At 42.7% G+C, this 288,358-nt stretch overlaps 1 long non-coding RNA gene across 1 annotated transcript; it reads left to right on the forward strand.

The window, feature by feature from the left end:
• Positions 1-18,566: 18,566 nt before the first annotated feature.
• LOC149864766 (uncharacterized) lies at positions 18,567-138,959 on the forward strand. Its single transcript, XR_016442627.1, has 3 exons — positions 18,567-18,838; positions 51,633-51,752; positions 136,286-138,959. It is a non-coding gene; the product is annotated as an uncharacterized LOC149864766 (long non-coding RNA).
• Positions 138,960-288,358: the final 149,399 nt, after the last annotated feature.

A 288,358-nucleotide genomic window follows, 5' to 3' on the forward strand; every position in this document is an offset into this window, starting at 1 on the left:
TATTCATTTGGATAAGTAGTCAAAGCCCAGAGCGCTCTTTTTTTATCTCAGAGGCTTTCGACACATACTTCATTGAGAGAATTGTTTATGTTTCTACAGAACAAGGTGCTAGCTGTTAAGTTCGTGATCAGTAATTTGTTTCTATCAGGATGTTAACAGGAAAAACCACTCATTTATGCATGCTATATGTGGAGGCTAGACAATTTTACTGTCTACCAAAGTTTCCAAATCCTCAGACTGATAAACCCGAATAGATTTCAGATCTTAGATTTACAGGATATTCTGCTGCTTAATACAACTTTGTAACATAGATTAATACAGAGGACCATAGAAAATCAATATGGTTGTAAATATATGAAAAACGTTCTAAAATTTTCACTGGAGATAACAGGGTCAGAACTCCCCTCTTCAAGAAACCCATGAAGCTCCAATATTCAGGTACTGTAGCCATGTTATACCAGGCTGTGTCTGTTCCACTCTACTCCTTTCCTGAATAAGAAGAAATTGCTTTCAAAGATCAACTCATATCACATTCTCTTCAATTCTCTCTACCATTTTAAATTTTAAAGATGTGCAAATGTAAAGAAAGTGATAGTTGTCCAACTTAAGCACACATTTTATTTTATTTTTGCTATTTTGGGATTTTTTTCTAAGTTCTCAGTTTCAATCCAGTCTAATTTCTCTACATTGACACTTTGTTCTTATAATTTATGGGGGGTTTAGTACAATCTCTTTTCTGCTATCACAATGAATGTTTATGAGGTTTTGTAATATGAGTTCTGTATTTTAATAGGTTAAAAAGCATTTTGGCTGTGAGAAATTATGTTACCCCAGTTGAAGCAGATCACTGTTTGGGGTAGTCAGTCACAGCTTTAAAGCTCAAAATGCTGTTTTTTATTCTTTGAACAGTAACGGTGTGTCTAGACGAATGGGCATATGCCTGTTGTGGCATCTCAAAGCAGTTTGAGATGCTGCAAGAGGCATGCTGGGAATGAAAAAATGTTCCCTGCGCTGCCTATTTGGAAATCCCAGTATAAAAACAAACCGCGCTGAAAAAAACAGTGCAGGCCCTGAAGTAACTGGGGGCTGGGTCCTCCAGAGAGATGCTCTGGCATCCAGCCAGAGCATCTCTCTGCCTGCCTCCTTCCCCTGCTGGTCCAGCACGCTATCTCAGCATGCTGAGGCAAATTGGAGCAGGGCAAGGCTGCAGGAGTGGATTGGACCCATGCGCTGTCCCTGGTAAGTAGGGATGCTGGGGTGGTGGGAACTGTGGGTGGGTGGGGAGAACTGCTTGGGAGGGGTGGGTCCCCTGGCTGCCCCCTGCACGGCGCACAGCCCCTCCCCCCACAGCAGCAGCAGTGGCTGTCGGAGCACTCAGAGCCGTAACTGTGCCATGGCTTGGCCCCAACTGCCTGGGACTCAGCGCTGCCTGTGCCACATGGCACTGGCCGGGCTTGGCCCAGAGGCATGTGTTTTTGGGCAGGACTGGACCACTCTTACTGTCACCCAGGGTTCTGGCACCGCACACAGGGATTGTGCATCAGGCTGGGCCAGGTCCTGCCTCCAAGTGCCCCACATGCCGTTGGGCTGGGCCCACTCCATGGAGACAGGACCTGGACAGGCCTGATATGCAGCCGCTGTATGTGGTGCCAGGTGCCCTGGGTGACAGCAAGAGTGGCCCAGTCCTGCCCAAAGGCACATGCCCCCTGGCCAGGCCCGCACCATGTGGCACAGGTGGTGCTGGGTCCCAGGCGGCCAGGGCCACACCATGCTGCAGGGGATCTCTGCCAGTAGCAGGCCGAGTGACCTGACAGCTGCTGCTGCTCTGTGTGTGTGTGTGTGTATGTGTGTGTGGGGGTATGCACCATGCTGCGGGGGGACAGGCAGGGGACCCACCCCACCCAAGAAGTCCCCCCACCCACCCACAGTTCCCCCACATTCCTAGCCACTAACCCCACACCCCCCAAGTCCCATATGCCCCATAAACCCTACACTGACCCCTACACCTCCACAAACCACCACATCCCCCCACAAATCTCATACCCTGTGTGCCCAGCCAGCCAAACAGGATGGGATGGGACCTGCTGACAGGAGCCACAGTTGTAGGGGCAACTGCAACACTGCAGTCCTGCCCCATGCCCACACTGGATTTACCCGCTGAGCCTGAGGGTGCTCCTGGTCCCAGGAACCATTTGGGGGGTGTGATGGGCTGGGAGGAGGGGTGGAGATGGCAGCAGGGGTGTGTGTGAGGGAGGGAGAGAGATGGGGGGAGGAATGGGATAGCTTCCCGGGTAGGAGAGGCTGCTGGAGCCAGGCTTAGAGCCTCCCTGCCCCCCTAGAGCACCCTGTGCAGTGGGAGGCCGGCTTGGAAGGAAAAGGGCTTGCCAGGCCCAGTCCCCGAGCCCTGGTCAAGGGTTTCCCAGGAACAGCATGGGGATCACTGCGGCCTGGGCACAGGTGCAGGGAGCAGAACAACAAGGGCTGGCACTGCTCAAATACAAAGCAGCAGGTGGTACAACTGGCCTCCACCTGCACAGGCTGCTCTAGGGGGCAGGGGGGCTGTAGGTCTGGCTCCAGTGGCCTCTCTTCCCTCCATCCATGACCCCCATCTCTCTCTCTCTCTCATATGCACTCCTGCTGCCACCTCCACCTCTCCCCCTAGCCCATCATACCCCACAAGTGGTTCCTGGGGCCAGGAGCCCCCACAGGCCAGGGCTGCATGTCCCAGCACTGGCATGGGCGTGGGGCAGAACTGCAGTGTGGCAGTTGCCCCTGCAGCTGTGACTCCCACCAGCAGGTCCTGTTTTGTTCAGTCTGGTGGCTAGGCACACTGGATGTGAGATTTGTGGGGCTTGGGGAGGGGAAGGGGTAGGTGTGGAGTTTGTGGAGGGGTTGTGGAGAGTTCTGGGGGTGATGTGTGTGGGGCTTGTGCAGGGGTTTATGGTGGTGTGGGGTTTGCAGGTGGAGGCTTTGTGGGTGTGATGTGGGGTTTGTGGGTGGATTGTGGGGGAGTTTATGGCTGGGGGGAGACTTTAGGTGGGTGGGGGTGACTGCTTGAGATGGATGGGTCCCCTGCCCACCCCCTGAATGGCACACAGCTGCCCCTTCTCCCCCCAGCAGCAGCAGCAATGGCCATTGGGGCTCTCATGTCTGCTCCAGGCAGAGACCCCCTAGCGGCACAGTGTGGCCCCAGACCTGGCAGCTGCACATGCTGCAGGGCGCAGGCCTGGCCTGCTGGTGTGCACCCTCAGGCAGAACTGGGTCAGCTCTTGCTATTACCTGGGGTCCCAGCACAGCATGCAGGGGCTGCATGTCCTTGGGCTGGGCCGGGTGTGTGCAACAACTGGGTCTGAGGCTGTGTTGAATCACCAGGGGTCTCTGCCAGGAGTGGGCATGAGCAACCCAATGGCTACTGCTGCTGCCAGGGGGCAGGTGGTGTGCAGGGGGGCTGAGCGCCATGCAGGGGGGCTGGCAGGGGACCCACCCCTCCTGATCAATCTCCCCCACCCCCAAACAGTCCCTCCACCCACAGTCCCCACCCTGCAACATCGCTGCTTACCTGGGATAGAGCCTGCATCAATTTACCACTGCAGCCTTGCCCCATTCCTATTTCCTCCCACATGCTGAGGCAGTATGCTGGGGCAGAGGGCCATGGGGCAGCCATAGAGATGCTCAGCCATAGAGATGCCAGAGCATCTCCTTAGAGAGCAAAGTCTCTGGCTACCTCTGGGTACACTTTAGGAGTGTGCTGCGCACCACTTTTCCCCTGTGTGTTTTGTTTTTTTGATACTAGTATCAAATTTAGAGCCCATACTGCAAATATGCAGTGTGGGGAACATTTTCTCGTTTTTAGCGTGCCTCTTGCAGCATCTCTAACTGCTTTGAGGCACTGCAACAGGCATGTGCTCACTTGTCTGGATGTGGCCTGAGTGAAATCCTGACCCCCATTTGAAGTTATTAGCAGTTAGGGCAGGATTTACCCGCTGAGTAAAAACAAGATATTTTGGAGCAGTCTCAGAAATACATTTTAGATTTGTTGATTCCTGTTCCATCCCATTTAAGGACTTGATCCAACTCCCAGTAAAGTCAATGGAAAGACTCTCATTGCTTTTGATTGAAATTGAAACAAATCCTAACAGCTCAAATAAGTTTTTGAGTTATCCTCTTCTACAATATGTGTAAAAGAGGATAGGCCAGCCAGTGAGAAAAAGGAATAAGCAAAATACACCACTGTGCGAGGAAAATACTACATTATTTCCTAGCCTTTATACACTTCACCCTTTCCTTTGTAATGCTGTTGACAAATAGTGCAAAACTTTGCCTATTTATATTGGATTTTAGTCTGAACAAACAGTATGGCAAGCTTAGAGATGATGTATTTTTGCTTATGAACTACAGCACATTTTGTAAGTAATTATGGATTTTTTGAAGTTTGATATTTTTTCATATTAATGTGAATTTGCTGTCACATCCATGTTTTCAATCTGGTCATATTTTGGATTTTTTTAGACCACATGCAGACATACTTCATACTTTTGGCAAGAAACAGACAACCGAGCTCATAAATTATATTAATAAATATTTAGTGTACTCATATGTGTGGGTTTCTAAATAAAGAGAAGGAAAACCAAGGCCTGAGAAAATTCTGTAGGGGGGTGGGAAAATCATTTATTTTGTCAGGAAGAAAAAACTCTCTATACAGTCTGTAAAAATATAATTTGCTTCTGACATTTAAAATGAAACATATTCTGTATGAGTATAGTATGAATGAGCATCTTTCTGAAATTTATTATATGCTTTGGAATAGATGACCAAGAGAGGTAGTTGACATATTGCTATTGGAAGTATTCAGTAATAATGGACAGACTTAGACTCTAGGACTATTAGAGTGACTATGCCAGAGTAGACTATGTGTCCCTCTGGTCTTAGATCCTGTCTCCAGCAGTGGCCAATGCCTACTGTCCCAGTGGAAGGGTGATTCATAGACTAACCTCTTTCCATGACCCCTCTGCTTTTACTAGAGCATATAAATTGTATGAGTGGCAGAAGTGTCATGAGGCCAATGTACATGATATGGGGCATCTCTACAGCTAGTACGCCAGCAGAGGAAGAAAACTTTCCTAAGCTCCTTCTAAGGTATTTCCCAAGCTCTGCTTATAAGCCATTCATGGTAGACTGTGCAAAGGCTGGAAATGTAGCTATTCGTACTCTGCTGGACTGTTTGGCTCAGCTCCTTATAGAAAAACTATTCCTTTTTGCTCTTATTATGCTCTTTTTACTGTACAGGCAGTCCTCTGACTTAAGACATTATCGGTTCCTGAAAACCACGTCTTAAGTTGAAATGTAACTCGGAACCAATTTTCTCATAAGAAACAATGTTATAAATGGGGAATTGGTTCCTAAACTGAGGCCTTAAAACCTATTTTCACCAAAAATACCCAAGAATTTTGTACTCGATCAATTATAGTAATACAGGTACATTAATGTATTTATATTGTAAATAGCAATCATATTGATTTGAAAGGACTTCTTTGAGGTGACTTTGCTAGACTTTTTGAAGGGCTCTTGGTTGGACTTTTTGAAGGGTTCTCGGCAGGAGTCTTGGCTGCAGGTTTTTCTGCAGTCTTGTCTGCTTTCTTAAAGAAAGTGTCCAAGGAAGTTTGGACAGATGTTCTCCAGGAAGATGAGCGATGCAGAAAACTTGTTCGCTGGCATGGCATCCCATCGGATCAAGCAGTGTAAAGTTGAAAGTGACGTCATAAAGTTGAAACAGAGTGTCAATTTATAAACATTGTAAGTGTGAAATGTTGTAACTTGAAACGTTGTAAGTTGAGGACTGTGTGTACTAAATATTCCTCAGTGTTGTGAGCTGATTGTCACACTGCAACATGTGCAGAACCTTACACATACTGGCCTCAGTTTTCCTCACCCCACTCCATAACCAAAAGGAAACCTTTAAGAGACTTCTGCCTTGTGCCAGGGAGAGACACACCTGTGATTTGGAGGGTGGAGTCTACAGAATTATAGAACCGGTTATTAATTGAACTGAATTTACAGCAGACAGCGCATCATTTACTATTCATAGGTCACCAAATCCTGAAAACCACTGATTGTGAGATGCAGAAAGTCCCGAGCTCCAGTTGGCCACAGATCTCTCTTCAGGAAACTGTCATTTTTTCAGAAAGTGCTAAGCACTGGGAGCACTGGGCCCAGTATCTACAGCTCATAACTTGCTTTTGGGTTATTCTGCACACATTTCAAATTGTGATGTACACAGACATGAGTTTTGGACTCAGAAACTAGAGATGGAATGGTCTGTTGGGTTCAAGGCAGAATTTTCCTCCTGTGTTGGATACATTTAGGCTTTTTGTATTGTGTAGTTTTCATAGTGTTTGTGATGAAACAAGTCCTCTTGGGTTCCTGTTAAACTTTTCTTTTTGTTAATTCTGTCCCATTCCTTCTACTTATGTCCCATGTACTAAACTGTTCTAAATTGTTCAATGGTCCTTTGTTATCCAAGCTGAAAATGTTTGTGATGTGAACTGAAATGGTTTGAGGAGGGAGATGTTTGTGTGGGGGACCCTGTCAAATTACAGAAGTGGAAGAGTTCAGACGACATATGTGACCAATTTTCATGGTTAGCTGATAGGAGCACAGTTGCCTGGGGTAAAAGCTGAAACTCATGCATCAACGAAAATTATCACCCCGCCATCTCTGGCCAGATGTGCACCCTGCTTATAATCCTGTATTATTTTCAGGTGTCCATGTCTTTGCTCAGGTACTGGGAATGGAGGTTTTGATGCGTGCCTATAATATAGATTTCAAACTCAGACATTTGATAGGGCTACGGGAAACCTCTTTTCATTCATTCTGCCACAGCCCTGTTCATCAGTCAAACACATTCAGAACATGCAAAAAGCTTGTCATTTAATTTATAGCACAGTAAACAAGAATAAGGCAGGCTTTTCTGCAACTACAAAGCCCTGGGTTAACCTAAAAGAACCATGCATAATACAATTAACATTAAGTTCACCCCAGTCCACATAAATCACTGTGGCTGCTTGTTTTATAGATGTAGCTATAATATGTTTATCTTGTAGGAGAATTACAAAATTCTTTGGCATGGCTGGCCAATCCACCCCAGACCATTCAGACTATGTTGGAGCTGGGAAAATACTGTTAGTACTCTTGTGCTTGTGGTAGGTAGTGGAGTTACATTGCAGATACTCCCCAGGTCCAAACCTAGCTACTGCTTATCCTCCCTTCTCATTTACTGTAATAACAGTCATTGTAGATCCTAGATACTGACTCCTGTCACAGGGGTTAATAATTAATCCTTTTCAGGTGGTGGGGCAAGAAAAAACCCCACTCTCTTTCCAGTACTTTTGTATAATACATCTTCACTATAGAGTGTAGGGAGAAAACTAACATGTTGGCAAAGTGGGGCAAATTAAGCTATTAGTGTAGATCCCTGGGACTTGAAAAGGGGTTCCAATGTTTATTAAATCCATGGAAGCATGTGGCACTGAGGAGAGATTAGCAGGGTAAATGCTCGTCCACATGCAATATGCAGCAGGTCCACAGATGTTAATGGCCTACATCTCATTCCAGTGAGAACATGAAAGGGATTGAGTTCATGAGAAATTTATAGATAGTGTGGTCCATGCAAAACATATCACTGGAGAAAGCACTCGGTGACTGAATTTATATGTAACAAAGGAAGCCTGATTTGAATGGTTACGTACTCTGTTGCCTGGTGTAAGTGATGCTTTTACCTAGTGATTAACCCACTTCACTATAATAATTTGTCAGACTTGTGATATCCAAACATGCATTCCTTTCTCAAGCAAAAGTCAACTAAATGATTAGTAGTAAGAATTATTTTTACTACCAATGGACATAGACTCTATAATTATACAGCATGTAAATAAGAGCAGAATTTGGCCCCTGCTATGTGTTTCTATAATTTATTTTTCTGCTGCTTATTATTTGTGAATATCTATATATAATGCATCTCATCATTAATGTTAGTCAGGTTTGCTTAATCTGCAAGGTTAGCTGTTTTTTTTTAAATTTTCTTTTTTCTAAGAAGATCAAAAGGTTGCAGGCTGGGGAGATTCTTTGACAGCATTTGACAGTGGCTGTTGGTGCTAACATAAAATCCAGAGACCAAGAATATGATATCCTCAGATCGTGTTCTGTGCTGTGCTTGCTACGTTTATTTTAGAGAATGACTGCACTTGAAAACACTGGAATGGAAAGATGAAGAGCATGTCTTAGGGTTTCAAATGATATGAGGGCTTGGTTAGGAGTGACCTGTGGGGTCAGTTTAATTTTATGGATAGAGTTTCTAATAACAGAAGATGAATATTACTGAAAAGTAAAAATCTTAACTTTCTCCCTTTGGGCACAATAATAGCCACTGTCAAGTTTCAGAAATATAACACCGCGGAGCTGTCTGTTAGGGGAAGTTGCTAAAAGTCCCATTAGTTAATTCATAGTGAACAGGGCTGAACAAGCCATACATATAAAGGGAGAACAATTGGGAAGCTTACTAAGATCATCCCATTACTTCTGTGTATGCCCATGGACTGTCCTAAATGGTTCAATAGGCCTTTATTATTCACACTGAAAATTTCATGAACTGAAAAGTTGTGGGACCTATTTTTGAGGGAGATCTAAAGACATTCTCTACATTTGTTGCTGATTCCAAGCTTTCATGCTAATGTATTTCTACAAGAAAATGGGGGGGATGGGAGGGGAGGAAAAAGCAGAATGCTACTGTGGACTGTGGATGTAACATGGAGGACAAGGAAATGCTTGCATCTGTTTATATGAGAAATAAAACCAGTGGTCAGTGGATTGCTAGCCTTAATAAAACAGGTAATTCATACTGGGCACATCTACACATGCGCTTTAATGCACAGAAGGCTATTTTACTGTACATTAAAGCATCATGTAAAAAACTGTGCCATAACACTAATGCACAGTAAAATAGGCTACTGTGCATTACACATCACTTAAAAACTGTGTGCATTTGTTACTGCACATTAAGGCAGTCTAATGCACATTTCTTTAGTACCCCATATTGAAAGTACTAAATATAATGCACATTAGAAAAAAGTACCTTAATGTACATGTAGACACACCCACTTACACTGTGAAATACACAGATGAAAGGGATTTGGGGAATGGGGGGAAGAGGGCATGTGTTTTAAAGAGCTTTTGTTCTCTGCATACTAAGGCTGTACATGCCATTTGATAATTAGCTCAGATTTGTCTGTTTCTTGTAAATATTCGTATGTGAATACTTGCATATATTGATACGTATTGGATCAGGAAATGGATTCCAAGGAATAATTATCATGGGACTAGTAAGTACTTCAGATATAAACACCATCAAAATATTAAAAGAAAGGCAACCTGAGGTATACTGTTTTTTTAAACGCTTTGACCCTTCTAACCTTTATGTGTCAAGAGCAACAAGAAGGAGGGGATGGGCAGGGGAGAGGGAGAAAAGAGAACCAAGATGAAAAAAAATGTGTGTAGTGCAGAGAGCAATACAAAAAGAGGAGACAGAGAGAGAGAGAGATGAAGAGATGATGAAAGATATCTATCTACCTATCTATCTATCTAAGAGACAGTTAGCCAGGTTCTCATTTATACTAATATTAATCATGAATAACTCCATTGGATTAAGAGAAGTTATCCTGGGTTTATGCCAGTGTAACTGAAATTACAAGGCAAAGTCATCAGTGAAGCTCCATAGTTTAATGTCTGGCTTGATATTCATATTTAGCACACTTGGCTATGAATATTAAAACAAAAAGACAGATTAACAAAACAAATAGCCTCTGTATTTGGCTCTGCCATTAAGTCTGTTTATTATCTGTTTCTTATTTGATAGATAACCCAGGATGCTTAGGAGAACATTCAAATGAAGACAGTTCATCTTTTGGCCATTGTCATTTTAATGAGGAGTAAGCAATTTGTTTTTTTCTCCCTGCTGCAATATGCTAGAGAACTTGTTATTAGGATGTTACCTCATGCGGCATGGCCATGATATGACATGGTAGAAAACTCTCTCAGAAGGGGTCCAATCCAGCTGGAGCTTGGTAAACGATCACTTCCATAACGAGCAATTCTGCTCTTCCCAGGCCTTGCAGATGTTATGCAGCGTACAGGCTGCAGCAGGGACCGGGGGGAGGCTCTCAGCGACCTTGAGATGGGTGAGCACCAGTAGCCCTTGAGGTGGCCGAATGTCCATTCAACCAGGGCATGGATCTGGACTAGACAATGGTTAAAGTGGGTCTGGTGGAGGTCCATGTGGCTGATGTAGGGCCTCATCAGCCAGGTCAGGAGGAGGTAGGTAGGGTCCCCAATGAGCAGGGGTGGGATGGCCATTTCACCCAGCGTCTGGCACCCCCAGTGTGATGTGCCCGCTCTTCACCAGTCCTGCCAGGCCAGAGTTGTGAAAGACGTGGGCATCATGTGCTCTGCCCACCCAGCTGGTACTCACGTGCCCCGGTGTCCACCATGGCTTGCAAGACCATGGAGTGGAATCCCCCGCAGCTGTAATAGGGGCTGTCTCCATGAGGCAGGCAGGTGACTAGTATGTGGGTTCTGTCCCAGGCCCTGATACCCTGGGGGAACCCCCGTGCATGGAACCCTGCTACCAGCACCTCGGGGTCATGGGCAGAGGGGACGGTGTCTGTCAGCACATCCCGGAGGGTGCCACGCACTTCCAGGACAGCCTTCCCAGTGGTGGCCTTGCCCATGCCAAACAGATGTCCCACATACTGGAGGCTGGCAGGTGTGGCCAGCTTCAGCAGCGCCAGGGCCAGGCAGGTGTTGGCATGGAAGCCTGGAGCTCCTCCTGGTGGCAGCAGGGATGCATTGCAGGGCTGCAGGGACCTGGGAGCACATTTTCTACCTAATCTCTGCATGTGCAGACAGGTACCCAAAAACCCTTATTGCGCAGTAAATCTAGGCTGGAGTAAATGCATGTGTAGACGTTTCTGCTCAATACCAGGCAAGAAATACTTGAAACCTTGTTGGTTGGGTCACACTAAATGGGAGGCAGTAGCATTGGCAGGTAGACGAGTTCTTAGATATCAGCTCAAAAGCAGATGATTCAGCTTGTCTTTCTTCTGGCATAATGTCCATTTTGGACAAACCAAACGAATTATGTTTATTACTGCTGCAGACTGGTTTCAGATATTGCCTGTTGGAACAGTCTTTTAATGTATATGTTCACAGGTAGGACTTCAAATGATAAGACACTGGATGTATTTTTGAGACCCAAAACCAGGGTGGCTTGGGGTAATTACAGGTAGTTATCAAATTTATTAATTGAATACATTAGATACCTCCAGGATAATAATCACAATGATGATAATTCCATTTTAAAAGACAAAGTCTGTAGAATGTGTTGATATCCACATTTTACCTATCATCATCTCCAGTTCCTGAGATCACATTATTTCATTTTGCCATGCTGGGTTGGTGCATCTGTATAGTTGTTGGTTGATGGGTTTGGTAGTTTTGCCCTGATTCCTAATCACAACAGTAAATATTGAAAGCAGTTGTGCTTGTCAAATGCCTTAAATATTGAAATATTCCAAAATGCTTTGCTTTATGTAAAGATGCTTGTCAAATCACAGCAGTAGGAAACATATGTGATTAATTTTATAAGGCTGAAATCTAAGGATTTACCTAAGGACAGAGGAATTTTGTGAGGTAATATTTATAAATGCTGCAGGTGTTGTGGTAATTGTAAATTGGCAGCCTTACATCATCCTGCTCTAATTGGCTTTGGGTTCTGGCCTCCATGTAGTCACCTAAATGTTAATAGTTTTATATCATGCTTCAAGGTAGACAGAAACTAACCTTTTAATCAAGACTAAACAACTGGAGTTACTGTCATTGCATGGATTCCACTCTGATTTACAGATACATACTCTGTGTGCAGTATTTGTATACAGAAGACATTCATTTAGAGAACGTACAGAAGTGGACAGTAGTACATTACAGTTTATTTCCACTGGCAATGAAATGGCCTGAACTCTCACAGGAAGTGAAACCCTCAGGGAACGTGTGAAATATAGTTCACTTCAGTGAGTAAATAAACTGTGGCATGCAAGATCAGTTGTCTTATACACAGTGGAAAAAACAGCCCTTCTATTGATTAAAGGTTGGGGTTTAAAACTTCACAGAGGTCATTAAATGCATGAAAGTCTAATCATACCTCTGTCCCTTATGTATATGTCTTATGGAAGGAAATAATACAAAAAGGAGGTGGAAACATACAGGTAACTACGGGATGGATAGAAATACCAAATAAAATCCCAATCCAGAAATCACCCACGCCTAACTTGAAGCTGAATAGCTCTAAATAGTCCTGTTAAAGTCAAATGAAGTTGAACTGAAGTATTCCTATGCTTACAGTTCAAGAAGTGCTTCGGGGATGAATTAGGGCCTAAAAAATCATCCTTTATCTGATTGTTGTGGGAAAATGTATGTTCTTATAAACATAAAAAGTTCATTTTGTTATAACCCGGGTTCCATTTTAATTTTAAGGAGCATTTGGAAAATCTTTCCCTCTTTTTAAAACCCTGTTTGAGGGTTAAATAAACCTCTTCAACATTTATCAACATATAGCAAGGGACTTACTAACAAATGTTAACCTCCAATGGCGTTGCAGCTGGTCCTACCTTCTTTACACAGCTCAAAATCCCATTGATTTCAAAAGGTATTTTGAGTTTCTAAGGCAGGCAGGATTGGGCTGTTTATTGTCAACCAATGGCTAAAAATACTACCTTCATTTAGAAACAGCACTTCACTCAAGCCTGAAATTAACTATCTTTACTACATTAATATTTTCACTTGTAATTGTCAAGCAATTGTTTTCAAAGTGCTTGTTGCCTTTGTAAAAAGAAAAAAGGCTTGTTGCCTTTGTGACATATATTTGACAGTGCATGAGAACTAACTTTCTTGGCAATATCTGTAAACAGCAGGCAAAGTACATTTTTTACACCTTAATTAAATATATTCAACTGAAATTAAAGGAAAAAAAAATCTAAAATCACTTGACATTTACAAATATGTGAAGAAGAGTCAACTTACTTATACATGAAATTAATGGATATTCTAAGAGAAACTCTAGATGTTGAGGGAATTTCTTCATTTAAGATCTACTTAAATGCTTCTGCAAAATTGCTTTTCTAGCAAACAACAATAGCTATCACATATGGGAAAAAATGGGAAGAGAGATGGAAAGTAGAATCAAGGGGAAGCTTAGCAGAGAAATCAATCTGCGAGTTCAGGAACTGAAGTACATAGCAGTGATATACTGTGAGTCTCCGGCACCTGGGGGCCAATGCTTGCATTTGCACCTCCGTCCCCACATCCTTCTCATAGCAATACTTAAAGTCATGTCGCAATAAGGACTCTGAAAGGCCCAGCCGGTGCCCTCTCCCCAGGCCAGCACCCTGCGGCCATGCCTCTTCCCCAACCACCCAGTCTGCTACTGGTACATAGTTAGGGGAAATGAGGACTTTCAGAATAGTACTAGAGGAGTAGGTAGGTATGGGGACTCTTCCTGTCACAGCACTATATGTGCTTGGTTTTTCTGTTGAGGAGGATTTTTCCTTTATTTATTAACAAATGGAATATGGAATGGGATATTGAACAAAGAAGGGATGTTGATGGAAACTGTACATCACAGAGGTACCAGTACACCAATATTTTGTAAATATGCTAATCAAAAAATGTAAATCACGTTGTCCTGTTTTTAAACATTTGAAGTGTATTTGGATGCCTTACTTGGGACATTTTACAGAGGCCTAATTTTTAAAAGGTGGTAAGTTCACCCTACAGAAAGATCCCATTACTGCGTTTCAGGTTAGGTACCCAAAAATCCAGGCACTCGGTGTCCAGAGTCATTCATGAAATTAGTAGATTAGTATGCCTTTACTCAATACATGCATTTATTGGCATGTTTGGTGCATGGGGAGAACGGCCATGACCAAAGCCCCCCGTGACCAAATGTTGTCAAAGCCCCTGCTCTGCGGGCTGGATTGAATGGCTCCGCAGGCCAGATCCAGCCCACAGACTGTAGGTTGCCAACCCCTGCTGTAGTGTCAAGCACTGACTGCTCACATCCTAGTTTTACGCTGACAACTGGCAGGTGTGCTGATACCACTGAATATCATGCTGATCAATATTGTTTCAAGGGCAGTATTCCTTGTGTTCCCTTATTTGTCCATTTGACTCAATCTGTTGTGTCTTGTCTTACACTTGAAATGACTAATCATATATTTGGGCTAAGGGCCATATTTTAGTTTTGCTTTTGTACAAAATTTTAGTCCTAAATTGGGGTCTGAGATGATATGCTAATATAAATAATAGTTCATCCAAATATTAACACTACTTTCAGAGCTCCAGACATTTTGCCAAGTATTGTTTGAATCATTTCAATTTAAAAACAAGCTGATTTCATTCTGAGCAAAATTTCAAGCATGTTTTTCTAATTACATAGATTTGTTTGCTGCATGTGAAAATAAATTAAGGCTTCCAGACTATGTGGCTGCCTCAGTCTCCCAGGGCTCGGTGTATGTCATTGAGAGTTTAATGTTTCTGGTAAAGAATAAACAACATTCTGATAGATTAATTACATAAGGTCTTCTTGTAAATGTTAAATAAAGTGGTGAAGGTTCAAAGCTGAAGTAAATAAAATCTGACATTATTTACTTGAAGATTTTTTTTTTTCAAACAATCTATTCCTCAACTGCGTTCCAGAGAAGAATGTGAATTCTTCTTCTGGCATATCCCTGGCTCGGTGCTGACACTCTGAAAGAAGAAGCCATTCATTGTGCACTTTCTTTTGTGCTCAGCTGTAACTTCAGTCCTCCTTAAATTTCTTACCACAGCTGGTGACTGTCCATCTCAATGAGTGAATCAAAACTAACATGGATGACAAGCCACAACAGTACACTCCCTCCCATCTCCTGCCTACCCCCCTTCCCCTGGGCTTGTTCTTCATTTAAAACCACTATGATATTTTAGACCCAAGTGAATAAGCCTCACCCCTGTCAGTTGTCATACTGACTTCAGTGGAATTATTTGATTAATATGTGAAGAAGTGTTGAACAACTGGACCCTAAAATCAGCATATGTAGATTAGAAGTGGCTAATGTCAGGCAGACATAAGTCACTCTGGATGTTCACTGATTCCCACAGCATACTCTTCTTTCTTGTTCGGTGCTTCCTGCTCTTCCTGTGAAAGCCCTTTCTGTACACACCCAAAGCTTCTGTAGCAGGACTGTTTTCTGACAGGCAAAAAAGGCAGAATGGATTTATAACAAACACATTCTTTTCTTGTGAATTAAAAGTTACCAATTACTGTCCATGCACAATAGGAAACCTGTTTAGCCATCATGACATTCTCCCTTGTAAGTCCACCTTATGTTCAGTATGCATGTTCATTGTGTCACTATAGGGGGGACCCCCCCCAACAAACCGAAAACAGCATTGCTGAAGCAACACTAAAGATCAATGGTTTTCTTTTTTTTAAGGTTGGTGATCCACTCTCTCCCCCTGAGCCCTAAGCACTGTTAAAGTACTTACGCAGTTTACAAGACTTGCTTACATGTACATTATGCTCTCTGTCTTCAAAGTCCTGCATAAATATTTCCTAATATTTACAGAGGGTACAGAGAGGTAAATGCCAACATTTCCAAACCGGAGTACTTAAAGACAGCCTGTTTCCAGGGAACTAAGCATCTGCAGCTTCTGGTTATTTAAAAAGTCACCAAAACTCACGCTACTTCTGCTTAACTACCGAACTAAACATGGATTTAGATCCCTAACTGTAGATGTCTGATGAGTTTGAACAGTTTGACCTCCTGCACTGAGATGCTGAGCACCAGTGGTTCCCCTTGATTTTAGCTGGAGCTGCAGATCTCTAGTCCTCCTAAAAATCTAGTGTTCACTTGGTTTGTTGCAAGTCTAGAAGACACCCTCTGATTCTGCTGGGAATTGTATTTAATCCTTCACTCTGGAGGGAAAACCATTTATGCCCAGCCTTGAAATGAGAGGGAAGCAAATGGAGAAAAATGGGTGGAAACTAATGTTGAAATGATGCTGTCTCAGATGAGATGCTGTGCAGTTTAGTGGATTAAGCAGGCAACTCCCTGTGTCTCCTGGAAAATAAATGCCAGCAAACCCAGAATGAGAGGGACAAGAATACCCCTTGGCTGACATGCTTCAATATCAACGTCTGGAAAAGACCCTTGTAAGAGGCAAAAAGAATAGATTTTTATTGACTAGATATTTATTGCTCAAGAGGACTTGGGTCAGGTCCATTTTGAGGCTACACATTCTCTAGCTTTGCCTGACAGGGCTTAGTACTTACCTCTATATGGTGCTAAATTAAATGATACTATTCTTTGGTTCTTTAAAAAGAACACTGGACAGACTTAATTTGGGGCACCCTACCTTAGGGCTCACAACTTATATAACGCCAATAAAACTAAAAGAATGCTATAAAAAATTAAGTGCCTATTATCTCAAGAAGTGAGAGGATTGAATAGTTTGGCAAAAGAACGAACACTATTGAGTCTGGGTAGTTAAAAGTATTCCAGGATTGTTTGAAAATTAAATACACAGTACAAAGCCATTTTTAAAATTTGAAATAAGAAGTGTTTGGAACATGCAGAAGGCAAGAAAAGATTTGAAACAGCAACTTGGTTGTTTATCACAGAGATGTCGATGAGGGAGTAACAGCAACCATGTTAAATCAGCATAAAAAGATGTAGAACATTTAAGAGTCTTTTAAATAGGTTGTTACACAAAAATGGCAGAAGGCTTAACCCAGCGACTCTACTGGCAGGATGCAGCTATTGGCTTTTAATAAACCATGAATCCAACTCTGCTGTCCCTTCCACTAACTTTACACTAGTATTATCTCCAACTTCAGAGGAGTTAGTCCATTTACACCAGTAGGGCAGCAGAGTCAGGCATCATCTGGTTTTATGAAATGAAAGGCTTTTTTATGATCTCCTGTTTTATTTCTTGGGGTTCAATTCTTGACTGTGTCAGGGATGAGGAGATCAGTAGAGTAACAAGGGCTGTGTGTAGATGAAACGAGAAGCGGGTGTGCATGACACTTTAAAGCCGGCTACATGCTTTTGCACTGCTTTAAAGGTGTTGGTGTTTGCACACCTCAGTGGCATATTGTGCATTAATTCCTGCTGCTGTCGGAAATTTGGCGGCATAATGCGCCTTAAATGACTTGGGGTGCAGCAACTAAAACTCCTTTGAGGAGTTTTTGTTTGCTGCCCCTACAGCCACAGAGTGAAGCACCGGGCTCGGAGCAGGCTCTGGAGGAAGCCTTGTAGACAGCTTGACAGCAGCCTGGGAAAGCAACTCCACCCCAGAAAAGTGGTGAGCCTGATCTTCCCCCACAAAAGCCTGCTTGCTTGTGCTGCACAGGGGCCTGGTGCTTCCCTCCACAGCTGCAGTGCCCCCGGGATTGCATGAGCCGGGTGCCTGCAGGCAGGTGCTGCCTCCCGCAGTCCAAAGACCACTCCAGCCCCTCCACCCCCGCACTCCAGGGACCACTCTGCCTGCTGGCAGCTTGCCCTCTCCTCCCCACCGGAGAGGCAGGTAAGTCAGTGGTGTGTGTGCATGACATGGGGGTTTAATCACCCCTAAATTGAAGCAGTGTTTTTTAAAACCCACAGCTTCAATTTAGGGCCCCCGTTTAGTCCACACACACCCAAACAGTAGGCGACTGGGGCACCTGCCCCCAGGCAGCCCCTACAGGGGACACAAGTACAGCAGCCACCACCACTGTCACTGTCACAGCCACAGTGGCTGCTACCACTGTCTTTGCTGCCGCCTCTCTAGTAGTTACCTAGAATAGCTGCCACTGTTCTTCCCTTGCCTGGTAATTCTGTGTATTTATGGTAGCATTAGCCAAGTGCCCATACCTCTCTGGCTCACCTTAAAAACCTTTTCTGTGCAAAGGTAGAGGGTCCCGAAAGTGAAGTGTTTTATGGTGTCTCCAGACCCAGGTATTTGAGGCCTATGGCTTACCTCTTAGTCTCAAAGCAGTAGAACTTTGGTAATTGTCCTGTTTTTCAGGCTGAGTAAGGTCTCTGCTGTTTGTCAGGATTTTGTCTTTCATAACCCTTTAATAAAAAATGCATTATCCTGGAGCATACTGGCTGCAGATATACTAGAAGAATTCAGAGCTTTCTCACTGAGAGCTTATTAATGCTTCCCATTGCTTCAGCAGTCTGTCTGGTACAAAAGGCAGAGGACTGCACTACATCACTTCTCTTCCTTGTTGGGGGCAGAGAAGGGAAGCCTGGGCAATCATCACTCCTTTCACCCCTGTGTGCTTCTGATGTTGAAATCTGGCAAGTCTGACTTGTGTGCTTTTCTTTCTTTCTTTCTTTCTTTTTTTTTTTGCTTGGAGACGGTTTTAATTTATATGGTTCACTGCCAGGTTAGAAAGAATAGTGCCTGAGTGCACGAAGCAAACATAGCTAAAGTATCAGACTACAACTTGCCTGAGGGGACTGAAATGGTAGCAGCTCAAAACTTGTAGAGCTTTGGCAGGGCTGTGGGGGGAAAAAAAAAAAAAAAGAAAGACACCGCGACTCTGGCAGCAGCGGGACAGCTTTGCGTGCATGTCCATGAAGAGTTTGGCTAAACATCTTGTAAGGTCCATGTGGAATGTGTGAAGATTTGTAATAATTCCTTACTGAAACAAGACAGGAGTCTTAACGGCTGAAAATCGTTCATGCAACAAGACTTGGCAGCAATGCAGGTCAGCACACAGCTCCATACAGTGTTGAGTTATTATCGTTTTGTATAGTCTGTCCTTAATATGTTAAGGCTTTTTATAATCCTTAACTAAAAACACAAACAATCACAGAAATTCATCAGCCAAGAGAATTATGAAAGGATAAGAGCAGTGGGCAACCTCCAGGTCATTTTTCTGGGATAGCCTGTAGGTTTACAGGTTTATAGGAGGTGGTATGGAGGACTGTAGGACACGTGCCCCTGGCAGCGGGGGGGACATGGTGGTGCTGGCAGCGGTGGGAGCATGGCAGTGGTAAGCGGGGAGCTCCTGCAGACACCGCCAGTGCTATCAGCGGTGGGGGGAAGGGGTGGTGAGCACCGACCAGGGGTCAGCGACCACCTGGAGATGCCTCTGCTTGGCAGCAGCCAGCGGTGATTGCTGACCGCCTGCAGACGCCACCGGCGGTGTTGGCAGCGGGGGGGCAAGGGGGTGTTGAACGGCAACTGTCCACAGGCGCTGCTGACAGTGTCGCCAGTGCCTTTTTGTAGGGGGTGCACTACCACACTAAGGGGGAGCGCGTGAACCCCCTACACGTCGCCTATGCTATAGGTTCACAGCTGTCCATAGGAAGTGGTATAAACCCACACTGTACCAGGAGGAGAGTCATAGATAGTGTCCTGGTTTAGGCTATCATTAACTACACTCCAGTGTGTATAGGTTTTCAGGACAGCAGCAGTTCAGCATAACACCTCCTACTCTCCGCTACTTCCCTTCTCTCTTTTCATGGCTTGTTGGCCTGTGGGTGAGCAGGAATGAGCTTGGGAGTGCAAGGACTGCAAATTGTGTGTGTTGCAAACAGGAGCTCTCTTAGTTTTTTGCTCATTCCTATGTCTCCTCCACCCAGGACCTGGGTTTCAGTTTTTTTGCAGTCTTTACTTTGAATTCAGTGAGAGTTTGTCTTGTGCAACTGTCAAGGCTTCCGCTCAGGGAATCTCCAAGTGCTGTGCAAACATTAATGAATTTAGCCTGGTTCCTGTCTCTCAGCAGGGTAATGCTGGTATTTTCCACATAGGGACTGTGATTCCCAAAGAGGCTGAGACCTCCAAAACCCAGAGCACTTGTCACTAGAATCATCTCGCATTGACTTCATGATACAGGGGCCCTTGCATGATTTGTGCAGAAGTCAGCAACAGAACCAGGAGTGGAGCCCAGTGTATCTTCACTGTCAACCCCTAGCTTTAACCACGAGATGTTAGCTTGCACTTATTGGCCAGTAACCTGGGTGTGCTTAGTGACATATGGTTCAGCCCTCCCTGACCAAAGATTATGTCTTAATTATGATTTAGTTAGTTTGTGCAGGACTTGGTTTGTGAGGATCTCAGTTACAGCACTGAAAATCCACAGTTACTGCAGATTTACCCCAAGGTAACTAAGATCAAAGACTGGCTTGTAAAGAATTAAGTAAATAACATGACTGTGGTATGATAGCATGACAGTCAGATATCATGACAAGGGTAGTGAAATTTCACCGTGGTGGTGGTATTAGGTATAGACAGATACATTTACTGTTGTTATCTAGAGTATTTTTAAACTCAATATCAAATAGCATTATTTTTTGTAAAAGATGGCTGTACATTTCTTGTACGATATCGTTTCTATTAGAAAATGAAACTCTTTGAAACCAGGCAGTCCACATTCTTTGGTATGGAATTAGTTATCCTCTTAATATAGCAGCTAAGACTGTGTTTCCTTTTATAAAGAAATTTAGGTTGGGGGTAAAAGGAAAATATGAATACTGATCTGGAGTTGAGTTCTTGGACTCACTTGGGCTTCCCCCCCCATAATAGTCCTAGAAAAATACAGAAGATGATGTCATAGCAGCTGCTGATTGCCTGACAGACAGTTTCCGCAGCGCAACATGAGGCCCTTTGGTGTTCATGTCAGGGAGATTGGCAGTTGAATGACACCAATGAGAGCTGGACTGTATTCCCTCTGGGAATGCTGCCCTAATTGATAGACAGAATGCAAAGAGAAAGATTGTCTTTGAACCTGAAAAGAATCCCCTTTTTCTCCCTAAAGCTCATGCCCCCCACTCTCCACAGCTCTTTTTTCATTCCATTTTTTAAAGGTGTTTTGTTCTACAGCAGTTACTGAGCTTAATGGAACTGAATGACTCTTTCCCTTCACAATCTGTCAGTCAAAAGCTCAACTCCAGGGCTGTTAAATGAAGTCCTTTCAGAGTCAGACAGGGGAGGAATGTGTCAGTCATCCAACAGACCCTGTTGTGTTTTAATCTGTCAGAGGGGTGATAGGGGAGAGCAGCCGGGCCTGGCTAGGGCACATTCCCAGCAGCAGCTAAGAGGCCCTGACAAATCCAGGTGGTGGAGCCAAAAAGTCAACCAATCAAAAACATTCTTGAGGTGCGGAGCTCGGAGCCCCCAGACACTCTGGTTTGCAATCAACTGTGAGACGTTTGGGCAAACTTTCAGCAAAGGTTTCATGCTAAGCATTTTTAACATAAAGCCAACCTTTAAGCATGGGATAGAGCTGTATAAGGCATGGCTTTCAGATTAATATACCTCTTAACTAAAAACACTGGAGACAGTAATCCTCCGGATGAAATGCATTTAGGCGGGCTATGATTCCAAGTCATTTCTGCAGAATTACCTTAATTTTTTGACTTTCTCCACATTATATGACATTCCATTAATCTTACCTATTAGGTTAAGACTGCTGTGCAATTTGTTCTGGGGCCTGAACAGTTGGTTCTATTCACTGCAGGACCGGTGTTTTACTGCACATTATGAAAAGTGCCTACTGCTGCGCTAATGAGAATAATGATCCTCTCCTTGTGTTTCAGGGGCTGGCTATTTCAAATTACTTTTTGGTAGAAGAAGTGGGCTTAAACAGCCGATCCCTGTTTTTATCAAATGGCCAAGGGAAAGGCTCTTGTCATTTTTACATAGATGGCAAATTGTGGTTTTGTATACTGAATTGATTTTATAGCATGATGGCTGTTTTGTTTCTTGATGTCCTCAAAAATATGTGGGTTTTCATTTTTAAATTTAATCAATGTATTTCTGTGTAGATCTGCTAAGGTTTTCTGTGATTTTAAGTTTCTCCAGTATGATCCCACACCCTCTAAAGCCGATGGAAAAGGTCCCTTTGGCTGTAATGGAAGCCAGTTTGGAAAGTGTTTGTTGTATGCATATGTTAAGCTGTGTAAAATCAGTGGACTCCACAGGTTGTCACTTATTATAAGACCTATCCCTATAGCTACCCCGTGTTTCTGGTGAGGGCAGGGCTGGTTCTCTAGGCACCTCAGACAAGCCACACCTACCATCCCAGTCTCTGACACACATGCTTACAAATAATTTTTGCTGCCTTAGGCAGTCCCAACTAAGCCAGTCATGGCAGTTCCAACCAGAAACCTAAGACAGTACATGTGAGCAAGACATTGCCTGGAGAGAGCTACAGTTTCAGCAGCTATAGAATGAATTTTAAAGGAAATGGCTAGGTCCTTAGATAAGCAGAGTGGTTTCCTTTAATAGAACTGTTACTACAAACAACCACCACCAATAGCTTGTGGTATTTGCTAGCTGGGTACAAAATGAATCTGAAGGTGCCTAGGGAATCAATTCACAATTGGCCTGGATTCATTTCCTTTCAAACAGTCTGGAAAATGTCCTGTACAAGTTAATTGAAAATACTAACATTTTATGGGATTTCTTGGATGGCCCAATAGAATTTAGTAGGAAATTACTGTATGTCCCTGCTATAGAATTGCATTAGATGGTTTTTTTTTTTAAAAAAAAAAAAAGCTCTGAAGAGATTACCATATTCCATAAAAGTCTATAGAACCCTACAAAGTCTCTGTGTGTGTATGTATGTGTATATACATGTATTTTATATATTAAAAGATATTATCCCTTAACCCCTATTAAAATCTGTAGAATTTTTTCCATAACAGATACTCAGTTAAAGTCCCTATCTTGGCCACAAGGAATAACTTTATTATTTATATTAGTGATGCTCAAGCTTTTGGCTCCAGGGGCCATGTAAATGGCGTGGAACTGGTCTGCAGGCTGGATTGGTCCCTGAGGACCAGGATTAGGCCCTGCATGCCCTTGGCTGGCTCCTATATGCTGGGATTGGGCTCCATGTCAGCCGTGCTTGCCAGTATCAAGCAGTATCAGCTCTATATTTTGGGAGCAGGCCCTGCATGATGGGATTGGGCTCTGGTCCCCTGCGTTACCCCTGTCCAGCCCTGTGTGTTGGGACTGAGCCCTATGCCACTTTTCATGCCCAATATAGTGTACAGAGCCACAGTATCTGGCCCACAGATCTCCCCATGCATCTCCAGAAATTTGACAGCAGGGGACTGTCAACTGCTATCCCGCCACCAATTTTTTACAGCTATGGGGAGCCCCTTGGATCAGATGACACAACTGGGGCCTGGATCTGGCCTGTGGGCCCGGGGTTAAAACCCTTGATCTACATGAACTAGATTTAAGTTCTGTAGGAATCAAGATACCTTGCAGCATACATGAAGTTCATAGGCCTTTTGTCCAGTGCTGCTAAACCAATGAAAATAGTATGGCTTAGAAGTCCAAGCAGGGGCTATATAGGGAATGCACAACCCATGGGCAACATTTAGCCTAGCTGCGTAAGAGCCACCTGCATATCATCGTACAGGAGAACACAGAAATGGAGAATATGTTGGAGGAGGAAATGGATCATCTCTGGAGAATCTGTTGTTTTAAGGTTCCCTCCTGTCTTCCTGTTGGTGTTGTCTGATGAAATGGCAGAGATCACTGTCCATACGTTAAGGTGGGGTTCTGCAGGGGGAACTGTAGAGAACTCCAGCTAACAAGATCGTGTTTTCTATTTGTTGTAATTGCTGCATATAAACTGCTGTGACTTTACTGAGCAAAATAGCATAGCCGTTTTGGATAAGAACTAGGGGAAGGGCCTGGCCCTGAATGCATATAGAAAAAGACTCTGTGAAAAAGTCCTCTCATAAATGTTAATAACACCTTCCATTGTAGTGTAAAAAACAGCCAAGCGTCCTGGGTTAGTCTACACAGTAGATTGCAAAATATGGGAAATGGCATTTCTGAATGGTCTCTAAGCTAGTTACTTTTTTTTTTAACAGAACTATACCTTAAAATGGGCTGAACTGCCGATCCTTCTTTGAACATAGGTAGTATATATGCGTGCATGTGTGCAAGATTTTATGTCATATATAAGGAGAATTTTACTGTTGACATAAAAGCATCTACAAATTGGAATATATATGATAGTGGAAATGAAAATAAACCCTTACAAACCCTGTACCCTGCTCATTTGGCTTGTGCCTAGAAGTTCCCATGCTGAGAAGCACTTTTTTGCCATTTATAAACTGTGACTTTAACTAGAAAGTGAAGCAGTTTATTCAAGTAAAATAGCAGTCCAGGGATTAGGGCTGGACTAGCTGCTATTTTGCTGAAGAGTAATATCACCATAACAAATGAACCAGCAGTAACTGGCTTGTTACTGCCAGAAGGCCTGATCTTGTGTTCCTTGGACATTTAATACTCTGCTTTTTTGCAGAGTATTTATGCAGAAATGAGACCAGAAATGCAGAAATGAAACCACAAAGTACAAGTGTCCCTCATGTTCTAGTATGGGTTTTAACATATTTTAACAAAGTCTTCAGACTTACGTCATAAATATTTCTGATGTAGGTTTCTCCTTCCAAAAATACATATATATATATATATATATATATATATATATATATATATATATATGTATCACCAAGTAATCAAATATGGGTTTGACTGTTAGGTACACAAATCTGTGCTTCATATATATAATCAGTTTGCTCGTAGTGTGTATAATTCTTATAGCATAATTTGAAGATAAATCATTGAAAATTTGACCATTGGGACCTGATTTTCACAGATCATTTTTACTTCTGGGGCCACAATTTTGTGTCTGAAAGTAACTGCACATACATTTTTGTGCTCTCTAATCACAGCATGGAAAAATGCAGATGCTGTTATTTGCAGGCTCAGTATTGTGTCTGCAAAATCAGAAACCATGTTGAGACCCACTTAAAATCAGATCTTTAATGTTAGAGTTAAGCCCTAAAGCCCTACAAAATTTTTCTGGTTATTGTTAAACAAAAGTGGAAAATGTAAAAAAATCTCTCTCATTAGGATGCCTATATTACCCTTGCAAAAAAAAGTCCCTTTTCTGAGGTATGGAGACCTCAAACAGTGAGCTCTTAAAATGCTGCTTTCAATCAAATCTTTAATTTAATACAGGTGTAGCTGTCTGTGCTGTTTAAGGGGTGTGCATCACCACTGGCAACTTCAGGATCCCACTTGAGCAGAAGGGAGACAGTGTTTCTTTTCCTTGCAGAAAGCAGTTATGTGTCTTAAATTATTGAATGATCTAATTTGAAATACTACATGAAGAACGAAGCTGTGTGGGACTAGAGATTTAAACTTTAACCTAGAAGACCTTCCATTCTCTTTTAGAGACAGTGAGCAGCCTATAGTAAGTGTCTTTGTTTTTCCGGATTCCACACAAAAGATTTTTCAGACCACCAGGTGGCATCTTATTCTCTAGACAGATTTACATTTGCAGATACAGCCTCTTTCAGTGTATAGAGCCTGTGTTTGGTCCTGCTGTGCCATATACTTTAAAGAAGTTTGAGCCTTTTTTTCATTAAGTTTGTTTTGGTTCCTTCCATGTTGCTCTCGACCCTCACTGTTAAGTATTATGGCAGGATATTAAACTGTTACCCTCTGTTACATGTTAAGAAAATAGCCACCAAACTGGAGAGAACACCTTGTAGCAGTGTGCATATATAAACACCCATAGCCTCTCAATGATGGTATTCTTGGAAAGCAAGATCTCCCCCGCAACCCATTTGCTCACAGAGAGTTATAGCTGAACTATACTACCAACACTTCTGCCAACAGTGAACAGTGTCTGCTTTCTAATCAGATATTCACTTTCCTTCTAGAATCAGTGACAGTCCTATCACTTCAGGGAGGGGTGCTCCAACTTTTGGCCCCACTGACTGGATGAGTGCCATGGGGCTGGTCTTCAGGCCAGATCCCTCATGGGGTCAGCACATAGGGTTGAGCTTTATATACCTGTATCAGGCCCAGAGTGCCCAGATTGGCCCCCATACCATCTTGGCCTGGCTCTATGAGTCTTGCTTGGGCCGCATGCTGCTTTGGCCCAGCCCTGTGTGTTTGCATTGGGCCCTGTACTGCCTCAGCTCAGCCCTGCATGTCAAGAACTGATGCCTTGCCACCCCAGCATGCCTGATATAACATGCAGGGCCATGCTATGCAGCCCACTACGCTTCTCACGGGTCTGGAAAGCAGGGGAGTGGCAATTCATGCCAACACCACTCCACTGTTCAGTGGCCTGGATGAAACAGCTCTGTGGGCCACAGTCCGGGGGTCAAGCACCCCTGATTCAGAACATCACTCCCTTAATTATGGAATGCAACAGTTCCTTTCCTTTCCATGTTCCTCTACTACCTCTGGATGAGCTTGATAGCCAGCTTGGTCTTATCCAGGGCTCTTTTTCTGCTTCCACTATTTTGTGAGCACAAATAATTGTAGGTGCAATTTAGGTTACTTAAATATTTAATTGCCTGATTTGAGGGTGTAATTTGGTTCTTAGACATATAAATAGTCTAAATTGCATCTAATTGTTGGAACAATAAGGGAGCCCAGGTTACAAAAATCTGGCCTCATATATATAAATTAGGTATACAGTGCACTTAAGCTCTCTAACTGGGTGAAACGTTAAACTATCTGGCTTCCATTCAAACATCACAATGTCACATTTGCAGAGTAGGTGTATGAGCCCCCAGGGAATCTGCCTATTGTGCAGCACAATATACTGCTCTCATATCCCCTTCTAGGGCATTAATATCACCACATTTTTTTACCTATTCAGCCAAACACAGCCATATAGGGAATACTTAAATTATTCCACATTAGCCAACCTAAAGTAGAAGGGAAAATAAGTGTGTATGATGTACCTACCTTAAGTTTTCAGGTCCATCATTACTGTGTATTATCATGCCTAGCATTAAAAATGGGGCAAGCTGTGAACCCCTTACAATGATTCACAGTAGTCATTCCATTGAAGTTAGTGAGAAGAAAGGACTAATAACCTAGTTCAAACTGTATGTTACAGTACGTCACAAAAAATACACTGGAAAACTGTATCCTTTCCAATGGAAAACTACATCTTTTCCACACCCATAAGGGAAAAAAACAACTCTCTAGGCTTTGCAGAATGCCATGAAGATCAACAAATTTGGGTTTTTGGACCAAGAAGAGTAAATTCAGGTGGTCTCAAATGTTGATATGAAATTTCCAGGTCAGCTTCTCAGACTGAAGAAACTGATAAAGCAAAGTGACCCCCTGAACCTTTGGAAGTTTACCTATTTCCCCTAATCAATAGCTGTGTTTGCTCTGAACTATTATTGTGAAATTATGCAGCCATGGGGGGATGTATATAGTCCTTGTAAGTCAAAGGAAAAGAATTAGTATTTAGTATTTCTACAGTGCAACTGATGTGCAGATAAAGGAATTCAGTTCTCGGCCTCTCTGTTCCCTGCACTGTGGAGCTGCTATTACCCCTTTTGTGAAGCTCCCCATTGCATGCTGCCCCTTGTCTGTGTGCTGGTGCCATACATGGGTAGCACCAATGTATTGCCTTCCTTTTACCCCATTTGGAGAGCAATCAGACCAGCAGATTTGTTCAAGGATTTCAGCCCTGGTTGGCCTTTGGTAAAGCCTGATTCCAGGGCTTTACAAAAGCCTTCCAAAGAGGAGAAAACTCCTTGTACCGCTCTCCCTTACATACTACACATGCATAATGATGAGACAGAATTTGGCTTTACATAACACAGTGATGGCTGGTGATACACAAAAGGGGTAAGCAGAGGTACGAAATGAAAAAGGTTAAAAAGAATATTAGATCTAACTATGTCTCTAGCTTCTTCCTTCAGACCTGATCAGGTATAGGTGATTGCTATTTCCTTCCACTGACTCCAGTGGAAAATAGAGCACTGCATCAGTTGATGGAATCAGGCCCACCACATTCATTTGCTACTTTGGTTAATAAATAGAAAAGGGTGCGCACACTCTTACACAAGCAAAGCAAACTGGGTCAGCAAGATGTAACCCCAGAACAGATGGTTTCCAGTGAAGTTTTTCAAAGGTCTAACTTCACCTGTCACTCATCTTTTATAAAGAAGAAGAGTTTGGCAGTGATTGTGTATGAGATGGTATTCTCAGGAACCCAGCAGTTATACCATCGTTTTGATTTGGCTTCCAGCATTGAATCAGTGAGGACTGTTCTCCTTTTCCTCTGCAAAGAAACACTTCATGGACTCCAAATAAACAGCATTCACCACTGCCATTGTTTATTTTACTTAGAGGCCTCTTCTTGCACTGCCACCTGTCCACTTTTTAATTCCAGCCTCTTATGGGACAACATGCTGGTTTTGTAAAATCTGCCAATCTCAATGAGTAGCCTTGGGAATAGAAGTGCCTGTATGATAAGTACTTTAATTTATGACTTATGGGCTAGAATAGTAAAACCTGATGTGTAAAAAAAGCCATGGGCACTAGCACACAACTCTAATGTTTTAAATTTATCTTCTGCAAATGAGAAAGATGTTTTTCTTTAAGACGTACAAAAATATACTAGTTCAGTGCAATCTAAACTGTGGTATGCAGGAACACTGCATTTCACTGTATTGCCAATCTCTTGTGTTTATGTATACATTTCCATGGGGCATTCCTGTCTGTAAAACTACTCAGAATATTTTCCTGTGGACTTCTTTTGATTGGCAGGAATACTAGCGACGATAAGTGTGATGTCGTTCATTTGCATTTAGTATTTTTATTGCTATTCAACAGTATCTGCGAATCATTCTCCACAGAGTTTTAATCTTTAGTCTTTACTCAAGCAAAGCTCCCGTTGCTGTATTTGGGAGCCATGAATGAAAAACAATTTTAGGTTTAGGACCAGAATCACTCTGACAAGTGTGATCAATAACTGATTCAGAGGGGAAAAAATATTAAGGACTGGATGGTCACTTCCCTTTCTTGACCATAGGGGAGGTAAAAATGAATAAAAACCTCGTATAGAAGCATAAAATAATAGAAAAAGTAGGGCTGGGCGGGACCTCAGGAGGTCATCTAGTCTACCCTGCTATCCAAACCATCCAAGTGCTTGTCTAACCTATTCCTAAAATTATACAGTTAACCCTTTCCCACAACTACAAGGCATATTGCCCCAAAACACCAAGAACACCCTAGCCTGCTACAGATAAAGCAGGGGGGATCAGTGCACTATCAATATCCTACCACTGCGAGTGTTGTTAAATACACTTGAGAGATCCAAGAGAGGACCATACATACCCCTGGCAATACCCCCACCCCTTCTCCTCCCCAGTCCTGGCCAATCTGAGCATGGGCTAAAATTTCCTGATCCCAAATGCTCTTCCTTACCTCTTGGGTTGTGATTTTGGTTTAGGAATGGGGAGCAGGGATTAATTGCCTGATATGCTCTTCTGTGGGCAAATAGCTGATCAGGCATGCAGAGAAGAATAAAATCCTCCACAAAGGGCACATCTATGTATTCATTAATGTTCCTTTTATAATGCACATTAAATTTAGTACCTCCAATGTGAGGTACTAACTTAATGTATATTAGGCTGCGTTAATGTGCAGTAGCGCATTTACACGTCTTTTTAGTGATGCTCAGTGAGCAGTAGATTATTTTACTGTGCATTAGCATAATATCATAGTTTTTTACATCATGCTTTAATATGCAGTAAAATAGTCTACTGCGCATTAAAGCACACATATAGATGCACCCCAAAAGGGGTGAAATAATACCGTGCTCTCTCTGTGGCTGCCTGAGGAGCTGGACATAGAACCTATTGTACACCATTGTACTTTACCTAATTTTTGTATACCAATATAAGTTACACTGGGTGTGTCTATACATGCATTTTAATGCACAGTAGCATATTTTACTGTTCATTAGAGCATCACAGCAAAAACTGTGCTGATATGCTAATACACAGTAAAATTAGGTTACTGCACATTGTCACTAAAAAAGCTTGCACTTTTGCTACTGTGCCTCAGGGCAGCCTAATGTGCATTTAGTTAGTACCTCACATTAGAGGTACTAAATTTAATGCATAGTAGAAAAAGCGCATTAATGAACATGTAGATGTGCCCACTGAGAACAAGAAAGGAGAGGTGCCCAATTTTCCCAGAGAACTGCTTACAGTACAAGCTACCCCTTACACTGTCTTGTTCAGAGACACAGCAGGGCAGCTCTGTGCCTGGGCCAGTTGAAATGCAGGGAGCAATACTGGGCTACCACAGTGTGGGTCATGATGGCATATTTAGCCACCATAGTGATAGTGGCTATTATTGTCCCTCCCCACCCCCCTACAAAGGTGAGGTGGCTACCCTGTAACCATGGTCACCGTGGTTGCACCCCCTCAATTACATTACTGGTCTTGTTGCTCAATGTTGAAGGAGCAAGTGGTAACAGGAGCTGCTACAGGATACCTTATTATAGCTATTGTGATTCAGCATTTACAGTGGTGTAGTTTTACCCCTGATTTTTTCCAGGATAATTCTACACCAGATGCAGAGAGTTTACACTGTTATAAGGGTTTATGCCATCTGTCTGCTCTTTATTTACATTAGTGGGAAGGCAGATTACACCAGAATAAATGTGTTGTATGTCCATGAGTTTTCGGGCTTGCTTCTGAGGTCATGCAGCTATGCACTGCCTCTTCCTTACACAAATTATAAAGTTATAGTCTAATCTCAAATTACCAAACTCATTGGAACCAATATTAACAACAGGGCTGCCCCACTGGCATTAGCAAGAATAAAGTGTGCACATCTCCCTACACTGTTATGTTGAGTTACATAGCCTATAATGATGAGAGTGGCTTGAAAACCATGCTGCTAGCATTTGTCCCTTACTGCAGACAGAGTACGTTTTTCTAACGTTTGAGGCACAAGTGCCATTGAAATGAATGCCTTGCTTTTATTGAAAAAAATAAGAGACTCCTCTTCTCTCATTGTAATTTCCAGCTGAATGTTTTTTAAACCATGAGATGTAATGGCTGAAGGAGCATATAGAGCAGGGGTGGGCAAAATATGGCCCACAGACCAGATCCAGCCTGCTAAGCCATTCTGCCTGGCTTGTGGGGCCCCTAAAAATGTAGAAAATTAATATTTATTTCCCCCTGGCTGCCTGCCAAAGATGACAGGGGCCAGTGGCAGTAGGATCCAGGGTGAGCTGGCGGCAGGATTAAGCAGCCACAGCAGCAAGGCTAGCTCAGCCCAGCCCTGACCCCACCTCCCAACCTCAGCAGAAGCCTCTGCTTAGCAGAGGTTTCTGGCCTGGGACCCTGGGGCTGTTCCAACCTCCCTGCACTGGAGGTAAATTCAGATAACGGGGGGTGGTAGAGTGGCAGGGAAGGACCACAGGTGATTGCTCCAGTCCTCAGGGCCAGGCGGGGCCAGCTCCTGTGGTTCCAGCAATGCAGCTGGGAACTACATGGTGCCGGAGCCACCAGCAGGTGAGGGAGTGGGGGGGAGTGGGGAAATGGTTGTGAAAGGTTGGGGGAAGAGGCAGCGAATGGGTGCACAAGAGCACAGCAACAGCTGGGTGGGAGGATGGGGCCCATGCCAGTGTCCTGGGACCAGTGCCAGCGGGGTCCAGAGCAGGGTGGCAGGAACATGGAGCCAGGCTGGCTGGGGCTCTATGGAGCCAGACTGGCTTCCCTCTCTCCCTGCTGGTGCAGCCCAACCTAGCTCCATAGAACCCCAGCCAGCCCACGCCCCACCCTGGGCCCCCACCAGTGCAGACCCCATGCTCCTGCCCAGCTGTCACTGAGGTCTATGTGCCTGGCTGCTGCTACTCCCCTGCCACCTGCCACAACCATTTCCCTGGTTTCCTATGTGCAGCTGCCACCACTCTGGCACCATGTGGTTCCTGGCTGCAGCGCCAGGGTGCAGGACTCAGCAGGAACCGGCTCGGCCCCTGCAATTCTCTGCTGCCTGGGCTGGTTCAGTTCCTGCTGCGTCCTGTGGCCTTGGCCATGCAGTTGGGACATGGTACTGGAGCAGTGAGCTGCAGGGATGGGGAAGCAGCATGAGAAGAGCAGCAGTGGCAGGCGGGAGGGGAAGTGGTGGTGATGGGGAGCACAGGGCCTATGCCAGTACCCTGGGGCCAGGAGCAGCAGGAGCGCAGAGCCTGGGCTGAGAGGAGCACTGGTAAGGGCTCTGTCTTCTGCAGGGTGGAGGTGGTGGAGGCAGGCTGTAGGAAAATGCTCCCCTTCCATACATGCCACAACCATCCCCAGCCACCCCACTCAGACTCAGCCCCTCACAAGTCCCATACCCACCCACACATCCACACACCCACATGTTCCACCGAACACGTACCACACCTATCCACCCCCCTCAAACCCCATACCCACGCCCTCCCCCACAATATACAATACACAATAAGCTGTTATATTATCACTTCTATGTATACTACACAAACACATGTAAGTCAGGACAAAAATATTTTTTGAAATGAAATTAATGAATGTTGTAGTACATTTGATTTTTTAGAATATAATTTGGTATGTATCTGGTTCTGAGATGGCATTCCCCCCCCCCCTTGCTGAAAGGAGTTCTTTCAGGGGCAAGGGGAGGAACTTCTGGTGGCAAAGGTCAGTGGTTAGGGGGCCATACTTTTGGTCCCAAGATGGTGAGCAGGGAGTGGGGCACCTGTCAAGGGTCAGGGCTACCCTTGCGGCCCTCAATGGCTTGCCAAAAATTGGGAAGCAGCTCTCCACTTGAAACGATTGCCTGTCCCTGATATAGAGGCATTGCAGTTACAGGCTGGGGGGCTGGGGATAGAGTTATCAGGATGGTCAGAATATAGGCAGTTGGGTATAGGAAGGATCTACCATCTTGCTTGGAAGAGTAGAAGCCTGAAGACTGTAATGGTTTCTGTGTTTCTTTCAATGCCAGGCCTCTGGGAAGGAGAGGTGAAGTTCAGTCTCTGGGATCAGAACTACAGTTTTAACACTTTCATAACTACTAACAAACTAGCAGTAGCTTTAGGCTGAACAGCTGTAAGGAGGTTAAACCTTAGTTCAAACTGATGACAAAGGAGTTGACTTCACTCTTGAAATCAGGATTCAGCCATGACTCTGGAAAAGGCTTTTTTATTTCATTTTGTCTTCTCAAAATAAGGCATGTGTCTTATTTGGGGTGATGTGGTATGCAAAAAAATATGGTATTTATTAATGGAAAATAGAACAGGGAAAATATATGAATGAAAGTCACAAACATTTCTGGTGGTTCTGAGAGCATTATAAAGGGCTTCAATACCTGTTTTGCAGGTCTCTCCAAGCTACTTTCTTGTTGCATAAAGAACACATATGGGAACTACAAAGCTGATAATATAAACCCTTATGAACTTCATGGAGTTCAGAATTCATAGCCTCAGAATTAATAGTTTCTTCAATATTATGCCCAGAAGCAAATTGTGGCTTTTAAAAATATGCGTTAGCTGCTTTATAAAGGCTGCAGGCCAGCACCGCAGAAGTGGTGGTTCCCAGAGATGGTCTACCTGTGGAGAAGAGTAATAAGAGAGATCTTCTCCATGAGCATGAACAAGACTATAGTATGTATTTCTTTCTGCACAGTGGTGCAGGAAGAAATGCACACTATAGTGTAGTGCAAAGTCACTACAGTGGTGCAAAGTCAGATGAGCTATACTCGTGATGAGATTGGCTTAAAAATCATCAGATTAAAAAAAATAAACAAGCTGCCTTCAGTTATTTAAACTGCCTTCAGTTATTTAAACGTAGGGGAGGCACAGGGTGGGGGTGGCGGGGCACACGCCCCCCTGGGATTGGTTGAAGCTGCCACTGGCTTCTGTGGGTGGTCACTGCTCGCCACCCACCCCTTCCCCCCACCACTGCCACTGCCACTGGCATTTGCGGACAGTCCCTGCTAGCCACTTGCCACCCCTTTCATTGCTGCCAACACCGCTGCTGGTGTTTGCGGGCAGTCCCTGCTCACCACCGCCACCGCCACCACTGCTGGTGTCTGTGGGTGATCCCTCCTTGCCACCAGGGTGCCCTCCCAGTCTTGGGAGACACTAGTCGTTCATGTCTAGATGCCTCAAAATATCCTAAATATTTTTCCCAGTCATGAGAAGTGTTCCCAGGAGATTTCAAACATAACCAACCCAGGAATAAGAAATATCCCTTTTCAGATTTTGGAACCAGTCTAGTACCCACACTCATGGCAAGTTTAGATCTGGCAATTTGAACTCAAACCATCCCCATCATGTTGAAATTCCAAGTGTTTCAGATTTGAGGTCCCAGTTTTAGTTCCTCTCTATTGTAACACTTACTGAAGCATGTTGTAAAGCTCTATAGAAAAATGCAGGTTCCTTTCAGTCTTTTAAACCACACAGAATATGAATCCAGAGGGTAATTGAGTGGATGGTGTTTTTCCCTTCATTTCTTATGAAACTATTGGGAAAAGCTTAAAAAAAGCAAAGAAAAATGTTGAAACGTTTTCATCTTCTAGATTATTTATTCGCTTTTTTCCCTTTCATTTTCACTCCCAGGATAATAATGAGTTTTAGGAATGTAAGGTGTCAGCTATGGGCTTTTGTGTTGAAACCTCTAAATTTATTATTCCTCTGGACATTATAGGCACAGATAATACATAATTTACAAACAGACTTGGAGCTTTCATCTTTTCTTTCCCACTCCTTCTCAGAGCTTTTTGTTCATGCTGTGATTTGTTTTGCTATAGTGGAAACCATATGCACTTCCAAATGTCAGTGGAGTTTAGAATTCTGCACTATTGCCAGACTTTGACAATGAAATGTCACCTGACAAAATAACACAAACACCTCCTCTTCAGTCAAAAGAATTCAGTTTGCAGGGTTGTTCCCAGTCTGCATTTTTTCCGCTGAAAGTAGTGGGTATAAAGTGATCAAATAATAGCCAGCACGTCCAAAAACAGAGGTTCCTAAAGTCTGTGACATATTTTTGCCATGGGAGTAGTTGGAAACACTAAGAATACAAATCATGGAAGGAAAATCAGATGTTCCTAAATTTGGTTTCTGAATCTGAAACTGATTGTGGCTTTGGACAAGTCACTTGGGAATATAAGAATTGCTGTTCTGATTTGAACTCTTAGTCTCATGTCCTGTGTATGATAGTGCCTAATACCAGATTGTGGTGAAGGAGCCTACTTGTGGCCAGTCACCATATTGGCCACTCCTCCATCTAGGGCAGTTTGCCCTGTCTTGTCTGCCACAACTTGTTGGGATATACTAGATGTAATAAGTGGGGGGCTGCCCATTTAACATCCAATGCCAAGGGGTTTACACACGGCTCAGACCTTCCCTTTACTGTATCCATGCCTCGCAGATGGCATCCAAAATTGTTAGTTGTCCTGGGCAGAAGCCAGGCCAAATTCTGCCCCTTGCTGAACCTCTCACATGCTCAACATACACTCCACCCCCCCTCACAGGGCTTCATTTACTCTGCCTCCACTGAGCCACTACCAACCTGCCCTGCTTCTCTTGAGCAGCCCCTTTGGGCCATCAGGCTTGCCTACTTCTACTCCAGGCAATGCCCCCACAGTTCTTCAGGTGCCTCCTGAAGCCTACACTATGGGTGACAGTCCTTGCACCTAACACTAGGTCAACTCTAGCCACTAGCCCCTCACCAGGCACTAGGCTCTTCCTGCCCCCTTTCCTGGGGCTACTCTCTACCCCCTCACTGGGGTTAACTCTATGCCTGCTTCCTGGTGCTTGGGGTCTCACCCTCCAGGGACTCAGGTGCCTTTCCCTCAGCGTGCCTGGCCCCTCTCTCTGTTCTATCACCACTGATTAGTGTGGGCTAGGGTTATAAGGTGCCTCTACCCACCTTTCACTGGTGGAGGCAACTGGCCTGGAATTTCTGGGGAGCTGCCCTGCTAGAGGCAGTCCCACCAGGTCATTCTTCCCCAGCAGGGTTCAGTTTCAAGTCATACCCAGGACCAGGAGCCTCCTGCCATCCCCATAGTTCCTACCTCCAAGGTGTTCCTGAGCATCTGCTCAGCCAAATATTATTTTGCCAGCTGCCAGCAACAGACTGCTGGCTCAGTCCTGAGAACCTGATCTAAAATGGAGTCTGCTCTGCCCCCTCCTCCAATCACATGGCACTCACAGGGTCATGTGACTACCTCACCAGGGCTGGCCTGCACTTGCTGGCTGCCCTGCTGCCACTCAAAGCCCTTAAAGTGACAAGCACCAAAGATGCTCTGTCACACACATGCTTAAGAGGAGAAACGAAGGAAACCCACAGTGGGATGGATAATAGGTAAGTTTCATCTTCACCATTAGCAATTAGCATATAACTTGAAGTATGATGTTTTATTGTTCTTCTAAAAGAATGCTTTTACAAGTTGTCTAACAGAACTTTGAAAGTTCTTGTTCTTATAAATACTTAATTATTTAATGAAGCCCTCTTGACTTCATTATCTGGTGGCAGTGAGTCCCACAGATTAATTATGCATTGTGTAGGATAGGGAGATGTAAGAAAAGAATTGAAAGGTTATGGCTATGGCATCCAAACCCTGGTGACTTTAGGGAATCTACAGGTGACAACAATATCTGTGTGAAAAATCCTGCAAAACAGGCCTTACCATCATTTGATTGTGTTGCTTTTAAAGCCTATCTACATTTAAATAGAGATTAATAGATCACTTGCCTGCAGCCTTGTATTAGTGATTTCCGCTTATGCTACAGCTAAGCTAAGAGTCCAGCAACCCAAAAACTTGTTAACAACATGGTTTATGCTTGACTCCCCAAATACTTAAAGCTTTGTTTCACCATGGCATGCACACAAGAACTGTGCCTACGTAGCTGTGCCACACACTGGGCATGCTTAATTCTTGTAAAAGAGAACAACTTCTCAATATCAAGGACCATTGTGTTGTAACTAGGGGTATTTATAGATGTGGTACAGGAGGTGGAAGGGGAGGGGAGGATGGGGGTGGTGGCACTTTAATTAAAGTGGCTCTCAGAGATAATTAAAGCACCCAGAGTGCCACATGAATCAGCATTCCCACACTGTAAAACGGCAGTGGGAGCACTTTTACTAAAGTTTGTTGAACGAGCTTTAGTTAAAGTGCCTCTGTTCCCATTTTTCAGTGTGGGGCACCGATACACATGATGCTGGAGTCTGCTGGAGTATGGTAATTACCACGCTCCAGTAGACTCGATTAATCGAGTCTGCTTTAATGCACTGTAATGACAGCGTGTTAGAGCAGCCTCCCTGCACATGTATAGGAGCCCTTTGTGTCCCGATATGATTTTCATCACAGAGTCCCCTTTGCTGGGAGCTCACTATATTGTTGAGGGAATCCAGCTCCTAATCCTCTGAAGCCTGACCAGGTGTGTCCCTGCTTGGGCTCTCAAGGTGCAGCTCCTTTCTCTAATACTCAGTCTTGAGAGCTTGAACCAGTGGTCCAGCTGTCTGGTGTTGGAGCAAGGACCAACCCCTCAAACTCTTCTTGGGGCTTAAAGATGCCCCTGCTAAAACTCAAGCCATGTAGGCATTTTGGTTATGGTTTAATCCAGGATGGGCAAAATACGGCCTGCGGCAGTACCAGCCAGGCCATTCAGGGGCAGTAGGGCCTTGGGAAGCCAGCAGCAGGACCCAGGAGCAAGGCTGGCTCAGTCCCGCCCGGCCCTCTCCACCCCTGCCTCCCAAACTGGAAGCCTCTGCTGCTGCTTTCACTTCTTCCCTGCCCACCTGCCGGCCTCCGGCAGCACATGGCCCCCTGCTGCATCACTGGACCATGAGAGCATGAGGCCTGCACTGATACCCCAGGGCCAGGAGCAGGATGGTGTGTGTGTGCAGTGAAGGGGGGACAGGGTGTGTGTGTTCATAGGGCAAGTGCCCCCCACACACCCCACCATACACATGCACCCCCCCTCACTGCCATACATGCAGACCCCCACACTTCCTCACACACCCCAGCTACCCTCCCTCACACACACATCCCCCCACAAATCCTATATCCACTCACACCCCACATACACACACACACACATGCACATGATCCCTTGTCCCACATCCACACCCTGATACCTATCCATCCCCACACAAAACCCCCACAACCTCCCCCACACTCCACATACCCACACACCCGCAAAAGTAAGACTTTATTTTAAGCTATTGTGCAATCACCTCTATGATACTACACAAACACTGTAAATCAGGACAAATTAAAAAAAATCAAATTAATGAATGTTGTAGATGTTCAATTTTTAGAAAATAATTTGGTATTTTTCTGGTTCTGAGATGGCTAAAACCCTTGTTGAAAGTGTTTCTAGGGGCAAGTGGACTTCTGGTGGTAAAGGTTGGGGATTAGGGAGTAGGACTTCTGGTCACAAGTTGGTGGCTGGGGCACCTTCCAATGGGCAGGGCTACCCATGCAGCCCTCGACAGCTTGCCAAAACTCAGTAAGTGACCCTCTGCCCGACATAATTGCCCGCCCTTGATTTAACCACTTGATGAGGTGCAAGCCCATAACACACATACATATTTTGCACAAGATACCCTTGTACTCTTAAATAATATTCAGAAAACCACAACCATTCTAAATTCAGTGCCCCTCACTCTACCTTGCACTCCCAGCTTTTTCCCTCAGAATGATAAGACTTCCTCTTTCTCATCCCACCCTTTCTATGTCTCTGCACCCTACCGCTTTTTCTAATACCTGGGTGCCTTTGGTAAATTTCCACCACTGAACCCATCTCCTTGCAGATGAACCTAGTTAAATGGTGTTTCCTAGAATTCATCTAGCCCATTGTCCCAAGCTCTTGCTACCTAAGTAGTTGTCTATTAATATTTAATGTTTGACTGCAGTTCCTCCTTTGGAAGAGATATGACAGGTCTTATCCCTCCTAAGACAGATAACCTTGGACAAAGAGATATTACTGATACCACCATTTTCAGTGGAACTATCCTTTGGATATTGGTAATATCTAAATCTAATATCTATTTATTAGTCTAACATAGATTCCCCAAATCAAAAGTATGCTAAGTCTAAACTGTATGGTTTAGCTAAATACTATTGCATGTTTCACTTCATAGAAAATACACTGTGTATGAGAACTGTCTGTCTTATTAAAATATGTAATTTATATGCAGGGCTGTCCCAACATATAGTTTCATTTTTTTTCTTAATTTAAAAATAGGATAAAGTTCTATAACTTTAATAAGCTTAATAACAGCAGTGCACTCAAAATACACAATGGAAATACAACACATCAGCACAAATATTCGGCCTGTCATAGTCATTTTTATATAAAATATGACCCACAGGTTTTAAACATATGGTTACATGAGTTTTAATTTAAGTGGCATCTTCTTTAGTCAGCAAAATAAGGTCTGGCTTGCCTGTGGGAAGTGGAGTCAGCACCTTCACCTGCTGAAGTGAAAAGCAGCCCCAGTGGATCAGTGTAGGTTTCCACTGCTGGTGCCTGGTCAGAAAAAAATTAAACCCACATACTTGATATATGCAGGGAAAATCTGTAAGCCTTTCCTTTCAGTACATGAAAACTGCTGGAGATGCAACTACTCTCATACCTCACTGTCACACACCCTGTGGTCCTGCCACATGATGGTCCCCATGTGAATAACCATATGCACCTTTTATAGAAGCACTAAACTTCTCCATTAACCCTTGTGTTAAACTCTGTCTCTGTGCTGAGGATGATCTCAGACTCCTCTGTCTTAAAATATCTCCTCACAGCTCTTAACCTGGTTCAAAATAGTTTTACTGAGACATTGAAAAGATTAAGATCCTACTTAGTTCTCCTTTGGTCTCAGAATGAAAACCCTATCTAATGCCCACACTTACAAATGACAACTCTCATCTCTTCTAAGGGGGAGGAAACATAGCATGTTCTCTCAGTCCTGAAAACTACTGCTTGGAGACATTTTCTGCCATAGAAGTGTCTTTGCAATCAGATTCTCTTTCAGAATTTCATTGCTCAGTCAGGAGGTCTACATAGGGCAGGCGTGTCTCCTTTCTTGCTTCCTTTATTTTGTGTCTTGCTGTCTTCCTCATTTCTCTCTTCTCCATTTTTATTTCTATTAGACCATTATGGTGTTCATAATGGCAAATACCTTGAACCACATGAAACATTAACCTATTGTAGGCTTTGCTGCAGGTTCTGGTAGGGTTGGAATTCACCGTTGGGCCATTGAGTACTAGTGGATCCATTTCATGGGGCACACCCCTTGAACTTTTCATGAAACATCTGCCTTTACTCCCCAAATTGCTATTCACATCATGGGGAAGTGAGTTTTCATAATCCTCTTTTGCAGTGTACAGGGGAACAGTTTTCTAACACAGGTTGTCCATGCCTGGCCAGTTAATTGAAAGCTCTGGGATTTGACTGTGTTTAGAGCTTTTGGAGTCTATGCTAAGGAGAACAGGGAGAGATTTATGTCCTTCAGAGTGTCCAGAATTAAACCCTGATATGGGACAGTAAACCACTTAGTACTGGTCTATTCTGAACTCAAAGTTGCTCTTAATAACAAAAGGACATATGTTGTACAAAAGACTAAAACTGTATTTTCTGCATTTTGTCATTTTTCCATTTGCATTGCTACAATTAATACACACTTGGACTAATTTTAAAACTTTGTTTTTAAATTGCTGTCAGAGGGAATTTTATCAAATTTCAGAATCAGGCAGAGGCAGAGACAGAAAGAAGTAGCTTCTCTTTGCTGCCTTTGTCCCTTTACTGATCTGTGCCCTGTCAGTGAATTGCATAGTATCTTAAAATGACCTTTCCATTCAGTCTTTATTGAGATACCTTTAGTCAACTGGTTGGAGCAAGTGACCCCTGACCCCTCGATATTCACTGAGTGCATAGTGGTATTTTCTGCTGCTGATGGGTGGTCCCAGTAGACAGTGGCCACAGATGTCTGCTCCTGATAAGTCCAAAGTTCAACAAATGGGAGGGGACCTGTCATTGGCTTCAATGGAGAATGAAATATGTAAGCTAAAGGCAAGTGTTTCCATGGGCTTTTAAGCTCCATCATCAGCTACTAAGAACGATAACATTTATAGTAGCCTACACTGGTAGGGGATGAATTTCACCCAGTCTTTAAAGTTTCCTTACAGCTGTTCTATTAGTGTGCTGGGAACCTCAGCACAGTGAACACTACTTAAGATTATAAGGTGCTACCCTTCCTTACATAGGAATGGCCTACAAGTGCCCAGACCCTGCACAGTTCCAATAAAGTGGCTTCCATTTGATGTGAGGGAAAAGGGGAGCACGCTGGAGTGGAAGCACTCTGTGTGCTTCCATCCAACAGTATTTGAGAAATGAGGGCTCCTCTCTCTTCATAGAAGTGGATACAGACTTAACCAGAGCAAAGCATCTTTGCATTTATGCAGATTATACTTTTGCAGATCATTCACTTCAAAAGACAGTTAAGGGCCTTGATCCTGCATAAACCTGCACAAAATACCATTCACTTCAGTGAGACTAGTCATGTGGGTAAAATTGAGCCCATGCATAGTTTTTTGCAGGATTTGGGGCCAAAGACACGAGCACCTCTCCTACTTTCACTGCATTTTCCAAACTCTTCATAATCTGATTTCATAATTCTCTGAGTCTTGGCAACTTGGAGCTGCCTGTATCAGTGTACAAGTGAGTCTGCTACTGATTTTACTAGATGGTTTGTTAAACTGGCCAAAAGCAAACTTGGCAGTGACTGCACAGTTACTAATTAACCTGATTTATTTGAAATACAGGTTTTCTTACAGTTGAAACAGTCAGCTGAGAGCCCACTCACAGAGGGAGTTCTGCTTCTTTGATCATAGCACCTTTTCAGAGTAGTTGGCCAAACCTAATAGCACTGCTAGCCAGCCCAGCTTACTCAACTCTCCCTGTTCCTCTTGCTGATCCTATTCTCTTTCTTTTTCTTGGTGCTCATCTCCTTTCTTTTGGTGCCAAATATATTTCTAGAGTATATTTTATGTTGCCCAAAGGCAATAAATATTAAAAAAAAAATATGGATATCACTTTGCTGACTGGAAGAGTAAGAGAAAAGGTGAGCAACAATCATTTACTACTTGAGATGCTTGGTTCTCTTTGCCTTTCCTCTTCCTCCCTGATGAATTGCCAAATTATACTCTAGTTTCCCTTCCTAGATTAACTATATCCTCACATCTGTCTGGCTTTTCTCCAAGAAGTGCTAGTCAGTAGGAGTTGGGAGAAAGTTTAACATGCACATTTAATATGTCACCTTTTGGCTGTATTTATTTCTTGATGGTTTTGTAGAAAGAAGAAAGTTGGAAAGACTTTCTGATAGAAGACCCTAGTTTACTGCTTTTCTTTGAGAAAATGAAGCTTCTGACACACAGCAAGTGTGGTAAGAAGCTAAAGAAAAAGAGATGTAGAGGTCAGAGCTATGTTGGGGTTCAGTTTACAAATCAGTGACATAGATAATTGCACCTTTAAATTGTTTAACTTCCCAGACTTAGGAAGACTAGGGTAGGGGGATGTTAGAAGCAAAAGTTATATTAAGCAAAGGGAACTGGAACTGCTTCACTGAGTAAAAAATGATCTTTTCCAAGTATCTGGGGCCCATAGTGATTCCTGAATACTCTATAGAACCAAGGCTGAAAAGAAATCAAATGAAATTTCTGGAACAGTGCTTCCAGAAATAACCAGTGCATAAAATGAAGTATCTATAAGTTCCACCAATGCTGAAACTAAAAGATGCCTGGAAGAGGTTCAAACAATGCTTCTTTCTGTCTCTTCAAGCAATGAGTGCTAGTCAGCCTTATTTCTGTCTTTAGCAAGGTTTGACACATTTGATGTGTTTAATGATTTTTAATAAACTCAGCCAGCAGAAGTTAAGTACAGAACTTTCTTACAAAAATGAGAGGAGCTCTGCATTAGCCTTCAGAATGAAAGATATCAAAGGTATGTTTTTCAGCTTGGAGTCTTGAGGAAATTAAACTATTGAAGGAATTGTAATTTTTCTAAGGTTAAGGACCCAATCCTGCAATTTTGAGGGTGGTAACTGACTCCATATTAAGAGACAAGATTGTGACTGGAGAAAGGAAAAAAACCCCCTCAGTTGAGTCTACAGAGTTTTTTTGAATTGCAAAGCAACAGAAGTCTTCCTGTCTAAGAAGTAGCTTATTGAGGGTAAACAATGCTCTGATACTGGGAAATGAGAAATGATCAGGAATCCAAAAGCCACAGGAAAAGTTACCTGAGACAGAAAGGCAGACAGAGGTCAAAGTCAAACAGCAGATGGAGCCAGATGAGCTGTGGCAAACACAACTAACCAAGAAACTTCACGTATGTGAAAAGAGGCATGAAATGCAATGGATTGCAGCAGTTCACTGAAATTCACACAGCATGGACAGAGGGGGTGATGACAACACCACTGACTCATCTGATATATGCATAAAAGCAGTGGACTGGATATCATCAGAAGAGGACTGGATTGTTAAGCAGAAGGCAAATGCTTCATTTATTAATTTTAAACTAAACACAGGTATATAGGCCAATGTGTTGCCAGAAACAGCACTATTAGCATTAAAAGAAAATCTAGACTGTAGAAGATGAATGGGCAAAATTCAGGGATTCAAGTTGATTCTCACTAACAAAATATTCTAAATAAATGGAAAGATACATAACAAGCTAGGAAGATAAAAGTTAGAATAGTAGCCAAAGAAAAGAAACCATCACAGTGCTAAAAGTGTAACCACTCCTTGATCTCGTGAAGAGGTGCACTTATTGGATAGGAGGCCAAAACTATTGAGGAAAAGAGTATAGAATAAGAGTTGAAAGGGCACTTATACAGGGGCTTCATACCTATTTTTGACAGGGGTACCACTATCGGACCCTCTTCAGGTGTGGCTCCACCCTCCTGTAATGGGCCAACTGCCTGCTTACTCGCCTGCCACGCCTTGATCTTATTCGATTAATAGATTGTTATAATCAGCAGGAGGCTGCCCATTTCTACGCACCCCGATGACAGGGGGTGCTGCTTGCGGCTCCTTTTCCTCCCTTACACTGCAGCCCAAGCCTTGCAGATGGTGCTGATGTAATCTGACCTGGGCCCTGTTATGTCTTGGCCCTCCTTTCCACTCCTGGGGCTCCTCGCTGCCCCCTCTCTCTCTCTCTCTCTCTCTCAGGGCTCCTCGCCGCCCCCTCTCTCTCTCAGGCTGGGGTCAATGCACCCCAAAGATGCTGTGCCCTCTCAGGCGCCAGGACCCCCACGCTACCGTGGAGTCCCTATGAGTCCTCCTCCACCCCTAATAGCCTCACCTTGTTCTCCGGTTAACAGTAAACTCAAAGCACAAAGCCCCTGGGATATAACATAAAACTAAACCATCCCTACTGGGAAAATACTCCAGCCCATAGCAGCAACCAGTGGATACTCATGCAGTCACTCCTTGCCCTTCTCCCCGTGCTGGCTGAGCTCCCCACTCCTCAGCTGCCAGAGGGGAACTGCCACCCTGGCCTCCTGCCAGGGCTTAAGAAGAGCTAAGTCCTGCCTCTTCCTGTCAGCAGGTTTCGCTGGTTGCCCCAGCAACCAGCATCTGTGCTGCCCTGGTGACAGGCAGCTGCGCCTCCCCCTTCTCACTGCTAGGGGCCTCTCTTGAGCCGTCCCTGTTCTCAGGCGCAGGGCACCTAAGTGGTCTGCGACACTGCTCCAACGTGTATAATTAAAAAGTGGCAGATCAGACTTGATTAAACAAGTCTGCTGGAGCGTGCTAATTAGTATGCTCCAGCAGCTTTGGTGTCATGTGTATTCAGCATGCCTGCATTTCAAAATTTCAGCAGGGGTGCTTTAAAGCTCATCAAATAAGCTTTAGTTAGTGCGTCCTCACTGCCATTTTGAAGTGTGGGACACTTAATACACGGGATGCTGCTGGTGTTTTAGAGTGGCTCCTGGGAACCACTTTAATTAAAGCACCCCCACCCACCACCCTAGAGCACGTGTAAAGGTGCCCAAGGAGCCCAACAGCCTTGCAGTTCATGAACATAGGAAGCTCACTTCACCCTAAGGCAAAGGTTAGACAGAGCTACACTGGTTGATTGCTGTCGCAGTTTTAGGGTAAGCATCAAAAGAGTGAACTTGCTGGTTGGCCATTGTTGAAAAACAAACCGTGAGCCTTTTGTTTATATATTGACTCCCCAAATTAAGCAAATACATAAAAAGAATGAATTTCCTACTATCTACAATAGAAAAGGATGGGTAAAAAGAATGCTTGGAATGAAGACCTATATAGAGAAATTTGTTACTAATCTTACTGCTCAAACAAGTGACATGAGACTACTGAATAAAGATATCCAAAGGACATGGGATGCACATTTTTCTCAAAGAAAACCAAAAAACCCTATGAAACTCCATTATTTTTTAATTTTTCTTTTTAATTCTTCTCCATACTTTGCTTTTCATGCCTATAAATAAATCCAACATATTATTTTAGGGACAGCTTTTGAAGAACCAATTTAAAATATGGCTAGCAATATCACCAATATAAACAAGCTCAGAAACACACCAGGTGCCATAAAGCAAACTGGAGAAACTATTCTTCTTTTAAGTGACTTTGTTTTTTCAGGTAAAGATGTGTTTCCTGAAAGGTTCTTTAGGGCAGTGGGTGATGGCTAATCATCTGGCTTAAATACATTTGAAATAAATAAGGAAGAACAAAATGACATGTATTTTGAGGTCTGATACAGCAGACTTTACTCACAGAAGTAGTGTGATTAAAGTCAATTGGATTATTCACATGAGTAAACATTAATCATAGTAGTAATGAGGAAGGGTTGAAGGTTCAGCCCTGAAGTTGCTATGGAATGCAACTGATTCATACATGCCCAGGTATCATTATATTTTCCTTAGTTATTCCCTTCAGTGCTGCAGTAATTAATGATGTCTGAGTGAAATTCATCCCTTTGGCCATTTAAACCCTACTCAAGCAGTGTCTCTGCATGGGTTGAATTCCTTTCTTAAGTAAATTCTCTGGAGTTCTAGAGTTCACAATCTGTTTTAATCCATATCTGATAATATCAGTTTATCTAGAGCTGTAGCCCATGTAGTACTGAAGCAGGATGAATATTTATAGCCATCTATGTGAATATGAAAGTATTCGCTATGTGACCTTTGATTGCTTCACTTGCCTCTGTAGTAAGTATTTCTTTCCTCAGTCCAAACAAAAGTGAACCCACCCCTTCTTAAATAGCTTCAATCTCTGAGCCAGGTATTCTCCCATGTCTTCTCCACCCTCTGCTTCCACAACCAACAGGATGTCCTCTTTGCTGCCTCTGACAGGCCAGTGATCATCCCTCCTTATCCATAATACCATTACCAGAAGTCCTCATTAGTCTTGATGCTGACTGGTCTGGCAATCCACTGCTTCATTTCTGACTCTGCATTCTCCAGGGACAGTCATGGTCAAATCAAAACCATCTGCTTGCCTTCTAACTGATGAACATAGCACACAGTATGGTTTATATTAATGGGGAATTTTTCAGCCGTGTGGAAAAATATTTGCACATCTCATTTTTCGATGTACTGTTATCTTTGTCTTTCCTGCAGCTGTTGGAGCTCCAGGTAAGAAGACCCTTATTCTCTGCTATTTTACTCCATAATTTGGAAAACAATTGTGGGTCCATCCTTTGTTCCAGTGTTTTTTGCTCCAAAGAATTTTTCAGCATTTTGGACGTGTCATTGTGTCCAGTGATACTAAGACTGATAACAGTGACACACTATGATTTGGAGAGCTCACATTTGCCTCTGAAGTACCTGGTCACTGTGGGAGAAATGGTATGGGACTAACTGCTGTTGGTCTGGTCGAGTGTTGCAATTCCTATATATTGTCACTCATTAGCCTAACAAAATGAGGCAAAAGGACTCTGTATCTTGTTGCATGTGAAAATGCAGATTTTTGCTCTACAAATAGCATGCCTTGTTAATAGCATTTTATAACTATGTAAGTAATATAATCCACCTGGAGAAGTAAATTAAATGTCAAAAGAAATTAGGTCTTAAAGAAAATGCTGGATGTTTTGGTTGTGGAAGAGGTGGTGGGTGTGTGTACTGATATGGAAAGCATTGCTCAGCTTGTGGTATGCAAGCCAGCATGAAAGAATGACAATTGAAGTGATACCACCTGAAGCAACTAGATTCATAGCACCTTCTATGGAAAGTGAAGTACAATTGCTATCAGACAGCATGATGGAGAGGGTGGGGAGAAAGAAGTGGTTTGCTGGCACTACCTAGTAGAGAGGTCAAAAAAAGAACTGTCAGATTCAGAACATGAAAAGTGGTTTCCTTGTCCAGAAGGACGTAACATAACACTTCTGTGCAGTGCCATCACTGTTTCAAGCAGAAAACAAAGTTATATGGAATGGATCCTTGGGCCCCTCCTCTCCATGTTTAACTCCTGCTGCATTGGCAGCTATCAACCTGTAATGCAGCTAAGTGCCAATTCTGGGTTCCCCACATGAAAAATATTTTCTGACATGTTTTGGTTTGGTTCTCCCAACCACATGAACCATCAAAAGTGCGCTAGTTAATTGACCTGTACTAAGCACATGTTAACAGGAATAGGACACCTTGGGCTGTTGTAATTTATGTGATCACTTCAAAAATAGAAAACTGTTCCTGGTGCCAGTCTGGACTTTGGCTTCTTTTGAGATTGTCAACAAGGGTGCTAACTAATACCATTTGTGATGGAAAAACTTGGCCTTATTATGCCTCTTTCTTCTGGGCTGCAGGACCCTAATTCAGGAAGGCACTTAACTAAATGCCCAACCTTGAACAAGGGTGTAGGTTGTAGCTGTGTTACCTCCCACTGATTTAAGCACATGCTCAAATGTATTCTGATTAGGGATGCTTTCTGAATCAGTGCCCATTCACATCTTGGTCCATTTTCTCTGAGTAGAGCACACAGACATAAAACTGGCTATTTGATAGAGCTGTTTGTTTACATTTTGCAAAATATATACAAAATGGGACATTTTCGTGACATCTAAGTTTTTTCTTTTACTAACTCTGTTGTTTAATTTCTCATCAACAGGGTAAAATGGTAATGCAGAGGTCCTCAAATGTTTTCTTATTGTGTATCCCATTCCAGATTTACCAGCTATCGGACATAATCCTGCCAGCACGCTTCTATAATTTAACTCCTTAAATGCCAATTATTATTATAATGAAAATTCAATCTACCATTACACAATTTCTTCTACATACTCCCAGACATGTTTTATGTACCCCACAAGGGCACATGTATCACAGTCCAGGAACTCCTGGTCTAGTGGATAAGGCCACTATATATTGGACTTGGTAAGCCTCAGTTCAAGTCTTCACATCAAAGACTGGAAAGTGGTCAAATGTTATAGGAATAGGAGCCAGGTACATTTTTTTTAGACAAAAGAGTATGAATGTTGCTCCTCTTCTCTACCCTTGGATTAATTTTACTGTTTTTTCTTAGACTATCACATGACAGAGTAGGTAACAAATGACGCTTCCTTCTCCCTCCTTGAATGAATGGTGTTTACTTGAAGGGAGTTGTCTGCTTCTCCTTCTGCAAAAAAACGGTTTTGTGGTTTGGATGAAAGAATGAGTTTTCACTTTGCTTCTGACTTTTCATTGATCTTTCAGTTTATTTTGCCTTTTCTTTTTTGTGCATCTTTTATGCCATTTTTAACATTCCTCCTCATGCATGCTAGCAATACAAAGTGACTTGGCAGAAAACTGTGGCTCATGATGCATTATTAAATGAAAATTGCTGCTTACTGCACATAGTTAAAGCAGTTTAGTTGGTTAGGCTAGGAACAGACATTACACATAAAGTGGCTTAAGTGATCAGAAACTGGTTTAAACCTGTAACAGAACTGACATTCAGTGCACATAAACCAGTTTTAAAATGGCTGAAACTGATTTGAGATAAACCTGGTTGAATGTAGTATCAGACTTAACTGATTTGGCTCAAACCAGTTTATACAATGTCTGTCCCAGACCCCTTCCTGCTTTAAGTTAAACCAGCGTCCCCCAGTATCCTGGCATGCTCTCTGGGCTGGGATCTCTGCTTTAGTCCAGCCAGATGGGGTAGAGGTCTGACCAGACAGGGGTTTAATTCCCCCCTCTCTATCTCACCAGCAGGGCCCTGAGCCAGGTCTGCTGGGTGCTCCCCACTCACTGCTGCAGCAGCAGGGCAACATGGCCTCTGAGGCAGAGAGGGGAAAGGAGGATGCTTAGTTTCCCCGCTATTCCCATTGGCAGCTGGGTCTGCCTCCCATCACCACTGGGCTTGCTCCCTGTGGCAGTTTAAGGCCCCTGCTGGCCCCTCCATTGGACATTGGAGGGAAGGGGAATAACCCTCTGTCCTGTCCCCCCCCACACCAGATGGTGCAGCAGGAGGTAGGGTCCTTGTTGAGGGAAGCAGCCCCTGTCATAATGTTGGGGGATGCAAGCCCCTTCCCTGTCCTGCATTGTGGGGCGGGCAGAGCTGCAGCAGGCTATGTGTGGCAGCACCAGGGTCTGGAATGGGCCAGAGCCCTCCAAGCTCCACACAGCTCCACTGTGCTCTGCAGCAGCTCTGCCAGCCCTGCAGTGCAGCCCCTGCCGGGAAAGGGCTCACACTTGGGGAAACAGGGATGGGGGCTGCTGCCTCTGTTATGGTCTGCTCCCCACTCACCATTCCAGTGGCTGGGCGGGAGCAGGGCTAGATGCTGCCACAGGGCCTCTGGGAGGAGGCAGGGAGTGCGATTATTCCCTGTTCTGCCCTGCCCAGCCACAGCTGCTGCTCGGTCTGCACTCGGGGCAGTGTCTGGTGGAATAAGTGCCTTTCTGCCGAGAGGGGGCTGCCCCTGAGCACAGAGTGAGCAGTGACTGCACGTTGAGCGGCAGCCAGACTTGGTCTCTGCTTGGGGCCAGCCCCCTTCTGGCAGGAGGGGGCTTATTCTGCTAGAAACTGCCCCAAGTGCAGACCGGGTGGTGGCTGCAGCTGGGCCAGGCAGGCCCAGCTGCAGTGCCCTAGGGAGAGCGAGGAATAACCCTGTTCCCTGCACTCCAGGACTCCCGCTGGTGGTGTCTGGTCCTGCCCCCGTCCCCACCCAGCTGCTGGAGCAGTGAGCAGGGAGCCAACCATGATGGGGGCAGCAGCCCCCGTCCCTGTTTCCCCAAGCACAAGCTCCTTCCTGGTGGGAACTGTGCTGCAGGGCAGGCAGAGCTGCTGCGGAGAGCAGCAGTGCTGCAGGGGGCTTGGAGGGCTCTGGCCCACTCCAGACCCTGGTGCTACTGCGCACAGCCTTCTGCAGCGCTGCCCACATCGCAGTGCCCCCACCAGGAAGGGGCTTGTGTTCCCCAGCATTATGACAGGGGCTGCAATCCCCAACATGGACCCTGCCCCCTCCCACTGCAGCAGCGGTGTGGGGGCACGGCTCTGGGGGGAAAGCAGGGAGGGGGGTTAGTCCCCCTCCCTCTGGTGTCCAGCGGAGGCGACAGCAGGGGGCCTATTCCACCCCAGGGAGTGAGTGCAGTGGTGATGGCGAGCGGACCCGGCTGCTAATGAGGGTAGAAGGGAGACTGATTCTCCTTCCTGCCCCCTCTGCCTCAGGGGCCATAGTGCCCCACTGCTGCAGCAGCGAGTGTGGAGCACCTAGCAGACCCCACTCAGGTCCCTCCTGGTGGGATAGAGAGAGGGAATTAAACCCCCCCTCCCCACAGCCAGTTCAGCCCAGACTGGCCATGCCCTGAAGCTGAGGGCGTGCTCTAGCACCCCCTGGTGCCTGGCTTGAGCAAGTGCAGGCATGTGGCTGCATTTCATCAGTCCAGAGAGATGTTTGTCCTGTTACAAACTGGTTTAACCTAGGGAGGTTAGACTAACCTAAAAAGGTTGACTCCATTCAGGCTCCAGCTTTTTGAATGTCTGTCCCTAGCCCTGAAGTCAGTGGGAGTGGGCATTGGATTGTGTTCTGAGAGAAAAGGTCAGTAGTACCAAGCTCTCTTACCTACTGCTATTGAAACACACTGTACCCTGTAACTTGCTGTCCCTGTAACAATTAAAAGTGTAGTGGAATATTTTTCTAAAATTTCTAATTAATGGAAAAAAATCCAAAAAAATTGGAAATTTGGAAGGATTAATATATACCAAAGCTATCCCCATGCAGTTGCAAGAAAGGGTATCGAATATACCACAGAAGATTACTATTCACTACCTCAGAAGATGATGAAATCCTCTCATAGGTCAGAACATCCTGATGATGAATCCAGACTAGCAACTAATTCAAGGATGTGATTAGCCTTCTCTCCTGGCCTGCTCTTATGCTTGTATTTTTCACGAACAAATGTCTTTCAAGTCCATAGCTTCTTGTTTGGATCTGGACTTCACTAGTCACTAGCTTCAAACAAAGATGGGAAACAGTAACAGACCTCATCATGGAAAAGCTCTTCCCTTTGATTACTGAAAGAAAGGCCCCTCACATGAGCATGAATCAGCATAGGGCAAATTTATTCATTTAGCTAGACAGAAAATCCTAATATGTCACCATGTCATGTATAGCAGTTTATTCCTTTAATAGTGTTATTCTTTTCTCTTTTTAGAAAGGAATTCATTACAATGAGCTTGGAAAGTACAGTCTACTGTATTATACATTTCATTATTCACAGGGACAAACAAAGAAGGATCTTTCCACACAAGATTAATACTTCAGCTGAATACCAGAAGAGTTGACCATGTGCTGGATGGGGGCCATCCATCAGCAGTTTAACATCTGTGATCTAGCTACGGTGAGTCATTGTTAACATCATGAACAAATCATGGATGCTCTATGGTCTTAACATGGTTTATAGGCCTTGTATGAATAGAATGTGTGTTCTGTCTGGGGATTTCAAAATGAGGATGGTCTAAATTAGATGTAAAGAACGGCTAGGGAAGAAAGAGGCCCAACAGTTCTTAAAAAGTAGACCCATTTGAGAACTGTTTGCAAATGTTTTGGCCTTCAGCCCTTCTGTACATAGGAGAGCGGTGAGTAACCAGAGGAAGTTAAAAAAAAAAAATAGCAGTTAAGAAAAGAAGGAAGGTGCTCAACTCCAGTACAGAGCTGTAGGCTTTAATCTATAAAGTCATTTATAGCTTTTATGCTCGGCACAGCTACATGTGCATTCATATACTTTAGTTAATGTGCATTAAATCTAGTACCTCCATTGTGAGGTACTAGGAAAATGCTCATCAGCCTGCCTTAATGTGAATGAGCTAAAGAGCATGTTTTTTAGTGATGCTTTAATGCACAATAAAATAGGCTAATGTGCATTAAAGTGCATGTGTAGATGTGCCCCTGTCAACACAGGGGAATCTCTTACATGTACAGTTCTGTATCTACTGCCTCTCCCCCAGTACAGGGGGCTGGTGTGGCACAGTGTAGTTCATGCTGATGGAGAACAGAGGATGTTTTGCATAGCTGCTTACTCACTGCTGGGGTTCTGCCAAGTAAAGACAGTTTTAATGTGGTAACGACTTAATAGGAGACCTGTTGGCAGATGCTGCACAAGGCAGTGACTGGGTAATGCCCATCTCCTCACCAAGGCCCTGATCCCTGATGAATCCTGGGAGACACCGTATGTCTCTAGCTTGCCTTCTAGAGAGACTGTCTGATATTAAAGGCATCTATCCTAGCATATGCTAATGAAAGTATCATATCTCAGCATTGATTCCTTTACCCCAGCACTTTGTATCTATCAAAACACTCAAGCTAGCAGTACCCTGATTTGTGCATCTGAGTATTGAAAGAACATCTTTAGGGGAGAGACTTTATCTCTGGAATTTGCTTCCTTCTTTGGTCTGACAGGCAGAATTTGTTGACCTTCAAGCCGTTACAAAGTCAATCTATTCGCTCAGGGGGAAAACTTTTGTTTGGGAGCGTCTCCTTTTCTGTGGCTCAGGGAGTGTTATTGTGGATATTGTGTCAGTTTAGATTTATTTTATAATATGTGCTTTAAAATATTGATTGCTTCTGCATCTAAGATTTTATTGTAGGCTTTCTGTATCGAGCAAATAAATAAATAAGTCAGGAGGTACAAGGTGCTGTTTGGGGACACTGAGCTATAGTAATTCATAATTTGCAGCTTGTTCTGTCCCTGATGAATGAGCACCAAGTTAATCCAAGCTCTGGGTGCAGTTTTATCTGTGCCTTCGTTGAAAAGAAACAAGATATTGGTGTCAGTATACACTGGTCAGGATCACTTTCTACAAGTTTAGTTGAAGGGCAGATTCTGGCGGGGAACATGAATAGCTTTATAAATTGCCTTCAAAAGTAGCACAGAATCTTTCAGTCAGTTTTAAAAGAACTGTTTACCGTTGCATATGGCAGTCATTATTTGGAATAATAAACCCTCTGAGAATCTGAACATTCATGGGCCAACAGATGGGTCAACTGGCTTAGCAATTTAACAAAGTAATTTATTTCAATCACTAGGACAGAGCACATGAAGATTACTAATTCACTTCCAAGGCTCAAGCAACAAAACACCACCATCTCTCGCTGAATCTTGCAGCCATTATGGAAATGCACACCTGTTCAATTGAGTTTGGGACAGTTCTCACTTGGCTTAGATCTCTTTGCTCTCTAAGATATGCAGCAAATTGCTTTTGATACTTTCACAAAAGCTTGTTTGCTGATTCCTGTTGAGATGAGGTAAGAAACCCAATGACAGTCTAAGATACATAGCAGAGTAAGGTCATATGGGTTATATGTATTGTACAAAATGTGAATGGTAAGCAACAATAATAGAGAAATACTTATGTTGTTTTGAATTCTTACTATGCAGTCCATCTTTTTCCCAAACCATTATGGTTTTGTCAGCTAGAAATTTTTGCAATTATTTCTGATGGCAGCAAAATAAAACCTGCTACCTTTGTTTTACCAGCAATATTACCCATACAATACTCCACCTCTTCTCTTTCCAAAAGATGTCTTGTTCATGAAAGCTGTTGAATTGACAGCTCGGGGTGGGGAGTGGGGGAGGTTGAGGGAGGGCATGGGGAAGGTCCCTGTTAATCCATAGATGAGGTCCATGATAGGCATAAACGGTAAGTGTTCCTTTACTGTAGCACTGATGTGCCTCTACCTTTGAGCTGTCATCTCCAATTGCAAAAGAACAACTTGGTTCCCCTAGCTCTTTCATCACTTGAAGTTTCATCTCTGGCTGACAAAGGGGCCAGTTATTTTCAGTTGTGATAATGGGTTTTTTTTGTAGTATGTCTTTACTATTGACTAAGAACTGGCCTGACCAAGATTACTAACTCCTTGTTAGATGTGTGGCCTGGTAATTATAAGGAAATGCCAAACTACTTTAAAATGGGTCTGCTTAATTGACATAGGATAATTTCAATGACATTTTAATAAAGTACATGAATTTTGTAAGAGAAAAGGGGTCTGTTTGAGATTGATATTGGTCTTGCACATGAGCCAATTCATGCTTTTAGCAGCCTGTAGAGCCAGCCTGGTCCATTGAATAAGAACTGGACTGGAATGAGGCAAGAAGTCTATGCTGTACTCTTAGGTCTGCTACTGACAGTTTCTTCATCTGTAAAATGGCAATGATACCTACTTTCTGCTGTAAAGGGCTCTGAGATCTGTCAGTGCTATGTACCATGTAAGAATTAACCATTATTATTAAAATATCACAAGTTTAATAAAGTGAAAAGTAGAGGATGTAAAATCCTGCTAAAATGCAAACAGTATTGCACAAAATTCCATGAAAATGTAACCCAGGTTCACCCAAGTAATGTGCTCCCTTCTCCAGGTAGAAAGAATGGTTGGCAGGCAGGAATGCTGTGAGAGGGATCTGCAGTATGCAGGGCAGGTCCCTTTGCTCCCTATAGAGTTAGGCCAGGACAAGAGATGCTTAACTATATACAGATTTATTAATATTTAAAAAATCAAGGGAATTGATATTAATAAACATATATATACAAATATACATTTATCATATAATATCATATACCCTATACATAAAAGCTGAAAGATTACACTCCTTCAGGTAGCTCCAAGCATTGTGTTGATAATCAGTTGATTTAAATAGACAAACAACAGGTAGGTACAGGTGAGCACAGTCAAAACACAAATATACATAGGTAAGTATAGGTAAGTATATATAACCATCAGGGGAGGGGTTCCCGCAAGGTCCTTTTGCAAGTTTATACTTAACACTCTATTGAACTATCAAATACATAGATAAAAATGTTCACAACATACAAGACAATCTCTCTCAAAATGTAAAGCATTTCAATAACAGGTCAACCTCAATTCTATAATTACCTCCATGGCCCAGACCGGCTGTGGGGGGCATGGGCTGTGCTCCAGCCTGAAGGGGGAGGAGAAACCATCTGTGCTGCCCAGGCCTGTGGCGGGCCCTAGGGATGCCTCCCTAAGGTAATACCAGATCCTGGGAACTCCCTTCAGCTCAAGCTTCCCTAAGGATAATGGCATTCCAGCCGGGGTAACTCCCCTCTCCTGTGGGAATCCCTTCCCCAACAACTTATGACTCTGTGGGTATGAATGGGTGGTCCTCGTTCCATTGACCAAGGCACTCCTCACATGCGGGGGCTCCCAGGCCATGGGCTGTCCTTGGGCCTATGCCTTCAGGTGGCCCCACGCACCATTGTGTGCACTGAGGGCTCAGTCTTCTGCTCATGATTGAGGGCTCAAGCCAACTTCTGCAGCTCCGAGGCCTGAGTCCTCACCTGGGACCAGCCATGGACCGAGTGCGCACAGGAGTCTTGGCCGCGTGTCAGGAAAGGGTGGACCTGAGCTGCCTCGAGCAACTCTCAGGGTTGGGGTCCCACTGGACCTTTCTGTGCCATGCTGATGGCTCTGGGTTTCTGTCCTCACGCTGGGGGCTGCAGACCCAAGCTGCCTCATGCAGCTGCCAGGGTCTGGGGCTCCATGCACCACTGCATGCACCAGGGTCCTGGCCACACACTGTGGGTTACAGACCTGAGCTGCCTTCTGCAGCTCCCAGGTTCTGGGCTCTGTGCACCGGCCCATGAACTGGGTCCCTGGCCTCATGCCAGAGGTTGCAGACCTGAGCTGCCTTGAATGGCTCCCAGGGTCTGGGCTCTGTCTACCCAACCATTCTCTCTCTGCAATCTCTCAGTTCTAATCCTCAAAGAGAATTTACAAACCACCTTTCACAGACAAACTTCATTTCATCAACCTACTGGATACAGAAAGTCATGGACTAAATATAGACATTGGATTTATGACACATTATAACCTGCCTAACATTTGATTCCCCAGGTACCTTTCCACTCTTTACCAGCTACATTCATTACCCTCCCCGACAACCTCTCTCTCACCTGCTCCTCAATTTACTTTTTTACTGACTGCTTTTCTTGCATGCATAGCATCCTCTATCTTCTTTACTCTTCATTCCATCCAGGAAGAGCACAGACTAAAATTGAACTGCAGCTGCTTCCTCAGCCTGACCAAGGGTATTTATACCTGAAAACTTGCAAAGAAGAATTTTTCCAATTATTTGAGTTGGTCTAATAAAAGTTATCAGATTTATCCAAAGAACCTTGTCTGCCTATGAAAATTTCACACATTTCTACCCTATTTCATGTATTTTACAGCAAGAAAAAGCCATCAGTTGGTAACAATGTTTGATTGCTACCAACTCAGGCTGCAGATTCAGACTGGTGACTGATCAAGTAACCATTTAAAAGAAAGTTAATTGTTTTGTAAAAAAAATATGATACTGTTAAGCACACTAAAAATAGTGCTCTAGTAAGCAATCCATTTTCAGAAAGAAGTAGGAAGCATATTTAAATCCATAACCTGGTATGATAAGGATCAACTTAGTGATATAAAATTAAGAAATTGATATTTGATTTTGACCAGCAGATTTTGAATGATTTACTAAGATGAACCCTAACATTGCAGTAATTTACTTATCAGTTTTTTTGCTATCTAAAACACAGGGGCATAAATCTAGTCCATAGGACACAGCCTCTGTAACTTAAGAAGGTCATCAGGGACTTTGATATAAAAGAATCCTTCCTCACCCTATGAAATCTGTGGTCCTTATTGTGGCCAAAGTATGGTATCCTCTGTGGTATCTTCACCCACTTGTGATGAGGAGAATAGCTATTGGAAGCAAGGAAACAATAGGGCCACCAAATTTGGGTGAAATTTATTAGGAAAATCTTTTGTTGAAAAACACAGTATTGGGTTGACCTAAATGTTTTGCAAATTCATGTCAATTTTAGCAAATTGTTTTGGTCATGGAAAAAGAATCTGAAAGTCTAACATGTTGTGTTTTGACATTTTCAAAAGGAAATATTTTAATTTTTCTTTTCAAAATGTTTTGTCACAAAAATTACATAAGCTTAACTAAGTAAAACTAAAGCAAAAAACCAAAAGGTTTGATAGTATAATGTTTTGTATGATCTGAAATGTTACTCACTTTTTGGTTTACTGGAATATTTCAAAACATTTTTGTTTGGATTGACCGGAAAGATTTTTTCTTCATTTTTTTTTTCTTTTTAGTCTGGCTACCATATGCAATAATCATTTATGTACTCATTTTTGATCTGCTAGCTCTGGTAGTCTCTCATTCTTTTGTATGCAGCTTCCAGATCTCTGCTGCATACTGGTTTGTAGGGAGCGCCATTGGCTCTGCATTCTGTAGTTCATCAAAAGTCCTACTGCGAAAAGTCCTGCTGGAGCAAGACTGGATTATGCCCACAACAGTGCCTTAACTGAATCCCATTGCAATGAAATCAGTTCCCAATGACATCAATGGATTTTTGGATCAAACCCTTAAGATATTTTAGTAGGCTAGCCTTCTTTCTATTTCACTTTTGTTATTCCTACTATCCTCACTGGGCTTTCTGAAGTCATTCAGCTACTACACTAATTTACTCATTGATTGGCTCCTTATATTCAGCACTGGAGTTTTCTAACCCTTCCATTCTGAGTATAACTTCTTAATGAATTTAGAAGAGAAAAAGTTCCAGATGTTTAGCAAAATATCAAAATACATTGGTTTTTATAGGAAATCCTTCACAAACCAATAAAAACCTATTTTCTTAGCAAACAGATTATGTTTCAGTTTGAGGTGTGAAACCTTAATAGAATGATACAACGTGCCATTTTGAAAAAAAAGGTTTCCAAATGTCACTACATGCTATCTAAACCTCTCTCACATACATTCAACATCTAAAAATAAAATCAACCCAAACTGTGTCAAAAGACTGGTAGCAAGTATATTGACACACTTTTTTCATCACTTTTTTTCGGTACAAGAGAGGAAACTTACCATTCACAAGGGGCAGACTTTTTTTCCTCCAAATTTACACCAACAGAAATCTTTATAACCAATGGATAAACTGTGCTTTACTTACTGAAAGCCTAACGCAGGAGTTACAGCAAGGCAGAGGACAGGAGTTATAGTAATACAGTTTCCTGCATTGCTGTTATTAAATGTTAAATGACTGGTATGTTGACTTGGCAAAAATTACTTCTAGATGAATGTCTTATATAAGATTAATGAAAGAAAAGAACCACTTCATGGGAGTACTAATAATGCCTAGCTGTTATATAGCACATTTCATCAGCAGCACTCAAAGTATTTTAACAAGAAAGGAAGTATCATTTACTCCATTTTACACATGGGAAACAGAGGTGTAGACATTTATACAAGGTCACCCAACAGGTCAGTAGTCAAGCTGGGAATAAAATTTAGGTCTCCTGCATCTCAATCCATTGCTCTATTCATTATATGTTATTATCTAAAAGAAAATACAGATGCACTGTGAAAGATGCAAGAGTGCTCTATGGAGGTGGCTCAGCAATATAGGACTTAGGTTATTTTTGCATAGCATATATGTGTTGTTGCTTTCTTATAGTTTGCAATTCTTCTGCTCCACTTTGGGATAGTGCATAGGTGTGGTGATGAATGCTGACTCAGAAGCTAACACTTGAACATAGGTCAGGCTCATTAGGATTTAGCATTGTCACCTCTGCACAATATAACAAAAAGGATCCTAAAAAAACCTCATGAAAGGGAGTTACCAACAATAGGTACACTGACTCAGGCGAGATCCTAGCATAAATTCAACCGTCTTAGGGCTTTCCCACAACAGAACCGTGTGGTACTGCACCTTTAAGATGCTCTGATACGACTCATTCTGAACCTCTGGTCATTTGTTGAGAAGTTAATGTTACGTTACACCATGGTGATCAGGAAGAACTCAGACACAGGGAAGCAGATCTGTGTCACATGCCTTAACTGTGAGAGGTTGCTGAACCCTACATGGATCCTTTCATTGACAAAACCTCCTGAGTGGAGTAATGCCCTGAGTGGTAGCTGGAAGCCTCACCAGAACTCAAGTTCTTGGAAATGTAAAGGATAACAGGAGAAGGTTTAGTAGTTCTTTAATCTTCATCTGCAAGCAAAAGGAATCAGCAAAATGGAAAAGGGTCAGGGCATATGTGGTTCTCGAGCTTTTTGGACTCAAGGGTTCCCTTGTTAGACTTGAGGCACCCCTAAGAAACTTCCAGCTCTTAGTTTTTATATTTTTTTTGACTGGAAAAATAATTGAATTTTTCTTTTGTTGCAAGAGAACGCAAAAAGAGCACAACAGGAATGTTTTTAACACCACGGCTTCCTATTTGAAATCTCTGGGTTTATTTTGTGCATCATGTTTGCACACCTAGGGGTTGTTGTTACATGTTGCAACTAGCACATGCTAACTCTAAGGAATGTTAGATATGCTATAGTTAGCAGATGCTGTGAGTGGTCACAGTGTTAAGGTTAATACTAGGCCTGTGTGAAGCAGCAAGTATTCAATCTGGCTTTGGATTCAGCCATTTCGGAGGGACAGTGATTCGATTCGTTGATTCAAATCACTGTCCTAATTCAATTAGGCTGATTCGGATTCAGAGATTTGGCCACTGAATAAGGCTGAATCTCCTGTGAATCGAACAGGTGGTGGTGGTAGTGTTGGCAGCGGGAGCGTAGCAGCAGTGAGTTGGGCCCCACCCTCCACCTGCTCCCCCAGATACCCCCACATGGTTGCCCCACCCGGCCCCAGTGTCCCGGCACTTAAAAAAAAAAAAAAAAAAAAAAAGCCTGGCACTCACCGACTGCAGCAGTGGTGATCAGGGCCTCTGGGGGCTCGGGGCAGAGCCCCCCATGCAGTGTGGAGCAGCAGGAGGCAGTGGGGATCACCCCCCGACCTGGCACCGGCACGGCAGCTGTCACATCGTGTAGGTGCAGCACAGCTCAGCAGGGTGCTGCATGCTGTCCTGAAGCTGGGGCAGCTCCACAAGTCACCTGGAGCCTGGCAGTGCTCAGCCTGAGCAGCCCCAGCTTCTGGACAGTGTGCGGAGCGCCACGGTGACCTGCCGAGGTGCACTGCTCCCATGTGATGTGGCAGCTGCTGCACGGGTGCCAGCCGGAGGGGAGGGGCTGATCCCCAGTGCTCCCCACTGCACGGGGGTGCTCTGCCACAAGCCCCCAGAGGCCCAGATCGCTGCTGCTGCAGCCAGTGGGGGCAGGGCGTTTTTTTTAAGTGCCAGGATGCTGGGGCTGGGTGGGGCAGCCACCCATGGTCTTCTCCCCCCTCCTCCATTTTCCCCGCTCCCTACTTATGGGCATAGAGCCCAGGTCCAGCTCCCTGCAGTGGCGAGAAGGGGCTGCCCAAATCTCTGAATTGATTCAGAGGCTCTCTGCCTCACTGCCCCCTCCGTCCCTTTTACCCTTGCTCCTCTTTCTTCCTGTCCCCCTCCCCCCTACTCCATCCCGCCTCCCCACCAACCTATGACTGCCCAGCTGTCCCTGGCTATCAGTTTGAGGCTGTAGTGTTCTGAATGATAGCTAGTCCATGTCAGGGGTGGGAGTGCACTGGAAGTGGTGCCTCCTGGGATACCTGTCTCTGGGGGACAGGCAATTGAGGTGACCACCCCAGGCCCCGTGCTTTGGGGGGCCCCACAGAGCCGGGTGGAGCGGCCGCGGCTGGTCACTCCAAATCACTGCTGCCGCCAGCTTTGCATCCAGCTTCTTGCCACCCCCCTCTCTCCCCCTCCCCCCTGCCGCCGCTGGCTTCTTCACATCCGGACTCCGCACAAGCTGATTTGCCCCGGGCCCCAGGCCCTGCACCCTGCTAGGATTGTCTCTGCATGAGGACTGCAAATTGGTGGAATTAGCCTTATGGAACAGACTGACATTGCTGAAGCACAAAATCCCTAACAGCAGCTGAAGATAATCCTTGCCTGAAAAGGGCGGTCTCTGAGATGCTGAGGGAGTATTTAGCTCATCTCTTCCTGCCTTAGTGTTCAGACACTTCTGTCTTAAGAGCATTTTACCACATTTGTAAAGATAACATGTATACATTGTAACAGTGTTAGCATTGCATGGCACCTCACAGTACCCATGGAAGTGTTGCACAAAGGCGGTTCGTTTCCCTGGAGGCGACGCAGAGATCACAGACACACAGACATCAGTCGGCACAAAAGGATGTATTTGTTTGCAAACAAAGGTCAGAGAGTGGAGCTTTGAAGCTCAGATCACCTCTCTGGCCAACTAAATGCATTTGCAAGAGGAATTTATCTTCTCTCTCCTGGGCATGTGTGCAGACACAGGAATTCTTGCAGCTTACTTCCATTTCATACAAACATACATGTAACTACATCATTACATACATCGCATGTATAGTATAATTAGCTATTTGAGTATGCAGGGCGGAGCGGTAAATATGCAACAGCTCATTAAGCATGCTCAATGCTACAAGAGTTCAAAAGTTTATACCCCAAGGCCATGCAACTAAATTCTAGTCTCTGTAATCAGTAGGAGAAAGTTTAAGGAGGATGGGGGAGAGGAGCCTTGGACAGTATTTCTTTCTTATCAGGAGCAAGATGCTAGCTGTGCATTTCTAACAGAAGGATCTCAGGGCACCCTAGGGTGCAGTATCACCCTCATTCAGAATCACTTGTCTCCAGGTGCAAAGTATCCAGATGCTCTGTGGCTCATCCTAAAAGCTCACGTCATGTAACCCACACTGATGTGCCAAGCCTTACTTATCAGGATTAACACTGTGTTTCCTTGATTTGATGAACAGGGCTATGATTCAGCACATTCCAATTCCTGAGTACTATCCAGAAAAGAAACCTTCTAGGAAATAGTGTGTAGTTCAGTGTGGAACAATTCTGTCTTTTCGTAATGGTTCTAACAGTGGAAGTTGTGTCAGCTCTCTATCACACGCAACTTTGTTGTTCAGCTAACAGTTTGACTTTTTACATTTGTCATGGTATGACCATCCAAGGATCCTTTGAAATAGGTCCTCGTGACTATGATTTGGGACAGCTGGTCATTTGGGATTTACAGAAATGTGAAAGAGCAATGTGTGTGGAGAACATGAGAGCATGCAGGAAGCATACAGGACAATTTCGGGTGACCTTATGCAGGGTATGTTTGTCAACTTAACCCCAAGTAAACAACAGTGTTTCAGGAGCAGGAGAACCAGCACAGCTTGTTGGGACTATGAGAAAGCCAACTCCAGCTCCATATCTTCAGGATGAGGAAGCAGATATTCATGGATCTATGCAAGCAGCTGGCCTCAGTCCTCCAGCATACAGCATATGCTACAGTCTACAGAGCAGCAGTTCCCAAACTATGGGTCGTAACCCCAAATGGAGTCGCAACATCAGCAGATGGAGTTGTGGGGTGGGGGCCTGTGGGTTGGAAGTCAAGAACCATGCTGAGGAAATGGGGCCATAAATGGGGTCATGCTGAGGAAAAGTTTGGAAAGCACTGGTATAGAGCCTATATCAGAGCAGAAGCACATTGCTGTCACAATCTGGAAACTGGCTAACTGCTATGAGTCCACAGCTAAGCAATTTGGTGTTAACTATCAACTGGTGGTCTGGTGGTGGTGGTAGTTTGCAAGATTGTCATGAAAGTTGCTTACCTGTGGGTAGTCAGAATGAGGCATCTGCCTGAAATAATAACTGGATTTCAATATGGGGTTTCCCAGATGTGCCAGGTACATACATTCCCATAGTTGTCCTCTGATGAAACCAGAGACTATATGGACCACAAGAGCTATGACTGCTTGGTTTTGCAGGGCTTGGAGGTTGGCAGGTGCAGGTTTATGAATGTCAGTGTGAAAGGCAATGACAGGGTGCATGATGACATATTTCCACATTTAGAACCATATGACCTCCTATGACATGGCTGTCAGTGGCATGTAGGTGTCAAATACTATCTTTTATGCCTTGCTTATGAAGCTATAACCAGACAACATGGGGGGCCACACAGAACATCTAGCTACACTCTTAGCAGTTCCAAGATGGAAATGTAGTACCCATTGGGAAGACTGAGGGCAAGAGAGCACAGTGCCCAAAATTGGATCCCAGTGTTAGAAATTTGATATGTCTAACAGTCTGTTCCATGAGGCCACATGATAGTTCCAGAGCTACATGTGTTTGTTTCCACAAGGAGTGGAAGCTGGACACTGATGGTCTCCTTAGTTAATTTGCAAAACTAGAAAGCATCCCCAGTATACAGTAAGTACCCACAGTCAGGGGAGATAAAGAAAATTAGTAATGCCAACTGTGCTTGCAGCCATGCCATACATGGGAATGTTTAATACCTAAGTTTCTGCTCACATGTGCTGTTTTACAGATCGTAAGACACCTTGGAACACATTGTTCTGACTTGTTACAGGGTTTAGAATTGCAAAACCTTGAACTCGTATTTCTACATTTTTTACAGTGAAGTGGCTGCTAACCTGCAAGGGGTATTTTGTGCCTGATAGTTTTATGGCCAGTTGTAAGAAAAGGGCTGATTTTTTTTCTTAGTCAGTATCTATTTAAATGTAACTTTCTCTGCATGCTATTTTGCAGTCACAGAGTGCCATCACTGGTGTATCTAGATTGCTGCCTGTTTCTTTATTTTTCAGCAAAAATTTTTGGCATACCTGCAGCTTTCCATTTCATCATGACTGGGTGGACAGCAATAAGTGGTTAAAAAAACACAGAATCTTATTAAACTTCCAAATATATTTAGTGAAAAACTTCAGAGTGCAATCAGCCTGGTGATGACTTACCAAAAGTTAGTGTGCTTTAACTTCAAAACAATGCATAAACAAGGCCAAAGAAGGCCCACGTGCAACAGAGAACTAAAACTAAGTGCATGGTTTGAAAAGCTTAAAAGGAGCATCAGATGGCTTCACTAATAGTGATGCCTGATGCTTGCACTGTACCTCTTGTCTGGGTTTTCTTGTATCTGTGGTGTGGGAGTGGAATGAAAAGGGAGCAGTTGGCTCCTAGAGTTGCTAGAAGTGTTCAAGTCACAAGGGACTGTCTGCACTGTCTGCATGTCATGGCAGCACACAGGAGAGGCTGAGGAGCAAGTACTTGAAGAGATCCTAGTGCCTGATTCAGAACTTTGAGAAGTACCTATCTGTGTAGCTGGTACTGCTTAGAGATAGCCCATATGGAGGCGTATATTTCAAGCATCAGAATTAAAATCTGGATTTGTTTCATCAAATTTCTATCATGTTTCATCAGCTCTTGTCCCTGTGAGGCCCTCAGTCCTTGTGAGTGCTTGGATCTCTTTATCTGCAGTGTGAACAGGATCTTCAAGTGTTCCTGGTCCCGCTCCCTCTGTATATTTTCCCCTTCAAGAGAAAAGCCTCTTACTCCTCCAGTGTCAGCAGTCACTCTCAGCATTCTGTGCCATTTATTTGTGATGCCATTGACATTGCTCTTTCTTTTGGCCCTCTGCATCTCAGGCCAATTGATGGGACATTTGGCTCAAATCTCAAACTGCTTGTGATGGAGTCTCTTCTTCAAGCACGCAAGCACCTCTTTGATACAGCAGGGTTGCCCGATTGCATGGGTGGGGCATTACCAGGTCTCTGATTTATATTCTTTGCTTTCTGGTAGAGTTGTTTCATATGTATGATGTGCTTTTGGTACCACAACCTGATCCAGTGCATACTCAGTTGAGTATGCTGCTTTAAAATTATATTGTGGTGCTAGACATTCCTTGTTCTTTGTCTTAAATCTGAATTTTGCTTGCTAAATTTTACTCCAGAGACTGACCAAGATTCAATTGTGCTCCTTTGCCTGCTAGTTCCCTGCTGGAAGCACATATTTGACTGGGCAGAGCTGTGCCAGAGTCTGGGGGAGGCCACAAAAAATGAGGAGTTAAATTCTGTCTTGGGAGTGATAAAGTGCCAACCAAATTCAGGCAGTAGATGGAGAAAAGGGCATGTAGGAGGGTCATAAGACACAGCAACAGGGAGGAACGCAGGAGTAGTGGAAGATTATGTGCTTCCAGCAGGCAACTAGCAAGCAGAAGAGCACAATTTAAAAGCTTGTAAGTCCTGTGGCTTACAACTACATGGCAACCACACTACAAATTGGCCGTGTACAGCAGCAAGTCACAGATAACATGGGCAGGCTGGAGTCCAAGCAGAGCCTTTGGGCTGAGAAAAGTGTAAAGGGATGTCTTGTATGGGTAATTCAATGGCCTGGGCACAAACATGAGCACAAGCCCACAGCTAACAATCAGCATAGATGTACCCAGCAGGCTGTTTTATTCCAGACCATAGTTATGTGCCGGGCTGGCTGGCAGTGACCTAGCCCAGGGGTTTTGAAAGGACAAAAGATGATTGGAGGACTTGGGATTCCCTTTCCGCACCAATCAGGCCCCAGAGGCTCACCCCTCCCCCCCCCCATGTCCCGATTGGCCCCTTGGGTCACCTGGAGGGGGATAAAGGGAGCAGCGTGGGCTGACTCAGGGGAGAGACTAGGGAGGGTCAACAAGGAAGGGGTTTCACAGAGCTGAGCCAATGGGGCAGGAGCAGTGCCCCTGAAGGCAGCAGTGGGACCCTCAGCAGTGTGGCGCATGGCCTGCAGGAGAGGCTCCCCACTGGGCTCCAGGATCTCCAAGGAGAGGCTGCAGCCAGCAGGAGAGGCTCTCCAGCTCCAGCACGGATCTGAGCAGAAACCTGAGAGATTCCCACTCTGCTTCCAGCTCTTCCAATCAGAGGCCAGGCAGCTTGATGTGGGGGTGGGGCTCCAGGAAGGTCAAGGCCCATAGCAGGCTGGAGTAGTGCTGACTGTATAGCTGTATTCTTGCCTATCATGTGGGAGGTCTGGGTTCAAATCCCAGCTGAGGTGACTTGGGGGGAGTAAAGCAAATCTTTTTGCAGTGGAAAGGGACCATTGTGTTTCCTCCCTCTCTCCCCCTCCAGGTACCACGGCCTTATGTTTCCTTGTCTTGTGACATTTTGCATTTTGTGCCTTTTTATATTTCACCAACCCATATTGTTTGATCTGCTGTTTGTGTTTGTTTTATATTTTGTTAACCCTGTTTTTGTCAATGATTGTAAGTGTCTAACCTTTGTTGAATCCTGCCCCCTTGGGGCATTGTCGTGTCCACTATACTCTCTGATTTATGCCTGTTATGTTCCCAGTATTAAAAGGTATGTGGTGAAGTCCCCATTGGTGGTCTGGCTCTGCTCTGTAGGGGGAGGAGAGTCCCTACACCTCCCACGGCGCTTGTGCACCTACTTTGATCCCTTCAATTGGAGAGGGGGTACCTCTTGGAGTACCGCCCAGGTTAGTTAGTTCTGAAGCACTCAGTGATTTTAATTGTCTTCAGTTAACTCAGGCAAAGGAAGCTAACTTTGACTGTATTTCAGAAATGTGAGGAGCAATGCACTCCAGATAACGATGAAACCTATGAGTGATCTTTTTTTTTTTTTTAAATCAGAGAGTATAAAAAGAAGGTCAAAACAGGGAGAAGGTGAAACAACCAATCACACAATTCTGGGGCTTAACTGAGCCCTTCATAAGACCTGCTTATAACTAGAATGTGGGACAAAATAGTAAGAGAGAAACTCCCAAAAGACACAGACTTAACATTGACAAAGCACACAGAATTTGCTAAGTAAAGGAAGTCACTCATTCCAAAATGAAGCTTATGTAGGGTGAATAGTGTTCTTGCATTGTAGAGGATCAAAAAGTCTACAAGAGGCAGAAAAGCTTACAGATCTCAAAGTGCAAGTGCAGCTGCAAATGTAGTGGCAAACAACACAAGCCAAGACAATACCAATCATTTGGAGAAGGATGCAGGAACAGTGGAGGATGTTTTCCAGGGAATGAAGAAACACTAGAAAAGAAGCTGAAATGGTCCAACTGTCCCATGATTCACAGCCCTGGGAAAGTTTCTCTTGTTCTAAGAGAGTAGCTAAATGAGGAACGGGAGTGTTACTTTGCTCTGGAAATCAAGAGAATGAACTGACAGTGTGATCCTTAGTTGATCAAAGTAGAGAAAAGGACGAAACCATTCACTCATGTAAAAGACGAGCAGAATAGGAAAAATACATTACAAGGGGGCATACTCCACTGCCTGTAAGGATAGATTATTAGCTATGTCAGTCTGAAGCCAGGCAGAAGGCCAGGCAGGGTGGCACTTTAAAGACTAACCTGTACAAAAAGCCATAAGTAGACTGTAGCTTATAAAAGCTTAGGCCTTTCTGAATTAATTAATTTTTAAGGTGTAACCATGCCTTGCCTTCTACCTATATAGGGAGAAATTTGTGCAGAGATGCTTGTGGCCAGAGGCATAACTAGCATCTGAGAGACGGGTGGAGGCAGGATGCCAAGAAAACCCTGCACCCTGCCTGCTGCTGACATAGTGCGGATGCCCCCTTTACATCTGCATGTGGGGCTAGTGCCCTGATTGTCCCTCCTTGTTATGCTACTAGCTGTGGCCAAATATTTTTCCATGCTTGATACATCAGCAGGGCTCTGCCATGTGCTCTTGGAGAAGCAGAGCACATACCTGTGCAAATTTAACACCGTTTCTGGAAGTGTCTGTTTCCTCAGATTGCCATTTGGATTGTGTTTCTTGTGTCACTGGAAAACGCCACAAACCTGTGATGGTTTAGAGAGTGTTAAGGTCCTCATAGAGGATGTTTCAACCTGGGGTGAAGCCATAGAAGAACATGACCAGATGAGAGCCTGGAAAGAGTCAGAGCCACTGGAATAAAGCTAAACAAACAGAAATGTAAGGTCTGCCTCTCAGAAATCACACAGCTGGGAGACAAGTGATGCCAGCACTGCAGATGGGGCAAGCACAGTAAGTGTGAGACCACCGCCAGCAATCCTCCCTCAACAGGCAAAGAAGGGTACAACAATTCCCTGGAAAGGGGAACAGTGTAGGGAAATTTGTGCCTTATCTAGCTGCCCAAACAAGCAACTTGGAAGTTCTTGAAAGCAGGTCTTTCTCATGGATGTGGGATATAAATCTCAAAGAATGTGAGGAACTGAAGATTTAATTAATGAAGCATCAGTCCTGAGGGAAGAGACACTCTGCATTATCCAGGGATGGTCCCAAGGATGGTAATGCCAAGAGAATGAAAAGGTTTACTGTCACCTGACAACAGTTGTGCTGAGAAGTGTCTCACTGTGTTAATGCTGTTTTCATGTTTGCTAATCATTACAGTTACACTAGCCTGTCAAAGGAAGGTGTGAGGAACTGTCCCTTAAAGTGGTTCTGGCCTGAGCCGGTTTCAGAGGCGGACTATGTTATGCTGAGGCCATTTTTCCAAAGCCGTTCAGGAAGAATTTAGACACACTGAAGCAGACCTCAGTATGACTCCTTGGCTCTGAGTGATGCCTGAAAAACACAGGAATATAAAATTGTTTTAAGGCCCATATTAACTGACATTGTATTACAAACCAGGCAACGCTCACTGTAGAATAGGATTGTTATGTTTAACATGATGTCAGATAGCCAGAGTTAGTTCTATACAGCAGGGAGGGAGGAGGGTGTAGCATACTCCATATGTGCATTTAGCCATCTCTACACTGGCTGTTTACATAAATTCTAATAATCTGGAAGAATTCCCCTGGTTTGTTCTCTTGGTAGAAAAACTTACCCAGACCCTCATATACAGACATTCAATTGCTGAAGCCACGAAGAGTGGAGAGTTTGCAGTGGTGACACTGTGCAGCCGGGGTGGGGGGAAAGCACTGTGCATGTATCTCAGCCTGCTCCCAGCCTCCCTTAGCTGACCCAGACTGCCCATGCCCTAATTCACTGACTCAGATTGCCTGTGGTCAGCCTGTTTCCCTGCAGCACAATTTAGGGATTTTAAGAGGGCATGCTCTGCTTCCTGATGGATCAAGAGTCCAATGAATGATGCATTTTCTTCCCGGGAGAAGGGAGGGCATGATGCTAGAGGATTACGTTCTCTTCTGTGAGAAGCCGCAGCATGTACAGACATTCACTCTCCTGGGAGTGATTTAGACCTGGTTATTACCAGGTCATTTTTCTCCTGGAGCACCTAAGAGAGCACTGACTCTCCCAGGAGAAACTGAATGTCTTTACAAGATCATGGTCTTTAACCTTCCCCTTTCTTGAATCGAACTGGTCTTTTGAATGTTATTCACTGTAAAACCTACCCCTACAAACACTTATTATAGAGCCTATTGTTTTCTACTGTAACTGGCCTCATTGAATTCAAAGGCTCTGCTCCTGATATCAGGTATAGAGTTTGCTTGTTCAGTGGCCATAGGACTAACTCTCTGTTAAAGAGTGTACTTCTCTGGAGCATGTGAAGTCATTGGGCCTCAGATCCACTAAGGTGGCCTATGTCCAAGTCTCTTTCCCTATTTTATAGAGGCAAGAACCATAGAGGAAAGAGTTAAAGGAGAGGGAGCACTTCAGCTGAATGCAGCATCCTATCAGGCACAGCTGCTGACTATAAAAGGAGGAGAAAGGAAGCAGCAGTTGTTGGATGGGGGAAGAGATGTTGATGAAGCTTGTTGCATGCTTCAGAGGGGAGTTTTTCTTGAGCTATAAACACTCATAATGCTGTGAGCAGGCAGGCATATATACATACTGGGTGGATTTGTCTTTGTTAGGTCTTAAGCAGGAAAAGAGATGCTTTGTTTTGCTTGTTTATTTTATTTGCTTGTTTGGGTGCTTACATTGTTGGGGTGCAGTACAATGACAGGCTCTATTACATGGAATCACTTGACTTCAGGAGCTGGGGCTTTTAGGAGAGATCCAAACCCCATGAGCTACATGACAGAATCTCGAGGGTCAGTGATATTGTGAAATATAGCAACTACTTAGGAGTGCAACATAACTCTTCATGGTACCTTTAGTGCAGGAAGTAAGATATATTTTTCTATCTGCTACTTTGGATTCTTCTAGCACTGTGCTATTTGAGACTTTCAAAGTCCTTAATATTTCATTCCTTACAATGCCCTTCTGAGGCAGGGGAGAAATTATCCCCACTTTACAGATGAGGAGCCTTGGCACAGAGTGGGGCTAAGTAAATCACCCAGGGTCATGTAGGTAATCTGTGGCAGAGAAGGGAACTGAGTCCAGGTCTTCTGAATCCCAAGCTAGTATCTATCCTTGGAGCCATGTTAAACTACAGGGGGAATTTTGAATGAAACTACAGAGTTGGTCTAAAGCCAAGCCACTAGGGCTAACACCTCTATAAAATAAGCAGATGTCTCCTACCCACTTCCCCCACGAAAAATGAAAAAATGTTCCCTGTTGTCTTCTGCAGCTGTTCTGTGACTTGGCCTAGGGCCTAGGGATGAAGCCAGTTTTAGCTGATTGATTTTTGTTGTTGTAGCAGAAAGGATAAGTGTTAAAGGGGAATATAAGACTAAGAAGTTGACAGTGTTACATCTTTTGAGATGTACGCAATAAATGTAAGCTGACGAGACTATACTGATAATGGGTACTCTAACCCACCCACTGTTGGCAAAGCCTAGGTACTAATACAGCTGCTGTTCTGGCATATGTCTCCACAAAAAGCACTAGGGGCTCACATACTGCTGGAAGGAATACAGCCCTATTCTTGTACATTACATACTACTGGGAGAGAAGGAAACACTCAAGAAAACTGGGGGAGGATTAATAAATGAGATAAGAATTTGGCCAGGGAAATCTAGGCATGGGAATCCTTTCCTTAAAGGAGTTAGAAAAATATTCTTAGCATGCCTGGTTTTAATAACAAAAATACTTGTTTCTAGGCTTTAAAAAAAACCAAACTTTCGCTTTTTCCAAGACACAGTTGCACTGACTTTTCCCCCCTCTATTTTAGAGACCCATTGTTAGCCAAGAAAAACTGATCAGCACCTTTCTTATCTGATGTTCCCACCAAATTATTCATATGATATACTATAAATATTTAAACTGCTGTCAGCCCTAGATGCCCTAGTCAGGTTCAAGGCTCCATCACCTTACAGGCTGAATAAGCATACAAAAAAAGCTCTGCAGGGCCAGAGCTCTTACACTCTGTGGCCTCGATCCTGCAACTTGTGCCTAGTGCAGGGTTCCACTTATCCAGTTAATTTTATATGGATACAAAAATTTATGTATCAACAGTGTGAAAAAGAGCCAACTAGTTTTATCTGCCCTTCAACCTAGCCGTCTTTAATTTTTTATGTGGCTTATGAGAGAGAGAAACGAGGAAGAGGGAGATGGAGGAGAAGCAGTGAATGATTTTACAGATCAGCTGAGGGAGGGCTTGGGAAGATAATAGGGAAAGTAGAAGAAGGTATGATGAAAGCAATGAAGCTGGTACCACTGATGCAGGGAAAAAGATATTTAGGCAGCAAGAGGCAAAAGTAGACAATAGAAAGAGAAAAGTATACAGATGTAAGGATGAAAACATTGTTTTCCAAAACTGTATGTCAAGTTCAATTCAATTTGAGAAAAGACATATCTTCATATGATTATTGATGGATACCAAGTAAATAACTATTTCTTGGATTAATGCCAAGATAAATCACTTCTGCAATACTTACATGCCTAACGTTTACTCATGGAAATCATTCCATTAAATGTCATTGGCTTCAATGGACATATTTTTAAATGGTTAATATATTCTATTATTTTCAAGATGATGATGATTTTCCCATATGAAGTCCTTGTGCCAGAGGGACTTCCTTTGCAATACTTGAATTTTCCTGGTTTTTCATTTTTATCAATAAAAGCATTTTTTTGTTTGTATGAGAGACATAACTATGAAGAGTAGAATTCACGTTGTGTTCATGAGTAACAAGCAGTCCAATGGAATAAGTGTTAAGAGTGATAAATAGTTTGCAGCGAAGAAAAAATTGTAGGGGAGTGCTGACAGAATGAAGGCAACCGTTTGCAGTGTTTGGTCACTGTTTCATGATAAACTCATTCATAACATGAATGACTGGAAAGAGGTCTGTGAATATACAGAAGACACTGCTAAGTTAGGATCTGGCAGAAGCATCTAATTTAAAACCAGTCTTTTATACAACCTATTTTGTAACCCTAAAAAACGTCATCACAAAAGACTACTGATGTTTTACTTAGAAAAATGTTCAATCCTTTGGAAAGGAACAAAGCTCAAAACCTGATTCACATTTGCTTATCTTTTGAATTTTCAAACGGGCAAAGCAGAAGCTAACAATATTATATGTGGTAAACCTTTCACGCAGAAGTAAGATAGCTGGTCCTGAACTAATTTCTCATATACTAAGGATCTATAGTTTAAACTGAAGCACGAATAGTAATCTAATTTACATTTTTTCCTGAACCCAGGGAATCCACATCATTCTTTTTTATGCCAGTGAACTGAAACCTTTAGATATTACTGTTGTTTTCAGTAATCCAGATGTTAGACATGCTTTGCTGCAACATGATTATGCGTGAATCTACTTAAGAATAAATTAGACTTTGCTTCTTAGACTTGTGGGTTATTCTTCAGGTTTCACCAGGGAGCCTGCTTGGTAGCATGGAAATTAATTATGGAAATTTAAGGTCTCTGTTGGCCCTTAAGGAATTCTCAGCTGTGTTCCCTTTTTCCTTTTGTGTTAGAGGTCTATTTGTAACATGGTAGAAACATTTTAATCTTAGACTGAAAATCCCACAGCAGCGATTGGCTACTAGCTAGGGAAAGTCCATGTTGTTCTTTGTAGAAGATAGCAGTGAAGTGCTCATGTTCAATCCTAGAGACTGAAGTTGAAAATTCAGTGCATGCACTCTTCATAGTGTCTGTTGCTGACCCTTCTAATTCTTCCATTTTGGTTAGAAACACACATTCAAAATCCCTGAGCCTGAATTGATTCAATCCTTGCAGGTTAATCTAACCTGGTTAGGTTAAATCAGTTTGTAACCCAGAAAGACATCCCAGAAATGCAGAGACATGCCTGCAGTGGTTCAGGCTAGAAGCTGGGGGATGCTAGAGCTGCTTGTTGCTTCCATGGGGCAGAGCTGAGGGGGAAGGTGGCTAGGCCCAGGCAGGATGCTCTGATTATTCCCCCTCCCTTCTGAGCTGCCAAGCTGGGAATGTTTATCACCCCTAACTCAGTGTTTATCAACTCATTAAGAAAACAAATCTTCTCTGGCTTCATTTGGAGCTCTTCTTAAACAGCTCTTCCAAGGAAGGACATTAAGCTACCTGTTGATTAGCTCCAAAAGCCTGGCTGCCTCTGCCATAGCACAGACCATAGCTAGCATGTGGTCTGCTTACTAATGCTGAGGTGTCTGCATAAGGCAGAGGAGAGGCGGGGAATAATCCCTGCTTAGCAGGAAGAAACCAGGCAGACGCTCTGTGCCTGGAAGTCTTTGCTGAGCTCCAGCCAGGCAGCAGAGAGTCTTGCTCAGCCCAGAGAGCATACCGGGATACTGTGGGTGTGTAATTTATCTTCCACCAGCAAAAAGTCTGGGACAGACATTGCATAAACCGGTTTGAGCCAAATCAGTTAAGTCTGATACTACATTCAACCAGGTTTATCTCAAACTGGTTTCAGCCATTTTCAAACTGGTTTATGTGCGCTGAACATCTGTTCTGTTACAGGTTTAAACCAGTTTCTCATCACTTAAACTGGTTTATGTGGAATGTCTGTCCCTAGCCTTTGTGGCGAAATGCCGGGCTAGCGGCTCCGGCACCGCTTAGGGGAGCTGCGGGCTTTGCGGAGTTGTGCGAGCGTGCGGCTTGTGGGGTGGAATTGAGGTAGTTTTCTAGCTGCCCTCGAGGTTCGCCGAATTGGCACAAGTAGACGACTTAGAGTAAGTAGTTAGTGTCTCTTAATCTATAGGGTGTCCGTTGGTTCACGAGGTTCCAGAGCCAGCCCTTGCGTTTCAACAGTGGAACTAGTCCAAAGCTAGGTGCGGCTGCTGACTCCTTAAGTTTCAGAACTGGTCAACGGCTCATTGATATGGAATGTTAGTAATAAAAGTTATTACAGAGTAGATATAGAGTAAAATAAAAAGATTTTATTCACTCACCTGGCCTCACCCTCTTACGAGTAAGAGGGGAGGCCGGTTGGAACGAAGTTGCAGTAAATACAAGTATAGCGAGCGTAGGTATGCTGTCTAAGCTACGATGAGAGGCAGTCGAGAAGTGGAGTCTCTGATGTCTCTTCGGTTACAGTATGCTGGATACTAAAGGGGTCTGTTGGTTCACGGGGTTCCAGAGCCAGCAGCTGCCGACTCCGTAGTCCCAGAACTGATCAACAGCTCATGAATGGGATATTCTATAGGGTGTCCGTTGGTTCACGAGGTTCCAGAGCCAGCCCTTGCGTTCCAACAGTGGAGCTAGTCCAAAGCTAGGTGCAGCTGCCGGCTCCTTAAGTCCCAGAACTGGTCAACGGCTCATGAATGGGAAATACAAAGCAATACTGTAACACGGTGAATCGTTGTCAGTTGTCAGATTTCTGAGGCCTTTGTTTTTGCTGGGATACGCCCAGGCGGGGAGGCTGAGAACCCGTCTGCGGGGTGATCAGGCCCACAGAGTTTTCCAGTTGTCGTCTCTGCTGCTTCCTGCTTTTTTGCCTCTTTTATAGATGTTTGTTGGACTGCCTCTATGACACTAACTATCATATATAGAGATAGGATAGTTTTCTTTTACATAATTATTGCTAGACAGACTTTCTACATAAGTTTCATTTTTGCAGATATGACACTTCTAGATAAGAAATGAAATTTACAGAATGCACATGTGTAGCTTAATGCCAGTGGAAAAAAGTACAAAGCGTTCACTTTGATTAACAGTCGACTTCAAGGTTACATAAATGTGAGAGTGCCGCACAGCAGTTATACAGAAGAGGAAAAATAATATAAAGTCTTTGCTAAAAACTATAAGATAGTTACAGCCTTAAAGGTTATGGGAGCTGTGCAGTTGATTCAGATGAGGGTGGAGCATACTCCTGGTCTGTATTTTATATACTCTGCAATAAAGAATGGCACTGATTTTTTTAAAAAAAAATCACCATCCTTATTTGAAGGACACTACACGCTAGTCAAAATAACAGTTGGGCTTTTGTGGCCGTTACATGCAGGAGCCTTTCATGAGCTCCCACTGGCTGTTGTGGATACTAAATAGTGAATAATGAATCCTAAATGGCTAAGTCAAAGTGTTTTCATGCTTTGTGTACTCTATACAAACCAGAAGCAAACTCCTAGAACTATATGACTTAAAAACCTAAGCAACATAGAATTTTAATACAAAAAAAGTCTTGACATGCCACCTAGTACTACTCTACCTCACACTGCATCTATAACCAAAGATGCATAAACAGTATACTTTCTAAATGATAGCGCTGTAAATAATTTATTCCCCTCTCTTCTGCTGTTAAAGAGTCACCAAAGAGGCCTGAGCACTTATTTTTCTCTCATCTAAAATAATGTAGTATTTTACAAAGCAGCAGTTGGCTCTTATTAAAGACATACTTGCCATTCTGTAAAGATCCTATCCTGCACCTAGGATTATGTTTAGAAGGTGCCAAAGGTGAGTCAGAATTGTTTGGACCTATTTTTTTAATATTTTAATTTTCCTTTGCACCCTGTTGAGCATTTGAACTGCTACTTCCATGCATATATGTAGATCATCTGTGGACTCTGACCTTTTTAGAAACTAATGAGGTATTCTTGGGATCCTGTTTCCCATTCCAAATATTTTTAAATGAAGATTCAGGCAGAGATTTAATCAAGTAAGATGCTCAGAGTTTTTGTTATTTCTAGCTTTTGATCAAGGGTTATTGTTAAGTTAACATATTTACAACCTGCCCCCCTCTCCCGCCAAAAAAATCCCAAGCAAAACACCTCCCCCACCCAAGGTTTCTCATCTGGATTATTAATTATATCTTGAACATTTCCCAGGAACATGCTCTCACACATTTTAAACAGAATTTGCTTTGGCTGTATTTATGCTCCTTTCAGTGTTTTGTTTTCTGTGAACATTCAAATACCCCAAGTTTTATTCCCAGTATAACTGATGGCAAGTGAATTAAATTCACATGCTTAGGTATTTGTATCAGAAATGATATATTTTATATGGGAGGAGACATCAATGACACAGCAATGGATCAGGCTTCCCAAGCCACTTACAAGATCTCAGGCACAGAGGCAATTAAATAACACATACAGAAATCTGAGTACATGCTTCTCAGTTAGGAAACCAAACACATGCACGATTATTTCATGTCAATTGCTGAGGTGCTGACAAAAATTACAATCAGTAATGTAATAATGCATCAAGCACGTTGTATATGAGATGGGACACTGCTTATTAACAAGCCAAGGGTAGAGGGGTCACACACAGTAAGAGAAAAATACATTTAAACTCTGTTCCCAGCTAATAAATTTTACAGTAGCTTAATATTTGTAGGAATGTTGCTTCAGGCAAGGTTTATGTGGCTGCAAAAGGAAAAGGTTTTAAATGTTCTAAAATTCCCTAATCCTGTTTATTTGCAATCCCTTCCATAAGGTTGTTCTTCCTCAGTCAGAACCCTAATGGCTTCTTATTGTAGAAGTAACTCATCTAGTCAGAAAATAGAAACAGACTGAAAATGATTAATCAGTACAACTTTCAGATACCATTTATTAAATTCTTGGGCTATTTATAGCAAATTGCAGTTAATTCAGAGATGAAATGAGTTGGAGCATTTACTGTGTAACTTTGAACAGCAAATGCATTCAAGGAAATCTCTGAGCAGAAGTAGAGGCTAAATTTATTTAAAGAAAATAATTCATTACCAGTCATTATTTTTCCTTTTAGCTCAAGAGCTTAGATAGTATTATGGGACTTGCAGGGTTGGTAAGAAAGATAACTTGATTATATGAATCAGGTACATTCATTGGTGCAATTTTTATTTTTCTCCAAAAAACATATATACAAAATCCTGTTTCTCTAACCACAGTTAAAACAAACAATAGCAAGCAGTTTCCTTGCTCAGAAATACCTAACCCTGCCTCTAGCAAATTCTGTACCAAGAAGTTCTGTCTCTTAGCATCTATTCAGGATTGCGCTTGTATTCCTGCTTAGGCTGTCTTCTGGTGCCTTGCTTCTAATACATGGGGACACAAAGCCAAACACATAGCTTTGCTTGGGTGACCTCTTGGGGAAGGGGGGAAGAGAGGGGCACAAATCTTAGACCAGGTTCCACCATTTTTAAACTAGTCTTTCTGTGCCGAACTTCTGTTCTGTTACGGGTATAGACTGGTTTTCTGTGCTGAACTTTTGTTCGATTAGACTGGTGTAAGTGATCAGACTGGTTTCTGATCACTTACACCAGTAAAAGTGTAATGTTTATACCTGGCCCAAATGTCATTTTACTTTGAGCCATTGAGAACTTCCAACACAACATTATTCATCCATCTCCTAGAAATGACTGGCCTCTAGATAGGGCCCAATCTTGCTAAAATGTAAGAATGTACGTTTGTTCATGTGAGTAACAACTGCTACCATTAATGCTAACGATTTAGTTTTCTGTATTATTTCTAGTTCACGTTTGTCTCCGTGTTATTTATATACAGTTCATAGTCAGTCACTTTCTCTCTGCCATATACAAACAATTCTGTAGTGTCTGGGTGAGACTGTCAGGAAATGTTTCAAATCAAACAACTCTTCTCAACTGAATTTCAAAAAAGAACTTTCGACATCATGCCTGTGAATTCTGGGTTTTTGTGACGTTTTACTCTTACCAAACCTAACTGAAGCTCTAAAAGATCCTTTAAAGCTAAACTTTTCACTATTAATATCTTGAAGTGCAGAGGGCACCCAACATTTTCTTTGAACCTTGACAACAAGATTCAACCAGACTTGATTTGAAAGTTCTGGTCATTTGGAAACTATCAGAAGACCAGTACTGTTTTTTGATTTTAGAGGCATTGTGTTAACTATTTCTTTGAACACGTGGATTTGGGAATCTCTTACCTTTTTATCTGTATGACTCAAGTAGTGATAGAAGATATAAATTAGAGTTGCTTTCTTAATTAGAAGGCTATGGATGTTGGAAAGCAGGGTATGGCTCCTCAGTAGTTAGGCCCCTGGTTCATGTTACATTTAAGGCCTGGTAAATGACGCCATAAAGAACAAAAGTGGTATACATGCAACCCATATTTGGTGCCATAAAGTGGCCTCATCTGTATGGTATCATAAACTGAATGCGTAGCATGTCCATTGGCATTGAAATATGGAGGTCTGTACTGGGACCTGGGACTCAAGCCCTGGCTTCCCTGCTGGCAGTGGTGTGATTGGGATCTTGCCTCCTGCCATGCACATATGAAATAAAATTGTCTGCTGAGTGTCAGAGCAAATTTTTGAGTATGTGCTGCCAGTACAGAAGAGGTTAAACTGACATGCGCGGTTTGAAGCTGTGAGTGGAAATTTCCAAGGCTCACCCAGTCCTTGCCCCCTGGGTGACCTGCGGAGCTGTCAATCATTGTTGACCTACTTTCCCCACAGATGCATGCTCGGACTGTGTCAGCTCCTGACTGAGAGCTTGCTCAGTCAGAACCTGACGTGAGGTAATCGGACTAGAAATTTCTCTGCGGAGAGCACGTTGATTGGCTACCAAATTGATATAAAAGTTCTGTGAGCCCCTCCCTCGGGGGGAGATCGCGTGGACTAGAGACAGAGGCTGCTGCTGCAGGGACTGTTCTCTGAGTCAGGCTTCAGGGCCTATTGATCTCCTCCTTCGGCTCCGTTGATACTTGCTTTTGTACTCTTCTGGCTTCTGACTTACCCTTGAACGAAGTAACGGCTTACGATTTTGGATCACCCTGTGGACTTTGTTTAACCCGGTTCTGGATCATCGACCTCGGCTTTCTTCACCAACTACGACTCTGCTCATCCCTCCAACTGACGGCTCCGCTGCTTCATCTTCTGGCTGCCGATCTCGGCTTTTCGTATTCGACTACCCGATTTGTCCATTGCTGTGGACTGGCGTCACGCGGTTCATCATCACCGTGTTACAGTTCGTTTTGTTGTTTGTAATCCCCATTTATGAGCTGTTGACCAGCCCTGGGACTAAGTCTTCGGACTGAAACTCGTGGGCCAACAGACCCCTTTGTTGTTAATTGTTTGTGCTCCAAACTGTAACTGAAGACCTTTCTGCCTACGCCTGAAGCGTAAGTCAAATAAATTCACCTGTTCTTTCTCAATCCGCTCCGAATCCCTATCTCCAGACTCTACGCCGCTAATCCCACCTGTCCGTATCTAATTGCCACCCCGGCCCACCGTGACCTTGGGGCCCGATCCTTCGGTTTTCCCTGACACTGAGCTTGAGGATATTTCCATTCAGCAGTTAGCCCTGGTAGTTCTGGAAGCAGATGGGCTATTAATGGCCTGATTCTGAGATTTATAGCACTGGAGTATGGATATATGACACAGCAAAGCATTTTGCAGAAATACCTGAGAGAGCAGCTATCTTTCTAGTGGGACTGATTAACCTACATGGAGCATCATGCTAATGTGGCTGTACTCTTTCTTGTACGTGAGTTAACTTGTAACCCTGGACACTCCTATATGGCTTGGTACTGCACCATGGAGAGATTGCACCATGCCCTGTGAAGGGGTTAGGATGCTTAGTGATGTGTTTTACTAGTTTTAGCTGCTACAGTCAGTCTGCTGTTTGTATTTATTAATTTAATCAAATTTGAACAGGTTTTTACAAATGCAGTGAAAGGCTCTTCCTTCTACCATGGCCACCCATGTTATATTTCAAGTCCCTGTTCCAAATCATGGGAATGATTGGGGAAAAACACAAAACAAAAAGAACACAACATAAATTATTTTGTAATACAACATATTTTATCCTAGTTTCAGTCACAGAAATGTCTAAAACACTGTGGCTGAAAGACAATATATACCAGTCTGGTTGAAACATCCAGCATGGAATGTTTTATCCCTAATGGTTATAAGTATGCAACTTATAAACAACTGAAAACAGGAGCTTATAATGTGATGTGTCAGCTCCCATAATAATGGGCAGAGAGGTACTTTGCCCTGTTAGTCTCTAACGCAGGCTTGTCCAACATATGGCCCGCGGGCTGCCATCCGGCCCGCCAAGGCATTTTCTGTGGCCCATGGTACTGAGAAGGGCCCTTGTCCCTCCCCCAGCCGCTCAGCAGCTTCCTAATGGCTACTGAAGGGCTGGGGAAGGGACAAGTTTCCTACACGCACCGCGTCAGTGCGGCTTGGCCCAGCTGTGCCCCTCGCAGGGCCAGGCCCTTCCCTGGCCGGGGGCGACGCTGGCTGTGGCTGCTGAGCAACCCCACCCGCCCAAGCAACCACAGCCGGTGCCGCAGGCTCGGGGCAGGCGCAGGACGGAGCCTTCATGTGAGAACTTTGCTGCCGGGTGGCGGAGAAGCGGCTCCGCTCGTGGGCCTGGGATATGCCAGTTGCTGGCAGGGAGGATGCGCATCTGGGAGTGCCCATGCTCCTGCCCCCATCTCCCTGCCCCAACACAAGCCCTACTTTCCAACTAGGAAACTTGTCCCTTCCCCAGCCCTTCAGTAGCCATTAGGCCTGTGCCCATGCCCGTGCCGTGCGCTGCTGGAGTGGCCCCGTGCGGGAATCCAAGCAGTGGCTGCTGGCACTGCTGGCCCGCACCTGCCTCTTCACCCACCCACTTGAAGCCAGCCCTGCTGCCCTGCCCCACAGCAAGGCGGTGCCTGCTCCCCCGGCCAGTCTCCCCCTGGGCACTGCGGCTCTCTGGGCCTGGCCACCTGTGCGCAAGGCCCCAAGTCCCGAGGGGGCCGCTTCTCATGTGCTGCTGGGGACGGGAGGTGGTGCAGGCACATGCGGCCACTGGGGCAGCGAGCTGGGCAGCGGCGGAGCGGAGGGCGCCTATCCCGCACATCCCAGGGAGGCTGTGGCTAGGGGGACAAGGAGGAGCATGTGGCAACACCTCTTGCTGCCCCACTGCAGCCGTGCCCAGCTGAGCTGCAAGTCTCTCTCTCAGCCTCTCAGATGCACTGAGGAGACCCTGCGCCCTCCTCCCTCCTGCCCCTTGCAAGGCAGTGAGCAGTGGAGGCTACAAAGTGCCACGCAGGTGTCTCCCGCTGAGACACATCCCTCTACCTTTGATTAGTTTCCACTCTGACTGATAACTTTCCACATTTGATCTGTTGACTTGCATTGTGCTTCTTTCATTATGCGACAGTGTTTATTTTAGTCAAGTGTTTTGGTATTATTTCATTGTTGCTTTTATATTGTTTTTATTTTGGATTTTAAACCACATTTCCAGGCCCATTTCATAGTCACTCCCTGCAACTTCATTGGTGTCAAAGGTCATATGACATCACTTCCTGATGTGATACTGCTTCCTGTGAGGTTTTTGAATATGGCTTGCGGGCCCACTGGGTGATAAAAAGTTCATGATCTGGCCCCACATTCAAAAAGGTTGGACACCCCTGCTCTAACGTATCACCCTACTCTGCCTTCTTTCAGACTAACTGGTTCAGAGAGGTTTGAGACTTTGTAGGCGATTTAGCCTCTAAACCAGAGAGTGTCACCTTGCCCTGAGTGTAATCTGTATGAAAGGAGATTTGCCTAAACATCAAGAAATCTGTCAGATGCCACTTGCTCACGAGAGGTATTTGTAGATGACACATTAAAGCGGGTTAAATGCCCTTTTGCACTGCTTTATTGGTGTTGCTGTTTGCACAAGTTTACAAATTTGGCGGCGTATTGCATGTTAATTCCAGCTGCTGTAGCAAATCCAGCAGTGTAATGCAGCTTAAATGACTTTGAGGAGCAGCAAGCTAAAACACCTCCAAGGAGTTTTAGTTTGCTACCTTACAGTCACGGAGGGAATCACTGGGCTCTGTGTGGCTCAGGAGCTGTGCAGGCAGCCCCAGCCAGCAGCCCAGCAGCAGTCCAGGAAGGCAAGCTGCATTGAAGGGGAAAAAAAAAAAGCTGCGAGCCTGATCTTCTTATTTTTTTTCCTTTTCCTGGAGCCTGCCCGCCTGATCTGTGCAGAGGCCTGGTGCGTCCCTCCACAGCTGCGGTGCCCCCTGGAACTGGGTGCCTGCAGGCAGGTGCTGCCTGGGGAGGGGGGCCCCGCTGCTGCTGTGAAAGGAAGCACCAGTGTCACTCCCTCCCCCGCAGCTTGGGGACTGCTCGGCCCTCCAGCAGTTCACTCTCCCCTCCCTGCCGCCGGAGAGGCAGGTAAGGACACGGGTGTACACGATACGGGGGTTTACTTTGCCTTAAATTGAAGCAGTGGTTTTTAAAAAACCACCGCTTCAGTTTGAACCTCCGTGTCGTCTACAAATGGCCACGGGGGAGTAGCTGCAGTCTTAAAATTACAGCTGAAAACCCCTTAGATGCCAAAATAGATATACTTTCTTTTTCCTTGCAAGAATAATTTGCTTATCTTGTTTGAAAGCATTTTACAATTTATTCTTGTGCCTGATACAACATTAGTAAAAAAAAATTAAGTTTGAAATGTGGCTTTGCAGGATGATGTTTCAGGATTTGGAGACTATAGTGCAATGGCAAGCAGGTGTCATTCTAAAAAATAACCCTGAAAGATGCAGCACAATATAAGGTTACAACGTCAAGCAATATGTAAAAGGCTGTTCCATTGGGAATAAAAGGGATTAATATATGTTGGTGCAGCACTGACAAAGGAGGAATAGCAAGGTAAAGATTGCCTTTTTGACATACTGTGCATTTTGTATTTATTGATCTCTTGCTCTCTTCAGGCCTGACTTTCCTGATGTGTCCATTTGTAATACCACAAAACCTATCACTTCAGCATGAGCTTTGGTGGCAGTATTTTTCTTAGTTTTATTTGTTTAGGTCTGTGAGTAGATTATCATGTGGATTTGTCAAGATTTATGGCTGCAACATTTTGTGTTTTCTTTGACACAGCCAATAGCAGGGACCTGCACCAGAAGTAAACCAGTTTTCACATCTTAGTAGGCATGCATTAAAAAGTTTGGTCCCATCAGCCCACTCATTGTTCACTTCATATCTTTCTTTTCACTGACTTTGACAGTTTATATAGTTACTAGGTGGTCTGTAATGCTGCAGTTCCCACAAGTATAGACAAGGAGTTCTGCAAGTTTTATTTCGTTGTATGCTGCTTTCATTTTATTGCTGCCCAAGTTCAGACCACAGACCTGAGAAGGATGCTAAGGGTTCAGCTATTCTGCCTTACTTCTCGCTCCCCACAAATGCAGAGTTCACACAGTGCACAAGGTGCTATAGCCTCTGTAGCAGAGGGAAAGAGTGCAGTACATAAACTTCCTGGCTCAGCTCCCCTGCTATTGCTGAGAGGTTTTTTTGAGCTCTCCTACCACACAACGCCTTTCTAGAGATAGGCCAAATCTAGATTTGGAGACAGAATTTAGTTCAGAGAAGAGCTAGCTGCAACATTCAGATCTGGATCTAAGCTTTCCAAAAAGGTATGGCAGGAAGAGGGGAGGCCCATTTCTATTTACTTGACATTTACCATATGTTTTATAATCAAGAGGGAAACAACAGCTTTCTCCCTTTTATAATGAACACACAAATTCAAGTGTGTAAACTAAATCCTAATTCTGTTCCCTGGCTATCCCTGGCAATGCTGGATGAAAGTGAAACCCAGTCCAGAGACCATGAGAGAAGAGAGTTTCTTCAGAGTCTGTCTCCAAACTCCTTGCATCACTCACTTGTCTAGTACAGCTGTGTGAAGCTTCGGTCCATGATTTGAATTGGTGGAGATTCGGCCCAATTCGGTGGCCGAATCTCCAAATCCAAATCGAATCAGAGGACCCTTTAATCTCTCCGAATCGATTCACAGAGATTTGGATAGATTTGATGATTCGGACATAGACACAGCTTTAAATATTTTTTCTACATACCTCTAGGCAGCAGGGGCTCATGATCCCTACACTGCTGAGGCAGAAGCACGGGGGACTCTTCACTGTGCTTGGCAGCAGACCCTGAAGTGGACCCAAAGTACTTCCGGCCCACTTCCTGATCCATCAGGGAGTGAGCTGGGGGACCCCTCTGTGCCCTCCCTAGCTTGGTGACTGGTGCCTCCCGGGTCTGGGGGAGCACCCAGGGTCCCTCTGTGGCTGATCTCCAAGCCAGGGGGCATGGGGAGGCCCCCCAGTGCACTTCCTGGCAGACCCAGAAGTGGACAGGAAGTACTTCCGGTCTACTTCCAGGTTTGCTGCCGAGCACACTGGAGAGCCCACCTCGCTGCTGTGGGATGCTGCATCTGCCCCAGCACAACAGTGATTAGAAGCTGCGCTGCTACATCAAGGTATGTAGAAAAAAGTTTTAAAGCTGTGCCTGTGTCCAAATCGCTGATTCGCCAAATCAGCACTGAATCATCAGATTCGAATTCGGCCAAATCGAATCAGGGACAGTGATCCGAATCAACGGATCGAATCACTGTCCCTGATTTGGGTGGAATCTGAATCCAAATTGAATAGGGCCCGTTTTGCCCGGCCCTATTGTCTAGTTATCTTTCTATGATTTCTGATTCTGAAATTGCCACGTATCAGTAAAGAGTCCAGTTTTGCAAAACTGCCATTGACTTAAATGAAGCTTGGGAAACAGTTGTTACTGTATACACTTCTGTGGGCAAAATGAAGAATTACCTCTGCCAAACAAAACATAATTTGTCATAAAGGTGTGGTCTGGGTTGGGTTTTCTGGGATGCTGAGTTCCCAGAATTCTCGTTGACTTCAATAGGAGCCATGGGGTGTTGCATATAAAATAGGATACTTAGTGCTTTGAGAGGATGGACAGGACATTTCCACTGATATTTAGCAGAAAGGCTTTATTAATTAGATAACGAGTTTGTAGGAAAATGACAGGTAGGCTATTGCAGTAAATGAATGAAGCAAGCTACAACAAGTCCAGCATATCTCTAGCTGTAATAGTGTTTTTCTCACCAACACAGGCAAGGAAGCCGCTCTGATCGTTGCAGCTTTCACTAGGCATGGATCTATGGCTGAGGGTGGTCAGCTGGGCATAGGTTATGATGGGTCAACATGGTTCTATACTCCTGGGATGAGTGCTCATTGCTGGCAGCTTCACTCTTATACCTTTTCTTCAAAACGTATTTTCTTGATGGACTGACAATCAGAGCCCAGACAAAGCTGACAGTGTGGAGGATCATGGTCCTGTGGTTGTGCTGTGATAGTTAATGGTTCAGATTCAGCTTGGGGTGTTGTTGGTAAAACTGACATGCAAAAAATCCTTGATTTGCTCCGGAGGTTTACCATTTGCTTAACTATAATAGAGCTTGAGTACTTGAGTCCAACACCCTAAACCAGAGGTTTACCATCTACTTAATTGCAATAGGGCTTGATTAATTGAATCAAGCACCTTAGACTGTGAATTGTGAGGCACTGTAGAGGTCATTGTTACAGTAGGGTAGATCCCAAAATATTTGCCAGCTGGCATAGGCACCTAGATTGGTGAGAAATGTAGTAACAAGCGAGAGGGAATCACTTTGAAAAGGTAACCTATTCATAATTGATCTGGGGTAGTTAGACATGGGGTGTACTTTATACTAAAAGCCAGAGATGGGATTAACTATATGGTATTTTTGGGTGGTCCCAATCATAAGCTTGCATTCTTGTGAAAAAGGCAATGTTATTATGATTTAATCATTTACATGTTGACATAGGCTCAGACAAACTCTGTGTCCAGCAGTCCCTGCCTTATTGTTTATAAAGTATTTATGTAGCATCACCGAGACATTCCAACATTACCATCAAGGCAGGTAGGTGCTACTGCCTCCGAGGTTGCATCATCTTCTCCCCAGACACGCCTGTGTGCTATAATTTACATTAATTATATTTGAGTCAGGAAGGTTTGTAGCTCCTTTTCACAGTGCGAGACTCCATTCTTATGAGCAGCTGCCAGGTCCTACATGCGATGATGCATTGTATCATCATCAACAGCACGCCAGTGCTTAGAACCACCACGGTTGGGTGCAGGGCTACATTCAAAATGTTAGTCACAGTAGGGGACCACTGGAAGAGTTTTTCCCACCAGTATCCAATAATGGATTATAGATTTACTAGCAGGTTGTATAGTGACAACAGTGTGGTTGGCTGAAGCATGGACTTCTTGGACCTTTTTATGCCTACAAAGGATGGAAGACGGGATTCACCTCCAAGGAGGATTACTCCGCGCTGGTCCGGTCCTGCAGGGACCAAACCAGGAAAGCCAAGGCTGCAACTGAACTCCAACTAGCTTCAGGCATCAAGGACAACAAAAAGTTCTTTTTCAGGTATGTGGGGAGCCAGAGGAAAAGCAAGGGCAATGTTGGACCCCTGCTAAACCAGATGGGGCAACTGACAACTGACGCCCAGGAAAAAGCCAACCTATTAAATAGGTACTTTGCGTCAGTCTTTCATCAGTCACACGGGATGCCCATGCCTGCTATGGGACAGGGAAATCTGGCTGAGGGGGATCCCCTACCCTCCATAAATGCTGACCTCGTGAAGGAACACCTTGAGAAGCTGGATACCTTCAAGTCAGCTGGCCCTGACAACCTGCACCCCAGGGTACTCAAGGAGCTGGCGAGTGTCATAGCCCAGCCCCTGGCACGGATCTTTGAAAACTCCTGGCGCTCTGGTGTAGTACCCGAAGACTGGAAGAAGGCCAATGTGGTGCCGATCTTCAAGAAAGGGAGGAGAGTGGATCTGGCTAACTACAGGCCCATTAGCCTGACTTCTATCCTGGGGAAGATCTTAGAAAAGTTTATTAAGGAGGCCATCCTTGAGGGACTGGCCCAGGCTAACATTCTAAGGGACAGCCAGCATGAGTTTGTTGCGGGTAGGTCTTGTTTGACCAATCTCATTTCCTTCTATGACCAGGTGACCTATCACCTGGACAAGGGAGAAGAGATTGATGTCATATATCTTGACTTCAGTAAAGCTTTTGATCTGGTATCCCATGATCACCTCTTGGCCAAACTGCCCAGTTGTGGCCTTGGCTCCACCACGATCCGCTGGCTGGGAAATTGTCTCCGTGGTCGGACCCAGAGGGTTGTGATTGATGGCAGCCACTCATCATGGTGCCCTGTAACTAGTGGGGTCCCTCAAAGCTCTGTCCTGGGACCCATACTGTTCAACATCTTCATTAATGATGTGGACATTGGAGTCAGGAGTGGACTGGCCAAGTTCGCCGATGACACCAAACTTTGGGGCAAAGCATCCACGCCAGAAGATAGGCGGTAGTTCACCTGCTGACATACCTAACTGAACATCATTTAAATCAGTCTTACTGCAAATGTGAAAGCCCCAAGTAAAAGACTGGTGCTCTAATGTTTGTCTCCTAAATTTAAAATCACACCCTAAAATTTCTACTATATTACAAAAACAATTAGACCTTTCATATAAAGATACATTTTGTGAATTGATTATTAACATATCACACAGTTCTAAGACTCGCACACTCCTCCCCAATATCAACGATAACATTTGGATCTGAATATTCTTGGTACATAGAATATTGGCGTTCTGCCTGTTCACTACTTAGACATACATCTTTATAATACAGAACATAGCTAGGATACACAAGTATGTTGATGAATTATTTTGCATGAGTGAAAATGATTTTTTTTCCAGTGGCTTTGGACTTTGACTGCCCATTGTGACGATAATATGGGCATAAGGGTGGTTTTGTTGATAGTGCCCAGGGGCACGAATGGGCTGGCTTTGAGAATTTGTTGTGGTTGATACTTAATGGCCGGGTTTAGCATATTGGTAGTGATGCTGAGAGTTGACATAACTAATTTTGCCCGGGGGCCAGTTATGTGCTTCCTTATGATTTCAGGTATATCTCCTCTTATGGCTTGGTTAATTACATTGTTAGCAATAATGTATTGCTACACCTGTGCCTGTATGCATGTGAGGGCAGTTGAAGTGTTCACTTCCAGCCATAAAATTGCTTTTGCTAGGATGGCGCTATCTGCAGTTAGGGTATCACTTAAGCTCTGACCAAGATCTGCTAATTGCAGCCATGAATGACTAACTGCACACAGTCCTTCATGCAAAGGGGTACCCATCTTTTGCATAATTGATCCCAAATGACTTAGTTTGTTGGCTATTGTTTTGGAATGAATGGAGTTAGGTATCCCTAAACTGGTTCTTGCAGTCACAAGGACTGTGTCTTAGGATCTTTTCTTTCTTTGCTCCACATTAATGAGGACTTTCCCTTCTAACCACTTCTCTCAGCCCTTTTGTAAGGGACATGTGAGATTTAAGCAAATGAGGCTTTTCTTACTGAATGACGGTTGAAGGTAAGTTGATTGAAATGTTAAGTATGTGAACTGTGGGTTGGATCCCCACATCAAGCTGCACATTAGTTTTTACCACTACCAGACCTACTGTTTTTTTGTGTGTTGCTCCTTGGATTTTAACTAGTTATGATTTTGTTGTCCCATTGGGACCTCAACATTTCCAAATGCCACTGTTAGGGCTATTTACTGTGAAGGTTTGGGTAAAGGCGGCATTGCTCATGCTGTGGGTGCAGCATGCCTAGCCTGTGGGGTATCCATTCCCCACACAAAGTTGAACTGAGAGGAGTTTATATTGAGTATTAGAGATACATTAACCTGATCAGCAGGGATCCAGCCAGGGATCAGGGACCAAATTAACTGCCAATAGTTGCATACTTTGGCACCAGGAACAGGGAGGGGTCAAATTTGAACCTTAAGGCTACTGTGGCATCAAGCGTGTTGTTTGGGTAAGATTCATCCTTTTCAAGATCTGCAGCCAGGACAGTGTTTTTACTGTGTCCATGGCAGGAACCAGTATGGTGGCCATATAAGAAACTTCCCCTTTTTATACTCTGTTCTACATTGACAAGTCAATGCCTGGGAAGTAATCCATTAGCATTAACTTGGAATGATGGCATTCTTTATTGCACTGCACCATCATTCCTAGACAACTTGTGTTATTATACTTAATTAAGTAATGAGTGCCCTGTATATCATTTCCCTGGATCTTCTGGCACCTGAGGGGAGCTATCCCCTCCTTCCAGCAGGGGAAGGAATATATCCAACTTGCCATTGTGAGGTAGGTTGCCTTGGAATTGACCATGTAACAGGGAACACCTTTTGGTATCTCTGGCAATAGTGGAGCATAACACAGCACTGACGTTCTTGGTAATTAAAGGGAAGACTTTGAATAAAACCATTATCTCTGCACTGTCCCTTCTGAATCTCTCCTTGTGTGGTAGGTATGTATATTAACAGAAGCACAAGGTTTGCAGGACACAGATACCACATTTTGACAGCACCTGGAAAATAGACAGAAGACATGGATCTATGGACCTGATTAGTAGACCAGTGTAATTGCAATTTTAATTTCCCTTCCAGTCCTTTAACTGTGAGGAATAAAATTACTTTAGAATTTTTCTTTTTTGCAACTCGGATCTCCACTCGATACACAGTAGAGCTGGCTTTGTTAATGATATCGACTGGGCCTTTCCATATAGGAGTGAAAGCAGTTGTGTCTGAGGATCAATACATGACGCGATCTCCAGCTTCCCACTAATTCAGTCTCAGCAATGGACTCAATTGCCTGTCCATCAATTGTTGATTGAGTTTAAGGGTAACTGCAATTTGCCTGTGAACTGTGAAAACTGCTTGTAACAGGTTCTCAATCCACTTGTCATTTAGGATCTGGGGTTGCAATGAGTCAGGAATTGTATCTCCTAACCACCACTGCTTAGGCAGTCTCATCCTTTGTCCTGTAAAGTCTTCATGAAGGAAGAAGCCATGTGCAGCCATGGAGCCTAATACAGCCATTAACACAAGTGGCACTTTCTCATCCCAGCCCTTTCCTCATTGCACAGACACCTTTTTTAATGCCGATTTTAGTGTCAGATTGGTTTTCTCTACTTATGCAATGAAGTGAGGAATGGTCAGTCAATTTCATTTGGCAAGCCAAATCTGGAGAATATTTTATTTATTAGGACCCTAACAGTAGTCATGGCATCATTTTTTTGCGTGGGGATTGCTTTGACCCACTTAGTGAATGCATCCACAATCAGGAGGCTGGTGCCCCAATGGTCCTTTTTATAACCTGCACATCTGGGTTGTTTGCCACTCAGGGTAAGCAATTATAAAGTGTTCTATATCTTTTTTCATACTGGGCCACTATCCTGCTGCTGCTAGTTGTCCCAGGGTCTTTTCAACCCGCAAATGCCCATCCCTATGAGCTCGTTCAGTCATCTCTGTCTGCACTCCCTGTGGAACTACCCATACAGCATTGTTACTGCTCTCTCTTTTTGCTAATACCACACCAGTGGTATCTTTCCAAATGTCCCAATTTTGATGTTTGCCTTGCTTTGCCAATTTTTGGGTTTGAGTATCAGCATTTTGCAATATTTTTAAGTCAGGAGCTCTTATAATTGCATTGAGGATGGCAGCCATGGGTAGGCAATCATCTGGGACTGTCCAACATGGGCCAGTCTTAGCTTCTGCCTTTGCCAATTTATCTGTCTGTTTGTTATATGGTTTTTCTGGTGGGCTTTTATTTTACCAAGTTCTGTAAGCCATGTTCTTTTCTCTGCTAGTTTTCAAATATAGTGTAACTTTCTTCCATAGACCACTGGCTTGCCATGCAATGTTTTCCAACCTCATTTTTCTCAAGAAGTGCCCTTATAACCCACTCTAAATATGAAAATATAGCAACTTTTTGTGATTGGTTTGTGTGGCTATAGTTATTGCGCTAGAGAATAATCTCTGTAGTTGAGCTGAGTGTGGGTCACATTGGCCTTGTATCTTTTGACCAGTATTAGGATTTATGATTCTAAATCCTGTATGAGGCTTGCTTTTATCATAAAAACAGCATCCATCCACAAACCACACTACAGTATCTTTTGGTACCTGTTCTGTCAGATAGTGGCAATTGCTAATGGTACTCAATTTTTATGGGGTTACTAATGTTCTGGGAGTAGTTGTGATCATGACCCTCACTGTCCCCTTCAACTGGCTGTGCTGTTAGGGCATACGGGATAAGACACAGGTGGGAAACCTTCTTTGTGATAATGTTGGTATTTACTAATGCCAACATTCAATGGGCTAGATGTGGTTAGACACATGACCCTCATTTACTTTTCCAGATAAAACAAATTTTATAGGAATATGGCTGGTACACAGTACTATTGGGCTACATCTGACAAAATACTCCCAGTGCTGCAATGCCCACACCAAGGAAGCACTTCCTTTTTCACAGGGGGTGTAAGCCTTCTCCGGGGCTTGGAGGACTTGGGAGGCATTAGCCACAGATTGGAGCATTGTGCTATGGTCTTGCAGAAGAATTGCACCCAGGCTGTGGTCAGTCACAGCAAGACGCAGTTCAAAAGGCAGCTCTGGTCAGGGATTTGCCAGCTTTGGAGCCTGAATTAAGGCTTGCCGCAGCACATAAAAGGCTGATTGCTGTTCAGGACCCCATTCCCATTTCCTGCCTCCTTTTAGCAACTGATACAAGGAGAAAGCCAGCTCTGCATGATCTTCAATGAAATTATGGGTGAAGCCAGCCAGTCCCATGGAGGAACAGAGGGCTGAAATGTCAGTTGGAGCCGGGAGCTTGTTAATGAGCTTGACTCACAGATGGTTTGGACTCCTACTGTCCTGATCTAAAGAAGCCCTGAGATATTGAATTTGTTGCGGGACCTACGGAGCCTTTTGAGTGTTAACTCAGAACCCAGTGTCCTGAATAATTTGGAGCACCCATTGGGTTCTTTCTTTTAATCACGTGTGTGCAGTGATTGAAATGTCATCTACATAGGAGATGACATTGGGCTGGTTTTCAGAGGGAAGACTGTCCCACATACAAGTTACGTGGGCATGATAGATAGCTGGGGCATTGTGGAAGCCCTGGGGGACATGGATGAAAATGCATTATTACCATCCCTTAAAAGTAAAGGCAAACTTGTGCCATGAACTGGGGTGTAAAGGGCTTGTGAAAAATGCATTGAATAGATCTAACACTGAGAACCATCTTGTCCCTGCTGTGATTGAAGCCATTACTTCAGGTAATTTGCCCACAGCTGGAGCACAAGTATGTGTGACTTTATTTAGGGCACAGTAATCAACAGGTAGATGCCAGGTTTTCCCATCTGCTTTTTGCACTAGCCAGATAAGACTATTATTAGGACTGGCTTATTCCACCAAAACTCCCTGCTTAAGCAGGCTGTTAATGGTCCCCTCAGTACTAACCTTTGCAGCTGCTGGGAAGCTATACTGCCACTGAGGAGGTAAATCAAGTCCAGTTACTTTCTCTTGGGCATTAATCCACCCACAGTCCAGTTTTGATTTTGCCCAGACCCCTGGGACACTGTTTGACATGTTATTAACATCGGCAAGCCATTCCAGTCATTTTTAAGGGTTCTGGTACTTTAAGAGCCAAGCAGCGATGCATGGTGTGAATCAACACTGTTTCTGGCTTTTGTTTCAGTGCATCATCCCCGAGCTGAACATAGATCACTGAATTAGGCAGGTCTATTGCAGCCTGGAGGGTGCTTAAGGTGTTCTTTTCCAGGATTCCAACTCCTCCTAACAGGGTGAGGGCAAATTCGACATTGCCTGCTGACAAGGCAGCCAATTTGCTGATCTATAATAGCAAGTGAAGGAAACGGGGGCGGTCACTGAATAACCATTAAATCCTTTGAGGTTTACAACATGTGGTCCTTTAAACTGAGAGATTTGGAACCCCCCATAGCTAAAAATGGACAGTGATGCACCTGAATCAAAAAGCATTTGCTGCCTTGGTTTCCTCCGGGTGGTTGATCTTGTAAAAATGCTATAACCTCTGGCCGTCCCCATTGATCATAAGTTATAGGTGCTTTAATGGTTATAGGATGGACAGAGGAGACCGGGCTGACTTAGCATTCAGTGCAAGGGGACATATTTGGTGGAGCATTATTGGTGTTGCTTTGGACGGCTTTGCTTTTCATGTTTGGCCAGGCATCAAAGGAGCTTGCATGTGGGCAATCTATCAATAGCTTGTCTAGGCTTATATTGAAGTAATTGATGTCATGCCCATGCTCCTTTAGGGTCAGAATCATTCATTCTTGGCCCATCCTGGTCGGTTGGGTGGTAGTACCTGCGTCCACAACCACTACCATGGTAAGCACTAAGCAGCAACCTTTCCTCTGAGCTTTTGATTGCTCATTAAGGCAGAGGATGCACTATGAGTCGAGCAATCATTTTCTTTAGAGAAATGCCTTCTGTAAAATTAATAGTCACCAATTTCATTTAATTATTTTAAGGAATGTCTTACAGCTGTTTTGAACTTGGGGACATCAAAATTATACTGTCTGTGAGCTGAAACAGAGACAACTCCAGATAGTTTGCTAATAATTTATTTTTTTCAATAAAGGGTCTTGGGTGTTCACCTGGCTTCTGCTTTTCAGCATAAAATAACCCTAGCATAATATCCTCCTGGACAGAAATATTGAATTAATTGCTGTAAGATTTCTGTGTATTCATCTTTGGTGGCAAACTTAATTTCATTAGGGTGTCCAGCATAATCCATAGGGTACATGGCTTCCCTGAGCAAGCCGGGCAAGTCAAGCTGATAATGGAATGTGGGCATGCTATGAATGGTGGTAATCCAGTTCATAACTGTAGAGCTACTTAGGGGTCCTATAGTTTTAGTAAGAGCAACTGCTTGGGCAGGAGAAAGAGGGGAGTTTTCCTTTCGAGTGGTGCCTATAGTGGCATTGCTTGCATCGAAAATTTGGGTGCTATGGGTAATAATAGGGGCTATAGGCATGCTTCCGTCCAATGCAGGAGCAGAGGGAAGCACATCTGACACCAGCGGGGTAAGTAGTGGTGGGGTTTTATGATGTATAGTTACAGGACACATAGGATCTGAGGGATCTAGGCTACATGAAGGCAGGCTTGATTCTAACATACCATCATTTGTATTACTTCAGGGTGGACTGCTGCAGTGATTCCCCGAGAGGCTTTTAGCTCCTGCTTGAGGGTGACAATCTGTTGATTGCATTTAGTGTGGTCTGCCCCCTGCTACCATATCTGACAAGTATGCTCCAATACTTGTCTAATCCCACCGGCTTCTTCTGCCTTTGATCTCCAATGACCTATCTGATTTTCCAGCCCTTTAACTTTTTCCTCTGCTAACTTTGTTTTTCCCCTTCCTTTTTGGCAGTGCCAATGAGGCTGAGGTTTTGGGCTGTGAGTATTTGTGCACTAAATTTCCAGTGCTTTGCCTCCTTTTTAACAGTTACAACTTCTTCTGCTTCTTGATCTGCCATTTTGGATTGTAGCATCTCTGCCTCTTTTCTGGCAGCCACAACCTCTGTCTCCTGATTGGTAATTTTGGATTGTAATATCTCTGCCTTTTTCCCGGTAGTTACAATCTCAGCTTCCTGATTAGTGATTTTGGACTGTAATTGAATGACTTCCTGATGCAGGGCACCACAGACTAAAAACATGCCCTGTATCAATGTTTTTTTCTTGTTTTTGTTTCCAAGCTTGGGCTTAACTGTCATGGCTAGGGCTTCCCATTGACAGCACAGATTTTCCCAAGCCATGGGGCTAGCAAATCTTCTGGTCTCTCAAGGATCTTCTCTGAATTTTTCCTTTCGTATGAATTATTTAAGTGCAGCCCCCATGATCAAGTCAATTGGTGCTGCCATAATACAGTAAACTTAATCAGCTTCCTCAGTAACTTTTCCAAGTTACACCAACCCTCCACCCAAAGTGGGAAGATCTTCTGAGTGTAGGTTGCTACCTTTTTGCTTCAGAACTAAAATACTTGGACTGTATCTGAGGGCAGGGAGCAGCCCCACACTCCAGATAACAGCTCTCACAAACACTGTCCTCCTTTCTCTAGACCAGTGGTCTCCAAACTTTTTTGATCATGCACCCCATCAGTAAAATTTTTTTGAGCATGCACCCCCTAATATATGTATATTTATTTATTTATAAATTATATACATGTACTACTCACGTACTGTACGTGACACGTGACTGTCTGACATATAGACCAAGTAAGGGCACCAGTGTCAATCCGTATATTAAATATTAGTAAAGCTTAATTTCTTTCTTATTTTTTTAGATAAAAAAATATAAATAGAAGTTCTAATATTTTCATCCCGCACCCCAATGGATTGTCTTGTGCACCCCCTGGGGTGCGCGTACCCCACTTTGGAGACCACTGCCCTAGACACTCACTCACTATAAGTACAAGCAAAAAGATACAACGTTGCAAGCGTTTTGTAGGTCTCTCCCTGACCAGCCCCCAATTTGTTGCATATAAAAAGGGATACTTGGTGCTTTAAGAGGACTGACTCAACACTTCCACTGATACTTAGCCGGAGGAACACTACTTGATTTAATTTCAGTAGGACTTGGTTACTTGAATTGAGTACCTTAGACCCTAAATTGTAAGATGCTGTACAGATTATTGTGATAGCAGGGCGGAACCCCAAATATTTTCCAACTGACAGAGACACCTAGATTGGCAAAGAATATGATAGCAAGGGACAGGTAATCACTCTGAAAGGGGAGCTTGTTCATAACCAAATTAGAGTAGTCGGTCATGGGTTGTACTCAATGCTAGAGCCAGAGATGAGATTAACTGTATTTTTATGCTTCAGGTGGTCCCAGTCATGAGTTTATATTCTTGTGCAAAAAGGCACTGATACTATGATTTAGTTATTTAAATTTCACACGTGGGTCTGGACAAGCTCTGTGTCCAGCAGAAGTGGTTCTGATCATTGCAGCTTTCACTGGGTGTGGATCCATTGCCAAGGGTGGTCAGCTGGGTACAGATTACTATGGGTCAACATGGTTTTTCTCTCCTAGGATGAGTGCGCACTACTTGCAGCTTCACTCTTCTCTTATACCCATTCTTCAAAGCATATTTTCCTGGTGGACCAATGATCAGAGCCCGGACAAAGATGACAGGTGGAAGGTCATGGTTATGCTATGATTGTTAATGGTTCTGATCCAGCTCAGGTTGTTGTTGGTAAAACTGACATGCAGAAAACCCTTGAATGCTCCAGAGGTTTACCTTTGCTTAACTATAACAGAGCTTGATTATTTGAGTCCAATACCCTAAACTGGAGGTTTACCATCTACTTAATTGCAATAGGGCTTGATAATTGAATCAGTCACCTTAGACCATGAATTGTGAGGCACTGTATAAATCATTGTTACAGCAGGGCAGATCCCAAAATATTTGCCAACTGGCTTAGGCAACTAGATTGGTGAGGAATGTAGTAACAAGGGAGAGGCAATTGTTTTGAAAAGGGAACCTATTCATAATTGATCTAGGGTACTTAGACATGGGGTGTACTTGATGCCAAAAGCTGGAGATGGGATTAACTATATTGTATTTTGGGTGGTCCCAATCACAGTTTGCATTCTTGTGCAAAAGTCATTGTTGTTATGATTTAGTCATTTACATTTTGCACATAGGCTTGGACAATCTCTGTCTCCAGCATGGAGAATAAAAGCCTTTGGAACAGACTTCAGAACAAGAAAGCAGATGAGGACATAGTCCACAGGCATTATAAATGCACAGGATTCTTCATTACTGATCGCTGTATCCTTGTATTGCAATAAAGCTTCAAAATCCCACTCAGAATGAGGTCTCTATTTTGTGTGTTTCAAGATGTACGCAGGAATTCTGGGCTCCTGGAAACAAATTCAAATGGCAGCTCAAATCTTAGGGGCACCTGATCTGCAGAGGTAAAAAAAGCAGTTTGCTGGGAATGCAGGGGTTCCCAAAATGAACTGCAGTCCGCTGGTGGGTTGTGACATTACAAAGCACCAAAATATCTACTTCTGCATTTACCTCCACATCCTTGATCCAGAGTGTGTCCTGTCCTGCTCAAGCATTCAAAGAGTGAAACTGTTAAATTGTAAACAGCATGAGAAATGCTGTTCCAAAGAGACAGCTGAGGGAATCAGTCCTTCATACTTTATTTTTCCTCGGGAGACTAATTCAATACACTGCAAATGGAAGAGTGAGGAGAGAAAGGAAAGACATTAAGAGAGGACAGTAGAAGTTTTGCTTTCCTCATTTTCTCTGCTTGTAACTGTTTGATACCAGAGCCCTTGGTGGCAATTCACAGACTTTTTGTTCAAACTCCCCTAAGCAAAGATAAAAGATTACAGTCAAAGGGGAGGGTTTGTTTTATCTGATTTACCTTCTTCCTTTGAGCTTATTAAGGGAGTGCAATGACTAGCGAAGTGTCTCAGACATAGATGTCCTCCATCCTCAAAACATATACAATCCTCAGATTGGTAGTTCTAGCCACAACACTTTGACAGCTCTTTTAAGGTAATTAAAAGACATTATTTCGCATGTTATATCATATTCATGTATAAAGGTGACTATTAGAGAATTTGAGTGACTAATTCTGTTGTAAGTTTGTGCCTTTAAGTTATAGTGATAATTGATATCTGTATTCCTTTCCTTTCCTCCAGATGTGTGCTATTAAATTAACTACCCTTCCATCTGGAACAGCAGATATTAGCCATTGCTATGGCTATTACCTTCACTCCAGCTCATTGTGAAAATTGCCCTTGTTAGGTTTCCTGTGCTATCGAAGCAGTTACTGGGGAGAAGGTAATATAAAATGAGTTACGGTGACATGAACAGGGCAATAAGGGTTATTTTCCTGTTTTGCTAGCTTGGACAAACAGTAGTTAACAGATGAAAAGGGGTGATGGCAATAGAGTCGGAGTGGTGTGCAGAGGATATACACAATGACCAAATTCCTCTAAGGCAACTCTTAATTCTTGGCGCACACACTTACCCACAGATTTGCTGAGGGAGCTCCACAACACCCCAAAACTTGAGTTTAAGCTACTGATCTTTCTACTCTCACCACAAGAGAGACAACTTTTTCACAGCCTCTTTACTCCTCTACCCCCAACCCCCTAGAAAGCACTCCTCTGTTGCTTTACCTTTATCATACATATTCCCTGAATTTATTTGGTGGTTGGCCTCTACTCCAGTTCCTTGTTGGGTCCTTCCTTGGTCAAGCTGCTTCCCAATCAACCTGTCAGATTAGGAAGTGGTAGTAGGTACTTGCATCACCTGTATTGTGCACTTTAGAGAGAAGGGTTGATTTAGTTAGACACATCAGGGCTCATGCTAAGATATACTGCTTCCTCAGTCCTAAGTGCCGGACCTCCTTCTTTGCCTATTACTTGCAAAGCTTCTGGGTTTACAAGACTGTCATGGGTGTAAACTGGAAACCTGAATGACTTTTCTTCTGCAAAAGCCTTGTAACCCTTTGGAGGTGGTTGCTGTTTGCCATAAGAACTAAGGAAAAGAGCTCCCAGACCAGTCTATGATAAGAAAACATTGGATTTATGAGAATAGGTTAAAAATTAAGGAGAAAATTAACCAAAGCCAAAATTGTTTCCCTCAAAGGGCACATCTTCAGTCAGTTTTCTTACAGTGAAAATGTTGCATTAATGCTTAGTGAAATGTTGCATTAGTGAGATGGAAGACAAACAGTATTGTCCAGGAAATAAAATGGATTGCAGCTCATTTTGATAATTCCTGTGTTCAACCTACATAGGAATGTTGGCAGAGGCTTTCTTTACTCACCTATTCTACCTTTGTGGGGTTTTTTTATTTGGTTTTCAGCTTGAAAAAGGAACAAAACTGATGATTTAGGCAAATGTCACTTCCATGATGTGAATGATGTGAGGAGGGAGGAGTGGATTACAGATCTGAAGCAACAAAGCATTGATGTCTCATACAAAAAATTTCAATTTCTTCAGGAGAATAAGTGTGATGAGTTATAGCTTTGCTTGCTTTTATTGTCTATTGCTTTGGGGGACAAGGAGGTTATTGTTTGTTTTTAAGCATATATCACTTTTCTGTTCAATAACACACAGATCCCAAGCTAGATTTGTATGTGTAGGTGCATCCTGTGAGTCACTGCCCATCCTCTAGGCTTAAAAGAGCAATCTCTCTGCAGTGTGCATTTACCACAGGTTTATCATATTATATCAGCTGGTATTACACACTGGTGAGTTACAGCTCTTTGGTGCATTAACCTTAACTCTAGGACATTTACCAAAGGAGTTCTGATCATCAGATCCCATGGGAGGCATTAGTATTATAATCTATATTGCAACCAGTATTGAAAATGTTACTGGAATGCCGAGTGATATATCTAGATCACTCAAAAATGAATCATTTTTGCAATTTGACTTTTAAACCATTAGAACATTGTTACCATAAACATAGATCTATGCATCCAATAAAGAACATCAAACATGTAGCTCTTTGAACACTCAAATATTTCAGTTTTCAGCATAAAAGGTTTAACAGCAATAAATTTGAATTCTATGCCCCTTGTCCTTCCCTCCTGGGATTTTTAAAATGTTTTTTATTACACAGCATCCAGTGAAATGGTTGAGGATGAAAACAAAGTTGGCATTTGGTCCCTCCTGTGGAGAGAGAGCAGCAGGTTAATGTTTTACATATTTGAAAAGTGTCTGTCCGTCTGTCTAGACTAGGGTTCCAGAAGAGCTAAGTTCCCTTTTAGGTTCCAAAGTAAGTGGACACATTTTTCAGAAAAACTCAGTACACTAGATACTGAATTGTTTTAAAGATATGCCCAGAGTTGTTACAATGGGAGCTCAGAGTGGTGAATAATGGGGCTTAAAATTCTGCCCCATTCATGATTGATAGCAGTCTTATAACTACACCCATATATGGATTTATATTAATAGACAGACATGCATATTTCAACTATAGCTCATGAACAAATTACCCTTGTAACTCGCATAACGTTTGACTAATATTTCTCAGTTACTTGGGCGTTTAAATTCAGTCTTTTTTTTTCTGCACAGGTGAACTTTTCTGAAAGTTGTCAGTAGCTGAAATGCAAATTAAACGGAAAATGTCTTGGAACATTAAGTATCGATATTTTGTTAATATAATCTAAATCTATTCCTACAGTGGCAAGACCAGTTTTGTGGGTTTTTTGCTCTAATCTTGTTTCTTCATCTGTCTGCATGGTCATAATCAGCCATAGTCATCTTGAGTAAAATCTCCTCTTTAGATGCTTAGAGGTTTCTCTGCAATCAGGGCTTTATTACAAACTTTAACTTCTGCCCCTTACATTTCTGCATAGGAAAAGCATTTTGTATATTACTTTCAAAGTTGAATAGATCATTCTTGAGAATCTGGAAGCAATTGGTCCAATCAATATTAGGGATACTGAGTCATTTTGAAAATTTACTCTAAGTGCCTGCCTTTTTGAGGTCCCTCCCTTCTCTCCCCCAAACACAAAATCTTGATAGTAAATATCAGGTTTTACCTAGAGTTTCATATTATTATAATATAGGCAATAGACTAATAATAAACTTGTTTAGCTTTTTAAGATTAGTCAGTGCTGAAGCTCTCTTGGTTTTGTGGATGTTAGAGAGCCCAGGTTGTATTTTGGAATATGAAAGCTGTCATGTAGTGTTTTGTATGTTGCTGGGCTGCTTTTCATTTCAGAGGCTACTACCCTTCCACAGCATTCTTTGTGTGCTCAATGGCTCTCACTGCATGTGGTAGAGAACAAAGACAGAACTGGGCAATTCTGAGCCTTGGGTACTGGGTTGCCACCCTCCAAGATTGCCCTGGAGTCTCCAGAAATTAGATATAAATCTCCAGGAGACTGCTGAGAGTCACCCAGGAATAGGGCATTCATTAAAATAAATATTAATTGTTGAATCTGAGTTATACAGTAGTCCCATGGGTTTTTAAAGTGTAATAGTAAAGTGCTTTTGCCTTCCTAATGTAAAGTCTAGGTACCGTAATCTGTAACTGATACAACATGACCGTGTAAATGTCACGGTCATGTTGGCGTTCCAGAAACCTCCTGGAAGAGATTCAGAGTTGGCAATCCTGCCTGTATGGTGACAGTGCAGGGGGCAGCAGCTGAGATACTAACAGTGCCTGGAGGTGGTGGCTGATATTTTTGCACCTCCCTTAAGTTGGCACCTGGGGCTGGTACCTTTTAGTCACCACTCTTTCCCTCTTACCCTTAGTTATACTACTGGTAGAGAACATTTGAGAGAACTGTATTCTTAGAACATCTCAGGAACTTGATCTAACCTAATGTGAATAAATAGTACTGTCTCCTGCTTAAATGGAACAGTGTTCATATACATTTAGTATAAAGAAATTTTTAATAATGAGTAACCACCTGTTGCACAGGTATGATGATATCCTTAGCTTTGGCTGCTGGGCTGATGCATTCTGTTGGACCTAGGACCTTGTTACCACCAGACAAATACTACCAGACTATGCAATTTTGGCACATAATTTCCAATTTTCAGCAAACCAGCCTAGATTCTAGTCTTTGGAGATAGTTACTGCATCTATCAATTTGCAATTAACTGAGGGGGTTTTTTTAGGTGTTTTTTTCATTTAAAAAAGAGCTGGAAAATAAATATAGAATCTCTTGTTTAAACTCTGCTGGGCTGCAGTGAACTTTACGCTAGGCCTGTAGTGCACTGGAATTCAGAAAAAGATTAAAATGCTAGTGTTTGACTGCTGAGGATTCATACAAAAATTCTATGAATCAAACCATAGGACGTAATGAAACAGCTCATCCACAGCCACACTCATGACCTGATCCTAGGTAAAATAACAAGGAATGCACATTGAGCTTAGCAATTAGAGTAGCATAACTACCATATACAATACTTTAAAAAAGCTATACAATGATGTATACATGGGCCTAGAAGTACGGAAAAACTGTGTTGATATCATTGACTGTCCAAGTTCTGTTGCCCTTGCCTGTGCTGAGAAGTGACTAGCTCCACAAAGACTCCCACTGAAATCAATGGAATAAGATTCCACTAAACCAGAGTGATGGTATCAAAATCTGGCCCTATAACAAACATTGATCTTAAAGTGAAGAGAAATGCATCTTTTCAGAGCTGTGAGCTGCACAGTGTATCTGGCCAGTGTTTATTCTCTATGGAGCTAATGTTTCTCCTGAACATCACTCAGAGCCCCAATTTCTGGATATTTCATGGAATAATAGAAAATTAGGGTTGGAAGGCACCTCAGGAGATGATCTAGTCCACCCCCCTGCTCAGAGCAAGACCATCCCCAGCTAGATTATCCCAGCTAAGGCTTTGTCTGGCTGGGTCTTAAACATCAGGGAGAAGAATGAATAATTAAACTCTGTTTGTAATAAGGCAAAGGTTCTGCCCTGTGATAAGGAATGGTGTCCAAAATGTACAAAGTGAGACTCTCTCCCTCCCCCACCCCCAAGTCAAAAGAGATGAAAAGTCAACCTATGACCTTTGAAAATGTAAATAGAAGGATTTGACATTGGGAGCACTCTTCTGAAGTGGTTGTCCATATCCATATTTAGGCATCTAAATGAATCACTTGAGTTTTTAAGGTGCCAAGCAGCCAGAAGCCCCAATATGACCAATATTTAAATTGACCACATCCCAGTTTCTAAAAGATTTATTGTGTATAAAAACACCATTGAAACATAGGCAGTGTCGCTAGGCACATTGACTCAAATGCGGATAAGTGAAGTTAGGCAGCTAAATAGGTGACTTGATTTTCATCTCCGGCTGCTTCCAGTACTGCAAATGAAGGGAGTGTGGGGAGGGAGGGGGGTAACCAGGGAACAACCCTGTGTGGGGCAGTGAGGGGAGCAAAAATAATTGCCAACACAGCAGCAGCTTATTGCATTGCTGTGGTTGGCACAGTGGCATGTAGCTGAACTGCCCCAGGTATGGAGCTGCTCAGCTATGCATCTGGTCGCTTCCACCATGGTAGGTAACTTAATCACAGATGGCACGTTAAGAAATTACAAAAATACTTGAAATTGTCATGAAATAAAGATGGTTTTAATATTGTTTGTATAGCTATATGAAACATCTCACCTCTGTTGCTCTAGGTTCCAGCATATATGATACTCATCTTCACATTTTGTGGATCAATAAAGAGTTTGTACTGGTTTAATTAAAGAGAGAAATATTCTCCTGACATGTCTGTCAGCAGCTGATGTTAAAAAATGTACACATAAGCACCTGAAAGATTTGATTAGTTATTACATAGTACCACATTCAGAGAAAATTGCTGGGTGCTGAGGACTCTTGAAAATACAGCCATATATTTATGACTAAATTAAAGATTTTGTGTGCTGAGGTCTCTTGAAAATCTGTCCCCTACCCTATCTAGTATATTCTTTTGTTGGCAGAAGTTAAAGGTGGAGACATCCTATTGTATTAGACCATCCACTCTGCCTCTTGCTAGTGAAATCATTCCCTACCGTATGTTGTCCATTCCTATTACTAGAGTTCCAAATGATGGGACTTCTTCCACAGCTCCCCTTAGGAAACTATTTAAAAGTTTAACGGATTTCACCGTTTCATGAAATTTTTGCACTGAAGTGATTGGAAATTATCAGAGGGAAAAAGCAAATCCACAACCATATGATTGAAGTCAAGGATGACAGTTATTTAGATTTACAGTGTCTGAAAACTGATAAAGAGAACAAGAAAATAAACAGATTGCCAGTGGTATTAACTATACATGCCAAAGGTTATGGGCATGCATTATGTGACATTGAGGAGCAGAAGAATAAAATTGCCTCCACCTGGAGGATGAAACTTTAATAACTCATAGTCAATAATATCCATTGAGACCATACAAGACCAAATAACTTATGAATCTCACCCTCAGTAGCAGTGATAAATTCATTATTTCATCCCCAAAGCTGTATATTCCATATGTGGCTAAACACTTCAACACTTGAGACCACATCCTCATGATTTTCCCAACAGAGAGAGTATTAAAACCTGAAGGCTTGGATAAAAGAGAACCCCTGACCATTCAGAGCTAAAAAAGTCTAGCTGCCTGTGGTTCAAAACTTGGAAGACAATATATCCATTTACATTTTGCAGTTTCTGGAATCCTCATTCAGTGGATTAGAGACAGTGTTCCACAGTATAGAAATACTCTTTGCTTACCTACCCTGTGCCTCTTCCTCTTTCTAGCTTCCCATGTAGAAAAGCAAAAGCTCTTTTATTTTCCCTGAAAGCAAAGCTCACCCTTTTTATTTAGCAGTCCATTTTTTCCATTATACCATCTGGTAAAACCATATGTTCCATGCGGGTTTTTAATTTCTGTTTTTTATTTTCTATCAGAATTTTCAGTCTTAGGGGGCACATCTACACGAGATGCTACATTGCCATAGCAATGAACTATGGCAATGTAGTATTGGCAGCCACTAACCATGACACCACAGCTACTGCACAGTAGCAATGAGCTGTCTATAGTAGTAGTGTGCAGTAGTACTGTGCAGTAGCTCATTGCTACTGTGCCATAGGGTCAGACCTGGGCACTGGTGGGTACTGTACAATCATTTAGTACCTGCTTCAGTACCAACTGCACAGTGGGGCACATGTGTAGATGTGCCTTATGTGTATCAAAATTAAGGAGTTGTAAGTGCAAAAGTATCTTTGGAAAAAACGGTTAGATTCATGGTAGTTTTAAATAGGTCTAATTCCATTGAGCATCAGTGCTACTACAAGTATCATATAACATAATAGGTGAAATGGTGGTCCAGTTGAAGTTAGCGGCAAATTCCTATTCATTTCAGTGTTTTGATGTGGTGGTGTGTGCCTGCTTAAAGACTAGATGTAGGAATGTAGCCTCCTACAGATTTCCTGTGTAACCTTGGGCAAATCACTTAGTTTTCCCTTCTGCAAAGTGAAGATAATAAAAACTCTCACAGGGGCTATCTCAAAGACTCCCTCAGAGGGATGTTGAGGGATAACTACAGTACTTTAAAGACAGAGCTCAGCTAGTATGGTGATGGGAGACATAAATATTTCGGATGATGGACACTATATGTAAAAAAGATATAAAAATGTATAATTGATTATATACCTGATATAAATTGCATGTATTCCAGACACATTGAGTACTATCATATATAGACACTTACCTATGTATCGTATATAGACACCTACATGTACATCCTAGCACACTGTATCAAATCCTGCAGTCCACATTTTGGCCAAATTTTTATTGTTTTCAAATCAACATTTTGCCTGCTAAACTGGATCAAAGAGAAGTTTGTTGCAAACATAAGCAGAAACAAAATGGTATATCCAAACAGCTTTGGGGTGGATCTGAATGTAAAACTGTAAATAAATCTAAATGTTGCCTCTTATTAAATGGTAAAATTTCATTCCCAGATCTTTTCCTCCTATATGCACATACAATGCAGTCATTGTGCACCTAACTACCAGGGAAGAGATTTGCAAATAATTTTTGTTTATGAAGAAATGCTTTCTATTTTTCCATTTTTTGCTTTTTGGTTTTGGAACGCTCAACTGTTTACATTTTCATCTTGAGTATGATATTCCAGAAGAATGATATCATTATTTATACTTTGCCCTCAGAAACCTGTTTAATATAATTGTAAGTTTTTTGGTTTAAAGTAAACATTACCATCTGATGAAAGCTCAGTCCTTTTCCCTCCTCCCTTGGTAGCTGTTTGTTAAGGTCTGCAATGGAGCAGCAGTCAAATTAAGAAAGTGGTGTTATTTCAACAAAGCCAGAGACCTTCTTTTGCTTGTAAATATTAGTATATCCTGCAAGCACTGCTGAGTGCTGCCAGCCATCCTGTCATTTAAACAGAGCCAGGACTGATTGACGCCAAATTTCTGTCAAGATCTGAAACTCAACGCATTAGCTCAGGAGCTTGGTGTAGACGTGCATACATTTTTATTTTCACATCTACTCTTTTTATGTCAACAAACTTTATGGGTGCTGGTTTCTATCACACTCCAAAATAATTAACACTGAAAGAAACATTTTATTTAATGTTTTAAGAAGTCAGGATTTGGTAACAGAATAAAAAAAAACAGATCATCAGTTGACATCATGTAAAACACTAAAGTGACAGAACATTAATAGATGGGTGGCCTAGAGCGCCACAGAAAATATATATAGGTAAAACATTAAAATTAGGCCTATCATGAAGACTCAAACGTGTTGCAGACAGGATCTCCCTTGGTCTTTCATGCAAAACCGGTAATGATGAAATCACGTAGAACATACAGCACTGTGAGCAAGCAGTGACTTACAAGTGGGTTATAGACAAAGCTGATGCTAATCCAAGTGCAGGTTCATAAATATGCTAGTAAGAACTAGGAGAGTTAATTAACTTTTTGTAATAAAAAAAAAAGTTGAGGTTACAAAAATGTAAAATACTCAGCCACATTCCCTGTTGGCATACTTCTATCGACTTCTGCCACATTACACTGACAAAGTTCTTCTCTGCTCTCAGTTCTCTTGTCTGACTACTCCCTTTCCTGCCTTTCCATATTCTCAGCTTTGTGCCTTCTGCTGTGGTGGAAATCTCCCTCACCAAACAGCTTCTGTACCAAGCCCCTCCTTTTACAGGCTTGCTTTTGACCCATACCCTAGGCCTTTTCCGGGGGTTTTGGGTAGGTTATGTTTATCTTGTCATGGTGAATGTGAATGTCTTGCTGCTGAAAGCATTCCTTATTTATGTTTGTGCCATAGAAATGATGCAGAAGTGTTAAAACAATGTATGGCCAAAGCCTAATCTCAGGAGTAATATCACAGGAGTGAGGGGATTTACATGGGTATAAGTCAAACCAGGCTGAAAACTTGTCTGCTTTAAATGACAACATATGTTATAGGAAAACCCTATGCTAATATGGAACGGTGGCTTATCTGAAGAAAAAGCATTTATCCTCACCAGTTTTAAGTGAATTCCATAGGTCTTGAGGGCTAAAATGAAACCATTTTGATTATTAGGCAACCCAACATAATACCATTCTGTACCCCATAAACCAGAGCTGTACTTTATCACCAGTGTTGTCTATAATTGCAGAATATTGCATAATGGGTGGATTCTTACCTTGGAGTCAGATATGTTTGGAAATTCTGTAGCAACAATGGCAAGGGGGGAATAGGCATTTATAATCTTGCGTCCGAGTCCTACCACGATATATGAACATATGCACCAAATTTATAGTTTTGACGACAGGAGTATTTCATGAATGTCAGTGGAAGCACTCACCCATGTTTCAAACATTTGCAAGAATAGGATCTTGATGGCAAAGTATAGTAAAAAAAATAATGCTTACCTATATATATTAGAGAAGTGCATTAGGAAATGTGATTCTCAGCTATCCAGTTTAAATTGCATCATTAACAGTGCTTCTAATTACCCACTAATCAAATCAAGCTCTACCACATGCAAGCAGAATTCAAGAGCCTCTTAATAAAGTCTCACTACATGATTACTCTGAGAATAACAATTAGATAGATTTCTGTTCCTATTAATAAAAATGACATTGGCCGAGAGGGAAGCAGTTTGCTTGCTGACAAAATCATAAATGAACTTTAAGTTATTGTGCTGTGACCCATAATAAGGTAGTAGGGGAATACACTTCTTCACTAAGCAGAATAATTTACTTTTATATGAAAATATTAATCTTTGGTTTGTCTGCTTAAAAATGTCAAGCATAACTGTTTTAGCCTCAGCTCTTAGTAGGCTGAAGCATGCCTTATCTGCATTACTTTTGTCAATGAGGCAGGTAATCTACTAATGGCAGCACCATTTGGAGTGGTAAGACTGGGAATGTAGAGTATATAAAAAAAAAAAAGTGTTCACCTGTTTGTGTTTAATATGCTAGTTGCAAAGAAGTTGTGATCCAGCAGATAAAGTTTATTTGATGAGCTTACTTTTTTGTTCATATTTCATGAGTCAACTGGTTTTATTTATTGGTAGGTAAAACCATTTAAAATGGAATTTGGATGTCTGTGGCCTGTAACATTCCCCATAGTGTGAACAAAACCCTGCTATCTTCTTCCTCTAGTAAAAAGTCCAAGCAATTTTTTTTGCAGCTAATCATTCTTACAAAATAAAAAAAACCCCAACCAGCCAACAAATCTTACATCATATTGTGCACTTTATAAAAGTTTCCTTCAATTCTTTGCATTCCAGCTGTGATGCAATTAGCAGTCGCATCTCCTCTTCCCATGGCAAATATTTCACAGTAGCCAAGTTACTGAGTTTTAAGGTAAAAAAATTGCCAAAGGAAATGCTGTTGTCACATGCCAGTACTAAATCTAATAACCTAGCCCACCTATTGTTGACACTTGCATTTTTAGTGCATATTTTAGCCTTGCTTGACCATCAGCCATATGGCAGGTCTGTTATGTGGACAAGCTTATTATTAAAAGCTCACAGCTGGATCTACAATAACACATAACAATGACATTACACTAATCAACTAAGACACCTCCAAAAGAAGATGCCTAAATTGTCCATTATAAACAGCAGTTTCAAGTTATAGTTTGGGCATATTAAACATGAATGTATAACACTCTCACGCAGAAGATACCATTGGTAACCCTGGCATTCTTTATTAGGACTTTATTAAAATAATTTATTTTAAACAGACTCTTTTTGATGAGGAACCACATCATTTAAACGGGAAGCAAACCCCAGAAGCTCAGACAATTAAATCACTGGATCCACTGGGTGCCTTCAGTCCACAGTTTCCCTTCAAATCTTGTTGTTATAGAAGAAGCTGGGTAAGGTTTATGAACAGTATGTGCTGTGTTAACCCATCACTAAGCATTAAAATCAAAGCACTTGATTTTTGGTGAGGAATGAAAAAAACAATATTAGGGATTAGGCAAAATTTTACTGGCTACTGTTCAGGGGTTTTAATCAGCAAATAAGCCACAAAATGTGAATTGCCTGCTTGTATGTCTTTACTGGTAAATTTATTTCTCAGATGTTTCTGTGCACTCTGAAGGAGAAATGATCCTGAAATGAACAGGATAAACCCAATGAGCTCAGTGGTTTCATGTTGTGTCTTATAAATCTCAGATACAGTCTGAGTTGGAGCTGTCAAGCTATGGAATGACTTGCCAGGCATGCAAACCTGAAAGCACTATTTACTTTAATAAAAAGCTCTCCAAACTCTTAAGCTAATGAAGAGGTTAATTAAAGCTTATGGAGAAATGAAAAGTGTATGTGGGGGAAGTTAGTGTAGACAAGAAAATAAAACTATTGCACGTAAAATGTCAGATATCCCGAACTGGGCTTGTACCAAAACCAAAATTAAAAGTGCTTTGTTGGCTGAATAAACACTGCAACGTGCATTTTTTAGATTCTTTGACTTAGTATGTTGGATAGAGGGAGAGCAGACTGGTCCCCTTCGCTTCCTTGCCATATTCTTTGCAACGATATGATGTGGGAAAGGGGCTAGAAACACAGCTGGGTGAACACTTCACAATGAATGGTTTAACTGAATGGTTTACCCTTTCTTCATGATTTTTCTGAGAGCAGACTTTGGTTTAGAATTTGATTATTTTTCCTTTTCCACTCCTTGGCAAATGCTTTGTAAAAGCAAATCAAAGCTTATGACTTGCTCATAAACTGATTCTTATCATTTGGGTATTTGAAATTTGCAATTGAATAATTGCATCTCACTCACATGAGATTGTCTCATTCTTTAACGGAATGACCTAACTTTTATAAAGTTTTACAGGGCCTAATTAACCTATGGAGCTGTGAATGTCCTTTGGGGGAAGGGAATATGGAACAGGCTTTAGGGAGTTTTAGAACAGTCCAAACCTTTCTCTAAATTAAAGTGTGGATCTTGATTTATAGAAGATCATCATTGATGTAATAGTTAGCTATGATGGGGGAAAATGTCTATGTATGCAAGAACTTTTTAATACAATTGATGCATCCCTGGAAAAAAATTCATACAGGTTCACTGCTTTTCATCTTTCTGAAAAATATAAATACAAAGAGCTCAGGATGGCATTAACAAGTCCATGGTGTCATATAATAGGTAGTATATTTTGGGAAAAAGACATATTGGCACATCTTAATGTGCTATTAATTCAAAGTAAGTTTACTGCGCAGTAAAAATGAGTAAGCCTACATGTAGATGTGCTCCCCTTTTGGAGCAGACTTTCTCTTTATGGGGTGCTCCAGGCTCCCCCTGCCCCATGCTAGTCTGGGTGTTGACAAAGGGCACAAGGTGGTTCCAGTGGGCACCGGGCTAGGAAAGAGTTCTGCCTGCTGCAGCGGCAGCTGTCTCCTGGCCCCATGCACATTGGGTGGGGACCTGATGTGCGCAGGAGCTCTGCAATGAGCAGAGCTCTTCTGGTCCTGTGTACATCTGGATCATTGTTGTCGGTAGTCTCTCAGAGTCAAGGATGATGTCCATCACGCTTGATGGGTCCTCAGGTGGCTGAGGAGACCAGTTCTGGATACATACATTCTTTGGCCATGGGAGCATGTTGTTGCATGGGGGAGTGGGATTCGCAGACCTGGGTTGTCTCCTTCTCTTTCCTCCTCCACCACTGTTCCGCCTCAGTATCAAGTCGTTGGGCCTTGAAGTGGTGCACGCCTTGGTGGACTAGGTGGTGCCACACTGAACCATCCACACCGCCATACCACACATCTGAACACACAGCTGCCAGCAAGTCCCCTACCAGGAAGGGGGTTTGGTGGGAGCTGTCCAGTGTGGGGGGCAGCTACAGGTGAGTCTCCTGCGAGGCAGGGGGTGGAGGGGCATGGGGTTTGCCAGCAGCTGCTTTGCTTGACACAGAGCTGGCTGCTCCAGGGAGGGAGGTGGGGGGCTGGAAATCCAGCCCTCCCTGTCCTTTGGAGCAGACAGCTCCATGCCATGTAGAGCTGGCTGCTCTGGGGAGTGAGCAGGGGCTAGGAATCCTGCTCTTGCTTGTCCCCTAGAGCAGCCAGCTCTGCCAGGCATGCAGCTGGCTGCTCTAGGGAACGAGTGAGGGCTGGATTTCCCTCGCTCACTCCACAGAGCAGCCAGCTCCATATGGAGAGCAGAGATGGGGGCAGAGAGCTCCCCAGTCCTGACCCTGACCAGCTCCTGGAGGGAGCCAGGGAGTTGATCAGTGCCAAGACCAGGGACAGAGAACTCCCTCTCCTGTGTGGCCCACTACTGGCTAGGCTGACCAGGAGCAAATTTGCTCCTGGCCAGCATCTACACCTGTTTACTACCTGTGTTTATAGGTAGTAGCTAACTGCACAGTAGACTGATTTACTGCACAGTAAATGTAAGCACATATAGACAGTGATGCTTTACTGCACAGTAGACTAATCTGCTGCACAGTAAAGCATCTCATGCAGACATACCGACTAACTGTTGTTTATTAGTCTTAATTATTTAATATTTTCCTAACAAAATATATTCTAGGGGCTTTTGATTCTTGCTGGTTGTAAGACACTAATATTATACCATTTCTGCATGCTGTACTAGGATTCTTGCACTCTTCTCTTGATGTCCATATTAACAAATAGGAAGGGGAAAGAGAGGTAAAACCATGATCCAACTGAACCACTGATTCCAGCCAAAAGTATTAACAGAAGAAAGTATCTAACCTACTGCGGTCCAAGGAAGAGTTTGTTCCTTAGCAGAGCTCTGTTTTGGAATAAGATATTATAGGAACCTGTTTATAGTTCATTCAATCATATTGCACTGCATTCATATTGGAATATAATTTGTAAAAATTTTCATTTTGTTTAGATGTTTGGGGTTTTTTTTAATTCAGTGCATTATGGAAATAGATACCAGCATAAAAATTGAACCTACTTAAATGTATACAGGGGCCATTGAAATACTTTTGATTCATCAGTAGAATCAGACTAACGTGAACACAAGTTACTGGAATGAATTATGTCAGGAGGATGGATGGTTAGACCAAGAACTGTCTGGCAGTGTTAAGTGCCACTGAAATAGCAGGCTGAAAGGGAAAAAAATTAACCCCAAAACAAAAACATAGGCATATAGATAGAGAGAGTTTTTTAACTGTATGGACTCACTTTTCACAGAAGTGTCTTAGTTCACTCAGGGGCCCAGTCTGGTAGGCAAGTGTCAGGTGTGTGCAGAGCATGTCATCAGGACTGGGTCCTTCAGCAAATTCAGTCCTAGTTGCTTTCTTGCTGAATGAAGAAGTAGTTGGGGTTGTGTCGTACCCACAATTTATATAATTGTTAAAGCACTCCCCTAGGAAATGAGAGACAGATCTTAGGCCCTCCTCACTTTGGATTCAAATACGTATCTTCCTCAAAGGTATACTTGAGCAGTTTTGCACTGTGGGTACAGGTAATGTCTGTGGTATGCTTAAGTCAGCACCTTGGGTGCATGCCACATGCACACTCTCCCCAGCCCCTTAGTTACTCTGTTAATCTTTTCCTTTGCAGAAGAATGCCCTAGCCATTTGGGATATAAGCCATTCTGGTCAGAAGAGGGGGAGCCTCTCTATACCCCTCTTGTTGAAGTGGAGTGAATGCATCCAGGTCATCTGTTATCCTAAGAGTGACAGAAAGAAGTGTAGTTAGGGCTGCCACTGTACCAGCCATTACTGCTTCCCACTCAGTGAATTTTCACTGCCCCCTTTTCAGGGTCAGGCCTAGTAAATGCAATCCACAAGTAATTAGCTTGTAACTACTAAGAAGTCAGACCTAATGGCATGTGGGGTCATGTGTAGATACATGTTTGTATACAATAATATACATGTGTATATAGAGAGACTGTATTAACCCCAGCTTACGGAAGTTGACGAGGAAGCCATAACCTTTGTAAAACTCAGTCCCGTAAAGGTGAAGTTTGGTCCTGATTACAAATTTTAAACACTACCCTGTCAAGTTTCTCATACCGTCTGTGTGCGTGGCCTGGTGGCTCCCCTCCAAACCGCTTTCACTCAAGAAATTGTCAGGTGACATATTTTCCAGAAGAGTCAGCAAAAGCTCATGTTTAGCAGGGCATATCTGACCCACAGGTGGTTTAGTTTATATCTGATAGTCATTCCTGCCCCCAACCCAAATCTGCTACTTGGCTAGCTAGCTATCACCCACAGACATCTTTGGAGAAGGTGATTCACCCACTCTTAATATATGTAGTCATCCTCCCCTGCCTGCAGATGGATTAACTGGGACATTCTCCAAATACCTTTAAAATATCTTTCTAGGCCTTAAATATTTAGGGAAAATCCAGGGCCCATCTCTCAGACCAAGTAGTCTGAGCAGATGGGGAGGAGGCAGAAGCCACTCCCATGAACAAGCTGATGCTCCAAAATTCCTGAACCCCATCAGACATACTGCCCCCACTATGCCAGGGAGTGATGAGGAAGAACTTGCACTGTGAGACCATCCCATAGCTACTGAGGCAGGCCTTTGTGGTTAAATGATGTGAACACTGCTTTCCTCACTGACCATGCTCTATAGCCAGCTCTCTCATGCCTTAATAATACCTGCTTGGTGAAGAGTGGGTGAGTTTGGTTGACAAATATATTTCTCCAAAGTTCATGCTCAATACACTAAATAACTTTCTTTGGTATATTTTTAGTCCTTTCATCACAGAAACTTTTTTTCACTGATACAAAAGAATTATGGTTTTATCTAGGGACTTTTCCCCATGATTCTGGGATAATAATAATAAAGGGTCTAAAATGATCAGTCAACTACCACAGCACTCAGATACAAATAAAGTCATGTTTCTGTTGGTGATATTGCCAACAATCAAGTTTGTCCCAATTTCACTTAAAATCTTTTTTGGTCAGATGTTTGCAGGAAAGATATGAGGTATCTGCTGGTTTGTGTATGGAAATTAGTAGAAGGATAAAGAGGTACTATGTTATGACATTGACCAAAGATTTTGTTTATCAGGTGATCCTTTCTAATATGCTGTGTCAGTCTTGGATGGAAGTAAAGGTCAAATTATACTCAAGATAAATAATACTGCCAGTATATATTTTGCCTTTTCAACCATTTCTCTAGTCTGAGAACATGCTAGCTACTACAGTTAGTATTTGTCAGCTTGACTGCAGTAGCATCTCTTCAAGTTTGACTTTCTTTTGTATGTATATAGCTGTGGGATTTCTCTTTACAGGGTCTAGAGTTGACAGCATCTATTCCTTAATAGAAAAGTTCTCTAGAATTTAGCCACAAATGAACAGACTTTGTAAAATAAACAATGGAATTCTATGATGGAGGTGAGTCTGTTACATACTGTAAGATGGCTTTAAAATTCTATATAGAAAATATATTATTTAGCACTTAATTCTGAAAGATCTTAAACACTGTCACATTATTGAGTTCTGTATAGAGCTGGTTACAGACTTCTGATGATTCTGATTACATCTAGTGAATCCACATTTAAAAAACTATCTTTCATTACACAAGACCAAGTACATTTACTGTCAGTTACTCAGGTGTATTGGTAAAACAATGGATCCATATTCCTGCAACATAGGTTAGTAATAGTCAGCTTATAATTGAACCTTTGGTAATCTCTTCTTTATAATTTCCTATTTTCTGGATCTCTGAGATGATAGAAAACCAACAGTTCCTCTTACATTGCATGTTTAAAGTTCATTGTGTATCAGCACAGCTGTGGCATGCTATCTAGAGAAGATAAGATTTTAGTTCCCAATTCTCCTTTTCCTGGTATCTAAAGGCTGCTAGTTTATAAGGAACAAAAACTCCACAAAACACTCATTACAAAAAGAAAATCTGGTCTTGACATTTAGTTCTAAAAATCTGTATCATGCTTATCTTCTCCTTTCACTCAGGTAAAACTCCCACTAAAGTTCATGGGAATTTTGCCTAAGTAAGGACAGTGAAAAAACAGTAAACTCCTTAGGATTTGCACTAATACTCTTTATTAATTTTTTCCTCGACCTCTTGAAGCTGAAAACAGCTTTTTCTTTGGCCAGTAAGCTCCAGGACTGAGTTTAGAGGCTTAGGAAGTTGTACATAACTGGTTTGGCACATTACTATTTAAGAAGAAGAAAGAATGGCTTTAGTTTATAGCATAAATTCAGGATTAATAATCCAGTTCCCCATCACTTAAGTATTACAATCCCATAAAAAAGTGTACAGATGTTTAGAAAATCAGCTTCTCATACAAAACACCCAATGTAGACAATGGACAGTTAATACTCTCATCCCTCCTAGGTGAGCAATTTGTATTTGGCTACATTAGGAATCGCAGTTAAAGTGCTGGACTGATGCCAAAAGTTATGTATAAGAGCTTTCAAACCCTTTTGCAGAGCAGAAAATAGCAACCAAAATAACATAGTCTCATTCTAGAAAAGGGGCAATGAGGCAACGTCCTGTCTGCTTGTGGTTAAATACACCACTGTCATTATTACTATTATTTTTTTAGAAAGGCTAAACATGACTAGAAACTGGGTGTCACACAATCAAACCCAGAAGACCCAACTAGGTAATGATGCCTTGAGCCAGAAAAAACAAGAAAACTGTCTTGTGAGAAGTATGGGGGTTTGGATTTTTTAAAAAAATTAAAGCAACGGAAATATCCTTCTAATTATTTGATTTACATCGAAACCTTGAACTTTCCATTATGTGATGGGGCCTCCAACTGCTGCCAAAAAAATTAGAAGTTTGGAAAAAACAAAATGGCTTTGTATATATTCCACTAATTTCTGCACACATTGAACACACACTAGTTTCCTCTACACAAACAGAAAAACATTTATGCTGTACCGAAGAGGACCAGTTGAGAACTTCCAAGAACAGTGAGTCTTTCAACCACTTGTGTGACTTAATGTAAAATTTCCTTTAAAAACAAATCCACCTTTTTTTCCTTTTTCCTTCTTAGGATTTGAATCTTGATGGTTTCCACCCGTTCCTTCCCACCCCTGCTACATTTCACCACCATTTTATTAAGAATCCACCTTCCAACACGAATACCACTCTTTCCATGTGGGTGATTAATGAAAACCCCAGACCCATTCCTTAGAGGTTATCAGATTCATATTTCTTTGGATTTCACTATTATTCTAAAATTAAAATTCAGTGTCAAACTTTGTTTCTGTATTATTTGCTGGCAGTTTTATAGCTGACCAAAATTCACATTGGACAATGCTCTGGCTGGCTCCATATGTATCCTGGCTGTTAATCAGATTTTTTTTCCTTTTTGGTTTTGGGTCAGGAAGAAGGTGAAGGGAATGGTTATGAGTTTGTTCTGTTAACTACAATGCCCTGCTTACTGTCATGGGCCTGTACTTTGTAACTATGCATTATATACTGACACATTGTATTTCAAAGGTGTAGCTCAAATTTGGAGGCAAATTAAACTAATAAACAGTATCAAAACAAAACCTACACTTTAAGAATAAGTTTTGAAGTTTTTAACAATACTTTTCCCTCTAAACAAAATCTTTTTTTTTTTTCTTTCCAAAGCTCACAGAAATTAATTTATTTTCAGGGGTCACTGTATGCATTTCTAAGCTTTGTTAAACCACATTATCCCAATGGAGTAAGTTATCAGATAGATTTGGTCAAACTTTGGAAAAGCGTGCACTTTTAAACGAAATAAATGAATATGCACTTATTTTTTTAAGGGGAGAAATAAAAACATTCCTGAATCCCTTATTTGATGCTTGGCCTGTTTTTATATGGCTGCCCTGAAGTAATCCCTCATGCTTATTTTTCTCCAGTATTAACTGAAACAAGACAGGTTTGCTTTAATCATCAAGTTACTTGTGTCTTTATCCTTTGGTATGAATAACTGAGTTGCAACGGGTCTGTATATGAGCATGCACATAAAATTCATAGCTCTTATGCAAGTAATATGCTGCTTTGGGGAAAAAAAGTCCAACCGTGCTTTCTTCAATATCTCCTGTAGTGTAGAAAATCTACTTAAATAGGGAAGTATTAGTTGGAGGGTGGGGGTTGAGTCTAAGTAGAAATTTTTACACCTCAAATAGTTCCTTTCAAGAGTCTTATGGCTGCTCAGGTCTGAGGAAACAAGGCTGGGTAGTGAGTGGGTACAGGCAAATGGGTTGACTTAGGTTGTTAGCTCGAATAAGGACTGTCCTGTACTTATATGTTTGTATAGTACCTACCACATTTGTCTCAATTTCACAGAGGACTTCTGACATAAGTGCAGTGATGACGATGATGATGGAAATACGATTATTTTGCCTTGCTTCACTTGCAAGGATTTTCCTGAAAAAGATCATTCCAGTTCTGCTAGCGTTTTCAAATGCTAAAACCCCTTGTTGCACTCTCTGAATCATATTTAGAGGCTTCCTTAGAGTGAGTAGGAGGCAGGCCCTGCCAGCACAACTGGCAGATGCAAGGCACTGGGAAGCCATTTTAGTCACCAAGCTCTCAAGTCAATGGAATCCTTTGGAAATCCCAGGGCGTGGGTCAAGTCCTGTCTCTGCATACACCACAGAAAGGTAAATCACTATACTGGAAAATTAAACAAGGATAGAAAGAAAAAATGGTTTAAGAGAAGAGAGCTGTAACTCCAGATGAAATCCTGGCACCACTGAAGTCGACGGTAGTTTTGCTGTGTGTTTAGTGGAGCCAAAATTCCACTAGAATTTTATTCTGGATCCTAGACACATTCTGCTTGTTATAAAATATTAGCTGACAACACTCGTCTGTGGGTCAGATGGTGAAAGGCTCCCTCCCTCCCACTCCCCAGCTCTGTTCACTTCTAATAACCTAATAACTGACACACTCTGATGAAGCTTGTGCTTCTCTTGTCCAAAAACTGAAGTCTAATAATATTATTGTTTTATAGATTAATTTAGTACCTGTGAATCAACCCCAAGCCTGACTTGAACTGACCACCCACTCTGAAGGTGTTTATATTTTCAACTCCAGGCATCTTACTAATAGCTCTTTGGCAGGCTAAGGCTTTTAAATGAGAATTGTACTTCACTTAAGATTGAGCAAAAGACAAGTAGACTGTTTCATTGATACCCTTCTTCACTTAATTGACTTAATCACAAGTGGGTGAACTTCCATCTTTCCTGGCTAGATAAGAATAAAAGTTTGAGAAGTGAACAATACAGGAATTATTCCAATAAGTTGTCTCGATACTTTGGAAAGTGAAGTACCTTTCTATGTTGTTAATGTAAGGTCCTGCTCTTAGGAAGAAATTTCATTCTTTTACCTAGAATGAAATTTAAGTGAATAAAACAAATTTAGCATTACTGTTAGATGTAATGCGCATCGGGGAAAGTTCAACTAAAGCAGAAATCCAAATATCTAATTTCAGAGCCAGATAGAGAAAAATATTTACTCCAAGACTGGAAAAGGATCAGAAATGTTTTGTTTCATAGCAAAAATGGGAAACTGTCTGTGTTGTAGTGTTTTGTTCTGATTCTTTGGTAGCACTGTTGCATAACCATTGCAATGACTTCCCTTACAGAGTTTTTGTACTTAACACAAATCTGGTTATGAAAGTGTAGCAAAATAAATTCCCTGGGCCTGATTCCTCTATTACTTTGACTTTAGTGTCCCTGGAAAATCAACTTTGCCAACAATATAAGGTTTTGCTACCAATTTCTCTTGAATATATTGGTGATTCAGCTAAGAAATAATGTTATTTGGTAACTATCGCATTCAGATTTTCATTGTAGACTATTGTTTTACCAGGAAGTGAACCCCCAAATAGGAGTGTTTTATCTATTAAAAGCTAAGTGTCCAGACATACAGCATTATGGGTCTCCGTCTCCACCCATTGATTTCATAGGGGGATTTTGTCTTTGTCTCAGTCAGGCTAGGATCAAGGTTTAAAGATATATCAGACAAATGGATATTGAGTAAGGCTCTGCTGCTATCTGCAGCATTTTAAACACAGGGTAATTCAGTTGACTTCCACATAGGTGCTTAGGGAGCAGATTTTACCCCACTGTTGATAGTGCATGCATTCAAACTCCTGGTAAAACCCTGACTTGGTGCTTTATTTTAATTATTCTTGATCCCTTAAATGTAAAATCCTTTTTCCAAATGTTCACTTAAGTGGCTACTATTAAGTCTTTATCAGTTCTGAGCATTTCAGCCTCTTGCATGCAGAAATTTCTCAATCTGACAGAATAAGAAATGCATTTACATGGCCTAAGCTCTTAAATTGTCCCTTTCAATTAATGCCCCATCATGGAGCAATCTGGAAACTATTACTCAGTAACTCTTCATTATAATTGCTTGCAGCTGAGTATCCAGGCCTTGGTAATATAAGAATAAAAGAAAACTCAGTTAGTAACAAGTGCAATTGATTCCATTCAGAATTCCCCTGGTGCCTTGCCATGTTTGGCCTGCATGAGAGGAAACAAGAGGGTTTTTTTTTTTTCCAGGGCCAGGAAATGAATTGGCAGACATAAGATGGTCTGTGTGCTGCTTGCCTTCGTTTTTCAGCTGGTCCTTGTTAAAAATGAGACGGTGGGGCTCCTGCTTTTTTTTTTTTTTTTTTTAAAATAGAGGGCTTTTCTGGTAACAGATAAAACTACAATACCTCAATTTGCTGCATACTAACAACAACCAGAAACTGTCACCTCCTGTGCTAGTAATCAGTGCTGATAGTTACTTCACCTAACTTAGGAATTCATTCCTAAGATTTTGTTTTTTCCTTTAGCCCTGCTTTCCAAATATTGGAACAGTTCTGAAGGCGTGGAGGGGGAGAGACACTTCCTCCTCCCCCAATAAAAGAAAACAATAAAACCCGACAGGAATATCCATGCCCAGAATATCCATATGCCTTTGTACCTCTTGCACAGGTGGGCGGCATGGCTAGGAGCTGTAAATCACGAGTTACGGAAATTCCATTGTATGCAGCTATAACTTATGAAAGATTTCAAGTGGTTTCATTTTATATCATGCAGAGTCTTGGCTTTCAAAAATTAGATATGGGAATTTTACCACCCACCCACCCTTGAGGTTTGTTGCTTCTGATCAGTTTATCACTATATTGACAGTTAGTGCATATGTGAATGTCCAGCACTGATATTGAACAAGTGTAACAGCGCTCATGATTACTATGTGTGTATGTATGGATATACAGGTTTCCCTCGCTTTAAGTAGGTTCTGTGTGTGTGAATTCGCTTTTATTCAATGAGCCTTTTCATACCAAAAATTTGTTATATGCGAGGTAAATTCACTCTTATGTGATCGGTGTGGTGGAAGCCTGTAGTCAGCTGCTTTGTGCAGTGCATTGTGGGAGTGAGGCACACCAAAATAGTCTCCTGTGTGGATCTGTGCTCCTCACTCATTTTCTACAACAAGTGTTTCTGTAGTTGCCATCCCCATTATGGCTTCTAAGAGTCCCACTAGCTTATCTTCTACCCCTTTTCCTGGTCCATCAATGAAGCCTTCACTACACGCTCTTTACACCAACAAATCATTCACCATCACCCTGTGCTTGTGCACTGTCTGCAGTTGGTGAGTAGCAAAATTGTCTTGTAAAAGTGGTAGAAATGGGTCCAGGGGTCAGTACAGTCAAGATCTTGGAACGTGTCCCTATTTGTTACGTTGTAAAGTAGGTTCCAGTTATGTGAATTTGAGTTATGTGCTGTTTTCCAGGAACACATGTACAGCATAAAGTGAGGAAAACCCGTATGTGTACACACACACACACACACACACACACACACACACACACACAGAGTAATTGTGTGTGTATAACTCACTGTCTGTCTGTCTGTCTGTCTGTCTGTCCTAGTGCTAACAATGAATATCAGATACCATGGGGATATGGTAGTTTTATAAGTGGAAGTAATAAGAAGCAGCATTAATAAGGTGTAATAAATGTCTTCTCTATTATTAGGCACTAATGAAAAGATCCAGCTGTCATGTATCATAACATATTTTAAAATTTTTAGCTATATTTTGTTTTGTTATACATTTTCATTTTCACACACAATTAAACTTCCAGGCCCATCTGGGAATAGAAATGTCAAAAAAAATAAAAACCCAACTGTTATTTATTCTTCAGGACCAGGTAGTATCTAGAAATGTGAACAGGCTGCCTGTTCATATTTCAAAAATACGAAACTGCCTGTATTTTAAAGATTTCTCAGTGATAAAAGCTGCTCCTTGGGTAGGGAGCTTCATTTCCCCATGTATGTGAATAGTGCTTCCTTGGTGGTATCTGTGCGCTACTATGCTACTAGGATAAGTATCTAAAGTTTGTGGATGCTTCTCCAAGTCAAATCCTTTTTTGAGGAATTCTCTTCAAAAATAATGCAACAATGCATTATTGTACAGCCCAATGCTGAAGAGCAAAAACCATGCTTTCTAATGATGCATAGTGACATCTCATAATTACATATTTCTGGGGACTGACCAGGGTGTTTGATACTGGTGGCATGTTAGCTGCAGAGTCACTTTTGGGAAGGCCCCATCAGAAACAAAATAAAGAGACTGAGGGAAAATATCATTTTGCAGGTTTTCATGAAAAATAGTATTTTCTACTTTTTTCATTAAAATTCTTCTAAAACACTAAAGGAATTTTTGCTGCAGAGAAACTGCCACTTCTTTCTAAAATCTGCTTTTGTTATGCTGAAATCTTGCTTTGAACAAATGTGTCAATATTTAAGTGTTTTTCTTAAAAAGGTAAACTTTACCATTTTTTCCCTCATGGGGTCAGGACTCAGTATTATTGTTTCACATGGATTTTTTTGTAGACTCCCTTGAATGTGATGAAATAGAGATAATGCACTTATTTAAAAATGGGTTATTCACCAGAAGTCCTTTTGGCCACCTGCAGGATGTAAAGTTTTAAAATTCACTTCTAAAATTTCCTCTAAACTCAGGCATAATGCTTCCATGCCGTTACTGCTTTCTTTACTAAACAAGTAATACCTCACTGGAAATATGCTGTAATTTCTTAGGGCTTCAATGGAGTGGAGTCGCTTGGGCATAACTGGGAAAACTTTGGCTTTTAGTTAATTTGATAATATTATTATAGTGTGCAAAAATATATTCTAGTTATGGCTTTACTATTAACTTGTGACTGTGAATTGCCTATCTAATTTATTGTGCTTCTAAGGCTTCATTAATATGGTGTGTGAATAACCTGGGATGGGAGAAGTACCACTAGCCCCATTTTTGAGAAAAAAGAATTTAGGCATTAAAAAAAAGGGTAGAATTTTCTAAATAATTTTATATGATTCAGGAATGTAAGATTCATTGTCTTTTAAAAAGATTCAGGCTTCAAAGTCTCTGAGGCCAGATCAGTGCTAAGCCCTGGAGCCACCACAAAGAAATGTGTTTTCCTTACTCACTCCTACTCTGCATACATCTAAGCCTAGCAATTAGGCTGTGCAGACAGGTTAGAGAAGCCCTGACCATACGCCTCATCATTAGTCATGGCCTAAATAATTGTTAAAAAGGGGACATAAGTGTTTCCCAGTGGTGCCCAGTTTTAAATGGAAAATCTGGTGGAGCAGGGAATTGAGCTTGGGTCTTTAGAGTCACAATATTATTCCCCATTTGATGTGCTGATACATTCTAAACTCAATCACCCTGTTAAGTCTTGGCACATTGTATGGGTAGATCCTGCATTCCTGACTTAGACCAATAGTCCTTTATTTGGTTCTGTAGTCCCAATGATTTCAGTAGGACTATACACCTGAAAAGATTTGCTGAATTGGTGCATAATGAAGTCAAAATCAAACTTTCTTCCTATAAAAGCTTTTTCTGGGTAGTTTTATTTCTGTAAAATCACATAAGATAAGATTATTCTAGAACTAGCATCAATAAACAAAAGCCGGGCTAGGATTAACTATAAAAATCAAATCATTCCCAGGACATCAATGACTATAATCACACCTATGCATTTCTTCAGGAGAGCCATATTGCAGTGGCATTGGTCTCCATAGGGGCTATTTTGCTCCATTTATTTCCCTAAGTTATAAGCTTACTAGTATTCAGTTTTGAAGTTTATTTATTTCTGTTGGGAACATATAATGTTGTCAAAGTAGCAAACTGCCAAAAACTTTTCCTTTTGCATTCTCATAAAAAGCTTAGGGGTAAAAGGCCTGTGTGTGTGTGTGTGGGGGGGGGGTGCACATGCGACAGAGAAAGACGATATCTTTATTTCTTTTTGTAAGAAAATTTCAAAATTAAAAAAATATTTTTTTTCTTTAATTTGGTCAGAAATTGTTGACTTCATACTATGATCCCCTATTTTTTTATTTAAAAAAAAATGTGTAATTGGGGGATGTGTGCGTGGGGGGGGGGAGGAGGGGGGAGCAAGTTGACAAGTCCTATTCAGGGGACACTGAGTTCTTTATCTCGGTGATCTTGACAACAATGGCAGACAACAGGGGAGTGCCTTTAGCTCAGTATTTGGAAATTGTGCTGTTGATGCTGAAAATACCACATTCAATACTCTTGACTATGGTATCCATAAGTATCTGGTACCAGGGCACCAATAAAGATTTTCTTGGCTGATACTGATAGCCAATGATTAACCAACCATATTGACTGATGCTGATCCAATAACTGATGCTTTGTAATAGTGCAAGGCATTTTAAACTACTGACATAAACTTGTTTCATTTTGCATTTATAATATACACCACTCCTGCCTGCTCAGGCCGTCAGTGAGGAAGGTGGTGACTGCCTTATTCCCACACATATCACTCCCTCAGCCATGGCTCCTCTTTGCTTCCTGCACAGTCTGTGCTGCTGTCCTGGGTGGAGCCCCAGAACATGCCACTGCCTCAGCACTGGTTGGCCCTATGCAGCCAAGCTCCTGCAGCCACTGGGAAGAATCCACTTTTGCAAAGGCGCCCAGTGCCCAGCAAAACTGAATGTCCTTGCATAGCACTTTACCCCACCTGCATGCAGCCCAATGTCTGCGGTAGCCCCCGCACTTGGGCCTCTGCTGCATGCATGGCATTGCCATGGTAGTGGCAGCAAGAGCTGGTAACGGCCCCATTGTTGCTGAGCACGGCACCCTGTGACGGCTCCCTGGCACCCCCTTCCCCTCCTGCTGCTCACCAGAACCTGTAGTCTGCCACAGGCTCAGGCCAGCAGTGAGTTGCGGAGACTCAGCTACACTTGCCAGGGTGCTTCGGGCATGCAACCATAATTATCAGCAACAATCCCAAAAAAAGCCGATAGCCACTAACATAATTTATCTTTTTATCAGTGCTGATCAAATAGCCAACTAATATATTGGTGCACCCCTACTATCTGGACACTGTTATTACACAAGCATGGAAATTAATTGCTTTAAGTTATCCAACAAGTTCCAGTTCATGATTTTAATTTGATTTTTTTTTTTTTTTTGGCGAGGAATGGATGTCATCTCTCATTCTTCTGTTGTATAAAAATGGAGGTCAAACTAGACAGGCTGAAGATGGCTCAGCCAATCAGTGCTTTTTTCCCCTGAGGACTTCATGTTGTGCCCTGCTCTCTAGACTTCCCATAATAAGCATCTCTGGTCCTTAAGGTTATAAAGAGAATCTGCAGAATGTGAATTGAGTGTAAACCACTGCAGAGCTGACATCTTTAGTCTGCAGGCAGCTTGAAACAAACAAATGAGAGGTGTAAACGGTCTCAGTCCATTCCAAAAGAGTTTTTATTCTCTATCCTCATCATTGTAAATACACTATTAATATGGCTAACTATTTTACTGTTCATTTAATTTTGGAAGGAAAGAGTGCTGATCATATTTTGAAGAGCTGTGCAATCTGCTAGGAGCAGTATCTCTGTTTTTTTTCTCTACAAGTTGAGTGGAAGTTGGGTTGTTGGTGAAACTAAGGAAATACCACTACTAAATTTTTTTTCCAGTCTGATCTCTGTATGGAAGCTTCTGGGGCAGTATAGCAATGTGTTACAATAAAGGAATGGGAGGACCTTAGCATCCCAAAAATGTAACGCTTAAAGAAATCATTGGGGTTTCTTCCTGAAATTTAGCCAGGTAAGTCCCATTTCATTGTGAGTAAAGCTTGATTTGGAAATGGGCTGGTCTCTAGCCCAAACCTTAGGGTATGATTTTAACTTAACACATGTGTGCACCTCTCAGCATGCTGGATCAAATAGTATTTTCAGTAATTGAATATGGAATTTTGGCCCATTGTAAGTAGATTGAAAAATAGGGCAAGGAGCCTGAGGAGAAATCCATCTAAATTACATCGTTTTGTGTAAGTTGCATAGGTTTAAGCTGGTAGTGAACAGAACACACTTTTGCCTTTTGGTGGTAGGGGTGCAAATCTTAGACCAGGTTCCACCATTTCTAAACCAGTCTCTGTGCCAAATTTCTGTTCTGTGATGAGTATAGACCAATTTCTGATCACTTATACTGGTAAAAGCATAATGTTTGTACCTGGCCTAGGTGAGTAAATGTTAACATAGTTTAGAAAACCTTGACACGCAGTTTTGGCCAGGAAAAAAAAGAAAATCAAAAACATCAAAATGATTCATTTTTGGCACAGTTGAGCTATTCTGTTCCAATTTTCATGTTGTTGTCTTCTCTCCCTTTCTTGCCACTGTCCCCTGTACCCTAGGCACTGATTCAGAATATGGGAGACAAAGGTTCAAATGGCTTCTCGGCTTTATTTATTCAAAGCTATACTAGGAGAGTCTGAGGAGTCTCTCTCTCAGTAATAATTTTCATTTCAGTTTCCAAAGAATCAATTATTTGCACAGCTCTAGTGAAACTATACTATTCAATCTGCAGCAGCTCATACCAATTTCTGTGACAATACTCTGCATGTTTTTATGGGTGCACCCCCTGCTGCAATACAGGACACTTTTACAATGGTCCCCTGCTGCATCATGTATGTCTTTAGCAAACAATGAATCTAATGTTGCACTTGTAAAAGATTTATGATTTAGAGAGCAGAAGATAAATGATTCCAGTCCCTGGGTACTTTAAGAGCAAGCTCCTTTCACTCATATGGTTAAAATTGATCTATCCGTTGTCCATTGTATGGAATGACCAAAACTAATGATGTTAGGTAATCAATATGAAAAGCTGTGCATAAAGAATTAAACCAAGAAATAATGGATTGCTGTGTCAAAGGCCTCCAGACGGTAGGAAATCGGTGCTGACTGGACAAGTCACACCAATCTAGCTCCATGTTATTTCACCTCAGCCCGCAGCCATGTGTGGTTTGAGCATGTGGTTTTTTTATGTAAGATGAAAATACACAAAGGGCAAGGAGCCAAATATAGGTAATAGCACAAATAAAATGCAAAACTTGATCACTAGCATACCATCTTCAGAATTAAAAAGCATCTCTAATCACAGTCAGTATCCAAGGCTTGTAAATACTCATTGCAAAGAGGCTCAAAGCTTCTTAAGCAAGTTGTGTAGCATTTCATGGCAGTATCTGCAATAAGGGTAGGCACAGACCATCAAAAAGCCTAAGGCTGAATCGATTTAATCTTTTCAGATTGGTCTAAACTGCATAGATTGAACTGATAAAAAGTGAACAGACATTCACTTTTGATCCCAGAAATGCAGCCACATGTCTGCAGTGGCCCAGGCCAGAAGCCAGAAGCATGCCTACCTGCTTGGCCACCTAACCGGGGAGGGGGGAGTGGGTTTTGGGGAGGTGCAAAGCATCCTGGGAAGCTGGGGTACTGTGAGTTAGCTTGAATCTGGAGGGGATCTGGGACAGAAGTTCAATAAACCAATTTCACCTAAGTCAGTTAGGTCTGATGGTATATCCATCCAGGCTTATTTTAAATAGGTTTTGGCTATTTTTGAAAGCAGTCTATGTACACTGAACTTCTGTTGAGCTGCAGATTTGAACTGGTTCTGATCATTTATGCCAGTTTATATGTAATTTCTGTCCCTAGCCTAAGTGGCAGGAGAACACAGGAAGTGGCAGCATACAGTTTTTCAATCCCCTTGCCATCTGAAAGGAAGTGCCCTTGCCCTTGTATGGAGAAGAATCCTCCAGCTTTAGGAATCCACTAAGGCAATTACAAATGCAACAGTATGTGGATTTCTATAAATACCAAATTATTTGCAGTTTGTATGAGTAGTAATTACACTATGCTTTCCATAGTAATTTATCTATTTTTTCCTTGCTAATATTTATAAGACTTTGTTTTCACTACATCTCCTCTTTGCACATTTTCTCAGAGTCCTCTCCCCGCTTCAGTCTGGATCTTGGGCATTGCATCACAGAGGTTTTGGATTGCCTGACATTTTTCAGATCAGTTTTTATCTATTGATTCTGATGCTTTCTCTTCATTCTGTGGCACACAGACTGCTAAATTTTATAATCCACACAGAGTGGCTGTCATGCCAGTTCATACCCAGTCAAGTGTACCAATGAAGGGAAGCCAGGAAGCCAGAGACCAGGAGATCCATCTGAGGAACTGAGTTAGAGATCCAGAGGGACAAGCAGAGTGCAAGGTCAGGAGGCTAGCTAGGTCAGGTATCTGGAAACCAGAATAAGGTCAGGTATCCAAAGGATCAGGCAAAACTAAGGGTCCATGGGCAAGCTGGGTCAGGTATCCAGAGTCTGCCAGGAAGCCAGTAACAGCACAAGCCAAGGGTGCGGCAGCTTACATACAAAGTTGCACCTTGTTGCCCAGACACTTCCTCTTTTGGGGTTTATACTGGAAGGGATTTAGGGTCAGCTGACCTAGGCTGGCCACTCTGGTGGCAGGAAGTGGGTGTGTGGCTGGGCCCAGATGGAGGGTTATGGCAACCTACACCCACCCTAGTGTTCTGTTGTGGGGGTGATAGACTGGGATGGACATCTGTGCCAAGCAGGCCAGGGCTCTGGATTCAAGGCTGTAACCTGAAAATGGTTTGTTGAAGAGCTGACACAGTGTGTTTTCCACCCTTTCTTGTTGTGTCTCCAGTACAATATTTCTATATGGTTTGCTTCTATAGTCTGCACAGGCCACTGCTTCTGGTGTTGGTGTTGACAAATCTTGTGGGGTGCTACAGGACATCTCAGCAGATGATCCACTGTGTAAGTGCTTTTGGGCATTTTGGTGGAAGATGATTTGGTTGGTATGAAGCCAAAGAATTTACTACACTTTTCTTGCATATGTTTCTGCCAGAGACAGGTTTGAACCCAAATACTGGATCCTAGTTTGTCTTAATTTGTATCTTGAACCTAAATTTATGGATGAAATTCAAAGACTGAAATGTTGAGATTTGCTTTCAGGTTAGACATTCCCAAGGATAATAATGTTCTCCCTGAGCTTTATCTTCTGCTGTTACAGAATAAAAAAAATTAGGATCAGCATTAAATTTTGAATTTCAGTCTGGGATTTTGGCCCAGGCTGGTCTCTATATTTTAGAGAAGGCATGAGAAAACACCCCCAAATTGCTTTACATTCAGTTTAAATTCACAGGACAATCACTCGTTATTTGGCTCTGATGTAACTTTTTTCATCTATAGATGTGAATGGGCTTTATAAAGGAACGTCAGTATTATTGGCCTCATTTTTTAGATGGGAAACAGAAGCAGAGTGAAGTACTTTTCCCAAGGTCACGTATCAGAGTAAGGACTAGACCATGAGCATTGTGGCCCTTCATCTAGTGCCTCTAGCACAGGAGTGAGCAATTATTTTGGGCAGAGGGCCAATTACCAAATTTTGGCAAGCTGTCCAAGGGCCACATGGGTAGCTTTGCCCCTTGACAGGTGCCCTGCCCTCTGGTCACCCTCTTGTGACCAGAAGTCCCACCCCCTAACCCCTGACTTCTGCCACCAGAAGTCCTCTGCCCCTGACCCCTTGACCCCAGAAGTGCTCCTTTCAGCAAGGGGTTTTGCCATCTGAGAACCAGAAAAATACCAAATTATTCTAAAAAGTGATCATCTACAACATTCATTAATTTGATTAAAAAAAAATTTTGGTCCTGATTTACATGTGTTTGCATCATGTACTCAGACATGACTGCACAGTAGCTTAAAATTAAATCTTACTCTTGCATATTGTGGGGGATAGATATAGGTTTGTGGGGGCTGTGGGTGTATAGGCATGTGGGGTGTAGGTGGGTATGGGGGGAGAGTGACTGGGGTTTGTGTATGGTAGTGTGAGGGGAGGTGTAGGCGCATATGTATGGAGGGGGGGGGTGTGGGACTCACCCTATGAACACACACACACGTACTCTGTGTGTGCCTGCAGACATGCACATACTCTGCCCCTGTTCCTGCAGAGAGAGAGACACACACACACACACACTCGGCCCCCTGTGCCTGTGCCTGCAGACACACAAACACACTCGGCCCCTGTGCCTGCAGACACGCATGCACACACACATGCACACCCCTACCAGCGTGATCTCTTGCTCTGCGGTCCAGGGATGCAGCTGGGAGCCACAGCCACCTGGTGCTGGGGCAGGAAAACAGGGAACTGGCTGGGTGGGGCTGGCCTGCTCAAGCCTGCTGAGGGCTCCCTCTGGGTCCTGCTGCCCCTGGCTCCAGTCAGCTTTGACAGGTAGCCAGGGTGAATAAATATAAATTTACTAAATTTTTTAGGGATTCCGCGGGCTGGATAGAATGGCCTGGTGGGTCAGATCTGGCCCGTGGGCTGTATTTTGCCCACTCCTGCTCTAGTGTGGACCATGCTGCTTCCCTGAATAAATTACTAATTTTACTGGTTTTGCATAAACTGTGTCCTCCTACCTCATTCTTCCACTTCCACTTTGTTCCTTACCTTCTCCTGTAATGTCCTTTTCCCAAATCCTGCCATTCCATACTATGATTTTTATCCCCCATCCTTTCCACTTAATTCAATACAAGAGGTCCAAACCTTGAATATTATTCCCTTTGAATGGCTAAATGCAGCTAATAACAATTAATATCCTGACCTCTTAACACCACACTGAGGTGACTAGCCAAAGTTAGTGACTCCTCAGTTCATGAAAAATCAGGAGTAATTAGACCCTCTTCATCCTTTTCTCCCTCCTCCCCTCATTTCCAAATAACATGTAAAATAATACCACAGCACTAAATTAGACCTCATTACCTAGCGAGCCTCTCAATCCAGACCTCCCTTACACCGTAATGAGGTCTGATTTATAGTGATCATTATTCGGGCATTACAGGTCACTAAATAACATGGTCTGCCCACACATGTCTTCTGAGCTAATAAATATCCTTATAAGAAATACTTTTGAGTGAACTAGCCGTCAGGTTAGTTCAATAACATAAGTCTCATTAATTCTGTTAATGCATATCGCACTTTGATAGGAAAGCCGCAGGGCTGGAAGGAAAGGAGGAATAAGAAGATCCCTAAACACTGCCTTTCTCAGAATAGGGATTCTGAATAAAAGATGGGGCTGTGGTACAGGGAGGTGACAGCAGACTGGAGTGGAAATACCTTAAGAAAATGTATGTTTAAAAACTGCCAGCTCCTAGGGCCCCAGCTGAAGTCCAAGGAAAAAATGACTCCCATTGAATGTAATGGGCTTTGAATAGTATCTCTGTTGTACACACTAATAAGTTGTAAGTATACAAGTGTAGTATATTTCATGCATATGTACACACACCTATGTAGTTTTTAAACTTCAGTGGGGATTGAAGGCATTAAAAAAACTTTCAGGAAGTACTAGGAATGTCAGAAGATCACATCTTTAGAAAAGAGCACAGCTTGATAGGAAATTTCATATAGTCTCAAATGTTAGTATATTTCTATACTAGGCACATTTAAAGTGTTTGAGATCTAAAATGACAGCAGTCCTTGATCATATATTCTTGTAGGCCAAAATCTTCCAAAGGATCCATTAGTTTTGGTGGAAGGTGGAACCCCACATTAATAGACACGTTTGAAAATTTTAGCTGTATTTGCTTTTAAATGATATCATGCAAAATTAAAAAAAAAAAAAACTCACAAAAAATTCATCATCTAAGAAGATGGTTGTGTTAGAAGGAAAGCTTTTAGAAATAAGAAAAAAAATATCACCAGTCCATTATAAAAATGCTATTGTAAGCTATCCATAAAAAAAACATAACAGGTTTACATTATTTATAGAAATAATTCTGGATTATTTTGCCATAAAGAAATTGGATTAGACCGTTTTAAAAATTACAGAAATTAGATGAAATCAGGGTTTTTGAATTATCCATGAGCCCATTGGGTTAATATAATCAATACTTCAGCCATTACAAGTTGACATTACATTTCAAGACTATTTTCTAACTTAATAAGATTAGAAATAATAAACTGGTATTATTTCTTTGTGAATTGGGGCCTCTGACCTAGTAATTTAATGGCTTCATTATTACAGCCACGGAATGTAGAAAGACCTAGCATGTTCCATATAATCATGACTGTGTTTTGCTCAAATTATGTGACTTAAAAAAAAAAAAAAACTTTTAGAAGGGATGAGTTTTACATTTTTTTGATAGGCTTGACATGGAGTGTGCCAGATGAAAGAAAAAAATATTTTTACCTTTTGATCCGCTATTCTGTACAAGCAAAATGATGTCTTGAAATAAACAGTGTCAAAAAAGGAAACATTATTACATACAAGAAACTCTTGCTATTTGCGGGTTTGACATTCGCAGTTTCAAATATTCGTGAATGCCGAACCCGCATCTTAAATACACTTACAGGAGCTACTTGGGAGCTCCATGCTTGCCGCTGCTGGGCTCCCACCACCACACTCCCACCACCGTGCTCCCACCGTCACCAGCACAGCCATGCCCACCCCTCCGAGCCGCCAGGGGAACTGCGTTCATGAATGCAGTGCCTTATTTGCAGATTTCACCCTTTGTGGGGATCTTGGGAATGTATCCCCTGCGAATGGCAAGGGTCGCCTGTATTCTCCCATTTAATTTGCATATTTTTGGAATGTTAGTTGTGTATAGATCTACAGCTCTCTATGTTCTCCCATTCTAGGGACTATTTAAGCATATTCAGCTTAAGCTGTCGGGTGAATTGAGCTGCACAATTCCTTGTACAGAGACAGGTATCTGTCATGAACAACATCTTTGTCTTTGCTGTTAACACCTTTTGCTGGCCATCTCACCAGAAGTACTCCTCTGACTAAGCACAGGGAATGAAGACACCTCTCAGTCTAGATTAGCGTGAGCGGAGGAAACCTGCACAGCCGCTGCTGGTCTGGGCCTGTTATATGGAGAGAGGACATTTTATCTCCAGAGCTCACACCAGGATTTTTCACGAGAACTAAATTCTCTTTAGCACTTTAGCAAGTTGAAGTAACAGCCAAAGATGCAAAATAGGATGCTAATGTCATGAGTAAACAAACGCCATCATAACATAGGTGTTAGGCTGTGACTCTACAGTTACTCCCTCGATGAGAGAAATGGAGTATAAGGACATACCACCTCCATTGGCAACAAATTAACAAGGACCAGAGCAGCTTATGCCAGGGGGCTTCCTCATTGCCTAGCCCTGTGCCAGTTTATCTTGTTTGAAGAGGTGTGCGGCTGTGCCCCTAATGGGCAGGTCCAAACATCTAAGATACTCCTTTCTCTCCAGAGAAAGCTAACTCCTCTCTCAGCTATAGCCAAACAGAGCCCTTGTAGCCAGGGAGCGAACGGAAAAGGACTGTATATTCCTTACTCAAGGTTAGAATGAGAAGAGGGTGATGTCTTTTCTCTTGTTTTTCACACATGTGCAATCCTAATCGGACTTTACCATAAATGTAAGAAAGCAGTATAGCCTTGGCATCCAGCTGTCATACAGAGATGTAGATAGATACAGCATAATTCATTTTTTGTCTTTTCTATATTTCCCTTGGTGCCACTTCTAGAAAAAAGAACTGCTATGCAATTGCCACATATTAAAAGAAAAAAAATTATTCAGAAGATTTTGATTCAGCTTCTCCAGCTATATATATTAATCTTTTTAAAGATTTATAAAGATCTATAATCTTTTTAAAGATATCTATATCTATATCTTTCGGGGTTCTCTCAGGCTATCCAGGCTGATCTTCTTTTCTTTCTCACCCAACTCTCTCCTAGCCAATATTTTTTTAAAGGGAACATGACCTGAAATGATAAAACACCAAGGAATATTGGAGGTTTGTTAGCTGTCTCTCCAGACACCTCTGAAATGTCTCTCATTAACAAATGGGAGAGCCTGAGGAATGCCACGTCCTGAGATAATTATTCTCCCAGTAACATAGTCTGAAGGCCAGATTCACAAACCATACTTAGAGTAAGGTGGTAATATAGTGGTATTATTAATAATATTAATATTAGTTTCCTAGATTTTAAGGTCTGTTTCTGTGACTCAATAGCCCATCCATGATACTGAGCCGGGAAGAGGCGAGGATTCTCTGAAAAAATATCAAGGTATTTCTTCTGCCCAGTAGTTCTTCTTATAAAGGATGAGAGAGAGAAGTCTCCAGGCTTCATTTTGTCAAAGGAAGTGGCACTGGTGGACTGCCTTGCTTTTATCGGCCAAACCAGATGGGCTTGTGCAGTGGCTTGGAGTTGGATGTCTCTCTCATGCCAGCTCATTAACTGTTGTACCAATGTGATGCTCCAGTCACATCAGCCAAACACTGACCATCTAAACTGGTGCCTGAAACGCATCTGCTATTGACTGGACTTGCATGCTTATGTTAATGCAGCCCTCTTAGGTTGTCACACACATTTACCAAGAAAGAGCGAGACAGAGAATACAGCTAATAGTTCATAGACAAATGTTATGTTGCTTACACTGTTTAAGAGTGTCTAGATTTAAACTAGAAAGCAAGAGGGAACAGAGTTAAGACAATGGCGAGTGCTTTTTTAAAATTCCACCCTTTGTTGTTTAATGTTCATATCAGAATTGTTTCATTTCATGAAAATTTTAATCCTAATAATAACAGTTACTTACTGCTACACAAACACTACCTATTTCCCCTGTAGTGCATTATTTTAAGTACGCAAATGGGGGAAAGGCGGTTCAGTGAGGCTCAGTGATTCATGCAATGCCACAGAAGAGAGCTGTATTTGACCTGGGTGTACAAGTGTGTTCCTGTCCCTCAGCTCTGTGTTCAGACCATTAGATAACAACTCAGCCTTGCATTTTACTTTGGAATGGAAAGAGCTGATACATATGCTTCTGATTTTATTTGTTCTGTTCTTTCTGTCTGATTGCTGTCCAACTGGCCTGTGAGGTCACCAGCTAATTAAAGCCTCCATCATGGGTCAGGAAGACTCAAGAGTTTCAGCTACATAATGAGATTCACTTGACCGACAGTGCTTTTGTCCAACAACATAATCTTTTTTTTAATTGTTTGAAAAAGCATTTCTGCTGTTACAGGGGAAGGAAAGAAGGAACAAAGGAAGAAAAGAAGCAAAGAACAAGAAAATCACTTGGATGGTGGAGACAGAAATAATAATAATAGTGTTTATTTTTCAGTATGAAATTTAACCCTGAGATGGTAGGAATATATTCACTGTAGTGCTATTGTTAGCTTGATGAGACTACTAATCTTTGTCATACACAGATACTGATGCTTTTGGTGACATTATATATGGCCACTCACCTGGGGCATATGCCCAATCCCTGCATAAGAATATGGCGCTTGGTTAAAGAGCCACTGAAACCTTCAGGATTAAAGCAGCTATGTGACACTGTCTGCTACAAATGCTTTAGACGGCATACACAATGCACCTTCCTTTAGTAACTGAGACTAGTCTCTGGTTAATGTCTCTGAAACAGCCTGTTAAGACTGTTACTACAAATTAGAGTCTGGATCATTCTAAAAAGAAAATAGACTTCTTTCATCTTCCAGATGGCTGTCTGATTGGGAACTGGACAGGATCACATTTCAGGTTGTGACTTAATGATTCAGGACAATATTTATGGTTATTACCTGACAGAGGGCAGTGAGGAAAATTAAAGCACAGCCCCATGCTTCATTTATGACAAAAAACAAATTCATGACAGTTCTGTATATTAGAGGTGGCATCTTTAGCTCAGGGCAAAGTCCAGGCATAGCTCCACGTCTGAGCCAGAACTGCCAAGTCCTGCCATTAGAGCCCAGGATGGCTAAGTGAGCCATCAGAGCTTTGATATACTTGTTATCATCGGAAACAATCTGGTGCATCCCTCAGAGGAGGTCCTACACATACAAGATACAAATATGAGTGAGAGCTTTCAGAGAAGAACAATAACATAATTGTACAGTATATTTGTTAGATGGTTACACTTGTCTGAAATATTGTTCTCTGGGGCATATTTTTTGACATTATTATACTGGTAGATAATCCCTTCTGGAGAAAACATGGAGTAATTATACTTGCCATTTGTGGATGTGATTTTGCATTGTATTTTCACTGCAAGTAATGTTCTTTATGATATGATGCAAGGCAGGGGTGCTATTTTTCAGAAAAGGGAGAAGATTGCAGGTTGAATGCAATTTAAGCTACAGCTCCTGTAAGTAACCATTGCCTGCCCTGAAAGAAGGATATTTTGCTTAGTTAATTCCTTATTTGCTTATGAAACAAGCAGTCACCTTTTTAATTGCAAAAAGGAAATACCATTTATAAAACTGACCTAACTGGGTAGTTTTTAAGCCTCATGCAAATCAGTTATGAACTGCCAGACTTCTTAATAAAACAAACAATCATCTTGGAAAATATGTGGAAAGAAAACATAGGAGAAATGGTAATGCTTCCCATTGCTAAGCTAAAATAAGTTCTTTGAATTTTCAGATAGAGATAAAGGGAATATTGTTCCAATTAAGAGCGTCTTATTTTCAGAGGGAAAAATACACTGTACACATCTGTAAAAAATTACCTCAAATCCAACAAAATATTTATTATTTAAGAAACATTTTTCCCTTGTGAGGGGAGCTCTGAGTTCTTTGTGGAGTTGCACCTCTGTGCCCTGGTCCCTATAATTTGTTCCAGTGCTAACCTCCCACTCGGTCAACCAGTTCTTCCATTGGGAAGAGGCTGGCTACAACATTCCCCAGAGAGTGATACTATATGCTCCTTCTCCCAAACTTGAATGCCGCATTTTGACACCTTCTCCTCCACCCCCCAAATAGCAGAACATTTTTCTTGTTTTGGACCACAGAACAGTGGTTTTGGGGATGAGTCCATTAGGAAATAGGTATCCAATCCTCTCTGGGCAAAACTGAAATATCACCCATAATATTGTACAGAACAGACATAATAATATGTTTACAGTAATTTTCTTGGTGTTTTTTAGTAAAGGTTTCTATTTTGAGGGTGGTTAAATACCTTTTACCTTTTTAAAACATTAAATTAAAGCATTGTCCTGTTTTATTTTGTTCCATGCAGGTTCTGACACTGCACCTAAGACCAATAGATTGGAGTCCCTTGTTGGTGGACAATTCTGGAGACTGATCCCCAGCCTTTTGACTTCCTGGGTATCTGAATCAGACCTGTCATGTGGGACTTAATGCTATGGTATATTCAAGCACAGTGCTTTTTGAAGAAAGATGCTACTTTCACTTTAACGCTGTCCTGCAACATACCTGTGGCAATTTTCTTCTGGACAGATCTCAAGGGGGTAAACTACAAGAATTGGAACTACTTCTTCATTCTGATAGTCTGATTATTTTATGGGGGTGATTTGTACCAAACCCCTCTGCATTTGAGTGACCACAGGGCTGAGTGAGATCTGCACAATCAACTCTTCTCTAGAATATATTTCCAGATCTCCACTAGGGCCAGACTTAGTCCCAGTACATTAACTCCTATAGCAGCTGCCTCTTCTTGTTATTCTTTCTGAATCCCAGAAACTAAATGCTCAGACACTTTAAACACTCTCTTAATTATAGCACATTGTGCACCTCACTAACAGCAAGACCACACTATATAATTAAAGTAAAAATATATAAACTATCTGATGTTGTCAGTATCTCTAGCTCAATGTGAAATTATACTAGGAACAGAAGACTGTTGTCTGAAAATCCATTTTATTGTCATTTTTATGGCTATGTTAGATAATAAAATCAAGAGAGAGATGACTGGAATAACAATAGCATCTCTTCCTAGGAAAAAGGGGAAGGGGGGTGGAGTAATACAGAGATTGATGTATGAAGCCTCTTGTCTAAGTAAACAATCTACATACATTTGCATTTGCATGGAATCGTTGTTATAAAATGTTGTCTTCATTAAAGTGAGGATCTGATGATATATGTTATTTCCCCACTCTGGTCCAGCTGCCACTAAAATAAGAACTCAGGATTCTTAAGCATATCTAAGCAATCTAGGTTCTATCTGTTTGACTGTTATTTCAAGTGACAGAGAATGGGAGGTTGACATTAATGAGAGTTAAATGCCCAGATCGAGGGAGAATAAGTCTCAATTATGTTTTATTGGAATAAATAAGGGAACTGGTCACCATATGGTAAATCAGAAAATATGCTCATGCTAATAGCAACTTTTGAAAGACACATCAGAGGGCCATGCTCTGCCTTAGCCTTATGTTTCATCCTAAACTATCCCCCCACTACATGAGATGGGCAGGCCCCTTCACTTTTGAGAATGTTCATTGCCCAGATAGGAGGAGGCAGAAACACTCATCCCATTAACCAGTCAGCAGAGATGGTTGGACACATGGTAGACAGTATGTTGCATCTCCTAGGAAAGCTACTGTCCTGGGATAGTGTGCATCTACTCCTTCCTGTGAGTTTAAATCAGCTCTTTAATCTGAAGACTGCTTTCTAATAAGCAATATGAAATCTGGATTACCCTGCTATTTCTGGTGATGGATCCAGCACAGATTTGGACTTGGATTCCATCTTTTTCCACCAGTACCACATTCAGAGGGTTTCAGATCCTGGGTTTTGGTTTAACTCACTACATAGGAAGAGGGGGTCATTAGGAAATTCTAGGTCTAGAACCAGTTTTTGATCCTGCCCCATTGAGTTCAATAGGAGGTCAAACTGAGGGCTTGGGTGTTATCATTGCCATCTATTACCATCCTACTATCCACATATGAAGAGCCATAATTCTATCAACAGATAAAAGACAAGCTTTGTACTGTGTATATGTGTATATTATGTAAGATTTCACTTGCTAGGATTGTATATTAGCATACACAGTTAAAAGAGCTAGCTCATTTATCTCAGTGAATAAAATGAGCATCCCATCACTCTCCCAAGCTCTCCTTCAAAATATGTAGCTTTTACAAATGAATAGTATAGTCAATTCAAAATGTACATCAGTAATATCTACTCTTCTTCATACAGTGCTCTTTATGTTGTAAAGCCAAACAGTCTAGAGAGATATAATGAGCCAGATATTCGGCAGTGTTTTCAAAACAACATTTTTTCTTAAATAAAGAAAAATTATTTGAATGCATGGCTCTAAACAACCAAACAACCTTGCAAAATGAATGCAGTAATGAGGCATCTGGGAGAGAGAATCATGGACTGATGGCTTTCAGAAAAAGCCTAGATGCTTTTCAGATTTTCAAAGAAAAATAAACCGATGACAAAAGAATAGCAGCTGTGGACACACTAAGGAAATTAGTTGGAGCAGACTTGCAATTAAGCATTGGAAACTGATCAAAAAAATTATCCCATTCGTTTATACCAGGGATTCTATCTACCACAAAATCGATTTAAAAAAAACAAACTATACATGCTGTCTTGGTTTCACACATGAATGTATCCTATCAAATCTTTGGAAAATGCAGAAGGGTGTACAAGTATGTTTGTCTTTTCAATCAAATATGCAAAGTAAAAACCGGAAAAAACTGAGATTAAAAGGGGAAAAGAGAAATTGGGAGTGAAGTTTGGCAGAATAATTTACTCTCAGTCACATTTTTCTAAAGAAAATATTTGTGCAATGAGATAAGTAGCTGTGGGTTTCTTTTGGTGCGTGTGGATGAATTTTTTCCTTTTTCCTGTGCAACACTCTCAGAACAAACACGACAAACTGTTGTTCATTCTTTTTTTAACCATAATTTAAAAATAATAAAGAACACTTTAGAAAATGAGAACTTTGTAGGCAATTGTGTCTGACCTTTTTGTATACATCTTTGTCCATTGAAAGTCACATTATTCTCATTAAGTATTACAGGAGAATTTACATGAATAAAAGAATATAGTATTTATCTAGGCTGGGATTTTCATAGGAGACCAAGGTCTGGCCTACATGCATTATTTTGTACCAGTTTCTGTTGCAGTTAAGGGTGTGATTTTACTAAAAGTGTTATGTTAGTACAATCACTAGGGTGAATGCAATCTCCCTGTCTTTCTTTTACAGGAATAAGACATACTTACATATGTAAACAATATAACTGCATTCACCTTAGGAGAAAGCACTATAACTGATACAGATAAAATTGGCACAACTTTTTATATGGGCAAGGTTTGGGATTTCAGTGAAATTTGAGTGACTGAAACTGCTTTTGGCTTGGTGTTTTAAAGTTGTGCCAACGTAGCAATGTTGGTCACGAGTGTGAAAAATAATCCAGGCTTGACTGACGTGGCTGCACCAACAAAAAATCCTAATGTAGACACAGTTTATACCTGCATGAAAGTTCCTTTTAACAGTATACCTTTTTCCACTCAGGAAATTGGCTTAATTTAGACCAACAAAATAACTCATTTGCTAGTGCTGGCTGCTTCTAGATGAGGGGAATGGTACCAGTACAACCCTACAGGCAAATCTTTACAGCAGGACTGTGTAACTGGCAGCCCTAAGGGACTAATCTATGGTCCCCAGAGTCCCGATCTGGGCACTGCTCTTCCCATCACCACCCACCCACTCCCCCCCTATGGGGGTAGGCCATGTCATGGATGCAGTTTTGTGGGGTTGGGGTGGGGAGACAGCCCAGGCAGCACTGCATGGGGGATACCTGCTGCATGCTGTAGCATGCAGCACATGAAGCATGGGGCCTCAGGGGCATGCCCCTGAACCATGCGGCAGTCGGTGTGTGGCCCCTGACCACTCAGAAGTTGGAAACCTCTTCTTTAAAGTATAGACAAGCTTTTACTTACTTTTGAAAATTTAGGCCCCAACATCTAGAAGATATTGGTATCTTCTAAAGGCCTATCAAAGATTTAATTCTCACCACATACCCCTTCCACATGCTCCAATGAGCAAAGAAAGTAAATGTTATCGCATTTTTGGAGATGATATAATACAGCTTTCTTGCAGTCCGGAGGAGAACTGGTACAGTATTAGAATGCTGAAGCCAATACACCACGTTGTCTTTCACCAGAGGACAGAAAAGGTCTTGGGGTAAAAAATGCAAAAACTAAGAGATCTCAGATATATTCTTGGTTTTGTCACAGTCCGGGGTAAGTTGCTTAGGTCAAAATTTTCCAACCCAAAAGTTTTAAAAGAACGGATCAAAGTAGGACAGTTCATCCCTCTCAGAGCTAGTTTGTAACCATTTGCACTGTAGATATAGCCTAAAGGCTGGTATCAGAAGGGATGATCTGAGACATACTGGAGCCATCATGAATTTAGCGAGGTTGAAAATTAATAGCAATGAAGATGCAATAGCATAGGTTTCAGCATGGACTGCCTAAGGCTGCAGAGACCCTGGGTGTATATGTACTAATCAACTGAAATCTGTGCTACTTCAGCTGCACTGCAATTGTTACCCCAGCTAGCCAAATTGAAGCCAGCTTGTGTATTTCCACACATGATACAATTGAATTTCTGGACTGTCAGCTAGACATACCCTCAGGAAGACATTGCTGCATTAGTTACTTTCAATTTGTTTTTGAGGCTTTTTTTCAAAGCCACATCACCTAGAGACTTAGTTTTAAAATACAAAATTTGAGATTCTAGAGAACAAACAGACAAACAGCTTGGAAAATATAACACTACTGCTGGGTACCAGCCTAATTTGAGCCTTGCTTAAATACCTACGCCAATATTTAGGCATTGAGTGGCATGAGTAGAGGTGTTACAAATGGACAAAACTATTTTAAGGCAAGCCCTCTGAACATCAGGCTGCTTGCTTACAGGCCTAAATGTGAACTTAGGAGCCTATTTTTAGGATTCTTTAGTATATATAAATCAGTCATAATGCTTGTAAGGCACTTTGAGCTCTTCAGATAGAAAACAGAGTGGAAGCAAAAGGTATTATCATTATTATCATACCATGTGCATCAGCAAAATATATCAACATGTGAATACACAGAAATAAGGACATAGACAGAGATGATGTGCCTTTAATATCTATGAGGCACCAGAAAATCTTTCATGAGCAGGAGCATGACAGAGTTCATGAAAAGGTAAAGCCTAGAATAAATTATAAAGTCCACTCCCTAAGAGGTATGTATTAAATACCATATGTAGGCAAAGGCTTTCTTTAGAAAATCACTTTGGTAGTGGCAGATATTTCCTCTTCCAAGGTTATGTTCTTTCACGTCAAATTTATTGAGCTGCAAGACCCCTGCTTCAAAACCATAAGGATTTTTTTATGTAACAGATACTGGGACAGATTCATTCCTAAAGTAACTTCACTGAAGTCAATGCAGATACACCATGTATAAATTTATCCCACTTCCTTTATTAATTTATATACCAATATTGAATTTATTTTTTATTTCACTACAAAGGCGAACATATGCATATATATTAAATACAATAAATTATACCAAGGCCTAACATTTGATCAAAAAAACTTCGTTAGACTCTGAAAATCTATCTGTTATTGTCTTGATGTTCTCAATTTGGACAATTCCCTGAGTTCTTGGCCAAAGTTGATGGTTTGAAATATTCCAGCCCAAGTGCAAACTCCATTGTAAACAGAGATGCTGTGGTGCTGGGTAATCTTGGAGCAACAGATATAACACAGCAGGTAGATGTTAATGCAAAAGTGATATTAACTCTGTCATCTCCATTGGCCACCATGGTCCCACAGCCTTTGATGCTTTGTTAAGACCGCAGTTATAGAATACTTAGGGAACAACAGGAGTGAGAAAGCTGAAGAGTGACCAGACTTTGTAGATGAGACTCGGTGATATTATTAGCTTTGACCTTATTTTAGGGAAATCAGCAACTTGGGAATTGGGCAGAAGGAGGGTGATGGGAAGGGGACAGATGGAATAGAGAGACTGGGAAAAGAGAGAAATGGAAGGAAAATAGGAAAAAACTTGGGGAAAGTGACGGAGAAAAAATAATAAAGGACAATGAACAGGCCTTTTAGAAATTAATTGGAGTATAATTGGGTTTTTTAATGGGTGTGTGAGGACTTAAATTGGGATGTAAAATTACACTGCAGATTGTGATTGAGAATCTGTTAGGACTGATGGTGAATCAGGTAATGTAGTCCCAACACGTGACAAAACAATGACAGAGCTCAAAAATACAAATTTTGTGATATAGTATCACAGCAGGATTTTGAGCAACTGAAAACTTACTCTTTCCTCAACATCCCTGGCTATTGCTGACTTGACTGTGAACAGCATAGGAGTGCTATAGAAAAAAAGGTTTTATTCACTCCTTTCAAGCAGGATTTAGGGCGGCATTGATTCTCCAGTATACCACCAATATTGTTTAGCGTGTATGAGAAGATACTCAAAGAATTGATAGGAATGGATGAGATGGTATGGTGTTGGATATATATTATGCCAATATGTGGATGATGCACAGCTCTATGATATTATTGACATTTTCTCTCTCAGCCCTGTCTTATTACGTGACTGAGCCTGTTTTAAATTAGAATTATTTGTACAAAAAAATGTAAAGACATAAATAAGGCCACATTGGTTGAAATTATGATCTGTAGATCTGACACCATCTCAGATGGTTCAGTTTTTCTCCCGAACGAGGGCCAGTGATTCTAAAATGGCTTCTGCATCTATACATCATGAACTTCCTTCAGGATAAGAATCAGTCAAGATTTGGTTTCCATTTTTAGCTCTGTTGCAGGTATGTTAGGTTGTGGTTTTTTTTTTCATCCTAACCTCTGGGATTTCATTATACAGCACAGTACCTTTAGCTTCTCAATTACGTTTGTAGTTTTGCAATTTATATTTTTCATTAAACGTCTCACTCAACGCCACGTTGACTTGTTTGAGAGTTAAGACTTCACCTTCAGTTTGAGACACTGTATCTTAGCTATTTCAAGGCCAATTTATTATCAGTGGGACAGACATGTAGATGCATTTAGATGCATATAGATGTACATGCATAAACTCTTGCATGGCCAGTTGAAGCCAACAAACATGCTGATCATTTTCTGCTTAGGTTTTCTAGCTTCTTTTCTTGAGATTCATGGAAATGAACCTAAGTGCCTGAAATAATTGTCCTCATACCACCCTGGGCTGCAAACGCTGTGGTCCTGTTCAGCTTTCTGTCATCTCTCCGTATTCATTCATTCCTGTGAGGATTCCCCCTAAACATTGCCTGGCTGGAAAAATAGAGTTGGAATGGCTGCAGTTGCTGCTACATTAGGAAGAATTCCATTGAAGAAGAGGAAGGATGGAAAGGGGAGCAAAGTTTTCTGAGGTGCTGTGCTGCTAAACTGTTCCACAACATGGCATGGGGCATATTTTATAACTACCATATTTTAGCTCTTTAGTGGGCTTTTCCCAACACCATACTCTGTGTAATGTCACAGAAGGACCAAAGGCAGGAAAGCTGTCCACCATTGCATGTAAGATGAAGAATATGGAAGATGCTATTAAAGGCTGGAATTAAAATGTCTCTGATTTATTACAGAATTTTGAACAGATAAGAGAGCGAGAAAGATAAGGAAGGTCTCTGCATCAGAGTATTGATCATATTTCAAGGTAGATATGATGCCATTAAAATGTTAAGATTAATAAACAGATACCACACATACATGATTTCCCCATATACTTCAATGTTTTTCTAGTCTCGGAATAGGAAAAAAAAGCATTACTCTGTGTTTTATGTTTGCACATTTTGGGACTGCCTTGCAATTTGTGTAAATCAGAATACTGCCACAGAAATCAGCGGAGCTAGCCTTTTACACCAAATAAGAATTTGGACATGTCACTGCTGTAACACATATATTCTATAGATATGTGTGCATGGTCTTCTGTGTCTAAGGAAAACCCTCACAGTGCAGATTTGGAACTCCAAAGGTATATCTGGAGATTCACTTTTTACTGTGTTTATAAAAAAAAGAAAACTTTCCTGTTTGAATTTCCATTCATGGGTGAACTTATGATGATGACCCATCTGTAGGAGGGCCGTTTTTTTCATAGCTATTGTCTTTAAGGCTTCAAGAAGTCACAAGTGATTACAGAAGTTGTATTAGCTGGTTGAATCTGCCAGAAGCATCACAGCAGAGATCAGTGATGGGACTTGCAGAATTTTGCTGTCTGCTGAAGCTGGAAGAAAAACTTGCTCAGTCTGCTAATTTATGGCACCAGATTAAACCTGACTCCATGCAGGATGCACTCCCCTAAGCTCTAGGAGAAACTCTCAGTTGATTTCAGACAGCTTTTTAGCTTTCATTATATTTTTCTACTAGAATTCTCTTTCTTAATGTTAATTTGCTCTTTCACTGTGGGGAAGCAATCCTAATATGAACATCGCAAGACAACTAATCTCCAATAGTCATGCTGGAATCAGCCCCTTCAAACCTCACTGAATTTCAGTTTTTCAAGTATCTTTCCTTTGAATAGACCAGCCATAACATGCAGTCACTTTGCAAACTATGATCTCAGCACCAGGAAAGAGGGTGTTTTTTGGTTTGCACCCTGCCGTACTTTCTGGCTTGTGTTTCTGTTTTGTGCAACAGCTTTTTTTCCCTTTAGTCTCAGCCCGTTGCTGTGAAGTCACCTTCAGCACGAAAAGGGTGCAGGTGTTCTTTGGAGAGAGGCGGGCAAAGGTTCCAGAAGTGATTCATTCGTTTAGGCCAAGGCAGATCTTCTGTTCAGTACCTGCTGCTTGAGTTTGCACTTTCTACCAAAGTGAAGTCACTCCAATGCTCTGTTAAGAGCCAGGCTTCAAGAAAAGCAAACAGTGTTGGGAGAGAGAATCACTGCCAATTAATGGGAAGGTCAACATCTATTTTCTTTAGTTGAAATGCAGCTTTGAGGGAAGAGAATAAAATTGTTGAGACTTGCTTTGCAAAGGCAGAATGTGCTGAGCTGCAACTGTGAGGAACCCCTCTGGGTAGAGACATCACACTTATAGCCAGTTACCAGTCGAGATTATCTAAAGTGGATGTCCTGAGAGACCAGCAGGAATTCCTTTCCACCAAAGACTGATGAAACCTTCCCATTCAAATGTTTTAAAAGCTGTAGAGAATTAAAATAGAAGCTGTGCTTAGGGAGGAAAGAATCCTTTGGGGGGCACTTTGTTTGCTTTGGTTTATATCTCCCAAGGTTGGAATGCAGTAAAAAACCTGAAGAAATTAAAGAGCAAATATAGTGACTTGCAAAGAAATGTAGCCTCCCACAAAACTGAAAGGCAGGGAGATCATTTTGTGTTCTGGTTTTATAATCAGTTCTGTTTATAGTAGGAAAGAAATATCCCCTTCTTGAATTCAGCATATGCTGCCTTTTCCTAGCTGCTCTCTCCTAAAGTAAACATTACAGGGAATATGTCTTCACTAGGTTATTTTTACATGCTAGCTAATGTTAAATTCAGGTGCACACTGCATACACAGCCCATTATGTACATAGACAATGTAAAGAATAAATTGGATTGTGAGCTTTTGGTGTGATAATGTTTATTCATGCAAATGAAGCTGCTCAAAACTAAAAGCAGATAGTGGTGATAATCAGAACACAGTACAGCAAACTAAGGATGGGAAGATAACCAATCTAAGCTTCCCAGTCACATTACAGAGGTTTTGACATCTCTACAGTGGCCTCCCAGTGAGATAGTAAATTTGCTCTAAAGTGGTATTATTTGCTATTAAGGCTCTTAATTACATTGGATTGAAATATCTTTCGTATTTCTGTTCTGTTTATGTTGCTCATAATTCTCTAAGGTCACAATCTGCAGACTTAATGGAGTGGAAGCCAGAGACATGTGGGATGCCTGCCGTTAGCACGGTATTTATGCTCCGTGTTTATAGAACCATTTGCCATATTTTATTTGGAAAGTTTATATCTCTCCAAAATTTTTAATCAAATTAGGAAAGAGACAGGATATATGTGTGTGTGTGTGTGTGTGTGTATGTGTGTATTTTTATATATATATAAAAAATATATGTATCTATAAATAAAATATATATATACATACATACACACACACACACACACACACACACACACACACGAAAAAGGATGAAAACACAAAGGGTTTTGGTTTTGTTGGGTTCTGGTTTTCCCTATTTGTGGAAATAATTTTTGCTCACAAAATCTGCACCTCCAACATGAAATTCTGTTTAGCTGCAATCTTTAATCATCTTCTCTGTATCGCAGCCAAATAGACACAGGTAGAACTGCTCAGATTTGTGACAAAAATTGTGCTTAAAGAAGGGAAGTACAATCTTTCTGGAAATACACCTCAATATTATGAGGAAAAACTATATATCTAGTCTTGTTCCCCCTGCATTTTTTCAAGTTTGGGTCAGGTTTTATAAGTCTCCCCAGGTGTAACAGCTTTCACCATAAGTCTTCATATAAATCTACACCATTCTCTCAAAATTTCATGTTTTCAGGTGGTTCTTCTCGTTTCTTTCAAATATGGTTCTGTCTTAGGGTTCCTGTTGTGATCTTGCTGGGAGGGAAGACTGTCCTTTAGGTAGAGACTATGCTTTGGTGTTTCACAAAGAAACACACAGCATCTGTAGACATGCATAGGCCCCATTTAAAAAAAACCAACACAGCAACAGTGAAGACTTTCATTAAACTATGTAGGGGACAAAACATACTTGCTTCCCATTCCCTCTCAGGCAATGATTCTCATCCCCTTTAGACCCAAAGCACCTTTGAGCTAGACTCAAAGCACCCTTCAAAATGCCAACTCTTAGTTTTCACCTGATTTTTTTACTATAGAAAAATAGTAGAGCAGGTCTTCAGTTGCAACGAACCCAGACCACAACAGGACAGGTTGTTTTTAATACTATGAATTCCTGTTTGAAAACTCTTGGAGTACATACAAGTATTACATTGGGATCACCCTAACCAAGCCTGAGGCAGTCTAAATGGCTGAGCTTTCAAGCTGACCTCAGAGCTGAACTAACTTTAGATCAGCCTGAGTTAACCTGATCTAAAGTGGATTAACCCAGCCTAATGAACACTTGCATGGATCCACAGCATAGCCCTGGGGCTAGGAAAGCCCAGCTGCTCCCTGTGTTGTTCTCAAAGGACCAAGGAGTTAATCTTATAGAACAATAAAGCTTGTTTATTCAGAGAGCAGTACCTTGCCTAGGGTTCTGCTGTTCCTTCCTGCAGTCGTGGAGCAAATGTACAAATTTATAGTAACACTTTTCTTGTTCAAATTAAATCATGGTCCCCCAGCATGCTTTCCAGGCCTGGGCTAGGTTGTGCTATGTGCTCTAGCAGAGAAGAGTAGGCAGGAGGGAGAGGCAGGGACTGCTCTCCCCCTCAGCAAACCCTGGCTGGGGGCTGGGGCAAGGGAGGGGGGTTAAACTTCCTTTCTGCTCGGGACATCCATGTTTCATGGGTGTTAATTTAAGAATGACAGGTAAACATTGGTGTGTGAATCTGTAGCTTTTCTTCAACAATTTCTTCACTATTTGTACTTCATGTTCCACCAGAAATATTATTTAGGACTTCAAGTGTTATGATGGAATCCATATTTGCTTGCAAACTCTTTAAAAATCAAGACAACTGACTTGTCTGTTCTCACAGTTTGTGGAATCCCATGTCTAGCAAAAATCAATCTGATGATTCTCAACATGGTTTGCTGTTGTGCTTTTGAGCAATGCAATTTCAGGATAGTAAGAATAATAATCCAGCACTAATACATACTAATACATACTTTCCTGCATGCATGAATGTCATTATTTATGTTGGGCCAATATAGAGCTTCCCTTGCACTCCTTTTGCATTTTTCAATGCCTAGGTACCCCTCATGTATTCTGTTTAACATGTCTTTCTTTTAGCACTGCTGAAACAAGAAGTCGTAAGACTTTGAACAAAATGACATCCAGTACTGGCAGCTCTTCCTTGAACTGAGACTAGGGGCTAGGTATATGTTTTCCAGGCTAACCAGCACAAATAGCTGTTATTAGGGCTGTGCGAAATTTCCATGGGTGTTTCATTTCAAAGCTGTTTTGGACGTGTTTTGAGCTCAAAATGGCAAAATCAAAATGAAACAAAAGGCTTTGAAATACCTTTGAAACAAAATGGGGGCATTTAAAATGTTTTGAAAGGTTTGCAACATTTTGAGTTTCAAACCAGCCCGGTAGCAGGAGATGGGGGAGAGCCAGGACTGTGCCCCGAGTGCACCACCTCCCACCATTGGCCTGAGCTCCATGGGGCTGGTGAAGCCACTTGGAGTGCAGTCCGGGCTCTGAGCGCGGCCCTGGTGAGCACAGCCTGGGGGCTCCACAGCCCCACAGAGCTGAACCTGGTGGCAGAAGGTAGGGTAGAGCCACTGGCCAGAGCTGCACTCAGAGCCAGCGCTGCACTCCAAGTGGCTCTGCCACTGGCTCTCTGCCACCTCCTGCTGCCAGGCTCAGCTACACGGGGCTACGGAGCCTCCAGCCACTGGGCTGTGCTCACCAGGGCTGCACTTGGAGCCAGGGATGTGCTCCAAGCTGCTCTGCCAGCCCCATGGAGCTCAGCTCAGCAGCAGGAGGTGGTGGGAGAGCCAGTGGCAGAGCTGCTCACAGTGTAGCCCTGGTGAGCACAGCCCAGTGGCTGGAGGCTCTGCATCCCCATGGAGCTGAGCCTGGCAGCAGGAGGTGGAGAGCCAGTGGTGGAGCCGGTTTGAGCACAACCCTGGCCAGTGGCTTTCCCCTGCCTCCCGCCACCAGGCTCAACTCCTCCGTGGAGCTGCAGAGTTTCCCCTGCTGAACTGTGCTTGCCAGGGCTACGCCACAAATGGTTCTGCCACTGGCTCTCCTGCTGCCTTCCATCACTGGGCTGAGCGTCATGGGGCTGGTGGAGCTGCTCAGAGTGCAACCCAGCAACAGGAGGCAGGGGAGCCAGGACTGCGCTCCAAGTGGCTCCACCAGCCCCAGGGATGCAGGCCTCCAGATCTGCATGTGGGATGACAGGAGGCTGCCTTCGCCAGCAAGTGACACAAGTTTTGCTTTTAGCAGTTTGAGGTGCAGTTTACCATAAACCTCCACACCTATCTTCTTGAAACTTGGCAAGCTTCATGCCCTCAGAAAGGGCTACCATCCATGCAATCTTCATCTAAATCAGGCAAGAAGTGACAAAGTTATAGGCACTTTCATGATTCCCCGTTATAGTCTATGGGTGAAATGTAGAAATGCATCAAAACAACGAAACGGAACAGCGTGTCGAAATTAAATGAAACGACAAAACAAAACACTGTCCCTTTGAAATGGCAAAATGGAAGTCCAAATGAAACAGTGCTGTTTTGCACAGCCCTAGCTGTTATCACTTTTTGCAGTGTGGCATCCTGAGCAGTAGCTTCTGCAATTAATGCCCACCTTATATCTGTGATAGGAATCACTCTTAATTACATTAACAGGTACTATTTATGAGTCTGGATTTCTGTCATTTGCTGTTGTCATATGGTCTGGCCAATGTATCTGCAACAAGTAGATGTCTTTTCTGGCGTATATTGTATGTCTAGAGGATACATTTGCAGTTGAAAGAAAAATCTCTGTAATCTGGGTAGCATGTCTGATAACCCTTCCTTTGCTATAGTTACCAAAGGTTTATGATCAGTTTCAGCTATTACAAGCTTCCTATAGATGAATATATGAAATTTCTTACAGCCATATAGCAGAGCTAAACTTTCTTTCTCAATTTGTTCATATAGACACTCTGACTTAGGGAATGCCCTAGATGCATATGCTACTGGTCTCCAGCTATCCCTAGGTTTTTGCAGCAAAGCTGCTCCAGTGCCTTCTTTAGAAACATCTGTTGACAATACATCAATATAAACCATACTTCTATCAAGGCCTTAAAAATTTGTTGCACCTTCCAGTGAAATAATTCAGATGAGGGACATAGTCCAGAAGGAAGCCTATGAAAGCAATGGACCTGACCTATGAAAAAAATGGCTTTCATAGGCCAGGTACATAATCTAGTGTTGTTCTTTTCTAGGGGAACTTGCCAAAACCCGGAAGAGGCATCCAAAGTGGAGAAATATTTAGCTTCTGTCACATTCCCAAAAACCTCTTCCCTGGTACAAATGGGAAAACGCTTCCTCTTTATGTACCTGCTCATTCGCTTAGGATCCAGACACAAATTCAAGGATCCATCTTTTTTTTTCTATTACGACCAGTAAATGAACCCAAGCAGTTGGCTGTTCTACTTTTTTCCATTATGTCCCTGTTAACTAATCTATCTAATTCCTTTTCAGTTTCTCACTTAGTACAACAGGAGCATTTCTTGGAGCATGTATGGTGGGAGTATTTGGTGCTCTTAATTCTATCTGGTACTCAACTGACAGTTTCCCTGTGCCTTGAAAGACATCATAAAATACTTCTATCCAGATGCCCCACTTCTATCTCTGGACGTTCCTCAGTGGCATCCATTCTCTTAATCAAACCTAGAGGTTTACACATTTGCAACCCAATAATTGGCACTAGCTTTTCTGGGACTGTTACAAAATGAATTTTTACTATATTACCCTTGTGTCTAACATGCAGTGCACAAGCACCCTTGGTTGTAATCCTGTTCCCATTCTGTATGCTCTAAGTCTCACTTTCTTATTCTCACAGTACACAAGTTTAGTTTTCATTTTTTTGAATAATGTTTTCTGATATTACATTGATCGGTGCCTCTGTATCCAATTTAAATGTTACAATTAGTCCAATGGCATCCAGGGTAATTGCCCAATCCTCAGAAGAATGAACTTCTTCTTGCATTGTACCAATAAAGAATTCTTTCTCTTCTTCGTTGCGTAGAGGATGCACCTGCTCTTTCTTGTGTGGTGCATCATGCTCCTTTCTACAAACCCTTGCAAAGCAATTGAATCTTTTTCATTTGTTGCAGCACTTACCAGATGTAGGGCATTGCATGGGTTTGTGGTAACCCCCACAGCGACTGTGGCTGACCATTTTTTCTTCAAGCAATTCTCTTTGGCTTCCATTTGTCTGCTTCATAGTGAGGTCTTCCTTTCTGTATTTGTGTATTGCCATATGTTTTTGTAGTCTTGTAATTCTGTTTAGTTCAGCTTGTTCTGTTTTTTTTCTTTAGCTTCTGTAGCCTGGCACTTATCTCAGCTGCTTGGCACATTCCAACTGTCTTTTCCAAATTTAAGCTAAGGATCCTTTAGTACAGGGTTTCCCAAAGTTTTTAGGCTGTGGCCCAGCAAACCATGGCCCAGCAGTCACAGCCGACCATGGCTGGAATTTCCAGCTGGAAGACAGGCAAGGATACCCCAACCCTGCACTGCCATGGGCCCTGTGGAAGAAGCTGCGGCCTCTTTACCCAGCCCTGGGGGGGCTGCAGTTTGCCAGTCTGTGGCCACTTCTGGTCTGGCAGCCAACTGTGCTGTGGACCAGCAGCCAACCTGCCATGGCCTGGCACCAGGCCACAGTCCAGGGAGTGAGACCCCCTGCTCTAGGAGTATTTTCCTGGAGCTTGTATCCCTTATACTATTTGGTGTCTGATCATGGACTTTTTTAGGTCTCCAAAGTTGCATGTCTGGCTCAGCAGTCTGAGGTCTTTGACAAACTCCTCTATTGTCTCACATTCTTTCCACTCTTATGGAAATTATACCGTTCAAAGGTTTCATTTTGTTTGGGTATACAATACTCCTCAAACTTTTTTATTACTGTGCCATAGCTTTACTGTTCTGGTTCTGACAGTTGTAGCTTATTATAAGGAGACAGAGCTTCTGGGCCTGCTATGTTTAAAAAAATAACTACCTTGAGTGAATCTTCCTTCTCTGTAGCTCCACTGGCCATCATATATATGGTGAAGCTCTGCTTAAATTTCTTCCAGTTTTTTACTGCAATGCTGTACAGCTTTAACTCCTTTGGAATTCTGAGATGCTTCTTTTGTTTGTTTGTTTGTTTGTTTGTTTTTCTTCACACCCCACTCCTGGTACCATTTGTTGTTCTCAAAAGACCAAACAGTTAAGCTTATAGAATGATAAAACTTGTTTATTTAGAGAGCAGTACTCTCCCTACTGCCCTGCTGTTTTCTCCTGCAATTCCAGGGCAAATGTAACAACTTATACATAACACTCTTAAAGGTATCCACACACACAAAGGTATTTCAACCCCCTCCAACAATCCCCTCCCAGACCAGGAAGGCCCCAAATCCCTCCCACTTTCACCCTCCCCAACTCACTTACCACTGGCTGCCTGCTTGAACATCCACCTGGACATGGCAGAACCCAACACAGGTTTAGGTGGCTCAACTGCCTAGCCTGAGTCAGGTAATTTAAATACTTGTTTGCACTGTTGGTTTATTTTGTGATTTTGTTGTCACACTTTACAGTGCTAATGTTTTGTGGTATCCCACAGCACCCTTGAAAGGAACTGAAGGTGCTCCCAGCGCCATATCACACCAGTTGAGAATCACTGCCCTAAGGACTCTGTCTAGCTGGGGGACAGCAGAGAGGACAGTCCATGACTATGATCATTCCAATACAAAATTAGAAAGAGGAGAAACTTATGCCCACAATCCACAGGCACTAGACCGTGAGCTTCCATGTACTCAGTTGGACTCTCAAGTGCATAGTAAATTCTTATGGTTCATCAACCAAATGCAAGTTAATCATGGAGATGCTGCTATTACTGCTCTAGCAGAATGAGATGCCTGCATACATTAGACTGTGCAGTAAAGAAGAATGGCAGTAGCTACAGACACTCGGTACAATGGTAAATTGCTCACACCTGCTTATCGTAAGCGCAGGGCTTTGAAGATGTTACATGCTATATAATTGCTAAGTATCATCACAATTAATCATTTCCTGTATGAACACTGGAATGTGTTAAATATACTGGTCGCAACTGAATATTATCACCTGATGCAGACACAGCTCACTTCACTTGGCTGCTTTTACCAACAAAGAAATGCATATGATGCCACAGTCTTCCTTTTCTGAGCTTGTAGATGAGGAACCGTGCATTTCCCTTTCTGAGCTCTCTCATGGTTTTCCATTTTCTCCTGTTTACTTTGGGCCAGATCCTGTTCCAAATGGACTCAATTGAATTTAGTGGGAGTGGTGGGTTTTTTTTTTCCTTTAAGTTCTGCTGCTGAGGTGCTAAATTTGAAGCAGAAAATAATTGCTTCAACTTCAACCACATCTTTTCCCAGTGAGGAGGCAGCCTGCTAAATAGTTGCTTTCAGTTTGCTTGCACTTTAAGTTTAATGGTACCCACAGATTTACAGGTTATGTCAGCTCTGATCTGTGTCTAGTTACCATTCAATGGGTAAAATTAAATTGTCCTTCTAATACAGTTAACTTATTAAGTTAAAATAGTTAATAAATTAATACAGTTAGATTCTGTTAATATCATATTTTATCAAGGAGCAAATTTAATCTAGTACCAGATGAAATCAGCGACAAAACTCTAAGATTAGGATGTAAAATCCACATCTTTTGTCATTCTTACATTCTATGCTGCATAATGGGCAAAGTTATATAGTCCTCACTCTAGCAATGTTCCCTTAGAAGTTGGTCAGTTATGACTAGGACTGAATTATATGGTTCAAGAAAAGTAAAAGGGTTTCTGAAAAGAAATGCTGAAGATGAGTGCAAAATTCCCTTCTTAGATTCACTCAGCAGATTTTATTCCTGATTTTATGTCCTTGCAGCTTCAGCTCAAAATTAGAAAGCCTTACATTGTCTGAGTCCTACTGCCTTGCACCTTGTGGAGTCATTACACGTCTGTTAGATGGGGATGAAATGGCACCAAATCAGCATGGTAGTGCAGATCAATCATTTGGCACTCACTAAGGACAGCTGGGTGTTTGACTACATGAAGTACAGTGAAATGGAGAATTAGGACTGCTAATTTCAATAGCATGGTGTGACAGGGGCAAATTCCCAGGCCTGATCTCAGTATCAGCCTGCCACCTGTCTATGGACAAACCATCTGCTTCATTCACCTACCATGCCTCATTGTTAATTGATCCTGTTGTTAATTAGGTGGGAGGCTGCCCTTTGAGTGTCCTGATGTACAAGGGCGATAAGTACATGCTCCAACCTTACCTTAACGTGTCCCATGCCTCGCAGATGACATATCATTTGTTCTATCTCCAGCTTAAGGCTGGGTCAAACTCAGCACATGGTTTGGCCTCTTACACACTGCCACATTCACTCAGCCCCCCTCTCACTGGGGCCTCTGTCACTCCACCCCTCTCTCAATGGGGCCTCTAACATAATCCCCATCCCTGGGTCTCATTCACCCTGCCCTGCTCCACTGAGCAACCCCAGAGGGCCATCAGGCTTGACTCTCTGTTCCTCGAGTGGCTCTGGCTCTGCCTCTTGTGTCTCTCTCATGACCGTCATCTGAGCAGTTGTCAGTCAGTTCAGCAACTATAGGCTGCTTCTGCCTCTAGCCCCTCACTGGACCACACTGCCCCTTGCTCAGGCCAACACTTTGCCCCTGCTAGTTAAAAATTTTAGGTCTGATCCATACAGAGTTCTTGTACCTCTGAGGTGCTCTGGGTTAGAGTAAAAGGCAGTCCAGGGGAGAGAGACTTAACGGTGGGAGTCTACTATAGACCTCCCAACCAGGGAGAAGAGCTCGACCAGGAATTCTTAGGTCAGCTTACAGAGGCAGTGAGGGCTAAGGATGTGGTCATCATGGGGGACCTGAACTTCCCAGACATCTGCTGGGAGGAGCAGTCAGCCAAGTCTGATCGCTCACGTCGGTTCTTAGCCAGAGTGCAGGACCTCCATCTAACCCAGGAGGTGCACAGTCCCACCAGGGGAGACGCCTTGTTGGACCTGGTGCTGGCCACGGGTGATGACCTGGTGAGGAGGCTGCGGGTGATGGGCCACCTGGGAGACAGTGATCATCGCTTGCTGGAATTCACCATCCAGCGTAAGGTGGCAAAGGGCTGCAGCAAGGCAACAGCCCTAGACTTTAGGGGGGCTGACTTCAACAAGCTAAGGAGGATCGTTGGGGAAGCGCTGAGGACCCAGAGGGGAAGGGAATCAGATGTCGAAGGTGAGTGGTTGCTCCCTAAGGAGACGATCCTCCATGCCCAAAGGGAGGTAATCCCAACAAGGGTCAAAGGGAGCAGGAGGGCACATAAACCCCCATGACTCACTAAGAGCATCCGGGAATGTCTCCTTGCTAAAAGGGAGGGATATACCCAATGGAGAGATGGGGTCATCACCAAGAAGGACTATGTTACAGTCGCCCGAGGATGTAGGGGGGCAGTCAGGAGGGCCAAGGCAGAGTTGGAGATAGGACTAGCTTCCCGGATTAAGGACAATAAGAAGTCCTTCTTCAAATACATAGGGGGTAAAAAGAGGGTCCCGGGTAATGTGGGGCCCCTGCAGGACACGATGGGCAACTTAGTCATCACGCCAGATGACAAAGCTAACATATTTAACGATTTCTTTGCCTCTGTCTTCCTAAGTAGGGACCAGTTCAGCCACCTCCCTGCTGGGCCCCCCTCGGGCCCCGAGAGAGACACACCTGGGCCAGGGGTTAGCGAGGAGTTAGTTAGGGTACTTCTGGAGAGGCTGGACGTGTTCAAGTCCGCTGGTCCGGACGATCTTCACCCTAGGGTTCTACAGGAACTGGCCGAGGTCATTGCGGGACCCCTGGCGCGGCTCTATGAGCACTCGTGGTGCTCTGGCGAGGTGCCGGAGGACTGGAAGAGGGCCAATGTGGTCCCTATCTTCAAAAAGGGAAAAAAAGAGGACCCGGGAAATTACAGGCCAGTTAGTCTTACCTCAATCCCGGGTAAGCTCTTTGAAAAAATTATCCTGGCACACATCCAGGAGGGCCTTGCGGGGGAATGCATGCTCAGGGGCAACCAACATGGGTTCATCAGTGGCAGGTCTTGTCAGACCAACCTGGTGGCCTTTTACGATCAGGTCACCAAATCATTAGACGCAGGGGTTGCTGTGGATGTAGTCTTTTTGGACTTCCGGAAAGCTTTCGACACTGTCTCTCACCCTGTCCTCATCAAAAAGCTGGGAGACTGTGGTGTCGATGCCCACACGGTCAAATGGGTCGCCAACTGGTTGGAGGGCCGCACCCAGAGGGTGGTAGTGGATGGGTTCTTCTCGACCTGGAAGGATGTGGGCAGTGGGGTTCCGCAGGGCTCGGTCCTCGGGCCCGCACTGTTCAACATCTTCATCAGTGACTTGGATGAGGGGGTAGAAAGCACCCTGTTCAAGTTTGCTGATGACACTAAGGTGTGGGGGGATGTGGGTGCACTAGAAGGGTGCAATAGGCTACAAGCTGACCTTGACAGGTTGCAACGGTGGGCGGATGAGAATAGGATGGGGTTTAACACTGATAAGTGCAAGGTGTTGCACATGGGGAGGAAGAACCGGCACCACACTTACAGGTTGGGGAACTCCCCTCTTGCCAGCACGGAGACGGAAAAGGATCTTGGAGTCGTCATTGACTCCACGATGAACATGGGCCGGCAGTGTGGGGAGGCAGTCAAGAAGGCCAACCGTACCCTGTCATGCATCCACAGATGCATCTCGAGCAGGTCCAGGGAGGTGATCCTCCCCCTCTATGCGGCACTGGTCAGGCCGCAGCTGGAGTACTGCGTCCAGTTCTGGGCGCCACACTTCAAGAGGGACGTGGACAATATGGAAAGAGTTCAGAGGAGGGCCACTCGTATGATCAGGGGTCAGCAGGCCAGGCCTTATGAGGAGAGGCTACGGGACCTGAACCTGTTTAGCCTCCACAAGAGAAGGTTAAGGGGGGACCTTGTGGCCTGCTACAAACTGGTCAGGGGGGATCAGCAGGTATTGGGGGAGTCCCTGTTCCCCCGTGCGCTGCCAGGAGTGACCAGGAATAACGGTCACAAGCTGGCGGAGGGTAAGTTTAGATTAGATATTAGGAGGCGCTACTTCACAGTCAGGGCAGCTAGGGCCTGGAACCAGCTTCCAGGGGAAGTGGTGCAGGCTCCTAGCCTGGGGATTTTTAAAAGGAAGTTAGATGAGCACCTTGCCGGGGTCATCTGACCCCGGTGCTCTTTCCTGCTAAGGCAGGGGGTCGGACTAGATGATCTACCTAGGTCCCTTCCAACTCTAGCTACTATGAAACTATGAAACTATGAAACCTCTTTGTGTATATTAGGCCCTGGATAGATGATGTAATTAAGATTAAATTAGTTGGTTAATCATGTCATAAGTAGTAACCTGACCACATGTTCAATCAATTAATGGCATGATAAAATGAAGAACAAGCCACAAAGTTAAAACACAAAGTGATTACACATGTTTTGTGTAATAAGTTTGTGGCTAGTTCTTATCATACTTTTAATTGAATGTGTAGAATACACTTAAGGTGTATTCACAGGGCTCCTCCTCCCCTACACCCAGGTCCATCACTCACCCGATCAAATATTTTAGGCAACAGGCTTCAAGTCATAGGTTTCACCTGGGTTTTCCTCTTTGTTGATCTTTTCAGAACTTTACCCCCAAAAAGGTTTGGAATCTTTCATGTTGCAAACCCCAAGATGGGAACTCAGATCAGCTGGTGGGGCCATCAGTTAATGGGGCTCTCAGCCAGGGAGTGCATGGTGTGCTCCCTTAGCTCGGAGCCAAGCCTGCTACTTGCCAATGCAGGATTAGTCTCCCCCTGTGCTGGCAATATGGCACAATGGGATTTGATGTGGGATTCGACAATCATGCATCCTGCCATGTATGTGTGACAAGGCAGGAAGCATGATTGATGGGATGCTGCATCAGATTCCATTATCTTTAGTTTAACAGCTGTCAGGTGCCTCAGTGAAGGAAGCAAATAGTGAAATCAGTACATCTCTCTAGGATGGTGTGATAGAAGTCATCAGCTTAACCACTGGTCACCACTTTTGTCACCTCTCTGCTGTCTCCTTTCACCCACCATGCTGAGATGTTGTTAAAATGAACAGTAGAAGGCAAATGTCTTGTTAGTGGATTGAACCAATGGAAATACTTAAGGTGTATTCACAGTGCTCCTCCTCCCCTATACCCAGGTCCATCACTCATCTAATCAAATATTTTAGGCAACAGGCTTCAATTCATAGGTTTCACCTGGGTTTCCCTCTTTGTTGATCTTTTCAGAACTTTACCCCAAGCAGGCATATTGTAAATCCTAGATCAAATAAATTCTGGATTAAATTAATTTAAATCAATTGTCAATTGACTCAGTTGTCCCACTTGGTTTCTCCATAATCTCACTAATTCATATGACACAACACTGGGTGTGACAGCAGTCCTTCTTAATTCAATAGATCTCTATAATTAATCAATTTTCCTATCTAATCAGTCTCTAATTAATTTCAACAATTCATATAATACAATCCATGGTTGTCATTAATTTGTGTCAGTTTCTCCTTCACCTTATTCTGGCTCCATAAATCAATTTGAGGCCCAGAACATACTCACCTTCAGTGTGGACCAGGATTCCCCTCACTCTGTAAGGCAAGAATTTCTTCTTTGATGAGCTGGGATTAGTCCATGGGGCAGCAGTCTTGGCATCAGCCATGCTGCTTCAGTGGTTATTGTAGCGCCATCCTCTCTCTGATCTCCACTTCTCGTTCATACTTTTATACAAAAATGCAAGGTACTTGTTCCCCCTCGCTCCCCCCTTTCCAGAGGGCCAAGAAGTCAAGCCACTTTCCTTTATGAAGGAGGACCAAAACTCCCTCTGTCCTGTGGGAGCTGGCCCCAGCTGCACTTGTCTGTGGTGCATGTGGCTTAATCCCTTCAGCACCAGGCCTTAGCTTTTCCCCAGCTTCAAACCCCTCTGTACCTATACTTCTCAGCTGGCTTTGTTTCGAAGGGTGTGTGTAGCAGGGTCTGGGTTTGGCACCCTGTTACAAATGGTCATTGTTGATGTAATTTTTTCCCTTTCTCAAATGGCAATAGTTGTACCAGTATCAAAAGTAAAATATCTGATTGAGCCAAACAGCCCCTCAGGTTAGGGTAGTTAAAGCAGTTTCTGTAGCCAGTGACACACAAAGGAGTGCTGTGGCTGGCATCACATCCAGCTACCTTTGATTTCCCAGCTCAAGTGACCCATTTAGAACTTGGTCAAATGTGGGGCACCCTTCAGCACAAGTCTGGAGTTAGACTCAATCTTTTGCATCTGGAGCTACAGTCAGACACTTTATCCGCTCTGCTATCACATTCTACTGGTACTGGAATAAGGCATATTTATACCCATCCACTTTGCTTATGTTAGTGGAGTAGGATTGCTTTGATTATGTGGCTATAGCTATGGTAGTACAGCTTTTGTGTGTAGACAAGATATTAAGATCAGTCTGAATTAAAAAGAGCTTTGTAAATGAGGCTACACAAGCACAGCCCCCCAGTGGAGGCACAGTGTATACTAGTGAAATGAGTTCATATGTTCATCTCGTTGGACAATATACATTATCACTGTGTTTACATGAGGTCAGCAGACCATCTGTCATGTTGGATTACCACTAGGGGGTCAAGCTTTCCATGTAGATGTTTGGTACAGCGTGGGCTTGAGAAGCAGGTCCATGATCAATCCTAACCATCAGTTAGAATTGATTCTCTCCCTGTATGTATAAACCAGCAATTACTGCCACTAATAGAGCTTCAGCACACAAAAAAGCTAAGTCCTGCCCTAGCTACTGCTGGAATGGGGAGAAGGAAAGAATGACACACCATCCCCCTTAACATGTACCTGATCACTTTGTAGGATGTTATAGGGACAATAGAAGTGTATTTGTATTTGGAGCAAAAGCAACATGCCCACCCCTCCTTTTCAGACATGGTTTTTTACTGATGGCAGCTATGTAGGTAGCTGATTTGGGAAATAAGACACGCCTCCCAGGCCACTCTCATTCTGGCCCATTAGCTAGACCTAGCTTCCACAGCACTGCTATACATTGTGGTATGAACCTGTTGAAACCAGAGAACTTGCATCAGTTTTGGTGAGCTTTTTGAAGGAAACAGGTTTGCTACATCCTCTCTCACACCACCTGCACCTACCAAGAAACCAGACTGATCTTTTGAAATAGCATAGCATAGAGATTGATATTTGCTGTATAACTCCCCTGGGTGGATTTTGCCTTGCTGTCTTCAGTTTTTGCAGAGCTCAGCAAAACACTGGAAGCTAGGTGATAAAAATGATTCATTCTTTCCAAAACTGGCAAAAACATGACTTTTCTCACAGTTCTTTTTCCAAGAGCAAAATGGTCTTTTAAAGAAAGATGGCAGCCAGTTAGGACTGTTTGAGACAGTAATTTATATCATATAAAGTGTGCACTGTAGGCAAAGGTGGAGTGATCCAAGTGTATGTTTTTTAAATAGTCAGTTGCGTGGATGTTACAACTGAGTTTAAGTTTCCCTCATGATATTGCTTTATAGTCTCTCCCTCTATAAAGTGTAATCAGGAAGTGCCTGTCAAATGTTCCTTAAGCTTGTTCAAGACCTGCTTTTCATATCTGCTTACCATTTCTCTTTCCCTTCCTCTTTTCTATTATTACTTCACTTTCTATACTTTTTTCCAGTTCTATACTTTTATACTTGTCTCATTGTACTCTCCTTCCCTCTGTGGAATATCTATTTCTTAGGGATGAGAGGTAAAGATTCTTTGCAATGTCTTTTAGTGGGTCACACATATAATTGGAAGAGCTGTAGGACACACTTTTAGGCATCCAGGTACCTTTCCTCAGGCGTAAGAAAGAAGCAGATATAGGCTGAGCTAAATAGCAGAGAAAAGACTCTAATGAGGAGAGACAGAATAGGAACAGGAAGCAGTCTATGGGTGTTGATCTCTGTCACGGCGAGGGACCCTAGGAGCGGCCGTGATCTCTCTAACACCCCTACTGTGCCAAGTTGCCTGTCTAGCACCCTCGTTCTTGCCCGCCACGACTTTGATGGTTCTAATATATTAATGGGAGGCTGCCTTCACTTGGCCCCTTAAACCCGGTGCTCTTGCCCTTCTGGTCCCTGCTCTCTACAAATAGGTTCTGGTGCCCCAACCGTATGAGCGTTACGTGGTTCCTTCCACCCCAATACCATGCCCCAAGCCTCTCAGTTGTTCCGGACGTTGTCTCATCTATGCTTTTCCCTCGGTGGGCCTCTCCGAGGCCTCTGGCCGTATACCCACCCTCACCGGGCTCCTTGCTTCCGTACTTGCCCTCACTGGGCTCTCTAATCTTGTGCCTGCCCTCACCGGGCTCTAGCTGGTGTATGCACCCTCTCCCGGGGCCTCCCTGCGTACGCGCCCTCACCGGGCCCTCTAATCTTGTATTTGCCCTTCTCCGGGCCCCTGCTTGTGCCCTCGCCCTTTTCCGGGCTTTTCACAATCAGGCTCAGGCGGCCTCCGCCTTACCTGGCCTTCCAGACCCCTTCTATGGGACTGGGGTCAGTGTCCCCTTGAACGTTATACTCTTCAGGGCTCGTCCCGATAATCGCCTACACTGGGCTGGGGTCACACCACCCCAAACGCAGCACCTCCCAGCGCCACGCTGCTGTGCCTTCTCTGGCACCCGATCAGTGTGCCCTCCCAGGGCACTAGGAACACCCCCCCATGCTACTGGGGAGCTCTCCTGAGGCCTCCTCCAACCCCTACAGCCTCACCCAGTCCTCCAGGGTTACACAAACAACCAAACCGAAACATAAAGCCATGAGCCAACCAGCTGTAACCCAAAATAAGCCTCCTGGCTATAACATAAATTCTATGCGACCCTGGCCCTCTTTCAATACCTCCCTGTCAGGGTTTTCTCTAGCCCGTACCCTCATACCGATGCTCGGGTGGTCAGGCTGCCCTGCCCTGCCCTGCCCTGCCCTGCCCTGCCCTGCCCTGCCCTGCCCTGCCATGCCCTGCCCTGCCCTGCCCTGCAGCAGAGCTCCTACTGCTAGGCTTCAGCCTGGGCTGTTTATATACTCCAGGCCCTGCTCCCTCCTGGTCAGCTGACCAACTGCAGTTGCCCCAGCAACCGGCACCTGTATCCCTTCATAGGAGCAGGCACCAGAGTGCCCCTGCGACAATCTCACAAAGGTTGATCATTGTTAGTAATATCTTGGAGTTTGGAACAGTCATACCTTTAGTCTAGAAACCTTCTCTGACTGTCCCCCACCTGCACAGCTGTGACTTGCCACTATAGGCCTGGTGAGCAGAGGCAGGACTAGGAGCTGCAGCTGTGAGTTGCCACTAGGGCTAGGGACAAAAATGACACACATACTGGTATAAATGATCAGAAACAAGTTCAAATCTGTAACAACAGAAGTTCAGTGCACATAAGTTGCTTTCAAAAAGGTCAAAACAGGTATAAGATAAACCTGGATGGATGTAGTATCAGATTTAACTGATTTAGGTTAAATCAATTTATTGAACTTTTGTCCCAGATCCTCTGCAAATTCAATTTAGCTCACAGTCCCCAGCATCCCAGGATACATTGCACCTCCGCCACAAATCTCCCCTCACAGGGTGGGTGAGATAGTTTTGGCCCAAGCTGTCTGCTCCAGATAAGCAGGGAGGCATGCTGTAGCACCTCCTGGCTTGTGGCTTGGTCCACTGTAGGTATGTGACTGCATTTACTGACTCAAAAGTGAATATCTGTTCACTTGCTTGTTGATTCAGTCTACACAGCTTAGACTAACCTGCAAAGACTGAATCAATTCAGCCCCAAGCTTCTTGACTGTCTATACTTAGCCCAGAAGGTTGGTGAGCCAGGACAGACCTCTATCGCTGCTCTATTGGAAGAGGTGTGACAGATCCTGGGATACTGGAGGACTTCAACTTGGCGGCACATATGTGGGGAGTGGCTACACCTTAATGAAACAGGAGCTGGGTACTGTGAACCGGAGATAATCCTTCCCTGGAGTGGCATAACTTTGAGCTGCATAACAAGTGCTTAAAGCCACTTTAAGGTGTTAATATGCTTTCAATCCAGGGTTTAAGAGCTCCAGGAGCCACCCAAAATTACCATGTAACAAAGCTGTGTAAAAGCAGAGCTCATGCTCATTGGTAGTAGCCAGAGAATTCTTCTACTGAAGTTATTCAGTCATAAACCAAGAAAATTTTAATGAAGCAATTAGCAACCTGAGTCTCTTCATGGTGGCATGCTTTTAAAAATATTTTCATATAAAAAGTGCCCATGATAAGTGGCATCTTTTCCCATCCTGCAGATGAGAGGGTTTTCACAGGAAGGTGTCACAGGGTTAATTAGGAGCTCAGTGGTACATTTAGACTCAAGATGTGACAGACTTCTAGAACTACCCAACCCCAGCTGGAACCCATCCTAGGAAGGATATCCCTTCTACAGGAGTCTGCTGAAGTTGGAGGACCAGCTCCCATACCTTCCTATCTACAGGCACAGGAGCATGGATCACTGGAGCCCAGGGCACTGGCTGGTTCCTGAAAAACCTCAGTCATTTCTGGAGTAGTAGGTAGGGGCAGCATTGAAGCTACTGTAGCCCTTTACCCAGGCCTGAAGAGGGCACTGGGACACACTTGGGTATGTCTACATGTGTAATTTAATGCACATTAGCCTATTTTAATATGCATTAAAGTATCACAAAAAAACCATGCTCTTTAGCTAATGCACATTAAAATAGGCTAATATGCATTTTTCTCGTACCTCACAATGGGGAGGGCATTTTTACACATGCTCTGGGGTTGCAGGAGGGGGCCAATTTAATTAGAGCAGTTCTGAGAACTACCCTAAATAAAGTGCTTGGATCGTCTCATGTATCAGCATCTCCACGCTTCTAAACAGCAGATGGGGCACTTTTATCTAAAGCTTGTTGAAAGAGCTTTAGTTAAAATGCCCCTGCTGCCATTTTGAAGTGGGGGACACTGATACATGAGATGCAGAGGCTGGGTGGAATACAGTAATTACCACACTCCAGCAGACTCGATTAATTGAATCTGCTCTGTTACACTGTAATTACAGCATGTTGGAGCAGCCTCCCAGCTCGTGTATAGGCACCCAGAGGTACTAGATTTAATGCATATTACCTAAAGCACATTAATTGAATGTGTAAATGTACCCAGTATCTCTGCCCCATTTTGCTGTAGGCTGGGCATAGTGGAGAGTCTGACTCTGGAAAGTTCACATTTGCTGTAGTCAGTGTGACTGTCAGGAACTTTGAAACAACAGCTTGCTCAGAAATAAGAAACACAGCAGGCCTGCATAGGGGATACAATAAGACCATGGTGGGGGAAGGGGAACAATAAAAGCTTTGCTGACATTCTGTTCAGTTTTAAGCATTTATCATGCACAAGAGATAATAGCAAACTCAAAAGAATTGGGTCATGATGACCTTGGCTAAGACTTTCAAAGTAGCATAAAGAACTTGGGTTCCCACTGACTTTTAAAGGGATTTGGTACCTCACTTGCAGCTGAAGAAGAGCTTTCATTTGTTAGTGATGTCATCTGTAACAGTTGATGGATCTTAACATTATTAAAATTAAATTGAAACAAAAAAAGGATTAAATAATATAAAACACCTAGGAGGTAGAGGGATTTCCTTAATGTTACATGGAGTTTTCACTTCTTGTGTAGAGGCAAGCTACGTAAAAATGTCTTCACAATGAAGAACACTGTAGAGTGGGTTAAATAAAAAACAGTGCTTTTGCAAAAGGCACTTCATTGTGTTCTGCAATGTTATAGGCTACATGGCAAGAAAAGATACTATTTCTAAGACTTTTTAACTTGTAAATCATTTGACTACAGAAATTAAAATCTCTATGGGGAAGGAGCAGCTACAGAATCAGGCCTAGTGAGAACTTAATTTTATGAAGACTGTCAGGTTATATTGCACCCACTTTTTATGGTACCAGAATGCCAAAATGCACATGTTGAACTGGTTTTAAAATTTAAAAAAATAAGCCAAGTTCTGATTTTGATCACACTGGTACAGCCCCACTGACTGGTATAATTCATTCCAGTGTAACTGTGAGACTATGTTGTTTCAAACATACAAGAACTGACCCCCTGTGTGATCTTGTTTATGTAACCCTGTCTAGCCTCTTCATATTGAGGCTCATCCTCAGTTGTTTATGTCATGTTTAAATTCTAGACAGACATCTCTTCAGAGCAGGGGCCTGTAAAATATTTGTTCTTTGAGGCACCCAATATTTTTGGCTGCTGTATAAATACTGGACAATAATAATAAGTATATGACACCACTGGTGTGGGAGCCCAACATCATAAGCTGTAACCCAGTTTCTATCCTGTTTACCTGCTGGAATAAGATCTTCATTCTTTAAGCAGTAAGTTTTTAAAAATACGACATGCCTCAGACTATTTTTTCTCAACTGCTGTAAAGAAAGATGGACATGAGGTTTCCTTTCTCTGCAGTGACCTACGCTAAGTTATTTGCAGCAGGCACAGGACTGGAAGGGGCTCCTAGGCCCTCAAGCCCAGCCAGTCCCCTGCTTTTGCAGATAACAATTCAGCAAGAGTCCTAAAAATCTTCCACTCTGGCCCCTCACGTGCACCACAGCAACAAAACAGTCTGAGAAAACAAACCCCACAATACCCTACGGCATCTCAGGGCTGTGTCTAAAAGCACAGTTATTATTGTATTTAATAATTAATTCCAGTAATTTTCTTGATACTTAACAGGGAGGCAGAACATGTGATAAAGGCAGTTTTGCTTAGTGAATTTGGAGGCTGGGCATTATCCCAGCTCTGCCACTGGGTTTCTTATTAACCTTGGGCAAATCATTTTACCTTTCTATGCTTCACTTTTTCCATTTGTAAAATGGAGCTGATGATACCAGCCTGGATTTGGATCTACAGCAGTGAGAGCAGATTTTATTCCAAGCTCCCTACCCTGAGGTATATACAGTCTAATGCTGCTGGGGTTGCCCTCTTTCCAGCACAGAGGGAGCTGCCAGGATGTACTCATAAAAGAAAATTAAATTAAAGATGTCATTTCCAATCTTAGTATAAATTATCAATTTATATTATACTGGGAGAAGAGCTTTCACAACTCTCTTCTGAGTGTTTATTACAAAGGCATTAATAAAGGCTGGAAACTATCTGCTTTAATGAAACTTTTAGTGTAACTATCTACTTTAATGAAAATCTCTTAAAAATTATTGTGATTGATCAAAACAGTTGAGTGCTATTGTAAACTGGAGGATTTAGAACTATTATTGCAGTTTGGTTTTTAAGGGATATTATACCTTCTCTGTGGGCTTTTCAGATTCACGTTAAGCCTATGGCACATATTAGCCATGACTACTCTATTACACATATTTATTGAATGACCTCAGACCCTTCAACTGCCACCTCCACCTTCACCCTGCACAAAACAATAGGCTGTGTGTTATTTAAGAGAGAGAGAGAGAGAGAGATTTTTTGGAAAAAGATGTTGCTTCTAAATAATAATGTTTAAGACCTATACCTATGCAGGAGACATAGATTTGTTTTCCAGCTGTTTTGCTTTTCTAAGGAAGAAATGCTTTTGGCTGGGAAAGGTTTAAAATGAAGTGGAACTGCCGTAATTGTGGTGGGGGAAGCAGTATATTGAGATACAATGATGATGGAATCTACAGCACTCTCCATTCAGTGGAGTGAAGCTCTACAGTATTGCTGGTCCAAAGTTAGGATTTCACCAAGCAGTTAATTTTTAGAGCTGTTTCAATTTTTCAGGAGTCTACAACTATGATCAGTTCTATCAAAAATTTATATTTGTCATCAGCATTTTACATATACTGAAAGCTGGACTTCTTAAAAATGGGTTTGTTGGTACACACACAGAAAGGTCTCTAACATGATCTTGATTCAAATGTCAATAACAGGGTAATTAAAATTACCACTGAAATATTGCAATAATAATGTAAAAACTGGAAAATTTCAGTGCGGTAGACCAGGTTTAACACATTTTCATTTGTGGAAAAAAATGCCCATTTTTTAATGAAAAAAACCTTTTGTTTGCCAAAAATTTTGAGCTTCTTTGCCTCAGTTTGCGGGAGCATGCACACAAGGAGCCGTGTAAACTCTGAATCCCAACACTATACTTTAAAATATTATGCTGAGGGACAAAAATTCCACAGAGAAACTACCCTAGGACTCTGGGAGTTGAGGCAATGCTGTGTGAATATTCATGTAGTGCAGACATGATAAATACAGCTCCTAGTAATGTGGCTCACCATCAAGTCTGTGTCTTGATTTAAGGAGCTCTCCAGTAACCTGGGAAATAACATGGTCCACACTAGGATGGTATAGTGGCATCTTCTCATCTGCCCTATGGGTAGGTGAACTACTCAGCTCTGCTTCATAGTTTTCTTCCCATACAGCTTACAAAATGGTACTCTTGGACCATGGGGAGCACCCGTGAAAATATGTTTCACTTTATATAATGGTCCATCTGCCTGCAAAAGGTGCTGCATAAAAACACAGAAGTCAGGGACAGACATAATAGAAAAGGACACCATATGGCAGTGCAAACATTAAATGAGCAACTGACACTCTTGAGAATGCTTTTAGGACTGACAAGGGGTTAAAGTGAATATTGGTTCAATGCTAAATTCAAGTTTCAAAAAGGAAAGAACCCATAGACTTGCAAATACCATGTATAACTGTGTTTTAAAATAACACTTTTAAACAGCCACAGGGACTTTATGCAGGAGAGACCAAAAAGTTTTGAATAATGCATGCAAGATAATTTACAAAATCACTCCTTAACTAGTACCACATTCTTTTCACTGTCTCCATATTCATGATTCACCATTTGTTAATCCTGATGCATAAGGAATGAAGATAGCCCCTGTGGATAAGACCTAATGGACACCATCCTGCAATAATATACAGAGCTGAACTTCCAGACATGTGTCTTCAATTTAAAATAATTCAGCAATCATGTTCAACCAGAACCTGATTACACAAAATGGGACTTTTTAACTCCCAGACTTGGATCAAATTTTAAGGCCTGGAGGAAAAAAAAAGTGCTATGTTTATACATTCCAGATACTGTGGCTGAATTATTTGCACACAAATTTAACTGTTTCTTTGAGTTGCTTATCAGCTCATCTGCAACTATGTTAAACACTTTTGCTTTACCTGCCCTTTGATTTTTTCCCCAGACATTCCAGAATGCTGATGAATGAATTTCCTGTATTTGGAAGTTAATTAAAAATGAAGCTGAGAGACCATGGTTCAAAGCATTAAATTGTAGATTAAAAATAAACCTGTTATATTTTTGTTCTTTTCCTTTTTTTCTCTCACTGGGCTCTGAAGATACAAAACATCCAGTGTCAGTACATCAACATGACAAACCCTGGCAAATTTTCCTTTGTAGCTACTGTAGCACCAGTTTCTTCTCTGGTTCCATTCCTCCTTTTCTTTGACAGCTGCCTTCCCTTCTACAACTTGTGACAGTAATGTCCAAGTGAGGCTATTAACATCTACTTCACCTAGAATATAACAGAAGCTGAAATGACATTTGACCCTTTAGAATATCTGCAGCTGAGATGGCCTTGAGAAGGGTCACAGGCAGGCAGGGGGCAACAGCATGCTTGGTGAACAGAAATACAACTTGTTTAACTGTTGGTCGGAGGTTTTGCATGAAATCACTGCAGTTATGACTCTAAAACTGGTGTTACTGTAGAAGGGAATATACTACTACAGGCAAAATGCAACCAAACAACCCATCTCCCAAACTAGGGTCATTCTGCTGTGCCTTCATAGCATGATTCTTTCCTGGTTATTTTATGTTTTTGCAAGTTAATGGATTTCTCAGTTCTATTCAGAAATGTGAGTATCAAGTACTACAAGTAAGATTGCTCCCATGGGACTTCTCTCTTGATCAGAAGCAAGAGTTACAAGGAAACTTGCAACAAAGCTTGTTCTCCTGTCATGACATTTCCAACCTTGTCATGCTCTGCCAAGTGATTATCATTATGTTTGCTGAAGGTAGGGCCAATCACATCTAAGTGGTTTAGGACAGTTGCAACTCTGAGGAGCAACCATTCTGAGAGACGGGTACTTATATGACTGGGGAAGGGGAAAGCAAAGAGGTTTTGTTTTGCTTGCTGTATCCAGATCCATACTAAATTTTCAAAAGGCAATACAGCAAAAATATTGATATGAATAGTTAAGCTAACAATTTACACATTTTGGTTCATCTCTGAAGGAAAGATCTGCCCTTAGCCTAATGTAACCCAGTGTCTTCATCCATAGGAACAATGGTTATGTTGGAGTCTCAGCATTTAATCGCCACACCATGCATCAAACACCAGTCTGACTCTACCTCCCAGGCAGCTTACCCTCCATACTCCTTCCTGAAGGAATAAAAGCTTGTCCTCTTAAACCGTTAAATGAATATTAAACATATTGCCAGTTCTACTCTATAGTGATTGAAATAAGGCAGCCAAAGTCGGATGGATTAGCTGAAGTTACATAAAAGCAACAACATACATTTTAATGAAGGGATTTTTTCCACATTAAAGTCAAAGGTTGTCTTGCCACTGTATTCAAGAGAAGCAGTATTTGACTCAGGAAATGGTTGGAGACACCGGGTGGCAGGCAAGCTCTCACTCTTGCTATATGTTTAATTAGTCGTCTTTTAATTTTGGTGGTATATGTTGCCGTAGAAGGTGCCATGTCTTTAAATGAAAGGAAGCTGTCAGCCTGTTTGCTGGTACAGCCTCTATTTTGAAGAGAGCAGTTCACTCCCTAGATATGAGTCCTGTAAGGGAGGGACTCCAAGGGTCTTTATTGTTCTTTCATAGAAACATTGTACCTGCAATATTGTCCACCCAGTTTTATCACAAGACTCATAATACTTCAAGGTGTTCAAAGGCCTCAGCTCTAAAATGTGTGGCTATCTTAACTTTCATTTAAAATGCAGTGAGTTTCTAGCCTCATAGAAGAGAAGCTGGAGAACATGAACCCCTGTGTGTGTTCAAAAGACTTACAAACTAGCAGCAAACAAACAAATGCTAAATGTAATTACTGCAGGAGGGGTGTTTTTTTTTTCTTTTAAATCTCCATGAATTTAAGACAATTTCTTGATATTTTGGAGCCTGATTCATGGATTTTGAATTCTAGAGGCAAACATTACTGCACTTGTTCTTTCTTACAACAAAGAACAACCATTAAATAACTATGGTTTATTTAATCTAAATAAAAAACATTTATTGGCTGAAAATACCCAACTGCTTTCTATGCGTGGAGAAACTTTATTGAAACAGGATTGATGTCATGTGCTCCATGCCCTGTCCTCAAGTGTTCTGCAGAAAGATGATCCTTCTTTCAGTAAAGCCAGGCTAGAAAGGCCTCAGCTCAACACCATCAGAAGAGATTGACTGTAGAGTTGAGTGGAAACAGTCTTCGTGTCCTGTGATCATTCCAAGATTTCAGGAAAAATTCCCATCCAGAGATAGGACTAAAAGTCAAAATCTGAAAAAATCTGTTCCTATCTACATTGATAACACCTGAAGGGCTCAGTTCAAATGCTGATTGTAAAACTCCTTGTTTAAATTTACTCATTTTCAATGCAAAAAGTGGAAGTTGCAAAAAATGGAAAAAGTTGTTCTTTTGTGACTTAGTGTTAAGGTTAAGATGACAGCATATTACAAAAGTAATGGATTTTCAGGGGCTTGAACAGTGCGGAAATAGGATCACATGTAGGCACCTAATAGGTAGAATGGGATCTATTCCTTTTTGTTTTAATGTTGATGACACCATCATCACACTTGCATGATTTTGCAAAACTCACACAATACTGAAAGCTTGAAGGGAATTGCTTGCACTGACCAAGCCATACCCTTGACCTCAGTGCTTCCTCAGGATCTTCTCAGCATATTTTAGTGCTGCTCTGAGATGCTATTTCTCCCTTTCAAAGATCCCTCAGCAGAGTGCATACACTTTTTAACACAAATGTAAAAGATTTAGAATATATTGTGCTCTTACTCTGTCTTTTGCCTCCAAGCAGCAAAATCACAGCCAGAGTAAGTAATTCACTCTTTTTTTTTTCTCTTTTAAGAAACGGTATATTAAAAAGAATGATCTTTACCCTCATTCTCCCCCCAGCTGCAGGAGATCCTAACGAATGAGTTCTGTTATTGCCTTTAGTTCAAATAAATATTTAATATAAAAATTTCTGAAGCCAACCTCTCCAAGTCTTCTTCCAAGATGACTGCTGCTCTCTCATGCCAATTTCAACTTAGCGCTTCATCATCAGAGCAGAGTCCAGTGCTCAGGAATGAATGTCACTATGGTCTTTCTGTGCTGGACAAGTGCCTAATGGGTAAATAACAGTGAGATCATAAAATAGGGAGGGGTTTGTTTTGACAGTATAAAATCTCTGGCAAATACATCCCAGCCAAGAAAAAAAGTGGCTTGTTCCCAGAGACATATATGGACCAGCTAACTGTCTGCAGAGATATGGGTAATGTTATTAGTTATTGGTAGTGATTATGTATTGTGCACTGTAAGTGTAACCTGCAAATGAGTACCAGAACAAATTGTCCCAGATGCTTGGTGTAGGTTGCTCAGGCAGCAAGAGGCATTGCCAGTTCTGTTTCATTTTGCAGTCTGCTTACTTAGATTACTAAGTGATCCTTACTGCTGTACAGAGCAGTGGATACATAACATGGTAGAGCTGGACAAAGAAAAGGTTTAGATAGCATCGTACATCTCGGTTCCTCCTTCTACAAAATGGTTATACAGTATAATACAAAAAGTGCTGGAATCATTGAGATCTATGTGCACACCTAGGCTTTTAGAACCAAGCCTTTTATGATATTGTATTCTGTCACATACAACACACCCCAGAATATAGTATGCACCTTGTTTTTGAAAAGCAAAATAAAGAAAAAACAGCCAGGTTTATGGCTGCCTAGAGCAGGACCAGAATTTAATCTTCAGTTGACTTACCTTCCATTTCCTGTTTAAAGAAAGCTGAAACCCTAGCTGCTGCTGAAAACTGGTCTCCAGAGCTGGATCTATAGTTTTAAAAAGAACCTAAGGGCTGTGAAATAGGAAGAGAAACAACCAGGAGCAGCTATGAGACAGCAACATTGGCCAAAGAAAGATTAATTTTATTTGTAGAACATCAAGATCATTGAAAAGGGGAGATGTTTGTTAACACCTGTGGAATGAAGAACAATGACCCATTAAGTCAACTGGGATGCTGACAGACATGCAGGCCCCTACTCTAACCCATGGCACTTTCCTCCCCCCCCCCGCCTGACCCAACACATTTTCACCTGCTAGGTTGGAGTGGGGTGGGGTGGGTGCGGTGGATCGAGTCTGCCTGCGGCCAAAAAACCACCCCCTCCCTCAGCTCTGCTCCCCTCTCCCAGCTCTGGGGCTGTCAGCAGGAAGGGGGAGAGGGGGAGTGAGCTGCCTGCTGGGGTTTGCCCAGCCTGAGCAGGGGACTGAGGGAACCCACAAGGTTGGGGGCTGTGTTCCCCAACTCCCCCTCCTCTAGTTCAGGTCAGGCAACCCCCAGAAGGCAGCTTGCTCCTCCTTCTGCTTCTCCCCTCAGCCTGGCCTTGATTGTTCCCTAAGGTGCTCTAAAGTAGAAGGTAGAGCACCTTCATCTGATGTCTCATTTGATGAGGGTTAATTTGTCGTGCAATCAGTCACTTGAAAAATGCTCAGCAGCCATGTGTGTGTATCACAGCATGGCTTTAAAGCACTTTCAGGGGGCTGTTCACAGGAAAAACATAACTTCTGTCTGTGCCCCTGATTTCCACAGCTGCCTGAATAGTAATGTCACAGCTGCTACACTATGGAGCAGGAATCAAAGCAGAATGCTCCTACCCTAGGCAGAAAATCAGCTTCCGCACTTAATACATGCAGCCCAATTTCTGAATTTTGGGGAAAGTCTGTGGTATATGCAAGAAAATACAGTATTCTCAGTATGCACCATAACTCTTGGTACCAGTAAAAAATTCAAAACCTCCATAACTTATTAAAAAATTATGGGTTGTCCATTCTGGACAAATCCTTGTGCCAAAAATAGAATCATTCAAACCAAACCTCAAAATTTTTATCGTATCTTTTGGACTCCATGTACCTGGGTGACAGGTTACCACAGTAGTTAGCCAGCTAGTGCTAGGCTTTCATATTGCTATGTTAATGTGATCAGAAAAAATATTTGTTGGTTATAAATACCAGGACTGTGTGATTCCTCTGTTGTCAAGACGATTCATTCTAATGTTGGAATGACAGGCAAATTTGACACAAGACTCTTTCCAATCCCAAATTTGCTTTGAGATGTCATCGTTACAAGGAATGAGAAGAGTGGTTTAGTCTGCATTGGAGGTGTATTTTTAATTTGTGCGTGCATGTTTTACAGAAGCAGTTCAACTTCGCAAAATGGAAGAGGAGCAAGAACTGTAGGACAAGAGAACAAACTAAAAGCAAGAAAGATATAGTGATGTCATTATGCTCAGCAGAACAGCACTAAATCTCTGAAAGGGCAATATCATTATATTATTATTGTTATGTAGACTCCTAAAGGGGTCAGGCACAGAGAAAATAAAACCCTCTTGGAATATTCAAGGACATATCTTGTTTAAATCAAGCCACACTTTAAAAAGAGGAGACAAACAGACTAGTCTAATGACTACATCACAGAAGCAACACAGGCTAAGCAGAAGACTCTTATTTCCCCCTGGCCTTTCCTGTTTTAAAAAGGATTTGAATAATGGTATGTTTTAGGACAGTACATTGTGCCAGTGGCTGTATAAACCCAACAAAAATATGGTCCCTGCTCCAAAAAACTGGCTATTTAAGTACTAATGGGCCTGGTCCTGACTTGCATACTGTAAAGGGGCTGTATTGTGAATCATGTCCAAAGTAATAAGAGTTCCTCAGAAATAATTGGGATGTATCTTTTGGCTAGCCGAAGCTCTGGAGGTGCATCCTTTTCCTCTCCATATCCTTTCTGCCAGCTCCCCACTTCTATTTTCATGATCTTACCAAAGCCAATTTTCCTGTTTTAAATCTTTATGTGCCAGTTTTCCTGAGGAGAGCTAAGACTTCTACATCCTGAAACTCTGAGAAGCTCCAGAATATTTATTTTTGTTTTTAAATTGCTAAAACTAATCCACAATGTCTTTCATGCAGCCCCTAGAAGAGTTGATGTGAACATTCAGGTAGGCTAAGATATTTCTTGGTTCTTATAGGTGAAAATATGCTGTATAATTTGGTATGGCCAGAAAGAAGGTCCCTTCTCTGTTCCAGAGTGATTGATATGTCAGGAGAGTATTGCTGGCTTTTAGCTGCATGATGGTTACCAGCATTATCTGGTCATTCCCTTCTGTCAGCCATCCTTTTGCAATTCAATAAAGCAATCAATGCAATGCCAGGGAGCCTGGCATATGGCTTTGTACAAGAGGCAAGGAAGTGGATAAGATTTGTTTGGATGTTGCTATTGGTACACCATGCCTAAAAAGCTTGGCTTTGAGTGACTGGTTGTCTGTAGGCCCTGAAACCAAACCTTTTACAGGAGTATTACTTTGCCTTTTCATTGCAAGCAGTGAAACTCAGTGCTGGTGTTATCTCATATAATATGACTCAAAAGGCTCTGTGCAACTCTAAACATATTTGCATTCCCAAGATCACTGGTGAAATTAAATGCACCGTATGTAAGGCAAAGATATGCTGTTTGGAAAGGTTTTTGTCAGTACCAGTTTAGTGGCCAAAGATCAGCAAGAGTACAGTGAACTTTTGATTATTCCCCTCTTCCCAGCATGCCTCTCTTTTAGCTCCGTGAGTGGGTGTGCTATTCCACCCCATTGTCACACTGGAATTCCACTGACTTCAGCCTTTTCCTCTCACTCTCTTGCCATGCCTTCATAGAAAAATAATGTTCAGGAGGATGGATGTTTCTTGGCTTATGAGTCAGTCTGGCAGGATTGCTGGTCTTCTGCAGGGATCCACTTCTACTACACCCTGCCCCTTTCCTTCCAGGCTGATGATAGCGAGTGGAGAATACACAATGATGTAGTTTCCTGGGCTCTGTCAAGCTCTTTTATACAAAGCGCCTTGATTTTTTTCTCTCAGTGGGCCTGTCTTCTTTTGTTTCCTCAGTTGGTCTCCCCCAACCATTCTCATGGGTGTATTTCCCACTGAGTCCCTGCTCTAGGGTACTTCTGAGATGACTCACAATGCCCTTCTGTCCACTTTTACTTATCTTTCAAGGAGAGTGTAGGTGATCCTTGCTCATAGCTTGTCCTGCTTCTGATGGCGCCTGAGGGTCTGGCATGCAGGGGGTACTTCTTCTTGGATCTTCTCTGCTTGTAGTCTCCTGCAACGGTTCCCACTCCAGGGGATGCTGAATGCTGAGGCTCTCTTTGGCATTCTCTTTTAAGCTGCCTGGGTATCTTCCCAGGCCAATTGTGGTTCACTTCTTGGGGCACATGTTTTCATAGCCCTGGGGCCTGCTGGTTGCCCTGTTTTTTGCTGGACTGTCTTTCCCTGTGCACCAGGGACACACTGCTCTCCTGGACCTGTCCCGGTAAGTTTCCAGCTGGCATGGCTGGTCCCACGGGAGCATATCAAGGGCTCGGCCCCAGTCACTGCTACTTTCCCCATCAAGTTTCTTTACAGAAGCTGAAACGTCCACATTGCTAGCAACTTTTGAAGTAGTCCAGAGAAGGGCCATTCGTATGGTTAGGTGCTTACAGGACAAGCCCTATGAGGAGAGACTGTGGGACATGGAGCTTTTCAGGCTCCGCAAGAGAGGGCTGAGAGGTGATCTTGTAACCGCCTACAAATTCAGTAGGGGGGTGCAGCAAGGGATTGGAGATGCTCTGTTCACCAGGGCACCTCTTGGGGTAACAAGGAATAATGGTCACAAACTGACAGAGAGCAGATTTAGGCTGGATATCAGGAAAAATTTCTTCATGGTAAAGGTGGTCAAAATTTAGAATGGGCTTCCAAGGGAGGTGGTGCTCTCCCCTACCTTGGGGGTCTTTAAGAGAAGGCTGGATAGGCATCTGACTGGGGTCATCTGACCCCAGCACTCTTTCCTGCCTGGGCACAGAGTCAGACTCAATGATCGGTTGAAGTCCCAACCCTAGCATCTATGAATCTGTGGGTAAGGGCCAACTGAGCTGGCCCTAAATACATATTTGTAGCATGATTACAGATCATGCAGTTTTCTGAGCTGGCAGTGTATGTATCATCTTCAGGACAAAAATCCCTAAAACTTGGATAACAGTGATATTAGCAGGCTGTTATATTGAATGTGGTGACAGAGTACTGCTACCCTGAATGTGCTGGTGCAGTACTTCATGTTATCTTTTCATTACAAAAATCCCACTGATGTCAATGGGGTCACCCATTATGTAAGATGTCATTGGAATATGGCCCACAGGAAGATTTTTATAGATATTAAAAATAGCTTTAGTTTTCAAAATGCTTTTTCCCCTTTCAGACCTGTGAAAAAGCTGTCTCCCTATTAGAAAACAATATTTCCAATTTTCTTTTCAGCAGCATCACAGCCTTTTTTTACAGTTTTGACTTTAGCCATTTAATTTCTCCTTCCTAGTAATAGATTTCCATAGAAGGCTGGCTTTGGAAGATTAGGAAAAAAAGAAATGCAGTGAGATTAGGCTATTTTAATCATCTTTGCATAGCGTCTTTGCAGTGGATTGTCTGAAACTGATTATTCCTAAACTTTCAGTCTAAACTCATGCTTGTTCTTTTTAAAATACTGTACCTTTAACAAGCCAGGGAGGGACTGCCAAAGAATACTGATTCCTTAAGAAAACCCGGCTTGTATAACATGGTCTTTTTAGACATGATAACTTTGGTGCAATCATTATAGCAATCTCTTTCTGCACTTATAATAATTTACATCAGGGATGTCCAACTTCTAAGTGGCTGAGGGCCACTAGTAAGGCACACTAGTGAGGGCATGGGCCTCTAAGATTGAACACTGTATGTTGCCCTGCTTCACCGCGTGCCCAGTGTCTCCACCCCTCTAAACCACATGTCCCCCTGCAGCACTGGGTGCTTTGGTGCCCCTCTACCTGCTACACTGTGTACCTGGATAGCCCTCCTTTCCTGCTCACCATGCATCCAGGCACTCTGCCTCACCCTAAGCTCCCTGGCAAGCTGTCCCATTGCATGATGCCTCTCAGGTGCCCTGGGCTACAAGCTTCCACAGCACTGTGGGCTACACTGCACTGCCCTGCCTGCTTCCTGGTGGAGGGACAGGGAAGCCAGAGAGAGAGCGAGCCTAGAAAGCCTGGCTGCTTCTGTAGCTGAAGCAATGGCGGGGATGGTGTGGGGAAGAGGGGGAGGACAAGGGGCTGTGTGAGAGTCTGGGGGCTGCAAACCTCTCAGAGGATTCATAAAGCCTGCTTGCTGCTGGGTGGACAGCCCTGATTTACATCTTCTCAGCTGGCATCCAGTATGTTTTAAGATGTATCCACTGGCTTTAGTGCTTATACCATGAGGTTATTTATTGTTGTGTCTTGGAAGCAGTGTAATTTTGGGGAGGGGAAGAGCCATGTCTTATGAATGGTATATAGCACTGGAAGCCACTGTGACATTTAATAAAACAGGAGTACTTGGGTTGTGAGGTGTGTGGCACTTGGTAGAGGAGATATCCTAGGAGTCTGGAAGTGGTATGGCTTTAGTCTAGGTGAATTAAGGGTCGTGGCTACTTGTATGAGGTCTGGCACAGAACAGGGTATGATACGAGGAAATTTGAGAGGGTTGTCACACTAACTGCTGCACAGGGAGGGAGCATGAAGGTATTTGAGACGTTTAACACTAAGCGGGCTAACATTCATGAAGAATGGAGCACTGGGAAAGTTAAAGGGAGCTTATGAAGTGGGATGCCATAGACCTCAAACAAGTAGAAGTGAAGAAACTTCAAGTTTTTGCACTGGGGAGTAGGGTTTCCATATCAGATGGATCCCTGGCTAGACATGGATGTTCCTCTGAAACAGTTTGGTCTTCATCATGTCTGAGACAGCAAATATTTTACAAAGAGTTAAGGTCACCACTGAAGTTTTGAAATTGCTTAAGATGAAGTGATGTAGCTGAGCATAACATATGGTGGAGTGAACTGGATGAGTGTTTCAACCATCTCAGCCTTCCAAACAGGGAACACACTGTACCGGAGGCTGGGCAGATTCCAAAATCATTATTTATTTCAGGAACGTTATTTAATATGCAGTTAAATTAAACACACACATACACACAACCCCCCTAGTGTAGACCCTGAATTGAGCAGACATGAACATAATTTCCCCTAACACCCTTTATGGGAATGGCTGGCCACTGCCTATTCTGAATACCTTTGAGAATTAAAACTTTTAGCTGGATTCATTGTCAAAACCAAAGGATGCTTTATTTTAGGTGCCACTCATTTCCCAAGACACATCATACCAAATGTTACATGAACCTTGACTTATACAGATCTTGAGGTGTGCCTGGGTGGGGCCTGATTTTCCATAAGCATCCTAATAATATAAAATAAAAACAGTGCTTGGCTCCAAGTGATGTAGAACGAGGCCCATTATATGTAGCAAGAATGTTCTAAGGTAGTTTTGATGTGTTTTGAGAATGAAGCAGTAGGAACAAGCAGTAAAGGTAAGAGTGGTTGACAATCTCTGTTACGTTAGGTTCTTAACTTTATTTTCTAGTGTAATATTATTTTAATGCAGCTTTCATTTCTGTAGCTCATGAACTCATTGGTCAACCAGATTGTTCCGATTTGCATTCTTTAAATATCTTTGATACTCCCAACTGGGCATGCAGTTAAAGACCAACCATTTCTTTACAACAATGGTGTTCAACCCCTGGCCTGCAGGCCAGATCCAGCCCCCAGCACCATATCATCTGGCCCATGGCACTCCCCATGGATCTGTGGGGAGCCCTGTGAACCATGGCCCTGCCAAGCTCGGTCAGGTACGCAGAGCAACAAGGGGTCCAATTCCAGTGCACAGAGCAGTGTAGGGCCCTCAGAGCCTGATCCCTGCTCATGGGACCAGGCAGGGGCAGCATAGCACCCGAGCCCAATCCTGGGCATAAGTAGCACGGACTGGGCAGAGGGAGCACAGAAACCTGGAGCCCAATTCTGGCACACTAGGTCCACTTCAGCACATGGACCCGCCCCCTATCTGGCCAAAATATTGAGCACCACCGCTTTATACTAAACACTAGGGCAGTGGTTCTCAAACTTTTCAGAGCCACAGCACCCCTCACCACTGTTTTGAATGTGGTAGCATCCCTGTTTGAGAACCGCTATTGGTGCTGCCTCAACTTACTTCAGTGCTTCTCATCAGGGTGTTTCTGCTTCCAGATAAAACTGCTCTGTGCTTGCTGCACAGCTATCCTGGGATAGTCTGTGGCACATGCACGCTCTCTTCCATGCAGCCTAAAGCAGGCAGGAGCTGCTGTGTTGTAGAGCCCTTCCCAGTCCAGCCTCCCTACACTATTCCTGGAAACAGAGATGCTCTGAGCAAATTGTCCCATATTCCTCTGTTTCCGGGAATAGCATATGGGTGCTGGAGTGGGAAGGGCTATAGGTGAGCAGCAGTGCCCATCGGACAGCTTTACCTGGCTGTAAGTGCAGCATACTTGAGGAGGGGTGTGGGGTTCCTGACACCCTTGGGTGCCCTGGTAGAGAACTACTGCAATGTATAGTGTATGGCTTGAAAGCATAGCAAAAAATAGCATTTTTTTACCCATAGATCTTAAAGCTTGTTACAAGGCAAGGTAAAAAAAAATAATAAAAAAATAACTATTTTGACCAATTTTTGGTAAATTTTGCTGCAGCGGGAAAGACGGCAAACTTCTTGAACAGTTTCCTTGTCATTTACTTTGTCCTAAGTCAGTAGTGGACAATGATAGGCAGAAGAAGCGGACTTACTAATCATAACTAAGGTGAACTGAGGTCCAGAAAATACCACTCCAAGAATAAAATTTGCTTACAAAACAATAGTTTTTGTTGAGGAGGGGGACTTTCTTTTTTTTATAACTTTTGCCAGGAGTAGTAATGTTCTGCCCGATTCTCTGTTAATTTATGCAAACAATGGAGATCATTTCTGTTTTAATGAGAGGTGGGTGGTTTAAAGAACTTTAGACTTCAGACTATAATGAATTTTACCAGGTTAGTGATGACCAGACATGTGCTTTTCACCCCAGATTCCATGTCCCATATAGTAATTTTTTTGCCTTGTTGACAACCTGCAAAGAAAAATGACTCACCCCATTCTTGCTCTGATTCAAAGGGAATATAGCACTAGAGATTCATATGGACCTATATATGTTTGTCTACAGAAAGCGAAAAGCCCTAAGCAAGTTTGTGCTCCTGCCAAAGCTGCTTTAGGCAGCCAGGGGGAGAACTCCTCTGCATAAAGAAGCCTTAAATGGAATAGAACCGGTTAAGCCAGGGGTTCTTAAACTGTGGTACATGTACCCCTGGGGGTACACAAGACATCTCTGGGGGCTATGTGGGACAAATTGTGTAATGGCAGATTTAATTTTCCTTATAATAATAATTGGCATTTAAGGGGCTAAAATATGCTGGGGGGGTACAGGGGCAGCCAGTAAATATGGAAGAGGTACGCAATAAGAAAAAGATCGGGAAAGTCCAACTTAAGCAACTGCTATGTTGACCTTCCAGCTGTCAATCAGGCAAGTATGGCTATAGTAAACTCTCTTTGGCTACAAATCAGGGCCTGGGCTTGAGTCTTCAGGTTCTGCAAATGCATTCACATGTAAAAACATTTTCTGTTTCTGTCTACAGTAGCTTGGTATTTACCCAGGTTCCAAGACACCATACCTCACAATCAGTGCAAAGTCCTTTGCCAGTTTTCAGAGGTGAAATGGAAAGGAGGAGGAAAGGGAGCAGAGGGAGAAGTAGACAAATGACTGAAAAATACCGTAGAAGCACCATTAGAACAACAGCCTTGCCAGCCAAGAGTGGGTGTTCTTAGGGGTATTTTTTAACACAGGATAATTATAGGGCTCGGTATCATTGCAGACATTGGGAATTTATTATAACTTATTTTTATTATTGGTGGCACTGTTACTGACACCTATAGTTAATGGTGCTACATTATTAATGTATAGTGATCAAATGTTCGTACTTGGTAGGCTCACTGGAGGCAACAAAATAAGACAAGATCCCTGTTCAAAACATTGACAATCTAAATAGATGCTGGAAAGATGAAGGAAAAGAATATAACAAAAAGCAAGTGACTGAATAGAACCAAGGAATAATACTGATACATCACAGACAACTTTGGGCTTTATTCACACTGATGAGCAGATGTTCCCCCAAGTACTTCCATTGACTTCAGTAACACAAATGATGAGAGTCATCACTCTGTGATGAGGTCAAACAGTGAAGAATCTGATCCTTAAAAAACAAAAAACAAAACCAAGCAGCCTGGAAGACAACACAGAGTTCCCATAGCTCAGCAGCAGTTGTCTCCAGCAACACTAACGTTAAAAGGTAGCCTTACTTTTTCAAAGAAAGGTCTTCAAACAATCTTATTCCAGAATACCAAAACCAAATACTACTAGATAAGATCCAGTGTTACTGAAAGCACTGTCTTTACAGCCCAAATCCTGAAATCCTGAATTAAAAAAGTACTTGACATTTCTACGTAATTAAAGACAAAAGGCTAAAAGCTTGGTTAGAGAGCAAGAAGGCTATTTGAAATGGCCATTTAAAACTATCCAGTGAGAGCTTTAAAATTCAGAAGTTATATTCCCTTCTCTCTGGATGAAATTCAGAGTTCACTGAAGTCAGTGGGAGTGTTTCTAGTGATTTCGTTGAGCTTTGGATCAGTGCAGTTTTATGCAAATATAAAAAGGAAAAGAATGCTACATTCTACCTTACCTCAGTAATTCTCAGTCAGGTTGTTGCAGCACCTTAGGGTACCACTAGATACTTTGAAGAATGCCACAAGGTGTGAGGAGATAAAGCCAGGTATGAAGAGAGAAAGAGATAATCGCAGACTCATGCTTGTTCCTGCCTGGCTGATCCCTGCTACCTGGGCTTTCTGAAAGGGGGCAAGCAGTGTAATATATAAACTAGTGTTTGGTATTGGGTGCCACTCAATTCACAAAAGTTATGGAAGGGTGCCTCTGGTCCAAAATGCTTGAGAACGACTGCCCTACATATACCTTGTTGCATCTACCCAGGTGTTTTATCAACATAAGTCATAAGTAATATCCATCAACATCAGCTTGAATCTTGACATTGAACATCCAGCATATTAGTCAAAAAAGAAATATACTTAATAACAATGGAAGAGTGTTTATTCATTGGAATTGTAGGATATGGTCACCAGGTGCTGGAAGCAGTAACCCAGGAGGTTTCTTCCAGTCCCATGTTCATAAAGATATATTAATTCAAGGATTCAGAATGTAGAGGAGAAATGGAATATATATTTGGGAATGATCCTTCTAACACTACACTTTTCCAGGGGTCACATACACTTTATGTAAGATTCATTTTCATTAACTTCTGATCTATCTACATAAAATGTTCTTAGCTTGCAAGAACTTTTCGGGGAAATGTTAAAAAAAAATGAGAGAGCAGCTTAGCAACCTAGATTTGGCACGAGTTTCACATTTCAGAAGTGATATTGATCTTGAAAAAACCATGATATTATCTAAGTAATTTCCAATTGTTCCTGGAACTATTATGCTGTGAAGACCATTGCCAGTTCCTCAGTAAAGGAGACTCATTAGTGTTGCAAGAATTAGCTGAAATTAAGGTTCTTTGACAACTTCATGAAGAAAAAAATCTGCTTCAGTGTGAACAATTCAGATGTTAAGAGATTATGTCAGGTTGTAAATGTGTAGTTGAGAGAATAGCTTTTCTGGTAATAATGTCTTTCTAATTTACACATAATAAACTTCTTGAAGTGATGACTAGAAAGATATTATAGTAATACAGAAGTCTAAGTTACAACATTAGCATAGATTTTAAAGGTATTGATGGAAAAATAACTTTGAAACAATTTCTTCATGTAGAGGCATGGGAGCACCATGGACAATAAAAGCATACAATATGGTATTTCCCAGCTGGATGTTAGGGTTTTGTTTCTTGACCTGGCTGTCCCCTAATGGATTTCCTGCTAGGCAGGGGAAGGACACCTAATGTGGTCCTCCTAATAGGCTTTCACCTGTGGGCACTTGAATGCAGTAGCTACAAACCTGTAGCCACATGCACACAGACAACAGGAAGGAAAGGAATTGAGAAAGTTTAGGTCTAGAAGTGTAGGCTTTTTATCCATTTGAGTTTCAAGTTATGTTCTTTAGCTGTGAATAAATAGCAAAGTCTTTTGCTAACTAGCACCTACCATTAGAAGGGAAGATGATAACCCATACTTAGAACATTTCATGTTGCTGCCTGGTGGTTCTATTCTCTCTGAAAAGTTATTTTAAGAAAAAGAGAGCAGCTCCCCGTTGCAACACATAGTGCTTTCCAGGAAATGCTATGAGTTGCAATGATCGCAAGTTGGGGATTCCACTTGCTTGCTGGGAGCCTGCAGCCTGGTCTCTGTAGCAATGCCACTCCCCACTCCCGGTCCGGATACTGTTTTCAGAATGGGGGGGAGAGAGGGGAAGCAGAGGGAGTTCATTCTTGGGGTTCTCCCAGGGGGTCTCCAATCCACCCGCCCCACCATCCAGCACCAGCTGTAAAAACCCTGCACCAAACTCCCTCCACTCCCTTTCCCCACTCCCATTCTGAAAACAGTGATAGGCTGGAAGCCCTGCAAACAAAAGTTGAATGAGGGTTCAGATTTGTGTGGGACCGGGCCATTTTAAAGGGTCTGCAGTGGTGCACTTCTATTTGTTCACAGTTGTGGATATCTTTCTAGATCAGATGAAAATGATAATTTCTGTCTGCACCTTGTGACCAAAGCTGCCATTGCTTTATTATACATTTTCTTATTTTTTGTGGTGTCATTGACACTCATGGAAAGGTTAATCAGCATTTGGAAGTTGCTGTGCAACACTATCTTTCTCTGAGTTTATGATCTGCTTCTTCTGAAGGCCTCCATCTGGTAATTGAATGTAATGTTGTTCTGTTCCATGATAGAGGTGGAGTGCTTCAAAAGCTTAAAGGAAACTCATAGTTGATCATGGGATTTAAATTAACTCTTAAAAAACATAACTTCTTTTTACTCTTACTTTTGGGCTTGTAAATTATATTCTTCCAAGCACAACTACTATGCTGTATAAATTTCCCTATGAAATCCTAAATAGGAATTATTTAAATAAATTACTCTATGCTAACACTTGCAGTCTGTTCTTGCTGTATAGTAATGAATAGGTATGAATATTGTGGCATATTGCCTGATAATCTGGATGTCTAACACTGTATGGTACATAGAATCAAAATGTACTGAGTCTCAGGGACCCTCTGCTGCCAGTGATTTAGCAGGATCCTCTCATAATATGAAAGATACTTTTGGAAGGAAGATTTGAGTTCTACCATTTTCTCGTTCTGTAGAGCAAGAACTTTGAGATTCTCAGGTGGCCATACAAAGGATATAATATTATGTAATAGCATGACAACGCAAAGACAACAAAATATAAACAACATACGGAATATAAGCATACAAGATATTTGAATAAATTGGGTGTCAGAGAGTTAACATTTATGCATAGTAAGAGAAAATGTTTAGGAAATGCAGTACCATTGTCTAAAGGAAAGAAAAAAAACCTGGTTAGTGCAGCATCAGAGAGAGATCATTATGAGACTGTGAATGGTTTGGATCCCTTTTTCTACTGAATTTATATTTCCTCATTTCATTTCCTATGGTTTTGACTTTCTAATTATAGTATCATGAGTATGTGTATGTTAGAAATACCCTATTGTTTAGCCAGTAAACTATATGAGTTGTGTAGTGCTGTTTAAACATCAGACGGCTGCCTTTGCCAGCTGTGGCTCCTTTTATCTAAGTGCCATTGAAAATGTTGGTCTGGCAGCTTGCAAGGTCTCTGACTCAAAACAAGTGGAATCTAGGATGAGTGGGCAGATGGTTTTTATTTCTCAGTGTGAAATGATGCAAGTTTGTTAAAGCCTTTCCAACTCAGTAAGCTAGTGAGAAAGAGACAGAGTCTTGGGGGTTTGGCACAAACCACCAAACTGACCAGAAAATTGCATATCACAGTTGCAATCTAGGGCAAGGCTCCTTCCAGCTGTAGAGGCTGGAGAAGCCCAAGACTTTGAAAGATAAACTGTTATTTTAAAGAAAGAGATTCTGTGCCCTCTCTTAACTTTTATGGTGTCCCCAAGTCCCAGTTATCTCATTTGGTGGTCTTCCTGGCTTTTTGCCTTCCTCTGGAATGGCTGACACTCATGCTTTTGTTTTGACAAACGATAGCATCTGCTCTGTATGTTCAGCTCTGTTGTGAGAGAAAAAACTGTATTTGTCCTGCAAGGACCTTGCCAGGTGACTGGGTGGCTGCACAATAAAGTTTCTTGAAACTAGGCAACAAGCTCTTATTAAGAAGGCAGAGCGACCCCAGATAATTTAAAGGACATGGGGGGAAACTGTTACTGCAATAATGAGAAATGTAGGCCAATTCTAGTCACAGGCCCATGAACAGCTGAAATACACAGTAAAATGCCATTCACATTGTATTGCAATCTGTATTCATCCTGCAAGGACCTTGCCAGGTGACTGGGTGGCTGCATAAACTGTCATGGTATACTGGGTTGGCTGGCCTAGTGGGTAGAGCTGGAAGTTGCCAGTTGCCTCTCTTAGGATGTAGAGCTGGAAATCAGAAGCCTAATGTCACCAAATCCAAAGGATAATCTATAGGATGAAGTCTCAGAGCAAGCCAAACCAGGGTCAGGAGCTGGGAGTCAGGTCTGCAAGGGTAATTTAAAGCCAAAATCCAGTAACAAGTCAAAAGCAGGGACAGGAACCAGGGAAGCTAGGGAAGTTGCTAGGACTAGAGCTGTTCAGACCAATTCCATTCACATTGTATTGCAAAGGTTTTCCCTTTTTGTTGCATCCTTGAGGATACTCCATCTTCCACAGTTTCATCTACCCCTGTTCCCCTAGAGCCTAGATCATGGCTGCAGGTCTTTTTTGAGTATGGAGGGCTGACACACATTCCTAAGGTGTGATCACTGTTCCTTAAAGGGTCTGTGGGTCACTGTATGCATTGCAAGGTTGTATGCCCATTGCATACCACATCTAGTCCATGCTGGTCTATTAGACAAAAAACTGGGATGCACGAATACTTGACACTATTGATCCACTTGCAGGAGTGCCAGTTGCCTCTCTTAGGATGTGCTACAAAAACATTTGATTGAAAGTCTATAGCACAATTAAGACACAGTGGTCCAGATGCTACATGGATAGCCCAGTGTAAATGAACTCAGTCCCCCCTGCATAGTGGAAGCTAGAATTTGACCCAATATTGCTGGCTTTTTGTCCTACGGTTATTACTACATCTCTCTTCTCCCCCACCTCCATATTCTGATTTTCTATTGCCTCTATTCAGCTTGTCCCAAAAGAGTGGGGGAATCTATATAGACAAGGGGCCTGATTCCCCACTGCTTTTCACCAGACATGCTCACAGGCAAAGTATTTCTAACTCAGGAAGGTAATAATGTATATCTACTCACTATGAGATGTCAAGCAATTGGGATTTGAGCCAACATTTTCTTGCAGAGGGGTTTTCTTGCTCAGTTCCAGAGGACATCTTGAAGGAAGCCCCATAACTTCACAAGCTTTCCCAGCACTTTTCCTAGGTTTTCCTTTCTCTGTGTTTTCCCCACTTTTCTTTATTTGCTGTCCTCCATGCTTTCTCCCATTCCAGCCTGTCTTTGGGGCAGGGCCTTGGATGACAGGTTTCAATTCCCAGCTCAACAGCAGACTGCCTTTGTGACCTCAGGCAACTCACTTAATCTATCTGAATTTCAGTTCTCCTGTAAAATGGTGGTAGTGCCTTATAGGGGTGGTATGAGCATAAAGCCCATTCTTGGTCATGGGGAACTGAGGTACTATGGTGTTGAAGGGTCTATACCCGGGTGTCCAACCTTTTTTGAATGTGAGGCCAGATCATGAAATTGTTATCACTCAGTGGGCTGGCGAGCCATATTCAAACACCCTCTGTCCTGGGCCAGAGAGACCCTGCCTCTGTAGCCCTAGTGTACCTGCCTGTTACTGCAAGGTTCATGGTAGCTGCTGGTGGGCAGGGGCAGGAGGGACCCATTCTGCATCCAGCCAGCTACTGCCCCAGAGACTGAAGGGGAGAAATAAATAGCTCCACATCTCCATCCCCCAAGCAGTGCAGCCCTATGAGCTGGCGCTGCCTGAGGGGGGCTGGAGTGAGGTGGCTGCTGCACTGCAGCCCCTCACCCACCCGCCTGCACGGCCCCACTCACCGTGGTGCCCACCCACCTGCACATGCAGCCCTGGTGGCCTCAGTGCTGTGAGCCCAGAGTGTGGGGTCCGGCAGACACCGGCTCCCACTGCCTCGCCCCACAGAGGTCATGGCAGAACCCTGCCTGCCGAGGCCGCCCCGGGGTACCCTGCCGACTGTCTGTGCCAGGTGCCGCATCCTGTTCCTGTCCCGCAGCTGCTGAGCCTGGTGGTCCCGGGAAGTGAGCAGGATGCCGGGGGCAAGGGGCTGAGCCGGAGAGAAGTAAAAGCAGGCGCTGTCCCCAGCTCGTCCTGTCAGGCATGGCTGGGATAGCCCCTCGCAGCCCTCAGGGCGGTGGTGGCGGGACCTGGCTCATGTGACAAGCCCAGTCCTGCGGACGTGAGCAGCTTCTCTCCCCTCCCCTCCCTGCCTGTCCCAAGTGAGGGACCTCGGGCCTTAGAAAAAGTCTTGGTGGGCCACATGATGGCCCGGAGGCCGTATGTTGGACAAGCCTGGTCTATACATTCTTAGATCCTTGTCCTCACATTCAACCCCATCCTTTCTTTCTTCTTGACATCTCACTTCCTTTTCCCAGTCCTCAATTAGCTCTCTAATTTCCAAATCCTTAGCCCTGCAAAAGGTTTCAGATTTATGAAATCTCCCTTGTCATCCTTTAATTCCTTCTCCCTGACCTTCAGCAAGCTTCCTGCTGTTAGTTAGATTTCCTGCAGGGAGACTCTCAGAACGGCACTTTCACTGGCTGGCTTCCCTATTCAGATCTAACTCATTCTGGGGCTTTCCAGTTTCAGAGGCAACCCAGGACATGTTCCTATTGCCTGGTCCCAGGGGAGACCTGGAAACCATGTGGACTAAAACTTCAGCCAACTAGAAGGATTTGTCAGCTCCAAGAATCCAAGACAAATTTACTACCTCATGTGGGCTTCCACCAGTTCTCTCATCTACAAAATAATGATAAATATATTACACACCTTTGTAAGACCTGTTTATGAAAAAAGTTATATTGAAAATATTGATTTTTATGACTTGATTATTAATTCCATGGACAGACCAAAGTAGGACACTTTCATTAGGGAGGGAAACCAAACTGGGTTTACTTATCATGCTTACAGTTATTTTGTCTAGAAAAATAAGAAAAGTTTTAAAACAAAATGTAGGTTGAAGTTTGAGGGAGTCTTAATTTCTTTCAGCCTAAATCCTAATAATTCAGTTTATAGCCCTGCAGCACAGTATTGGCTACATTACAGCAATCAGTTTTACTAGGTGTATGATACCTTTCATTAAACTCTATCCTTATCAGAGCTTTTAGGATGTAGATTTTCTCTGCTTTGTTGAGAAGAGACTTTATTCTTAATACAGGGAGACAGCTCAGGCCAGATACTTGGTTTCATCCTGTCTGCTTTCTGTTGCTACTTTGATGTAAAACTAACATAAGGTCAGCTCAAACAAGATGAGAAGAACAAACCTTGGGATGGTATGAAACCACTGTAGGAAGTCTTACACTACCTCTCATTTCCTGAATGTGGGGGGTGTGGTTGCTGCTGCTTAAGTGCCAAGACTAAAATTTAAGTCAGAGCAGTCTTTAGGTTGTTCTATCTTGTACCAAGGAATGGAGCCAATATGGGTGTCTGTTGGCCTCAACATAAGGAAGTTGCAAAGAGATCTTAATACTATCTTGCACTTTCCTCCATGGGCTTGCATTGAGCATATCTTATTTGTGCTGGACCATTGACCCGTAGGTGTTTGCACACATATCAATATTCCTGTTTTTATAGCTCACATAAATATTCAGTATGTATTGTGAAGGCCGCAATAAACTATTCTCGCCTATTCACTGTGTCCTTAGTGAAATCTGACTGTAATTTGTAAACACATACATTTACAAGTGTTCTGTATTTTTTCATGTAGATTTGTAAATATGCAGTCAAAATACAGCACATTAATGTAAAAAACAAACAAACTAATGCACCTTTGAAAGAACTAAACATAATTTTAAGCCAGAGGGAAATAAAAAAAGAAAATCTTAACTTTAGTTAGAGGTTACATTATTAAAAACTATCACACTGGGCTTTAATTAAAAGATCTTACTATGAGTGTTCTATTTCTGTCATTTTTCAAGTTTCCCAAATAAGTATCTTTCTCAATTACTTTGTTCTTTAAATGGGGATTTTTATTAACTGCTAAGAGACTAATTAACTCTAGATTGTATTATCAGGTTTTAAAATAAAAGCATTTTCATTAGAAATTTTTCAAGCCCTTTCTTTCCGAAGACAGACTGCTTAGATTCAATCTGTTCCTTCAACTCTACAATGCCATCTAGAAGAGAATTTGCTAACAGCATCTTATGTAATGGCTGTTTTTCCAATAAAATCATGTTTTTTATACAACCACTGGAGGGCATCTAGCATACGGTGTTTCGTCTGCTTTTCCTATTAATGGGCACCAGGTGGCATAATCTTGTTACTAGTGATTTTTTGTGTGTTTTATTTTTTGTTATTTAATTGCTGGGTTAATGGGATGGATTTAGGGAGACTAAGATGCTTTGAAGTGTCATTCGCGCCGCTGTTTTTATTTTCACTCTAAACTGACCATAGCATATTCGTATGTCTCCTTTAAAAACTGCTATAAAAATGCCACTGACTAGCTATTCAATTTTATGTATCCACTTACACTGTCAAATTTATTAGCTATATTACTCTCTGAAGTATATTTACAGGCTGCAGCAATATTTTTTTATTAATTAGTCCAGATTTAGCTTAATCTTTTTAGCTGTCACTGCTCTGGGCTCTAAAAATACTGCAGGAGACTTTAATTTTCATTTGATCTTAACTAAAAAGAGCAGTAATTGTAATGAAGAACAGGGATTTGTACTATAGGGATTATACAGCCCGGCCATCACTTTAATTAGGGCAACTAAGTAAAAGTAAATACATTAATAGGTGACAAAACAAAAATAATAGTACTTAGAGCTTTGAAAACCCTATTAGATCACAGAATATATTTGTAATTATATATATGTAGTGACCTGCTTGGATGGAGGAGCACAGAGTACAGGGATGGCTTTGGAAAAGGCCCCCTGGGGTCAGTCTGGGTGCCCATGGTTTGGATACTCTCTGAGGTGTAATTTCAGCAACTAAAGTATCATCTTAAAAAGAATCTGTGTAGCTGTATGTCCTCAGAGTAGAGGGGGGAAAACCTCATACAAGCATGGAAACAATGGAAGACTCAATTCTATATCTAGAAAAGAGACTGAGATAATGAAAGGAGAGTAAAACTTTTTTACTAGCTGATTAGATCATAATTCCTGAAACACTGGGTTAGCCAACAAAGGTGTTTGATAAGTAATCCAGACAAAATGAGATTATAGAAAGATAACACACTCAAAACCATGAAATATAAGAGGGGATAGATGCTTATAATGCAGAGCTGAAGTGTCTGGCATCCACCTGCAAATTATTGTTATTCATGGGAAGTGTGACTCCAGCTTACAAGGGAAAGTGTTGGAAGAGGGAGATCTGCCCTAGAGAAATGCATCCAAATAACAAGGTCAATTGAACTGTCCAGGGTAAGGATCAAAACAAAGAGAGCTGCTACAGAGGACAAATACACAGGCTCAAACTAAAAGAAGTAGAACAGAAACAAAGCAACCAAAGATACAATCATTTTGGTCCGGAGAAGCACAAAAGGCAAAAAAAAAAACCAAAAAAAAACCCATGATAACTATACAAGTTGCATAGGAAACAACCTGTTTATGTCCTAAGACTTCAGTGATCCCTGGGAAAAAAACCAAACCAAAACAATAGTACCTGCAGTGATTAACAACATGAAGATTTCCAAAAGAAGCAGAGAGTACCTGGAGTATGATCTTAGCAGATCCAAGGACTCTTAATATACAGGCACTGTTGAAAAAAGCTGCCTTTATTCAGCTGTCACATTGGCAAGGACCAATTTTGATTCCAGCTGGATTGGAACCAGCTGCGATATAATCACAGAAGCATGAATAAGCACCAGTATTAAACTGGAGAAGTATGACTAAGCACTGGCACTCTACAAAACAATGACCTTCAGACCCATTGACCAATTCAGGTTATCAATAAAAAACCCAGGAAACAAAAGATTTTATTATATGGAGTTCATAGTAGTTGATATTCAAGAAGCACTGGTAGGCAGCAGAGCATACAGACTGTACCACATCACAGTACTCTCAACTTGAGAGAACATCAGAAAGGTCATTTTGGGTCCTGTCAGCCATTCTGACAGAATAGAGGAACATATTTCAGGTAAATAGACCTGGAGTAGGCTGGAATACCCATGTGCAGTTTATGAAACTGCAGAAATGTAGTTTCAGTTATATTAGCCCAAGTGAAGCCGGTGAAACAGGAATTGGCAAGCCTGCAAAAAACAGGCATCCTTACACCCTTTAAAACCAGCATGGAATAAACCAGTAGCTGACCAGTGGTGAAAGACTCTTCAGGTAAACTCAGTGTCTGTATGTATTGAAAAACACTTGAGCAAAGCATTTTAAATAAGTCCCTACCTTTTGTTGACAATCAAAACTATACTGTCAGATCTGTACGTAGCAAAAACGTTTGCTGTTTGTGATGGTGAGCCAGGGTTTAGCTAGGTATGTTGTCCAGACACCTCACAAACTTTGCCATACATCCAGCAGGTACCACTTGGTATAAATGCTTATGGCATCACCCTAGCACCAGAGACGATCCAGTCTAAGTCGATATCAGATAAAGTGGAATTACCAGGAATCAGAACTGTAGTTGATGACATTCATTATAGGAGAAAGAGATGTCAAGGAAGAGACCATCCAGAACCCTGGTATCAAGGCATGACACTTTCTAAAAAGGAGCCAGGAGTAGAAAGTGAAATATGAGTCCAGATGCAGACAACATGACACTGGGGGTGCATCTACATGTGTGCTTTACTGTGTATTAGACTAATCTGATGTGCAGTAAAGTGTCACCATCTACACGTGTGCAGCAATTACTGCACATTAGATTAATTTAAAGTGCTGTGTTCTAGTATGGACAGATACAGGTACTAGCAAATGGTTGCTTTAAACTAATGTATGCCAATGCACAGGTAAACACTGATGTCGAGCAGTGTGTGCCCGGTCAGCCACACTAGTAGAGGACCAGCTTTCTGTCTGGTGCCAAGCCACATGGCTGGCAGCTTCTCTAGCAGAGTGGCACAGGCAGCTCTTCAGCTGCCCAGTGCTGACTCCAGGAAACTTGGCCTAACCCCCAGAGTCCCTGGTAGCTGCTGCATGCCCCCTGGGCACCATGCTCCACTGCTGGGGGCATGTGCTGGGTGTTGCAGCCCTCTGGACCCTGGCTCTGACCTGCAGGACTCCTGCCAGGCAAAGCCTGCATCCCAGGCACTGTGCCCCATGCCAGACAGCATGAGCCACCTGATGCTGCCACCTGAAGCTGAACCCTGAACTCCCGTGCCCCCTGCTAGCCTGAGGCTGACCCTGGAGTCCCCTGCCAGCCTGGGACTGCCCCCCAATGTCCCCGAGAGCCCAAGGCTCACCCCATGCTCCCTGCCAGCCCAGGCCTGGCACCCAGGCAGCTGCATCTGGAGGACAGAACTCCCCCTGGCTGCTGCAGGGGACAGAGAAGGGCAGGAGCAGCCCTGGACTAAGCTGCTCCTGTTGAGTCCAATTGCTCCTGACCTGGCCTTTACTGCAGAATAGACAAATTAGCTCTGCGGTAAAGCATCACAGTCTACACATGCACAAGTATTAGGGCTCAGTAAATTCATTAACTCCACCACAAGACGATACCGTTGGGGACAATAGCATCTTACGGTGGAGACGCTAAGTGCAAACAAATGCATGGGTAGACAATGAAAGCCAGGCACAAATTGCACCTAGCCTTCCCAGCCACCTAGCCAGGAGCCAGACCCCCTGGTTCCTGCCAGCCCCTCTGCTGCCTGACATTGCCATCCAGAGCCCAGGGCTGACCCCTTGTAAACTGTGCCATCCTAGGGCTGCTCCCCCTAACTCAAATTGCTGCTGTCCCAGGTAGATGTTGCACCTGGGTGCAGCTAACTCCTGTGCAGACTGCCTCAGCATTATTGTTTCACTTGAATTGCACATGTACAATTGCAGATGCACTCACTGAAGACAAATGAGGTGATGGAGATGTCTTACATTGGACAGCTCTAAATTTCTGAGGAACTTCAGCTGGATGCTGAAGTTGAAATAAACCAACAGATTTGTTTCAAAGATTCTGCAGATTTAGAAGCACAATCTTCCAGAGGCAGAACTTGAGCAAGGAGTTTTTGAGGACAGTTCTGCACTAAGAGTAGTAAAATTAGAAAATTCATTAGATCAAAGCGATGCATTTACGATTAATGCTGGAGAATAAAATCATTCAAGACCCAGTGTCTGTCTCACACAGAAATCAGTTGGCTTAAATTAATTACTGGCTTTTCAACTTTTACTTCAGTATTTGATTTCTACTCTAAGCAGCTGATACAGTTGGCAATTTTTGTAGCAGGAATTGTTGATCAAGGAATGGTCTTTCCATGTTACTGACACCAAACTAAAGTTTGTCACTATCACATAACTGAGTCTGTAGGCCAGAGCCTGCTCTTGGTTAAACTGACTATCATGTCACTTTCCCAGAATCCTGTTCACATGTGAGAGACCAGAGTGGTTTTTTCTGCATGTGTGAGAATGCAATGTTGTGTTTATGTACATACAAAAACTTGAAGTATATATATGTTCTTCAGCAAAGAAAGTGAGCCTGCTTCTGTGTTTGGAAAAAGTCTATTTCATTTCAAGAGCTCTTTCAATTTAAATAACAGCAATAATTTCCATTAATGATGACAACAGTAGTGAGGAAAAATAACAATAATGTCCATGAGAACTGCATGAGGCAATCCGTTAAGAAAATAGACACGTCTGTGTGTAGGATCAAATCCATTATCCTTATAACACAGTATATAATATTGTCATGCAATATTAAATATGAAATATTGAAATAAATAAATATTGAAATATTAAATATTGAAACCAATAACACATTGGTTTCAATTGAAAATTTGTATAAGTTTTGGAACAGGCTGAGGCTCACAGAGTTGTAACTGTTTTTTGAGGTTCTCTACTCAGATCACCCCCACAATGCAAAGAATTCTGATCTCGGCTTAACTTCATTACTATCATCACTCCTTTTATACCTTACGCTCTACGAATAAATAGAATTCCCAGTTTCCAAAGTCAAAGACAGCATGAATTGATATTGCCCGCTAAAATGCAATGAGATTAAATCAATAACATCTGCAATAAGGCATAATGAAGACAAAATTATATCTCAGCTTTCCTGAACAGCTGTGAATCTATTTTTAATGATCCTCGTTTTTGGCAGTCAGCTAAACAACTTTTAAAATGTCCTAGAAATTGGCTTGTTAAGTAGATCAGCAATGCACAGCACTGAAATGCCATTAATTGCAGCTTCTTCTGTGTGGTCTGGATTATTTGGCACCAAAACACCCACACACCATTACTGGACTTAAAAATGTGCATGGCTCCCACCAGGCATTTTTATAAAGGGATTTTAAGTAGGTGACTCTATAATTACAATCATTGTCCTTTTTAGCTACGGTGTTAGGGAAATCCTATCTGCTTTTTCATCTCATCCTGTCATTCAATGGTGCCTTCCTATACAACGACAACTTTGTATATTGATAGCCTTGGCTTCGGTTTTCAAATTCTCCTCGATGTCTCAGTCTGGACATTCTATAAGAGTCAGTTTACTGAAAATATTGACAGACATTGTCAGAGTTAGGTTGAAAGTAGCATTTTAAGCTTCAACAAGCAATGTTTCTATCCAAAGTTTATGGAAACAATAGAGGTGGTGAAAGATAAAGTGGAGGGGTTATTCTTTGTAGTAAATCTCATTGGCTGTGATCTTATAAGCAGCTGAGGTGCACAAGTTCTATTGCTAACAAGGAGTGCAGGGGGCACTCAGCATCCCACAGGAATCCTGTGTGGTTTTATAAGGTATGTACTGATCTGCTTACCATTTTGTTGTAATATTCCTCCTACATGGTAATTCAAACACAGTGCAAATTTTATATCTGAGAATGAAGCCACATACTTGAAAAAGCTCCATTTGTTGTAAAAGGTGGTCATTGCTTAAGGTGGCTTAGCAACATTGGTGCCATGGACACATCACTCAGTGCTCCTCTCCGCAGTTCTTCTCCAATGAAGTCAGAGTCCAGCTCAGAATCTCTATCCTGATATTCAGAGATCTTGATGGCATTAGTTTAGTCGCCCTTCTCTATGCCAATTTCCTCTCTTCACAGCAACTTTCTTTTGGGGCAACAAAACAGCTAATCAGTAGGGGAGGCTTTCATATGTAGGTGACAGCACTTTCACCACAGCTGGGCTTGGATTATGGACATAAGACATAAAACCAACCTGCTTTCATATCAGTAGAATCACATTGAGGATCTGAAGATACTTCATTTTAAAACTTAGTGGCTCCATCTACACGTGCATATTAATGCAATGCAGTAAACTTATCACACCAGAGTTTATTGCTGGTTTTTCTGTTTGCACATGCACCCAGGACCGTAGCACTTTGAGCCAGATTGGAGCAGCCCCAGCTGACAGGGTGCCTGTGGGGCTCAGCCTACCAGCCCAGGGCTGCTCAGTGTGCTGTAGAGGTAGAGGGGCTGGCTAGGGCCAGCCCTTGTCAGTGATTACCAGTGCCTCATGCTCCTGCTGGGCATGGTGCTAGCTCTGCTGGCCCCAGCAGGCCCTCCTCTGCCGAGGCCCAAGGACAGCGTGCACCTGACAGCAGGGGCCAGGGCACTGGCTATGGGAGGCCCTGCCTTACCCCCTCCTCCTGCACTCTCTCCTCCAGCCTGCCTGCCCTACTGCCCACATACCTCCTGCCCATCACCAGAACCACTCTCAGGACATGCACATGGGTGAAACAAAAAACCTTTACCCACTCAACACATACCTCCACCCCTTCCCCCTCCCCCCTCAACCAACAGAGCCCCTCCACCACCCTCACCACCCACCAACAATAAAAAACCCGCTTATAAATGGGAAGCTATATACAAGATGAACACTATTTACAATCTTTTGGGTCTTCAAGCCCAGAGTGGGGAACCATGGTGTGGGGGAGACTGGGGGGGCAGGGCGCAGAGCAGGTTGGATGTTCTCTGGGGCTGGGCTTAGTGGTAGGGCAGAGCCGGCACTAAAGGTAGTGCTTGTTTGCATCTACGTGCGTTAATACACATTAACTAATTGCGCCTAAATTTGATACTTGCATTTATACATATCAAATTTAAGTGAGATTAGCTTAGGTTAATACACGTTAAGGGAGTGCACATGTAGACGCATGCTCATAATGTGCATTAATTTAGGCTAATGTGCAGTAATGCATCTTATGGAGATGTGCGTTACAAATGCTAACCTGCTGCAGAGTAAATTAGTTTAATCTAGGCTAATAGGAGTGCACGTGTAGACTGCACAATAGTTAATAAGTCTACTATGCAGTAAACATTTTGTGTAGATGCGCCCACTAGGTACTAAGGTGTGATGTGAACTTGACCCCAGACTTTGCCACCAAAGAGCTATCCTTAGTGCATACCTAACTGGTCCTTTCTGTCCAATCTCTTTCCTTCTTTTCTTGTGCCACAGTGTCTCTTGGGCAGTTTTAAGGTATGTATTTTATTGAGACGGTATGTAGACAACTTTCTTTGATCGTGTTTGCACCATAATGTTCTGATGCAGAAGTCTGGTAATCTTATTCTGCTCAACTGAATATTTACTGGTTTCACTGGTTTCAGTTAAGCAAAGTGAAAAATGCCAGTCAACAGTTCTTCTGTTCCTAATTTCAGTTGTTTGTATTTTCACAAAGTAATAGCAAAAGGTTTGACTTCCATTTCTATTTGACTCATATCCTACATTTCATTTTCATGCTTAGTTTAGGAGAAGGCTGTATCCATCCCTACAAGGGGATTACAGTAATCCTTTAATGGCTCATCAGAGGGGAGGTATTTTATTCACTTTCATATGTATCTATAAAGTTGTGGTAATACAAAAGCTCTTCATGCAGTCTGTGATGTGATAGTACTTCTTGTGGCCTGTTACTCTGAGTCTGTGCTGTATTTATCGCCTGCATTTTTCATACTTCTGAGAACACTGTTTGTGTGCTGGAGAAGCAGCCATTTTGTTCTTGAGTTTGATTTAGCCTGTTATAGAAGAGAACCATACTGGGTTGTATCACTGGGTTTTGACTTGCATTCATTTGTTTTTGGTTTTCCCTCCTTAATCTAAACTAAGTATTTTAGACTGAAATGAATGTCTGCTCTTTTTGAAAAACATTTTTCCCCACTTATCTGTTATATTAAGGACTATTCAACAGCTTATTTATTCAACCAAGAGTTAGACATCTGCACCTTTTCTACTTGAGGAATCCTTCACAACAACTTAATAGAATTATTTCAATGTTTTATAAGAATGTATACACAGACATACACACAGGATATGAGAGTGAGTTTATGGAAATCTTTATGATTGTGGCTCTTCATTTTGCTAGCACACTTAAGCTCAAAGCTGACTCTTGCATAAGCTGTTGCTCCTTTGTAGGGTATGCAACCATGCTCTCATCTTCTTAAATAAATATGTAACAGGTAGAAGAAGAACAAAAATATGCATCAGGAGAGCAATAATGGGAACTTTGAGAAAGAGAATTGTCAAGCTGTTTAAAGACCTTGTACTGGTTCTTACAAAACATTAGTACAAGCTACAGTAAATGAATCAAAGGAACTTCCTTTTGGCACAAGGGAATTTTAATGAAGAGAATGAAATTCTCATCATGTCTAAGCCAGAAATTAACACATATCACATTTTCTTCACAGGGCTCCTCACTGCCAGCTTCAGCTATTTTGAAATATTTGGGGCCAAAGAAGGAGCAAACCTCTAGAGAAAAGAAAGCTATTAACATTGCCAATAGTTCACAACATAGCTTTGTTTCTTGAAAGGCACAGACCCGGCAGGAGGTGCGTAGTGCAGTTACATTATGGTTCAAGTACTTTGAAATAATGGACTCTTGAGACCTGAGTCTACACATCATTTCTCATGTGACGAGGAGCTACTCACACATACAAAAACTACTGTGAATAAGAGTTTGCAGGACTGGGCCTTACAGTTTTGATTTGAAGGTCACTGAAGTCAATAAAAAGACTCTCAATGATTTTGTTGGGTTTGAGCTGAAACAGACAAAAAAGTGATTCTATTAGGTTTTGTAGCTATTTTATATAGACATACACCAGCCATAGTTTATAGTGCAGTATCACCCAGGGAGTAGTTCTACTCTGACTAAATATCAATACAAACAGAGTATTTAATAAATAAAGCCTTTATTCTGCTTACAAGGGGCACGTTCAGATAGGCACACACATGCATTTCCCCAGGGACAAATAACAGCGGCACATAGTTGTGCCACTGCTACTTACCCCCGGGGAATGCCTGTGCACATGTGCTCTGGTGCACAGCACATTGCCCTGGGTGGGGTAGGAGAGACAGGGGCCAGCACCTGGGTTGGCCCCAGCAGCCTTATCTGGGGTTGTGGGGGCCTCTTGGGGCTCTAGCAGTGGCAATCAGGACACACCAAGCCTGGCTGGCAGCCAGAGTGTGCCTCCAGCCAACCAGGCTTCAGTTTCAGGCAGCGCATGCTGCCCTTACATGAGCCACCCTGCTTTTTTCTGCCACTGCAGAAAGCCACCGTGCTGCAAATTAACAGTGCACAAACTAACAGCATGCATGCAGTGCGTGCAGTTTTCAGTGCTGCAGATGGATCTTCAGTGAGCAAAACACACGAGCACATTTGTCTGGAGCATCCAAGGTGTCCCATGATAACTGTGCTCCATCTGCATCTAAGACTGAGGCAGGGAGAAATGTACCACATGGGATGCTGGAGATTAGACTGTCCAGAATTTATAAATTTGCTTTTATTCTAACATTTCAGCAATTTTTACAGATATATTAGAGGCAATGTCTGTATTGAGCAGTTAGCTGTTTGATATTCTGAATATACTATTCAAGTCTTGAGATTAGTCAACTGGAGGCATGTCTGCACTGGGAGCATCTACATGAGACGCTGACTGTGCAGTAGGCCAATACTACTGCACAGTAGCATCTCATGGCAAAAACTGTGATGCAATGCTATTGCCTTGTAGTGTCACAAAAAAGGCGTTTGCTGATGCTACTTCACAGTAACTCCAGGTACTGCACTTTTATTTAGTACTTGTTTACTTGAGCAGCAGTACTGTTTATTTAGTACTTGAGCAGTAGTGCTGTTTGCCATTACTACTGGGCAGTAACTCCACTATTGAGCTGTAACTGATTACTGAGCGTTTATTTACTACTTGTATAAGCAAAATGCAAGTGCATAAACAAATACTAAATAAATGCTCAGTAACTGGAGTTACTGCATAGTAACAAGGCACTGGGAAATGCTTTCTTTGCGATGCTACTGAACAGTACCCTAACTTGTATAAACAAGTACTAAATACATTTGCAGTAATGACCACGCAGTAGCATCTCTTGTAGACATGGCCACTGTTTACATGGTGCACTCAAGCCTGCTGCAAAAAATGAGCTTTGCCCACCTGCTCCCACTCTGCATCTCCAGACTCCAAGCTGTGAAGCAGTAGGCATGCTCAGGAGACTGTGGGAATGTATTTGAAATCTCAGCCCTTGGCATGCTTAAGAGTGACAGAAAAGGGGAAATTTTGGCATGCCTTCACTGTCTCAGTCCTGGGTTTGGTTCAGTGGAGTGGGGCTTATTTTTCAGCGGTAGTCTCAAGCGCACTGTCAAGGCAACACAGATACCCTAGGACTCTGTCTTAATTAAGGAAGTTTGTGCCAAAGTGACTTGCAGTATATAATTATACTGGAGCTAATTTTCTTATTGCAGATCATTAAAAGAATGCATCATTTCTGTCTATATATACTAAATCTTAATTTAGATCAGGCTTGAGTGAGATGACATTGTCCCTGCTTCTGAGTGAGTGGTATAACTCTTACAAACTGCTTCTGCTCATCCAAACTAAAATAGCATTTCTTGATCAGCTTTAAATTGAATCGATGTTTTATTTCTAAAAAATAGTTTCAGTTACTGCACCTGCTCAGGAGCCCTCCTGCCAATTTTTGTTGTCCGACAACTGTTTTCACTTTTTTTTTTTTGAATGTTTCTCAATCTGTTCACAGAAGAAATAATAAGGGAAGCTGACTGACCGTACAAGGGAAAGTGTGAAAATGGCTATACACATGGTGGTGTTGGATGCCAAGTTAATAAATGCCCTGATTGAAATAATAGAAATGAGTTTTTCATATATTGCATTTATTTATATTTGTAACACTAGGAGGTAAAAGAAAGTACAGACAGAAGTGTGATTTTGAAAATCTCTCTTCACATGAATCAAAACTACAAATTTAAAAACTGCTTTAAATAATTAATACAAGCAAAAATTTGACTCCATGCATGCAAACAGAAGATAATGTAGTGATATGAAGGAGCCAAACTGAAACTCTCATGATCACATTGACTCCAATATATAGTCATTTTTGATTTTGTCAGTGCTGGCAAATCATTTTCACACTCTTTTTATGCTCTCTCTGTTCCTGCAAAGATTCCACACCAAAGAGCACTGCTTGAGATGATGTGATATGCATTTGCAAATGGAATAAAATTGCCATATAATCAAACAGCCCCTGATTTAAAACAAAATTAAAATAAAATAACTGCAGCTTAATGCTAACTAGATGAAGGTTAAATGTAATACAGCTAAAAGCATGTGTGCTGTAAAATAACCCAGGATATCTGTGTTCCTTCATGTTTCTACTGGTAACCCTGTGGTTAAGTAAAGTAATGATTGATTTTGGGAGAATTATAGCTATTATAAACTGTAATCAGCAGAGGATGAGAATAATTATGCCGAGAAAGGGGAAAAAAGCTGAAACATGGCTGAGCAATATTCTGATTGATGGTAAAGTCATTTCCTGGCTGTTAATGACTGATTTTTCAACAGTCAGCACAAGTGCTAACCCTGTGAGGGGAAAAGAAAAGGAATGACCACGTTATTAAGAAAACTACTATCCTCAACTAATCGTTTTAATTAGAAATGGGCAAACAGGCACTAAAAAAAAAAAATCACCCCCTCAGCCAAAGGTGCCTGTCCATCTCAAAATCTGGACAAAATATTTCTGGGAAGGTTCTGTCATGTTTTGAATCCTGTGAGCTGCCCTCAAACATCCAATTATCTTTCATTTGCTCTGTGATCCAAATTTCCAGGTAGAATTCCAGCATTAAAAGTGACACCTTCTATTTTTTGCAGTAGCCCAAAACAAAATTGTAACAATACTGGAAAGCATGTTCCCAGATACTTCCAGACATATTATTCAGATTTGAGTGGTTCTGCTAACTAAGGTAAACATCTGAGAAACATCCTGTCTGTCATATGAGTAACCTACATATCATGCATCTTCTGGGTGTTAATGTCACACCCATCACTCTGGTAATTGATGTCAAACCTTGGATGAAATCCTCATCCACGTGGCAAAGCTCTCATTGAGTTCTGTATGAGCAGGTTTTCAAGTTGGAATCTATTTCTCTTGACTTTAATCTGGTTTTCCCAGTTTCCAAGCAGCTGTTATTTTGGTCTTGGTAGAGGACTAAATCGTCTCTCAAAAAGCTAATTATGCATGCACATTTGTGGTTGTGCATGTGTCTGTTGTGTACATGTGTGTATGCCACCCATATCTTGCACAGCGGGGGGCGGGGGTACTCCCAGTAAAATAGTAACTTCTCTGATCTTTTAGAGGCATCTGTGCAAGGATTGTCTGCCCTGGATTCACATGCATTTCCAAGTCTAAAATAATTTTTAATTTGCATTTCATGCTGCGTGAGGTCACAGCATGGACAAATCTAAAGAACACACTGTTTAGTTTACAGCCATGAGCTCTCTAACTGTGACACTTCCAAAAAAGAGCCTAATTTATCATACCAGTTACAGCCATAAAATAGGATAAGTGATACAAATAGATTAGAAACTATAAAACTAAGGAAAGCAGGACAGCCCATATCAAGCAACAATAGCCGCATCCTTCAGGGTCCTGCTGACTTTGAAGAACCGTCTGGATAGTTTATTCATAATGCCATGAAGTCTCTCTTGTATGTTTCCTTTCAGTTTTGGACATCCAGAGAACTTACAGAAGCATATGCTGAAGTACTCTCCTTGTTCTGCATCATTTGTGTATGTCACATTCCTTGGGTAAAAGAACTCATTATGCACTTACGAGTCTTCTTGGCATGTAAAATTAGGCTAAACGTGTGGTATGTCCGTTATGTCTGTACATAAGAAAGAAGAATGCTCTTTCAAAATGATGCCCACAGGCCATGGTGTGTGGCTAATTTTCTGTGGCCAGACTGAAATACCTCTGGGACTGGATTTTTCAGTAATGGACAAAATATGAACAGTGCAGAAGCTGAAGCCATGATTCCTAACTCTGTTATACCAAATTTATGCTAGTGCAATTCTACTGTCTTCAGTAGAGTTACACAAACTGATATAAACAGAACAAATGAAATGGAGAATACAGCTAACAGCTCCATCTTCTCCCAACAGCAGGTCAAATCCAACATGGCAATCAAAACCTCCAGAAAAAAAGGTGGAAGGAAAGCTCATTAGCTATGTATAATGTCTGTAATGCTGACATAATGATAACATCGGGCTTCCCCCCTACTTTATTGAGAAAGAGAGACACACACACAGAGAGAGAGAGATTGAACTACATACAAACAATGTGAGTAGTCAGTCATTACATCTTTCCACTGATTCATTCAGGGATTCAGTGAGTAGATTGCTTTGGGCAGTGTTCATCACCCTATAAGCACTCGCCTGCCAGAGGAGTTTCTGGAATATTTTCCAAGGATGGACCAGAGGGTCCTATATAGTTTTTGCAAGCCAGTTCATTACTGAATTGAGTTTCCTTTAGGCATTTCTCCTCTTTGGAAATGCTGGCAAAGACACATACTCAGGGACATGCCATTTTTCTTCAATGCTTTTTTCTTGAATAAAATTTGTTCATTTTGCTGCTTTAATCTCAAAGCACAACTCTGAGTGATGTGTGGGTCACAGGCATCTTACTGACCCTGTGCACCCAATAACTCTTTCTGAGTAAGCAACAGGAGACATGCAGACTAGAACTAGTGTGTAGCAAATTGCTTCCTGAATATGTATAGGAAAATAGAACATGTTTTCCAGACATTTTCTTTTCCCGCACAAAGTATCTTTTGTAAGAAAGTTAGTCCCAGGTTGGCCAAGGTATTTAAACTGATGCCTAACTTTAAGAATATAATTAGTTTCGTTGACTTCAATGGGAACACACAGTTTAAAGCCAGGCATGTGCTTAAGTATCTTGCTGAATCTGGAGCCTTGTTGAGGTGAAAGCTACCAGTATGGCAGCTCTGTAGACTGTAACTTTCTATCAACAAAAGAAATATAGGCCAAGTACAAAGATGCAAAAAGCCCAAAGGTGAAACACTCTTAAGTTTTAAACTTTGCTCTAAGTGCCCTAGGTTAGGATGGGAGGGAACAGAACAGACATTCAGGCTTCCGGTGGTGGGGGGAAGCAGATTGCCTGCACTGGCAGAGGCCAGCAGGCTGGGGGTGCTGAAGCATGCCTCCCAGCAGCTGGGCCACTCCAGATTGGGCAGCGCGGCCTTCTCCCAAGCTTTGCCCCCCCTTCCCAGGAGCCAGCTGTCAGTGGCAGCTGGGCAAGGGAGCTGCTTCCCCCACCTGTGCTGGCTGGCTTATGGGTAGGGTGGGCATCTGCTCCACCACCAGTGTACCATGCCCAGTGAAAAACCCCTGAGCCCTAGGGATTGCAGCTGCCATGATCTATAGGGCTCCAGGGTGTGGGAAACCCCTGGGGCCGGAAGACTGCTACAGGGGCAGTCCCTCCACTCCCAGGATGTGGGAAACCCCATGGACATGGGGATTGCCCCTGCATTGATCTTCCATCCACAAGGGTGTGTGGGGGATCCCCACTGCTGGGATCCTCTCAACTGGGTTGCATGGAGCCTGTTTTTTGCCATTACTGCAGGTTTCGACAAGTTTCTAACCACCTAAACCAGAAAAAGTGTAATGTCTGCACATGGCCATAAGGTAGGCCATGAGAGGACAAACTGCCACACATGTACTTATGAGAGTCATTGCCCAGTCTGGCAATGAAACCAAGGGGTAAATGAAAGAGGACACCTGGTTTATCCTCCTGGCTCAGACACCTTTAATAATGGTGTTTAATAAATTAGATCTTTTTTTTTTTAATGGCATGGCTTTATGTTCCCACTTGGATGCCTAAAACAACTCATCTTGATTTGCAGAGGTGCTGAACCCAAGCAGGTTTCATTGATTTTACTCACTGCTGGACTTCCAGCATCTAAATAAGAATACAGACTCCTTAACTTTATAAACAACCATATTTGAAGATGTTAGTCTTTGTGTTGGCAAAGCACTCAAGTGACCCTGCAAAAGTGCTAATTATGTTCATAATCTCATCAATCTATCAGCCTTGAACCAGAGGAAACCTGCCTGAAACCAAAGAAGTGTTTCAGTCTACTGATACTGCTCTCAAAGTGGCCAATTGTAGTTAACTGTAGAGAAGGCTTTTGTTACCTGGACAACTGTTGACTGAGCCTTCGACAGAAACCACAAAATTAAAGCTCTCTTTTGTTTTTTTTAACTGAGAGAGGGCAGTCCTGAAGTTGTACATTATACAAGAGGAACAAGATTGGACTTTATTCACAAAACTGCTTGAAAGGGAATTGTTGTCATGTTTAATAATCCAAAGCCTAACAATAGTGATGTCCACATCAACAACCAGCCCAACTGCAGGTAAAACTTGTAGGATAGATAAATGCCACTTCCCGAGCCAATGCAACTGCGAGTTTGTCATTAAAGTCCTTCAGATGCCAAATATGCCCGCTAAGTGGATAAGGCAGCTGAGCTATTCTATTTCAGGAAATGCGCAGGAAAAGAAGGCCTGACTAGAGATGGCAAAAAACCTGTTATGAATGAAGGAACTGCATCTCTGTGAAGAAGCCATGTTTGTCAAAGATGATCACTTTACAAAACGCAATTCACTATTACCAGGATGTCCCCCTAGTTTGACTTCTTCCTCCCTTGCTCTCTGAGTAAATTGTTTACCAAGATTTCTTAAGTATGCTAACAAATAACAATAAGTTTGTCTTGTATGGGAATTTTCATCTTAAACATCTTGCTATGGCATTTGTCCCTAATATTCACTTTGAGAAGAGAACAGAAAAAGAAGAATCAGAGAAGAATGCACAGTACAATTAAGAGGGTGCCAGAAAAAGGACACTTGTAATATTTTTAAGTACTAATAAATTCTGTTGCATAAACGTGCCAAGAAACCAATTTAAAAAGAAGGAAAGAAATCTGCATTATGAGTCACTGCACTAGACTGAAGGCTACACAAGAATTAAAACACTGCCCATTTTATCTATGCCAGAACACTAGGGATCTAGGGCTGAAATATGCAGTTTAAAATTGAAGCAAAAACAAACACAACTTCATTAGAATGAGCTAAGAAACAATCTGCAGGGTGATGGAATAGGAACTTCATTACCAGGAGCAGTTGCAGAACAAAGGATGGTTTGAACAGTAGAACATCAAGACTACTAAAAAGAAGAAAGGATCATTAACCCATGCAGAATAAGGAGTTTGGAAGGGTAGATTATTATGAGCCCTGAAGTCAAGTGACTCCTTCAGCATTGCCTGACTAGAAATGCAGCCACTGCCAAGCAGGTTTTTTAAAACTTTGTACGAATCCTGGATCTGCCCCTTTCAGTAACTAGGCTATAAACTCAAGAGTGATGTGTGGGCCTAGGAAAAGATTCTCCAAGTCTGCATTTTCTGCATTGCAGTAGTCCCCAGGATCACATATTCCTCCCAAGTGCCAGGGAGTTTAGGCCAGTAGAGCTGTGTAGTTGTACATCCTCAACTCATCACTGTTTCACAGCTGAAATCTGCTTTCCTCAGTGGAACTGTACACAGGTCAAGATTTTGCATTCATAGTTTTCCTGTTCCAAGGTTTTTCATATGAAACAACTCAGAACTGCATATACAAATACTGTACAAACAATGTAAAATCACAGATCTAAAGAAAACTGTAAAAATGCTGAGGAGGAGAGAATAAAACCAAAGTAAAATAAATTCACTGTATTTCCTATAAGTGTTCCGTTCTTTGAAATATCATTCCAAGAGTGAATTTCTGTTTTGAGCAACTGCACAAGAGAACTTTCCACAATATTCCACCTTAATGTAAAAAACCCTAATTCTGTTGCCATTGAAGTCAATGAAAGTTTTGACATTACCTTCTGTGTCAGAATATCATTCAGTCACTGCTAAGAAGAATCAGAGTATCTCACTTAAAATTTTGATTTAGAAGGACTGTGGGTACCTTTGTGATTTAGATGCATCAAATACAGCCAAAAAGTAGAGAAAAGCTGTTCCTTCACTTTGTTACCTTCTTCTATTTCTTGTTAAAGCAACAAAATGTTTTGTAAGATGCATCTGATTTCATGAAATTTTGCATGTATGCAAGCTTGACTGGGAAGTGCACTTTCTGTGAACTTCATGGCCAATGGCCAAGTTAAATAAGATCCAATTAATATTAATTTCCCTAACCCTTTCCATCCCTTCCCAGGTTAATAGAACCACCTTTGGGATTTCTAACAGGCAAGCTATCCCTACAACGTCTGGTTTAACTTGGCCATTAAACTGCCTAGATGTTTTTCTACTTTGAATCTTTTTTTCTTTTGTAAACATATCACATAATTTTATGGCCATCATTGCCATTCTCTGATTTGTTTTGTACATTTAAAATATTTCAATCTGATTTAATTTACTCTTAGACATAACAAAAATAAAATTGAACTTGTGCCGCCCATACACTAGGATTCAATTAAAATTGGATGTAACCATTAGCATTAAAAGAGTTCAAATGATCTATGTTTTGGATGAAAGTAAGCATATAAAACTGTGTATAGAGATTTCTGTGATGCTCATCACTACAGTTTTTGAGTCCATGAACAATGATAGCCTCTTACAAACAATGTTACATTCTTCAGCAGATCTGATAGAGACTGCAAGAACTGTCCAGTGTCAACAGTGTGTTGGTGACATTCAACCCTATGTCTCCTCCACCAATATGTTTGTTCTTGCCAACATACCCCAGTCCTTGGTATTTATGAGTGAATGTCTGAGGACAGTTATCCTGAATTATATCCAGTGAAGATGTGAATGGGATAGAAGTAAAAAGAAAAAAGAAATTGTGTTAAGAAACCTGCTAGAACACTGATTACTACTGCTAGAACTGTAGCTACAAATCCGCTAGAACACTGACTACTACTTAAATATGGGCAGCAGAGCCTCCATTACCAAGGTCTGGTGAATGCTCAGATTATGCTGGTTTTCTCACCACTCTTGAGATAAGATACAATGTTTCCATTATTATTTGCTGCCCTATAAGAGCCTATAGGCCTTCCTTTCAAGTGTGGGTTTTGTCATCATGATCCATGCATTATCACCTCCAGGTTAGAATATGCACAACTGCTGTTACTTACATGAATGAGTAAGATCACTCTTACATAAATTTAAGATAATTTTTAAACATTTGCAGAATCCAGGATTTATCCCTAGTCTACAGGTCTTAACTGGCTAAGACAAAGTTACATTATGGTCTGCCTACTGACCCACCAAGTCATGTAGAGATTCTGCAGATAGATGGGTTCAGGAACCAATTCTCAAGGAGTAATCAGAGCATTGTCAACAATTAATGTGAATTGTGAAAAACATTACAAAGAAGGCTGCAATACCATATTAAAATGTACTAATCTTCCTCTTACAAGCATCCAATCATAGGCAAAAAGTAATTCACCTGATATTGGCTCTCTTCTCTGTTAGTTCATGAGAAGAACATGCGTTGAAGAGATTGTCTCATCAGAATTTTATTCCAAAATATAGTCACTAGTTACTTTGTTTGGCATTACCATAAAGAAGCATGATGGCACATGTGGTGATGTCAAATCCACTTAACATGGCAGAACCCTTTGGTAAGATGCCTGTTGGCCTTTAAAAATACAGTATAGAAAATGAAAGATCCCTGCCATATACAGAACACTATCTTAAGCCATTGAAGAGTTTGGATCTCTTTAACGGATGTTTCATTCATTAGTTTTAGAGGATGGCAACACTTTCTACTAAAGAACTCCCAGCTTGACTTGATGCTGCTGCAATGGAATTCCTGTCCAAATATGAAAGGGTTTGTGTTTCAAGATAACAGAAAATCTGCAGAGAGCATCAAAAGACTGACTCTTAGTTAATGGAATTAATGTTCATCTTTTGTTAATGTAATTGCAGTTATACTACTAAATAATAACTGCTGTCATTATACTTTTCTTAAGTCAGAAAAGCAATATATTTAGTGATCTTAGTAATGTCACAAAAGACAGACAAGTCCCATCCATCACAGACTGTGCCTTCTGCTTCTTCATAATTTTGGGGGGCTGGGAACAGAAATTGTCATTGAGGTGCCACAGAATTCTAGACTAATAATTACCTGAGACTCGGAGGCCATCTGATTAAAATCAGGCCTCCTGATGTGCTGTATAACTATTTCAGAATTCACCCTCACTTCCTCTCTGCAAAAATTGGACATGCTTAAGCATGATCATTTTTCTACTTATACAACATAATGTTTTGAGTTTTGATAACTGTACTTGTTAAAGAACAAACATTCAGGGCCAAATCTTGCTGTGGTCATTTACCATGAAGAACACTTACCAGCGAAAGGGGGATATTGTTTAATGTCTGGGCTATCACAGGTATCCTATCTGCCAGGGAAAATTTCTTCAAAGAGGTTCAGAGGACATGGTGCTAGCTATGCTTTAATGCTGAAAAGTAGCAGCACATAGTCATAACTAAGATGGTGGGACAATACAATCTGAATACTTCCCTTGTTAGGTGTGCTACCCCCTGCAGGTTTGTAAAGTAACTGGGGTTGTAAAGAGCTTCATTTTCAGGCTTTATGCATTTGGAGCATGAGCAGGTGGACAAGACTTATCGCCTTGGTGGTGAGAGGAGCTGTGGTATAGACACGTCCCCTATATGTTGTTACCACCTCATGCTACTGCAATGGAGTAGCAGAGAACAGAATCTAGCCTTTAAATACTTTATAATATGACATAATATGACACAAAAGTGATGGTAGATATATGACCAAAACACTGACTCAAGCAATATTTCAAACAGAAACTTAGTAGCCATTCAGTGATAAGATAATTAATAAATAGAAATACAACTCATATTGCCACTCACTCTGGCTCCTGGCTGGACTGAATCTCCCATGAAGCATCATGCCAACATGAATCCTCTGATACATCACAGTAGTTTGACCAGAAAAGAGACAGGAGGACACAAAGGAAGATGTAGTCTGCCGGGGATAATGGAAGCACTAGGCACTTGACTGAGCACTCCTCGGAGCTACTGCAGTATCTCAAGCAAAAACTGAGCAGGGGTAAACTGACTCCAAATGAAACATTTCAGTTTGGTTTAATAAGATAAAATATTTAAATTAGGGCTGAACCAAAATGAAAGAAAATGTTTAATTTAAATATTTCCAGTAGCAAAACTAAAGTTTTCATGGGGGAAATTTCAAGCTTGCAAAGCCAGAATTTTCTATAGGAAAAGATATGGAAATTCCCCTGCCAACTTTCCTCAGAATGAAGAAAATTAAAAGATGTTGGATCCAAATTCAGTGGAACTATAGTAGAGGTAAACGTCATCTTCTGTGCCTAATGAACTTTAGGGCACGTGGAGCCAAGAGTAACAGTGAAAATGTTATAGGCCAAATTTTAAAAGGGCTCAGCAAAACTTTTTATTCGGTGTTGGCCAAAGTGAGAATGGGTCTGAAATACAGAATGACAGAATCATAGTAAAGTAGGGCTGGAAGGACCATTCAAGGATCATCTAGTCCAGGGGATAGCAATTATTTTGGGTGGAGGGCCACTTACTGAGTTTTGGCAAGCCATCAAGGGCCACATGATAGGCAGCCAGGCGCAGATAAATATTAATTTTCTAAATTTTTTAGGAGCTCCACATTTTGCCAACCCCTGATCTAGTCCAACCTCCCCACCAGAAGCAAGATCCTATACAAATCCGAATTCATTGTTCATCCTATTAGTAAAACTACACAGTCAACCCTGACACAACCACAAGGACATTACAGTCTAACCTGCCACAGGACAAGCAGGGGGACAACAGTGGTCAAAGGCCTGCTGTTTTGAGAGTTGTTAAAAATACAGTGGAGCGATCCAAGAAAGAGGACCACACCCTCCACTGCAGAGGAAGGCAAACCTCCCCACAGTGTATACCAGTATGACCATGGTGTAAAATTCCTTCTGGACCCTAAATGTGGGAATTGGTCTGACCCTGAGTGGAGAAGCAAGACCCTCTAGCCAGGAACCTCCAAGTTTAAGCCCCAGTACTATTGTGATGTCTAAAAAACCTGAATTTCAGGCATATTGTTCAAAAACTGAATCTGAATTTTAGGCAAAAACTGAACTGAATGTTAGGCAAACCTAAATGACAAACTTTGTCTTTGCAAATTTCATCTGAAGTTGAATCTGGGCACAAAATTAGAGTCAGCTTTCAAAACGTGTATAATACAATAGCAAGGTTCATGAAGAATTGTATGTATGTGTATAGTTTGTTGCTTTACAAGTAAGTTTAATTTCAACTTTATTAAAGTTTATTTTTAATAGAGAGTTTTGTAAATGTGTCCTCCACAAAAGTCCTGTTACTTGTGGAGTTTAAAGACAGGCATGCCTAATAATCCCCCACCAAACTTAACTTGCCGTGAGGCTTAGTGTCATCTGGCAGCAGATGACATTAATCACTTGCAGAGAAGGGCAAGCTAATGTTTCTAAGCCAGGAAGGACTCGTTTCTGCTTCCCAAATAGCTTACCCTAACAGTTCTTTTTATTGAGATTGATTCCTCGTATTTTGCTAGTTGGGGATATAGTCCATTTATATTTCTCTTGTAGTGTAAAGCTAATAATCAACATTGTTATTGTAGTAATTTTATGATCCAATTTCTTTGAACTTCAGAGTGTTTTATAGCCCCCTTTTTGCAGTTTTTGAGTACTGAAAATACCGTGTTTTTCATTTCCATTTGATAAGACGGAATATATATACTTGCAGAGTATAATCAGCAGATATACTTGCTGATTAGTACTAATTATTTCTTTGTTTATGCCACTTTTGCCCTTTCTGCTGTACTGAGCCTAACCGGGGGTCTGCTTAACCCTTGGTGTAAATCAGAGAACAGCCTAAAGGCAGCTCTAATTTATATTCTTTACAGACTACATGCAGCCAAGAGGAGCCAGAAGGACTCTGTTCCTGGTACAATGCTCTCCAGCAGACAGCCGAAGCAAGGAGCTAGAGGGTCCAAATGAAGAGCCCTTCTGCTAGTTTTACATCATCTGAGAACCTCCCTTGTAACAATGATATTCCCTTGCAGACAGATTTCCCATTGCAGTGGCATAAGAGGATTCATGGGCAATGGAGAATTGGGCCTGTTAACTTAAATATGAATGCTTGTGTGAGTAAGACCAAGTATGCTTGTGGGACTGGACTATAATTTTATAAATGACATAAGTAGAAATAACAAATGGTAAGGAGGGGACAGGATGAGAAAGAATAAGGCTTTTTCATCACTAAAGACCACATATTTATGGTATTTAAGTATTTGCATCTTATTTATTTAAACCAGTTGATGATCATGTCTATAATAATGAATTTATACTTAAATCTCAATCGATACACAACTTTATGCCTGCAAATAAATGCACCTGTAATTTCTGAGTCTCTAACAAACTGTAAAAAAAGAGATAGCATTTAGGCATCCAAATATTTGTTTCAGGGTGAAAATTGGGGAGATGTAAATTTGCATTTGCAACTGTAATTTATCTGGGATTAATTATTTAGAGGCAAAATTTCACTCGCAAAACTAGAGGCTATCACTGACAGTTCTGGCCCATTTAATTTACTTTGTAGGCATATCTTTTTATGACAGCCTTTGTACTAGATTAGTGCAAAGTTTTCTAGGAATGCAGGGTCTGGAAGAGGTTGACACATGCCTTCATTATTTCCAATTAGCACAGAAAAGTGTGAAGGATGAGGCTACAAGCTGGGTTCTTATGCTTTCCAAGCCAGCGGATTGATGGTCCAAGCCAGAAGAGACTCATAGATTTTGAGACCAGAAGGGACCATTAAATCATCTGGTATGACTTCTTACATAATACAGGCCATAAATTTCACCCAGTTACTCATGTTTTGATAATAATCTAACAACTCCTTACAAGCCATTGATTAGCTGGTAAGATAGAAACACAAAGGGAAACAGAGACAGATCTTAAATTAGACTTAGAAAATGCAAAACCACAATGCTTTTTCTGCATATCAAAGAGAGTACCAGTAGCATAACTAGGGCAAGGCAAAAGGGGCACATGCCTGGGGAGCTGTCTAGGAGGGCTGCCAGAATCACCCCGTGTTATTTTCAAAAGACCAAAGAATTAAAATTAGAGAATGATAAAGCTTTTTTATTCAGAGTCTTCTTAGTCAACTGATATGCTGTTCCCTACTGCAATTCCTGGGCCAATGTAACAACTTATAAATAACACTCTTAAACCAGCTTTAAGATCACATCTTCCCCTTTTACATGTAACATATCACCCTGTAATATATAAATTGGAAGTTTAGTTCAACCCATTGTTAAAGCTAGGGGCACACCATTAGAGATTTGGGGGCCAATACTGACAGCCGATATTTAAGGAAGTATATCAACCGATACTGGTTCGATACAGCTGCCATCAGATGGCAAGTCCAGTGTGGTGGAAAGGGAGGGGGAAGGGAAGGAGCATGGGGGGCAGATCAATGCCCCCCATGGTGAGGGAGAGGGCAGGGGCATGCGCTGCCCAGCCAGGAAGGGGGGGATGCAGGACGGAGGCATGGGTCGTGGGGTGGGGGGTGGCTCCTGCTGCTGCCTGCACCCCAGGAGGGTGGGGGGGTGTGCCCCTGGATTTGTGTAGCACAGGGTGGGCTGCAGCTGTGGGATGGAACCAGAGCCAGTGCTGTGCGGGGCTCTTGTTGCTGGGGGCTGGGCTCAGAGCAGCCTCTGGCAGCACTGGGAGGAAGCTGCAGCCATCCCAAATTTCACTGCTGCTCCACTCCCAGCCCCACACCACCACCTGTCACCTGGCACAGCCCTGGCTGAATGCCCCCTCCTCCACCCAAGCACTGGGAAAAGCTGCAGTTGCGGCAGGCAGTGGTGTGGGGCTGGGAGTGGAGCTGCAGATAATTTTTTTTGGTGTCTGCAGCCTCCTCCCAGTTCTGCCAGAGCCCTCTCTAAGCCCACCCCCCAGCAAGAAGAGCTGCATGCAGTGCCAGCTTTGGCTTCACCACACAGCTGCAGCCCACCCCGCGCCACGCATATCTGGGGGCACATGTCCCCCCCCTGCACAGTGGAAGCAGTGGCAGGAACCACCCCCACCCCACAAGCTACACCTCCATTCCACATCCCCCACCACCCTGGCTGGGCAGCTCATGCCCCTGCCCCCTCCCTCACCACAGGGGGCATTGATCTGCCCCTTCCCTCCCCCCTCCCCTTCTGATTTACCAGCTCTCCACACTGCCAGCTGTGCTCCTCGCTGCCTGAGTGCTGTGCTGAGGCTGTGCGCAGCTTGGGTATGTATTAGCCAAATTATTGGCCCCATAAGGCTGATATTTAATATAGACAATTTTCTTTATATTAGTATCCAGCTGATATCGGACTGATGTATCGGTGCACCTACAGTTAAAACACATTTTAACAGGTTTTTATTAGTCTTTGTGCTGGCTTTTTAGCTCTAAGGTTAGGGATAAACATTACACACAAACCAGTTTAAATGATCAGAAACTGGTTTAAACCTGTAACAGAACAGATGTTCAGTGCACATAAACCAGTTTGAAAATGGCTGAAACTGGTTTGAGATAAACTTGGTTGAATATAGTATCAGACTTAACTGATTTGGGTCAAACTGGTTTATTCAATGTCTGTCCCAGACCCTTTGCTGGTTTAAGATAAACCAGACTCCCCCAGCATCCCAGCATGCTCTCTGGGCTGGGTGGGGCTCTCTGCTCCACAGCAAGAATGGCGCCTCCTCTCTTCTCCCTGGCTGCAGCTCTCCCCTCTGCTCCCTGCTCTGATACAGTCCGAGTATTTTAGTTCTGTATGAAAGGGTAGCAACCTATGCTCAGAAGCTCTATCTGACCCCAACTTTGGGAGGAGGATAGGTGTCACTTGGAAGAAGTTACTGAGGAAGCTGATAAAATTTGCTGTACCATGGCAGCACCTACTGACTCAGTTATGTACTTAAAGAATTTGTACAAAAGGAAAAATTAAGAGAAGGTCTTTGGGAGACCAAAAGATTCAGTGCCCCCATGGTATGGGAAAATCTGTGTTCCCAATGGAAAACCCTAGTCACAGCAGTTAAACCCAAACTCAGGATAAAAAGACAAGAAAGGAGCCCTGATACAGGGTTTGTTTCAAGTTTGTCATGTCCTGCATCAGGCAGTTTGTTCAATTACAATCAAAAACTACCAATCAAGAAACAGAGATTGTGATTGCCAGAAAAGAGGCAGAAACCTTGCCATCCAAAATGGAAGACCAAGAGGCTGAAAACATTATTGTTGAAAAGGAGGCAGAGCATTGGAAATCTAATGCGCAAATGCTCACCGCCCAAAACTTTTAGCACTGCAAAAGAGGAAGGGGGAAACGAAACTAGCAGAGAAGAAGGTTAAAGAGCTAGAAACTCAGATAGGTTATTGGAGATCAAAGGCAGAAGAAGCAGAAATGGGGATTAGGCAAGTACTGAAGCAGAGCTGTCAGAGAAGGCAGCAGGGGACAGATTACACAAAGTGCAATCAGCAGATAGCTCCTTTTTGAGGGTGGCAAACGGGCTCTCAGAGAATCATTGCAGCAGTCCACCCTGAAGTCATGCAAAATTGTAAAGAGAACACTTTAAAATCATGCCTGCCAGCATATAGTCATAGTCTAGATCCTCCCACTCCTATGTGCCCAGTAATTGCAGATCATAAAACTCCACCACCACTGGTTTCTGTCACCCTGCTAGCCTCAGACATGCTTCCCTCTGTTCCTCCTGTAACAGATGGGAATACCCCTATAACCCCTGGTACTACCCATACCACCCAATTATTTTATGCAAGCAATACCATGACAGGCATCCTCTCTTGAATGGAAAACTCCCCCCTTTCTCCTGCCCAAGCAGCCACTCTTGCTAAAACTATGAGACCCCTAAATAGCTCAACAGTTATAAACTGAGTTACCACCATCCACACCATGCCCACATTCCATTATCAGTTTGATTTGTCTGGCTTGCTCAGGGAAGCCATGAGCCCTTCAGATAATGCTGGACTCCCTAGTGAAATTAAATTTGCTACTGAAGATGACTATACAGAAATCCTACAGCAATTAATTCTTTATTTTTGCCCAGGATTTACTATGCTGGGATTATTCTATGCTGAAAAGCAACAACCAGGGGAGCACCCAAGATCCTTTATTGAGAAAAAGCAATTATTAGTAAAACTATCTGGAATTATCTCCAGCCTTATTTCAAGAACAATGTAATTGTGAAGTCATTGAGTTCAAAATGGCTATCAAACACTATTTAAAAAAACAAAATGAAGTTAATGACTATCAATTTTCAAAAGGGCATTTCCCTAAATAAAATGATTACCAGACTCTATGATGCTCATGGTGCATCCTCTGCCTTAATAAGCAATCAAAAGCCTAGAGGAAAGGTTGCTGCCTACTGTAATGATGGTCGTGGATGTAATACGGATGTAATACAGCTGTCCAAATGACCAAGATGGGTTGAGAGTTAATATTTCTGACCCTAAAAGAACATGGGTATGGGGCCAATTACTTCAGTATGAGCCCAGAGAAGCCATCGCTAGATTGCCTACATGTAAGCTTGTCCAGCACCTAGCCAAATATGAAAAGCAAAACTGCCCAGGCAGCATCAATAATGCCTCACCAAATACGCCTCCTTGCACTGAATGCTAGATCAGGCCAGTCTCCTCTGTCTGTCCCACAACCATTCAAGTGCCTATAACTTATGATCAATGGGGATGAGATGAAGTAAGGGTCTTTTTACAATATCCAACCTTCCAGAGAAAACTGAGGCAGTCAATGCTTGTGAACGCAGGAGCATCACTATCTATCTTAAGGGACTCCAAACTTGTCAGTTTAAAGGACCCCATGCTGTAAACCTAGAAGGATTCAGTGGTCATTCTGTGACTGCCCCTGTCTCCCTTCCCACATGGGGGAGGCCCCAGAAGCCCCAAGGCTGCTGCAGCAGCCAGTGAGTGGCAGCTTTTTTTTTTTTAAGGAGCGGGGAGCTGGCGGGGCGAGGGAGAGGGCTGAGACAGTGGGCGGGGGGTACTCAGAGGGGCTGGGGGAGCAGACAGAGGATGGGGCTGGGTGGGAGTCTGCCCCAGTCTCCTCCTCCCTCCTCCAGCCCTCCCTCCTCTGCCCTTTACTTACCAGCATGGAGTCCGGCTCCAGCTCCCTGCAGGCAGCAAGTGGGGACTTCCCAAATCTCTGAAGCTCTCCAAATCTTTTCCAAATTGATTTGGAGAGCTTCAAGTCAATTCAGACCTTTTAATTGGTCTCCTGATTCAATTTGGATTCAGAGATTCGGCTACCGAATCAGGCTCTCCTCCTCTGAATTGAATCAGCACCCGAAGCTTCTCACAGCCCTACCAGAAACAGTGTTCATTCACATCATGCATTGCTGCTCAGCTCTTAAAGCACCAGAACCCTTAAAATGACCTGAGTGGCTTGCAGATGTTAATAACATGGCAAACAGTGTCCCAGAGGTCTGGGCAAAATCAAAATTGGACTGTGGATGGATTAATGCCGAAGAGAAAGTGACTGGATTAGATCCACCTCCTCAGAGGCGGTATCACTTTCCAGCAGCTGCAGAAGCCAGTATTGAGGAAACCATTAACAGCCTGCTTAAACAGAGTTTTGGTGGAACAAGCCAGTTCTAACTGGCCCTATCTGGCCAGTCCAAAAGGCAAATGGGAAAACCAGAAATCTGACTATGGATTGCCATGCCCTTAATAAGATTACACACACTTGTGCTACAGTTGTAGCCAAATTTCCTGAGGTAATGGCTTCAATTACAGGAGAGGCAACGTGGTTCTAAGTGTTAGACCTATCCAATGCATTCTTTGCAATTTCTTTGCAACTACTTTGCACCCTGATTCATGGTACAAGTTTGCTTTTACCTTTAAGGGATGGTAACATACCTTCACCCATATTCCCTAAGACTTCCACAATGCCCCAGCCATCTGTCATGCCCATGTAATTCAGATGTGGGACAGTCGTTCTTCAGTCCCATGTCATCTCCTATGCAGATGACATTTTAATCACTGCACACACATGTAATGAGTACTTGGAAAGGACCCAGAGGGTGCTCCAAATTATCCAGGACATTGGGTTCTGAATTAACCCTCAAAAGGCTCAGTTGGTCCTTCAACAAATTCAATATCTCAGAGTTTGTTTAGATGAGGATGGTAGGAGCCCAGACCGCCTGCGAGTTGAGCTCATTAACAAGCTCCTGGCTCCAAATGACATTTCAACCCTCCATTCCTTAATGGGGCTGACTGGCTTCTCCCATGATTTCATAAAAAATTATGCAGAGCTGTCCTTCCCTGGTATCAGTTGTTAAAGGGAGACAAGGAATGGGAATGAGGTCCCGAACAACAATCAGCCTTCTATGTGCTGTAGCAAGCTCAGGCTCCAGTGCTGCATGTCCCTGACCAGAGCTGCCTTCTGACCTTCTGCTTGCTGCAACTCAACTGACCACAGCCTAGGTGCAGTATTTCTGCAATACCATGGTGCAAAAGTCTGACCTGTGGCATATGCCTCCCGACTCCTCCAGCCCCAGAGAAAGCATATACCCCCTGGGAGAAGTAAGTGCTTGCCTTGGTGTGGGCTTTGCGGCACTGGGAGTATCTTATTTGCTCCAGCCCAAGAGTATTGCATACTACCAGCCACACACCTCTAAAATTTGTTTTGTCTGGGAAAGTAAATGAGGGTCGTGTGTCTAAACTATGTATAGCTTATTGGATGTTGGCACTAATTAATAAGAACGTTACCACAGAGAAGGTTCACCAACCATGTCTCATCCCTTATGCCTTAACAGCACAACCAGTGGAGGAAGGGGACAGTGAGGATCATAATGACAACCACAGGTGCCCCAAAACATTAGTAACCCCAGAAAAACTGAATCTCTTTAGATTGTCCCTATCTGCCAGAATAGGTACCAAAAGTCACTGTAATGTGATTTGTAGATGGATCCTGTTTTTATGATAAAGGCAAGCCTTGCACAGGATTTGGAATCATAAACCCTAATACTGGGCAAAAGATAAGGGGCAAATGTGACCCACACTCAGCCCAAGCAACTGAGATTTTGGCTATAGCTGTTGCTTTAAAAAACACATAACCCAGTCTGAGTCTGAAAATACAGCAACATTTTGTGATTGGTCTAAGGGCAGTGATTGATTGGATACCCTTAGGGGAAAAAGGAGGTTGGAAAACATTGGATAGCAATCCAGTGGTCCATGGAAGAAAATCACATTATGCTTGGAAATTGGCAGAGAAAAAGACAGGGCATACAGAACTTGGTAAAGTAAAACCCCACCAAAAAAACCTGAAGTGTTGGTGTCTAAAATAACAAAAAAGCAGATGAATTGGCAAAGGCAGGAGCCAGGACTGGTCCATTCTGGAGAGTACCAGGTGATTTCCCACCTGGGGCTGCCATCCACAAAGATGCAAAGATAAAAGCTTCTGACCTAAAACATTACAGGATGATGATGCCCAAACCCAGAAATTGGCAAAGCAAGGCAAACATCAAAACTGGGAAATTTGGAGGGATACCTACCACTGGTTTGATGTTACCAAAGAGAGAGGGCAATGACGATGCTGTGTAGGTAGTTGCACACGGTGTGAAAGGAAATGATTAAAGTAGCTTACAGGGATGGGTATTTTGGGGTTGAAAAAACACTGGAGCGACTAGAAGCAGCAAGATGGTGGCCCAGTATGAGAGAAGATATAAAACACTTTATCTATAAATGCTTACACTGCCTGGCAAACAACCCAGATGTGCAGGTTATAAAAGGACCATTGGGGCACCAGCCTATTCAAGAACTTTCGCATCAAATACAAATTGGTTATATAGAACTTCCCCACAGTAAAAAAAGGATTTAAACATTGCCTTGTGATTGTAGATGCATTTATTAAGTGGGTTGAAGCAATCCCAACTCAAAAAAAGATGCCAGGGGTCCTGATAAATGAAATCTCCAGATTCAGCTTGCCAAATGAAATCGACTCTGACCAAGGTTCTTACTTCACTGCAGAATGCATCAAAATCTGTGAAGTCTTAAATATGAAACAGTGATTCCACATTGCATACCATCCCCAGTCCTCAGGATAAGTAGAAAGAACCAAGCAGACATTAAAATTGGTGTTAAAAATTGGTATCTGAGCAAGAAGGAAAGGACTGGGATGAGAAATTACCACTTGTATTAATGACTGTGTGAAGCTCCATGGTTGCTCATGGCTTCTCCCCTCATGAAGACTTTATAGGATGAAAGATGAGAATGCCTGAGCAGTGGTGGTTAGGAGACACAATTCCTGACTCTTTGCAACTGCACATCCTAAATGATAAATGGATCAGAAACTTGTTACATACAGTTTCCACAATTCACAGGCAAATTGCAATAACTCTTAAACTCAATCAGCAAAGAATGGACAAGAAATTGGGTCCGTTGCTGAGACCTGAGTGGGACACTGGAGATCATGTCATGTATTGATCCTACGACCCATCAACTTTCACTCCTATATGGAAAGGCCCAGTCTATATCATTAACAAAGCCAGCTCTACCGTGTACCAAGTGGAGATCTGAGATGCAAAAAGAAAAATTCTAAAGTGGTTTCATTCCTCACAGCTAAAGGAATGGAAGTGAAATTATACACTGTCCTACTAACCAGGTCTGTAGACCCCGTGCTTTTTGTCTATGTTTCAGGTGCTGTCAAAATGAGACATCTGTGTCCTGCAAACCTCGTGCTCCTGTTAATATGCATACCCATCTCACAAGGAGAGGTCCAAAGAGGACAGTGCAGAGAGGAAGGCTTTGATCAAGGTCTACCCATTAATTACCAAGAATGTCAATACTGTGCCGTACTCCGCTACTATCGGGAAATACTGAAAGGAGTTCCCTGTGATGCAGTCAATTCTAAAGCAACCTACCTCACTATGGCTGGTTGGATGTACTCCTTTCCGCACTGGAATGAGGGAGTAGCTCCCCTTGGGTGCCAAAAGATTCAGGGGATGGATATATAGGGCACTCATTGCCTAATTAAGTATAATAACACTGGATGTTTAGAAATAATGCTGCAGTGTAATGAGGACTGCCACCGTCCCAAGTTAATGCTAACAGATTACTTCTTAGGCATTGACTTGTCAGTGTATAATAAAATATTAAAAGGGTAAGCTTCTTATATGGCTACCAAAATGGCTCCTGCCATGACCACAGTAAAAACACTGTCCTGGCTGCCAGATATCGAAAAGGATGACTCCTACCCAGATAACACACCTGACTCCATGTAGCCTTAAGGTTTAAATGTGACCCCTTCTTATTCCCGGTACCAAAGTATCCTGATTTTTGGCAATTAATTTGGTCCCTAATTCCTAGCTGGGTCCCCACTGGTCAAGTTAATGTATCTCTTAACACTCAGTACAAATTCTTCTCAGTCCATATTTGTGTGGGGAATTAATACCCCACAAGCCAGATAAACTGCAAACCACAGTGTAAGCAATGCCATCTTTACTCAGCCCTTTACAGTAAATAGCCCTGATAGTGGCATTTGGAAATTTGGGGGTCCCAATGGGACAACAAAAGCACAACTAGTCAAAATCCAAAGAGCTACACACAGAATAGCAGTAGATCCAGTAGTAATGAAAACAAATGTACAGCTTGATGTGGGAATTCAACCCACAATCTGCATAATTAACATTTCAGTCAACTTGTTTTCAAGTTATTCAGCATGAAAAGCCTCAGTGCTTAAGTCTAATCCGTCGCTTACAAAAGCATTGGGAGAAATGGTAAGAAAGGAAAGTGGGGCAAAGGAAGAAAAGATCCTCAGACACAGTCCTCAGGGCTGCAGGATGCGATTTAGGGGTACTTAACTCTATCTTCTGAAAAAAATAGCCAATAAACAAAGTAATTTGGGATCAATTATACAAAAGATGGGGCTCCCTCTGCTTGAAGGAGTGCATGCAGTTAGTTAATTACAGCTGCAATTAGCAGATCTTGGTCAGAGCTTAAGTAACTGCTGATAGTGCTGCTCTAGACAAGGCAATTTTATAGCTAGAAGCAAACACTTCAACCACCTTCACATGCGTACAGGCACAGGTATGGCAATATATTATTGCCAAAGATGTGATTAACCAAGCCCTAAGGGGAGATTATACCTGTAATCACCAAGAAGCACATAACTGGCCCCAGGGCAAAATTAATTATGTCTACACTTAACATCACTACCAATACGCTAAACCTTGCCATTTTTAAGTATCTACCACAACAAATTCTAAGCCAGCCCAATGGTACCCCTGGGCATCACTATCAATCAAAACACCCTCATGCCAATATTATCATCACAATGGGCAGTCAAAGTCCAAGATTACTCAAAATAAATACATTAATTTCCAGTCATGTGAAAGAATTGACCAACATGTTTATATGTGTCCGGGCTATTTATTGTACTTTAAAGATGTACTTTTAAGTAATGAACAAGCAGAATGCCAATATTCAATGTACAGAGAATTATTCAAATCAAAGTGTTATTGTTGATATTGGGGATGGATATATGTGTCTTAGAACTGTGTGTAAGTTGTTAATAATTAATTCACAAAATGTATTTTTAACTGAAAGTTCTAATTGTTTCTGTAATACGGTAAAAGCTGTGTTATCTGGCACTTTACCATCTGGAATGCTCTATTAACCAGCATCTAGCATAGATGGCATCTGTTGTTTATGGCAGTGGTTCTCAACCTTTGGTACCTTATGTTCCACCTGTTGATCGACATGGCAAAAGTGAAGCTGGTTTCACTGCCACAAGCCAAGTCCCACTTCTTCCTTGAGGACCACGGCTGGGAGCAAAGCAGCCTGCGTGGGGCCCTCTTCCTTGTCCCCCAGCACACTGATGCCAGGGAGTGAAAGCCCTGGCGCACCAGATGCGGCAAATGAGTCAGAGGGGACCAGCAGGCACTGGGGAAGTACCTGTTCCCCCGAGCACTGCCAAGAGTGACCAGGAATAACGGTCACAAGCTGGCAGAGGGTAGATTTAGGCTGGATATCAGGAGGCGCTACTTCACGGTCAGGGCGGCTAGGGTCTGGAACCAACTTCCAAGAGAAGTGGTGCTGGCTCCTACCCTGGGGGTCTTTAGGAGGAGGCTAGATGAACACCTTGCTGGGGTCGTTTGACCTCAGTACTCTTTCCATGCCATGGCAGGGGGTCGGACTAGATGATCTACTCACGTCCCTTCCGACCCTAGAAACTATGAAACTATGAAACCAGATGCAGTGGGAGGGGTGGCGGCCCGAACAGGCAAAGATGCCTCCAACCCACTGGGTTAGAGATAATTATAATGCTCAGATAACCAGCATATTTGATTAACTGGCACACCCCCATTCCCTAGGGATGCCGGATAACATAACTTTTATTGTGTAGTAGAAATTATAGGGTGTGATTTTAATTTCAGTAAGGAAACATCAGAGCACAAGACTTTTACATGGGGTTTTCACATTTACAACAAGGCTGATTTGAACGATGTTCAATTAGGAATGTCAGTAGATGAGCTACAAAAACTAATTAATCATCCAGACCTACATAAGAAGATACAGGAAGTCCAAGCTTCAGCTAAGCACGCTGTTGTCACTGTACAATGTGCAAGCAAATCTATAATCTATGTATTGCATACCACCAAATATGCCACACAGCATCGTTGGTGAGAAACCCTCTTCAGGTGCTCCCGTACAGTGACTAACATTCTTGCATGCCATTGTGGTGGTTTTATGCATTGGAGCAGGGGTTTTTAACCATTTTGGATCAGTGTACCCTTGGCAGCTGGATGTGAGGGGTGGCGTGGTATGTGGCCGAATGCAGAGTGGCGGCAGCCACAAAATGCAAGCTTCCCCCACCCTGCACAGCAGCATGAGATGGTGCGTGGCAGCACTCCATCTCCGCCTGCCCATGTGTACCCCTAGGGGCCTTCTCAAGTACCTCCTGAGGTACACATACCCCCAGTTGACAACTCCTGCATTGGAGTATCGTTAATGATGATACAATGTGGCATCACATGTAGGACCCGGCAACTGCTCATCAGGATGGAATCCTGCACTTGTGATGTGAAGTTACAAGCTTTCCTGACTCAAACATAAATAATGTAAATATAGCACAGAGGCATGTCTGGCAAGAAGGCAATGCAGCCTTGGAGGTACTAGCCCCTACCTGCCTTGATGGTAATGCTGGAATGTCTTAGTGATGCTATATAGATCCTTTATAAGCATCAGGGCAGGGACTGCTGGACACAGATCTTGTCCAGACCTACGTGCAAAATTTGAATGACTAAATTATAATATCAGTGCCTTTTGCACAAGAATGTAAACTCATGACTGGGGCCACCTGAAACATAACAAGTCATTTAATCCCATCTCTAGCTTTTGTACCAAGTACATCCCATACCCAACTACTCTAAATTGATTATGAATAAATTCCCCTTTCCAAGTGATTGCCTCTCTTTTGTTATCACATTCCTCCCTAATCTACGTGTCTGTGCCAGTTGGGAAATATTTTGGGATCTGCCCTGTTATAACAATGACTTATATAGTGGCTTACAATTCATGGTCTAAGGTGCTCCATTCAAGTAATCAAGCCCTACTGCAATTAGTCAGGTAGTAAACCTCCAGTTTAGGGTGTTGGGTTGGAGCAATCAAGCCATACTATAGTTAAGCAAATGATAAATCTCCAGAGTATGAAGGGTTTTTGTGCATGTCAGTTTCACCCACAACATCCAGAGATGGATCCAAAAGGCTAACATTCACATCACAACCCAAGGACAATACCCTCTACCTTGTCAGCTATGTTCAGACCCTGAACTTCAACCCATCAAGAAAATATGCTTTGAAGAATGAATATAAGAGAAGAGTGAAGCTGCCAGCAAAGGGCACTCATCCCAGAAAAGAAGCACCACGGTGACCTATCATAACCTGCTCCCAGCTAACCATCCTCAGAGATGGATCAACACCTGGTGAGAAGCTGCAACGATCAGAACCACTTCCTTGCTTGTGTTGGTGAGAAAACCACTATTACAGCTAGAAATATACTGGACTTGACTATAGCTTATTTTATTTGTAGATTGCAATAGCCTGCCTGTCATTTTCCTAAATACCTTGCTATTTAATTAATAAATCCTTTCTTCTAATTATCAATAGAAGTGTTATGTCAGTCCTACTAAGCATCCCATTTTAATTGCAACAGTCTGTTCCCACAATTTGTGGAATCCCATGTCTAGCAAAAATCGATTTGATGTGAGTTATTACATGGTTTATTGTTGTGTTTTTGAGCAATGAAATTTCAGGATAATAAGAATAATAATCCAGCATGAATACATATTTTTTTCCTGCATGTATGAATAAATCAATGCCTACTTGATACCATGGAGCTCCAGACTCCTCCATAACCATAATGGGTTCTTTTCTTTGCACTGATCTGTACTTTAGGCAAGTTGTAAAACCCTTTACAGCATCTTCTATGTTATTATTTATGTTGGGCCTTGCTCTATTTTGCATTTTTCAGTGCCTAGAGATCCCTCATGTATTCTGTTTAACATGTCTTTCTTTTGCACTGCCGGAACAACAAGTCTTGAGCCTTTGAACAAAATGCCATCCAGTACTGACAGCTCATCCTTGAACTGAGACTAGGGGCTAGGTGTATGTTTCCTAGGCCAACCAGCACAAATAGCTGTTATCACTTTTTGTAGTGTGGCAACATGAGCAGTAGCTTCTGCAATTAGTGCCTGCATAATATCTGTGACGGGAATCACTCTTTTAATTAGATTAACATGTACTAGGCCTGAGTCCAGAATTCCGTCATTTTCTGTTGTCATATGCTCTGGGCAATGTATCTGCAACAAGTAGATGTTTTCCTGGTATGTACTGTATGTCTAGAGGATACATTTGCTGTTGAAAGAAAAGTCTCTGTAATCTGGGTGGCATGTCTGATAACCCTTCCTTTGCTATAGTTACCAAAGGTTTATGACCAGTTTCAGCTATCACAGGCTTCCCATAGATGAATATATGAAATTTCTTACAGTCATATAGCAGAGCTAAATTTTTCTTAATTTGTGCCTATAGACACTCTGTCTTAGACAGTGCCCTAGATGCATATGCTACTGGTCTCCAGCTAACCCCATGTTTTTGAAGCAAATCTGCTCCAGTGCCTTCTTTAGAAGCATCTGTTGACATTTTAATGGGTCTTTCTGGGTCACAGGATTTTAGTACCAGAGCTTGCATTGGTTTTTCCTTCAAGTTTTTAAGTTCAGCTTTATGTTCATGTTCCCAAATCCACTGAGCATTCATTTGTAAAAGTGATCTAAGTTATTTGATCTGTTCTGCTAAATTAGGTAGATATTTTTCCTACAAAATTGATTATTTCCAGTAATCCTTGCACTTCTTCCTTATTCATAGGGGGTGGCATGTTTGTAATAGTTTTAACCCTTGCAGGATCAATTTGCACCCCTTTCTCGGAGAGCTTTTATCCCAGAGGTTATTTCTTTGACCCTGAATTTGCATTTTTGTTTGTTCAGTTCAAACCTGCTCTGTGAGCTCTTTCTAGTGCCTTTCTTAGCCTCAAGTCATATTCCGTCATAGTATTTCCTCAAACTAATACATCATCAATATAAACCATAGACCTTCATGGTCTAACTAATACATCATTGTAACAGGGACTCAGACAGGAGCCCTGTTACTAAGGCAAAATCGGGCATGTCTGACCCAACGATGCCCCTTGCCAGGTGCAGGGAATGACACACCTGGTGCAGGACCGGGTAATTAGCCTACCACGGCCGGTATATATTTGGTGGCGAGACAGATACCTTTTGCCTTCAGGCACAAGACAAAGAGAGAGACGAGGAGTCTGTCTGATGACCTGAGAGAGATGTCTGGACTACGGGACTTGAGAAGAAAATATGCCAGACCAATACAACTACAACCTGGATACCTGATACCTTCTGAAGGACATATTGAAGATATGCTAGTGAATCTAGTACTATTCTTTTCTAGGGGAACTTGCCAAAACCCAGAAGAGACATCCAAAGTGGAGAAATATTTAGCTTCTGCCACATTGCCAAAAACCTCTTCTCTGATGGAAATGGGAAAATGCTCCCTCTTGATGTACCTGCTCATTTGCTTAGGATCCAGACACAATTTCAAGGATCGATCTTTTTTTTCTATTATGACCAGTGAATGAACCCAAGCAGTTGGTTGCTCTACTTTTTTCTATTAAGTTCATGTTAACTAATTTGTCTCAATCCTTTTTCAGTATCTCCCTTAGTACAAGGGGAACATTTATGGGAGCATGTATGGTGGGAGTATTTGGTTCTCTTAAGTCTATCTTCTACTTAGCTGATATTTTCCCTGTGCCTTGAAACACATCATAAAACTCCTCTTCTATGTTCTTGCTCTCTAGTCCCTCAATGGTCTCCATTCTCTTAATCAAACCTAGAGTTTTACATGTTTGCAACCTAATTGGCACTAGTTTTTCTGGGGACTGTTACAAACTGAATTTTTACTATATTACCCTTGTGTCTAACATGCAGTGCATGAGCACTCTTGGTTGCAATCATGGTCCCATTATATGCTCTAAGTCTCACTTTCTTATTCTCACAGTACACAGGTTTAGTTTTAATTTTTTTGAATAATGTATTATGGTATTACATTGACCTGTGCCCCTGTATCTAATTTAAAAGTTACCATTAGTCCATTAGTGTCCAGAGTGATTGTCCAGATTGTCAGAAGAATGAACTTCTTGCATTGTGCCAATGAGGAATTCTTCCTTTTCCTTATTGCATAAAGCATGCACCTGCTGTTTTTTGTTAAATGCATTCTGCTCTTTTCTTCAAACTCTTGCAAAGTAATTGAATATTTTGCATTTGTTGCAGCACGCAGTCTAATTGCCTTTTCCAAATTAAGCTAAGGATTCTATAGCAGTCTTTTCCTGAGGCTTGTATTCCTTATACCTAATACTATTTGGTCTCTGATCATGGACTCTTTTAGGTCTCCAAAGCTGCATGTCTGGCACAGCAGACTGAGGTCTTTGATAAACTCCTCTATTGTCTCACTTTCTTTCTGCTGTCTCATGTGAAAATTATACCATTCAAAGGTTTCATTTTGTCTGGGTATACAATAGTCCTCAAACTTTTTAATTACTGTGCTATAGCTTTTCTGTTCTGTTTCTGACAGTTGTAGGCCATTATAAGGAGACAGAGCTTCTGGGCCTGCTATATTGAAAAAAATAGCTACCTTGAGTGAATCTTCTTTCTCTGGATCTCCACTGGCCATCATATATATGGTGAAGCTCTGCTTACATTTCTTCCATTTTTCTGCTGCATTGCTAGACATCTTTAACTTGGTACCCCACTCCTGGTACTATATGTTAATTTCAAAAGAACAAGGAGTTAAACTTACAGAGCAATAAAGCTTATTTATACAGAGAGCTTTCTTAGCCTACTGATCTGCTGTTCACTTGGGTAATTCCCAGGCCAATATAACACCTTATACTCCTTAAACAAAACCCCCTGGGAGTCTTTGCCATGGAAGGGGCATCCATGTTCTTCCCCTTCCTGGCCATAGGAGCTGGGCCTACCCAGCAGTGTATTTGGGGGGTAGGATGCAAATTGAGTGGAATGCTGTTCCCCAACCCCCAGGAGCTTTTGCACAGCCCTGCACCCAGTGTATGTATCAGGGTGGAGCAGAAAACAGGGCACCCAGGTCGGCTCCCAAGGAGCCCAGCCACAGGGGTGCTGCTGCCAGAGTGGAGCTGACACAGTTGCAGTGGAATTTTCCAACGTGTAGCAGTTCCTTTCTGGCAGTCCATGAGCACAAAAGAGTGGCAGACCAGATTGACTTAGCAGTCATAATTGACCCCATACACTTTTCAGGTAGAACTTATTATTAAGCCTGTGCAAAGTGGCAAGTATTCACATCAGATTCAGATTAGGTCAATTCGGAAGGTCAGTGATTCAATTTGGGAGATTTGAATCACTGTCCCGATTTGAATCATCTGAATCAGATCAGAAGATTCGGCACCGCTTCGGAAATTCAGCCATAGACTAAACAGGCAGCAGTCCTCACTGCACTGGACACAGCTGCCTCCAGCTGGTAAGTCTGTTGTGGTGGGTGGAGAGGGGAGAGAGGGATTGGGCTGGGACAAGCTGTGGGACTTGGGGGGTTCACTGGATGTGGGCACAGCAATGCTTGGAATGGCAGCTATGCCTTGCTGCTGCTTGCCCAGCCCAATGGGGCAGGGTGGGAGGGGGCACGATGCAGGTGCAGCTTGCTCCAGGTGGAAGGGGGCAAGCAGCAGTAGGACCTAGCCCACTGCTTGCCCAGCCAGGGCGGGTGGGAAGGCACAGGATGCGGGCGCTGCCACCACTTTCCCAGCCAGGGTGGGATGGGGTTGGGATGTGATGCGGCAGCACTAGGAATGGGAGTTATGCCCTGCTGCCACTTGCCCCCTTCTGCCTAGAGTGAGCTGCACCTGCATCACACCATCTCCCCCTGTCCTGGCTGCGCAAGCAACAGCAGGGCAGAGCCCCCACTTCCAGTGCATTCTGTGGTGCCCACATCCTGCCCTCTCCCCACCCTGGCTGGGAAAGCATCCCATGTCCCCCCACCCTGGCTGGGCAAGCAGCGGCAGGGCAGAGCCTCCGCTCACAGCATCTTCTATTGCTTCCTCATCCTGCACCCCCCTGTCACCCTGGGGATGTGGGAGCAGCAGTGCTGGGAGTGGAGCCTATACCCTGCTTCCACTTGCCCAGCCGGGGTGGAGAAAGGGGACACAATGTAGGCATGGCAAGTGGCAGCAGGGCATAGCCCCCACTTCCAGCACTGCCACGCCACATCCCAAACCTCCCTGCTGCTCCAGCTGAGCAACTGGAGGCAGTGCCTGCATCCTGTGCCCTCCCACCCCAGCTGTTGCTTGCCCCCTTCTGCCTGGAGCAAGTAGTACTTACATCATGCCCCCCACCCCTGCCCCAGCTGGGGAAGTGGCAGCAGGGCATAACCCCCGATACCAGCACTGCCATGCCAACATCTCACACCACCTGACCCCAAGTCCCACATCCCGCTGCCCCAGCTGGGCAGCTTGTCCCAGCCCCAACCCCAATCTCTCCCCCACCCATGCCTCTTTCCTCCCACCTTCGCTCACCACAGCAGACTTACCAGCTGGAGGCAGCTGTGTCCAGCATGGTAAGGACCTCTGCCTGTTTAGTCTATGGCTGAATCTCTGAAATGGCACCAGATCTTTTCCAAATCGATTTTGTAGGCTTCCAGTTTGATTAATAGGTCTTAATAGGTCTCCCAAGTTGATTCAGATTCAGAGATTTGGTCACCAAATCAAGCCAATTCTTCTCTGAATTGAATCATCTGCCAAAGCTTCACACAGTCCTACTTATTATCAGGATAAAGGGGCTATGGCCAGAGTGTATCTAGGTGCTGTGAACTCCCAGCTACTGGAAAAAGACCTTGGAGTCTTTACTTTAGATGCTGTTTTAAATAGCCTGTACTAAGAACTAGGCTGAAGCTAAAGCTAGGCTCAGATGCAGGTTCAAACAGACATCTCCTTTGTGTTCTATAATGATTGGGAAGACTAATTAATTCTCTTTGTATGTACTCTCTGTATATGGATCTTTACTAAACTCTTATTTCATTTTTTGAGCACCATTTTGATTATAATCATTTTATGTGCCTTGACCATGGCTCTGTAGCCTCTGTATTCAGTTGAAACATACTGAATTAGGACAAGTTTCTTGTATTGTGCAGAAATGTAATAACAAAGCTTATTAAACTTTGATGATCATCCATTCAAATGGAAGAACATCTGGACAAAAACTGGCTGCTACCCAAGACAAGCCCAGTTTTTCAGTGTGTGCTCTAGGTAGGTTGGGAACAACTAACAAATTACATGATAGGAGATTTTAATAATGGGATGAGTGGTGGGTGGGAGCAGGGAATTGAGACTGATTAAGGGGTCTCCTGACAGTTATAAAAGGAAGCTTACTTACCAGATGTTTTAGAAGGGGAGAAGAGACAATCACTAGAAACAAATTCAGGTTCAGGTACAGAAGGAGGGATAGAAAGTATCCTGGACTCTTCAGAGGTTTCTGACTGAATTTAAAAGAATTCTCAAGAACTGTGATGCAACTATGTCAAGGAACTGCATAGCCATAATTCTTATTTTGCATGGACTTGTATATCTTTTATTCTGTTTAAAGTAAATAGTTATTGTTTTTAAACCTTTCTGTGATGTCTATGCCTATTTGTTTCTCATGGCATTTTCATGAAGGGGTAAACTATAAGCCAGGGTATCCACAAAAGTGAAGGGTGTACTGATGAGTTTTGGGGTGTGTAGCTTTGGTCTTGAGACCTTGTGTAACTGGGTCCACTTCTGAGAAGGATCACTAGATTAGTGGTTCTAAACATTTTTACACTTGACACTCCTCTGTAGACTCAAGAGTTGGAAAAATGCCAGTTGCTATTTTTCACGTAGGTTTTAACTACAGAAAACAATAGAGCAATTCTTTTGTTTCAAAGAACTCAGAAAGACCACAATGGGTCAGAATGTTTTTGACACTGGATTCCTATTTGAAATATCTGAGTTTATAATGTCAAACATGTTTGCACACTAGGGCTGTGCAAAACACCATCTTTTTGTTTTGACGTCCATTTTGCCATTTTGAAGGGACCGTGTTTTGTTTCACCATTTCGTTTTGTTTTGAAGTGCTGTCCTATTTTGCTTCATTGAAACTGTTTCACTATTTTGCCCATAGGCTATAATGGGGAATCATGAAAATGCTTAAAACTTTGTCATTTGTTGTGTGATTTGGATGCAAATTGCAGGGATGGTAGCTCCATTTGAGGGCATGAAGTCTGCTTAGTTTCAAGGAGGTTATAGGTGCAGAGGTTTCTCAGAAACTGCACCTCAAAGTCTTGAAAGCAAAATTTGCTTGCAGCAGCAGCCTCCTGTCATCCGGCACACAGATCCAGGGGCTCGCACCCCTGGGAGGGCTGTGCAGCTGTGCCAGATTCCTCCCAGGGGTACAGGCCCCTGGACCTGTGCCCCAGGTGAAAGGAGGCTGCCCTGTCACCTAGGACCAGTGCTGGGTTGCACCCAGCACAGGAGAAAGTTACTGCTGCTGTCTGTCCCAGGCAGCAGCGGCAGCCTCCCCTCATCCAGCGCACAGATCCGGAGGTTCACACCCCCGGGAGGAGTCTGGCATAGCTCAGCAGCCCTCCCCGGGGGTGCAAGCCCCTGGCTCTGCACCCCGCATGAGAGGAGGCTCAGGCTGCCTCTCCCACCTGGGACAAACAAAATTGCTGCTGCTGTAGCCTGAGCCTCCTCCCATCCAGTACAGATCCAGGACTTGTACCCCTGCGAGGAGTCTGGCACATCCTGGAAGCGTTCCCAGGAGTGCGAGTCCCCAGATCTGTGGCCTGGATGAGTAGAGGCTGCCCTGTCTTCTGGGACCCATGCTGGGTGCAGGCTGCACCCAGCACCAGAGAAAATTGCTGCTGCCACCTGTCCCAGGCAGCGGTGGCAGCCTCCCCTCACCTGGAGTGCAGATCTGGGAACTCGCACCCCGGGGAAGAGTTTGGCAGAGCCTGGGAGCCCTGCCAGGGGTGCGAGCCTCTGGATCTGCATGCCAGATAAGAGGCTCAGACTGCGGCAGGAGCAATCTTGTCCACTGGTCCCAGGCAGCAGAGGCAGCAGGAGGCGGGGACAGCCAGGGCTGCACTCCCTGCCGGGCTGAGCTACATGGGGCTGTGGAGTCGCTTGGAGCACAGCCCTAGCTCTCCCCTGTCTCCCACCACTGTGCTGCTTTGAAACTCAAAATGTTTTGAAACTTTCAAAATGTTTTGAGTGCCCTCATTTCGTTTCAAAGTTGTGTCAATGCTTTTTGTTTCGTTTCAATTTTGCTGTTTTGAGCTCGAAATGCATCGATACAGCTATGAAACGAAACACTTGGTGAAATTTTGCACAGCTCTATTGCACACCTAACAGTGCTGACAATGCATGGCATCCCATGGCACCCTTGAAATGTTCTCAAGGCAATTCAGAGTGCTCTGGCACCCTGATTGAGTATCACGCCACTAAACAGAGAATGTATGCTCAGGAAATGAGGCTCAATGCCAAGGAAGGAAACTGTCTTTGAGTCTGTCCAGGCCAAAGAGGAATTTTAAAACACATGAACCTAGGGTGTGAGTCCAAACAAATCAGCCTGGTATATTTCAACCACAAAGAGTTGGACTAGAGCTATTATATGACCTCTTCCCCCTTCACAGCCTAACTAAGTATTTATTGGGCACAGATGAGAATCTGGTTCTGTAGGTCTTCCAAGAAATTATTTTCCTAAATGACATTCTCATCAGGGGAGATACATCATTTAAATCAAGTCAGAGAGAAAATAAGCCAGTTATAAAAGACAGTTACATTTATTATCAAATAATTTTTTTTTCCCCTTTAAGAATTTGAACTTGTGTGTTTATTAATTTCCTCCAGCTAGATTTTCTTAGATCACAGGCCAAAATTGACTTCCATGCGAGCTGCTTATCATGAATATCAATGGTCCAAAGATCAGGCCATTTCTTGCAGTACCTAAATATAGAATTTGGTGTACTGCTTATTTGGTGCCTTATTTGGAAATTTATTCCACCCTTTTCAAAAATGGATTTTGAGCATTTATAATTTTGTAAATGGATTCTGAAATTTTCAAAAAAATGGATTCTGAGCATTTATAACATTGTATTATAAGTGTAAAATAATCTGACCTGAGCCTAATACTACTGCCAAAAATTACACATTCCAATTTTATTTGGATAATCTTGGCTTTAAAACTTCCTCAGTGATACCAGCAAAAAAAAAAATTATTATTTTTGCCTGACTGATTTGATAGCTAAGTAAGTAACAGCCATATCAACTGTAATATCTTATTTGTGATGATGAGAGATGTTCATCCTTGAATTCACTGAGCTGAAGTTGCTGGTGGAAGATTTCCTGGCTCCGTAGTTCATGAATTATCTATCAATACAAAAAAACATAGTCTCATAAACCCCATGACATTCCTGGCCTTCTCTTGTTTCTCTGCCTGCTTCCTGAGGCCAGCTCAGGCATGGCTTCTAGAAAAAGGAGGAGACCCCAAAATTATTCAGCTGTTCCCTCTCCAGCCAGAAGCCCCAGAACTGCTCAACTGGTCTCTCTCTTCAGACTGACCCATGCTCTCAGGTCTTTACCCTGTTTCCTTGCTCCTTTGTTCTCTGTCCTACTAATTTCTCCCCAGCCTCCTAGGTGTATCACCTTTTTCCCAAACTTGTTGATGTGTCAAGGAGGCTACTCAAGTCAGGACTTGACTACTGATGCTGAAGATTCCTCTTGCCTTGTTGTAGGTAGGAAGCCGTGGCGCTTAGGAGGGACCCTTTTATTCCTTTTCCTGTGTACTAGTTTTATGAGGAATCTGAGGCACACAACATTATCATAACATGAACACATTTATTTAAAACACCATCACACTCAGTAATGTGCCTTAGGGGGAATCTAGATCTTTACAATTTTAATTTGCTCTTCGTGGGTCAGGTTTTGCCCTGCATGCCTTATAGTGTATATAGATACAAAGTGATGTCAACAGTAACAGTAGAGGGATATATGTCATTAAAAAACCTGCCCTGCTTCACTTCCCTGCATATACAACCTCATTGAAAATTCATTGAAAATGGACAAGATCTCAATAGCAGAGCTCAACATGTTATAAACAGACAGAGCTACTAAGTAATCTGACAGGAAATTGCAAGTATTGGGCAGACAGGCTTCTCCTACTCCACCTATTTATGGTTCTGGCCCTCTTGTCCCCCAACTTTGCTGAGGAGTGGAGCTGTTGTATCAGGGCACATGAAAATCCAACAAGTTTGGAATCATTTCCACATCAGTTCAACCAAGATCTGTAAAATTCTCAATTCCATTCATAAATTTGCTCATTATTCACTGGTTTATATGAACTGTCACAGTGTTTCCAAATGCTTCTTGAGAGGACTTTTCCCTGTCAAAATAGAAATTTGATACTAAATATGGAGGCCCGAATAACTCTTTCAGAATTTAAAGCTAGCATAGTGTTACAATGTAAAGGTTGTTCCAGGTTATCAGTATGTAAAATCATTTGCATTTTGACATATCAAAGAGTACGTATATTTTTCTAGACATGGAGATGTATGTATAACTATAAATGTAGCCACAGAGAGGGGGAGATCCAGACTAACTGCAGTGGTGCAGTCACACATCCCTTTTGGACTACGCTGTGGGAGCAGCAGCCGGGGACTTTTTGTAAGCCAAAGCAAGAAAGAATCCCACTCCCAACTCTTGGCATCCCTTCTCTTCCCCTGTGGCACATCAGCAACACATCTTCTCCCTTTTCATCCCACTTCCCCCTGCTGCTGCTGTCCCTGGCTGCCCCAGACCTGCTCCTGTCCAACTCAGGTGGGCAGTGCAGGAAGCCAGGATCAATCAGGGGAGCCGGCAGTGGCAGCAGCAGATGGGTTCTTCCTGTCTGCCTGATGTCCCGTAGGTGTTCTCTACCATCCTGGGAGCTGGCTTAGGGAGAGAAACGCACCTACCACAGCCACTATCCCTGGCCAAGCCCAGATCTCTATGCAGCTACTCCCTTTCAGTGCCAGCTGAAGCATGTCAGGAGCAGTAGGAACAGTTGTGGTGAGAGCTCAGTCTCCTCGTGACCAGAAGTGTAAGTAGAGAGGGTGAGGGAGGTGGGGGGGAGTGGGGAGGGAATGGGAGGGTAGGTGAGTGTGTTGCACAGTTGGGAAGAGAGAAGGGGTACCAAAAGTTGTGGGGTGGGCAGGGCAGGATTCTTATCTGCTTTGGGGACTTAGATCCATTGACTTCAACAGTACAATGACCTCTGACTGCATTCAAAATAGAAGAATTCTACAGACCGGTAATCTGAAATAGAGTCTCTTTTGAAGTCAGCTGGACATACAAGCTAGTAGTTCTGCTGGATACCTCAGTATCAGAAGAGAAAGCAGTGTCAGAGAGAAAGGAAACAGCAACAGGGATCTTTCTCTAATTTTGTATGGGACAGCTTATTTTGTTTGGATATGCACATCAAAAATCAATGTCACTTAGGCTCTTTCTGAACATGTTAACAGTAAATCTACATGTATAGTATGTGTTTAGAAATATCCTGTTCTTCAGTGTATGAGGTTTCTGTGATCTTCATAATCCAGAAACACGTTGAATTGTCTCTAAAACATCCCATGTACTCTGTATATGTTATAGGCAATATTATGGCTTTGTAAACCACAGCCATATAAAGAAGCTACAGAGGGAGGTATCTACACGTGCATTTATACCAGTTTAAATTTACTGTGCAGTAAGCGAGAATAGGCCAGCATCTACACTTGCAGGCATTAAAACACATTAATGCTATGTGTGGTCTGACTTGGGACTAAAATTAATCCCAAATCAGTCCACACACACAGCGTTATGGCATAGTAAGGAGTCTACATGTATATTACTGCACAGTAACTAATGAGGGATAAATTTGATACTTGAGTGATACAGGTATCAAATTTATGCTCAAGTTAGCATAAGTCACCATATTTACTGTGCAATACAGGTGTGCACATGTAGATGCACACCCTTACTGTGCAGTAATTTCAGTTACTGTGCAGTAAATTCGCATGTGTAGATGCACCAAGGATGTTCAACTCTACAGCTGTGTACAGACATTTTGGAGGTTAGGGGGAGGTTAAATAGCATTAAAAATAGCTACCCAATCTAAAGTAAGTTGGTATGGGGAGCAGGGGTGCTAGCAGGGAGGGGTGGGGAGACCAGGGGGAAAGGAAGTTCTGGTAGGTGAAACAGAGGGGCAGGTAGGGTCTGTAGGAGGATTGGGAGGCAGACAGAGTTTGTAGCAAGGATTGGGGGGGCTGGAAGACCCCTTCTCCTGGGATCCAAGAGGGTTTATCAGGATCAGGGGGACTCACAGGGTCTTGCTCTCTCACCCATCCATGGAATGAGGATATATTCTTAGCTCCCCAACCCCCCCAGATAGATAACCCCCCTGGAAAACCTACCCTCCATCCTTCCCAAACATCTGCCAATCCTTACTTCCTCAGTTCTTGGCATCATTGAATGCTGATAAAACCAGTACTGGGAGCAGCTTGTGGGATGCGGGGTTTGGTAGACTCAGGGGGAAGAGGGGGTTGGCTGGTCTCTGGGGGAAGAGTTGTCTTTCTAGAGGAAAAGAAGAGGGTCTGGGGGGCTAAAAAGACCCTGGTGCCAGGGTGCAGGTAGGAAAAGCACATTCTTGGGGCTGGGTCCAGTGGCTGGGCTAGCAATTGTACAGAAATTCAGTTAGATCAGTCTCGCTGGACCCAAGCTAAGTTAAATCAGTCTAAAAATGCCCACCCTGATCTTAGTTAAGTGTTACTCTGATGTAGTCTAACTGTCCTGAACTTCTGTACAGTTTGCATGTAGATCCACCTAACTAGTGTAAGGTGGGCAAACTAAATTAGATTGGCTGGCCATTTTTAATGTCATGCAGCTTCCCCCTAACCTCCATGAATGTCTGTACACAGCCTATAAGACTTACACAGTCAGAATGAAACTGAGGAAGCACATTGAAGGGAGCTGCTTCCACTGCCTCTTCAAAGATGCAATGTTCGTACTCTTTCATGCCGGGCAGTGCAGACAGGCTTGGTCCTTTATTCACTTGGGGGTGTTTGTCATAGGGAGTGCAAACTTCAGGATTCAGGTTGTACCTGTGCATGGATGCACAGTGGAGATAAAGGTTTCATGTTCCTTGTCCTCTGCTACATACATTCATCAGTCTGGCCATCTATGTTTGTCCAGACACTGTACTTATAGAACACTGAATTTCTACTTTTTAATTTTCTATGCTTGTATTGGCATCCTCATGAATGACACATGACCCAGGAGACTGGGGGGGGGCACAGCAAGCTCCTGCAGGTGGCGGTGGCAGAGGCGGTGCTGTTGGTGACAGGTGCATAGCGGAGGTGAGTGGTGACCACCCGCAGATGCTGCTGGCAGTGGTGATGGCAGCCAGCAGCAATTGGGGACCACCCACAGACACCATGAGCAGTGTCAGTGGTGAAGGGGGGATTAGCAAGCAGTAACTGCCCGCAGTCACCGCTGGTAGTGTCTGTGGTATCTTTTTGCAGGGGGTGCACCACCAAATTCAGGGGATGCATGTGCATCATCAATGGGCATCCCTAAGCACAACACAAACATTAATTAACTTATCCTTAAAGGTTTCTGTAAGATAACTATTATTGACCCCATTCTGCAATAAGAAAATTGAAATTTCAAGGGAAGTGATATAGTATAGATGTGCTTTCTTCAGCACAAGCTAACAGTCATTTATAGCCATTTTTCAGCAGAACTTTGGTCATGACTGAATCTGATTTAAATTAATGTAAAATGCTAGTTAGGTATATGGTTATTGGTTTCCTTTCTCATTAGTGCAGAAATAACTTCAGCGTTAGATGTTAAAGCTACAGCACAAATACATTTTTTTTTTAATTACTGCCTTGGGAATTTTGTTTGGCTTAAAATTTGTTCACCAAATTCAGTTCAGGGTTATGTTTTTTCCCTATAGTACTTGTTCACTGGAAATACAGACCAGATTTTAATATTTCCTACATTTATTGCAAATTTACCCTTAAGATCCAAGAGTGGATATGGATCTAAATTGCTTAAATCTTTCATATTTATATATGGTAAAAAAAAAAAGCGGGGGGGGGGAAATCTCTTCATAGGAAAGAAGTCACCTTCATACTGTTTCTGGCAATAAAATTTAATTTTAGAATTGTTAAAAATAATGCAAATTCATTACCGACCTATACAGGGTGATTTTATTAAGCATATGGGTATCATCTACATTTTGAAAGCAGCTGTTTTTATGACCTAAAGGGTACGCATAAAATATTGGGCTTTGAGCTTCTTTCAGTGGAGGAAAAAATCCCTTGAAGCTTTTAAAATATTTCTCTTCTCCTGCAACGATTTATCATATTGTAAAAGTATCATCAACATTTAATCCTCACATTCTCCAGTGTTTAACAAACATACATGTTTGTTATTATGGACCTAACAAACATGTACCTTCACAGCAATGATAATCCCCAGAATGAAGCATATGGAGATAGGCAAAGCTTGTTAATTTGTTCTCAAAAGGATACAGATAAAAGCAGATGCTAGGGGGCAATAAATTATACTTTTCGTACATTTCTTCAGTCGGTTTTTTTAACCTTCCTGGTTGACACAGAATTTCCTTTCCAGTATTATTTATTGCCATCAGCATTGGCTAGGCTGCCTGGGAGGGCAAAATGGAAAACTTTGTGAAGTATGCTTGGAGAGCGCTCTTTTAAACCAGATGATTTGTAAGTTTTGGGGAGTTGGGAGTATATTTTAGGTATGTTAGCTGTCTTGTAGCAGGTTTTCATAGAGCAGACAAAAGGTTTTGGAAGATTTCACTTATATAAGGAACACTTATCAGGGTATACTGGAGTTTCTTGCTCGTATATAGGCTCTGATCTTTTTGCTATAATGGAAGATGCTGTCTTTCTCCTTTTTTGAAAAATACAGAAAAGAGCAGGGTCTAAAAGTGCCTACTGATTTTGGCTGCCTTAGTTTCTACCCAAGCGAGCCCTTCATAGGAGCCTGATTATTAGAAATGATTGAAAACACAGCATTTGAAAATCAGATTCCTTTCAGTGATTTAAGTCATGTGAGGCACAAAATATTTGTTATTACTGAAAATTTAGGCTTGGATGACTGGCCAAATGTTTCAATGGGAGTCTATTCTTTCTTTGATCACTCAAAGTTCAACTACTTTGACATTTTTCCAGTATGTTCAAAATTATTGCAAAGAAGAAATTATGATAACACATGTAAAATAAAATATATATTATACAAATGTATTATATATGTTGATATATATTTAAATTCTATATTAAGTGTGTGTGTGTGTGTGTGTGTGTGTGTGTGTGTGCAGGGCCCAATTTCCAGAACATCAGAAATCTACAGATGTATCCAAAAATACATATATGTGTGTGTATATACACACATGTATATCTAAATTGCTACTTAGAATTGTTTCTGTCCTTCAAAGTCAGCCCTGCTACAGGAGTACAACAAATATGGAAGGAAAAACAAGTCATGGGCTGACAGTCTTAGAAGGCTTCTGTTTGAGCCTTTTTAGGAAACAGTCTGGCCACTGTACTGGTGTTAATGCAGATCAGGTCAGATCTGCCTGCTATCATTACTCACAGTAGACAGAGCTACCTGCAACTTTCTTCACAGAGTGCTGGATGGCAGTTAAATAACCTGGCAAACTCCAAGGTGTGAATGGCTTTGTGCAGAAAAGCACCTTAGGGGGTACTAGTTTTACCCCGGTAGAGGAAATGCCACCAGAAAGTTGTGGAAATGAAGTCCACTCCATGATAGAGTAGATTGGGCTCTTTAACCCTGGTTGGCAGCCACAATAAGAGTGGAGCCCCAATAAACAGACAATTGAATAATCTCCTTTGTTGCAGCACCTCCTGTGGCCAAGCTGGTCCCAAACATACTGGCACCTGCCTTCCCTTTAGGTTAACCCAACAAAGTTGAGAGGAGGACGCTGGTGTGTGTGCAGCTCAGTGTCTCCATATACACTGCCCAGGTTTTTGCACTCTGGAAAGGTCACTCCAACTTCACTTTATCTTTCAAGCAAGGATTATGTTCAGCAAGCTGATGTCTCACTCAATATAATTCTATTTTTTTGCAAGACAGACAGATGCCAACTACTACTACTGCCCACTACTTGTCTCTTTCTATCTTTAACTCATATTATGCCAGAGAGATAAGAGGCAGGATACAGAAGGCTGGACCTCAGGTGCAGGTAAACTTCCCGTGTTTTCAGTCTTTACCTCAGTGAGTTCTGAACAAACTGTAAGAAAAAGGCAAGGTAGGGGCAGCTGCTAGAGGATAACATAAGGAAATGTTAATGTAGGCAGTCAGTGTGCTACTCTGTGGGCTTTGGAACAGCTTTAGGTAGCAGTATGGACATAGTATAAAACTGCTGCTGTGATTTTAAGCTAAAAGTTGGATATAAAATAGCTGACCATTTGCACATACAAACACAAAATCTGTTTACCTAGTTTGGGTAATATGAATACAAATTGGGTTCACCATTGCATTTGTATAATTAGCCACAACTTTCAGATTGTTTTAAACCTCAGACAATTTAGCATTACAAAGAACGATTTGAAAACAAAGGGCTGGAAGTATCTACATTTATTTACAACAGCTGAGGACCAGCTACTACAGTTTATATGCACGTCATATTCTTATGTTCAGTGAAGCATGGCATTTCAGCACTGTATGAGATTCAATCATTCTGTTCTATCCAGGTTCTTATGCTATGCTAACACCATAGCATCTGTCAAACTAGATTAGTATGATATGATATTATTAACCACTTCTATGAAATAATTCCTTTTGGCCTCTGATTTTCACTGTTAATTTTAAGGCCAGTAGGTTTATGTTTTTCTTTTCCTTTCTGTATTATTAATAAATTTGTAGCAAATCATGCAAAGTCTGCATGAACAACAAGGTAAGTCATCACTTTAACGTTCCCAAGCAGTTCCCAATCATTCCTAAAAGCAGTGTATATACTTCTTTTTAAATAAAAACAAACATGTACACATGTATAGATGTAATGCACTTTACATGTAAACTGACTAGTTATGTTCAAGTGTCTACAACTACCGAGTATCCCATGTGACCTGGCATAGGACTGGATATGCATCAGTGTCTGCAATAGAATGGTAAAATATACATTTAATAAATTTACAGAGAACTACTTATGGATCAGTGGAGAACTACTGTTAATTACTGTTTCTATGTACTAGTGTGTCAGCAAAAAACTGACTAAAAGTGAATTATAGACTACCAGAAATTGTAGAATACCAGCTAAAAGCAAATTGAAGAATATCAGAAAACATGGAAAAGCAAAACTGCAATTGATAGCTACTAGATGCATAATAGGGACTCTGCTGGTGAGAACTAGCTATGCAGCTGTATCTCTACAAAGATTAGTCTGCTGCAAAGATTCAGTTACACAGCAGCAAAAGTCATTAGGAAGTCTAAGGAAAAAAACTGGATGTTTTCTCCAACCTACAATGACAATTTCTTAACTTTGACACTATCACATTATTACTCTTATCACATTATCACAATGTTGCCACAATTATCACATTCATTTAATGTTTCATGTGTTCAGGTTTAGTGACTAATGCATGGTTTAAAACCTGCCAACAGTAAGTATATGTTGAGGATAAAAACTGAAGTATACCTTACTCCTATGAAAGAACAAGATTAAAGTCAGGTAGTTATATCTTTTTAGGGTATAATAAAGCACACGAAGAATGAGATTCTTGCCCATTTCAAATCAATGCCATTGATTTCTGTGGAGGCAGAGTTTTATCTCAGTTCTCAGTTTGGCCTGTTGTGACTGTACTGTAGAAATGAAAATACATATCATAGAAAAAATAAGTAATAAAATTCAGTGTGACACCCTTTGTGTTCTATTTTTATCATATGAAAAACAGCAATCATGCATTTAACTTAGTAAGGGGGGAAACATTTTTGCCCACTACAGCTCAATATTCAGGCTATTCACATAAAGAGAGTGAGAATACACCAACCAGCAAAATGTTGTTCAAATACTACTGGATATTATGTTTCAAGAGTGATTTTATTATACTAGTAACTAAATGAAGGCAGTTTTAATAAACCAAAAGTTAAACTCAATAGGAAAAGATGTCGAAACTATGAAAATCTGTCTGTGGTTCTAGGTTTGCCAATGGAGATCTAAGTCCTATCTTCAAATAGGCATGGCAAATATACAGCATTCAGTGCACATTTCTTAGAAAAAATGAGTAGAGTATTAAACATTAAGACAATTGAGTAGGTTTCTGCTTTAAAACAGTTTCAAAATTCAGTTCCTTCACCCATCAATGATAGTGAAGGATGGGGAATAGATTGGTGTCATACAATTTGTGCTCACAAAAATACTGGAGAAACCTGTGCCTTTTATAATGTTCCTCAGGATAGAGAAGACAATGGACTTTTGAGCAATTCCACTAGAAATCTGCAAAGTCGCAAAAATTCAGAGCCTATTCAGGGACCCTCCACCATCAATAACATAAACTATAGTGAAATAACAGCAGGATGTTTTACTTTTAAATGCTTCTCATAAAAATGAGGGGAACAGATTGTTTATATTAACCTTTCTGGGAAATGCAATCAAATTGTCCTTGAAAAATGTTAAAGAAGAAAAACATAAGCGTGACTTTCAATAGCCCTTAACAAACTGTGAACCGGCCCGTTGCTAACTGTCACACACAATGTACATTTTGTTTAGTGATTTCTGTTACACTGCCACTCTCTATGAAAATGTTTAAAAGAATAATTCAAGCTGCATAATCCCAGGTGCATAAACATGTACTCCTTGAGCCTGCAGAAAAGTTACCAAGTCTAGCAAGATCATCAACCCCACAGGTCAATTCAGAGACGGACTAAGAAAATCATTTCCTATTTCCCTTCATGGATGAAGAGCATGCTGGGATCAGCCAGTTTAGAAAAATAAAAGAAACTGTGTCTTATGCAGGAAAAACAGATTTGGGAAATGAAAGATGCCCCAATCTGTTGCTGTCAAAACAGAATGTGGAAACTACCCAAGAGCTCTTGGCTGAATTTGAGATTGAGGATATGCACAATGGGCTTCTGAGCTCACTCCCTCTTGTGCAGAACCATCCATGATCTTTTTGAATAGGCAAGACTAAAACTGGTTCTGCTCTTGCAGGAATCAGTTAATGCCTTCCACAATGAAGTGAGAAAGCTCTCAGTGTTTATGTATCTGGAGGTATTTCCTTGGTGTAAATTCTCTCTTCCCTCCTTGGGAACGTCTTATTTAATTACTAACTCATCTCTATCTTTCCTTCTTTATGTCTGCGTGAAAAAAAAAATGATTGTACAGCTCTGGTCACCAAGGTTGTCAACCCAAGATTTTTTTTCCTGCAATCTTTTTACTGGCAACCCAACGTTTTTCCTGACACACGCTTTATATGGTGTAAATATGACCCTTCTGCCAGGCCCTGGACAGCAGCAGCAAGCTCTGGGTTCTAATTTAGGGGTTTAACACCAACTTCCTAATTATGGCTTGAGCTCCCACCCAGAAACCAAGGGGAAAAAATAACTGGGTGTTCTACCGTGAAAAAACTTTCCCTACTTACCTCCATATCCTAATACCCCCAAGCTCACCCTGCACTGGGCTCCCTACCCCTCAAGTCCAGTCTGACCCCCACTGGTGCCACCCTCTCTGTCTCAGCACAGACCTCCCACTCACTCCCTGTCTTAGACCTGCAACTCCATAGCCACATTGCTTCCTCCCTGTCTTGGCTCAGACTACCCAGGGCCATGCTGTCCTGCCTAGCTTCAAGGCAAGGAGCCTTTATAGGCAGGTGATGACAGACAGGACACAGCAGCAGCATGTGGTTCAGGGACTGAGGAGGCTACAGAGGCTCCCATGGGCTACAAAGCCCTGACAGAGAGCTCCCTGCAGGGCACCAAGCTGTGCTTCCACTGAGACATAAAGCACTACTCTGCTTTGTCAATCAACACTTGCACCCAGCTTCATTCCGATGATGGGTGTTCAATCAAGCTCATGGTTTCTTAGTTTTTCATGAATAGTTCAATTTTTTACAGACTTTACAAGGAGTAAAGTCTGTAAATTTTTGGACAGTTGCTAGTCATACCTAGACCCAATCATCTTTTTTGACACCATTCAGTTAAGGATTTTGAACAATCTGTGGCACTTAACAGGTCGAGTACTGATCTCTATCATGCAACAACAGTAAAGAATCACTGAAAAGGCACTACAGTAAAAACATACTCTGATTGCTAAAGCTGCTCTCTCTACCTCTCTACCTCTTTTGCTCCTGCTTTACTTCAGAGCTTCTACCTTGCACCTTTCTTGGTCTCTTCCCTGGCCTAGCTCCCTGATACAGATTTAAATAAATAGTGTGCATATCCTGACAGTCTCCAGCTAGAAATGGACAACAAAGAGGCGCATTCATTTAGAACTTTAATACTGTTGACTATCACCTGTTGGTCACCAGGATGTGGTACATTATGGAGATAGATTGGACCGCTTTTGAGGATCTATGCTGTTTCTGGTGCAGGGAGATGAATAGTAGTGTGATCGTTGGGCTTCGATTATCTGCTCTCAAGTGGCCTTCACCCAGGTGGTGGGCGTTGGACGTTCTCTGGGGTCATGCCTTTGGCAGAGCAGGTGTCTCCTCCATGACTCGCCTTCACCGCTCTCACCTGCCATGACTTGTTGGTTCCTCAGTGGATCAGTTGTCTGGTTCACTCGGTGGCCCACGGTTCTCCCAGCAGTCATTCATGGGGCTCTGCCACCCCTACACCCTGACCTCACTCCACCTTATGTGCGTTGTTTCCCATTAGCCTCGGCCCCTTCTGTGGAGTTGTGCCTTTCTGCCGGCCACCTGTTATAACTACTGCTAACAGGGCCCTGTTTTCTCTGCTCTGTCCCTACCCCGTCTTATTTCCTTCTTTCCTTCCTCCAACCCCTTCTCCCAGGGAAAGAAAAAGACAAATTATCAAAGAAACCTTAAAATCAGGGCTCCTTCTTGGCGTGCCTAATCCCTGCTTCTACCCTTCTCTTTCCCCCTGTTCTAGCTCAGGGTGCTCTTCCTAACGTCAGTCGTCCCTGGGATTTCTTCCCTCTCCGCCGCTGACCCGGCCGAAAATGGCAGCAATGCCCACCCAGATTGTGACCACCCTGAGGCTCCTCTCAGGGTCCTTCCCTCTGGCGTGGTTCCCCACTCACCCTGGTCACTCCAACACTCCCACCTGGGATCCTGCCGAGCCTCCGGTCCGTCCCTGGGTCCTTGACTGGGTCCGGGGTCCCTGCTGCCTGATGGCTTCCTGTCCCTGGCTCTCAGTGGCTCACAGGGTCCTGTGACACCCGTGGTGGGGGTCTCCTCCCTTCCCGGGCCAGCTGGGGTCCTTTTTCCTTTTTCCCCCCTCCATGGCATCAGCTACCATTTTTATTCTCGCCGGCCAGCACTCGTGGCTGATGTCACCGAGTGGGCTTAATTGAATAAACAAGCAGCTGACAAGCCGCGCGGGCTCTTCCTTCCACCCCTGCTATGCTGTGCCTCCTGCTGTGGGTGAGTGCTTACTTTTATCTTTTGTGCGTCCCTTCTTGGGACAAGTAGGTATAGGAATTTTCCTGTTTTCACTTAGCTCATCAGTGGAGTACCTCAGGGGTCCATTTTGCCCCAGTTGCTCTGTTGGAAGCTAGGGGGACAGCATGTAGTAGTAGCTTCTGCGGTATCATTAGCACAGAATGCAGAGGGCAATGTAAAATGCAGTATTTAAAGAGTGTTAATAATAGACAACCCTTTTCTGGCGTACCCATTAGTGATTGTCTCTTAGCTATCAAGCTATAACCAGCTTTTTATTTGGCTGAGATTCAGATGTTTGAAATGCAATTCATGAAAGACTAACAGGCAGCAGGGAGATTTTTAATAAGTTAGTTGGCAGTTAGTCTCCATTTTTATTCAAGAAAGCATGTCTATCACAGTTGATGTAGGTAAGGAACACAACTGGTACTTGGAATGCCATGTCAGCATAGAGCTGTGATTCTCAACATTTTCAGACTTGAAGCAGCCCTTGGTAGAGTTGAGGCAGACTTTGGAAAAAGCCAGCTCTTAGGTTTCACTTATTTTTTGAATATAGAAAAAAACAAGCAAGTCTTTGATCACAAAGAACTCATAAAAATCATCATAGGCTTAAATGTTTTTAACACTAGGGATTCCTTTTTGAATGTTCTGGTTTAACATGCGAGTCATGTTTGCATACCTAAGAGTGCTAACATTATGTGGCACCCCATGGCACCCGCAAAAGGATCTCAGCATACCACAGGGTACTGTGGCACCCTTGTTGCAAGTCACTGGCAGACAGTCTCATGGATGCAGCAGTAAGATGAATTACCACCACTAGCAGCTTTTCAGGAAAGTAATTCATTCCTTTTAGAGGTGACCATTGTCACAGTCAAGCATACGTCATATCCACAAAGTTTTCTACTTGTTTTTTTTTTTAAAATCTGCAACAGTTATAGACCACAGCTCCTTGCTTTGCCTAGAAGAAATGAAGATGCTTATCATGGCTTCTGTGAAATGTAGCTGTTGCAGGTAGACCAAATGGTACAATATATGATCTTAGAGAAGTATACAAAGCAATTGCCAGTTGCCCTTTGTTCCTACTCACAGTTATGTTCAGTGTGGGTTGACTCCTAATGACTAAGTTTGTTCAGCAGTGGGTCAGGAGCAGGAGCTTCTTGGGTGGTTGTCCTCAGCTATAAAACTCTTCCCAGAGAAGGTTCTTTGGAGACGTTTGTTCTTTCTTTAAAGCACACTGCAATTCTGGCATAAGTAATTCATAGAGTTCAAGGTCTGAAAGGGCCATTAGATTACCAAGTCTGACCTCCTTCATGGTACATGATATTAAATTTCAACCTGTTACTCTGGCTTTGAGCACTGTCACTTGCATTTTAGATAATGCATATCTTCCAGAAATTAATCCAGTCTTGATCTGAAGATATAAGGATAGGGTGAATCCATTTTTTACGTTGGTAGTTCGTTCCAGTTGCTAATCATCCATACTTTTATAAATCTGAATCTGTTCTGCTTCATCTTCCAGCCATTCAGCTCTTTAAATCTGCACTGTAAGGGATCTTCAGTGTTTGAAGAGTTTTTGTGGTTCTTTCCTGTATACATATTAATTTTTCAACAGCTTTTATATTAACTGTTTTTCAGGGACTCAAGCATGCAAAAGAACTGTACTTGTGCACCTAGGGCCACCTGTGTGCCTAACAGGTAGACTAGATTTTGGCTATATATACTTAAAGTATAATACACTGCTTTTTCCTATGGGCTGTTTGAAAATTATGTATCATAATCTGGAGAGGGAATGGGTTATCAGGTGCTAGAATATGCATGAGGCATCATTTTGACATTTCCAAGTAGCTGTTGGGTTGGTTGTTTGGACAAAGCCAAGTAGTGAAAGTTCAAAATTTTCCAATGAAAGCAGATAATTTAAACACAATATTTAATGTAAGGGAAAACCTTGTTTTTCACATAAAATTAAAAGTGCAGAAAATTCTTTCTGTGTGTTATTGCTAGTGTCTTCATACAGTGGAATTTTATTTTATTTTTTAAATTTCAGTTGAAGTTACAAAGACATGACTGTTTTTGTGGTGTGGTGTTGGAAGAGAAGTTGTTGTGTGTGAGAAGAGGGGGAGTTATCACGAGGGTGGTCAGATTTGAACTAAATCATCTTACTTCTGGAACTCAGAAAGCTTTAGGTTTTGATTAATTTCTAAACCAAATCTTTGAAATCAGCTCTTTCTCTGGTTTTTTCAAGAGCTTACTTATTGTTCTTTGTTTTCCTTCTGCTCTTGAAGATACCTCAGAGGCCCAAAGCAGCATAAGGAGTATCTGTGAACAAGGGGAAATGGTTTTGTGTTGTTGTTTCACTTTAAAAAAAATAGAAAGTATAAGCTTTGCTGCCCAAAAGGATAGTTACTGCTTTGTTTGAAGTCTTTGGAAATTAGTTCTGTGTGACTGTACAGCAACTGAAGCTTCATTTTGTTACCATATTATACCTATACAACATGACTGTGATATTCTTATTATATTCCAGCAATCTTTTATCTGCATAATTTTAGGGCTATTAAAGCCCATGGTATATTACACCTGTCCAAAGTAACCCTACCACTGCCATTATACTTCTGCAATCAGTTCTCTCTCTGTTTTTTTATGCAGAGGATTGAAATAAATGAGTGAATGGAAGTGCACTAAGATAATATTAACAGAATCGCCACAGGATTTGAAATGTATTTAGTTTCCCTATTTAATGCTTTGCATTTTATGACTGTTTATTTCTATCTTTTGCTGTTCAACTTTTTTGGGTTGTTTTGGCTGCATTTTCATATTTCTGAACAAAAAAATATCCACGGAAGAGAAACATTAAGTTTTTTTTCCTAACTCATTTAGGTCACAAAATGGAGCTGAGAGAGAAGAATCTGTAGCTTTCAAACGCTATTAGCTTACTAATGATAGCTCTCATCACTTGACAGTTCTCAAACTGATAAGATGCTCCAAACAGGCACAGAAAAGGAGAAGAGGCTTTTAGTGCCCTGGCTCTGTCTCTGCAGCTTGCACATGTTTTCAAACATAATTTCATGCCTGCTTTCTGACAGCTCATTAAACAAAGGCCTCTTGGTGCATATATTGCCCATCTTCCTGCTGAGATTGTAACATATTTATGGTGTTTGCAGATTGCTGGCTGTTTGCTCTTCTACTTCACAGAGTCCTGCCTGCCAAATGCTTATCAGTCTAGCAAAAGGTGACAGTTTCTCCCATTTGTTTAGGTAGCAATGGTCTTGTATTTGACCCTTGGAGGCAAGAAGCAATATGATTAGAAGCAGCTCCTGCAAGCAATAGATAAAAGCAATCACACAGAGAAAGACAGCGAGGAAGTGCTCAAGGGAGGAGGCTGATGTTGTGAAAGCTGATAGTTCCCATTCAGGAAAAGTGCTGGCAGTTAGTTAGCTAGACAGCTGGTAACATCCAGACCTTATGGGATTTCAGCTTCAGACAAAGCAAACAAGGATTCAGGAGTGTTGAGAAGATATCTAGAGCTGTGTACAAGGGTGATCAGAGTGACTCTCTTCTAATTATCTGCCTCTTTCCTGCCATTAAACGATCATTATTACACATTCAACCCAATGAAAGTTTAGAGAATTTAGTATCTTCTATTTTCTTTAAGTGCTGGTGCCAAAACATTTTTTCCATTCTGAACAGAACAGATGAAGACATCTTTAAGCCAGTCTGCTACCATTCATCCATCTGCCTTTTCAGTGTAGCATGGAACCAGTAACAGGTTTCAGCCTGCGCGGGGTCTTTAGCATCTGCAGCTGAAAAATCTTTTCATTTCACCAAACTAAAAGGAGCACCCCCCTCCCACACTTTTTTTTTACATCTCTCTGAGCTTATCACTTATTCCATTTTAAAGAAAAGGCAGTGGCAGCTTGTTCAGCTGCCAACACCTAATCAATGCCAAAAAGCTTTTGAACGGCTGTCAAAGGGACTACAATATTGATCCTAACTATGTGCATGTTCCAGGAAAGAAAGTGTCTCTTTAACTAACAGTCAGGCATGACAGATAGTGAAAGACAAATATTTTATGGCTCTAAGAACAGTCCTGCCAGTGCATTAGTAGAGCTGCCTCGTTCTCATGACAAAGCGCAGCATCAGCACCTGTTCTCGGTCAGAACCATACGTTCTTGTGGCCATTTAACCTTGTGGTGTGATCTTACTATATCTCAAAACTAAGTAGGCATGAGGTGGATCACAACTTGAATGCAAGGCTTCCAGGAAAGATTTGGGCACTGTGGGGGCTATGCCTTAGGAGGTACACTCTTCTCAATGAGTCAGTGCTGAATGAGGGTGGAGTTACAGGGTTTTGTGCTGTTGAAGATGCTATCTGTATTGTTAGGATGAATTGTCTGCACATGGTTACTTATGACTACACAGATCTGTTCAAAATAGCAGTAATGTGCAGCCTAGGGTCTGACTCCCAAATGCCAGGTTGTATAATGGAGGGATATTAAACATAGAAAGGTGAGAGTGTCTAAACCAAATTACAGCAGTCCAACTTTTTACCAGGAAATTTCTATTGGCTTACTTAACTAATCATATGATTTAAATTATGGCAGCTACTGTAAACCTATTGACTGTTGTTAGTGTTCCTGTGTTCTTTTAACTGATTGTTGTGATGCCTGAATTAGCTGCAATTCAGTACTGGATGAAGAGAGCCCTGTATAGTGATGACCATTAAAATGTCAAACTTCTCCATCAGCTGGCATAAAATTGGTGGAGCACAATATCTCTGGGAAGGAATATTTCTTGGATTGATGGAAAAGTGAGCCACAAAATGCCCTTTGTATGTGTGAGGCTCCTCCTCAAGTTCCCCAAGAGGTCACATTAATAATTTTTTACAAAGCCAATTAAGCAGCTTTATAATGAATGCTAGACTAAAACCACAAAAGCAAACTAAAATCAAATGAGTGAGGGGAAGGTTTTACTTCAGAATAGATACAGCCTGAAGGCAGGTCTAGAAGTCAGGAATTGCTACAGATAAATTAGCTTACATTTAGGTAGCAGTAGGCTCCTAAATGCTCCTTGGACATCTTTTCATTGTACAGTGCCTAACATGGTGAGATTCCTATAGCATGGCTAGGATTCTTATATGCTACTGACATTCAAATAGCAAATAATAATAAATACATCCTGTCCCCTCCTGAAGTTAGGGTATGACTTGGGCCAGAATTTGGACTTTGACGTCTAGTCTTCAGACTGCCAAATACCTGCTCTGCCCTCATGGATTCTGTGGCAAGTCACTTAATTACTCTTTGTCTCAAATTCCCCATTTGTGGCACGAGGAATTAATAGTATTTATTTAATTCAGGGATTAATTTGTTTACTTTTTGTGCACTTTACATGTAAATGTGAAGAGTTACCTAAGTGCTAGATGGGATCAGGGTTGTATAGCACTCTGTAGCATGGGAGGAAATGCTGTGATTCCAACAGCCGACATATTGCAAAGTACATTCTTGTTCCTTCAGATCCTGCACCCCAAAGGTTTTCCTGTAGCTACAAACCAGCAACCCCAGTGAGTCTCACCTTTCTGTCATTTATCTTTCACTCAGTGGGTGCATTTACATGTACTATTAAAGCGATGTGATAAAATGCATGAGAGTCAGCTGCTGTTGGGCACAGAACCTGCACATGTGCCTCAGACTACAGCAGTTTGAGGCAGGGTGGAGCAGCCCTGGGCTGGCAACAGGTTTGAGGGGTCAGCTCCATCCTCCGAGTGGTGGTGTTGGGAGGTGGGGGAGCTGGCTGAGGCATGAGAGTGCTAAAGTGCAAGGCAGCAGGCAGCCCTCACACTTTACCACCCTCATGCCCCAGCCAGCCCCTATTAGCATCTACACATGCGTTTCTGTAAGATAGGACTGTCCCCGACTGTACTATCCTATGGCAGAGTTAATTAAATGCTGGCACATGTGTAGATAGTGACACTTCACAGTGGAGCTAGTTAGTCAACTGTGGTAAAGTGTATGTGTAGATGCACCCAGTATTATTAAGTTCTGTCTAGGAGAATATGCTTTAGCTGCCCAGTGTCAGACCATTCCTATGGCAATGTTAGTTGTCACTGAGCTAATGGTAAGGCAAAACTAAACTTCTACTGTATGTCTGATCCTGTGTAATGAGCTGCCATGTCAGTCAATATTGCTGTATATAATCTATCAAGGCAATGATTTTCTGAGAAGGGATTAAGAACCAAATGAGGGTCATGGCCTCTTATCTTAGCTTTATCTCTACCAATAATAATGAAGAAGGGGCTCTTCCTAAAAAATAGCAAATTGATATAAACAGCACTGCTTTGCCAGCTTCTGTCATTGCTGATGGATAATACTATAGACTGAATGGGTTGTCCACACAGCTATTTGTTAGCAGTGTCTTTGAGGAGTTCTGTGATAACATACTGTGCTAAATTCACTATCATGTCTACAAAGGAATAAAAAATGGCTCATTCAGTCAATAGATGTCACACAGAGTAAACAACAACAAAAACAGGATACAGTTATCTTGCAGCTTGCTAGAAAGATATCCTCACTGCTGAACTGCTTGCTGGCAATTCAAATGCCTGGAAACTGGAGTATTTGCTACTGCTCTTGGATTGCTCTTATTTTAACTTTGGTAAGAAAAGTAAGTATATATCAACAACTCTGATATACAAACAAAGGTAATCTTTTTCACCATACATTTGAATTAATATCCTGTATTGCTTCTAGATTTTATAGCTATCATGGCAAGAAATGTAGTTTAGATTTTTTCCATGCTAATGTATGTCTTAGCTTACCTGCTTAAAGGATAAGCTATTTTAGTGAATCAATATTATCTGAAGAAAAAGGCATTACTGCAAAATCTCAGATTCTCAAAGCCTGAAGGCGTAGGCCTTTGCATAACTGATCAACTACATTGCCTGTGCAGTTGCTGTAGCTGAGCAGGCAAAATGATTGATGATGCACGCCCTTGATTTGGGCACATTTTGGAGACACTGAGCTTCTTTTATGAGCAGCTCCTTTTACATTGTAACTTGATATGATCACACTGCATGGGATTACATCATTTTGAGTGCAGAACAAGAAGTTGTATAGTTAAGATCAGCTATCATCATCATATACCACAAACACTCTTCAGAACTGATAATGTTTTCTTAAAAGGCAACCACAAGCAGTTAGTCACCTCTAGACAGAAAGAAAGAACAAATTAACCATTTGACACCAATCTTGCTCTTAATTACTAGAAGAACCTGGAACTGTGAACATTAAAAATGCAGGCATGTCCCCTCTATCAAGAAGTGAAATACCAACTCTGCTCACTCTTTTCTGTATTTCCTTCAGCTGATTGGGAACATCTTCAGTAGTTTTGGCTATGTGAAGTTTAAACTGATGGTAAAATACCCAGAAGTCAGAGGGGCAGATTAATGTGCAATTTATCCTTTCCAGGAAACACTATAGTTAGAAAACGACTTACAGTGATTAACTCTCCACTCTGAGAGGCAACTGAGAGGCAAAATGGATTTTTCAGACAGCATATTACCCAGACTGGTTCTGCTGACTGAGACTTCAAAGACACCATGGTGAAGAAGAAGCCTTCATTAAGCCGAGACATAATACTTCAAAAAGCCTTTGTTACTTTTCTTCACATTCTAAACACAATTTCTGGCATTGATTCTGTAGCCTCTTTCTTTCCATCAGCCTCTGTCATAGATCATTTCAACATAAAGATAACCTGTGAAGATACTGCAGGGGAAAGGGGTGATCAGAAGCTGTGGTTAAGGACAAAGTTACTATGATGTCTATCTAGGCCATGGATAAAATGAGTTTTCAGCTATCAGCATTTTCTCTCACAAAAATCTGTTAATTTGTTAAATCCATCAATTTCTGATCAAATAAAATAGAACCCAGGCCTTGGTGGAAGCGAAAATAGTATTTAATCCATAGGAGTTAATTGTCTGGCCAAGGCAAAAGTATATTCTTTATTTCCTATTCTCTAATCCCTAACCAAAAACTAGGGTGTGACTAGCTTTATGTATTGAGCCAGCTGTCATATGAGTTTAACTAAGTATAAAGAATCCAGTCTGTTCATTTTTCAGACTCTTGAGTAACAATAAATCTTATCTGTGATTCATTCAGGAGATGCATGAGTGCGGAATGCAAAAGAACACTGGCATAACATTTATCTAGCTCTGTTCAGATCACATATTTGTTTCCAGAGTTAGCAATGTTCCTATAATTTTTAAATTGTGAATATGAGACATACTGCAAATAGAATCTGTGGCACCATGAAGCCTCTTAATTGAGGCAGTTGAAATATGATCATCCATTGGACTAGGGGAGTATTTTGGAGGGAAACAAAGTAACAGCCTAGTATAAAATGGATTCTACAATACTAGAGAGAGTATAGCTTGACCACACATATTACTTAATAATGAATTTCCAACATAAACACAGCCACAGGCTCTTGGCACAGAAGACAGCTTCTCTTTTTTACGGGTCATCTATATACTGTATTTATATTGTCAGACTGACCTCAACAGTGTTAAATAATGGATTGGATTCAATATGAGTAGGGATGTAAACAGTGATCTTTACACTACTGCAGCCAGCACATAAACTCCTTTTTCTCAGGTAAAGATTTTAATAGGAGGCTTGGGAAAACCCAGATACAGAAAAAAGTTTAAAAGAAAATGGTGAAAAGTGTTTGTGTTCTGGCTGGACATCACTTGGGAACCATTTCACTTAAGTGTCATTTCATAAAGATGTCCTTGAAGTAGGTTCTCAATCAGTGGAGGGAAAAAACTACACATGTCTCTTAGGATGATCACTTGCAGCATTCCATCAAAATACCCCTGACAGTCATGACAAAATCCCTGCCCTTCTTAGGCAATCAGAAAAAACAGCAATTTTTTTGGAACTCTAAGTTTTCATTACATAGGCTGTATGGTAGCCTGAAAAGCTTGAACAGTATTAATAGTATTGGTAGCCAACTAGTAAGAAAAAGTAAACATTGAAACAGTTATTTCAGCCACTGTCGGGGTAATTAAATGAGGAAAACTTACTGCTACTAAGGCACTTTAAGGACTTAGAAAGACAATGAAGTCACCATATGCACATGCACTGAAAAGCTATAAATGAATGGTTCTGTCAGACAGTGTGCCAGGCCAACACAATAAACTAAATACAACAATGATGGCATCTGAACAAGGGGCTTGGGTCATGATTTGATCTCTTGGCATGGAGATGGTAAAATATATTTAAATGCTGATTATTGTAAGGGGTAGGTGCTGTAAAGCCTTGGCCCTCTCTGACCTGGCGTCTTCCCTGCAAAATGAAACCCAGATATGGAGAAGGGTATCCTATCCCCCAGCTGTGGTCTATTGTTGTTCCCTCACCTGCTATGACTTTAATTGCACTTCTGTTGGGGAGCTGGTTCCACTGGGTGATACCTCAAAGTCTATCAAAGGAATTTTTTCATGGGGCTCCTCCTCCCCTACACCCCATTCTTACTACTCCCAGATGTTACTGGATGCTTCAGTCTATCAGTTGCTGAAAGGTTGGTGCAGCACCATTAAGGCCAAACGGCATTCTTTTAAACTCATATAGCCCCAAGGGTTTTTGGCTTGGTTCTCTCTTCTTAATGGGATCTGCCAATGTCCCTTCACTAAATCAGACTTTGAAATGAACTTTGCTTGTCCAGTTTACTCTAACAGCTCTCTCACATGAGACATGGAGAATGTGGCAAAACGTGATCACATTCAACTTTCGAGAACTGAAATACAAACAAAGGATGCCATCCGCTTTAGCAACTGTCACAGTCAGGCTTCTCCAGGTGCTGCATAACTGTGTGATAACCTCTTGTTCTAACATTTTGCCAAGCTCATCTGTAATGGGTTGATATTTATGGAAAGGTATTCCTCCATTTTTCTTGGACAATTTTCCCTTCCAGAGTGATGTTCTTATTCATGGCACCTCTAGCTTTATCCAGGGCTTCACTAAGTACATCAGCAAATTCCTGTATTATTTGTCTCAACTTCCTTTGTTGCCCTTCTGTAAGGTGTTGCCCTAGGGGTACTCTGTCCCCTGGGCCTGCCTGCTCCACTGCTTTCAATTTCCCTCCCAAACTCTTCCCTTTTGGGAAGCAGAGTGGCCAAAAGGCCTTCCAGCTCTTGCTACAACTTCAAGAGATTCACATGGTAAATCTGCTTCTCCTTCCTTCGCCTGGGTTGGAATACCTCATAATCCACTGGGCCCACCTGCCTCACAATTTCAATTGGGCCTTGCCAGTAGGTCAAAAACTTGCTGGTGAACCTGGGGAGGAGAACTAAAGCTCACTGACCCACCTGCAACTCTCACTCGCTCATATCCTTATCAACCTGTTCTTTTTGTTTATTCTGTGCATTCTGCAATTTACACTCAGCTGTTAGCAACCTGTTAATGGTCTTCAGTCTTTCTCTCAGGGAGGCTACATACCATAAGCGTTCCTCCCCACCACTTTCATCCCGCTCCCACTCTTTGTAGACCTGGTCTAATAGACTCCTTAAGGCATGCCCGTCACTAACTCAAAAGAGGCATAACCCAAAGAATCCTGAAGTGCTTCTCTGACTGCAAACAAGACAGTGGGGATCAACAGGTCCCACTACCTAGGATCCACTTGGGCACAATGGCAGAGCATATTCTTAAGGGTTCCATTAAAATGTTCAACTAGCCCATTTGTTTGAGGCTGGTAAATGGAAGTCCATAAATGCCTAATCCTGAGAACTTGACAGACCACCCCCCTTAAGGATATAGGGCAGAAAGTTTGTCCCCTGATCTGTGACTATTTCTAATGGGATCCTTACCCTGGAGAACCACCTTATCATTTCCTCTGCCACCTTTGGGCCCATAATGGTCCATAATGGAAAAGCTTCTGGATACTGAGTTGCATAATCAATAATCAGTAGTATAAACTGGTGACTACTCACTCAAGGTTTTAGGGAAGGGACCTACAATGTGATCTGAGTGAATAGATCTACAATAACTGGCATCACCTACAACAGCACAGGGGTTTTCTCAAACTTACCCTTTAACACTTGGGACATGCTGCACAAAAACACTCCACTTCCTCATACAAATAGGGCCAGAAAAATCAATGGGAGAGCTAAGCCACTGTTTTTTCCTTCCCCAGATATCCCCCCTGTGAGATGGGAAGGCAAAAGCCCACCCCCCAACACATCCCAAACCCCAACCCAACATGCCCAGATACTCACCGCAGGAGGGAAGATGAGCAGCAGCTGGGGAGAGATGCAGATGCAGTCTTGGCAGTTCTAGAGCTGCCTGAGCCTGTGAATCAGCAAGTCCTGGGGGCATGGCTCCAGAGAGACACAGGCTGCTCAAAAAGCAGCTGGAGACACAGCTGGGGTGCCAGGGAGTAGGGAGAGAAACACCAGCTGGGTGATGCTGGCTCGAGAAAGCTCGAACCCCAGACATCGGAAAGAGGGACTGGGCGCTTGCCAGAAGACCCAGACAGGCAAGGCAAAGAGCATGAGCCCCGGGAGCCAACGGGGGCAAAAGAGCCCCACCAGGGAGCAGCAGCCTCATGGGATGCCACAGGGCAGTGCTCTGACTGGGAACTCAGGCACCATGACAGGGGACAACCCCGTAAGATTGCAGGCACCTCTGGGCAGCTCCACAGAGAGCAGAATGCAAGGGACTCTCGGGAGGGGAAAGCAAACGATGCCAGCTGGTGGGACCAGGGTAGTGTAACTACATATCAGCCAGGCCCCAGGGAGGTCATGCTGGGAGAGCTGACAGAGGCTGGGCATGGGGTGGCTGCCTGTCCCCACACCTGCTAGGAGAGAGGGATGGATGTGTCCCCCAAAGTGACGAAAGGGTTCCAGGAGGACAGAATCCCAGGAGCCTGTTGGCAGATGCCCGACACTTTTTCAGTTAAGTTTTCCTCAGTTACAGTTAGCCCCAGATGGGGCAGGTTTAGTTGCCCAAGAGCCGGCTCAAAGATGAGGGACAGACATGGAAAGATTGACAGCTGGGAAGACCCGACCAATTTTTGAGATAGGCAGCATGGATGAGGTGAGATCATCCAGGGGAAGACCTGTGGTGAGCTGTATTTGCCCAGGGTGTAGATGTGGTAGGAGTGGGGTAAAGGGGAGGTTGGAGCCCCACAAAGAAAACCCAGGGTCAAGACCCCCTTTGGGGCCACCTACAGGGAACTGCCTCCCCAACAAACAAAAGATCAGAGATGTGGCAGGAAAGTAGAAGCAGCGCCCGAACCATCTAGGTGGCACCAAAGCCCGATCTCACCCTTATGTCACTGGGGGACAAGGCACTGACCAAAAAACTGGCCAAAGCCCTATAACACATACAAATGACACCCCCGAAGGGATTAGTATGGGCTAAGAGCAGTAAAAGCCTTTGGGTGGGGGGCTGGACTCAATGATCTTCTGAGGTCCCTTCCAGCCTTAATGTCTATGAAATCTATGAAAATGGGCCTAAAGGCCTGGGGTACCATAACTTTGGCTACCTCCTCCCTATCACACCTACCCTTCTTAATACGGTATAACAGTCCCTTCCTAACATCACAATAGGGTAACTGTGTGTCCCAGCTGCCTGCAGAGGGTTTAGATTGAGAGTGTGGTCGGGGGTAGAAAGGTAAGAAAGATTTATTGACTTAAGAAAAACGCAACTACACATAGTAACAAGACAAACAATGACAGACAAAAGCAATTCTTGTCGGCAACTTATTGGCAGTCCCTCTGATGCCTGATACACAGCAAGCTTTTCTTTCCACAAAGTTCAGCAAGGTCAGGTGTCCCTAGACAATGCTGTCTGAGGGGTGCTGGGAAAGACCCTGGAATGCAGTTCTTGGGCTCCTCGAGGTCCACACGCCCACTGATCCAGGCAACAGCTAACTAATCCTTTTCACAGAGCTGCATCTTCCTTCTGAATGGTTTCCAAATATTTCAGCTAATTTATAGCTTCTGAAGGACACTGATAATATACAACCACTTAGATTCCTTTTTCTTCAACTGTCCATAGACTGACCAATAGCAGTACAAGCCTTTCATTCCTTTGATAAGGTAATTTTAACTGTGCCACAGGGCCTTACTAGTTCTAGGCTTTGCTAAATTTACTAGGCCTTACTTTATACAAGGCCTCACTACATCTTAAACTATAATTAGGCTTTTAGCAACAACTTATAGCTTAATATCTAAACAAATACAGAAAAACACTTGGTCTAATCTTCATAGAGCCTTCAGCAAGCACTTTTATCACACAGACATACTTTTCAGCTGCCACACTGTGTATATAACTCAGGGTGAATTAGCTGCTGCTCCTTGTGTGCTATGTCAGTTTCAGGTCTCCTCTTTCACCTCTCTAAACTGAGTCCCTCTTGCAAGTCCTTCTATATCAAAAGGGGGCTCCTCCTGCTAGGTAACACCTCTTTCCCCCTCCCCACCCAGACCAAGTTGAAGGCTGCCTCTGGCCCTGATGCTATCCAAAATATCATACATTTCATGCCAGTCCCAGCTGAACACCATCAGGTAAAGCATCTCTGCTGCCACTGCCCTGGCATCTCCCTGGTGACATCCTGGGCCATTACTGGAATCCTATGCCTAGGGTACATGAAACCTGGTTATGCATCTTTATGGGTGTGGTTGGTGTATATCCTTTATATGGTCCCAGGTCTGCTCTTAGGAGGGCCTGAGCACACCCAGTATCTATAATGGCCCCCACTGGTTGCCCAACCACCTGTCATCATGGTCAGTTTCCTCTGTGCATCTTCAGTTGGGGTCTTCCCTAGGCTGCAGTCCACCATTTCTACCTGAAAGCCCTCCCATAAAGTGGGTCAATTCCTTATGTTTTGTTCGTTAATTGGATAGGGAAAAATGTGGGTGAACACTGGCAGGACAATCCTTGGCGATATGCCTTGCTTTCCCACAACAGAAACATACTACTTGAGGGCCAAGCACCTCACATCCTTATTCTTATGTTCCATTCTCTGACCCAGGGACCAGATAGTGAGGGCTTCTCCAATTTTAACACTTCTCTCCCAAGGCAAGTCACCCCAGGCACAATCAAAACCCGCCCCTAGTGCAAAGCCTTCCGTGATGTTTCTGGACGATGGTGTTGACACACACCTGCATGTTTTCCTCTTAATCTGTTAGAAACTGTTTGAGGAGGAGGATGTTGCAGATCTCTTCTTTGGATATCATTGCAGGTTTCAGCCATCTTTACAAAGTATCCGCTAGGCTTTGAAGTAATAGCCTTGGAGACTTGTCTTCCCTTTTCTTCTTCAACATGAACTCCCAGTATTGGTCAGGTGTAATATCCAGGTGATATAAAATCGCCTGCTTTACCTTGTCATAATCTTGAACTTCAGTTCTGGACATCGACCAGTATGCAGCCTGGGCCTGGCCCACCAGAAGTACTCCTAGCCTACTGGCCCATTTGGTTTTCTCCATTCTAGCTGCCACTGCTGTGCACTCAAAGACCTCCAAAAAGACCTGTGGGTCATCTTCTCAAGTCATTTTTGAGATCTTAAAATCTGTTAAGTTCCATTGACCCCACCCTGTTGCTGCACTTTTTTCTCATCCAGTGCAATCCGATGGGCAGCCTGCTATTGCTGTTGCTGTAGGATGTCAGCCATGAGGTTCTGGGTCTGCTGAAGAGCTTCTGCCCCCATTATTGCACCCATATAGTTTCATAGTTTCTAGGGTCGGAAGGGACGTGAGTAGATCATCTAGTCCGACCCCCTGCCATGGCAGGAAAGAGTACTGGGGTCAAACGACCCCAGCAAGGTGTTCATCTAACCTCCTCTTAAAGACCCTCAGGGTAGGGGCCAGCACCACTTCTCTTGGAAGTTGGTTCCAGACTCTAGCTTCCCTGACCATGAAGTAGTGCCTCCTGATATCTAGCCTAAATCTACCCTCTACCAGCTTGTGACCATTATTCCTGGTCACTCCTGGCAGTGCTCGGGGGAACAGGGACTTCCCAGTGCCTGCTGATCCCCCCTGACTAGTTTGTAACAGCCCTCTAGATCCCCCCTCAACCTTCTCTTGTGGAGGCTGAACAGGTTCAGGTCCCGTAGCCTCTCCTCATAAGGCCTGCCCTGCTGCCCCCTGATCTTACGAGTGGTCCACCTCTGGACCCTCTCCATGTTGTCCACATCCCTCTTGAAGTGCAGCGCCCAGAACTGGACACAGTACTCCAGCTGCGGCCTGACCAGTGCCGCATAGAGGGGGAGGATCACCTCCTTGGACCTGCTCGAGATGCATCTGTGGATGCATGACAAGGTGTGGTTGGCCTTCCTAACTGCATCCCCACACTGCCGGCCCATGTCCATCTTGGAGTCAATGATGACTCCAAGATCCTTTTCTGCCTCTGTACTGACAAGAAGGGAGTTCCCCAACCTGTAGGTATGGTGCCAGTTTTTCCTCCCCAGGTGCATCACTTTGCACTTTGTCGGTATTGAATCCCATCCTATTCTCATCCACCCACCCTTGTAACCTGTTGAGGTCTGATTGTAGCCTGTTGCATCCTTCCAATGTACCCACGTCCCCCCACATCTTAGTGTCATCAGCAAATTTGAACAGTGTGCTTTTTACCCCCTCGTCCAAGTCGCTGATGAAGATGTTGAACAGTGCGGGCCCGAGGACCGAGCCCTGTGGAACCCCACTGCCCGCATTCCTCCAGGCTGAAAATGACCCATCCACCACCACTCTCTGGGTGTGGCCCTCCAGCCAGTTGGCAACCAAATTGACTGTGTGGGTGTTGACACCACAATTCCCCAGTTTTTTAATGAGAACAGGGTGAGAGACAGTGTCGAAAGCCTTCCAAAAGTCCAGGAAGACTATGTCCACAGCTACCCCTGCATCTAATGATTTGGCGATCTGATCATAGAAGGCCACCAAGTTGGTCTGACAGGACCTGCCACTGATGAACCCATGTTGGTTGCCCCTAAGCATGAAATCCCCTGCTGGCCCCTCATGGATGTGTGCCAGAATAATTTTCTTGAACAGCTTGCCTAGGATCAAAGTAAGACTAACTGGCCTATAGTTTGCCGGGTCCTCCTTCTTCCCCTTTTTGAAGATGGGAACCACGTTGGCCCTCTTCCAGTCCTCTGGCACCACACCAGAGCACCACAAGTGCTCGTAAAGCCACACCAGGGGTCCTGCAATGACCTCAGCCAATTCCTTTAGTACTCTAGGGTGGAGATCGTCCGGACCAGCTGACTTGAATACGTCCAGTCCCTCCAGAAGCTCCCTAACTAGTTCCTCACTAACCCTTGGCCAGGCATGCCTCCCCTGGGGCCTGAGGGGGGCCCAGCAGGGGGGTGGCTGCTCCGGTCCCTGCTTAGGAAGATGGAGGCAAAGAAATTGTTAAATATGTTGGCTTTATCATCTGGTGTGATGAACAAATTTCCTAACGCGTCTTGCAGGGGCCCCACATTACCCGGAACCTTCTTTTTACCCCCTATGTATTTAAAGAAGGACTCCTTAAACTGGGAAGCTAGTCCCAGTTCCATCTCTGCCTTGGCCTTCCTGACTGCCCCCCTACATCCCTGAGCAACTGCAGTATAGTCATCCCTGGTGATGTCCCCTCTTTTCCATTGGGTGTATGCCTCCCTTTTAGCTAGGAGACATTCCCAGATGCTTCTGGTGAGCCATGAGGGCTTGTGTGCCCTCCTGCTCCCTTTGAGCCTCGTTGGGATTACCTCTCTTTGGGCTTGGAGGATCGTCTCCTTGAGGAGCAACCACTCTCCTTGGACACCTGGCTCCCCTCCCCTCTGGGACCTCAGTGCATCCCTGACTATTCTCCTTAGCTTGTTGAAGTTTGCCCTCCTGAAATCTAGGGCTGCAGCCTTGCTGCAGACCTTTGCCACCTTGCGCTGGATGGTGAATTCCAGCAGTCGATGATCGCTGTCGCCCAGGTGGTCGAGCACCTGCAGCCCTCTCACCAGGTCATCTCCCATGGCCAGCACCAGGTCCAACAAGGCGTCTCCCCTGGTGGGGCTGTGCACCTCCTGGGTTAGATGGAGGTCCTGAATTCTGACTAAGAACCTATGTGACTGGTCAGACCTGGCTGACTGCTCTTCCCAGCAGATGTCCAGTGGTCCATAACTTCCTCCTGGGGCAGGACCTGTTCAGGGTTCCTGGCCAATGCACTAATTTGTCGAGAGTAGGTGCTGTAAGGCCTTGGCCCTCAAACCTGGTGACTTCCCTGCAAAATAAGACATAGGTATGGAGAAGGGTATCCTATTCCCCAGCTGTGGTCTGTTGTTGTTCTCTTGCCTGCCATAAATTTGATCTCACTTCTGTTGGGGAATTGATGCCATTGGGTGATACCTCAAAGCCTATCAGAAGAATTACTTCATGGGGCTCCTCCTCCCGTACACCCCACCCTTACCACTCCCTGATGTTACTGAACACTTTAATCTCAGATGCAAGCCCCCTTGGGCTATTGCTTGTCAGTCTATCTGAGCGGCCTGAAATTTGTGTCTGGTCTTTCTGTGAGAAAAATTAAGCCCTTTAGTGGGCTAAGTATCAGCAAAGTATCAGACTCTTAGATCAGCAAAATCTCTGCCCCTGCCGTGGGAGTGTACCGACTGGAGGCCTCCATGAATTCAAATCAAATTCTTTTTTTAATAGTCCCCCCATGGCCTGACATTAATTCATAGGGTCTGTGTTATTATTGAGATAAACTTTCCCCTGGTTAACTCACTCTTAGCTCACCACTAATTGCAAAGAAAATCAAATAAGGAAAAAAAACCCCAACCTACTGGGGGCTTTAGTTGTGGGCAAAGCCTTTCTTTCCCCTTTGTCCAACTCACTAGGGGTTCAGATTCCCACACCCCTCTAGCCCAATTCCTCTTTGACCCAAGTGCCTAAATCCGATCAGGCCACTGACCCAGACATCCTGCAGCCTGGTACCTGAGGTAGTTGGCAATCCTCCAACTGCCTGTGCCAACCACTTGTACTCTTTGTCCAACACTTCTGGGCAACCAATGCAACCAGGACAGTCCTCCAGTGGCTTCTCTGCCGCAACGCTGCAGTCCTCTCTTAGCTGCTCCTCTCTGGGGCCAGAAATACCTCTCTGGGCCCTGCCACTGCCAATCAGGATTGACCACTGGGTGTAGCAGCGCTGCCCAGTTTTCTGGTCTTTGGCCTTGTGCCAGGTTCCGCCTGAGGTAAGTGAGAGAAGGGGATTAACCTTGGGCTTCCCCCTACTCCTGGATCTCTCCTTCCGTAAGTATGATCTGAAAGTGCTCTAAAGACATTGCTCTGCCATCAACATATTACACTCCCTCAGGCTGCTGATTCTGCCTGACTGTTTTTATCCTACATTCTTGTTTGGTGCCAACACTGTCCACCACCTGTCTCCTGCCTCTGTCTATAGCAACACATGGCAGCAGAAGGAGCGACTAGAAGCAGGTGGAGGGGACCAGAGGCATATAAATGTGACAGTCTGTAGTGAAGTTCAAAATACCATGGTAATACAACCTAAAGAATTCTGCATAGCTGACCTTTTGCTACCCCGACTCTCATCTCGCAACAGGCTGAAAGCATGAATTTGAGCAGCTTTATCTGGCTGCACCATTCCACCTTTGTTGTGCAGCCTGATAAGGGCTTGAGGACAGTCTTTAAGCAATAGAAATGGCACATAACTTTTGTAGGTAGTAAACTTTGGAGTAAGGTTTCCCTATACTATAAGCATAATATGGGAACACACAAAAATGGTATTCACAATTTATATCAGCTAATAAATATTCCGTGGGCATGTTCATGCCATCAAAGCTCTGTGCTAGGAAGCATGCATTTTGTCTGTGCTACATGCTGAAAAGGTACAAAGTAGCCACCTTGCTGTAGTGCTGGGCACACTCCAAAAGATCTGTTTCAAGCATGTTTATTGCCCGGTGCCACACTAGAGACAGCTACATCACATCCTTTTGGGGTGTAGCATGTGCAGAGAGGCTGCATGCTGTGTCTTACTGTGGCATAATTTTTTGAGGATGTACACATACCCTCTAAGAATAAAGCTTTGCTAATGGACAGTGGCCCCCGTGGATTTTTATCTATTTTGTCAGAGAGGATAGTTGTGTTTGCAACAATTTGCTGCTGTCTGTGTTTAAGGCACCAGATCAGATGATTTTTTTTCTACCTGTTATTTCACAGAAATATAAGCATTGGAATTAGCAAATACCCCACTAAAGAAGACTAGAGGTAATATTTTAAGTAAGTTTGGCCTGAAATTCCCTCCCTGGACCAGCTGTTTGGTCATTTGCTTTTCCTGGATGTAAACTATCAGTGTTTGAAGGACAGAACAGCAATTTCATTTAAGATGACAGATTTACATAGGATCTTTTTCCAAACCAGGGAAAGCAGTGGTTAGGGCACTACTTTGTTTAAAAGAACTCTCCTGGAGGCAGTCTTTCAGAGGAAAGATGTATTCTTTTCTTTTTCTTTTTCTTTTTCTTTTTCTTTCCTGAAATCATAAGATGGCCAAAGATGCACAGATTTTATGCCCAGAAAAGAATGTCTAATCTGTTCTCCTGCAGGGCATGACATTTCACTCAGTAATTCCATTTGGCATTACAAAACTTCAGCCAAAGGTCTCAGTCTCACCAGAGACTAAATCCCAGGACCTTTGTGCAGTACAGGGCTCATGAGATGTGCAGCCAGAAGCGTGCTTTGAAAGATAGACTGGAAGCTAGACTCTTTCGAAACCGAATCCTATTTAGGATATATGTCACTGCTGGAGAGCTGAGTTCAAACCTTATCTTACATTACAAATGTATGAGTTTAGCAACCACGGCCATTTGTACATGCCACAGGGTTTTACTTTGGCTTAATTCTCCCTAAATTGAAGCAGTGGGTTTTTAAAAACACTGCTTCAATTTAGGGTGAAGTAAACCCCTGTGCTGTGTACACTAGAGTTGGGGCCGATCCTTACCTGACTCTCTGAGCAGTCTCTGAGCTGCGGGGGGTGGGGCTGGGGCTGGGGTTTCCTTCCACATCAGTGGCAGTGCCTCCCAGGCAGCACCTCCCTGCAGGCACTCGGCCCAGGCAACCCCAAGCGGCATCGCAGCCGTGGAGGGAAGCCCTGGGCCCCCATGCAGCTCAGGCAGGCAGGCTCTGGGGAGAAAAAAAAAAAGATCAGGCTCACTGCTTTTTTTCTTCCTTCAATGGAGCCTTCCTGCATGGGCTGCTGCCAGGCTGCCTACATGGGCTGCCTGCACAGCCCCTGAGCTGCACAGAGCCCAGTGCCTCCCTCAGCGGCTGTAAGGTAGCAAACTAAAACACCTTGGGCATGTTTTGTTTTTGATGCATCCCAAAGTCATTTAACGTGCATTATACTGCTGCCATGTGTAAACAACTGCACCATTAAAGCGCACTGTAAAAGAGCACTAAGCCATTTTAAAAGCTAATTTTGTGGCATGTACAAATGACCCAAAAGGGCCTAAATAACATTCACCTATGCCATAAAACCAGTAGACAGTTTAGCATAATTTGCACATCTTGTTCTAGAGAGATCCACATGTGGACTAGAAGGGTTGTAACAAACTACAAGAGAGGTGAGCAGAAAAGCAATGTCAGGAAATTCCTCAAGAGCTAGTAAGTACTGTATTTGCCTCTGCCCTTTTCTATAACATCATTACAGCACAGTCAGTTTCTAAATCATTGTAATGAGTTTTGCTTGTGGCAACACTTGAAAACCCCTCAGAAATGCCATAGAATACTGACTGCAGCTACTGTATTCCTTTTCTCACATGGGCCACATTATACTTTTCTTCTGTACAAACTTCACTTCATTCCCAGGTATAATTCAAGGTGTTGTTCTCACTCTAGGGAGCTTTTATATGGCTTAGGCCATATCCATCCCATAAAAATATTATGTTCCTCTGAAGTTTTTAAATTAAACAGCTCCAAATGTAGCTGGAAGAAGTTTGCCTGAGTTTGTCATCTAGAGCTGGTCAACAAATTGTTACAGAGAAGAGATAAGCAATGGCCTCAAACTGCAGCAGAAGAAATTTAGGCTGGAGGTTAGCAGGAACTTTCTGACTACGAGGGTGGTTAAACAGACTCCTGTAGAAATTGTGGAAGCTTCATCCTTGAAGTTTTCAAGAACAGGGTAGATATACAGTAGGCTGGGATGTTTTAGTAAGGGAGGATCCTGCCTTGAACAGGTGATTGGATTAGATGACCTTGTGAGGTCACTTCTAACCCCACTTTCCTATGAACCTATGGTTTGTTTAAAAAAAAAATTAAAAACACTCCACTGAATTGTTATTCAGTTAGAAAATTGTTATGAAATCCTTTATTTCCTCATGAAAAGCTTCAAAATAGTGTGGAAGTGGAAAGAGTTAAAAACAAAGAAAAAGGAGGATTTTCCACAGAACTCCAAATGAAATGCATCAAAAATATATATTTTTAATATGAACGTTTTTCCTTGTGAAAATCAACAGTTTCAATAACAATGGACATCTCTACATGAGACGCTTAACTGCACAGTAGCATAGTTTACTGCAAAGTAAGCCTGTGCATCTACACATGCAAATGCTTGTTATGTAGTAAATCTCACTATTTGCAAGTAAATTTGCTACCTGTACTTTCTATTAGTAACAGTGCAGTAGCGCTCATGTAGAGGACTGAGTGGGAGAAAATCTGCTTCTGTCAGTCATCTACCAGGGAGCAGGACATTTCTCCCTGTCCCCAGGAGTTGCCTGCCACCAGGACAGGCTCTACCACTGGAGCCTGGGTGTGGACTATGTCCCTGTGCCCCAGCAGCAGGGAGCTCCAAGCCCCCTGCTCCAAGATTGCAATCAAGGAGCAGGGGCTGAGGGATCCTTATCTCCCAGCAGCAGCCCCACAGTCATGGAGCTAACCCCAGGAGACAAGAATCTCCCAGCACCAGCCCCACAACCATGGAGCTGGCACTGGGAGATAAGGGTCTCCCAAAACCAACCTTGCAGTCACAAAGCTGGCAGTGGAAGCTCCCAGTCCAAGCCCTTCAACTGCAGAGCTCAGGCTGGGAAATAAGAGTCTCCCACTGCTGGCCCTCTGATGTAAAGCTGGTGCTGGGAGCTCCCTGCTGGTGGGGGCTGGGGACCCTGTTCCCCGCTCAGCTGGGTGAGCTTGGAGCTGAACAGGTAACAACCTCCTCAGCCTGTTCCCTGCCCAGCTCCGTGTGTGGAGCTGAGTGGGGAACAGGCTCCCCAGCCTCTGCCCCACATGCAGGGTGGCGGCTGGGAACTGTCCTGGTCAGGGGCAAGTCCCAGCCTCATGCCCCAGTTGGGTGATCAAGGCACAGGGCTTGGAAAGAACTGGTAGTTCCAAGTCCCCCTTCCTGATCTGCCAATGAACTAGCTGATAGCTGCCCCACTGATGCATCGGGGTGGGGGGCTGGGACCTTCCCCTCCCCTGCAGCTCTTTCCGAGTCCCGTGTCCCTGATTGGGGAACCAGGGCCAGAAGCTCCTTGTTGCCGGAGCAGCAGGACATTGTGCCTGCCAGCGTTCCCTCTAAGCTGTGTGGTGTGCACGGCTGTGCAGGCGTGCTCATGCCACACTGCCAGGTGTGCCTGTGTGGCTGCGCACACCACACAGCTTAGAGGGAACCCTACTCCCTGCCCCAGCAATGTCCCAGGCCCAACCAGGAGTAATGTCCCAGCCTGGGCCTCGCCTGGTTCTCCTTGCCAGCTTAGAGCTCCCCCTGGTGGTAGCAGGGGACCATTGCATGGCCCCAGGAAGTAGGAACAGTTTGGTGCCATTAGCAGCAAATCTGCTCCCACTTCCCTGCACGTATAAGCTCCTGCACAGGAGCATTTACTTGTGAGTAATCAGATCCTGGATCGCATGCATGTGCAGATGCACCCAATATCTCCCCCCAAAGATTTCATAGACATCATAGACATTAGGGCTGGAAGGGACCTCGAGACATCATCAAGTCCAGCCCCCTGCCCAAAGGGCAGGAAGTCAGCTGGGGCCATAGGATCCCAGCAAGATAAGCATCCAATTCACTCTTGAAGGTGTTCAATGTAGGTGCTTGAACCACCTCCGATGGCAAGCTGTTCCAGACCTTGGGGGCTCGGACAGTAAAGAAATTCTTCCTTATGTCCAGCCTGAAACGGTCTTGCAGGAGTTTGTGACCGTTCGACCTCGTCATCCCTTGGGGCGCTCTGGTGAACAAACGTTCCCCCAGATCCTGGTGGTCACCCCGATAACCTTATAGGTAGCCATCAGATCACCCCTGAGCCTGCTCTTTTCCAGGCTAAAGAGTCCCATGTCTCTCAGCCTATCATCGTAAGATCTGTTTTCCTGACCTCTGATCATGCGCGTGGCTCTCCTCTGGACTCTCTCAAGCTTCTCCACATCCTTTTTGAATTGTGGAGCCCAAAACTGGATGCAGTACTCCAGCTGCGGCCTCACCAAGGCCAAATACAAGGGGAGAATGATGTCCCGGGATTTGCTTAAGGAGCATCTATGGATGCAAGCCAGCGTTTTGGTCGCTTTATTAGCTGCAGCATTGCATTGCAGGCTCATGTTCATCTTGTGGTCAATGATGACCCCCAAGTCTCTTTCTTCTGTAGTGCTATCCAACGTAGCACTGCCGAGCCTATAAGGATGCTGCAGGTTTTTCCTCCCAAGGTGGAGAACCTTGCATTTTTCGGTGTTAAACACCATCAGGTTCTCGTCCGCCCATATGCTGAGCTTGTCCAGGTCAGCCTGGATCACCCGCCTATCTTCTGGCGTGGATGCTTTGCCCCAAAGTTTGGTGTCATCGGCGAACTTGGCCAGTCCACTCCTGACTCCAATGTCCACATCATTAATGAAGATGTTGAACAGGATGGGTCCAAGGACAGAGCCTTGAGGGACCCCACTGGTCACAGGGCACCACGATGAGTGACTGCCATCAATTACAACCCTCTGGGTCTGACCACGGAGCCAATTTCCCAGCCTGCAGATCGTGGTGGAGCCAAGGCCACAACTGGCCAGTTTGGCCAAGAGGTGATCATGGGATACCAGATCAAAAACTTTTTTGAAGTCGAGATATATGACATCAATCTCTTCTCCCTCGTCCAGGTGATAGGTCACCTGGTCATAGAAGGAAATGAGATTGGTCAAACAAGACCTACCCGCAACAAACCCGTGCTGGCTATCCCTTAGGATGTTAGCCTGGGCCAGTCCATCAATGATGGCCTCCTTAATAAACTTTTCTAAGATCTTCCCCAGGATAGAAGTCAGGCTGATGGGCCTGTAGTTAGCCGGATCCACTCTCCTCCCTTTCTTGAAGATCGGCACCACATTGGCCTTCTTCCAGTCTTCGGGCACTACACCAGAGCACCAGGGGTTTTCAAAGATCCGTGCCAGGGGCTGGGCTATGACGCTTACCAGCTCCTTGAGTACCCTGGGGTGCAGATTGTCAGGGCCGGCTGACTTGAAGGTATCCAGCTTCTCAAGATGTTCCTTCACGAGGTCAGCATTTATGGAGGGTAGGGGATCCCCAACACCCGGATCTCCCTGTCCCATAGCAGGCATGGGAGTCCCGTGGGACTGATGAAAGACTGACTCAAAGTAAAGAAGGAATTTATTTTGTATTAGTCTTCCGTTCTGAGAGGAAGTCTTGCTGGGAGACTGTTGATTCCTTGGGGGTCATTTGTTATTAATATTTATTCATATTATGATAGCACCCGAAGTCCAAAATTAGGAGATGGGCCCTTTCTGTGAGCTGTTGTTCAAATACATATTGAGGCTAGCCCTTACTCTGGATTGCTTATTGATAGTTCATGGATTATTTTTTGTATCAATCTATTTATATAGCAAAGGCATCTAGAACACATGGTAGGAGTATTTTTATGAATTAAAATTTGATTGAGTAGGACACCTTGCAATCATATTTTTGTCAGTGTTACTCCATTTTACTCAATGAATCACAAAATGAGTGGTTCATTCACACTTATCCTAAGCTTTTCTAAAGCTGTCTCTGGGAACATGTCGAGAGCTATGCAGTAATCAAGTTATTTTGGAAACTTTCCTAAAAGCAGCTCAATCTCCCAACCTTTGGGACCCAACAGCGAATGTCCAGGGGATTATTGTAACTCATGGCTCTTCCTGAGAAGCATCATGAGTTACAACAGGAAGCTGCTCTTCTGTCTGTGCCTATGGGTGGTATGGAAGTCTAATCATGCAGTTGCTAGTGCATGAATTTTTGGAAGCAGAGGTGCAAAAATTTCCACACAGAATGCTAGAAATAGAGCTGACTTGCTCTGAATTTCCTGGACTAGTGCCTATTTACAGGAACTCAAGATCTGGCTGAGAAAGTCCAAATAAGTTTTCTATCATTTTTCTAGCATGTGCAATTTTATCATCTCTGTATGTACACACAAAGGAATAAGTATCTGTCTGGGCAAAACTGCATGTTCACAAATAGAAGCCTGGCTGAGGTCCCTGTAGAAATAAGGTCCATAGTAATTAAGTTTCCCAGAGCTGGTGATACTGATCTAACTGAGAATTTGGTGTACTGGACCTGCTGTCATTTGCTATTGATACAGAAAATGAATGGGAAAGCAAGATAATTTTATTCATTGGTACTTATATTGGGCACAATCCTGCACTCCCTGAAATCCATGGGAGTTATGTTTACCCAAGGACTGCAGAGTTTGCTATTTCATGGAGCTAAAATGCTTTATAGAAGAACAGCTGATGAATGTCCAGCAGAACTGGGAATTACCCCTATTCCACAATACATTAAGCACTGGTATCATGCTACATCGAACAGCAGTAAAATTTCAAGTCACTATGGTGAAAAAGATTCAGTGTCTCCAACACAAAGTAATTAAGTTAACAAATGCAATGACAGATAAGTCCCATATCATTACCTTCTAATCAACACATTACTGACACCACAGTGAGATTAGAGTGCAGTGAATAAGATACAGCTGTGAGAGTTAGGGAAAAACCTAATGAAGGAAACATATTCCTATGTTCAAAAAATACTTGCCAAGTATATGAGCATGGCAAGAACTTCATTAAAATTAGTGGATGGTAATGGAGGGTATATAGAGCTCTTTGAGAGCAGAGACGCATGCCAGAACCACGCGATAATTGTTTAGTGGAAAGGAGCCTGTAGGTTCAGTCTAGTTTCTAGGGGACATGTGGTCACTTCCTCAAAAACACCATTGCTGCTACTTGTCATCTGTTGCTGCAGTTTCACTAACAAGTCCCAGGACAAAATGGGCTAAGGATAATTAGCACCAAATGATACAGCCGGGCAGCCAGTTGGAGTCAGAAAATGCCTAAACAGATTAAGTGTCTAACTCAATGGAAGTTAGGTACTTAAGCCATTTTTTAAAATTCTACTATGTGCTTATCTGTATGGATCGGTACCTAAATACCTCTGGAAATCTAGCCCCAGGAAATGCAACTGCTTTCCTACAGCATTGTTGTCCACTCCAGTCACTATCTGTTGTCCCAGCAGCCATCCTGCTCACAGCACTTGAACTTTTCTATTAAACCAGGCACTCAGTGCCACGACTTTCAGTGTAATCTTCTTTGTGAGCCTTTCCAACAGAAGACATTGCTGAGGGGCTTGCTGTGAGGAGCAGCTAGCTTCTTGGCTAGAGCTCAGATCTTTGGTAAGCAGTGTGCAGCAGCTCTACAATACATGGTGTCTCGTGCCGTTGAGCAGTGTGCTTTCCTTTAAACTCTGCTTACTTGGAACAGCTCTTGGCTTTCCATAGTTGATATCGTGACTAAATTCTGTCACCCTTTGAAAGTTTGGTTTTGAGTTAGCCTTGATATAACTTCATTAATTTTGTGAGGGTTTATGCCATGGTTGAAGCAGGTCTAGTTTGTCCAAATATCCACTTTTCCTTCCACATCTTGGTTCTCAAGTGAGTGTTTCTGTGAAGGGCCACTTAATTTTGTGAAGGAATTATTTCTGGGATTGTTGCAGGTCTCTTTGCTGGAATCTTTAGAATCACTCCACTCCTATTTCTTTATAGCCATAATTTTCAAAGCCTGCCATCACAGCCACCACCCTCAGAACCAGCGAGAATTGGTTAAGCCTCCCTTCAGAGCCCATTAACATTGTTCTTTTCTCAGCTGAAGGGTTGCTGTTCAGCAGTGCAAGGCATCTTCATGCAGAGCTGAGTGAGCTGCTTCCAAATCACTCTTGCTGCCAACCTAAGAAGCAAGAGAGACTCTCCATCTCCTTTTAACTACGTATTAGTTATAGCCTCCATTGTAGCAAAACAATGAATTTGGCATGAAACTATAAAACAAAGTTGTTTATCATCCTTTAAACCCTGGAGGGTCAAATTTTTTTGACACACAGGCAGTAGAGTGATTACAAATCGAACCTCGGGGTGGCAACTGTCCCAGGGCTGCTGCTCTCTCTGTACAATACATTCTCTGCTGCTTCTGTGCTTGCCAGCTCATTGTTAACCATTTTTCTGCAGTCTGTTTTAGTGTGGTTCCCAGATTTCAGCTTTGTGCTTGGCCTCTCTCCTACTCCTCACCATAAACCTTGGAAACAGGGGAAGCCGACAGAAGTCTGCACTTCCACGCTTGGCCACTGGAACCCCAGAGTATCACACTGTGCAATAAATGTTATGCAGGGAAAAGACTCGTAAGTGTGAACTTCTATGCTAGGAAAACCTAGAGGTGGGGCCAAATCTTGAGGCAGCCCTTGCCCCTGTATATGGGGCCTCTGGTGCGGGGTGTGCCCTGCTGTGGAGGGTGTGCTCACGCTGGGCCAATAGGAGGGGTATCCCTGCTGAGGGGTAACCTATGGTAGAGGCTCAGCTTGAAATAAAGCCTTCAATCCTTCGGTGGCCTCCAAACAAATGCAACCACAGCTCTTACTCTTCCTCTATCTATGGCCCTGTTCTACAGCAGGGCTTATTGCTCATAGCCCAGGCTGCACTTTGATATTGAGTTGTCAGTTCAAGGCCTAGAATTTAGCGCTTCTGTTCCCCCGCAGTGAAATGATGGGCTCCTTCCAACAGCATGGGTCAAATTCGGAGCTGGTACAAGAGCCTGGCCCTATAACACACAAGCTGAAGGACAGACATGTTTTGTTTTTGGAATGAAAAACTAGGACATGTAATTAACCTCAGAATGCATTTTTCCTACATGCCAGAACAACTTCTTTAATTTCCCCAAAACTATGTTTTCTATTAAAACAGAAAAGCAAGTACCTGCTCTTTATCATAAAAAAGCCTCCTTATAAACTGCTGCACAGTCATTAAACCCAGGAAAGCAGCTTTCCTAGACCAAATCTTTTTACTCTTTCAGTTGTGTTTCCTGTCACACTTATGCTATTTGTTTATGCATTAAGGGCTCTTGTTAGGAAAATGGAAAGTGGGTTAATGGAGAGTTCTCAAATACTTTTCTTATGTGACTACGGTCCCCCTGGGATCAATTTAATCATTTCTACAATGAAAGCAGTCCAGTCTTAAAGTTTTCTGGCTCAGATAAACATCTTTAATCACTTTCATGTTGAAATAAAAGGAGCTTGGGAATGTGAAACTTTAGTACACTCTCATTCCTGAAAAGAGAACTTAGGGACACGTTGCAGATACATTTATAAATCATCTTGCTAACATTAGAGGAAGGGATTCCAATATGGCTTTCAAGATGCTTTAATGTAAGTAGTTCCTACTATTGCAGCTAATATATTTTGCACATGTGAGCTGCTCTTTGGATGCCGAGAATGCAGCTGCACAACTTCAGTTTCACTCTGAAGCTGAAACTGGTCATTATCGAACATGTTGTCGCGTACCAGTCTGAAGACAAATTCTGAGGTTTAACTTAACTGGAAGCCTGCCAAGCAGTAGACACAAATCAGGGTCTGTTCTTCTCTCCGTGTGCATATGGGACTCCCATTGATATTAATGGAGAAAAAAATAAATCCCTTAACAAACACATAATGAGGTGGGATGGTATCAAGCTTAATTATGCGTTCATGCCAAGCAATGCCCACACCAGCAGGTGCTGTTGGTAATATATTACCTGGAATGAACCGTCACAGAAAGAAGAGTTTTTATGATAATTGTTTAATCCACCTCTGGAGCTAATTAGCAGCCGAGGCAAAAAAAGGATCTGTACTGCTGTTCCATGCCTCGTTTCCCCTACCCACATGTGAATGATGCTATTAATATTGCAAGGCATGGTCCTGCGTTGCCTTCAGGGCTCTATTGCACAGCAGAGAGCAGCCACGTTTGTTGTTCTGTTCCTCCCTTCTCCCAGTATTAGCAATGGTCACTGGAATATGGCAGGAAGCAGGGTCACTGGCTTTCACTCAGGGGAAAAAAGGAAGTGCTTTCTCCAAGCATGTTCAGCCCTTAGCTTTGTAATAATAAAGGTATACAACTATGAGTCTAATTGTAAGCTTTTGCCAGATGGAGCAATAAGCACTCTGTAGCACTCTAGCAGCCACCTTCTGCAGAACCGCAACTTTCATAGGGGATTATAAAAACAATGGGCCCAAATCTGACCTCACACCATTTTACTCTGATGTAACTCCATTTGCTTTAGTAAAAGGAACTGAAAAAGATGCAGCTTCCATTGACTTAAGTGGATCCCAACATTTCCTCCTTGTTTACAGTGGTGTAACTGAAAGCAGATACAAAAGTAAACTCTACATTTCAGGTCAGCATGTTCTTTCTTTTTTTTTAAATTGCAAAGCAGTGTTAATCAATTTTGGATATTACTTTCGTGCTGTATTAGGCTAAGAATGCATTATTTCAGAGTACTGAAAAAAATTATACCCTGTCACCTTTGGAAGGGCATTTTTGACTTTTGTTATGCCTGATCATTGCTATGCGTCCTGAACCCATGGTAGTTTTAGTGTTCTCTTTTTATCAATATATTCATTATGTAAAGAATATAATTACAAGCAAACAACACAAAACCTACAAAAAGCAATGTCTCAGTGAGGTGTCACATTAAAACAATTTTATGCCTGCATCTCTGCAGTCATTCCTTATTGTTATAGCTAGTGTACTCTCAAGCCATGAAAAATATGTGTATTAGGAGAGCCTTTTTCAAGTCTAATCACTTGCTACCTAAAACTCGACATTAATTTGCCTTTTCCTCTGGAATTTCTCCTGAAATTGCTTCAGTGTTTAAATCTGGCTAACTATAGGGCTCAGAAGGGGCTTTCACAGAGGAAAAAACCTAGTTTGTTTTCTATAGCACGGCAAGAAAAATTGGTCACACATGTAACATTTACTTGTGTATTTTCATTGCCTCAGTTCTTCTGTCTGCATGCCACATTAGCTTTGGTTTTATGAACTCTGCACAGGATGAATATAAGTTCCCTGGACATTATGGGTGCTTTACTCTAGGGTATTTACACATCACCCTTCCAACTTTGACTCAAGAAATGGGATCCAGTTCCAGTCATATTCTAATTCTTAGTACTTCATTTTGCCTGGCCCCTCCTGCTGAATTTTAGTTTAATATATATAAATATAAAATTGTAGTTTAATATATGCATTACTTATTACACTCAGCTGCTAATGCTACCAATCTTTCTATTTTAGTGGGCAATAATCCAGTTCTCTCACTGAGATAAACTGTGCACTCTTTGACCTCATAGTTTATCCACTTCAGAACCAGATTATTGTCTCATAAAACTGTTGTGATGGTGCAGTTAATGCCTGCTATTATTTTAGAGGCCAGAACCATAATCTTCATCATAAAGATTTAAGTCCTTTTTACATGCTTAAAGTTTTCAAACCAAGGGTCATATCCTACCATTGATTTTTACGCAAAACTTCCAATGTTTTCTCCAGTAATTGGGTTCTTTCCTCTTGCGGTTAAACACAGCAACATCAGAATGATGCAATCATATTCCTAATACAAATTTATGAAGTTTGCACCATTGAATTGATGCTATAAAACAAAATCATTTTCAGTCCAAAGGGCACATATGTGTATATTTGACAGACCTGTGCATCATTCAGCAAGCAACAATTTTTCTTAATATCAGCCAGTGAAACAAAGTTATACGTGAGTGATGTTGCTATTATTGAACTGATGGTAAACCCAAGTGCTGTGCTGTTCCCTCCCTGAAATCATTTGATACAACAGTGGGGTTCACATTCAAATACTACAAATCACAAAACACAACTTCAGACTTCAAAGGGAAACTGTAATGTCCAGATGAAAGTCAGGATGAAAGTCCAGATGGAAAGTCAGGCTCATCAGATAACGATGGAACCAGGTGCTCATTTGAATTTTCTCCCTATCTCACAAATAAAGCATGTGTTCTTAGGTTAAGAATTTGTAGAGATGCAGGTTTGTAGTTCGACCAGTAAAGGACCTCAATGATATCCAGTCAGTGTTCAAATTAAACAGGAGCTCATGGAAATTGAATTCTGGCTCTTTTCTCCTTTTTTTACAAAAAAAGGGCATGAGCACTTTTATGTGTTTCCTGTTTCTCTTGAAGAAAGTAACAATAAAGCAGAGACCTAAGGATCATTAAGCATGTGAAGATGAAAGAGAATAAAAAATTAAGCACTTATGTGAGAGCCCACTCTGACCTGTTCTAAGTGGTTCACATAAGGCCAGATCCTGCACTATGTCAGATCTGCACAGAACATGGGGAGAGTGTACAAAGGTAGTTTAAAGCTTGTCTTAACACTCTTGTGACTGTGCTGCAGCTCTGCGCACATTCAGTCTTAACAGCAAAGCAGCCTAAGAATTACTTTAAGTCATGCTGTCTAAAAATGGCTGAAATGGGCCAGAAATTGCAGATGAAGAGTGGCATCCCAGCCCTTGCTTCTTTCCCCTAGTCGCAGCCCACAGCCAGGGGGGAGAGTGTTCTAACCCTTTCTGTAGGTATAAGCAGGCATTGGCAAATGAAACGGATCAGCTGTGCTAGGTTATTCACAGAGTAAATCTCTACAAATTTACATAAAATGACCCGGAGGAATCCAGCTCAGGGCACACCTCTGCAAATGGAGGAATCCCTGCAGGTACACCTGGGGCTTCAGGGGCACAAGACTACATGCCTCAGAAATAGGAAGCTCTAGGCTGCCTGTGCTCTCCCACCTTAAAGCAAACAGACATTCGCCACAAATTGATGCACAAATTCATATCACCTGTCATGACCAAAAGGTCTGGGCATTTGTGGCATAACAAGAGATAGGGATGTCTGTTTGCTTGGCCTTTGTACCACCATAATAATTTTTAAGGTGGCACAAAGGCAACGTCTGTTTCCAACCTACCTTGGTTCTGTGCTACCTGAGAATCACTCTTATGCACTGTGGCTCCCCTCCCCAGTGGCTGAGCATGCATTAAATGTACATATAGGTCATAGCACAATGGAGCGTTTTCTCTGATTGGGGCAGGTATATGCTTGCAGTTCATTATGAGCAAAATGGTAGTAAGGCTTATAATTAAGTCTGTCTGACATTTCCTACCCTTAGACCCTGTTTCCCATGACTTAAAATTTGCCAAACTTCAGCCATTTGGGCTGAAATTTTCGATGCCAAGTGTCTGGCTCAGGCTGATGGGATGTTTTTGAGCATTTCAGCTAAAATGATCCAGTCACTTCTGAAAGCAGCTGTAAAACATCAGAGTACAAAATAGAAACCTTTGAATCTGTAGAAACAAGAAAATGCTGTGAAACTGCTTGTAATGCTGAAACAGACTTTCCCAAAGAGATGAGCTTAAATTGTTGATCTGTATATTGTAATCCTGACTACGCTAATTGTAGAAGGAACAAAGTAAACTGATTTCAATAGTACTTTTCAGCTAGTTATATCTAAATATGAAGTAATTAGCAAGAAGAAAAAATCCTGTTCCCTTTGTCTTTAGCTTTATCTTTACAAGAAAGGACAGTCAGTGCAAGGGACAGGGGTCTCAAGATACTTTCTCTGCCCCTACTTATAAACATACAGTTAACTGTATGTATAGTTTGCCTCTTTATTTACAGATCAGCAAATTTTTATAGGCAACAGTCATCATTGTGATCCTCTCATCCAACCTCTTGTTTAACACAGGTCACAAGACTTGAATTAATTCTAGCTTCAAATCCAGTGTTGAACTAGAGCATACTTTTTAGAAAAATATACAATTTGATTTTAAAATTCCAGCAATGAAGAATCCAACACAACCTGTGTTGTTATTCCAATTATGCTCAGAGTTTGTATCTTTTTCAGTCTGAATTTACCTACCTTCAGTTTCCAAGCACTGAATTTTCTTATATTTTTGTCTGTTAGGCTGAGAAGTCCTCTGTTATCAGATTTCTAATGATCATGTTACTGCTTATAGATAGTGATCAAGTCACTCCATAACCTCCTCTTTGATAAGCTAATTAGAATGAGCTTTTTGAGTCCCTTGCTATAAGATGTCATTTCTATTGGTTTAATCATTCTCAGAGTTCTCTTCTGTTTCATCTCCATTCTTCATCATCCTTTTTGTAGTGGATACCAAAAGTGAACACACACACACACACACACACACACACACACACACACACACACACGAATTGAGGTGGAGTAGAGAATATGTGCTCTCTATTTCAACTCAGTACTCCCCTGTTTAAAGATGGCATTTATACCTTTTAAGTCTCATGTCACACTGGTAATAGTTGTTTAGCTAATTTGCATCCTGAAGTTCTTTTGGGAGCTTCCTAGAATACAGTCCACTATCCTGTTCAGAAATGTCTGATGTTTGGCCCTGCTAAAATGCATACTCTTTGTGCCCAGTTTACCAAGGGATTGGGATTGTCTTTATCCCTCATCTCTCTCCTTGTCATTCACCACTTCCCAGTATTTGTGTCACTCAGAAAATTTATGACTAACTTTTTTTTTAACATTCTTCTTCAGGTCACTGATAAATATATTAAATAGTATAGAATCAAGAATTAATCCCTGCCACATTTTGCTAGAAGTGCCCCACTTGATGATCTTTCCCTGTTTAAACATCTCATATTAAACTGTAATTCTGAGATACATTCCTCTTTCTATCAAAATGAGTTATAATGTAAAATTTCTCTATTTTGAAGGACATGCTTTTTTCATCTAATTTTTAGATGCTCTCATGTAATTTTTAGAAATTCCAAAGATGCTTTCGCATTGGCAGGATGAGACTTCTAGACTATGTCTCCTGGATTGAACTCTATCATGATAATGCAGAATTTATTCCTTTACTCATCATGGAGAGATATTAAGGAGACATAAATTCTAATTTTCTATTATGTTTTGGTAATTTGTAGCAGACCTCAGCTAGTACCCCATCTTGTTCTTTCTTTCTTGGAGCACTGATCCATAAGTATTCAAAACCATTTGCTTTCAAATCCCCAATGATTCTGGAATGGGCAATGTATTTTTGATGTAGAGTGACATTCTCACTTCACTTTTGCCCACTTGGCTCTTCCTAATGGGTTATTACCAGTAATTTTAGTATTCCAGTCATGCATATCTTCCGACCAGGTTTCTGTAAAACCAACTAGGATGAATATGTGCTCATAAACAATTCTAGTTCCTCCTGTTTATTACCCAGGTTCCTGGCACTGGTGCATAGGCAATTAAAGAATTCTTCTCTTAATGGCCCTTGGTGCCTTGAGCAATTTTGTTCTTGACATCTGAATTTTGTACTAAATGAGTGCTCATTTGTTGCCTTTTTTCACCCTCCCTTTTCGTTAATTTAACTCCCTCCTGACTACTCCAGTCAGCTGGAGCCCTAGGAGATTGGTTCCTCTTGACTGATGAAAACCATCCAAGCAATATTTTACCTTAACCTTTAAAATGTGGTACAATGTATAACAAAACCAAAGCCCCTCTATCTTACTCCCATTACCTAGCCAGTGCTTCATTTTAATTTACCTTTGGTCATGAGACAGAAGAATCTCTAAGAAGGTCATTCTTTTCCTTGCATACCCTTTGGAATATAAGAAGTTAAATACCAAACTACCATGTTTACAAACATGGAGACCATTGACATACAACAAAGTATGGATGTAAAGCTAGAGCCACTTTTAGAAAAAATGGCAACCATTCTTTTTCCTCCTATGCCCTGTGCATTAAAGTGGCACATAAAAAAAATGCTAATACACTAGCACAGTAGAATAGTCTACTGAGCATTGAACATCACCTAAAATGCATGCACTTGCACTACTGTGCATTAGCACAGCCTAATGCACACTTATTTAGTACCTCATCTTGGAGGTACTAAATTTAATGCGCATTAGTAAAAGTACATTAATGCATGTGTAGGCACACCTAGTAATGTAAAATATTCTCTGCCTACTAAAAGTATGCATGTGTTTTGGGGCAGGGTAGTTTCATCTCAGTTACACTGATTTTTACCAGCTGAGTATCTGGCCCTTTACATTGTATTCTCTTTTTGCTTAAGGTAGTGTAAATCAGAAGTAATTACATGGAAATGTATACAGTTACTTCAGTGTAAAACTGCTCTTAGGGGGAGGAAAATTGAGCCTTGTGTCTGCAAAATTCATATAGGTTCTTTTGTTATCACAGTGAAGATTCTCAGTAGGAGTAAATCAGTGTAGCTGCACTGGGGTCAATAGCTGGGTCAATTTACTGTAACTAGAATTGGGCCCTTGATACAGAGGCAGGGTAGGATCCCTGGGCATGCCAGCTAGACTATCCTTTGCCACACAAAGACTGACCCCTAACTGGCACTGAAAGCATGGGTTGATAGAAACCATCAGTCAGATTTCTGTTGTGTTTTAAGACCAGAAAATATAGTTCCCCAAAGGTCATTGGTCAAATTGTATTATTTTATTAAATACACTTTGATGTCTAATACTGTGTAACTATTAAGTACAGCATGTATCATACTGCATTTTGTTCCTTTGTAATTGTAATAAGAATCTGATTATTTCAATGCAGGAGGATGACCCCATCCATGAAAGACTTCAAATATATTGTGATGAATAAAGCCTTGATGAATAGGGCCAGATCTGTAACTGGCACAGCTCCATTTAAAACATCAGAGAATTCGACCTGATGTATTTATTCATGATAAGAAACACAATAGAAAGTAATATATTACAAAAAAATCATCATATTTTACCAAAGACCTGAAGGCTAAAGCGAACACTTTGTCACTTGACAAATACCTATTAAACATTGGGTGTCCACCAGATATGTAAAGCTAAAGAACATCAAACACTACAATAGCTTGTAATAGTCTGTAATTTAAAAATAAATAAAAACTCCAGTTGAGTCTTAATCATATTTTTTTTAAAAAAAGCAGGACAACAGGGAATTCATTTAAAAAAAGAACAAATATTCAAATAAGCATGATTGTAAACATAGCATGATGCTGTACCATGTGTAAGGACCAAGCTGTTTCTGCTTTGCTATCTCTGATAAGTTTCCATTAAAAATGACCAAATGTCTGTTAGAAATGGAATATTGTTAGAAATGCACAGCTTGCATCTTGCACCTGATAAGAAAGAAATACTGCCAAGGACTTTTTTCTTTCCCAGCCTTGCTACAGCCTTTCTCATGCTAATTGCAGTTTCTCCCCCATCCTCTCCCTAGTCTTTCTCATACAGATTGCAGGAGCCAGAATTCAATTATCTGTGTCCTTGAAAAGCGGGGGGGGAAGTAAACTCTTGGTGACCTATTGTAGTTTCTGAGCATGCTTAATTAGCTGATGCATATTTACCTCTCTGCCCTGCATACTTAAGTAGTTAATTATACTATACATGCGCTGTATGTAGTGATGTAACCACATGTATGCTTGTATGAAACGGAAGTGAGCTGTAAGAGTTCCTGGTTCTGCACACGTGCCCAGGAGGGAGAAGATAAATACTGCCTGCAAAATTCCTTTGTTGGTTCGGAGTAATCTGAGTTCTTGACTCTGCTCTGACCCTATTTGCAAATACACCTTTTGTGCCATCTAATGTATGTGTGTCTGTGATTTTTTTGCGGGCCTCCAGAGAAACGAACCGCTTTATGCATCAATTGGCGACCGTGGCAGGACACCTTCTGGATCACCTCGGAACCCAGTGACAAGATCGTCTCTGCCACCATGGGGAGTGCGCACCAAGCCGCCTTTTTGGGCTCGCCCAGGGGGTTTGAGACGTGAGTCGGGGTATCCGAGAGATTAAAGGCTCCTGTGCAAAATTTTTGGTTTCTGAGGACGCCAGACACACATTCCGGCATTCTGATCAAGATCTGAGTGAGTATACGAATTCCCTTGCCCAATTTGGTCTGGATCCGGGAAAAAGGCGTGTTCGATTTGGTTTAATACTGGGGAATTTTCGGCCTGGTATACGCGAACCGTCTGTAACTAGGATCTTTTGGTATCTGGTGTGCGTTGGGCGCACTCTTGTGGGCATATGGGTGCGGGTCGCTCCCGTGTAGAAAACTCGGATAAGCCCTTAGGTTATATATTACGAAACTTCAGTAAATTTGCAAAGCAGGCAGATTATGGAGTGAAGATGAAAAAGGCTGATTTAAATAAGTTTTGTCAACTCGAGTAGCCAACATTCGGGGTCCACTGGACCCCGAAAGGATCCTTTGTAGTAAAAGAAGTGATAGCTATCCATGAAATAGTTATGCAGAACGGATATTGGAATCAATTTCCTTATATCGATTGTTGGTTGGAAGTGGTTCAAAATCAGCCACCTTGGATTAAGAAATGCTTAGTAAAGTCTCATGTGATGGTTGTTAAAGGAAAGACTCGAGGAGGACCACCTGTACTCCTTGAGTCTAATGAGGTGGGGGATTCTGAATTGGCTGACTATCGGACCCGCTCTCCGGTCACCCTGTCAGGTAGTGAGGATGAATCAGACACCTCCTCGGGATCCAGTCCCTGTGCACCACCACTCCCTCCCTCAGGGAAACCACCACCGGCGTATCAAAGCATACCTAATGATTCAGAGCGTGAGCCTCAGCCAAGTGCCCCATCTGAATCAGGGAATAAGGGTTATTATTTGTGCAAGACTGTAGACTCACAGCCGGTGCTGAATTGCCCGATGCGAGAGGTTATCGGAGAGGGGGGCAATGCAACTTTTGTCTACACCACATTTAGTACTTCAGATTTATTTAACTGGAAGAATCAGAGCCCCTCTTTTTGAGAAGACCCTGAAAAGATGAGGGACCTGTTTCGATCTATTGGACAAACCCATCGACCCACTTGGGCTGATGTCCAGATGATTCTCCAAACCCTCCTGACCCCGGAGGAGAGGAGATTAGTGTTGGGGACGGCAAAGCGCATTGCAGCAGCCAGGGTAGAAGCGGAGGGAGTTGCTGGTCGTACCTTGCATGATACCTGCCCTGTTGAGGAACCGAGATGGGATAATCATACTGCAGAAGGAAGAGAGCTGAGTGCACGGTATCTGGGGATTATAGTGGAAGCAATGGGGAAGGCAGTGCCTTGGGTTATTAATCTGTCTAAATTGTATGAAGTGAGACAGGGAAGAGAAGAGGATCCTTCAGCTTTCCTCGGGAGGCTGTATGAGGCGTTCCGCAGGTTTTCGGACCTAGATCCAGAAGCCCCAGATTATCAACGCATGGTAAATCTTATGTTTATTGGTCAATCCACTGCTGATATTCATAAGAAATTACAGAAAACTGAGGGAGGTGCTGGGAAATCGATTTCAGAGCTGGTGGAAATTGCATATAAGGTATATGGGAATCGTAAGCAAATGCAGGAGAGCAAGGAGGATAAAAAGGCTCAGCGACAGATGGCAGCACTGGCAGCTGCTATAACTGGAGGTAACCCTGGAAAGGCTGGGATACAGAAAGGGAAAGGAGAAAGAGTGGGAGCAGACGTTTGTGCTTACTGCAGGGAGAAAGGACACTGGAAGAGGGAATGCCCAAAGTTAAAGGAGAAGAGAGAGGGTGAACCAAGAGGTCACCTCATACGGGCAGAGGAAAAGGGTGAGGACACAGAATGAAGGGGACGGGGATCTAAGACCACTACCCTTCGGGTTGGAGCCCGAGAAGATCCCATGGTAACCATTAGGGTTGGTGGCAAAGACTTTGAAGCCTTGGTGGATACTGGGGCTACATTTTCAATGATTCCAGAAAACCCCCCGTGTGCAAGAGCTAGTGAATAGCATGTTCTTGTAGAAGGGATTTAGAGAACGCAATCCCGACTCCCTGTTTGTAAGCCACTCCTCACCAAAGTGAGGGACCATTTGGTTGAGCACTCCTTTGTATATTCTCCAAGCTGCTCAGTTGCACTACTTGGGTGGGACCTACTCACAAAACTGCAAGCTGAGATATTTTTCAGAGACGACCAGATGGTGGTCCAGTTACCTGTCAAGCAGAGCTCAAACTATCAGATGGCTCTCCTGGAGGACCGACACCCTGTAGTAAGTTCTGAAGATCACATGACTGGAGTAGACCCTTTGGTATGGGCTGATGGAACCCCTGCATGAGCTAAGTCGGTCTCCCCGGTAAGGATCATACTCAAGGATGGGGAGGGGCCCATTCGAGTAAAGCAGTATCCACTCAGCCGAGCGGCCAGAGTTGAACTCAAGCCGCTAATAGAGAAATACAAGAAGTATGGATGGCTAGTGGAAAGGTCCCCACCATATAATACCCCCATTCTTGGAGTGCCGAAGGCAGATGGGGTCTCATACAGACGGTCCAAGACCTACGAGCAGTAAATAAGAAGGTCCTTTCAGACCACCCTGTAGTTCCGAACCCACACACGATTTTGACACAAGTACCGGGGGAAGCTGAAATATTTTCAGTGCTAGATTTGAAAGATGCTTTCTTCTCCATTCCCCTTCACCGAGAGAGTCAAAAATTGTTTGCTTTTGAATGGGAGGACCCAGATACTTTCCACAAAGCCCAACTCATGTGGACAGTTCTTCCACAAGGATTCATAGCAGCCCCCCCATATTTTTGGACTTGCCCTTCAGAAGGACTTGGAGGAGTGGAAGGGATCACACCCCGCAGTGACTCTCCTCCAGTATGTGGATGACCTGCTAGTTGCAAGCCCAAATTTGCAACTCTGTGAGGAAGCCACCAGATCACCTGGAAACTACACACACCATGGAGACCACAGAGTTCAGGACAAGTGGAACGCATGAATAGGACCTTAAAGACTCTACTCACCAAAATCTGTATTGAAGCACGCCTTAAGTGGCCTCAAGCATTGCCGCTAGCTCTTACGTGCATTCAAAACACTCCCCAACGGGGCATTAAATTAACCCCATATGAAATTATGTTTGGCAAGCCCCCTCGAGTCTTACCCCCTAGGATGCGAGAAAATGTAACTTTTGAATTAGGTAATAGCGAGCTTCATATGTACGTTATTGCTTTGCAGTCTGTCTTGTCTTCTCTTCACAGGTATGCAGCCTCCTTTCAGCTCCTGCCTTTAGACGTTCTGGTACATGACTTCTGCCCAGGAGACTGGGTCTTGGTGCAGCGGTGGAAAAAGGAACCTTTGACTGAGAGGTGGAGTGGCCCTTTCCAGGTACTTCTAACAACCCACACCGCTGTAAAGATTGCTGGCCATGACCATTGGATACACCATACCCGTGTGAAACAACATCCACGAGCGTCAGAGGACACCAACTCCCAGGATGAACTCACTCCGGAAGCTGAGTCATCCTCGGAACAAGAAGCCAGCAAGTGAAGCTGTGAACCTACTAGTGATCTCCAAGTGCGCCTGAGATGGCTTAACAAAAAATTAGACAAGAAAGTAAAAAGAAAAAGTTTAGGCTGTATTTGATCTCAGGAAAGGGAAAATATGGAGGGAGTCTTAATATGCCTTGTTGTTTTCTATGTAGTAAGAAAAGCAGGATTGAGCAGCCCTAGCCGCCAGCCTATATCCCTGCTTCTCCCAATTGCTCCCCCAGGAACAAATTTGTATGTTGACATGATGGAAAGGATTGTAGGTACCTTCAATCTCACCAACTGCTGGGCCTGTGGGGGACTCCAAGAAGCCGAAGAACGGTGGCCTTGGAGGGCTTTTCCTTTGGCCCCAAAATGGTTGGTAAGTGATAAGGCGGATGTTAAGAGTACTGGTCAAGAATGGGATGAGAACCGCAGCTAGGATCTTTCCCAAGTGGCATTAGGAGAGTACTGTATTAGCAATAATGGTACAGGAAGGAGTTTGGGACATAGCCATTGTACATGGACATTGAAATGGGTCCGAATATGCACTACCTGTTATGCCCTTAATTGCAGCAGGTATGCAGGTCAATGGAATTCTACTGCTGTTAAGCTTCCAAACTCCACGTGGATGAAATGTAACCCATCCACTCCACAATCATCCCCGTATGATGAAGACACCTGCTTCAAAAAGGTCAGAAGGGCAAGAGTATCACGTTTCGATCCTAACATTACAAAATGTCAGGCATATAATGAGACCCGAAGTGAACGATTCATACCTTACTTCTATAATTACCAATGGGCACACCCGAATGGCACGATGGCGTGGTTTAATAGATTTTGGAGTGCCTCAAATGACACAAATGAAATAACTGAGTGCGAGTATAGGGATAAAGATGGCGTATGGAGATGTCGGTTTAAACCGAGTGACCATTACACCGGCCCTTTAGGGCATAGGGACAACAAATACTATCCCCCTCTTTTCTGGTGGAACCGTGACCCCCTGGCCTTGGGAGGGGAGAACAGGGCCTTAAAAGGACATTATTGGATTTGCGGAAGGCGAGCCTATACGGTACTGCCACAAAGGTGGACAGGAACCTGCTATATTGGGGTAATTGTACCAGCTTTCTTTTTGCTACCATCTGAGGTTGGAAATAAGTTGGGAGTCTCTTTGTGTGATGATTGACCAAGAGAAGTATTGATGTAAGTTTGACATGGGGTGGCTCCCAAAAGTGGAAGGAGGATGAGTGGCCCCCTCAAAGGATTATTGAGTATTATGGACCAGCTACATGGGCTAATGACGAGAGTTGGGGATACCGGACACCAATATACATGTTAAATAGAATCATCAGGTTGCAGGCAGTCTTGGAAATAATTACTAACCAAACTGCCACTGCTCTCGAGTTACTGGCCCGACAAAGTTCTCAGATGAGAGAAGCCATATACCAAAATC

Source organism: Crocodylus siamensis, chromosome 5 (genome assembly GCF_052110815.1).
Source record: "Crocodylus siamensis isolate JL-2025a chromosome 5, ASM5211081v1, whole genome shotgun sequence".
Classification (NCBI taxonomy): domain Eukaryota; kingdom Metazoa; phylum Chordata; order Crocodylia; family Crocodylidae; genus Crocodylus; species Crocodylus siamensis.